We start from the raw sequence: 234,752 nt of genomic DNA on the forward strand, positions 1-234,752 counted from the left end.
TATTTTTAGATTATTTGTTTTTTGTCAAGTTGCAACAATATTGTATGCATAAGCGCCCCCTGAAATCAGGTATAAAGGGTGATAAAGCCGAAAACGCAGCCAATGGAGGGGGAAGTTATTTTTTATAGTATTAATTTTCGGGGGGGGGGATTCTTCAAGCAAATGCCAGGCTACGCGAACCAATTATTTATGAAAAAATACTTACTGTTGCTTAAGTATGTTATTAGTATGCTTAAGTATGTTGCTTAGTATGTTACCAATTATTTACGAAAAATACTTACTGTTGCATAAGTATGTTCCATGTCAAAAAGCTAAGAAGCGCATTTAAATAAGAAAATATTTGGTCTGCATTAATATCCTTCTTTATATTATTCTGGAAGTTGTTTGGGGATGAGCCTCCTTCCCTAGTTCTTTCGCGTTAATCACTCAGACTGAGAATCTTTGCATGATTCTAGTCAAACACGTTTCAACTTGCTTACCATCCTTTGGAGGTCAGAAAACGGTGGGGGATTTTAACAGGCTTTAGCCTCATTATGGTACTCCAACAGTACAGATCCGAGATTTGCAATAGCAAGCGCAAGCAATAGCAAGACTGCAACAGCAAACGGTCCAAAACTTCTTTAGAAAGTCTTTTTGACTGTAGCTATGGGCTTTTAGAATTTCAATAAGAGAAAGTAGGTGGAGGGACTACTGACCTACTTTGGCATCCAAACATGAAGATTGGATATGTTGAATAATACCTTTTCAAAAACGGTGCAATATTGCTAAAAAGCCAGCAGTGTGAGGGGCAAGGCAGAGCTGTAGAGGTGATCATGGGCCTGCTTTTCCCTCCAATAGCATATATTGACAATCCTTCCATTTTGTCCAGCATGCTTACCTTAAGTTTATATCTTGAAATTAAATGCAGCTTGGACTATTAATTCAACCAACATAGTATTAAACCAAATAGGTTTTCTATGTTTATAAGACACTGTCTCTTCAAATGAGCCTGGAAACACCCTTGCTCCGCCCAATCCCGAAGCACATCTTTTTTAATGTTTCAGATGGTGGCCTAGCTAGGAGGAGGGGGTAACCTTGTCCCCGAACACTATCATCTGTCTGGGCGCCGTTTAGAAACGTTGCGTGAAAGACTCACGTTTTTAGGGGGGAGTAAGAAAACGAATATTCCTCCTGGGCAAGAGTCAGGGGGTTACAACCCCCCGACATGCTAATCTGACCCATAAAGCGTAACAAAGATGGATATAGACAAATTTGTTATACGTTTTTTATTTTATTTTTTTGGGTAATCCCCCCGAAAAAATCCTTGTGTAAAACACCCCCCCCCCCATCAAAAAAAACTTGGATACAGCCATGCTACCTGGCGTTAAAAAAACCTTCCTAAGCCTCTGTTTCTAGAAAACTCTTGAAATGCCGCATTCTTCTTATCAATTTTTTTTGTAGAATGATCGACAGACACGTAATTCACTTTAAGAAAATTGTGGTTCAATGAATTTCCGGTGCTTCGATTGGTTTGAAATTTCGCACTGTAAAGCCAATCAGGTTGGGAATGGGGTGACTAGGTAGATTTAGCAAACGAAGAATCCTCCTCGGTATTAACCATTTTTTTTTTTAACAACTTCAATAACTTAAATATGCTTATGCGGTCCTATTCCATAATGACTTCTTTGCAAGAATCACCTATTGCAGATAATGATTTATGGAATAGGATGAATAGCCTAGGATGACGTATATCAGTGGCGATGGAAGAAAAAAAGACTGCTGATGTAATGAAAGTGCATTGATTTCCCTTGGCATTATATGAGAGGTAAGTTTTCTTTTTCCTAGAACCCTAGAAAAAATGGAATGGCAGATAATAGTGTAATTTGTCTGCAGTAGAATCTCCTTGATGTTGATTAAATTTGCGAACAAAACACCAACTATGCTAGAGACAATTCACCTTTTTGTGCCACGGTAACACGCATACACACACTCATACACAAAAGCTTTATTTATATTCAAATACTGTAAAGATAGCATAGAAAAAAAAACTGGGAAGAAATTAAAAATTTGATCGTCATCAGAAATTGGAACTATACACGGGGAGGGAAAAGAGTGAAGCTTTGGATAGATTAGGTTGAAAAAAAAGCGCAAGCGTCCGTGTTTGCCTCCGGGTGCTTTGTGCAGCTGTGAGTTGTTAGAAATAACAGTAGTAGGTCAACGCCGGAGCAGTAACAAATGATCTTATTGAATACACTATGCAAGATCAGAACAGTTAAAAGCTAATATAGGATCATTTCCCCTTCAGAAAGTAAGCGAGATGAAATCTAATCGACATTTTTAGACAGAAGAAATACTCTTCGCAACCTAGAAATGTTTTCTGCCTGCAAACTATTCTGTTAAAAAGTTGGAATTAGCTGTACAAAACTAAGATAAAAAGGTATTGAGAGGATATCTCAGGAAGAAAAAGTAACATTTTAGCTACATTTTCAATGAAGTGATTTGCGCTTCTAAATAATTTGATGATAAAAGGCAGCTAAAGGCTTAAATGAACAGTAACACAGTGTATTTAAACGACGAATTCATCTATTAAAGTCACTCAACTGGCAGCATTACATAAATAATCATAACTAAACACTTTTATTGCACATGTTCACAGCACGGATCTTTAAAATGCACACTCCCTTACGTAAAATCTGAAGACTAGAGAAACACAAAATGCGTCTATACGTAATATCAAATGAAAGGGTTCAGAACCGTGACAAAAGTTCACTTAGAGCACTTATGTATGTTTGAGCCATCTGTAAAGTTTCAAACTTGGATAACTTTCTATCAGAACCTAGTGAAGGGACAACTTCTCGCAGTTTTTCAAAAGCATCATTAAGACTGTTCATTCTTCTTCGTTCTCTTGCATTAGCAGCTGAGCGTCTCCGACGCATAGTTTCTATGGGTGGTGGTTTCGGTGTTCTGGGAACTCGTTTTCTGACCCCTTGTCCACCTGTTCCCCTTGTCTTTCTTTGCTTTCTACCGCTTTCTGGTTTTTCCTCGTTATTCTGGTCGTATTTGGGAGTAAGATCAGTCCATTCTCCGATAGGAGAATAATCTTCATTATCTTGTTCACAGTACAGTTTTTCGTATGCAATAACGGAGTTGTTATTTATTTCATAATCGGCTAATCGAGAGCCACTAAGGTCTAATAAGTCTAAAACTGTATCTGTTTGATGTTCGTTTTGGACGACATGTAAAGGTATATAACTTACAGGTAAATGGTAATATTTTACATATCCATCGTCTGATAGTGCACTTTCATCGACTAAAAAATCGCTGGAGTCTTGGTCTGAATATGTTATATCCATTAAGTTTGTCAGTCTCTTTCAATGCGAGTATCTTCAACGAAACCACGATAAATACTATTTTCTATATTGCACTGTGTTCATACCTTCTCAGCATTTAATCGAGAAAGCACCAATGTCCAGTATTTTGCTATATTCTGATTGGCTAGTAGATATCAGGCGGATAGATCCATAACTATCAGCCTGGACAATTAACAACAGCCTTGGGTGCAGTGAAGATGTTCAGCGTCTACTCAAGAAAACTTGGTTATCACAAGAGCGGAAACATGCCTCTCAGTAATTGGCGATCAACATTGCACCTACCCTCTAATAAAGGGTTCATTTGATTACATCATTTACCTCGTCGGTTGAATAGTTTCTACATTCTTACCAATGTGGCTCGAAAACAATTAGTAATTTCCGCCATAAATATAAGCAAAGTTTATTATCAATATTCAGAAATAAAATCAGTCGCAATCAAGCTTACAGTTTAAGACTCCCTCTAAATGGCATTCTCACTGAAACCTGCGGAACTGTTCAAAAATATTTCTTAGGTCAAAAGATCCAGAAGTAGCTCTTCAAAAAGTTTGTTGCACAGCAACTTAAGCTTTGTTATATAATCAACTTAAAAGCTTTAAAATCTTGCATTTACCCAAGAAATGTGAATTTTAGTATTAACCTTTATTAAAACTCTGATTTAAATGTTTTTATCCTCTTGTCTTCAAGTTGATTCAAAGTACAAAAAAAAAGAATACAAGACTTTATGTACTTGGCAATTGCTTTGTTCAGACTAATTAATCCTAACTTAACCTGCCGGTCTTCCATAAATATTTGGTTTGGCATATGAATATAGAGAAATAAAGAATTTAGGTGTATTCGATGTACCATCGGCTATTGACTAAAAAAACAATAAAATATGAAAGAAAAAATTACGTAAAATAATCCTTTCTCAAATTCAACGGGTTTCCTGTGACAAGAGACTTAGCTATTGGTTATTACTAATTTGTCACTTCCTAACTGACAATACCCTTAAGAGCTTTTTTGGTGCTTTATAGCAAGAAATGAGTCAAATGCGACCAATATATGGCTACAAAAACTAGGGCAACCTATCGCTAAGCTAAGGGCTGAGAAAAGTACATCTCTGAAGCAGTTCCAATGATTACAATAAGACTTGCGCAAATGAATTTATTTGGGAATGAGAAGGGACTTAAAAACGCAGAGAAAAATATAAACGACACGGGAACTTTAAGGGATCACAGGAAAAACCATAGAAATCTCAAGATTTCAGTGAGCCTCTGTCGTGAAGAGATTTGTTGCCAGTTACATTGTACAATAATGTTTCATCGTCAGAAAATTCTTTAGTTAATAGACTGGTAATTTTTACATTTTTAAGGAATTGAAGAGTAACTATATTAGCACCTCAACTACCCACAAGAAATTAAAGTGTGTGTAATGCTTGAAATGCACACTGGAAAGCCAAATAATAATAATTATATTGGCAATATATCGACAACCAATTGGTATTTGTAACGACAGAGAAAAATGATGAAAAAAGCGAAAAATATTGAATTTGAAACTTCCTCGGTGAGAAACTCCGACGAGCTGAAGACAATATGATTGAGATTCTTAAAAGATTAATTGTTCTACGAGTGAACGATGTGATATAGTTCCGTTCCCAATTCTGTGGTTATCCACCAGGTCGTCCATGAATTGTTTACTCCATGCGAAGTTTCGGAGCTATTAGAGCAGAACTGAGAAACTCTCATTTGAAAACGTTATCGAGCGGAACACAGGATCGTTGACTTTAATTGAGAAGGCGCACCTCTAATAAAGCAACAATTAAAATTTACTTTTTTCTTTACTTGGTTAAGAACGGCCAGCATTACTTGTGTCACATCAAATTGTTATTGATAATTCAACAACAATTGTTGTTAATAATGTGGTATAATTTCTAAAATCCTTTAGCAATTAAGACGGCTGCCTTCCCTTTGAGTCACGACCTTCCTTATAAACTATAGTTCGGGCTTTACGCAAGCTTAATCGACTGTTTACGGCGATTGATGTACTTACCCATTGCCTTTCAGTAAATGTAAAGTAAAACTTTTAAAGCTTCCAGTCTTAACTGAAGACCTCTTATATTAAAGCCAATACACTTAAATTAGTATATTTATTCTCGAAGTACTGTGATAATAATGAAACTAGATTTATGTTGCTTTGTCAATGTGATTTTTTTAAGCAGCCATTGGTCGGCTTTACCGCCAAGAGTGTTGTTGGAGCAATTATTTCATTGTCATCAATTAATCGCTGTTGTTGTAATCCCCTTGAAATTTTAAAACTGTTGATCCCAAAAACAATTATTTTTCTTACTAAAGATAATAACAAATTCCTTTGAAAGTCTCAAAAATAGCTGGTTTTTTTTCTTGAAATCGGTTTTATTTTCTATTTTCTGAAACTAGTGACACTAATTTAGAGGGTGGACCATTCTCCCTTAGAATTTTTTGCCCACCTTATATTTCAAAACACACTTTTAATTGTATTTTCATAAAAAAAATTTTTTTGCGGTTTTTAAAAAAATTGAAAATAAACTACTACCCCCCATAGATTTTGAAAATTAATTTTGACCTCACCTCCTAAGAAAATCGTGAATTTGGCTCGCCACTGCATGGCACACACCTGGAGAGTCAGATGGAATTGGCACCCTTCAAAGAACTCCCGTTGTAAAGTGCCTTCGCTTTTTATTCACTGGTGTCTTAGCTTCAGACAGTTTATGATAACAAACTGCACTAAGGAACGATTTGCGCTAATAGTAACTGAAGCTTCTAAAAAGAAGTTCTGGTAACAATATATCTGTATTATCAACAGAGTTGGATTACCATGATGATTCTAAATATGAAAAATTCAATAGATTTGAATTTTTCAACAACATTTCCGAGCCTGAGAAAATGTGCCCAATTTTCGTGAAATGGGGAAAACATCCCCAAGAAATCAAGTAATTTTTTTGTGAAAATAATGTCATCAAATTCAGCATATGAAAAAAGGCTGTCGCAGAGATTTGATGCTTCTATCTACTAAATACGAAATTACGCATTTTTTCTGAGAAAAATGATCACTGATGCGTTTTATTTGTTTAATTAAATAAAAAAAAGTTTTCTTAACTGTAAGTAAAAAGCGATATTAAAACTTAAAACGAACAGAAATTACTCTGTATATGAAAGGGACTGTTCCCTTCTCAACCCCTCGCTCTTTACGCTAATGTTTGACTCTTTCTCTCAACTCTACTTTTAAAACAGTAAAAAGCTTTAGCGTAAAGAGCGGGACGTTGAGGAGGGAACAGCCCCTTTCATATACGGAGTAATTTCTGTAAGTTTTAAGTTTTAATATCGCTTTTTACTTTCAGTTAAAAAAAATTGTTTTTTTTTATTTAATTTCTGAACGTTTTTGAATTAATGCATGTTTTGATTTTGGCTCTCCGCAAATGAATAATTAAAACGATATTCCCATATTAATTTATTTTTATGGCTGAATGGCTTTCTCATAGTTTTGATTGAAAGATTTTGAGAAAAAAGGAGCGGGGGAGTAGGCCTAGTTACCCTCCAATTTCTTGGTTATTTAAAAAGGCAACTGGAACTTTTAATTTTTTACAAACTTTTTTATTAGTAAAAATATACGTAACTTACGAATTACCTTACGTGACAAACTTCTATATTCGTATGTTTTTATTATATATATGAAGGGTTTCACCCCCTCGTCAATGCCTCGTTCTTTACACTAAAGCTTAAACTTTGTCCCGATTCCTTAAGAATGATCCCTGAGTCACAAAGGCCGTAGAATAAATAGTTGAAATTAATAAAATTACTTTAATGTAAAGAGCAGGTTATTAGGAGGAGGTGAACCCTTCATATGCATAATAATTTCTGTTCGTTTTAGGTTTTAATGCTGCTCCTTACTTTCAGTTGAAAAAACTTTTCATATTTATTTTTTCATTGTTCTTTTAAAAAATACTAAGAAATCCTGCGCCCCTCCATGGAAATTTCTCCCCGCATAACCCCCTCCTCCCACCCAACCAAAAAAAAACCCCTGAAAGCGTCTGAACATATCCCAATAACCATTACTATATGTAATTAAATAAAAAAAAACAAATTTTTTTAGCTGAAAGTAAGGAGCGACATTAAAACTTAAAACGAACAGAAATTAATCCGTATATGAAATGATTTGTCCCCTCCGCAATCCCTCGCTCTTTACGCTAAAGCTTTTAATTGTTTTAAAAAGTAGAATTGTGGCAAAGAGTCAAACTTTAGCGTAAAGAGCGAGGGATTGCGGAGGGGACAACTCATTTCATATACGGATTAATTTCTGTTCGTTTTAAGTTTTAATGTCGCTCCTTACTTTCAGCTAAAAAAATTAGTTTTTTTTATTCAATTTCTGAACGTTTTTGAATTAATGCATGTTTGGTTTTGGCTCTCCGCACATAAATTATTAAAATGAAATTTGTATATTAATTCTTTTTTTGGCTAAATGGCTTTCTCTTAGTTTTGATCAGACGATATTGAGAAATAAGGGGTGGAGAAGGAGGCCTAGTTGCCCTCCAATTTTTCGGCTACTTAAAAAGGCAACTAGAACTTTTAATTTTTAACGAACGTTTTTATTAGTAAAAAATATACGTAACTTAAGAATTAACTTACGTAACAAACTTTCATAACCTTATATTTTTATTATGTATACGAGGGGGTTTGTACCCTCGTTAATACCTCGCTCTTTACACTAAATCTTAAGTTTTGTCCCAATTCTTTAAGAATGACCCCTGAATCAGAAATGCCGTAGAATAAATAGTTGAAATTACTAAAAATACTTTAGCATAAAGAGCAAGGTATTTATCTCCTCCTAAATACCTCGCTCTTTATGCTAAAGTATTTTTAGAACCCCTCATATGCGTAATAATCTCTGTTCGTTTTAAGTTTCAATGCTACTTCTTCCTTTCATTTGAAAAAACGTTTTCATGTTTATTTTTCATTGTTTTCTTATAGTAATGCTAGAGAATCCTGCGCCCTTGTCATTGAATTTTTCTTCCCCCATGACAGATTCCTCCAAGGAAAGATCCTCCAACATAGCCCCCCTCCTCAGCCCCACCCCCAAACAAAATAAAATCCCCCTGACAACGTCTGTACACTTCCCAATAACCATTACTATATGTAAACACTGGTCAAAGTTTGTAACTTGCAGCCCCTCCCCCAGGGATTGTGGGGGAGTAAGTCATCCCCAAAGACATAGTTATTATGGTTTTCGACTATGCTGAACAAAATGGCTATCTCAAAATTTTGACCAGTGTTTACTTTTGACTTTGGGGAAAAATGAGCGTGGGAGGGGGCCCAGATGGCCTCCAATTTTTTTGGTCACTTAAAAAGGGCACTAGAACTTTTCATTTCCGTTAGAATGAGCCCTCTTGCGAAATTCTAGGACCACTTGGTCGATACGATGACCACTGGAAAAAAAAAAAAAAAAAAAAAAAAACAAAAAAAAAAAAAAAAAAAACACGCACCCGTGATTTGTCTTCTGGCAAAAAATACAAAATTCCACATTTTTGTAGATAGGAGCTTGAAACTTCTACAGTAGGGTTCTCTGATATGGTGAATCTGATGGTGTCATTTTCGTTAAGATCCTACGACTTTTAGGGGGTGTTTCCCCCTATTTTCCTAAATAATGCAAATTTTCTCAGGCTCGTAACTTTTGATGGGTAAGACTAAACTTGATCAAACTTATATATTTAAAATCAGCATTAAAATGCAATTCTTTTGATGTAGCTATTGTTATCAAAATTAAATTTTTTAGAGTTTTGGTTACTATTGAGCCGGGTCGCTCCTTACTACAGTTCGTTACCTCAAACTCTTTGATTTTCTTAGCCTCGGGTTGTACCCGACCAATGGTCCAAAAAATTGGAATGTGGCTGATTTGAGTGGAAATTCAAAGTTCTAGTGCCCTATTTAAAATCCAAAAATACTGTACCACACCAAAGTGGTGTTTTCGGCCATTTTGTGGCACAAAAAAAATCTGTCTCAAAGAGGGAGAAAAAGCTACTGGTTGATATTACTGAGATAGCCAATCGATTTAAAATATTGAAAAATTACTTATTGAAATCACCGGTATCAGAAACAATAATTCCGCACAGCGAAACATTCATTCCGAAAGATGCAAGTGGTCGCAACAAATTAAACGTTCAATATAGGCATTTGTCATAAAGCTTCATTTAAGTTGATTCATTTAGGCTTAATAAAGTTAAGTAAATCAATATATACTCGCTCATCAGCTAATAATGAGAAAAATTGGCGGATCTTAGTGTTTGAACAGCGGCTGCGGGCGTGCAGCCTCAAAAAGTGCATTTTCATACCCAAATTTTCTAATGTCTTGTTACCTTTCATATAGAAGGAGATTTGACGGGGGGGGGGGGGGGGAGAATTATCCTTCATTCCTGGGAATATTCTGAGATTAAGCGTTCAAGATGGGTGCTGCTGGGTGGTGAACTCTGCTCTTACTGCAAAGAGATTTTTTTTTTCCGTAGCATAGAAGATTTTCATTCAAGTACATCCCAGCAGAAGCAGCGGAGAGCTGGGAAGATTTATATAACACTACAAAATTTTTCAAGAGGGAGGAGGGGGGGCAAATGCTACCAGGACCTTTGTTTTTACCGAAAAGCAAATAGGAATATATCCCGTTTTCTTGCCTATTTGCATTTTGTAATACCTCCCTTTTCCCTTGGGGCAACAACCCAATAGACTCTTCCCCTTGACAAGGTCCATGGGAGATATCCCTGTAAATTTAAGCGGTTATTCTTAAGATATTGTACTGCATACATACGCACGTGTAAGGTCAATTTTGTAGCTCATTAACGTAATTAATCCCATTAATTTTAAAATGCACCGTTTTTTCACACAAGTAGGAAGAAAATAGTGATGTGAAATTATACATTTTTAGCATCTTAGAATCCATCTCCCCCACAAAAAGATTACTTGGGCTGTCCATAAAAAAATTCAGCTCTGTGAACCTAATTTTTTATGCAGAAATCTTATGAATTTTCAAGAAACTATTCTTTTCCAGGACAAATAGCGAGTTAATTCATATATTCTACCCGGTAACGGAAATGCTACGAGTTTCCCACCACATGCTTTTCCTCTGTCTTATTGGTCAAACTTAAAGCACCCACATGTTTCAAGGAGAATGAGTGGTTGAGCGATCAAGCACTTTCGTGCAAAGGCTGAGAAAGCGGGGTAAGCCTCTGAATTGTGTGTGTTTCTAACTTTTTATATTATTTTTTTGATCTAGTATTAAGCTTCGTTTTTCCCCTTGGATCAATGCTGTCAGATGTGGAGCAAAAAATTCAAACATTTACTATCATTTCTATAAAAAGTTATTTGTTTTTTCAATCTTCACTGTCCTAATTAAAAGTTCTATCCATTTTTATGCTTTCAAGCTTTTTAAGTATACTCACTGGAGTATACACTAGGGACATGCCCTTTTAGAAATTACCCCCCCCCCCCTCCTCCGACCGTGTAGGTTAACCTTAAACTAGACGCTTACTGGAATAACTCAAAAAGAAAAAAAAAGTGCTACAGTTCCTAACTGATGTGTCAAAGAGTGAATTTATTCTCATTGCATCGAATTGACGCCAATGACGTTTCCAATGAACACAACTACTTACCCTCAACACTGTGATGAATGAAACATGAAGCCCCGAACAGGCGGAAGCGTATACAAGAATTACCTTGGGGGGAAAGAAAACTTCGTTAGAAAACAAAACAACAGACAATTTATATGAAAATAATTGGAAACGGAGAGGTAAATGATCTAAATCAAAAATCAAGCTCAAAATAATGCTTTAGTTTAACAGGACTTCTCCTACGAGATTAATTTTACGAAAAAGAAATAATTCACTTAGTTTTCACCGAAAGCTTGTACAATATATTAGTCAAGCTAACAGTTTGTTGTATTATTATTATTTTTAATGTTTGGCCAAGGATCCCTCTTAAACAAGTTTTTGTATAGGATATGGTTTTGGTTTACCTAGTTTACTAACAACCAATCTTCCCTGGCAAACTCGTCCACAGTCGTGTACATCTCTATATATTCAAAGCCTCATTTCTTCAATCTGCTGGTTTGAATTTAAACGAGCGGGATTTATAAACTTGGCATACCACAAATTTGATCGTCCCCATGTTTACAAGTGCTATGATTGATCTGCAATTGATCACTTAACTGTTTCTACCTGCAGGTGTTGCGCTAACATGTGAAATCATCGAAAATAAATGAGCTAATACACGAGACTAGCATATTTTTAAACTCTTTTTTCATTAAAATGTGTCGTCTAGATTTGAGGGAGAGGGGAACCATTCTATCTTGTCCTCGAAAAACAGAAAATGTAAAAGCAGTTCTTTTTGCACATTTAGTATGGCCTATACAAGTATTTCGGTATTTTTTCCCCTTTCTGGCTTCACTTTTTTTTCAAACTTTCAACTTCCTAATTTTTTAACGAGCTCCTGTCCCCCTCTATAGAAGTAGTTGTACATGAGTAATTATCTATAACAATGAGTGACCATTTAGAGCCAAACCTAATCAAGCGACGAATCGTTGAACAAGGTGTAAAACAGTAGGATTTCATGCAAGTCAGCCAGCATGGACTTGGCTTGTTTTTCACCGAGTCATTGTTCATATTATTTTTGCACCAAATCGGTAAAAAGCTCATTTTGATACCGAATCATACCACATCTAGGGTGAGGCGTTTTTTGCACCTTATTACCGAAATCCTCCAACTCAGTCTTGGCTCGTCGTGCACGAAATAAGGACTGTGCTTGTTACTGCACTGAATTATCGCATTTCCGCAGCTTGTACTTTTTTGTACACAATCAAAACTGAATTCATTTTTGTATCCAGTCAAGCCAGTGCTTCCACTCTCGAATCTCAAAATTCGGGGACAAGTTTTAAAAATTCGGGGAGTTTTCGGGGACAAGTCTTCAAGATTCGGGGGCAAGTTCAAAATGAAATTTTGTCGCCAAAAATTTTGGAGCCATAATTGGTTATAGCTTCATTTTCATGCTACAGTAGGGCTTGGGTCCGCGTAGTAAATCAAATTTTCAACAGAGTAGGTTTTAGAGCCAGAGTACGGGATTGGAACCCATAGCTGAAAATGATTATTGCTGATATTACGGACAAAACCTCAAAACTCTGTTCAAACTAAAAAATAGGCTGAATTACACTCTGAAACTTTGTTGGTTTAGGCTTTATATTATCTTTGCTGCTTTATTCTCTTAGCCCGAAAACGAGACTTTTATGTCATTTATTTTCAGAAAGACGAGAAAAATAAAGTATAGAAAGGCAACAATCGCATACACAGCAATAACAAGTGGAGTTATTTCTCCAAATTAATGAATATTCTTCGGCAAGCAAACATGAACTTAAACCAGGAATTTAATAAAAAAAAATTCATCTGAAAGCAAGGAGCAAAAGTAAAAATTAAAACGAATAGAAACAATAACATAAAATTGGTATTGCCTCCTCTGAACACCCCACTATTCACGCTGAAGTTTTTTAGTACTTAAGCTTCTCATTGTTCTGTTTAAACTACAATTATGTTTCGGGAGTCGTTCTTACAGAATCGAGATTAAATTCAAATTTAAGCGTAAAGAAAGAGGGGGCAATCTCCTTCATATTTATAATATATTTTGTTCATTTTAGTGTTGCTCCTTAGGTGTAATTTCAGACAGAAAAAAAAACTTATTTTATTCCAAACGTTTTTTTTAATGCCAGAAAGTCCAGCTCCACCTCCAAGGAATAATTATTCCTCTCCCCGGAAAAATAGTCTAGACAATTCAATACCATTAAAAATTTATCTCGAACTATTACACTTAACATCTCCACGCGTAAAATTAGGTTTACAAAGAAAAGTATAAAATAAATAAAAAGAATTTTGTTTAGGAATTCAGGCCAATCCCCCCAGTGTAAAATTTCCCCTAAAAATTTTGTCCCCCTGAAATATGCTTCCAAATGGAAAATTCTCTCTGCGGAAAATCCTCCAGCAGAAAGTTCCACCCTTTACCCGAAAAAAGAATGCATACTTCCAAATAGTAGATATTATGCGTAAACAATGGGCAAATTATATATTTTCAAGGCCTTTCCCCTGGTTCTGTGGGAGGTCAAATTAACTCCAAAGGCAAAGTTATTGGGTCTCTCAACTATGCTGAACAAAATAGCTACGGTATCTCTAAATTTTGATCAAACGAGCTAGGGGGGAAGGGCGCAGAAGGGGCATAGTTGCCATCCTCATGGAAAAATACATTTTCTGGGAAAGTCCTCATTTTTGCAGATAGGAGCTTTAGCCCTATTCAGTTGCGTTCTCTGATACGCTGAACCTGATGCTCTTATTGTCGTTAAGGAGTGTTTTCCCCTTTTTTCAAAAATTAAGCAAATTTTCTCAGGCTTGTAGTCTTTGAAGAGTAACACTGGACTTAAAGTATCTTATATATTTCGTACCAGCATAATAAGTCAATCCTTTTGATATGTCTGTTGTTTTTTAGAGTTTCAATTACTATGAGCAAGGGCAGATCCAGGATTTTCTTTAGGGGGGGGGGCGCATAAAAGGTTGCTCTGATAAACTTGAGAACAAATAAATGCCTGCAATTTAAAGGGAACCTCGACCACTATACGCCGTAAGTAGGTAGTGGAAAGGGTCGTCATCAAATCCAAAACCTGGTTAGGGTTAAAGTTCTAATAAAGCTGTTGAAATTGAAATGGTATAAAAATATTGATACAAAAATAGTAAGTTATAACAAGAGCAAAGAGCTTATATGACGCTTGTGAAGAGGTCAGAAGAGCCAAGAGCTCATATGGTATGAGCTCTAACAAAATTCTAAGAATCAATAGATTTATTTAAAAGGAAAATCAGAGGCTTAATGCCCGTCGGGATTTAAAATAAGAGCTCTGAGTCACGATGTCCTTCTAAATATCAAAATTCATTAAGATACGATCACTCCTTTCGCATGTTAAAAATACATAATTTTTTCTGATTTTTTAGAATTAACCTCCCCCATCTCCCCTAAAGAGAGTGGATCCGTTCCGGTTATGTCAATCACGTATCTAGCCCTTATGCTTATTTTTACCACCAATTTTCACCCCGATCCCTCCATTCTAAGCGTTTACCAAGATTTTAGGTTCCCCTCCAACTCCCCCGATGTCACCGGATCTATTCGGTATTTAAAATAAGAGCTCTGAGACACGATATCCTTCCAAATATCAAATTTCAATAAGGTCCGATCACTTCTTCGTAAGTTAAAAATACCTCATTTTTTCTAATTTTTCAGAATTATCCCTCCCCTCCCAGCTCCCCCAAAGAGAGCGGATCCGTTCCGGTTATGTCAGTCACGTATCTAGAACTTGTGATTATTTTTCCAACCAAGTTTCATCCCGATCCCTCCACTCTAAGCGTTTTACAAGATTTTAGGTCCGCCCCCAACTCTCCGTGATGTCACCGGATCCGATAGGGATTAAAATAACAGCTCTGATACACAATTTCCTCCCAGACATCAAATTTCATTAAGATCACCCGTTCGTAAGTTAAAAATACCTCATTTTTCCAATTTTTCCGATTTAACCGTCTACCCCACTCCCCCCCTCAGATGGTCGAATCTGGGAAACGACAATTTACAATTTAATCTGGTCTGGTTCCTGATACGCCTGACAAAATTCATCTTCCTAGCTTACCTGGAAGTGCCTAAAGTAGCAAAACCGGGACAGAGAGACCGACAGAATTTGCAATCGCTATATGTCACTTGGTAGATACCAAGTGCCATAAAAACTTATTGAAAACCAGTTACTAAACAAATAATTTTCCTCCCAACCAAAAACAGAGCAAACGTTCCCAACCAAAAATCCACCCCCTCGCGCGGGGGGCGCGCGTCTCCGCTCCCCTTCCAAATAACTGCCACTGCTATTGAGCCACGTTGCTCCTTAGTAACAGTCTGTTACCATGAACTATCTCTGATGACTGCCATATTTACATAGAACCTTAAATGCTGAATAGAGACAAAATCATCAATCATTTGGTCTATTATAATATAAAATAAAAAAAATGAAAATCACTTCAAAGTATTCTGCTTTTGGTGTTCCGAAACCAAAATAGGAATGAGCGATTTAAAAACGATAAGCAGCTAGAAAAATTAGAAGAGTATGACAAAATTGGCTTACTATTAAATTGGAAGTCTAGAAATAATCGTAGCTTCTTCTTTGGCAGTTGCATCAGCCTTAACATATGACAACATTTTTGCCGTTACAATATTCACAATAAGAGAGGAGGAATCCGCATCCAATTGTTTCATTCCCATTTGGGTTTGCAAAATGGAGTTTTCAATACCATACGTTCGCCAGCGTACCATAGTATAAAGGTGCAAAACAGTATTAAAATTGTGGAACGAACAGTAAGCCTTCCAATAGCTCTATTTTCGGGTAGGTCAAGGGGAAAGAAAGAAATTCGAGGATTTTTCGGGGATTCGGGGAACATCATTTTTTCGGGGATTTTTCTAGATTTTCTGGGAAATCCCCGAAAATTCGGGGAAAGTGAAAGCACTGAGTCAAGCCTCAGCTAATTTATGCACTGAACTAAGACTGAAAACAGAACTGAGTCTATTTTCATACCAATGCATTCTGTAGCTTGAAACTTGCTTTCGAACCGAGTCTTGACCTAGCGCCCTCTGAAGTGAGTTATGAATTGGCTTGCGCTAGGATCTACTCAGGACTTAGCCTGTGTTTGCACTGGGTCACTTCACATCCTGGACCTAGCTCATTTTCGTAACTTATGCGTAAGTGCGAAATGCGTAACATTTCGTAACAATAAGACTTATGCGTCTTACACTGTCAAATGTAACCTGTGAACATAGTCAAGCAAACGTAGGTTAAAAATAATTTACACATGGATTCCGAATCTTTAGCTCATTTAATTGCATGTTGTTGTAACTCAGATGGAAAACACAAACCTTGATACAATATTTGACCTGTTACCCTGTTGTTCGTTAAGTAATGTTTGAATAATATTGTTGCACTATTAACACGCAATGGAATTAAGGGGAATTGGAATCTTAAAAATCATTTTGCAACTCGGCGTCGCTCATCGTCTCAAATATAAAAATCCCATTAGCAAGCTTTCCCAACACCAACAGGAACTCCCAGAGCAATTTTTGTTAAAACTGATTAAGGATCTTAAATGTGTCAACAGTTCAAAAAGTAAACGGGAGGCCAGCTTAAAATAAAGAAAGCGTATAATCTCGTACTAATTGTTAAGCAATGCGATGTCTATTCAATAGACATAGGCTACAGCATATATAATATGCATGCTGTGTCAGCAAGGTTTTCAAGCAGGGCAGGTAGCACAACATGGAACTCCTAAAATTGTCTGATTACTCGAATGATATGTTCTAAGAGCTGATTAACAGTTTTTATGGCACTTGGTATTAACCAAGTGACATAGCAGTCGCCAATTCTGTCGGTCTGTCTGTCGGTCTGTCTGTCGGTCCCGGTTTTGCTACTTTAGGCACTTCCAGGTAAGTTAGGACGATGAAATTTGGCAAGCGTATCAGGGACCGGACCAGATTAAATTAGAAATAGTCGTTTTCCCGATTTGACCATCTGGGGGGAGTGGGGGCTCGGTTAATTCGCAAAAAATAGAAAAATGAAGTATTTTTAACTTATCAGCGGGTGATTGCATCTTAATGAAATTTGACGTTTGCAATGATATTGTGTCTCAGAGCTCATATTTTAAATCCCGACCGGATCTGATGACATTGGGGGGAGTTGGAGGGGGAAAACCTAAAGTCCCGGTTTTGCTACTTTAGGCACTTCCAGGTAAGCTAGGACGATGAAATTTGGCAAGCGTATTATGGACCCGACCAGATTAAATTAGAAATAGTCTTTTTCCCGATTTGACCATCTGGGGGGGGGTAGGGGCCGGTTAATTCGGAAAAAATGGAAAAAATGAAGTATTTTTAACTTATGAGCGGGTGATTGGATCTTAATGAAATTTGATGTTTGGAATGATATTGTGTCTCAGAGCTCTTATTTTAAATCCCGACTGGGTCTGATGACATTGGGGGAGTTGGAGGGGGGGAAACCTAAAATCTTGGATCTAAAATCTAAAAACCACTTAGAGTGGAGGGATCGGGATGAAACTTGATGGGAAAAATAAGCGCAAGTCCCAGATTGATGATTGACATAACCATCACCCATCACCAGACCGGATCTGGTGATGGGGCGGGGAGTTGGGAGGGGGAAACCTAAAACTTGGAAAACACTTAGAGTGGAGGGATCGGGATGAAACATGGTGGGAAAAATAAACACAAGTCCTAGATAGATGATTGACATAAACGGAACGGATCCGCTCTCTTTTGGGTAGTTGGGGGGTGGGGGGTATTTCTGAAAAATAAAAAAAAAGGAGGTATTTTTAACTTACGAACGGGTGATCGGATCTCAATGAAATTTGATATTTAGAAGGATATCGTGGATCAGAGCTCTTATTTTAAACCCGACCGGATCTGGTGACATTGGGGGGGGGGGGGGAGTTGGGAGGGAGAAACCTAAAAATTGGAAAACACTTAGAGTGGGGAGGGATCGGGATGAAACTTGGTGGAAAAAAAAACACGAGTCCTAGATACATGATTGACATAACCAGAACGGATCCGCTCTCTTTGGGGTAGTTGGGGGGTGGGGGGTATTTCTGAAAAATAAAAAAAAAGGAGGTATTTTTAACTTACGAACGGGTGATCGGATCTCAATGAAATTTGATATTTAGAAGGATATCGTGGATCAGAGCTCTTATTTTAAACCCGACCGGATCTGGTGACATTGGGGGGGGGGGAGTTGGGAGGGAGAAACCTAAAAATTGGAAAACACTTAGAGTGGGGAGGGATCGGGATGAAACTTGGTGGAAAAAAAAACACGAGTCCTAGATACATGATTGACATAACCAGAACGGATCCGCTCTCTTTGGGGTAGTGGGGGTGGGGTTAATTCTGAAAAATTAGAAAAAATGAGGTATTTTTAACTTACGAACGGGTGATTGGATCTCCATGAAATTTGATATTTAGAAGGATATCGTGTCTCAAAGCTCTTATTTTAAATCCTGACCGGATCTGGTGACATTGGGGGAAGTTTGGGGTGGGGAAACCTAACATGATGGGAAACGCTTAGATTGGAGGGATTGGGATGAAACTTGGTTGGAAAAATAAGCAGAAGTCTTGCATACGTGATTTACATAATTGGAACGGATCTGCTCAATTGGGGGGGGGGGTAATTCTGAAAAATAAGAAAAATGACGTATTTTGAACTTACGAAGGAGTGATCGGATCTTCATGAAACTTCATATTTGGACCTCGTAACTCCGATATCTTATTTTAAATCTCAACCGGATCAAGCGTATTTGGGGGGGGGGCAGTTGGGGGGACTGGAATCTTAGAAAATACTTAAAGCGGTGAGATCAGGATGAAACTGGATGGGAAGAATAAAAACCTGTCTAAGATACGTGACTGACATAACTGGACCGGATCTGCTCTCTTTGGTGGAATTGGGGGGGGGGGGTAATTTTTAAAATTTAGGTATTTGTAACTTACGAAAGGGTGACCAGATCTTAATGAAATTTGATATTTAGAAGGATCTTGTGCATTAAAGTTCTAATTTCAAATTCCGACCAGATCCTGTGACATTCGGGGGAGTTGGAGGGGGGAACCGGAATTCTTGGAAAACATGAAAATTGGAGTATTTATATCTTACGAATAGATGATCGGATCGTAATGAAATGTGATTTTTAGAAGGAATTCATGTCTCAGAGCTCTTATTTCAAATCCTGACCAGATCTTTTGACATTGTGGGGAGTTGGAGGGGGAAATCTTGGAAAAACACTTGGAGTGGAGGAATCGGGATGAAGCTTGGTGGATAGAATAAACAAATGTCCTTGATACGTGATTGACAGAATCGTACTGGATTCGCTCTCTTTGGGGGAATTTGGGGGAGGGGTTCAGTGATTTGGCGAGTTCTGTGCTTCTGGACGTGCTAGGGCGATGAAAATTGGTAGGCGTGTCAGGGAGCTGCACAATTTGACTTGATAAAGTCGTTTTCCCAGATTCGACCATCTGGGGGGCAAAAGCGAGAGGAAAAATTAGAAAAAATTAGGTATTTGTAACTTACGAGTGGGTGATCGGATCTTAATGAATTTTGATATTTAGAAGAACTTTGTGACTCAGAGTTCTTATTTTTAATCTTGACCGGCATTAAGCCTCTTATTTTCCTTTTTAAATCAATCTATTGATTCATAGAATTTTGTTAGAGCTCATACCATATGATCTCTTGGCTCTTAGCTCTTCTCGCCTCGTCACAAGTGCCATATGAGCTCTTAGCTCTTGTTTTGTTGTTGTTTTTGTTCAATGTCGGTTATGCTACAATATTATAAGGGACTACTCTTTTCTGGTCGCAAAAAAAAATCTGTTCCGTTCAATGAAAAAAATAAAATTCACACTATCTATCCATGTAAGTTTTATCAAATCTGGATATCTCAAGCGCAAAACAGCCAAATTTAAATGTTTTTTTCTAGGATTTCCGAGAAAAAAGGTGTCGTCTTTTAGTTTTCTGTCGTTAATCTGATCCAAGGATAAAGAAGTTAGACAAAACCGTCATATGTATTCTAAATAATTTAACCACACAAACTAAAGAAAAATTAAGAACAAGGCAGGGTTATCCTTGAAGCTATCCAATCCCCTTAACTAGTAGCGAACGTTAAAATAATTTTCCTTCTAATCCTCCAAAAATTTCAGATAAGCTACATTTACTGACCAATTTGTCTGTAGGGTAATAGCTCTTATCATTATAACCAGTCATTTTACTCTGAATGAAATCAATCCTAGATCGCCCTTTGACACCAAACTATTGAATTTCCCACTTAAGCCTAATACTCTCCTAAAATGTCTTAATTACAATCTTTCTGTTGTTTTTTCTTTTTCCAACCATATGCATACAGTTTACCAAATGAATTTATCTACAATATCTCAGGAATAGCTGAGAGTATTAAGATAAAACTGCCAAGACATGTTGAGAGGGACGTTAGAATTAAATTATAAGGCACTAGGAACCTACAGGTTGTCGGAAAGGCGTATTTGCAGTACCTCAGGAATCAACAAGGGTATTAAATTGAAAGCTTCAGTACATATTAATGGAATTTTGAACTAACTCCAAGTTATCAAAGGGGCATGTCTGCAATATCTCATGAACAGTTAAAGGTATTAAGTTGAAATGTCCAAGGTATGTTACGATTAAAAGGTTTCTCAGGAATGGCCAAACGTGTTAAGTTGAAACTATCTGGGCAAATTTATTTAATTCAAACCAGATTATGTGGATCCAGGTTGTCACAAAAGTGTATCTGCACTACCGGAGGAACATCTTAGGGAAATAAGTTTAAACATTCTGGGCATGTTGAGAAGGATGTTTAACTCTATCTAAAGATACTATGCACATCCATGTTGTCAAAAGTGTGTATCTGCAATATCTCAGGAACCGTCAAGGGGTATCAATTTAAAAGTTTCAGGACATTTTAAAAGGATTTTGAAGGAATCAAGAGATGCTAGGTGTATACTGGTTTTCAAAGCGGCATGTCTGCAATGTATCATGAATGGCTAAGGGTTTTAAGTTGAAATGTTCAAGGTATGTTACGGCTAAATATCGCTTTGAGAACGGCTAAACGCGTTAAGTTGAAACTTTCAGGTTGTATTGCACTATATCAAAAGAAATTACGTCGATCAAAGTCGTCAAAAGGGTATATCTTCATTCCCAGAGGAACAACGAAGGCAAATAAGCATAAACTTTTTGGGCATGTTGAGAAGCATGTTAAACTATATCAAAAGACACTCTGTACATCCATGTTGTCGAAAGAGCGTATCTGCAATATCTCAGGAACAGCTAAAGGTAGAGTCGAAAATGTCAGATTATGTTAAATGGGACGTTGAGCTTGATCAAAAGACGCTATATGTATCCAGGTTGTCCAAAGGGGGTATCTGCAACATCTCAGGGAAGGCTAATAGTTTCAACTTGAAACTTTCAGAAAGTTTTGAGAAGGATACAGCTGTCATGTTTACAGCTGTAGCTGCAGCCATAATACGGTCCTCTGCGGAATTTTGAAAGATTTGGAAAACGAAAGACATTAAACGAATTTTAAATGCGTAATTAACAAATTTACAAAGACTCATGTCATCACTGTCACATTTTTTCTGCTGCATTGCCGTGAAAAATTTTAAGCTTCTCGTGCGAAAGTATGCTTACGCTATTTTTGCTTTTTTTCAACATTTGAGGAGAACTAAAATCATTCGACCAAAAGGTACAAAAAAACAGAAGGAGACGAATAAGTAAAGATTTAATAATTGCAAGCTACAACTTGAGGCTTTAATTCACGATATGGAAAGTAAAGACAAAATAAGGTATAAAGCTTTCTTATCTTTGTGCTATCGAATCAACCCAGAATTTTAAGCTTGATTGAGTGTGTGAGCGCGTTGAACCAGGAATGAAGATTAAGGGACAATCTCGAGCGCTCAAGATAAAAGTATTCGTAATAAGGTTTTTGTATTAAAATTAACTGAAATAATATTTACAGCTTTTGGATCATTTTCAAACGACGATTTTTCTAAATAAGCATTTTTTTTCTCACGTTTGTAAACTTTCTGTTACCATGGGTTGGGGTTTGCTCTTGACAAGGTTGTTAAAGAGGATTAGTGGAGTAGCACTAAAAAGGAAATGTTTCCTTTTTTAAAAATAAGGTTGTTGGATTTGACCATGTAGATTTGAATGGTACCCTTTTCATGTTTTCCAGCAATTATACTCCAAAAATTGCACCAAAAATTATTATCCTCTTGCTTTTGATTGCGCAAAAAAAGAAAGCTCTTGATTATATATAAATGCTCTGTATAAATACGTCTCTCTGTCCCATTCATATAGCGCTATATTGCACCAAAAGTGTAATTTTTAGTGCCATATAACACTTATTGACGGTGTTATCAAGACAAATTTATAAAAAGCACGTAGATGTAAAAAGCTGTTAAATGCTGTTAAATAGCTGCTAAATGATACTTCAAACAGATCTCTTTGTCGCTGCAGTAGCCTCATAGTTCAGCTAGTAAATAGAAGGCTTATGAAGCATATTAAGAGAGCTGGGAGGGGAATATAGAAGAGCGGGATCGCGAGCCTTCGCCCTAGGGTTTTCAACCATGGAAATTGCGGTTGCTCTCTTTTCATTCTTCCTACCATTCCGGTTATGGCAGCCAAAGTGCACTTTTTGGCTGCCATACGGCTTTTTTAGGATGGTTATGATAGTTATCAATTCGAGTTTGGAAAATGGATTACAACAAAAATTTTGCTTTTGAATAAGCCCACAGACTGCTCTCTATAATGCTCCAGTGTCTTGCTAGAGGTGAAGAAAAAACACAATGACTCATCAATGTTAAGCTTGCGAAAAAAGGGATTTTCCTTACTGTTCTAGGTTGGTGGTTGTAGTTATTCTGTTTAGGTTTCCAGCAATAGCGATTCCGTTGGTGTATTTTTCATTTCCATCTAATGCCATTTTTGAGAGGTTTAAGGACCTTTTGTAAAATTCCTGTAAATTTAGTTTTAAGAATAACATATTACAATCAAAGTTAATTGAAATAATAGTCATCATTCCTGAATCAACTGCAAACGGAGAAATTCTCTCACTGCGCCGTTCTTTTCAAACGCATTTTTAAACTTTTGGTTACTACGGTCCGTGGTTTGCTCTTTACTAGGTTGCAGCTATTTCTGCAATGCTGATTCTAACGGTGCAACTTTTTAGCCTTTACCTTTAACAATATGTGTCATGAACCTTTAAGAGACAACAAATATGATATCAACCTCCTATGAAAAAGGCCACTTGCAAAATATTGAAGGAGGTCTTATTACTGAAGATGATGCACATTTTCTCTGACACTATTCAAATTGTGTCGTTTGGGTGCATCTTAGGATTTATATGAAAAATGGATTATCATCCAAACAATTATTTGATAGGCCCATAAATTCTTTGATGACCTATTATGCTTTTAATAAAGTGGATAAGCGGCAAGCAATGACTTCGGTGCTTTTTGACAAGCTAGTCGGTTTTCCATCAAAACTACTTGAGAGGCAGTTATTAGCTATGCATTTTAAGTGACTGTCAGCAAAAGGAGTTCTAAAATACCATAAGAGCCTTAAAGCTTTGTTGTTAAAAATAAATTGCAGTCGCCGTGATGTTGAGTTATTGATATACGGAGACAAGGAGTCTTAATTGATCATCTTCTTTCAGACGAAAAATGTAGTTTATGACGTTTTTTCCCATTATATTGGTAGTAGCTTTTATATTGGACAAGAAAGAAAGGACATAACTAACTATATTTTATTTGCAGAAAGTAACGTGATGCATTACGGCAGAAGACCTTCAGCTTTGCTACGCTTTAAAATGTGAGTGCAACCCATTGCAATTCTTGCGAAGACTTTTATTTGGACTGCGTTACAGAGCTCGGAAAAAGTCTTGATGAAGTGCTTTTTGCTATCTTGGAAAGAAGCTTACTTTGGAGAATACCAATTTCAGGAATACATTCCTGAAATACCTTTTCAGGTCTGAAAAGGTGTTTTTAAGCTTCTATTTCTACTGTTCCCTGTAAGGCTTAGAAAATTGCAAAGAAGTCAGGTCTTTGACTTTAAAAAGATTTTTTCCCTTAATGCTGTTTTAACTCACTTCTTCTTTGACTCTTGGTTTTGAAAACTTGTTTATAATAATTTGAGTAGGATTATAAGCCATATAAGGGTTTCTGTTTCAAATTCAAAACACATGGCTCCAGGTTATTAAAAACCGAATAAATCAGAATTTGGCAAAGTTATGACATTGAAAACACTTTCTTCGGGCCTTGATTGTGCTGTAGATATACTTCTAAGAGTTTCACTTTCTTACCACAACGTTTTCCAAGTTCATCAAAGGTGAGTCCCCATTTGAGGGGGATAAAGAAAAGAGGTAGATTGTTCAAAAAGAGGTAGATTGTTATTTAGGCTCACCGTATACTCCTGAAAGCATTATTCACCTGAATCAACTACTTTCTGGGACAGCCTACATACAGAACTCTAGGACTTTAGGAATTTTCAAAAATAAAGCCTACTCTTTTTCATTATATGTTAAACTTTTGCAAAATTACGAAACCTCAAAGTATGAGGGGGGAAATCCTGATTCCCCCTCCTGAGGTGTGAAGATAAATGATCTCAATACTTACAGACAAAGGTATGAAAAAATGTCTGGGTAACCAGGGCCAAATCGGCTAGGTGCGGGGCCTCCATTGGAAGTTTTCCCAATAAAAATAGGTTTTTCCATATATATATATATATATATATATATATATATATATATATATATATATATATATATATATATATATATATATATATATATATATATATATATATATACATATATATATATATATATATATATATATATATATATACATATATATATATATATATATATATATATATATATATATATATATATATATATATATATATATATATATATATATATATATATCCGGTATAAAATACCGGGGCACCAAGGGCTACGCGACAGACTTTTATAATATAAAAGCCAGTCAATGAGAATTAATATATTGTATTATTTATCATTGTCACTTGTATTCTATCCGAGCCTATTGTCCCAGTGAAGCAACAGGTATGAAGCAATAGGTAGCTTTAAACCATCCTCCATGTCTCGTATTTTCGTGTAACCTTTAGCATGCTTGTTTATGCATCGCAATATTTCTTCCAAGAGATCCATTGGAATACGAGTGATCCCATAATTTAAAAGATGTGCAATGTGTTCTTTAATAGCTTCATCGGGGCATAAAAAGTACATTTGGCAATATGAGTGTGGTTCAAAATTACCTTCAGGGGTGTGTAATGGATGTTCCGCTAAGTTAATTTTGTGATAAATTTGTCCAGCTACTTTGAATCTGAAAACGTTGGAGGACATTTGAGAATGGAGGACTCCACAGTGAACACATACAACGTTGAAGGATCCAGTGACACGTAATTAACACTTGCATAGTTGACGGCATCTTTGTAGGTTTTTACTGTATTTTGCGCCACAGTTCCTTGGCGTCGTATATTACGATGGCGTTGTTTTTCTAACGTCACAATACTTTCTTCTTCACTTTCATTTTTGACTCGTTTCGATTCTCACTGTCGCTTGTCTTCTAATATCTCCGTTTTTTGTTCTTTGTTGCAATTTTTAACACTCTCTGATACTCGCTGTCACGTTTCTGCTAACCCTTCAAATCTTTCTTCTTCACTTTCATTATTGGCAAGTTCTGATTCCCGCTGTTGCTTTTAATTCTCACTGTCGCTTATCTTCTAACTGCATGTCTCTTTGTTCTCGCTGTCTTATATCTTATAACTACACATTTCTTTGTTCTTTATTTTTGTTTATCATTACTTCAGAGTTATTTTAATGCCCTTTACCTTAGCTGCTCGGATTAGTCTTGTCACTTCTGATGGGCTAGGTTGTTCATTTTTAACCATAAATTTACATTTCTCAGGATATTCTCTTGATCTTGTCTCATTTGATGGTCCAATTTGTTTATTTAGAGCTTACGTTTTTGTCCTCTTTTGGCCTTTTTTGTTCTCATTTTGAGATTACTTTAATTATTTTTGTCCTCTAGATATTCTGAAGCTGCTGAAAATGTTTTGAAATTTACATCACTGATAATTTTCAATTGATTTTAGCCTGGAAAGCGACCTCTCTCCAAAAGCAGTGCTTATTGGAATCGTCAAGAACAGGCTATTAAACGATGTCGAAAAAAATTTGTTCGTTTTGATGCCAGGGTGGGGCCCTTTAAAACACGGGGCACAATTGGACCCAATCGTTCCGATCGTCTTTTTTCCGGCTCTTGGGGTAAGGATGAACGAAAATAAAACACACGAAATCTGTTGCTAGAAGATACGTGACAATGAGCATCACAACGAATCACAAATGAAATCGTGAATGAAAATAATGCACACAGAAATCAGTGGTTAGCAGACGAGCAACAGCAAGAATCACATCGAGTTACGAACGAAAATGATGCGCAATGAAATCTGCGGTTAGAAGGTAAATAAAAAGTAAAGTAGGATGAAAGAACGCGTCGTTTTAACGCCACTCAAAAAGAAGTAAATAAAATTTAGGCTTATGCTGTTGATCGCCTCCTAAGAGAACACCAATCATATATATTCTACGATTTTGTGAAGAATAAACAGGAAGGGGTGATTGAATCTACGCAAGCTTTTTTAAATGAATCGAATTGCTGATTTTCCACCCTATGACTTAAAACTAAAGATAAATTCGATAATAGTACTATTACGCAATTTAGATATTTAGAGGGTATGAGCAGACGGCTAAAATCACAATGAATCGCAAACAAAAATGATTCACAACAAAATCTGCGGTCAGAAGACATGCGAAAACGAGCATTATCAATCAAATAGAAACCATCTGAGGGAACTCTATAGTGTTGCCTAGAAGGGCTCAATGTTTTATCATTATCTATTATTTTGTGTTTCCCAGAGGCGCTTCACCTAGGATGGGTGGTCGTATAAAGTTCGAATAGAGCTCATTCGATTGGGAGTTGGAAGTTCTAGTGCTATTTCGAAGAACCAAAAGTGATCGGAGGACAACTAGCCCCCGGACGTCCTCTTTTACCCAAATGTGTCCAATCAAAATTTTAAGATAGTAATTTTGTTCAAATAGTCCAAAGGTCAAATAACTACGTCTCCGGGGTTAATAAAAATCCCCAATCTCCGGGTAAGAGATATGAGTTATGCAAGTTGCCCATTGTTAACATATAAGGTTTTTATGCAAGGGGTGGTCTTAGACACTTCAGAGGAGACTCATTTGATTTGGAATCGAAAGTTCTTGTTCCCTTTTTAAGAGTCGAAACTAATCAGATGGCAATCAGAAAACCCCCTCTCCTCCCAAATACTTATGATCAAAATTTGTTTGACCACCTTCCCCTTCCTTGGCTCAGGGCAAGTCCTGTAGGCTATACAAATTGTTCATTGTTGATACGTAAGGTTTTTATGAAAGGAGTGGTCGTATAAACTTCAGAATAGGCTCATTTTATTAGAAATCAGAAGTATTAATGCCCATTTTAAGAGTTTAAAAAGGTCAGAGGGCAGCCAGCTCCTCCTTGCCCTTTTTTCAAATTTATTTGATCAAAATTTGGATGGAGTCATTTGGTTCAAAATGGTCAAAATGAAAATAGCTACCTGTGGGGATGACCATCCCCCACAGCCCTCCAGGGCAGGGCCTGTAAGTTTCTTAAGTTACCCATTGTTAACATATAAGGTCTTTGTGGAAGGGGTGGTTACATAAAATGTGGATGGGGCTCATTCGACTGAAAAGTGAAAGTTCTTGTTTCCTTTTAAGAGTCCAAAGTAATCGAAGGGCAATCATTCCCTCCCTTGATGCCCTATTCTCCCGAAAACATCCTGCCAAAATTTGTAGAACACCATTTTTTTCAAAATAGTCCAGAAGTCAAATAACCATACTTCCAGGTTGGACTGCCCCTCCCACAAGCCTGTGTGAGAAGAGCTGTAAGTTATCCCAGCTGTCCGTTGTTAACATACAAGGTTTTTAGGAAAGGGTCGGTCGTTTAAACTTTGGAGGAGGTTCATTCAATTGGAAATCGAAAGTTCTAGTTCCCTTGTTAAGAGTCAAAAGCGTTCGGATGGCAAGCAGTGTGATTTTACGATTGCTAAATCCCTCTCATTCATCTCCCTCTGACAATCTTCCCCCATCTGTTGAGAAAAAGCCCTATGATGTTGAATTGGGCGCTCCTACAAGAGCCAAAATCCTCAAAACAATAAACACACTTTAGAACCATAAATCCCCTGGTGAAGATAGCCTTCCTCCTGAACTATACAAGAAATGCCCCAAAGTAACAGCTGAACAGATACATGGCATCCTTCAAGACGCATGGAAAACGAATTCCTTCCCAAAGGACTAGAGAACTTCAATTATACTATCCTTTTATAAGAAAGGAGACAAGACTGAATGTAGAAATTACCGAGGAATAAGTAAAGATATCGCGGTAAAAATATTCAGGATAATTCTCTTGAATCGTTTCAAAAGTGCCCAGGAGAAAAATACCCTCGAAAATCAAGCTGGTTTCAGACCAGGCAGAGGCTGCATTGATAATATTTTTGACACCCAACATATTATCTAACAGTTCCAAAGATATAACTCACCTCTTGCTTTGATATTCCTCAACCACACCGCGGCCTTCGATTCCGTTACTCGTCACAAACTCTGGAAAATCCTAGAGATCGATGTAAAGTTTATTAATCGCCTGTAAAGTTTATTGAACTAATTCAGGCATATTACTTAGAGTCAACAAGCCGGATAAGAATCTATGGCGAGGAAACTGAAGAATTTCTAGTCGAAAGTGGAGTAAAGTAAGGCTGTGTTCTCTCTCTAATCCTGTTTAATTACTGTATAGACTGGGTGCTAGAAAATGCCCTAATGCAACACAATAGTGCCGAAACTAGAAAAAATTTGTCCTTGACCGACTTGGATTACGCTGATGATGTCGGACTCCTCTCTGACCCTGATCATGCTCAAAAGATGCGAGATGATATTGTCGAATGGTCAAGTCTGACTGGACTTAAGCGAAGAGAAAACCAAATTTACGGTCATGAATCATCCGACCCGAATATATTTCAGCGTGAATTTAACTCAGCTAGAAAGGGTTGAGTGCTTTACCTACTTAGACTCCATACTTCGCACTGATTGCTCTTCAGACTTAGACATCCAGCAAAGAATACATAAGGTGCAGTTTGTTTTCGCATCCCTTCGAAAGCCCCTTTGAAACCACCGAGAAATTTCCATTCAGACTCAAAGTCGAATATATACGGCCATGGTCCGAACCATCCTACTCTGTGGATGAGAAACCTGGTCCTTGAAGCTTCAACACAAGAGAGCACTAGCTGTTTTTGAGCATGGATACTCACGCCAAATATTTAGAATTCGCCGGCAAGATCGTGTGTCTTACTCCGATATTCGCCAACTCTGCAAGATTAGAAGAGATGTCGCTACCACCGTTAAAAAGCGCCGCTTAGAATGGCTGGGTCACGTCCTGCGAAGACCACCAGAATACCTCCCCGTTAAATCCTTCAAGTTGAGCCCCACGACTCTTGGAAGAGGCATCAACGAGGGCAAAAGAAGAACTTGTGGACCCAGATCAAGTTTGACCTGGATCCCATTGGTGGCTTTAAGTAATTTGGACATAGATGGTCGGCCCAGTGGCTCCCGTTCGCAGAGCAATTGGCAGCAGATTATGAAACCTGGTCCAAAGAGGTCACAAGGATCCTGGATGCCGGGCGAGGCAGAAACGCCTGACTCCCACCACAAGTACAAGTAAGTACGTAAGTAAGTAAGATGGCAACCCGCCCCCCGTACTCTTTTCCCAAATAAATACAATGACAACTATCATCTTATCATCAGAATATATTGTGCTTTTTAGACTTCTCCCTTACCTTACCCCTGATCAAAATTTTGAAAAAGTGATTTTGTTCAAAACAGTCAAAAGGTCTATTAACAATTCCTCCAGGGATGAAATTCCCCCAGAATCTCCAGGGTAAGGATTTAAATTACATTAATTGGCCTTTTTTACATGCAGGATTTAACCTTAGGCAAAGGGGGGATGTTGGATTCTAGGTGCTTTCGAAAAGGTTAAGGGTATTAAGGTGAAACCTGGGGAATATTGTGGAGTATGTTATACTAAATCTAAGGAAACTATGTGCATCCTATTTATCAAAAAGGTGAATCTACAATAACACAAGAACAGCTGAAAGTTTTAAGTTTAAACTTTCAGGGCATGTTGAGGAGGATGTTAAAAAGTGGTTAGAGGGCAAACCGCTCCCCCTTCCCACACTCTCTTTTCAGCGAGTGTATATGATCGTAATTTTGAAAATATATTTTTGTTCGAAATAGTCGAAAAGTAAAATACCTTTGGGGATGATTTGACCCCAACAATTCCTGGGGCAAGTGTAGTAAGCTACATAAGTTGTTGATTTTTTTATACAAGGGATGATTAAAGGGGAAAGGGGGTATGATCGATCCTGAGTCTCTAAAAAGGCTAAGAATATTAAGGCAAAAGTTTTAGAAAATGTTGAAGAGCATGTCAAACAAAATCAAAGCACACTATATGCCGGCTCAAAGGACAAGAGTTTTGTAAAGGACACAGCAGCAATATCTATGGATCGGCTAAGGGTATTAAGTTGAAACTTTAAAGGCATGTTGAGAGGGATGTTGAAGCAGGAACGAAGGATAGCCACCCCCTTCCTCTTACCCTTTTAGGAGCTCCTCTTAATACTAGTGGAAGTCTAAAAAAGGTATTTTGTTCAAAATAGTCATAGCTTCTGATAGCTATCCCTCTGGGGATGCCATGCCCCTACAACCCCGGGCCAAGGAATGTAAATTATGTAATTTGTCCATATTTTACATGCAGGATTTATCACTAGGAAAGGAGGATTGTTTGATCCTGGGTGTGTCCAAAAAGGCTAAGGTTAATGAGGTAAAATTTCAAGTAAAGTTGAGGCGTATTTTGAGCTCAATTAAAAGAAACTATGGATCCAAGCTACCAAAAAAGTGTATCTGCAATATCTTAGCAAAGGGTAGGTGTATTAATTTGGACCTTTCAGGGCTACTACTACTGTTGTGGTTGCAAATGAAACTTCTCGCGACTGAAACTTTGATTACTTATAACTAAGGAAACTTGCAATTGTTTACTATGACTGCTTGCAAGTGCAACTATATCTTGTTTTGACTACTTTCAGGGAATGTTGAGTGGGATGGTGAACTTTGAAACTTTGATGTTTGATATTTTGATGAAACTTTAATGTTGAAAAAAAAAATTATGTTGAAATGGGCAATGTTGAAAAACTACAAGCTTTGGCAATAAAAAACGAATTTTTCCTGAAAAGAAGTTTTTTTTAGAAAAGTAAAGATCAATATTAAACTTAAGATCAGCAGATATAAATAAAGTAAAAGACATACAGTTTTCAATAAAACACAAATGACACCATATGTTAACTTTTAAAGTTAGGGGGAGGGAAAGGGACAGTAGCTAAACTGTTGTCATTAGTGATTTTTGCTCGTTTTAAGTTTTTTTGAATATTTAGTTGAAAATCTATTTGTTTTAAGATTTATTTGTTCATTTATATTAGTACCTGTTTTGTTTGTTTTCTCTGATGTTTGATTTAATTCCTATTCCTTTTGGGTTCATTTATTCTTTGATAGTAATTCCTGGTCGTTTAGAATTTGAATTATTATTGGAATTTGGTTCTGCTGGCCTTAAGTTTAATATGACTCCTTACATTTCTTTGTGAACCTTCTTTTTCAAAAAGTTTTTTTTAAATTAATTCGTAAAGTAAAAAACAAAAATTAGAATGATGGAATGGATTATTTTAGCACCACTCATAAAAAAGAAGTAAGTAAAATTAGTTAATGCTGAGATCTTCATTCGCCTCCTAGGAGAATAGGAATCCCATAAAAGTTATGACTTTGTCTTGTTTCCCTACTTTCAGAGAAGTTTTTGTTTCTTTAATATATAGCGTATCGCACTTTCAATTTTACCGTACTTACTTATGGGACTTAAGAACAAATGAATTTGTGTATATGTTATTTATATTGGGTCACTTCTGTTTTGCAGTCTGAATGGACGATAGAGAAGAATTGTTAGCAATTCGTGAAAACAACGTTTCTCTATTATTATTATACATACCATCTCAAAAGAAACCAAGTTAAACTAGATCTGCAAAATTAGATATTTTAATAGCCGAATTTCACAGATGAAAACTGAAAGAGCAGAAAGAATGTAAATCACGGGCAATACTGACAGTGCAGAAACCCTTAATGTTCCGCAAATGTCTTTACTATCTTATTAAAACTTAAGTCATAGACCGCACGGTGAGTGCGAGGGTTTATGGAAGTCAGGCTGGTATAGCTATTTTTGTTCCATTTTATTCGGCAGTTGAGTTTAAGCAGATTATTTGAAACAATGCCCTTTCGGCATCGGTTCTTAAGTCCTGTTTTTAGCACAAGGCGACAAATTTATGTGCTTCCGTAATTACAGTTACTGATTAGTACTCAATCAAAATGCATAATTTTGTCCCTCTTTCTGTGAAGCTTTTCTTAAAGACCCCACACCATGGCCACTTTTGGCTATTATTCATTCGACTTTGCTCATGACAGAAATTGTAGTAATTAAAAGATTCAAAGCCTTTGATAATTTGTTATAGTTGTCATATGCCACCAATGATGAATAAGTTTTTATCCAGATATAAAACTGGTGCAATCATTTCGCGGGATTTCAACGCTTTTTCAGCTGTTTCCTGTAGCAGTAGCTGAGTTACCTTCTCAAATAATGGAATGTCATTTTGTCATCCATTTATCATCTCATCATGCGTCAACCAACATGACGCCATACTAACCTCTATAGGTTTTTTTTTCTGACTTTCAACAAAAGGCTAAATTAGCCACTAAATTTAAGCCTTGTTGGCTATATTTAGCAGAGAGCATGTTTCAAAAGTAACTCTTGCATTAAAAATTAAATTTATTTATAGCCCTTCTCAAGCAAAAGGAGAATAAATAGCCCTAATGATGGAGGAACAAACCAAAAATAAAAACATTTAAGCAATAAACACAATAATTGACGTGACAGAAATTACAAACACTACGTAAATAAGTATTACCAAGGAGCAATTAAATAAACGGCCCTGAAGCATAAACATGAAATATATAAATAACAAGAACATATAAATAACATATTTACGTAGGATAAAAAAACAAACAAAAATATATATCAACGACTTTTGCGTAGGATTTAAAAAAAAACAAGATTTGTTTCAAATGGAAGTAAAGAACGACATTAAAACTCAGCACAAACATAGATTAGTCATTACGTGAGTGGGGCTGTTCCTACCGTAACCCCTTCTCTTTACGCTAAAGTTTTACAGTGCTGCACTCAGGGGCGGATCCAGGATTTTGTTAGCGAGGGGTGCAAAATATTTTACTCCGATAAACTTGCAAACAAAGAAATACCAGCAATTTAAAGGGGACCTCAACGATTATGCGCCGTAGGTAGGTTGGGGTAATGGTCGTAAATTTTGACCTAAAATCTGCCGAGGGTTAAAGTTCTAATGAATCTGTTGAAATTAAAATGATGTAAAAATATTGATACAAAAAAAAGCAAGTTATAGAAACTACCCCGCCATAAAATAATGAAGAGTTGTTCACCCTCTACGAAAAATATGGTGTTTAATATGGCAACATGATATTATTCCCAAATCTATCACTACCTTAGGGGGGCGCGCGCCCCCACCTGGATCCACCTCTGGCTGTGCTGGAAACATTTACAAGTGCAACAAATGTGTAACCGATTATCTTTTAAAAGATTTCAACTGAAAATTGTATTGTTTTATATAAATCCATATCAACAACTTTTCTATTCTTGAGATGGTGAAAAACATTTTCTGTTCCATTCTAATTACCCTTGTGACTGAGGAGCCACCTAACGTTCTGGGGACACAAATTAAGGCTTAAAATTAAGGCTTAAGGCTTAAAGAGAAGGGGATTAAGGAGAAGTCCTCCTCAAATAAGAAATAATTTACGTTAGTTTCATAAGCTTTAGTGTCGCTCTGTATTTTCATGTGAAAAGGAAATCTAACTTTTGTTAGTTTTTATTGTTAGGGTTAACTAAATGTGATGGAGTTCGACCCGAATATAACAAGAGCTAACCTCCAACCCCCTCCCCTAAATTCAGTGCTTTAAGAGTTTAAATTTCGCAGACCAAAAATCATTTAGAAAAGAGTTCATTTAGCGTACTTTCAAAACGAAGAATCTGAACGTTCATTCAATTCATCCTTAGCACTTGTCATAGAAAATTCGAAAAATACGTGAAATGGTTTTGGGAGGCTTAGTTTCCCCACCCTTTCCCCATAAGGAAATTGGTTGGTGAGCACCCTAACAGATAATGTGCAATGGGTTTTTACAGTCGTTAATTTTATCGGATAGACTGTCCATAATTACGACTAATTTCTGTGCGCTGCATTTATATTTAGCAACGAAGGTATACTGCACGTCAGTATTTTTAAGGGACAAAATTCATTAATATGGAAATATCCTTAGACGTAATCTCTTTTAATGCTTTTAAAGGATGGGAAATCTATGTTCTGTTGAATAAACCCTACGACTAAGGACTATAGTTTGTCACCTTCGTGACTAACATTCTCTGGAACGGTAAGAAACGTCATATTTTGTCGATAATGGGTTTAGGGGTCTCATAGGCCCCCATGTTGAGTTTCGTTGCATGGTTTCCTTTTGGACCCCACAGCTTTTGAGAAAGCTTAATTCCTGTTTCTAAAACCATTCAAATTTCCATGTGCTAATCGCTTCATGAGCAGCTTGGAAATCTTTACTTTTCACATATTTCGAATCAGCATGAATAATAAATAGTGACGAAGACCACACTGCCTTTCCATAACAAACAAATACAAAGTTGAAACTATAAGGAAAATCTTTTCAAGACAGTGGAAATCAATTCTGTGAATATTTCAGCCCTATGTCCAAGGGCCATCTTCTGCGCAATACGAGAAAGAGAGAGAAAAAAAATATGTATATATAAATAAACTTATATTAAAATGCAAAAATTAAAACTAATGATCTTTAAAACTTTTTTAAAACAGCCCTAGCATCCTTACTTCAACGAAGTTCAACTAACGAAGTTCCTGGTTGAATTTTGTTGAAGTAAGGATGCTAGGGCTGTTTAAAAAAAAGTTTTTAACATTATTAGTTTTAATTTTCGGACTTTAATCCAAGTTTATTCATATATACATATTTTTTTTCTCACTATTTCTCGTATTTTGCTAAAGACGGCCCTTGCACACAGGGTCGGAATACTCACAGAATTGATTTCCACTGTCTTGAAAAGATTTCCTCTATTGTTTCAACTTTGTATTTGTTTAGCATGAATAATAGATTTTTTTATAGCTTTTAATCAAAACTTCACTTGTTAGAGTTTCGGTTTCTATTGGTAAGGACCGCTTTCCACTTACAGTTTGTTGCTACGAACGGTTTGATCCAAGGCTCACTCTCTCCTCTAACTCAATACTTTACAATCAAGTTTACTATTCTAATAGCACTGCTTCAAAAATGCTAATCATCTCTGAAAAAAAGCATCTCTTTCAATACTTATTAAGAGGGGGGGGGTGAGATACTAGAAAAAAAACTTAGGGCTATGATTTCAATGGTTGTCAATATGTGTTCTTCGAACAAATCTTTTCTAAATAGGGATATCTCCCTATCACCGTATACCTGTACACCGAAACAGGTGCCAAGCGGATAATGATCCCTAAGAAACAAGAAGACATAAAAATAGAGGAAAAGGAGAGATATTCCAATTTGTACTTCAGAAAAAAACAAAGCTCCAAGTAGCATTAGTTCCACTGCCTTTTCGTCCTGAGAGATCTCTCAGTGGCACTGATGATACCCTATCTTCACCACTTCAACTTTTGTACCGATAAGCACAAAATTATGTTTCTCTGTTATGTTACAGAGAAAAATCTTACCCTATCTCCACCTCTTCAACTTTTGTACCGGTAAGCACAAAATTATGTTTCTCTGTTATGTTACAGAGAAAAATCTTTCTGCAGCAAGTGAGCTTTCACCTCGCCACCTCCAAACTACAGGTTTAATCCAAATACATCCCACGAATGAAGGGAGATGAGAGACAAACTTCACCCTCAACGAAAAAAAAAACCTTCTATATTTACCTGAAGGTTCACAGAGAATTAGAAAATATAGGCATAAAAATGCACTTTCTTAGGCTTCAGGCACACTTCCCTCCAACCTATACGAAGATCCGCTAGATCCACAATAATAGCTGAAGCACAATTAAATATAATTGTAAATGATTTTGAATCAACAAAATCAAATGAATCAACTTAGTTTAACGAAGCTTTTAAAAAATATAAATTTAACCGTTTCTTTTGCATGGAGTAACTGCATCTTTAGGAACGAATGCGCCACCTTGTGGTATTGCTGCCTCTGAAGCCTGGATGCTCATTGCCTTACTTTTGAAACTTCTAAATCGATGGGCTATCTCAGAACACCTTTTTTGAACTCTTGGGACAAAACTGTTGTTTTCTGCCACAAAATGGCAGAAAACCCCACTTGACTGTGGAATAATATTTTTTGGGGGTTACTTCAAGAGGCATTAGAATTTTTAGTTTCCGTTCAAAGCCTTTTTCTAATTTTCTAGGACCGCTGAATCCATACGATAAACCCTGGAAAAAATATAGATAGGGATTAAAAACATTGAGAGAAGGCATCTAAGGCATCTCTGATATGCCGAACTTGATAGTACATTTTCCAAATGGAAGACTTGCCTTTCTGGGGATGTTTTATTTCTTTTTTGAAAAAGAGGTAAGTTTTCTCAGTTTGGTCTTTCTTGGGTAGCCTTAAATTTAGTGAATTACGATTAATTAGAAGCAACATAATAAACCGGTTGGAATGACGTATTGTTATCATTTTTTTTCTTGGCGATTTTGGTTTATATCAACAAGAGTCACTCTTCATTTACAGTTTTTTACCACAAACGATAAGATAAGTTTTCATAAGATAAGTTTATTTTTGCCCGCTTATTAACATGTAAAAAGAAGCGGAGTAAATAAACGAAAAAACAAAAGAAAAAAAAGTGCGAAAAACCATTCAACTTCTAAACGACCCCAATACAAAGCCCATAATTTCTCAAAACAATACTCGCATAAAAAAAATACAGAAAATACGAAGAAAATACATTTTTATTTTTTCAAATGTATGCCTTTCAATCACGAAGGCCTAGTCTAGATTTAAAGAAATATGCCGTTTCCATGAAGAGCTCGCAAACGGTTTTATGATTTAAATATGTGCCTTTCAATCAGGGATTCGTAGTATTGGTCCAAAGAAATATCGAGTAAAAGCTCACAAAATCAGTTCTTAATAGTACTTTTCATTGTGCTTTCCAACAAAATTATTGAAAATACGAAGAAAATACCCTTCTATGATTCAAAAGTGTACCATTCAATCAGCAAGGCCTAGTATAGCTCTATGGAATGGGCCTTCTCCATGAAAAGCTCACAAAGATAGTTCTGAACAGGGCTTTTAATTGTGTTGTGGCACCAATATATAGAAAACACGAAGAAAATACACTTATATGATCCAAATGTGTGGCTTTTAATCAAGAAGGCCTAATCCTAGCCCGAAGAAATGGGCACTCCCTGTGAAAAGCTCACGAAAATAGCTCTTAATAAGACTTCTCGTTGTGTTTTGGCGCGAAATGATAGAAAATTTGAAGAAAATACGTTTCTAAGATTCAAATGTGTGATTTTTATGGCTCTATTATTTTCACCCTGTTTTGCAACAAAATCATAGAAAATACGAGAACTATACGTTACTATTCTTCAAGAATAACTTCGAAAACTTGTTATGAAAAACGTGTCAAGTATAACATCACCTTGTGTACGAAGATAAAATGTTTTTCAAAAATTATTTCATTTTAAATGTTTTATTTTTTTAATTAGATGTCGGAATTTCATTTAAAATGACCACTTAAATAGCTCTCTATGATATCCCAGTGGAAGTAAAAAAGGCACATCATTGTCCTCTCTTTTAAACGTAATTTTTTGTCTATTTTTTTAAATGTTTTTTTTTTTTGGTTACTATGGACCGTAGTTTGTGTTTGTCCTTGGCTATGCTGCAGTTACCGCCGCAACCATGATGGCGAAAAAAGAAATGAATTATCTAGCCTTCTCTTGAAAACATCTCACTCTTGAGAGCTAAACACATCTACAGAATTGAAACCTGAACAGTTTTGCAAAAGATAGCTGTTTATAAAAATATAATTGGAAAATTTAACGGAAAATTCAAATAACGGCAGAGTCTGGATCGAACCTTTAACTGTAGCGTCTTTGATGAGGAGTCCCATAGAGACGAGATATATAGCGCAAGTGTGTTTGATCCTTTTTCTATTCAAACCTTGGCCCGTGAAGACCTTTACGAAATTACGAAATATATTTATCAAATCATTATTAGTAATAAACGATAAGTAACGAGCAAGCTCTGTTAATTGAAGCTGAAATTTCAAAAATAGAAGTATGATCTTCTGGCTTAGAATTGGATGTTTATACTGAATACAGATATGAAAAATTTACTAATTTTGAACCTACCGACGAAAAGCTAATATAATAAGAAAATTTGTAGTGTTTAGGAAAAGTGGAGAACACCCCTAAAAGGGTGTGTAACCTTGACGAGCATAACACTATTAAGTTCGATGTATCTGCCAAGCCTCATTTATTAGACTCTTCCATATTTTTTAATAAAATGGGAATCTCAAATTTTTATTTAATACCGTGATGTGGTTATGGGAGGCCCAGTAAGAAAAAGTTCATGTGTGGGGTCTAGTTGCCCTCCATTTGATTTTGACTATCCTAAAACGGCACTAGAACTCTTAATTTGCAATTGAATAAGCCCTCGCCCAAGTTCCCATGACCACCCCTTCCATACAATTTTTCCAGGGAAAAACAGAAATAAATACATTGAACGTTAACTAGAGCATCAGATGTAGAATTTGAGTTTCAAGACTAACACCCCTCTTTTTGATACTCTGTCCCCTCTCCATAACTACAAGAATGTTGTTTCTACCATTTATATGTAAATTTAATTGTGCAATTTACGATGAAAACCATTACTTTTTCTCAATTAGAATCGGACTCTCAATGTATATTATTATAATTTTTTTTAATCTACATTTTATATTTTTACTTCCTACGGGTCGTACGTCAATCCCTTTTTACTAGATGATCACTGCCGCTGCAAAATTTAGCTGAAATAGATCTCTGCATTTATGGACTCCTAGTTTGTTGGAAATTAAACCTTGATGGTTTTTTACTTGCCTGTCTTTATCTTCTTTCTGGCAGTTTTTCGGAATTCGATTAAAGAGTTCTGCGAACTTTTTGCCTTGCGTATTGTCCGTTTTTCCCGAGTCTTCTGCCCTAGGCCAGGAACTCTAAAACTACAACTAAGTACAGTGTCACTGACCCTTTTATCAGTATTACAGAAAGGAAGTAAAAACTTTAAGGTATGTTGTCCTTTCTGTGTGTTTTATTTTTATCCCGCAAAGTTAGTATTATTTCTATTAGCACGTATTTTTCTCGCATCAGTCTTGTGAAGTTGACCTCGCTTATATTTGTATTGTTATTCGTTTTTCGTTCCTTGTGTCTTTTCCATTCCGTCTGTTAAACTTTATTTTCAACTGAATAAAAATATTATCATTATTCATATATGTATATATACAGCCTCCTGACCCGCATAATGTAGATTCCATTCAAGTATATATATATATATATATATATATATATATATATATATATATATATATATATATATATATATATATATATATATATATATATATATATATATATATATATATATATATATATCTATATATATAAAAATAAGTTGTCTGTCTGTGGATGTGTGGATGGGTCAGGTGACGTCACCTGAAAAAACTGGATCAGGTGACGTCAAAACTGAAAAAACTAAAAAAAGGCAAAAACTACAAAAAAAACTAAAAACTAATAAAAAAAATAAAAAAGCTAAAAAACTAAAAAAACTATAAAGGTAAAAACCAATAAAAAACTAAAAAAAAAAACTGAAAAAACTAAAAAAAGGCAAAAACTACAAAAAAAAACTAAAAACTAATAAAAAAAAGTAAAAAAGCTAAAAAACTAAAAAAACTAAAAAAACTAAAAAAAGGTAAAAAACTAAAAAAAATAAAAAATAAAAAAAAACTAAAAAAAGGAAAAAACTGAAAAATAAGCTAAAATAAAGGTAAAAACCAATAAAAAACTAAAAAGAAAAAAAGGAAAAAACTAATAAATGACGACACTCAAAGAGAAAGCGACCAGGACAAAAGGAATGTTCGATTAGCAATCAACAAAGCACCGGGACACAGGGAGTATAAATGACGACCAGGACATAAGTAAAAAAAAAAAAACTATCTATATATATAAAAATAAGTTGTCAAACTAAAAAAAGGCAAAAACTACAAAAAAAACTAAAAACTAATAAAAAAGCTAAAAAACTAAAAAAACTAAAAAAAAGGCAAAAACTACAAAAAAAACTAAAAACTAATAAAAAAAAATAAAAAAGCTAAAAAACTGAAAAAACTAAAAAAACTAAAAAAAGGTAAAAAACTAAAAAAACTAAAAACTAAAAAAAACTAAAAAAAAGGAAAAAACTGAAAAATAAGCTAAAATAAAGGTAAAAACCAATAAAAAACTAAAAAAAAAACTGAAAAAACTAAAAAAAGGCAAAAACTACAAAAAAACTAAAAACTAATAAAAAAAGTAAAAAAGCTAAAAAACTAAAAAAACTAAAAAAACTAAAAAAACTAAAAAAAGGTAAAAAACTAAAAAAAATAAAAAATAAAAAAAAACTAAAAAAAAAGGAAAAAACTGAAAAATAAGCTAACATAAAGGTAAAAACCAATAAAAACTAAAAAGAAAAAAGGAAAAAACTAAAAAAAATTTTCATCTAAAAAACTAAAAAAAACTAAAAAAGGTAAAAACTAAAAGAACTAAAAAAGAAAAAAATAAATGACGACACTCAAAGAGAAAGCGACCAGGACAAAAGGAATGTTCGATTAGCAATCAACAAAGCACCGGGACATAGGGAGTATAAATGACGACCAGGACATAAGTAAAAAAAAAAATTAACAAAACTAAAAAGAAGGTAAAAACTACAAAAAAACTAAAAAGAAAAAAAAACTAAAAACTAACAAAAAAACTAAAAAATCTAAAAATCTAAATAAACTAAAAAAGAAAAAAAAAAGGAAAAAAATAAAGGAGAAAAACAAAACTAAAAAACGAATGTATATACAGACCGGTACACCGGGATACAAATGACGACCGGGACACAGGGAATATAAATGACGACCGGGACACAGGGACACAACTACAACGGGGACACCGGGGGAAACAGGGGGATATAAATGACGACCGGGACAAAAAAACTAAAAAGAAAAAAAAACTAAAAACTAATAAAAAAACTAAAAAATCTAAAAATCTAAATAAGCTAAAAAAGAAAAAAAAAGGAAAAAAATAAAGGAGAAAAACAAAACTAAAAAACGAATGTATATACAGACCGGGACACCGGGATACAAATGACGACCGGGACACAGGGAATATAAATGACGACCGGGACACAGGGACACAACTACAACGGGGACACCGGAGGAAACAGGGGGATGTAAATGACGACCGGGACACCGGGACAGGGAATGGTCGATTAGCAATCACCATCAACAAAGCTCAAGGGCAATCATTAGAATCATGAGGTATAGATCTGAATACAGATTGTTTTCCCATGGACCATTATATGTTGCATGTTCAAGAGTCGGTAAACCTGACAATCTATTTATATGCAAAGACAATGGGACAGCAAAGAATGTTGTATATTCGCAAGTTTTACGTAGTTAAAACCATATATATATATCTATCTATATTCACAGGTGGGACATAGGGACACAACTACAATGGCGCGTAACTATTATGGCGCGTAACGACTTACGCGCGCGGGGGGGCTTGGGGGGGGGGGGGGCGCGAAGCGCCCCCACCAACTAGGTGTTGGGGTGGCGCGAAGCGCCACCCCAACAGCTAGTATATATATATATATATATATATATATATATCTATATATATAAAAATAAGTTGTCTGTGGATCTGTGGATGGATCAGGTGACGTCATGTTTGTTCGCATATGACGTCTGAATTATTTCACACTAATACAAAAGAAAATATGAATAAATATATATAAAAATAAGTTGTTTGTGGGTTATGTCTGTCTGTCTGTCTGTCGAGTGACGTCGTGTTTGTCCGCATATGACGTCTGAATTATTTCACACTAATACAAAAGAAGAAAAAAACTAAAAAAGGTAAAAACTACAAAAAAACTAAAAAGAAAAAAAAACTAAAAAAGCTAAAAAACTAAAAAAAACTAAAAAAAGGTAAAAATCTAATAACTAAAAAAAATACTGAAAAAAATAAAAAAGGCAAAAACTACAAAAAAAATAAAAACTAATAAAAAAACTAAAAAAGCTAAAAAACTAAAAAAACTAAAAAAAACTAAAAAAAGGTAAAAAACTAAAAAAAACTAAAAACTAAAAAAGAAAAAAACTAAAAAAAAGGAAAAAACTGAAAAATAAAAGAGAAAAAGAAAACTAAAAAAATATGAATAAATATATATAAAAATAAGTTGTTTGTGGGTTATGTCTGTCTGTCTGTCTGTCGAGTGACGTCGTGTTTGTCCGCATATGACGTCTGAATTATTTCACACTAATACAAAAGAAGAAAAAAAACTAAAAAAGGTAAAAACTACAAAAAACACTAAAAAGAAAAAAACTAAAAAAGCTAAAAAACTAAAAAAAACTAAAAAAAGGTAAAAAACTAAAAACTAAAAAAAACTGAAAAAACTAAAAAAAGGCAAAAACTAAAAAAAAACTAAAAACTAATAAAAAAACTAAAAAACTAAAAAAACTAAAAAAAACAAAAAAAGGTAAAAAACAAAAAAAAACTAAAAACTAAAAAAGAAAAAACTAAAAAAGGAAAAAACTGAAAAATAAGAGAAAAAGAAAACTAAAAAAATATTAATAAATATTAAAAATATAAATATAAATATAATATAAATTAGACTAAAAAACGAATGTATATACAGACCGGGACACCGGGATACAAATGACGACCGGGACACAGGGAATATAAATGACGACCGGGACACAGGGACACAACTACAATGGGGACGCCGGGGGGTACAGGGGGATATAAATGACGACCGGGACACCGGGACACAAGGAATATAAATGACGCCCGGGTTGCATGTTCAAGAGTCGGTAAACCTGACAATCTATTTATATGCACAGACAATGGGACAGCAAAGAATGTTGTATATTCGCAAGTTTTACGTAGTTAAAAACATATATATATATATATATATATATATATATATATATATATATATATATATATATATATATATATATATATATATATATATATATATATATATATATATATATATATATATATATATATATATATATATATATATATATATATATATATATATATATATATATATATATATATATATATATATATATCTATATTCACAGGTGGGACATAGGGACACAACTACAATGGCGCGTAACTAATATGGCGCGTAACGACTTACGCGCGCGGGGGGGCTTGGGGGGGGGGCGCGAAGCGCCCCCACCAACTAGGTGTTGGGGTGGCGCGAAGCGCCACCCCAACAGCTAGTATATATATATATATATATATGGGAGGGTGTAAAGAGGGAGGCTTTAAATAGATTAGGTTGGAGGAGCATGCGTAGCTGTGTTGGCCTCAAGCGGCTTGGTGCTGCAGTGAGTTATTAGTAGTTATTAGTAGTAGTAGTATATATATATATATATATATATATATATATATATATATATATATATATATATATATATATATATATATATATATATATATATATGTATATATATACATATATATGTATGTATTGACTTATTTCAAATTAATTTTATTGTATTCTAAATTAATCGTTTATTTGCGCAAAATTTAGGTTTGAAAATGACAAAGATTTGAAATTTCAAAAACTGCTTGGAGCAAATTTAATTAACAATAAAGACAACCATAGTCCCAAAGGAGTAATTAATGACTAATTTACACTAGTCAGATGTCTGAAGCACGCTGATTTTGATATAAAGATACGAGGCAACACAATATTACTGCAATCACAAAAAGAAGTATTTTCTAATGTTATTATTATGATTGCTACAAGTACTACTAGTATTATTGAAAGGGACTTCTTCCACTGCCTTTGTAGCTTTTTATTCTAACTGTTGCGATTACAAATGTATTACGGCTATTATAGTTACATAATTACAATTATTGTTCCTATTATTAGCATTAATTCAATCTGAGCATTTAGCATTATGCCATGCTGAACCGTCTTAGTAAAGAAAGGGCGGTAGAATTATAATTTCCATAGCCTTTAGTTACAAAGTGTACGCATATTGGATATGGTTCAGATTGTAAAGCATGTTTGAGTACGTAATTAAGTGTATACAAAAATTCGTCGTTAGGTCCAATGATTTAATTTGTTTGGTGTATAGATGAATGATCTTAGGATTAAGTTAAGAATAAACCATAAGCAAGTAGAAGTTACAATTAAGCAGTTCATGGTAATTAACTGTAGGTGAAGACCAACCCGAGCCCACTGTTAAAGAAACTCTAAAGAAGGGATTTTAATAACAACCTATCGTTGTTATAAACGATGTACTTTTCACAGTGGTTCCCAATACAAAAAAAAAAAAAAAACATTGAGTTTGAAGTTAGCTATCAAAGATGCACAAGAAAGTTTGCATATTTCTAGAAAAGATGAGAAGGACAGTCCAGAAGGGGGACAAATTTTATTAGATCATTTGAAACCAATTGTGCTACAGAATCGGGAAGAGGCACATTCAAACAAAAATTAAAAGTTCTAGCGTTTTATCAATTAGCCAAAAGGACTCCGGCACAACAGAATGGCGTTTGCTACCATTTGGCTGCCCAGACCCATTATTTTGCCCAAAGAGGGCTGTTCCTAAATTTGGAGAACCCACCAACAACTAGGTGTTGATTTGTGTTCTTACCAGAACACAAATCATCAATAGACAAAGTCATGAAGCTGCTCCAAAGGCCTAAAAATTTTGACTCCACCCTTGCTCAACACGCTTAGGATAACTTTCACCATCTAGGCCATATCCAGGAGGAGGGGGGAGAGTAAAAGATTTCCCTGAAATGTTTTTCTGACTCGTAAAAACGTAAAAAATAGATATAAAGAAATTCTTCATGTATTTTTGATTTTTTTTTGGTGTGTCAACCCTCCCCCCGTAAAAATCTCTGTACCCCTTCTCCCCTGAAAAGAATCCAGGATATGGCCCCGCTTAATATGTCGTTTTATTCGATAAAACTTGTTCCAATCCTTCTAATTAGGGCCTCATGAGTAGTATGCTATCAATTGGTCCAAGATGGCTCATACCCCGATATACTATTAGAGTCTGTAATCCCTCATATACCTTCAGTAGGTACAAGTGCAGCCCTATTCCAATGTGCTATTGGAGTTGGTAGCCCCTTGTATCCAACTATACTTCTACGACAGGCATAACATTTTCCGGAGACATTACAATAAGTTTACAATGAGTCCACCTCCAGGACCCCATGCTCCCCTCCAGGGGTCCTTGAACCACTCCTCCTACTTTTTGACCCCCTCCATTTTTTTAACTTCAATTTCTTTTTTCTTGAGATTTGACGTTACTTGCTACATGCTTTTTTCAACGATTGATGGTGCATGCTAGAAACAGACTTGAATCAAGGAACCGGGTACCTGCAGCCGACCTACCGCAGCCGGGGTACCTGAAGCCAACCTGGTTCATTTAAATTAGCTTATGCTCACTTAGCGTGGCGGGCCACGCTAAGTGAAATTAAACAAACCTAGCTTGAAAACAGTTAACTCCTTGTAACTTAGCTGTCGGTCGCTAAAACACTCGGAATTTACCAGGTATCTGAGTTTGTTGTCATTAAAAGTGTTTTATTAATTTTTTGGTACTCAGCCAACAGCAGGTTGGATACAGGTACCTGAGCTGCTGCAGGCTGGCTGCAGGTACCCGGTTCCTTGATTCAAACCTGTTTCTAGCATGTAACACCAATCTTTTCCCTAAACAAGGCCAGTCGCTAGACAAATCCTTAATTTAACTCTGAAATTTTACTAGTTTAACAGCCTATTGTCCTATTGCGCCCTTCCAAAACATATTAACTTGACAGAACCATTTCCTAATAGCCTGTCAAACTTAAGCAGAAATCCTTTCAAATCGTCTATGTCAATCTTATTTTCTACCATGCAATGTCAAACATTTCCTTGAAACAAGCCAAATGCAAAGACAAGTCCTTGTTTTAAATACCTATGGTTCAATGGTTCCCTTCCAAAAATATTTACTTGACAGAATCGTTTGTTAATAACCTGTCAAATTGTCTATGTCAACCTCATTACCAGCAAACTATGCCAAATTCTAATATGAACTTGTTGAAAATCCCTTTAATTTTCAAAATCAATGAATGTTTCTCAGGGTACATTCTATGATTCAAGTTTGTTTCTAGAGTGTAAAAACAAATATTTCTCTAAAACAGACCAGTTGCTAGACAAGACCTTGGTTTAAATCTGAAATTCTTACCAATTTAACAACCTATTGACCTAAGGGATCCTTCCATAAATTTCCACTTAACAGAAGCATTTTCTAATAACCTATCAAATTTATGCAAAATCTATTTCAAATTGTCTTTGCCAACCTCATTTTCTAGCCTGCAACGTCAAACAATTCCTTAAAACATGCCAATTACAACAGAAATCCTTGATTTAACAAGCTATTGTCCTATGATCCCCTTCCAAAAATATTCACTTGACACAACAATTTTCTAATAGCCTGTCAAATTTAAGCAGAAATCATTTCAAACTGTCTTATGTTAAGCTCAGTTGTAAAATGCATCATCCTATAAATTTTGGCCAGGAAAAATGCAGTGTTCTTCAACGAGCGGGTGTTAGACTAAGGACATTTAATGAAATGTGGTCAAAGAATTTCGTCAAAGTACCAAAGAACGTTCAAAAGCTGGATTCTTTTTTTTTACCATTGTGACTAGGTTTAGTGTGTTTTTTGTGCAGGTATGTTTGTAAATGGGAAGGAGTGATTTGCCTATAGATGAACATAGAAGACACTTTGAAGCACGTTCTTTGGTTCAAGGAGTTTATGTGGGAAACATTCCAGTGAGAGCTTCTGCTTTAACTGGAGGCCATTACATTTTTGAATGATAAATGGGATCAAGAAGATATAGTCAAAACTATATTAATTTTCATCTGCAACCATCAAGGTGTATCCCCCAGCCTTTATTGTCACAAGAAGAAGCTAGTGCTATTAAACAAGAGGATGCTAGACCAAGGACATTTAATGGAAAGCGGTCAATGGATTTTATTGTTATCAAAGAACTTGCAAAAGCTGGATTCTTTTTTGTTGTTCACGGTGACAAAGTTCAGTGCGTTTTTTGAGCAGGTGTGGTTGGAAACTGGGAAGAAGAGGATGTGCCTATAGATGAACGTACAAAACCCTTCGATACATGTCTTTTTTCAAGGAGTTGACGTGGGAGACATTCGAATGAAACCATCCACTTTGACTGGAGGTTATAACATTTGTGAGCGTGACATGTGACTGCATTCCTGTGTGTAAAAACAAATTCTGCCCCCCCAAAAAAGAATCTAATTCTAAAAAATCTATGTCCCCTCCCCAAAAAAATCCAAGTAACAAATAAAAAATCAAAGCTCAAAAATGGAAGGGGAAAAAAGTGGGAGGAGGGCTCTGGGGGCCCCTAGAAGGGATGTCGGGCCCTGGAGGTGAAAATGGGGCCCTGAAGGGTGATGTGGGTACCCAAACTAGTTGTAATGTTTTCCTCGTAGAAGTATAGCTGGATAAAAGGGGATAGCAACTCCAATATCACATTGGGATAGGGTTGCGCTTGTATCCATTGAAGGACTCCAATAGTGCATTGGGGTATTGGCCCGCTTGGACCAATTGATAGCATACTCCCTCAATGTTTGATGCTTTTTATTAATGACCCTTTTACTATTCTTTGGAAAGGACCTATTTTAATTTCGTGTTTTGGTTTTGAGGGTTGAGTTATTTTTATTTTGTCCTTAGGACCTTCATCTGTACATTTTATCTATTTATCTTTTATTTTCTATCTGTATGCTTTTATCTGTACATTTGTATTTTATCTGCACTCTTCATTTACTTTTATGCACCGAGGAGGGTGTTGCGATGGTCCGACCAAATATATACATATTGTTCCTTTCTTTTTTCACTGACTGGAAATATCCCTGTTTTATGATCTTCACAATTTGCTTCATTTTTGCCGGGGGGTCGTGGCCTTAAATGTCCATTATTTAGCTTGAAATTTCCGTAGAAAGAGCTTCACATAAATATAGAGTGGGGTTTTTACCTCAAATCTCCTTTCGTCTGGATTAATAAATATGAGCTAAGCCGGAATTTGGGTTCTGAAGGAGTTGACGGCACCTCTCCTATTGTTGAAATGGTAGGTTTTACCCCGAAACAGTATGTTTCGAAAATTGTAAAATTGTGTCAAGAAGTTGATCTTAAGGGGAAAGCGCATAGGTTTTATGGGATGATAATTTTCCTCTTATTTTGGAAAGATAAATTTTATTTTGAAAAGTAAATACCTCTGATTGAGCCTTACTTCTCAAAGCATTGTTATAGAAAAGTCAAACATTAGTGTGTTGTTCACGGGAGTAAAAGGCTAGCAGCCCCCCTTTTCTTCATGCATATGATAATGCTGAATATGATCATAGGCAGCGTAATAGCGCTGCATAAGTAAAGAGCGAAGTGGGCACAATGTATTATTTTTTCCTGACCAAGGCACTTCATATAGAAGGAGTTGAGGTAGAAAATTCAAAAGGAGCTCATTCGATTGGAAATTAGAAGTTCTAGTACTTTTGTAAGAGTTCAAAGTGATAGGAGGGCAACTAGCCTCCCCCCCTGCAACGCCCTATTTTCCCCAAACGCATCTGATTGAAATTGGGAGATTGGTATTTTGTTCAGAATCAGAGATGCCAATTCACAAAATGTAGGGGGGCAAGGATTTTTTTATAAAGGTAAAAAAAAAGTACAACATCGAGCAAATATACCTAAAACAAGGGGTGACCATAGATCTTAATTTTCTTAATTAGTAGTTACCGCAACAACCATCATTTATTAGGTTGCAGCTACCACTGCAATAACGATTAAATTATTTCAAAAAAATAATTTTTCGATTTATTTACAAAAGGCATCACATTTAGCAATTTCCTTTAACGTGAGCCATTAAACAGCTCTCTATGATATTTCAGTGCCCCGCTAGCTGCAGAGAAGGAGAAACGAAAAAAAGATGCTTTTGATGCAGAATATGTGGTTAAATGCATTTCCATTGTTTTTCAAGCCAATGGATTTTCCTTCACCGGGAAACAGTTTTCTTTACAGGGTTTTCGTACAAGGCGGTTCTAATGGTGCACTTTGTGTTTCAATATAACATTATATTTAGGAGTTTTTTGATAAAAGTGCTAATTAATAGCTGTGAAAAAAAGAAGCACAAGGGTGACAAATGAAAACGACCAGTTAGAAAGTCTCGCTGCTTTAATATAGCACACAACTAAAATAGAAAATAGCTATGAAATAGAAATAATAAAGTATTTTTCAAAGTCCATAGAGTGGGAAAATTACCCCCTCCCTGCCCTCCTAATTGGAGTGCCTGTCAAAATAGTCTAAAGATCATATAAGATCCTCCAGGGTTGGCTAAACCTCCCAGAGTCCAGGGCAAGGGTTGTAAGCTATGCCCCCAGGACATATATAAAAAACTAGTGGAAGGTCGTATTACCTTTGGAGGGGGCTCATTTGATTGGAAATCAAAAGTTCTACTGCCTTTTTTAAGAGTCAAATGAAAATGAAGGGCAACCTGCTCTCCCACGCTCATCATTTACCAAAACACGCCCAATCAACATTTTGAGACAGTTATTCTGTTAAACATTGTTGCAAGGTCCAGTAATAAAGTCCTTAGGGATGTCAAACCCCCCCACCTCTCCCAAAGCCCTGAGAGAAATTGAAGTTCGATTTAGGTAATTCGTCCATTCATTACCCATAGTAAAGGTTATTGAGAAAGGGGGGCATGTTTGACCTTCAACTTCCAAAAAGACGAAGGGTATTCAGATGAGCCTCTCTGAGAATGTTCAGGGGAGTGTTGAACTAAATCAAAGCAATTTATGTGCATACTGGTTGTAAAAAAAGAGCGTAACTCAAGAATGACTGAGTAGGCCTATATTGATATGTAACTAAGGAGATGATCAATTGACTAATAAGGCAATATTTGCGCAATATTACTACTATCACTACAACTACGACTACTACTGCTGCTACCACCACCACTACTACTGCTACTACTACTATCATTACTACCGCTAAAACTACTGCTTCTGTAGCGAGTACTACCAAGGCTGAGGATATTGAAATGAACATCTGAGAAAATGTTGAGGGGAAAGATGAACTAAATCAGAACTTATCTTGTGCATACAAAAAGGCGTATCAGCAATATTGTTGGAACGGCCTGCCATGCCAAGATGAAGCTTCTGAGGTAACATGAGGAGGATGTTCAACTGACCAAAAGGCATCATAGACCTGCAAGTAGTGTTAGTAATACTGCTGCTACTACCGTTACTACTTCTGCTAATGCAACGCTATTACTTCTGCTGCTGCTCCTACTACTACCATTAATGCTATGATACTAGTACTTTTAATGCTACGCGTATGAAAGTGAAAATTTCATAGAATATTGAGTGAGAACTTAAACTAAATCAAAACACAATACGTGCATACAGACTGTCAAAAGAGTGTATCTCAAAAATGAGTGTGGTTATTAATCGGGACCTTTCAGGGAATGCTTAAAGGGGAAGATCATTGACCGAAAGGTAATATGTGCATGCTATTACTAACACCACTACCACTGATACTTTTACTGCTACTCCTACTACCGATATTACTGCTGCTAAACTACTCCAACTATTCTTTCAATTGCAACTACTTGGAAGGTCCAGAGTATTAAGATGAAAAGAGCATCGAAAGGGGGTCTAAAGAGCACATCAGCAATATTTTTGGAACGGGTTACCGCATTAAGATGAAACTTCTGGGGTATCATGGGAGGGATGTTCAACTGACAAAAGGCAACAGGTACATGCTACTACTGTTACTGATACTGCTGCTACTACTAACAAATACTAATATTGCACTACTACTGCTACTACTTCTCCTACTGCCACCACTACTATTATGATACTAGTACTATTAAGGCTAAGTGAATGAAGGTAAAAATCTGAAAAAATATTGATGTGAAGTTTGAACTATATCAAAAGACACTATGTGCACGCATATTATCAAAAGGACGTATCTCAAGAATAGATTTGGGGATTTAGTTGGAACTTTCAGAGAATGCTTAAAGGGGACGATCAAATGACTAGAAGGCAATATTTGTGCGCTACTACTACTACTACTACCACTGCTGCATTTACTACTACTACATTTACCAGTGCTACATTTACTACCAATGCTACTGCTACTACTACTTCTATTGCAACTACTTGTAAGGCTAAGAGCATTAAGATGAAAGTTTCAGGAAGTATATGAATATATACGTTATAAAAAGGACGTATCAGCAATGTCATAGCAACGGACATTTTTTCTTAAGTTGAAATCTTCAGGACTTGATGAGAGGGATGTTCTACTGTCCAAAAGGCAATATGTTAATACATTTGCTGCTACTATTACTAGTGCTATTACTATTAATACTACTACTACCAATACTAACAATACTACTGTGACTACTATTACAATATGCCTATGGGTATGAAAGTGAAATTTTCAGGGAATATTGAGGGTGAGGGCGAACTGAATTGCAACACGCTGTCTCTGTGCAGGTTGTTAAAAAGGCGTGTCAGCAGTGTTTTATGACTGAAAAAAAAAAATACTTAAAGTTTTTAACTCTTTAACTTTAATAAATTAAAAATTATCAAGACTTTAAGGAATAAATATCAATATATATGTAATAAACTGTCAATTCACACATTTTTTTTCTGGTCTTAATAAGGCATGGGGGTTGTTAGCCCTATTCATGTTAATGTTTGCTTGTTTTGAGTACGATTCATTTACTTATTGTAATTTCTCTTCGTTTTGGGCTTTATTTATTTAATGATGGTGATTCGTGGTAGTTTTACTCGTGGAAGATTGACGATTGATATTTATTGGATTGAATAAATATCAATATATATGTAATAAACTGTCAATTCACATTCATTTTTTTTCTGGTCTTAATAAGGCATGGGGGTTGTTAGCCCTACTCCTGTTAATGTTTGCTTGTTTTGAGTTCGACTCATTTATTTATTGTAATTTCTGTTCATTTTGGGCTTTATTTATTTAATGATGGTGATTTGTGGTAGTTTTATTCTTGGAAGATTATTTGACTTAATATCTGCCCATTTTATATTTAATGGAGCTCTTGAGTTTTCTTTGAAAAACTCTTTTGTGGAAATTTTTTAATTAACACTAAGAAAAAGAGAACTTGAATAGAAACATGCTCAGAAAAGACGGGCATTAGCACTTAGGAAAAATAGGATTAATTCTTCATAACACTTGTTCTTTACGCTAAAGTTTGACTTTTTGTTTCTCAATATATCTACAATGAATATTGTAACACAAGAGCAATAAAAGATTTAAGCTTTTCCATTTATCATGATGCCTTGCGAAGCCCTTATTAATTTCCTTTTGGTTTGAAAAATAAGATTGCCAGTTCAATCTTCGCGTTGACGTGTAACAATATAAGTGTGAATACACCAGGAAGGCACCAAGGGGGAGTCATATTTTTCAAATTGTCACATAATATTTACTTTTATTATTGCTCCCCTTCAATTTTCTTTCTTTGCCCCCCCCCCTAAAAAATCCTGGGTATGTACCAGACTACGCTACAAAATGAAATAAATGAAGGATAAATTAAACGTAAACTCGTCAAGGTCTAACTCTTTATAGCCTTAAAGATTTCGGGATATTTCTTTAATTTCAGAAACTGTTTAGTCAAATTATAAAGTGAATTTTTTTTGTTTCCTCCCCAAAATCTTTAATATTCCCCCTCCCCTTAAAAAAATCCCTGCTGCTTCAAAGGACTACATTGCAAAAAGAAATAGAAAGAAGAATGAAATAAATGTAAAATCGTCTTGGATAAACACGCAATCAAACAGTTCGTGGTGAAGAACTGTTCAAACAGATCCTGGTACCGAACTGTAAGTAAGGAGTGACTCGGCTCAAAAGTAACCGAAACTATATAGACCTATATACTATAGAAGAGTATATACAACTACAAATAAGAAAGTATATAGAATAGTAACCAATAGATATAGCAAAAGAATCAAATGATTATGCTATTTCAAATATATAAATTTCGTTAAGTTTAGTTTTACACATTAAAGGTTACGAGCCTGAGAAAATTTATTTCATTTTTAAAAGGGGGGAAAACACTCCCTAAAACTAATATAATTTTAATGAAAATCACACCACCAGATTCAGCATATCAGAAAACCCGAGTGTAGGGGTTTCAAGCTCCTATCTGCAAAAATGTCGAATTTTGCTGTTTTGTTTGCCAGAAGAAAGATCACGGATGCATGTTTATTTGTTTTTTATTTGTTTTTTTTTCCAGGGGTGATTTTATCTTTTTCCGAAAAACAGCATTTTCCACAACGCTGTAGTAGCTCATGTTATTAACATCAGGAATTTTTCCTATCTGCAATTAACAAAAAAATTAAAATAAAATCAATATTTTTACAAAGAATTGTTTCCATTATAAAAAGCACATAGTTATGTAAAATGCAGTTTTTTTGGGGGGGGAGGGGGAAGGTAAAAAAAATATGATTCGCCAAAGAAACTAGTATAATTTCTAAAAATGTTAAACAAAATAATTTTATTTGACTGCAAATTGCAAAAATATTAATAATTAAGAACAAATTCTAGCCCATAGTCAAATATTCATCATATGTTTTATTTAGGCTCGAACTAGTGACCCCGCGATTATGAAATCTACGCTCTACCGACTGAGCCACCGAGGCTTTTATATTATGAAAGAACATTCTTTTTGAGACAATATTGAAAAATAGTACGCTTGCGTGGATAAAATTCCATAAAATGTTTCACAGTATCCGGATTGCAGCGGTAGCTAGTAACCTAGTAAGAGACGATCATGTACAATGCTCTGAAATGCAATAACCCATATCTCCGAAAGAAGAATCAGATCAAAACAAGAATTACACTGCTAGAACTGCCTTGTCCAAAACCCCTACAGAGGAAACTTACCATCCCTGGATTTGAATAGCGAGGAAAATATATTGGCTTGAAAATCAAGAAAACTGGATGCAACCACAATATCTTGCATGTACGGCCTCTTTTTTATTTCTTTCTTTTTTCTTTTTCTCCTCAGATAGTTTGGCACTGGAACATCGTAGAGAGTTGTTTAAAGGCTCTTTTTAAAGGAAATTGATGGGGTTAAAAAAAAAATTATTTTTAAAATATAATTGATTTTTGCGAAAAATACATTCTTCTGTAGCACTGTAGTAGCTTATTTTATTAACATTAGAAATTTCTCATCTCTACGTGCTTTTGTGATTAAATAAATCTGGGTTGCAGCGGTAGCTATCAACCTAGTAAGGTTGATAAGGTTGAGACGATCATGTCAAATACTAGGAAATTTAATAGCTCATAAATCTTGAAAATAGTGTTAGAACGAAACAAGAAGTACACCATTAGAACTGCCTAGTCTGAAACTCCTAAATAGGAAACTTATTCTATAATAAAGAACGATTTATTAAAGCAACAATATGTAGCAATTTGATTTTTACATAAGATATCGATCTGAAAACTACTAAAGAACAAATAAAAGCATATATTCGAGCTGCTTAGCTGCCTAATTCTCTGAGGTCTTATAATTTAAAACACGAGACAGAATACGGATGGAAACAAAGGTGACAAGAAATTCCTTCGCGCCAGATTTGAACTAGTGACCTATGGATATCCATTTAACCTTTACATTACACCGCTCTATCCAGGATGCAGTGGTAGCCATCAACTTAGTAGAATACGATCATGGCCCTTAAAAAACTACAATAGCCCATGACTACTAAAAATACGGTCAGATCAAAACAAGATCAGTTGCCGAGGTTTTCCGTTCGTTAGTAGCCTGAGCGATAACTGGCTCTTCTGCAAAAGTACAAACTAAAAAGTTTTACGGCCTCTTGAAGGGAATTCCAAGCGATTTCCAGTTAACTCACCTGATATCCCTCCCTGGTGTTTTTGACGGTTCTAGGCTAGGGAAATCCACTGACACAGGAATATCTCTGACGTAGTGTCAATAGCCGAAGCATTATGACATAGTATAAAAGTATGATATGAAAGCCTAAGCGGTGTCGAGTTCAAGGTGATTCCCCGTTGTTGTAACATTTGCCGGTCCCCTGAACATCTGCAGTCGTCTTGTTCCAGTGTAACACCAAAATGTGCGCAATGTGCCGGTCCCCATGTCTCAAATAGAGACTCGCCTTGCAATTTGTCACCTATGTGCGCAAATTGTGGAGGCAATCATGTTTCGTATAGCTTCACATGTCCTAACTGAAAGCAATTATAAGTCGTAATTTGCCTAAAGAAACATTAAGGAACGACAAGAAGTGTGGCTGCAAGCACATTATTCTGCATAGATGGCATCTTTTTTTCGGTTGTTTTCCCTCCTCAGCTACCTCGGTACTGGAAAATCATAGAGAGCTGCTTAATAACTCATTTTAAAGGAAGTTGCTACATCTAGTACCTTTTGTAATTAAAAAGAAAATAGTTTTTAAAATAGAATCAATTTTATAACAAAAAACGAACTCTAGCCTATACTAACTGAAATATTTAGCATAAAGAACAACTTCAGAGATTGATGAATATACTAAGAATTGTCTCTTACTATTTCCACTAAGATAACGCCACAGGCTTTTTTCTGTCTGTAATCCGGGTTGCAGTGGCAGGTAGTAACCTTGCAAAACTTAATAGCCCATAATTATATTAAAGCACAAACTATTGACATTTGTAATTAATATATTTAAATAAAAAGCCCGGGCTGCAGTGGTAGCTAGCAACCTAGCAAGAGGCGATCACTTCTTTTAGTAATTAAATAAAAAAAACAAGTTTTTTTAACGGAAAGTAAGGAGCGACATTAAAACTTAAAACGAACAGAAATTACTTCGTATATGAAAGAGGCTGCTTCCTCATCAACGCCCCGCTCTTTACGCTAAACTTTGACTCTTTCTCTCAATTCTTCTTTTTAAAACAGTAGAAAACTTCAGCGTAAAGAGCGGGGCGTTGATGAGGAAGCAGCCTATTTCATATACGAAGTGATTTCTGTTCGTTTTAAGTTTTAATGTCGCTCCTTACTTTCAGTTAAAAAAAACTTGTTTTTTTTTTATTCAATTTCTGAACGTTTTTGAATCAATGCATGTTTTGATTTTGGCTCTCCGCAGAGGAATAATTAAAACGAAATTTGCATTTTTTTTTTTTTTTTTTTTTTTTGGCTAAATGGCTTTCTCATAATTTTGATCGAATGATTTTGAGAAAAAAAGAGCGGGGGGGGGGAAGCCTAGTTGCCCTCCGATTTTTTGGTTAATTAAAAAGGCAACTAGAACTTTTAATTTTTTACGAATATTTTTATTAGTAAAAGATTTACGTAACTTATAAATTAGCTTACGTAAAGAACTTTTGTATTCTCATATTTTTATTACATATATGAGGGGGTTCGCCCCCTTGTCAGATCCTCGCTCTTCACACTAAAGCTTAAATTTTGTCCCAATTCATTAAAAATGACCCCAGAATCACAAAAGCCGTAGAATAAATAGTTGAAATTACTAAAAATGCTTTAGCGTAAAGAGCGAGGTATTAGGAGGAGGTGAGCCCCTCATATGGGTAATAATTTCTGTTTGTTTTAAGTTTTAATGCTGTTCCTTACTTCCAGCTGAAAGAACTTTTTCATATTTATTTTTTCATTGTTTTTTTTTAATAATGCTAGTAAATCCTACGCTCCCTTCATGGAGATTTTCTTCCCCCATAACAAATTATCGATGAAAAGTTCCCCCAGCATATCCCCCTCTTCTCAACCCCTCCCCCCAACCAAAAAAATCCTCCTGAAAACACCTGTACACTTCCCAATAACCATTACTATATGTAAGCACAGGTCAAAGTTTGTAACTTGTTGCCCCTCCCACGGGGACTGTGGGGGAGTAAGTCGTCCCCAAAGACATAGTTATAAGGTTTTTCGTCTACGCTGAATAAAATGGCTATCTCAGAATTTTGATCCGTTGACTTTGGTAAAATAATTAGCGTGGGAGGGGGCCTAGGTGCCCTCCAATTTTTTTGGTCACTTAAAAAGGGCACTAGAACTTTTCATTTCCGTTAGAATAAGCCCTCTTGCAACATTCTAGGACAACTGGGTCGATACGATCACCCCTGGGAAAAAAAAAATAAAAAAAAATAAACACGCATCCGTGATCTGCCTTCTGTCAAAAAATAAAAAAATTCCACATTTTTGCAGATAGGAGCTTGAAACTTCTACAGTAGGGTTCTCTGGTACGCTGAATCTGATGGTGTGATTTTCGTTAAGATTCTATGACTTCTAGGGGGCGTTTCCCCCTATTTTCTAAAATAACGCAAATTTTCTCAGGCTCGTAACTTTTGATGGGTAAGACTAAACTTGATGAAACTTATATATTTAAAATCAGTATTAAAATGCGATTCTTTTGATGTAGGTATTGGTATCAAAATTCTATTTTTTAGAGTTTTGGTTACTATTGAGCCGGGTCGCTCCTTACTACAGTTCGTTACCACGAACTGTTTGAAAGATAATTTTATAGTAAAACACGTATGTTAAAGAACAAACTTTAGCTCATAGTAACTGACATATAAAATAAATAATAATATACATGATAATGCAACGCACTTATCTTTTGGCAGGAATTTAAATAAAGAACGAACTTCAGCCCTTAATAATTAAATGTTAAAATAATTATGCATGATCTGGGTTGCAGTGGTAGCTAGCAACCTTGTAAGATACGATCACATCCAATACTTCTAAAAATAGAGTCATATCAATTTTATAATGAAGAACGAACTCTTGTCTATGTTAAGATGTATAGGCAACTTAATAATAATTAAAAGGAATTAATAGCCCGTTGTAAAATAAATCAGAATATACTTTATTTTAGGCTCAAACTCATGACCCTGTGGTTATGAAACCTACACTCTACTGACTTAGCCACCGAGGCTTTTACATTATGAAAGATTATTCATTTTGAGACAATATTGAAAAAGTTACATAAAAGATGGATATTGTTTATGATAAATGGAGTTAGTCAAAAGGATTTCATGTAGTAGTCATTAATAGAAGTTTTTTTAGACTTTGAAGTGACAAATGTGTAGAAATTGCTCACGGTAAGAATTGAATATGCGAACAGTTCGTGGTTACGAACTGTAGTAAGGAGCGACCCGGCTCAATAGTAAACGAAACTCTAAATAACGGAATTTTGATGCTAAAATATACATCGAAAGAATCGGATTTTCATGCTGATTTTAAATATATAAGTTTCATCAAATTTGGTCTTTGCCATCAAAAGTTACGAGCCTGAGAAAATTTGTCATATTTTCAAAATAGGGGAAAACACCCCCTAAAAGTCACACAATCTTAACGAAAATCACACCATCGCATTCGGCCTATCAGAAAACCCTATAGCAAAATTTTCAAGCTCCTATCTACAAAAATGTGGAATTTCGTATTTTTTGCCAGAAGACAAATCACGGGTGCGTGTTTATTTGTTTTTTTTTTTTTTTTTTTTTTTTTTTTCTTTTCCCCAGGGGTCATCGTGTCGACCAAGTGGTCCTAGAATGTTGCAAGAGGGCTCATTCTAACGGAAACGAAAAGTTCTAGTGCCCTTTTTAAGTGACCAAAAAAATTGGAGGGCACCTAGGCCCCCTCCCACGCTCATTTTTCTCCAAAGTCAACAGATCAAAATTTTGAGATAGCCATTTTGTTCCGCATAGTCAAAAACCATAATAACTATGTCTTTGGGAATGACTTACTCCCCCACAGTCCCTGGGGGAGGGACTGCAAGTTACAAACTTCGACCAGTGTTTACATATAATAATGGTTATTGGGAAGTGTACAGTCGTTTTCAGGTCCCCTCCGCAATCCTTCGCTCTTTACGCTAAAGTTTGACTCTTTACCACAATTTTGCTTTTTTAAAACAATTAAAAGCTTTAGCATAAAGAGCAAGGGATTGCAGAGGGGACAACCCATTTCATATACGGAGTAATTTCTGTTCGTTTTAAGTTTTAATGTCGCTCCTTACTTTCAGTTAGAAAAACTAGTTTTTTATGTAATTACATAATGGATCGATGTTGCTCATTATAAATGTTATACAAGAAATGGATGAAAATGATTATAAATGGTGTTAGTAAAGAAAATATCATGAAGTAGTTTTTAATAGTAGTTTTGTTTAGACTTTAAATTGACAGTGTAAAAATTGCCTGTGGCAGAAATTGAACCTGCGACCTTCAGAGTAGAATTGCAGCAAGCTATCTACTGCACCAAGCAGACTTAAAATGACACAATTTTAAAATATGACTATAAACTCTAAACCCAAAAACTCTAAAACCTGGAATTTTAATATCATTTAATATCATCACTTGATATTTTAATATCAATAGATACATAAAAAAAATCAGCCTGTTACGTTGATTACAAATATATAAGATTCCTCAAGTTTAGTGTTACCCATCAAAAGTTACAAGCCTGTGAAAATTTACGTGATTCTTGTAATAGGAGGGAAACAACCCCTAAATTCCAAGGAACCTTAATGAAAATCACACCACCAGATTCAGCGTACAAGAGCACCATACGGTAGAATTTTAAAGCTCCTATATACAAAAAATATGGAATTTTGCTAATTTTGCCAGAAGAAAGATCACGAATGTGTGTTTTTTTTATTTATTTTTTTTTCCAGGGTGATCGTATCGAAGTAATAGTCCTAGAAGATCGGGAGAGGGTGCATTCGAACGGAAATTACAAGTTTTAGTGCCCTATTGAAATGACCAAACAGATTGGAGGGTAACTAACCCCCCTTTCAAACCCCCCTTTGCCCCTCAAAATTATCTGACCAAAATTTTTAGATAACTATTTTGTTCACTATAGTTGAAAGATCAAATAACTATGTCCTTAGCTGCAAAATGACCCTCCATAGTCCGTGGGGAGAGGCTTATAAGCTATGAACTTTGCCCATCGCTTGCATATAGTATTTGTTATCGGGAAATATACAGACATTTTTCGGTAGGAATTTTGTGATTGGGGTGGATTTCCATAGGAAGAATCTTCTTTAGGGAGGAAAATTTCTGAGAGTAGGGGGGAGGGTACATTTTCCAGAGGAGATTTTATGCTTGGGTGACTTGGCAGAATTACTATACGAAATTCTTTTTAACTGTCTTACATTCTCTATGCTAACTCAATTTGAGTGAAGATACTCCGGGGGAATTATTCGGGGACTAGAATCCTTTTCAAATGAAAGTATGCTAAAGAGAATTATTCAGGCTGAGTCGTTCACAAGAAATTTCAGGGGGGATTTTCAGCATGGATGGAACTGCCTGGAGAGAATTTGACGGGAGGGGCACAGTTTTCATAGGAAGACATTCTCACAGAGGAGTTTCCCGTGAGGCATTGAGGGGGTATATTTCATAAAGGGTGAGCCAAATTTTCCTGCTGTACTTGAAAAACGGTCAGAAATTAAATCAAAAAAAGTTTTTTTTTAACTGAAGGTAAGGAGCAACATTAAACCTCAAAACGAACAGAAATTATTCCGTATATGAAGGGTTGTTCCCTCCTCAATACCTTGCTCTTTATGCTTAATTTTGACTGTTTGTCTCAATTTTATAAGAAAGGCTAATAAAACACAGGGGTCGTTTCCTTAGAATAGGAAGCTTTTTAAAATTTCTAACAACTAGAGCGTAAAGAGGAAGGTATTGAAAAGCCTTCTTATCCGGAATATTTTTTTCATTTTAGGTTTTGATGATGCTCCTTACTTTCAGTTAAAGAAACCTTTTTTTTTTTAATTTAAAAGCCGTAAACGCCGGGAATATTTTCTTAAGAGACATGAATACTGCATCGTGGCTGCATCGAGCCACAATGCAGCCACGAGCTCCTATGCCCATATGCACTGTAAAGGTTCTTTGAATAGAACATTTGCAATCTCAGAAAAAAAATTTGTAGCGTAATTATCGAATTATAAATTATAATTGCAGATAATTGCACGAAAACTCTCAAAAGAAAATATAAATGAGAAGATTGAAAAAAAAATTGAAATTTCTCATGTGCCAAGGAAGTTCGTTCTGGCGAGACATCCAAGCCACAAGAATAAGCGGAACCGATGATTGGGAAATCTTTTCAACTAAAGTCAAATTCCCACAATAAACGGAAAAATGGCAAAAATATGTATCGCCCACTAATCTGTGAGAACGAAGAAACCGCAGATTTAACTGCTTTGTCGGAAATTAATTAAAAAAAATAGCCCACTTTCAGACAAATAGCTGAAAAATGACTGATTTTTATCTACCTTTAAGTAGCAGGATCGGCTTCAGTCAGTAGGTGACTCAAAAGCATTTAGATTTAATCTCTGTCATTAGTGCCACCGATTTTGGAAGGCCTGTATCTCACAATTAGTAAATTCTGAATCATTACCTTCGAAGGACTCAATGAAATTTATTGCAGAGGAGTTTCGCAGTCATTTTTTAAACTGCAGTCTTTTTAAAAAATGTTTCACTAATAGATAAAAGTAATTTATCAGTTACCCATTGTGGATTTCATGACTCTTAATTAGGCCTAACAGAATTCTACTACGCATACTGGTGGATATAGATATGGACGAAAAAGGATTCAATTGAGGTATCACAATTTGAAACAGACTAACTAATATTAACGAAATTCAAGATTTTCAAGCGCATTAAAAAAAAAAAATTTTCAAACAAAAGTAAAGATTCATGATAAAAATTAAAATAAAATAGGAGAGATTATCCTATAACTAAGAAGAGTTACTGCTGACATGTTGATAGGGTCGGCAATTTCCCTCAACTCTTAAGCTTTAATTTCATTCTTTCCTTTCATTTGAAAAACATCATTTTGCTTCTGGTTGTTTTAAAAATTACATTTTGGGTTGTAATAAATAGGAGGGGACTGTCACTGCCCTCTCCCCTCTTTTTTCTTCATACAGAAGTTTTTTTATTTTGTAAAACAAACAAAATATTGCGTGAACAAGAATACAATACAATACAATTTGTATTTCAAGAATAAGGGCTCACTCAGATATGTTTGGTTTACATAATGAGAGAGATCTTTTTCAAAGAATATGGTATGCTACCGCCTCCATCAAACGCTTTTTAAGCAGAAGTTCAACTTTTTACAATAGTCTTTCAAAACTGCGTCATTATCTTTGAAAACTGCTGCTTTTCATCAAAAACAACCTGTGACACAATAAGAGGGGACCTATCATATACTCTGTATCCATTTTGCATTCTCAGTCCAGATAGGTTCCTCAAATTCTGGTGTAGACACTTCGGCGCAGAAGTTAAAATTATCTAGCATTGTTTACTTCGTGTCGTGTATTAACTCCATTTCTATTCCTTTTACATTGAGTACGACTGAGAGGAGTTCTGGGTTGAAAATTTTGATTTGTTTTCTTGTTTCCACTGGTTCTAAATTTTCCTGTTTCTTCGGCCGTCATGTGCTTCTTTCTCATTGAGATAAAGGGGGTAAACTCCTCTGCCATCGATTTTGACCTGGAGGAGCGCTCTTATTTGAAGTTCGAAAATTTGGGTTTGCAAATGAGCTTTTCGGGTACTTAAGCCCCTAGAGCCCCTATTTGGGGGGGGGGGGTCTGGGAATTTTCATTGAAAAATTCCCTATTTTGGTATTATGGAAAAAAAAATCGAAAAGATTAACAAAGTTCTCCTTCCAAGGCTTTGTAAAACACATATTGCATCCTTCAGATATTGGACATATTGCAAATATTTCGGTTATATGACTAATATTCAGCAAAATATAATACAGAAGTAAACTAAAGCAAACCGATAAAAATTTAAGTCACTAAAAAAAACTCCGATAAGACAACGATTAACTAAAAACCGAAAAATAACAACTGACATAGCCTTAGGTTCTCTGCCTCATTAAAGTCAGCTAAGACTTATATGAGAGGTTATATGATTCATGTCATACCTTTTTATTGAAAAATTGAATTTTTTGGCAGCTATCCTTGGATATTTTTTGGATACAGACTCAATCTGATTGGATACTTATTTTATTAGGCCTAATATAATGTTAAATCTACTAAAGCATTAAATTAAATTTGTATACATTGGGAAAAGCCAAACACTTACACAGGTATTTTGTGTTTATGGGGGTGGGAGGGGGGTCATTCTAATTTAAATAAGAACTGTCCAGAGATTTTGCCTAGGTCCTTGGGCTTAGTGTGTAGCCAACTTACTCATGCTTCAGTTTAAGGATGTACGTCAAATTATTCTTATCCATATCAAGTGCCTCGCAGAAAATTTGTTTATTTCCCAGTTCATTGAATGAATGGAAAACAGTTTTGTTTTCCTCAAAAGTATGGAATGGCGGGGATTTTACAAAGCGGTCGCTCAGTGCTGAATCAAAAGAAATTAAACTAACCTCAGAGTTGAGAGCTTTTGTTACTTCTTACCTCTGTTGCTGTTCTTTTGACTCTTAAAAAGCGAACTAGAGCTTTCAACAAACAATCAAATTAGCCCTCTTTCAAGTTTATACGAGCAACCTTTCCATAAGAACCATGCATACCCCCAGGGCATAGTTTAAAACGCTTGCCCCCGGGTCCTGGGGGCTGTATCAATACCGGAGTTTTCTAATCTGACCTTTGAACTATTTTTAACAAAATGAGTATTTGAAAATTTTTATTGCATGGGTTGGGGAAAAGGGGCGTGGTGGAGGGCTAGTTGCCTTCGGATCTATTTTGATTCTTAAAAAGCTAATTAGAATTTTCAGTTTCTAATCAAATAAGTCCTCTCTGATGTTTAAACAAGCATTCCTTCCATAAGAACCATATATGCCCCCAGGGGCATATATGGTTCTTATGGCCTGATAACCCCCCTGAAGATATCAGGGGGATAATCACCCTCTGATATCTTTTGATTCTTACAAAGTGTTCTAGAACTTTCAATTTCAAATCAATTGAGTCATCTTTGAAGTTTGTACAAGCATCCGTTCCATAAGGACCATATATGCCCCAAGGGTATAACTTACAACTCCTGCCCCTGGGCACTGGGGGGTTGTTTCAACTCAGTAGTTTTCGTTATCTAATCTTTTAACTATTTTTAAAGAAATGTCTGTCTCGGAATTTTTACTGTATGCATTTTGGAAAAAAAGGCATGGGGGACTAGTTTTCCTCCGATCTCTTTTGATTCTGAAACCGTGAACAAGAACTTTCAATTTCCAATCAAATGAGCTCTCTCTGAAGTTTATTTGAGCATCCCTTCCATAAGAACCATGTATGCCCCCAGGACATAACTTAAAATGCTTGCCCCCAGGTCCTGGGTGGCTAGTTGCCCTTCGATCACTTTTGACTCTTAAAATGGGCACTAGAACTTCTGTTTTCCAATCGAATGAGGTCCCTCTGTAGTCTATGCAAAGGCCCCTTCCATAAGAAGTACCTCTGGGAAAAAAATAATAAAGTATTGGAGCCGTATGGCCTTTACTATAGGCAACACTATAGCGCTGCCTCTGATACTAACAGTTTTTTTTCTAATAGTAACTAGCTATTTCTTATTAACATTTTTTTTTCTTAGTGTTAACAAGACTTTTTTTCAAATTGCAACAAGTATTTTCTTAATACTAACAAGATTTGTCTCAATAGTAACAGATTTTTTGTTAATGCTAACAAGTTTTCATCATAGTAACAAGTTTTTTCTCAATAATAACAAGTTTTTTTGTTAATAGTAACAAATGTTTCCTTAATAGTAGCATATTTTTTTTTTAATGGCGACAAATTTTTTCGTGATGCTAACAAGTATAAAAAAGCTTTTCTCTTAATAGTAATAACTTTTTGCTCAATAGTAATATGTTTTTTCCGAATAACATTTCTTAATACTAATGGTTTTTTTTATTAAAAAGTTAGAAAAAATGTAAAAAGATTGTATTTCAAGAGCCAGAGAATTTTCAACGGGTTTCTTTTTCCAAAGCTAGACACACAAATGAGATTTTTCTCGAAAAGTCAGAAAAACAAGCAAACAGTATTTTTTTTTCCTAAGTAAGCGATACGTGAATCACTTTTAAGCTAGGTCTTTTTGGTTAAGTAGCTTTCACGTTTTTATGTTAGGTTTCCCGCTTTAAAGTTTGATTAGTTTAGGTTAAAAAACTTTCATCCCTTTTAAATTAAGTAGTCCTACCATCTATTTGCGAGGGACAGTCCTTACTTCTTTCATGCATGATTCCAGCAGAAGAGATGACAGCGATTACTGGTTCAGGTTAGGTTTACCGCTTTTAAGGTTTAAGTTTTGAGAAAATGTGTACCTTCTTACCTTAAACAGCATCCTATACTTAAAAGTATCTCAAGTAAGCTGTGGACTATGAACATTTCCGACGCATTTCCTTAAAATATACCGGATTTTGCTATTATTTTTAGAACATTTTGAAAAAAATGTATATTCTTACATCAAAACGACATGCTATACTTGAAAAGTATATCTCAAGTAACTTGTTTTACGTAAATATTTCAGACGCATTTTCTTAAAATACGTCCGCTTTTATTACTATTTTTAGAACATTTTAAGAAATTTAGGTTTCAGATTCTAGCAAAAATGTACCGTCATGCCTAAAATGTCATCCTATACTTAAAAAAGTATATTTTACTTAGCCTGTGTAACATGAACATTCCACACATTTGCTTAAAATAATTCCGATTTTATTATTATTGTTAGAACGTCTTCAGAAATTTAGGTTTCACATTGAAAAAAAATATATTTTTAAGGCTCAAAGCGTTATCCCATACTTACAAAGTATATCTCAGGTAACTTGTGGACCATGAATATTTCAGACGTATTTGTTTAAAATATGCCCAATTTTATTACTTTTGTAAGAGCATTTTAAGAAAGCTTATGCTTTATTTTTGAGAAAAGATGTACCTTCATGCCTTTAAGTTTTTGAGTTTCAAATATGTGCGTTTCAATCAGGAAGGCAGAGTCTTGGCTCAAAGGAAATGGGCCTTATCCACGAAAAGCTAATTTAAATCTGCTTAGTACGACTTTTCCCTATGTTTTTCAAAGAAGCTATGCAAAATACGAAGAAAATACGATTCTATGATTCAAATATGTGCCTTTTGAACAGGAAGGCATAGTCTTGACTCTTGGGAATGGGCTATCTCCATTGAAAGCCCTCAAAAATATCTCTTAATATGGCATTTCATCGTGTTCTGAAACAAAATTACACAAGATACAGAGAAAAGTACGATTCATTATCCAAATGTGTGTCTTTCAATCAGAAAGGCCTAGTTTTAACTAAAAAAAATGGGTGTTTTCCCCGGAAAGCTCATAGAATACTGCTTAGTAAGATTTTTTACCGTGTTTTGCAACGAAATTATACAATATATGAAGAAAATACGATTCACAATTTGAATGTGTGCATTTCAATAAGGAAGGCTCTCTGAAATCGTGAAAATATGTTCTCCAAGGCTATTAATATCCTCATATATTAAAACAAAACGCATTACCAATGGAACCTAATTTCCTTTAGATTTTGTATTACACCGAAGTTCATTAGTATGAAAACTGTGTAAAAAGGGCTATTCTACAACATTACTGTTAAAAAATAATCACCGAAAGGATGAAAAAAAAATTCAGAAGTACATTTTGTAAAAATCTACGTCCCTCATTTGGATCAATTAAACACTTCTTGGCTTTTATCATTTCTCTCATAGAGCCATCTGAAATAAGCCCTCAAATTGTTCATACCATGGTGCATTCTGAAATACCCTCTCCCCCTACGATCAATTCTGGCAAAGGACCATCTAAAAAAATCATCACTCGAATCATTTCTAGGGTAGGACTATCCGAAATAACCATTCCGATCGTTTCTCCCACATGACCGTCTGAAATAACTACTTAATGCTAAAATCAAAATACAATTGCACAAACTGCGTCCTTGTGAAGATAGTTTTAATCGATTAATAACCAAAGGATTTTTAAATTTACCTAGAAAACCTTGTAAGGTTTTGATAGTAGCTATCAAAACCTTAAACCTTCACGCAGAAAGCTGAGTTGCCTTGGGTTAATCCTGTGTCATAACTTTCATCATTCTTTGCTAATTTTTGGAGACCTTAGAAATGTATTGTTAAAAGCGTTATCGCAGACGGTCCTATGCTAAAAGCGATTTGGTGCGTTATTTAAGTCGGTATTAGGCTATAAGCGATTAGAGGGTTTATTTCAGACGGTGTTTTTATAGAAATGATTTGAGGGTCATTACGAAAGATATGATAGGCAATAAACAAATATCTCAAAGATCGATGTCGGGAAAAGCCTTAACTAGCCCACTAGCCAATTAAGATTTCAATGCCCCCCAACAGATAAGGCAGGGCATCGTAGTATACAGTGAGGCATTCGTTCGACATCAGGATGCGTAAAGGTATGGGAAGGATGATTGTATCTATATAACAACTGCTGGAAATGACCAACTGAGACATGGGGTAGGCGTAGCAAACACTATAGCGGAATAGACGGCAGCAGTAGGGGGAAGACATCAGTGTAATTGCCTGCCCTGGGGCTACTTCAGTAGTATCCCCCCCCCTTACTGCTCATACAATGTCTTTTGATTTACCTCTACATTTCCCAAAAGTAAAATTTGAGATGCACTTAATCCGACCCTTAAGGCTCCCTGAAAGTTTCAACTTGGTCTCAAAGCCATTTGTGTTGTACTGTAGATACCTTTATAACTTGGTATTTATACTGTCTTTTGATTTATTCAAGTGCGCATGTTGTTTGGGGAATTTAACTTTTGTGAACAAATTAGGTAAAAACAAGTTGAAAGTAAAGAGCGAGATTAAAACTTAAAACGAACAGAAATTACTCCGTATTTGAAAGGGACTGTTCCCTCCTCAACACCCCGCACTTTACGCTAAAGTTTGAATCTTTTTCTCAACTCTACTTTTTCGAACACTAAAAAACTTTAGATTATATATATATATATATATATATATATATATATATATATATATATATATATATATATATATATATATATATATATATATATATATATATATATATATATATATATATATATATATATATATATGTATATATATATATATATATATATATATATATATATTTTAATTAGCATTAAAATGCGATTCTTTTGATGTAACTATTGATATAAAAGTTCCGTTTTATATAGTTTCAGTTACTAATGAGCCGGGTCGCTTCTTACTACAGTTCGTTACCACGAAATGTTTGATTCCCAGCAAATTACTCGTAAAGACTCCTCCCAACCTCCTTCTCACCCAAACTCCCAACCTCCTCCTAACGCACATTGACTCTCTCAATTCAACATCTGAGGTTCACTTGACCTCTCCCCCTTCCGAAACTCCCTGATAGTTTCAATCCCTCAATCATTCCCCAAGATATTGTAAAGAATTTGAAATGTTATGTTCGTTTTTTGTTGTTTTTTTTTTTTTTTTCATTTATTCAGGCACGCATGTCATTTTCCCGAGTATGCCTTTGGTGAACTCTGGGAATAGTGACTAAGCGGACAATTTTTAGGAACTCCTATGTGATTGGACAGGTTTTTTACTAAAACCTATCTATGACCAGTGAGTAACTTAGATAATTCGGGACCATTGGCCATGGGGATTTGCGGATAATTAGGCCCCAAAAACCGAGACTTCAACATTTCTGAAAAAAAATATTAATATCAAAATTTTGATCGAATATTAGTGTACCAGGGAACTGGGGGACGGAAGAAAGTTTCGTTGCTGTCAAATCTCTTTGAGGGTATTACAAAGGAATGAACATCACTTTCTGTTTTGTCTTCACTACAGTGACAATAATGTATGCCAACTGTAGAAGTCAATTTTGTGGATGAGAAGACAGTTAAAATTTTCATTAGGTGTGAGCAATTTAAGGTAACCTATAAATGAGTACAATGAAGATACAGTGACTATATCAAAACTATAAACTTTTCTCGATATGAGGTAAATATTATGTTTTATGTATCCAAGAAAGCGTTTCCGCTAGATATACAATTTGGAAGAAACAAAAGCTTTAAAAAAGTAGTCTCAAAGCTTTAAGATTTGTTACAGTTAGCGTATCATCATGATTGATCTAAATCATAATGTCAAGATGAGACAGCAGGTTATGTTAGTAACATATTATTTCATGCCTGGCAATTTTCTTCTTATCAAGAAGATAATGGTTTTGATTCTGTCACATCTATAAAATCTGCAAGATCATCTTATGCAGTAAAGCGTTATAGTTCCAAAATAGAAATTCCTCTTCCTTACTGCGAAAAAAAGTGTGATGAGCTAATGCATACTGTCCAGAAGATAGGATAGTGATAAAGTAACTTAATTCAGGACTTCACTTTATTCGTCACTTTTCTTAAAACTAATTCAGGAAAAAGGGAATATAACATAAAATATTTTAAAGAAATTACTGAACCAGAAAACTCTCTTATACATAATTAGTGTCTTAATACTTTATTATATATTTTTTTTTAATGTGACGATAACTTACTAAGATCTAGAGACTAAACCTTAAATTATTCTACACACATCTAAGGTGAGAACCATTTTAAGCAGTCAAATGGTTCGTCTTAAAAGAAAAAGTTTATTATGAAAAGAAATTTATAGTGATTTTGAAAAATAGTCTGAAATCCCTCAAAAATGGCATCGGATCAAAATGAAAAGTGTACCATTGGAATTAGTATGGGTGAAAACCTGAAACAGGGAAATTACAGTCCCCGTCCTTGAGCAACAGGAAAATCGTTTTTTTTTTTTGCATCGATAGCACTGATCTGTCTCTTCTTTATTTTTATTAATTTTTTTTCAGGCCCAGTGGGTTACCAGAACATCATAGATAGATGATTAATGACTCATCCGGAAGCTATTTCTCATTACTACGTTTCTATAAATTCTGGCTTCTGAAAGCGCCATATGGCACTAAGATGACGCTTTTTGTCCCAGTTCTCAAGCGATGGCACTAGCAGACTACCAGAACATCGTAGACAGATTTTTTTATAATCTTAAAAACATAGGAAAACATAATTAGTTGGTTTATTTGTACTAGTTTTATTGATATATGTTACATAGGCTGTGAAGTAATAATTTTTGTCCGTTTTAAGTTTCAACTTCACTCTTTACTTCCCTCGGAAAAACTGTGTTTTTTTTATAAACTTAATGTTTCAAAGCACTGAAAACAATTAGCACTGTAAACAAGCTCACTTGCAACAAACTACTGATGCTTTGTGTAATTAAATAAAAAAAATAGGTTTTTTTTTAACGGAAAGTAAGGAGCGACATTAAAACTTAAAACGAACAGAAATTACTTCGTATATGAAAGGAGATGCTTCCTCATCAACGCCCCGCTCTTTACGCTAAAGTTTGACTCTTTCTCTTAACTCTACTTTTTAAAACAGTAAAAAACTTTAGCGTAAAGAGCGGGGCGTTGATGAGGAAGCATCTCCTTTCATATACGAAGTAATTTCTGTGTGTTTTAAGTTTTAATATCGCTCCTTATTTTCCGTTAAAAAAACTTGTTTTTTTTATTTAATTTCTGAACGTTTTTGGATCAATGCATGTTTTGATTTTGGCTCTCCGCAGATGAATAATTGAAACAAAACTTGCATATTTTTTTTTTGCTAAATGGCTTTCTCATAGTTTTGATTGAATGATTTTTAGAAAAAAAGAAGCGGGGGAGGAGGCCTAGTTGCCCTCCGATTTTGGTTACTTAAAAAGACAACTAGAACTTTTAATTTTTTACGAATGTTTTTATTAGTAAAGATATACGTAACTTACAAATTAGCTTACGTAGAGAACTTCTGTATTCTCATGTTTTTATTACTTATACGAAGGGGTTCACCCCCTCGTCAGAACCTCGCTCTTTACACTAATGCTTAAATTTTGTTCCAATTTCTTAATAATGACCCCTGAATCACAAAAGCCTTAAAATAAGTAGTTGAAATTACTAAAAATACTTTAGCTTTAAAAAGAGCGAGGTATTAGGAGGAGGTGAGCCCATCATATGCGTAATAATTTCTGTTCGTTTTAAATTTTAATGCTTCTCCTTACTTTCAGTTGGAAAAACTGTTTCATATTTATTTTTTCATTGTATTTTTTTAAGTAATGCTTGATAATCCTGCGCTTCCTTCATGAAAATTTTCTTTCCCCATGACAAATTCCTCTCTGGAAAGTTCCCAAAACATATCCCCCTCTTCTCAACCCCCCCCCCATCCTAAAAACCCACCTGAAAACGTCTATATACTTCCAAATAACCATTACTATATGTAAGCACTGGTCAAAGTTTGTAACTTGTGGCCCCTCCCATGGGGACTGTGGGGGAGTAAGTCGTCCTCAAAGACATAGTTATAAGGTTTTTGACTGCGCTGAATAAAATGACTATCTCAGAATTTTGTTCTGGTGACTTTGGGAAAATAATTAGCGTGGGAGGGGGCCGAGGTGCTCTCCAGTTTTTTTGGTCACTTTAAAAGGGCACTAGAACTTTTCATTTCCGTTAGAATGAGCCCTCTCGCAAGATTCTAGGACCACTGGATCGATAAGATCACCCCTGGGAAAAAAACAAATAAACACACATCCGTGATCTGCCTTCTGGCAAAAAATACAAAATTCCACATTTTTGTAGATAGGAGCTTGAAACTTCTATAATAGGGTTCTCTGATACGCTGAATCTGATGATGTGATTTTCGTTAATATTATATGACTTTTAGGGGTTGTTTTCCCCTATTTTCTAAAAAAAAGGCAAATTTTCTCAGGCTCGTAACTTTTGATGGGTAAGACTGAGCTTGACTAAAATTATATATTTAAAATCAGCATTAAAATGCGATTCTTTTGATTTAGCTATTGATATCAAAATTCCATTTTTTAGACTTTTGGTAACTATTGAGCTGGGTCGCTCCTTACTACAGTTCGTTACCACGAACTGTTTGACACAAGTTATTGACACAGAAAAGTAACATTAGCAACAGAAAAATACGAGTTAAATGATGCTCATAACCAGGATAATGCTTCCAAAGCACAGAAACAATCGAAAATGAGCAAAACAATGTACTAATCAATATTGCTTCGCTGGATTGTAAATTTAAGATCGCTGTTGTTGTTGTAAAAAAGAAGATGCTCAGCTTTCAACCTCTCCGTCACGAAAAATATAAATACATTTAGTTTAGAAGCAACACTACCATGATATATTTTATTTTATTTTTTGTGGGGGGTAGTCCCCCCCCCCTAATAGACGGAATAACTTCTGTTGTTTTCAGTTTTACTATTACTTCTAACTTCCAGCTGAAAAATTCAACATTTTTTTTATACGGGGAAATACCTTCCATGGAGGAATTTGTCATGGAGGAAGAGAATTTCCATGAAGGGGTGCAGGATTTTTTAGAATTTTCTTAAAAAGCAATGAAAAAATAAATACGGAAAAGTTCCTTCAACTGAAAGTAAGGAGCAGCATAAAACTCAAAACGAACAGAAATTATTACGCTTAAGAGGTGTTCACCTCCTCCTAATAGCTCGATCTTTACGCTAGAGTAATTTTATTAATTTCAACTATTTATTCTACGACCTTTGTGATTCAGGGGTCATTCTTACGAATTGGGACAAAAGTTAAGCTTTAGTGTAAAGAACGAGGTAATGACGAGGGGGTGAACCCCCTCATATACGTAATAAAAACATACGAATTTAGAAGTTTGTTACATAAGTTAATTCATAAGTTACGTATGTTTTTACTAATAAAAGCGTTCGTAAAATTAAAAGTTCTAGTTGCCTTTTTAAGTAACCAAAACATTGGAGGTTAACTAGGCCTACTCCCCCCTCCTTTTCCTCAAAATCGTCCGATCGAAACTACGAGAAAGCCATTTAGCCAAAAAAAAAATTTAAAATGCAAGTTTTGTTTTCATTATTCATGTACGGAGAGCCAAAATCAAAACATGCATTAATTCAAAATCGTTCAGAAATTAAATAAAAAAAAGTTTTTTTTAACTGAAAGTAAGGTGCGACATTAAAACTTAAAACGAACAGAAATTACTCTGCATATGAAAAGGGCTGTTCCCTCCTCAACGCCCCGCTCTTTGCGCTAAAGTTTTTTACTGTTTTAAAAAATAGAGTTGCGAGAAAGAGTCGAAATTAGTGTAAAGAGTGGGGTATTGAAGAGGGAACATCCCCTTTCATATACGGAGTAATTTCTGTTCGTCTTGAGTTTTAATGTTGCACCTTACTATCAGTTAAAAAAATGTTTTTTATTTATTTAATTATTTGCAAAACACCAGGCAATGTTATGTAGTTTGCACAGACAACTGCTTTTTTTCAGAGTTCCAAAATTAAAGGAATGAAGGAGTTTTTTTTCAATGCGCGTTTCTATCAAATGGAACAGATGTAAAGCCAGCAAAATTTAAGCATTCAAATCGTTAAGCACTTGAACAATAACGTGGAGACTACTGTTAATTCTAAATACGCGAAGTGGCTAAGTTTTGATTGATTACTTTATTCATTTAAACTTTTGTTCAAGAACTTTTTGACAATATATTTTGCTGTGTGTTTATTCACAATCATGAAGAACAATGGACGTCGTGAGTTAAGATTGTATGCTGTGAGCAAGATAAACGTAATCTGCAGCTCAGTACTGGAGCATTGAAAAAGCTGTGTCTATCAAAAAGCTAGTCTAGTTGTGACGTTGCCGTTGTTATGAGACTAAAGTAATAACCTAAAAAGACAAGCTTTTAGCCTCCCCCTCCCAAAAAAAGATAAAAAAAACTATGATCTAATGCGAAGGTTTTGAGTTGGGAGAAAAGTGACTTTTACATTGAAAACAATATGAGAAAACACTGATACAGTGCTTCGTTGAAATAGTCTTTTAAATGTTGGTGATTTTTGGTAGAGGATTGGTAGATTGCCTTTAGTTCGTTGGAATTTTCTGTAGGACTAAGTTTTACTCAGCATTTTGTATATGGAGCTCTTCGAGCGATTTGCAAAAAAGTATTATATTCTAAAAGTTTAGAAGGAAGGTTCTACGAGAGGAAGAACAGCAAGATTTCGTCAAACAATGTTTGTCAAAGATGACTGAGTTTGTAAGGGAACTCTGGAAGCGGCTAGGAGCTTGAAAAAATATTGAATTTATTTAATTTTAAAACTTTGTGTAGTCACACTTTTTTTAGATTTTTAAATTATTTTGACTTCACTATCATCAGCCTCTGCTTTGTTTCACCCTATCAGACCCCGTACAATATACTGCTAAGATCAGGACGGTGACACAAAAATCTGGATGAATTCTGTCCACGAGGTCTGTATGTGTCAGCGTTAACTTGCGCGTATAAACTTTTTTTTGCCTCCATCCGCAAACAGTTATTGAATAAGAAAGTGAAAATACAAATTGAACACTAAATGAACAACGAAGTGAAAATACAAATTGAAGGCAAATATTGCAAATATTACGGTAGCGCAAAATTTTTAGCACAATGGCACTGCCTGAACAAAGATCGAAGTGGGCTTTGTGTATACTATCTATGTTTTTTTTTTCAGCAAGGCCCTTCGTATGGAAGGCAAATGGAACTAAAAAATTAATAGTTCTAGTGTCTTTTCAAAGCAGCAACCTTCCAATACCCCCTTGTTCTCCGAGACATTTGATAACAATTTGAAATATTGATTTTGTTCATCATAGTTGAACATTCCTATTGATTTTGTTCATCATAGTTGAAAAGTCCAATAACTATGAACTCCACAACCCTTGGGGCAAGGGCTCTAAAATTATACAATTTGCCCATTGTTTATAAATAGCGTGCCTTTTTTTGAAAGGGGGGAGGGGGCATACTTGATCATTGGTCACAAAAAAGTTGAGAATACTAAAGTCTTAGCTCCCTTCCCATAACCCATTGTTCTCCAAAGACATTTGATAGCAATTTTGAGATTATTATTATTATTTAAGAATTAACGACGCTTCTTGACTACTAAGGTCCCTGTGTCGGCCCTGCAGTGCATTCCTGCAGCGTGATTCGATCTCTGGGTCCCGTATTACCAAGCTAAGGTCAAATCCACTGCACCACCACAGGACGCAATTTTGAGATAGTCATTTAGTTCATCAAAGTTGAAAAGTTTATAGATGCACAATCTCAGTACCGGCCTAGAGTATTAAGTTGAAACTTTGAAAGCCTGATGAAGAAGATCTTCAATGGGTCAAAAGGAGATAAGTAAACGCTTCTACTACTGCAGAATTACTACTACTACTACTGCTACTACTACAACGATTACTACTACTGATACTAATAGTAGTACTACAGCCGCTTCTACAGCTACTTCAGCTATTTCTACTGCGACTACTACTGAGGCTTGAGTATTAGTGAAGATACTGGGGAAATTTTAAGGAAGATATTGAATTAAATCAAACACAATATGTGCATGCAGTTGTCAAAAGGGTTTATCTGTAATATCTTAGGAACGGCTTAGATTATTGAGGTAGAACTTATAGGCTATATTGAAGGAATGTCGAACTAATCCAAAAGCACAATTTGCATATTAATACTACTGTTGCTACTATTTCTGCTGCTGCTACTATTTCCACTGCTAGTGGAACAACAAGCTCTACTACTATTCATACTGATGTCACTGCTACTAAGGCTAAAACTAAAAAGGTGAAAGTTTCAGTGAGATTGTGTTTCTATAATATCTCAGGAACAGCTTAGAGTATTACTTTGAAGCTTTCAGGGAAAATTTACGGGATGTACTTACTAGTAGTTAGGCACTAAGTGCTTACTACTACTATCACTGCTACTACTACTACTACTACTGCTACTATTACTGCTACTACTACTACTACTACTGCGTCCACTACTACTGCTACTCATCTTACTCTAGACTGATCGCCTTTTGACTCACTTTTTGACCGGAACTTTTTTGTTCCAGTTCAAGTGGTCCATTTTCCGATCTTCAAAGAACATTGGTTCAATGAGATAAACCCTAGGGGAAAAAGCAAATGAGAACAAGTTCTTGATCTTTCTTCTGGGAAAACTTTTTGAGGCTCTCCCCCCTTTTTTTTAATTCTACCCCATTTTCCTCCATGTTTTAGCTTTTGACGGCTAGTTTTGAATTTAATAAATTTTATAGATTTGGAATCAGCCAAAAAAGCTAATTCTTTTAATTTATATATTTTTATCGAATTCCTTTTTTTTAGAAACAGTTACTCTTTGGTGCCTCCTTACTTAGGGTACAGTTTGTTGCCACGGATTATTTGAAAGCTGACTGAATTTAAAACTACCGAGCAAAAGTCATGATCCTGGGAAAATTGTCCCTTTTTGAAAAGCGGGAATCCCCGAAAGGGATTTCTTTCGGAGCAAAAGAAAACTTCTATTGCTGAAGTTTCATGCCCTTATCTTCAAGAATAAGGATTTAGAATTGATGGATCTTTCTTTTTTAGAATTGATTGATGGAACTATACATCTTGAACTGACGGATCTTTCGACAATTAATATCATTATATATCAAATTTTCATTTTGATTCTGTTTATACTTTTCAAGAATGTTCAAGACACATATAGTTTTCAGTAAAGCGCCAATGGCGCACTAGGTTTTAGACTTTTACAGCGAGAGGAGGCTATACCAAAACTCTTGTTTGTAGTGATGTTCGTTCGTTTGAAGCTTAATTTGCATATTCAATTCATACTTCGCTTTTATTTATTCATTTATATTAGTATTTATTATATACCTGTTTGCATTGATTGTTTATTTAATTTTTGTTCGTTTCTGGTTTCTTTTATGCTTCAATAACGAAGCATTTTTTCGTTTTAAGCTTGATTTGCATATTCAATTTAAGTATTACTCGCTTTAAGATTCATTTATTCATTTATGTCGTTACTTGTTGTATCGTGTTTTTTTTTTGCTATGCTGGTTTATTCAATTTCTGCTCGTTCTGGGTTTCATTTATTCTTTGATGGTAATTTCTGGTCGTTTTGAGTTTGAACTTTAACAGGTATTTGTATCTATTGGTCTTAAGTTTAAAGTGGCCTTAACTTTTCTTTGAAAAACTTCTTTTGCGGAATTTTTTGTCGTTGATTTTTATTCGTTTTTGACTGCAAAAAGTTTCAAGTTTTAAAAACTACTTATTTCAAAATCAAACTTTTTTCAAAATCAAATGTTCATCAAAGTGTCAAAACTAGTATCGACGAAAGACTATCAAAGTAAAAAATAACAAAGTAAAGAAAGCATCAAAGTGAATAAGGTATCAAAGTAACAATAAGCAACTTGCATAACTTACAGCCCTCGCACCGTAAATCGAAGTTGCCGGGTAAATCACTAGATCCGAGTATGGAAGTAAACAAAGTGGCAAAGTAACAACAAGCAATTTCCGTAACTCAGAGCCATTCCCCGGGGCTAGGGAAGGGGGGTTAAACCCTGGAAGCTTAGTTATTTGGCATTTGAACTTTTTTGAACAAAATGGCAATCTCAATTTTGGCCTGCCGCCTTTTTTAAAAGTGTGTTGTAGGTTAGTTACCCATTGGTCACTTTTAACTCTTAAAAATAATTAGAAGTTTCAATTTCCGGTCTAATCATCCCCGTCCGAAATTGAAAAGACCACCCCTTCAACAAATAACTTATATTTTAGTAATTGGGAACTTACATAAATTACCGTCATTACCCCAGGGGGTATGGACGATTTCTCAACCCCTAAGTTATAGTAATTTCAATTTTGGACTATATTGAACATAATGACTATTTCAAAATTTTGATAAGATGCATTTGGCGGAAAAAGACACAAGGGGGAGGGGGGCTTGCTAATTTTTTATCACTTTCAACCCTCGAAAGGGGGATACTAGATTTCGATTTCCGGTTGAATGAACTTACTCCAAAATTTATATGACCAAGCTTTCCATAGAAGCTTTATATGTTAACGATGGGCTGCTAGTATACAATACGGCCCTTTCCCCAATGGCTGGGGAGGGATTTCAAACCCAGAACCGTAGCTGTTTGACATTTGGACAATTTTGAACAAAATGTTTCACTCGAAATTTTGATCGGAAGCATTTTTTTTAGTTTTTAATCGAAAGCAGGAGTTCTTAGAAAAGGACCCAATAAAACATCAAAGCCTTATGGACTTTATGACCTTAGTTTTCTATAGTCAAAAACTTAGTAACAGAAAAAAATAATTGAAGAAAACTAAAGCAACTTTACATAGAAATAACCATTCACAAGCAGAATAATGAGCTATCCTCCCAATTGCGCCGCAAATGGGAGAAAATTAGAGGTACGGGTTTCGTGCTAAAGGGTGGACGGGGCTGGCTCTGCACAACCTTCCCGTGGTGGGCTTGTTTTAACTAATCGTAGTGCAAAACTAAATAACGATAAAACCTAGAAACTTTATTGACTTTATGACCTTTAGTTTTCCATTGTCTAAAACTTAGTAAAAGAAACAAATTCATTTAAAAAACTAAAATAACTTTAAATAAGAGTAAGCAGCCACAAGTAGTACATAGAGCTATCCTCCCATTTGCACTGCAAACGGAAAGATATTAGGAGGTCGGGTTTAACGCTAGGGGTGAGCTGAGCTGCCTATAAAAAACCTTCCCGTGGTGGCGCTGTTTTCACTAATCGTAATACACAACTAAAAAAACAATAAAATATCGAAACCTTATTGCCTTTATGACCTTTAGTTTTCTATTGTCTAAGCCTTAGTTACAGAAAAAAATTATCCGGGGGGAGGCGTTGTAATTTATGCCCTGGGGGCATATATGATTGTTATGGAAGGAATGCTCGTATATACTTCAGAGAGAGAGAGCTTATTTGTTTGGAAAGTAAAGTTTGTTCATTTCTGAAGTGTCAAAAGAAATCGGAGGGTAACTACCCCCCCCGCCACGGCCTTTTTTCTCAAATGTATAAGGTAAAAATTTTCGGATAGCTATTTTGTTAAAAAGGTTAAAAGGTCAGATAGCAATAACTCAGGTGTCGACACAATCCCGCAGGGCACGGGGTCAGTCGTTATAACTTATACCTTGGGGTATATATGGTTCTTATGGAAGGGATTCTCGTATAAACTTCGGAGAGGGCTCATTCTATTGGAAAATTAAAGTTCAAGTTCACTTCTTAAGAGTCAAAAGAGATCGAAGGGCAACTAGAGCCCCCCTGTCCCTTCACCCTTTTCCCCCAAACCCGTCTGATAAAAACTTTGAGATAGCCATTTCTTTAAAATATGGTTCAAACATCAGATAACAGAAACGCCGGTGCTAACACAGCCCCTCAGGGCCCGGGCAGGCGTTGTAAGTTATGCCCTGGGGGCATATATCGTTCTTTTGGAAGGGATACTCGTATAAACTTCAGAGAGGGCTAATTTGATAGGACATTGAAAGTTCTAGTTCACTTTTAAGAGTCAAAAGGGGCTGGGCGGCAGTAAGCCTTCTCCCCGCGCGCCCTTTTTTGCCCCAGTTCAGATAACGAAAAATCCAGTGTCGACACAATCCCTCAGAGCCTAGGGGCTGGCGTTGTAAGCTATGTCCTGGGGGTAAATATAGTTTTTATAGAAGGGCTGCGGCTATAAACTTCAGAGAGGGTTCATTCGGAAGAAAATTGAAAGTTCTAGTTCAATTTTAAAGAGTCAAAAGTGTTTGAAGGCCAATTAATCCCCCCACCACCACGCCCTATTTTCTCCAAACGCATCCGACTAAAATTTGAAGATAGTGCTTTTGTTAAAAATAGTACGAACATCAAATGATAGAAACTCCAAGGTTGACACAAACCCCAGAAACCGGGGGCAAGTATTTTAATCTAAGCCTCTGGACATATAAGGTTTTATGTAAGGAGAGGTCGTATAAACTTCAGAAGTGGCTCACTTGATTGGAAATTGAAAATTCTAGTTACCATTTTATGAGTCGAAAGGGATAGGAGTGCATTTACCCTCCCCCCCCTACAGACACACCTTTTTTTTATCAGAATTTGAGATTACCAGTTTGTTTGAAGTAGCTCAACGATCAGATAACAAAAACTTCGGGGTCAACATACCCCCCCTCCAGAGCCCAGTGAAAGGGCTGTAACTTTTGCTGGGGGGCATATAAGGTTCAAATGGAAGAGTTGGTTGTATAAAACTTTGAGGAGGAACAAATCGCTAGTTCTAGGACTCAAATGACACACACCCTAGCATTAAAACCGACCCCCACCCCTAATATCCTCCCATTTGCCACGAAAATGGGAGGATAGCTCTCTATAGCCTACTTACTGTGAGTTGTTATATCTTAAGATAAGTTATTTTAGTTTTTGTAATTATTTTGTTCCTGTTACGAAGTTTTAGACCATGAAAAACTAAAGGTCATAAAAGTAATAAGGTTTTGAAATTCTATTTTTTTTTCGATGTGCACAAAGATTAGTGAAAAGAAGGCCATTAAAGGAAGGTTGTGCACACCCAGCACCACCCACCCCTAACATTAAACCCGACCCCCCCCCAATATCCTCCCATTTGCAGTGCAGATGGGAGGGTAGCTCTATGTGCTGCTTGTGAATAATTATCTTTTGTTTAAATTTATTTTAGTTCTCTAAATTAATTTTTTTTCTGTTACTAAGTTTTAGACAATAGAAAGCTCAAGGTTATAAAGGCAATAAGGTTTCTGGGTTTTATTATTTTTTCAGTTGTGCACTAGGATTAGTGAAAACAAGGCTCCACGGGAAGGTTGTGCACAGCTAGCTCCGTCCACCTCTTAGCATTAAACCAGAACTCATAATATCCCCCCATTTGCAGCGCAAATGGGAGAATAACTCTATGTACTGCTTGTAAATGATTATCTCGTATACAAAGTTTTTTTTTTAATTAGTCTTACTCTGCTACTAAGTTTTAAACTATATAAAACTAAGGTCATAAAGACCATAAGCTTTTGATGTTTTATTGGGTCTTTTTTCTAAAAACTTCCGTTTCCGATCAAAAACTAAAAATTAAATGCTTCCGATTAAAATGTTGAGTAAGCCATTTTGTTCAGAATTTTCAAATTGTCAAACAGCTACGGTTCCGGGTTAGAATTTCCCCCCCCCCCTAGCCATTGGGGAAAAGGCCGTGAGTTACACTAGCAGCCTACCGCTAACACATAAAGCTTCTATGGAAATCTCGGTCGTATAAACTTTGGAATCAGTTCATTCGACCAGAAATCGAAATTTAGTATCCCCCTTTTAAGAATCGAAAGTGACCAAAAATTAGGGAAGAATCCTAGCTTCCTCCCTGTATTTTCCAGAATTTGTACCATTGGCTTATACTCCGATCACTGGAGATTGGTTATCGGTGATCTAATCGAAATATTGGCTTTTAATTTTAAATTTTCTTCGTTGTCGACTCAAAACCTCATTTCCCCCCCCCCCAAAAAAAAATATAGAAACTATTTTTTTTTACTCTAATTCAGCTCGTATAATAACTGGGACATCAATTTTGTGTCAATTTTGATATTTTTTTTTTTTTTTTTTTTTTTTTTATGTTCATAGAATAGATTTATCCCAACCTTCACAAATTTCGATAAGCATCGGGTTTATTGCTTCTTTAATAAAAAAAAAAGATGTACTTGTTAATTATACGGAACACACCCAAAAAGTAATGTTAATCCTAATGAAATATGCCAAAACATGATGAAAATACAATACTCTAGTTTATATAATAATAAAGTTTGGGCTGTATATTTGTATATTAGGGGAGGGGTGGGGTAAAATAACCTAGCTTAACTTAGCCTAACCTTACCCCCGCTTCTCTAATGTGCAAATATATTGTCACCTGAATATTCTAATGTGCAAATATATTCTCTTAACCGTTATTTGTCTCTGCGGCTATGAAACTGGTTTTCATAGATCCTACATTATCCTTATTATTCTTAGCAAATTATCCTTAGCATACTTTCACACCCACACTTATCCTCTGTACCTACGTGGGTATTGTTAAATCTAAAAGAACCTTTGGTACCTTTCAACTATGCTAAACAAAATGGCTATCTTAAACTTTTGATCGAACAATTTTCAGGGAAAAAAGGGAGGTGAAAGGTGGGCTAGTAGCCATCCTATATTTTTGTTCAAATAAAAGGGACACCAGAAATTTTGATTTCCGTTCAAATGAGACCTCTCTCGATCTAGGACCTTGTTTTTTCTCGCAAATAATACAAAATTAAACACTTTTGCAGATAGGGGTTTGAAACCTCTACAGTATGGTTCTCTGATATGCCGAATCTAACGGTTTGATTTTAAATAAAATTATTTGACTTTTAGTGGGTGTTTCCTCCCTCTTTCAGGCAAATTTTCGCAGTTTCTTGGCCATTTAAGGGATGAATTCATTAATGAAAATTCATTAATGAATTTTATATAATTGGAATCAACATAATAAACCGATCATATATTCGATTGATATCAAATTTCCGTTTCTTGAGTTCCGATTACTATTGTCGCTCCATTCTTACAGTTCATTACACAAAGTGTTTGATATGTTAGCACATAAATCAAAAAAACTTAAAGAATAGGACGTTAACTGTTTCAATTACAAATAAGAGAATTTGGTGAATTATTGCAGCTTTGATAACCTTTAAACAACTGTCAGAACTGATATCTTCCCCCCAGGCTTTTTAGGTGTTTTAATTACAAATGATAGAATTTGGTGAATTATTGGAGTTTTGATAACCTTTAGACAACTCCCAGAACAGGTATCCTCCTTTACTCCCAACCAACTTCAATAATCTATATACAATTAATTTAATCTATCAGGTTATATTACAAATCCTATTATAAAAAGCACTAAGTCCTGCTTTCTTTTTCAATGATTCCTTTTTTATTTATAGAATTATATTTAATATATACCTCCTTTTTATTTTTTAATGACTCCATTTTTGGTCTTTTGCAGATGTAGAGGGTGTATACATATCCACCATTCACTCAACTTTCAAAGGTTTCAAATGTTTTAACAGAAGAAAATCTAATTTAAAACAGATATTATAAGAAAACATAAATATGAAGACAAAAAATCAACCTAAGCAAATTTTTAGAAATAGGAATATAGGCTTGAAAATTAATGTTAAGAAGAATAAGTCACTAAGGCTAGGAATAAGTGAAGATGAACAGGTGACATTAGGTAACGAAAAGATTGATCAGGTTGGGAGCCTCAGTTACCTTGGTAGTATTATTAGTAAAGATGGTGGGAGCAGTGAAGATGTTAAAAGTAGAATAGCTAAGACTCAGGGTGTTTTTTCACAGTTAAAAAAAGTTTGGAAGAATAGAAAGATAAGTCTTCAAACCAAGATTAGAATATTGGAAGCTACAGTGATGACAGTGGTCAAATGGCTCTGAAGCATGGGCGCTCCGAAAAGCAGACGAAAATTTACTAGATGCTTTCCAGAGAAATTGCCTACGGATTGTTCTGGGTACCCGGCTGACTGACCGTATTTCAAACAGTAGGTTGTACGAAAAATGTGGTTCAATCCCGCTTTCTAGGGCTATAATGAAAGAAAGGTTGGGATGGCTAGGCCACGTTCTACGGATGAAGGATGACATATTACCAAAGATTGTTCTTTTTGGCCAACCGTTTCAGGCTACACGGAAAGCAGGTCGTCCTTGTCTGGGTTGGGAGGCAAAGGTAAGTAAAGGTAAAGGATACGGCATTAGACTTTACAGTCCGTACCGGCGGTGCTGATCTCCGTTTCTTGGCCCTTCATCCAGAAAGTGCAATGGGGGGTTGGGGGCCAGCCATCTTGTGCTTTCGCACACCCTTCCTGTTTACCTTCCCCAGATTTCTCCAACCCAGATTTCTCTGGGTTGGGAGGATGTAATAAATAAAGATTTAAAGGAAATGGAAACTTCCTAGGAGGGTGTAAAGAGGGATACTTTAAATAGATTAGGGTGGAGGAGGAGCGTGCGTAGCTGTGTTGGCCTCAGGCTACTTGGTGCTGCAGTGAGTATATATATATATATATATATATATATATATATATATATATATATATATAAATATATATATATATATATATATTATTTCATCTGGCGAATACTCCCCCCCCCAAATAAAAATTGTGATGAAAAAGAGCACCTGCTCGTTCTCATCATAATTTTCAATACGTTTTTTTCACTTATTAAAATGGAACGTAAGAATGAAATCCGGTTCATCTATGACTGGACTTTCGACTTCTGACATCTCTTATGAATTATGACGAAACGTCTTTTCTGTGATTACAATTCACCTTCATTTTTATATTTTATGAAAGCCATGATTCTTCGAACAATACCTCTATTCTGCAACACTGCATACATTCACCAGATAAATTCGCTTTGCTGATTGATTCTTGTTTGCAATCGTGATTCTCTTCGCAAACGAACAAATGTTATAAGTCAAAACTAACATTTTCATATGTGTCATGATACTGAAATGTTTCTTGATACAAGTGATGATTTTGCTGTTTTAAAACCTACTATAAAGTTTTGTTCTTGGATCTTTTGTCGCATATTTAACGGTTTCCATCTATGCTGCTGAGTTTGGATGATGGTCCACCTGAAAGACGCTATATGCACAGCGACAAAGAGTCACTCCACGTCAACTCAAGACGTTTTGGAGCTGATAGTTGGATGACCAACTTTTTTTAAATTTACCATGAGTTTTAGGCTCCATTTATTCATTCACTCAAGTAATTTATGTTCATTTTAAGTGTGATTTGGTCTATGAATTTTTTTCTGAACTTTTCAACATAGCTATTTATTTTGCTTTGCAAAACTCTTATTTGAAAAGCCTTTTAATTTAGTATCTTTGAAAAACAGGGGCTGAAGTAACCATTCCTTTCAACATATCTGCTTAAGCCTCCATCTTTCGGGAAGTCCCAAGGATGTTCCTTTCTATTTTTGTCATTACTTCCATAAAAAAAAACTTGAAATTTTCCCTATAGTAATTTTTCATTAGCCTCGTATTAGCTTCGGGGAGTCTTTTAAGCTGAAAAAATAAGTCAAGGCTCGTAATACTTTCAAAATTTAAGTATTTTTCCAGGAAAATATAGAAACTCGCAATTTCCGGTTTCGTTTAATTTCCATGAATCACTATCTAAACCTAATGATCACATGCAAATTACTGCAGTACTTAATCCAAAATAAACTTTTGCTGCTTTATTTGGATTCTATAAGAAAACCAAAACAGTTTTCTTCAAATTAAAGTAAAGAGTGATGTTAAAGCTTAAAAACAACAGAAAATTATCCCGTGTATGATCGTGGCTACCCCCTCCCTCTTGCGTAATATTTACGACGATGCTTAACTTTTCTTTCGTTAAGAGTGTCGCTGTTATTCATAAGATGTCAAAAACTTCAGCGTAAATGAATGAATATGTTAGCGCAGTGTTTCCAATAGCACGTATTTATAATCCGTTAGCCGGCTGAAGTCTTCCGTAGTAAATTCGTTGATACCATTTCAGATCTTGTAGAATTTTTCCTACACCACTCGGTCTCATGGTCTCATGCCACTCAAGTCTCATGGTCAAAGTTCAAAACCACGAAACCCGGTATCTTCTTCCGTCGTAATCGTTCGCAGACTGTCTTCTAACTGCAGACAATGTGAACTTCTTGTTGATTTTATGGCTCCAGGTTAGGTTTGATGCAACTACCCAGGGAAAATTAATAACAAGGCATAAAATTGTAACTATTTTTTAAAATAAATACATTGTTTTGCCTTTAAGTGGGGTACATATAATCGTTATTCGTTTGCTTTAAGTCATGATGTGTCGAATAAGCAATAACAATGAGCTAATAGAGTCTGGCGTGAATTCAATTCCTCCGTCCTGTTAATCCATGAAAGAATCATCCATTTTGTTATTCTTTGCTTTTAAGACCTGAGGTGTCCAATCAGATGTTTCAATTGAATTAGGAAATTTGGCGTGAATTTAATTCCTTCTTTCTCTTACTCCTTCAGAGAGTCATATATTTTATATTATTTGCACTCTTCTCGGATTCGTTGTGATTTTCACTGTTGCTTCTCTTCAATGCAGAGTCTTCGTTTAAGATTCGATGTGATCATCACTGTCACTTGTCTTCAAACGGTAGATTTTGCTTTTCATTTTCATTCATCATTACCTTAGATGTTTTTTCACGCCTTTTGCCTTAGCCGTTTAGATTCATACCTCATGTTATATAATTTCATAAGACGTCATGGATACCAAAGAAAGTCTTTTCCAGTTTCTGTACAGATCGCTGTTAAAATTTTCTTTTGCAATTCAATGTGTTCTCGCTGTCGTTTGTTCCATGCCTTTTGCTTTAGCTGTTGTTATTTTCAACTTCGCTTGGTTTCTAATCACATTTATTTCTGCTTCCTTTTCATTATACAACCCTGTTAAACATTTTTTCCTTTTCTTTTGCTTTAACTTTTTGAATACATCTTTCCATATTTAATGGACCAGGCTGTCGGATAAAAATTACTTCTTGTTGTTAGAATGACGCTTCTTTTCCAACCGTTAAAAGTTAAATCATGTAGTATTGTTTGTGCTCGGTTTACGCAAATGGACCTTGAATTAGAAGGACCACCTTCGTAAAATTAAAACTTTATAATTTGGTCACTTAGTGTTTCGGTTACTCTTGCCCGGTCTCAATGTCCTTTGGTGCGGGATGTAGTTTTACCACATTCTACTTCAGACTTCATCTAACCGCAGCACCGCCGGGTCCTGGCACGGCTGCGCGGTCATTTTGTATATGTTCATTCTAACTGTCACGTGTCTTCTAACCGCAACCCCTTCTTTATGTCATGGCGTTACCATAGGTTCGATACAACCACCCTGGGAAAAATTTAAATTCTCACTTAATGTTGTGACCTATTTCGTTCGTTTTTGTGGTAAGAAACGTCAGCATGCCGATTTACAAAAACAAACAAACTATGTAGCTAATTTCGAGGCGGCTTATCGAGGCGGCCTACGCGGCAGGCTTATTTGTTGTTGGTTCTTGTTGTCGCTTGTCTAATAACCGCAGATAATGTGTCTTGATGCCATGGCGTCACCATAGGCTCTATACAACCCACCTTGGAAAAATATAAATTATTCCTTAATGTTGCAATCTTTTTCGATCTTATTGTGGCCAGAAATTTCAATATGCCAGTTTTAAGAAAAAAGTATGAATCCGATTTTGAGGCAGGGCTCCGGCAATCGGCAGGTGGTAGGCCTGCATATATGGATTTTTGTTGTAAGCAGCAGCCTCCAAATGAGTCAACTTTGTTGTCTACTCTTTCCTCAGGAAAATGGAAGGCTACAGAGGGAATACATATAACTTTGAAGGGTCCCAATGATATGTAAATATCAGTTACGTAGCTTCTTCTAACTGCATATTTCTTTATTCTTCGTTTTCATTTTCAATTCGTTCCACTACTCGTTGTCATATGTCTTGTAACCGCATATTTCTTTGTTCTTCAGTTTTGCTTTTAACTTGTTTTAATTCTAGCTTCCACTTATCTCCGAACCGGATATTTCCTTTGATGACTTCAGCCCCATAGACGACCAAAGATTAGGAAGTTTTTCAAACACATTAATAAAACCCCCTCCAATAAATCCAAAACGTTTTAGTAAAAATATTTTTTGAAAATAATTGGAAAATCCACGGCTGATCGAGAATGCTGGGCCGAGTGGGTTGGTGCGCTGGATTCGGGATCCTTCGTCTGAGAGGACGCGGGTTCGAATCCCGGTGTACCCAATTCTTCAGTTTGGGACGGGTGTCAGTGGCATGACTCTGTAAGCTTAGCCAGAGTCGACCCAGCTCTAAATGAGTACCCGGAGAAATCTGGGGAAGGTAAACAGGAAGGGTGTGCGAAAGCACAGGATGGCTGGCCCCCAGCCCCCCATTGCACTTCCTGGTTGAAGTGCCAAGAAACGGAGATCAGCACCGCCGGTACGGACTGTAAAGTCTAATGCCGTATCCTTTACCTTTTTTTTTTTCTTAATGCTGGGAGTTAACTCAAAATTTTGATTGAGCTACGTCTATGAAAGAGCCAATTAAAATTAAAAAAGAACTATATTTTCCAAACAAAAGTAAAAACCCAAACTAAAACCTAAAATGAGCAGAAATAAAGTCAAATGTTTCTCTGGGAATGCTCAGTGCTTTCATATTTGAAAGGGAAATATATACACGGGATTGATTTGAAGCTTCCTGATATCTTCAATGTTATAACCTTCAATGCTTTAAAAGTATGGTTGAATTAGGAAGTGATATTCAAACATATTTTACGAGACAATCCAATATAATTCGTCGTCCGCGTGCTATTATCGTAGATTTCAATTTTCTATTCGGCATCTAGGACCCCATGCATGGAATTGTTTACATATCTCCAATATTATAACCTTCAATGCTTTAAAAGTATGGTTGAATTAGGAAGTGATATTCAAACATATTCTACGAGACAGACCGATATAATTCGTCGTCCGCGTGCTATTACCCGTAGATCTCAATTTTCTATTCGGCATCTAGGACCCCATGCATGGAATTGTTTACGTAGGACTTTAAGAAACATAGATAATTTTCCTGAATTTCGGCGGGAATTAAAGCTATTTTACCTTAATATTTATGGTTTTGATAGTTGAGTGGACCTCAAGTGGAGATATTGGTTTTGTTTCAGACGATACTGATCAAGTGGTTTTAGTTTCTTTTTGTTTTGTCTTTTTTGAAGTGTAATCCCGTATCGATCGATCGAAATGCAGGGTAATTGAATTTTTTTTCTTTTTCTTTTCTTTTTTTCTTTTCTTTTCATTTTCTTTTCTATTTTTTTCCTCCCCTTTTTCGTTGTTTATATTTGTATGTGTACAGGAGTTGTAAGTAAAATTGTATTTTACCTTAATATTTATGGTTTTGATAGTTGAGCGGACCTCAACTGGAGATATTGGTTTTGTTTCAGGCGATACTGGTAAAGTGGTTTAGTTTCTTTTTGTTTTGTCTTTTTTGAAGTGTAGTTCCGTATCGATCGAAATGCAGGGTAATTGAATATTTTTTTTTCTTTTTCTTTTCTTTTCTTTTTTTCTATTCCTTTTCTTTTCTATTTTTATTTTCCTCCCCTGTTTTGTATTGTTTTATTTGTATGTGTACTGGGGTTGTAAGCCCAAACAAGCTTTGCTTCGGGCCATTTGCTTGTTTTGTTTATTTATTAATAAACCCATCTTTCTCTCTGTCTCTCTCTAACCCAACAACAATAACTCGGATCGGTGTTTACATAGATTAAATAAAAAAAACAAGTTTTTTCAACTGAAAGTAAGGAGCGACATTAAAACTTAAAACGAACAGAAATTACTCCGTATATGAAATGGGTTGTCCCCTCGCTCTTTGCGCTAAAGTTTTTAATTGTTTCAAAAAGTAGAATTGTGGCAAAGAGTCAAACTTTAGCGTAAAGAGCGAGGGATTGCGGAGGGGACAACCCATTTCATATACGGAGTTATTTCTGTTCGTTTTAAGTTTTAATGTCGCTCCTTACTTTCCGCTAAAAAAAATTAGTTTTTTTTATTTAATTTCTGAACGTTTTTGAATTAATGCATGTTTGGTTTTGGCTCTCCGCACATAAATTATTAAAATGAAATTTGTATATTGATTCTTTTTTGGGCTAAGTGGCTTTCTCTTAGTTTTGATCAGACGATTTTGAGAAATAAGGGGTGGAGAAGGAGGTCTAGTTGCCCTCCAATTTTTCGGTTACTTAAAAAGGCAACTAGAACTTTTAATTTTTAACGAACGTTTTTATTAGTAAAAAAATATACGTAACTTAAGAATTAACTTACGTAACAAACTTTCATAATCTTATATTTTTATTATGTATACGAGGGGGTTTGTACCCTCGTTAATACCTCGCTCTTTACACTAAATCTTAAGTTTTGTCCCAATTCTTGAAGAATGACCCCTGAATCAGAAAGGCCGTAGAATAAATAGTTGAAATTACTAAAAATACTTTAGCATAAAGAGCGAGGTATTTATCTCCTCCTAAATACCTCGCTCTTTATGCTAAAGTATTTTTAGAACCCCTCATATGCGTAATAATCTCTGTTCGTTTTAAGTTTCAATGCTACTCCTTCCTTTCATTTGAAAAAACGTTTTCATGTTTATTTTTCATTGTTTTCTTATAGTAATGCTAAAAAATTCTGCACCCTTTTCATTGAATTTTTCTTCCCCCATGACAGATTCCTCCAAGGAAAGATCCTCCAACATAGCCCCCTCCCCTCAGCCCCGCCCCCAAACAAAATAAAATCCCCCTGAAAGCGTCTGTACACTTCCCAATAACCATTACTATATGTAAACACTGGTCCAAGTTTGTAACTTGCAGTCCCTCCCCCAGGGACTGTGGGGGAGTAAACCATCCCCAAAGACATAGTTATTATGGTTTTCGACTATGCTGAACAAAATGGCTATCTCAAAATTTTGATCCGTTGACTTTGGGAAAAAATGAGCGTGGGAGGGGGCCTAGATGCCCTCCAATTTTTTTGGTCACTTAAAAAGGGCACTAGAACTTTTTATTTCCGTTAGAATGAGCCCTCTTGCGACATTCTAGGACCACTTGGTCGATACGATGACCCCTGGGGAAAAAAAATAAAAAAACAAATAAACACGCACCCGTGATTTGTCTTCTGGCAAAAAATACGAAATTCCACATTTTTGTAGACTGGACCTTGAAATTTGTTCTATAGGGTTCTCTGATACGCTGAATCTGATGGTGTCATTTTCGTTAAAATTCTACGACTTTTAGGGGGTGTTTCTCCCTATTTTCTTAAATAATGCAAATTTTCTCAGGCTGGGCAAGACTAAACTTGATGAAACTTATATATTTAAAATCAAAATTAAAATGCGATTCTTTTGATGTAGCTATTGATATCAAAATTCCATTTTTTAGAGTTTTGGTTACTATTGAGCCGGGTCGCTCCTTAGTTCGTTACCACGAACTGTTTGATAATTGCTTACAAAGAAGACAAATTTATGCGTTTAAATTATTTTGTCTGTAGATTAGGACTTTCGTTTGCTTTTTATTCTATTTTTGTGTGCTTTGTAATTTATTTGTTGGGGATTTCCTTGTTTAGTAGCCTTAGATATGAGCAATAAACAGCTTGCACAACTTACAACCCTTGTCCTTGGGGCAGTGGGAAGTTTTGTCAACCCCCAAGGAAGAATTATTTTAATTATTTCACCTCTTGAATATTTCGGACATAATGGCCATCTCAAGATTTTAATTGAATGCGTTTGGGGAAAAGAGGGCGTGGAAAGGGGGAGGGCTTTAATCCCTCCAAATACGTTTGGCTCTTAAAAAGGGCACTATAAATCCTTATTTTTAATTGAATGAGCCCCCTTCAAAGTTTGTAACACCACCCCTTGTATATGAAGTGCCCCTGGGGAAAAAATAGAGCCTTATGACATTCGGGATGGTGGGGGGAGGCTAATTACCATCGGATAACTATTGAGCCATAAAAAGAGAACTAGAACTTTCAATTTCTAATTATTTGATTCACCTTCGAAGTTTATACAACCAAATCTCGAAATTTTGATTGGATGAATTCGAGGAAATAAAGGGGGATATGCCCGCCGATTGCTTTTGATGACAAATTTCCAATCTCAAAATTTTGATCGGATGAATTAGGAGAAAAGAGCGTGTGTGTGTGAAGGGGGGGAGGTCAAATGCCCTCCGATCCTTTTGACTCACAAAAAGGTAGCTAGAAATTACTTTTGATGACACTTGAAAAGGTGAATAGAAATTTCAATTTCCAGTCAAATGAGCCACCTATGTTGTTTATACAACCACCTGCCCCAGCGGCATAATTTGCAACACTTCTCCCGGGCTTTGGGGTGCTGTGTTGACTCCTTAGTTTTGTTATTTGATCTTTAAACTATTTTGAACAAAATGACTATCTCAAAATTCTGATGAGATGCAATTGGAGAAAAAGGGACCTGGGGGGAGGGGGGCTAGTTACCCTCCGATCACTTTTGACTCTTAAAAAGGAGTAGTGCACCCATGGGGTCATCACTAAAAGGGCACTAGCAATTCTGATTTGCAATCGAATGAGCCCCCTCCAAAGTTTATCACCACCCCTTCGATAAAAACCTTATATAACCCCGGGGCATAATTTACAACACTAGCCCCCCAGGTTTAGGTGGGCTGTGTTATCCCTGGAGTCTTTGTTTATTATCTTTGATCTATTTTGAACAAAACGACTTTATAAAAATTCAGTCGGACGCATTTGGGGAAAAGAGGGTCGCCGGGGGGAGGCTAGTTGCAATCGGATCACTTTTGACTCTTAAAAAGGGAATTAGAACTCTCAGTTTCTAATCATTTGAGTCCCCTCTGGGATTTATAGGACTACCTCTTCCATAAAAAACTTTATATTCTCCCAGGGCATAAGTTAAAACCCCTCCCCCGAGCTCTAAGGGGGGGGGGGTATGTTGATCCCGAAGTTTTTGTTATCTGATCGTTAGACTATTTCAAACAAATTTCCAATCTCAAAATTCTGATCGGATGAATTAGGGGAAAAGAGCGTGTGTGTGTGAAGGGGGGGGGAGGTCAAATGCCCTCCGATCCTTTTGACTCACAAAAAGGTAGCTAGAAATTTCAATTTCCTATCAGACGAGCCACCTCCGAAGTTTATATGACCTCCCCTTACATAAAAACCTTATATACCCTCAGGGCATAACTTAAAACACTTGCTTCCGGGCTCTGGATTTTTTTTTGTCAAATCTAGAGTTTTAATTATCTAATTTTTTAAATATTTAACAAAATAGCTATAAATTTTTTTTATCGGATGGGTTTGGGAAAAAAAGGGCGTGGGGGCTAGTTTCCCTTCAGTCTCCTTTGACTTTTTAAAAGTGAACTACAACTTTCAATTTCCAATCAAATGAGCCCTCTCTAAGGTTTATATGAACATCCCTTCTATAAGAACCATATATGCCCCCAGGGCATTACCTACAACGCCTACCCTCTGGCCCTGGGGGACGATGTCGGTCAAGGAGTTCTTATTATCTGATATTTGAACTTTCTTTTTAACAAAAAGGGCTATCTCAAAAATTTATCGTATGTATGTGGGCTAAAAGGGAGAGGGGACTAGTTGCCCTCTGATCTATTTTGACTCTTAAAAGTGAACTAGCACTTTCAATTTCCAATTAAATGAGCCCTCTAGGAAATTCATACGAGCATCCATTCCATGAGAACCATATATGCCCCCAGGGCTTAAGGTAAAACGCCTGCCCCCGAGCCTGGGCGGGGCTTTGTCGACACCGGAGGTTTTGTTATCTGACCTTCGAACTATTTTTAACGAAATGGCTACCTCAAAATTTTTATCTGAAAGTTTTGGGGAAGAAGGGTATGGGGGGTACTTGCCCTTCGATCTCGTTTGACTCTTAAAGAGTGAGCTAGTACTTTCAATTTCCAATCAAATGAGCCCTCTCTGAAGCTTATACGAGCATCCCTTCCATGAGAACCCTATTTGCTCCCAGGGTATAACTTACAATTCCTTCCCCTGGGCCCTGGGGGGTTGTGACGACACCGGAGTTTTTGTTATCTGACTTTTGAAATATTTTTCACAAAATGGCTATCTCAAAGCTTTCATCTGATACATATGGGAAAAAAGGCACGGAGGGGGCTAGTTGCCTTCCGGTCAATTTTGACTCTTAAAAAGGCCACTAGAACTTCCGATTTCCGATCGAATGAGCCCACTCTGAACTTTATGCGACCAATCCTTTCATAAGAAGTGCCTCTGGGGAAAAAAAATAAAACATTGGAGCCGTATAGCCTTTACTATAGGCAACACTATGGCGTTGCCTCTGATCATGCCAGAAAATCCTATACCCTCCCCCCTTTAGGGTTTCCTATACCCTCCCCCCTTTAAAAAGCCGATTCTTTTGATGTATCTTTTAGTGTTAAAATTTTCTTCTTTAGAGTTTACGTTACTATTGGGCCGAGTCACTCCTTAGCTGCAGTTCGTTACCATGAACTGTTTGCTTCAAGCATCTGACTTTGAGGAGAAATTAAAACTTCCTGCAATGATTCCCATGAATCCACTTGAACCCCAGTCTTTTTATCTTCTAACTTATGCGATCAATTCTCTTTCTTTCCATGTGACAGTAGCGATTCATTGCGGCTAAAGACGCTATAATTTTGATCAATGCGATAATTCAGTTCTATAGAACTGATTAATGTGAGGGTTGAACAGGAAGAGAGGACTGGCAGATTGACTGGTGACACTAACCGTAGCTCGGAGGGACAATGATGGGCCCTCTAGAAATAGATTCTCTTGTATTGATGACAGATTTTTTGTTACTTATTTGTATCATCGCAAATTTTTTTAATTTTTTTATTTTACTTGTATGCATGTTTACCTAAACATCAATTAAGAATTTTGTACAAGGTCACCATTCAAAATAAAGCCAGATTTCTCTGAGCTTTGTTTCGAAAAATTTGATTTTGGAGCTGCCATTGTGGCAAAAAGCAATAATGCTATTAGAAGAAAAAAATGATAAATTTGGCACCTATAAATTCAGCATTATCTGATTTTTAGTTAGAAGAATAGCCAACGCAATTTTACAGAACTCAAGAAAAGTTAGTAAACTTCTTAAGCCAATGGACCAGTGTTTTGCTTTGACCTACAATTTTGAAGAAAACTGTACCACCTTTATTCAATACAGTATTACAGAATTCAAGAACAGTTAGTGAACTTGTTAAGTCAATGGACCGGTAAGTTGCTTTGACCCTGGATTGATTATTTTATCGATTATAGATATAGTTAGTTTTAATTTTGATACGTCAGTAGCTCTACTGATGATTATGACCGACTGTGTCATCGGAATATTTAGAGCCTTTGTTCTATATTTTTGTTTCACTGTCTAAGAAAAGGACCAGACCCTATTTGGAACACTTGTTTATTTCGTTATAGAAATGGCAGTGAGGTCATGGAAGAATGCCGACGTCGCATATATGGCGATGACAGACCAACTTAAGAACCTGGGGGGCTAGTTTTGTAAATTATGCCCCGGGGGCATATAAGGTTTTTACGGAAGGGATGGTGATAAACTTTGGAGGGGGCTCATTCGTTTGCAAATCAGAATTGTTTGTGCCCTTTTAGTGGTGACCCCATGGTGTCACTACTCCTTTTTAAGAGTCAAAAGTGATCAGAGTGTAACTAGCCCCCCCCCAAGGTCCCTTTTTCTCCAAATGCATTTGATCAAAATTTTGAGATAGCCATTTTGTTCAAAATAGTTTAGTGATCAAGTAACAAAAACTCAGGGGTCAACACAGCACCCTAAAGCCCAGGAGAAGTGTTGTAAATTATGCCGCTGGGGCAGACAAGGTTTTTTTTTAATAGGTGGTTGTATAAACAACATAGGTGGCTCATTTAACTGGAAATTGAAATCCCTAAAAATTTGAGATAGCCATTTTGTTTGAAATATTCCAAAGATCAGATGACATGACTTCGGGGTCCACATAACCCCTCCCCAAACCCTAAGGAAGGACTATAACTTATGCCCCAGGGACATTTAAAGTCTTGGTTGTATAAACTTCGGAGGTGACTCAAATGATTAGGAATTGAAAGTTCTAGCTCCCTTTTTATGGCTCAATAGTTATCCAATGGTAATTAGCCTCCACCCACCAACCCGAATGCCATAAGGCTCCAATTCTTTTCCCAAGGGGCACTTCATATACAAGGGGTAGCGTTACAAACTCTGAAGGGGGCTCATTCAATTAAAAATAAAGATTTATAGTGGCCTTTTTAAGAGTCAAACGTAATTGGAGGGAATCAAGCCTGCCCCCTTTCCACGCCCTCTTTTCCCCAAACGCATCCAATTAAAATTTTGAGATGGCCATTATGTCCGAAATATTCAAGAGGTGAAATAATTAAAATAATTCTTCCTTGAGGGTTGACAAAACCTCCCACTGCTCCAAGAACAAGCGTTGTAAGTTGTGCAAGCTGTTTATTGCTCATATATAAGGCTACTAAACAAGGAAATCCTCAACAAAACAAATTAAAAAGCACACAAAAATAGAATGCAAAGCAAATGAAAGTCCTAATCTACAGACAAAATAACTTGAACGCATAGATTTGTCTTCTTTGTAAGCAATTATCTATACACACACCGATCCAAGTTATTGTTGTTGGGTTAGAGAGAGACAGAGAGAAAGACGGGTTATTAATAAATAAACAAAACAAGCAAATGGCCCGAAGCAAAGCTTGTTTGGGTTTACAGCCCCAGTACACATACAAATAAAAACAATAAAAACAATACGAAAAAGGGGAGGAACATAAAAATAGAAAAGAAAAGGAAAAGAAAAGAAAAAAAGAAAAAAAAATATTCAATTACCCTGCATTTCGATCGATCGATACGGGATTACACTTCAAGAAAAACAAAACAAAAAGAAACTAAAACCACTTGACCAGTATCGCCAGAAACAAAACCATTATCTCCAGTTGAGGTCCGCTCAACTATCAAAACCATAAATATTAAGGCAAAATACCTTTAATTCCGGCTGAAATTCAAGAAAATTATCCATGTTTCTTAAAGTCGTAGGTAAACAATTCCATGCATGGGGTCCTAGATGCCGAATAGAAAATTGAAATCTACGGTAATAGCACGCGGACGACGAATTATATTGGATTGTCTCGTAAAATATGTTTGAATATCACTTCCTAATTCAACCATACTTTTAAAGCATTGAAGGTTATAACATTGAAGATATCAGGAAGCTTCAAATCAATCCCGTGTATATATTTCCCTTTCAAATATGAAAGCACTGAGCATTCCCAGAGAAACATTTGACTTTGTTTCTGCTCATTTTAGGTTTTAGGTTGAATTTTTGCTTTAATTTGATATTGGTTCTTTCATAGACGTAGCTCAATCAGAATTTTGAGTTAACTCCCACCATTTTCGATCAGCCGTGGATTTGTCCGATTATTTTCAAAAAAATATTTTTACTAATATGTTTTGGATTTATTGGGAGGGGATTTTATTAATGTGCTTGAAAAACTTCCTAATCTGTGGTCGTCTATGGGGCTGAAGTCATCCCATAGACGCCCTTAAATATACACACACTTTAAATCCACCATTTATAAAAAAAACTTTTCATTTTCTATTTTATTTTAACTGTTTTGTTTTTATAATAAACGTATGCCAAGCTTATTTAGAAAAAGACTGTAAAATCAATCAAATAATTTGGGCCATTTTTGCGCCCCATATTCTGGAGGCCCAATTAAAGTAGCCTTTTCAGCCCTTTTTGGGGCTCCATTTTTGGGGGGAACCAACTTTACTTTGTAAGTTTTATTTTGCATTACTTACAGCCCTTGCCTCTGAGGATCACATATCCCAGGGGCATACTTATTGGACCTTTCGACTATTCTCAGCAGGATGGCTTTCTTAAAGTTTTGACCAGATACTTTGGGCATTGGGGAGTCAAAACCCACAAAGTTTATGTACGTTTTGCTGATACAACTTTTCATATGTAATCCAAAAACGTAATCAGACTCCAGAGACTGCCATCTTTGTAAATTCATTTTTTTTTAAATTTTCGCAACCCGAACCAAGCAAGAAGTGCTGAACTTGAGCTTTCGAAATTGATTAAGGCTGGAAGAAAACAAAATAGAGTTTTGAATTGTAACATAGAATTACATAGACATATGTATATTCTTTTGAAAAGCTTAGACATAATCCTCCTCCTCCCATAAAAGAAGAAGAAGCCATTATGCAACAATGAGAGACATAGAAATTAGGATTGGGAGAGCCCCCACCCACCTTCTTTGGAAACTCCCCCCATGTAAAACTGAGCACTCAAATAGAAAATATTAAATAATAAAGAAAAAAGAGAATTTTCAACATTCTACCTATATTCCAAAATTAAGGCATAATATATAGTACAGAATATCCGAAAGTATTTAGGGTATTTGGGTGATGTTGTTGTTAAAATTATTTAATTTTTTGTTCTTTATTGGTTGAGATTAACCTTCTTTCATTCAGTTTACGTCATATATTTCAATCAGCCCATTAACTCTAAAAAAAATGAGCCTCTAAAAAAGTGGCGCTTCATGCCACTATTTTACCGTCTCATATTTTTTTTTTTTTACGACTGGCTTTGAGAGAGGGACGTCCCTCCACGTGTGATGTCCCTGCCGACAATTGTAGTACACGATACCACTAGGCGTACATAAGGAGGTTTTCCCCTAAGAAGGTATAAGAAGGTAAGAAGGCTGTAAGTAAGAAGGAAGTATATTTAAGGAGCATTTTAGAAATTGAAAATATAAAATCGATTTTTTGTATTGAGTGGCACCCAAAGTAGACCCAAAATTTGTTTTGTCTCCGATTGGCTTACAACTTTTTGGTCATAAGCACTAAACAAAACGAACCTAAGAGGAAAGAATGATTTGAAGAAAATGAGTTACATTGGTTCTTGATTCACTAAGATGATACAAAAATATTTCTCCTCGATTGGCATGAAACGAAAAATTTGGTTTTATCAATTCTTAGCATGAAAAATTGATTCCGTTCATTCCGTTCGAATGAGCCACCTCCCGATCTTCTAGGACTATTAGTTCGATATGACCATCCGTGAAAAAAAAACAACAAAAAAAACAAACAAAAAACTAATAATCATGCATCCTTGATCTTTCTTGTGGCGAAAAAAAAAAATACAACGTTCCACATTTTTGTAGATAGGAACTCAAAACCTCCACAGTAAGGTTCTCTAATATCTTGAGTCTAACGTTGAAATTTTCATTAAGATAATGCCTTTTTGAGGGTTTTTTTCTTCTGCATTTTCCAAAGATCAGGCAAATTTTCTCAGGCTCCTTACTTTTGACATGTAACATTTAACTCAATGAACTTTATGTAATTGGAATAAACATAAAAAGCCAAATCCTTTGATGTATTAACTGCTATCAAAATTAATTTTTTTAGAGTTTTGGTTACTATTGATCTGAGTCACTCCTTATTTGCAGTTCGTCATTACGAACTGTTTGACTCTGCACCATACATTCAACAAGTATTTTGAAATACAGGTAGAATATTCTAGAATTCTTTCTTTTCATCATTCTTTCTATTTGTCTTAATTTCCCTTTACCTTCTCAAATACATTTGGGAAGAATTCCCCAGGGGGAATTTCACGGGAAGACTTTTCCGCGGGGGCATGTTTTACAAAGTACAATGTGTTTTGTAGTTTTGTATGGTTTTACTCACCTTAAAAACATTGAGATATCAACTGACCCAATTTTTTTGCAGAAGAAGCAGACATACCATAGAAATTACTTAAATTCCCACGGAAGAAAAGTTCTCAAAAAGGGTAAAATCCACAGGAAGGTATTTAACTTCGTGCGGTATACGACTTCATAAAAATATTGATTACCGAAGCTAAAAATTAATGAGACAAATTTGGAGGCTTAGAGGAGAGCGAAGGGGAGAATACTTGACTCCACTCTCCAAAAAACGACATAAAAACTTAACAAGCAGACATCAAGATGAAAATAAATTGCTGAAGTTGACTACAATAAATACTAAAAAATAAGTCGTAACTCGTAGATGCATTTACAATGAAATAAACAACAACAGTAAATCAACTTTGAAGTTAATTAAAAGTGTAGCTTAATAATAGTGATGAGTCCATTCTCATATCTCACCAGCTGAATAATATGCTTCTCACACTTGGTTACTCACTACTATAAGTCACCGAGTCCTTCCTATTTTTTAATATGATGCTAAATAAAGATAATTAAACCTAATTAAAATCCCCGAGGATCGATAACCTCTTAATAGACCACGGTATTCAAATAGTTGTTAGAGGCGTATATTACATATTATACATATGATTCTCCAAAAACGAATGGGCCATGTCCACTTTTGATTTTTTTTTTAATTTAGGGTCTGAGCACTTGATTAACTTAACTTCGTATGTTCATATAGCCGGTATTAGCCGGGAGCATGCCCTTTTTGCTTTAATGAATGTTCTTGCTGATGCAGAAAGAAGTAGATCCCATATTATCCTTTGTGCTTTAGATGTTGCTCGTGCTTTCGACTCTTGCATTTTTTCCCAAGTTTTATTTGAAGCGTATAAAAGAGGGGTAAATTTTTGTATAGTGAAGTGCCTTCTGTATATGTACCATCACCTTAAGGCGAAATTAAAGGGGGGATCTTCCCTTTTTGATATTTTGAAAGGAGTCCGTCAAGGTGGCCTTACCTCACCTTCTTTATTTAATAACTCTGTTTTAAATGCCCAAAATTCTGTTAATTTTAGTTGTATTCACCGTGGATTTAACTTGTCTTTAATAACTTTTGCAGATGACGTTTTGAATCTAAGCTGTACTTATAGTGGATGTAAAAACGCGTTTAATCAGCTTTACAATGAATATGAAAATATTGGGCTTTCTTTCAATGTTGATAAAACTGCTGTTGTAGCTTTCAATTTTAAAGAGACAAATGGCCCTATTTTTTTATCTTTAGCTAATGTTCATGTCCCCCTTTCTCAAAAATTAGTTTACCTTGGAATGCCTATTGGAAAAAATATGAAAGAAACTGTAAATTTATCCCTTGAACTTTTGAAGAAAAAACTGAGAATTGCTTATGCTTCAATTGCATCTAATATTAAACATATTGATAAATTAAATCTTAAGAAAATTTATAATAGCCTAGTTGTACCTCATCTCCTTTCTCTTTGTCCGGTTTGGCAGTTTTTTAGTGAACCTCAGAAACTATCTGTTCGTAGAGTATATTTTCGTTATGCTAAATTCCTTCTCAGTTACCCTCCTTGGACTAGAAATAGTTACTTAGTGAACAAATTCCGCCTAGTTCCTCCTACATCCATTATTGATAAAAGGCTTCATGATTTTCGTTCTTCTATGTCGATAGTGTCTCACCCATGGTCAGCATTACTTATTTAATTGTTTGATTGTGTTGATTTGTATTTATTTGTACCTTTTTTTTTCTCTTATTACTCCATCTTAAGGGCGTTCCGCCATCTTTTTCTAGATGGGTTATAAATAAATTGAATTGAATTGAATATATTGTATGGATCAATACCATATATTGTATGTTCATATATATTGTATAAATATGGATCAATACCAAAAGACAAAAAACAATTTAACCACTAAACTCTAGATAATTATTTTAAAAGACAATTTTACTGACCTGATGCAAAATGTGTTAAAACCCATTCTACATATTAAAGAAGATACCCGTAAAACACCCAATAATCCTGGATATTGTTCCACCAGATGACTGTAACACCAAGTCCAGTAGCAATACCCAAAGAACCCTTTTGCCATCCCTTTTTCAACTTTATCCAATATTTGACTAAAAATCATTCACTGTATGAACTTTTCTTGAATAAAAGTAGAGGAACAAATAGGGAGTGTATTTTAAGAGGAGACAGTTGAGGTTTCTTTCCCAAAACTCGAGACGTGACGATCTTTCAAAAAAATTTAGATTGTAGATAATGACTGTAAAACTTTCCCCGTCAAGAACCTCCCACAAATGAGTTTCGATCTCTTAGTTTATGAAAAAAAAAAACTCTTGAAAGAGTTGAAAAATAAAAAGAATATTTTAAATAAAAGATCGCTGCTGGATTGATATACATGACCATAGAGCGCGACATGAAGTAGCAACTTAGTGAGAACATGAAATAGGTATCGACAATAAGCAGGGTTTGGAATCCTTTGAACAGACCAAGTTAGTCATTATGTATAGTTTTTGAGGTGGTAATTTATACTATAAACAACAGGATGAAGAACACGGCCCCTTAAAAAATGTAGAAGAGATCTAAGGCTGAAGTAGCCTACCATGACAAAATAAAAGAAGGAAATCTTTAAAACCACAGGTTTATCGCCAAAAGGAAACAAAGAAGAGCAGTCAAACGAATACTTAGTACATTTTTACATTTTCAGATAATTTAGCTAAGATGAATGTGAATCCTTGATGCTTTTTTTATGCTCTTTCCAAATTCAGTAATCTTTTCTGAAGGAAATTACATTTTGACCCCTTAAAAGGACTCAAAGGGCTAAAAACTTTCATAGTAACCAAAAGTTAAAAATGTGTTTCTAAAAAAAAAATACTGTCTAGTGAGAAAAAATCCCATTTGTGGCTGATTGAGAATTGGTAGTTATTATTTTCGCTAGTCTTAATAGTATAAAATGTTATTTTGAATACAAATTTGCAGGAATTCTTAAAAAGAACCTGAAACCCTTTAAAAATAGTGTCTATGTTTTTCTGTGACGTCATACATCCGATTTAGATCTTTGTTTTTTTTCTAAAAAAAGAACAAAAAAAAAAAATAAAGAAAAAAATCAGGAATCCTTACTCGATTATTATCCTTATTCGAGGATATATTGCCTCAAAGTAAATAATCTAAGTGATTAATCTTAATCCTTATTTGAGGACATAATACCTTAAAGTAAGTAATGTAAGTGAGCAGACCAAATGATTTTATTTATTTCCATGTGATGCCGCATTGGCGCGAATGCAGTGGACTCTTTTGAGCCCAGTCAATAACAAAATGTACAGAGTCCACAAATTTTCCCAATTATGGTACTTGTCTATTTATATAACACACACTAGAGAGCTTGTATCAGACAATCCCGGTTTTCACTCTGTCTGTACCAGACAATTACCTTTGGCTCGTTGGGAAACGACATTATAGTTATATTTTAAATGAATATTTAGTTGTTATTTTGGTCAGATTAGGTTAGATTACTTACTTAATATAATGCGTTCTGGGCAGCACCCTTCCATAATTCTTGTTTTCATAATTTTGTTACTAAAATATTGTATTTCGCAATATTGTGTTTTATTTCATTAGCATTCACCAAACTTCACTCCGCGAGTACATGTAATAGACAAGTACCCCAAATATTTCTTATGTTTTCTTGGGGTTTTAAAGAGCCTACCTCCTTCCCTCAAATACATTTCTGCATACGTGCCTGCGTGCCATCAGTACTTGCAATAAAACAACTAGAAAGAAGGCCAGTGAGAAAGAAGAAACGAACGTCTTATACTCAGCTTGTTTGAAGCCTATTTAAAAGCAAAGCCAAAAATTATCGCAGCGCAACAATTACAGTTATTTATTTAAATCTCATGTCAACATATACTTTCATAGTCTTTCAAACCGTATTCTTTAACCATTCCTACTCCCAAGATAAAAGAAAACACTACCAGTAAAGGATTGTTAATTTTAAATAGATACAAAAGCCAACACCTAAAGCAAAGAAACTATAAATCTAGCCACAATTTTGGGCACATTTACTTCATCTTTTTGTCTGCTGGTTTAGGAGACAGTGTTCTCTTCCTTTGGCTGAACATGTGAAGATACAATTGTGGAAACACTAGAAAAAAGAATTGTCGTTCAAAGTCATCTAATTTGGTTACTTCGCTTTTTAAACACACTTTCATAAATCAAAGAAAAAATACAAAATTTTTATTTTCGATTTTCCCAAGAAAAGTCAAAAACAATTTTGAATTCTTTATATTTGTATCTTGAAAACAAAGGTAAACTTTGCAAGAAATTAACGCTCTTCAGAACTTAATGTTGCTGGGCCTCAAGAAACGCAATATAGCATTGAGGTTCCAATTCCACCTGCTATTGTCGAACGCCAATTATCAAACATAACTAGCGATATTGTTATCCCCCCCCCAAAAATTCCCGCTTAGGTGACTGTCATGCCGTACAGGCTTTGTGGCTTAAAATTTTCTGCTCGCAAATCAAATTATAACCAAATAATAAATAGCTAAATGACAAAATGACAAGGTAGTACATTCTATTTTCGTTCTGGTCTGTGGATTACATGGTAATGGAAAAGTCAGGAAAACGAATGAAATTTCAAACCACATAGTTATTCATCGAGTTACGCAACAAGAAGCATTCGAAAAAGCTAAAAAAAAAGAAAAAAAAATATATAGACTTGCTTTTTCAACATTAAAAAAATTAAATTGTGTTATCTTTAGGTTAATGTGTATGGTAAAAGAAAACTTCTTTTATATGAAGTAGTTTGGAGTTCTGTCGAAATAAACATAGTAAAATTTTGGCGCTGGAGTAGCCATAGGAATTGATCATATGTCTCATACGCAAAACAAAACAACACTTTTTCGATGTCTTTTTGACACAAAACCTTCCTTGAGGTATCTCAAGAAAAATCAAGCATATGTCGGTTAAATAACATATCTTCTATGCACAATAGTTTTTAGCTACTGGCAATGCGCTCTTATGGTAAACGCTTTCGACACTTGCAGGGTTTGAAAGATTCTATGGAAACAATTCTGTAATTCCAAACACCTGTCTTAATTAAAAAAAAGAAACTAGCTCGCCTAGAAAAGAAAAGTTGAGCTCTAAAGAGATGTGTCACTTAGAATTTCCTGACCTCACCTTCTTTCTTCTGTCTTAACTTGATACATAGAGGCAGGGGCTGACATAGCTGCATGCCCTATGTTAGCCTAAGGGGGCCAAAGGAAAGGGGAGTCCCTTTTTATCTAATACCAATAAATGAAAAAGAAAAAAGGATAAGATGACAATTAGGAACAAAGAATTTAAAGACAAAAAAAAACAAACAGCGCGTAGTCAAGAAGTTTGTGACTTTTTGTTCCTGAAGTTTGTCTAGTAGTTCTTCAATTGCGAGTTCCAACTTGGAGCACTACAAGGGTAGGCGGGCACCACTGAATTCATTTTTTGGTGGGTTGTTTGTTTTGATGCTATTTAATACTGAAAAACATAGTCTCACAAACATATGTAAATAAAAATTAACCTTAGCAAAACTATCGATAGGTCTCTATGTCACTGAAGTGTCGGGTAGTCTGAACCAATTATTAGAAACTGTTTTTTTTTATGTTTGTTTGAGAATTTCTTGCTTTCTTTTAAGAGCACTTCTTTTGATACTTGGGTTTACTGCTCTAATTTTGACAGCTTTATATATATATATATATATATATATATATATATATATATATATATATATATATATATATATATATATATATATATATATATATATATACACACAATATATATATATATATATATATATATATATATATATATATATATATATATGTGTATATATATATATATATATTTCAAAATATAGATTTTAGCAAACTGGTTCCCAGGAATTGAGCTGGATTCTAATCCAAATGTGTCTTTTTTTCTTATTATTAACTTAAAAAACTTTTTCCACGAGACAAGCTTTTCATAGAAAAGTAAAGAGCTCCATTAAGCCAAGAATGAGCAAAAATAAAGTGAAATACGCTTCGAAGCGTGAAATTACCACAAATCACTATAAATACAAAAATGAAACTCAAAACGAACAATTAAAAAAAAAAAACGAACAATATAAGTACAATTATAGCCGAGTCAAACTCAAAACGAGCAAAAGTTTAACATGAGTAGGGCTGATAACCCCTATACCTTCTCGAGACCGGAACACAATTTGCGCTTTGCTGAAAAAAAAAACAAAACAAAAAACAAACAAACAAACAAATGACCGTGAATTGTCCGTTAAATTGACAGATACTGACATCTTTTCGTTAAGGTGTTGATAATTTTTCATTTATGAAAGTAAGAAAGGTGAAAACATTTCAAACGAACTTTGTTTTCAGCAAAGCGCAAATTGTGTTCTGGTTTCGAGAATGTGTAGGGGTTAACAAACCTACTCATGTTAATTTTCGCTCGTTTTGAGTTTGACTCGGCTATCTATTGTAATTTCTGTCCGTTTTGAGTTTCTTGTGTTTATTGATAGTAATTTGTGGTAGTCTTACGCTTGGAAGATTATTTAACTTTATTTATGCTCATTTTTGGCTTAATGGAGCTCTTCACTATTCTTTAAAAAACTTGCCTCGTGGAAATTTTTTTTAATTAATTTCTGTTCTTTTTTTATTGACATAGTCTTTTTCATAGAAAAAAATCGTACATCTTTTCACTTTTCTTTTTATAAGAATCCATAGCATGGGTTGCTATTTGTATGTTGGAGAAACAATTCCAACAATTTTTAATCCTGACACAAACAGTATTTTTTAGTTTAATTTTATAGCTTCTGAAGTTGCCCTGAAAAATAAAAATTAATATCATTCCCAAAAGATTGTATATATGCTCTTTGACAACCTGGATACACTTACACTCTTTTGATTTATTTAAATTGTAAGAGCAGAAGTAGTAATAGCAGTATCCCCAAAAGTTTCAACTTAATACCCCCAGTCGTTCATGATATATTGCTGAGGTGTATTCTTGGCAACCATTTAACACAATGCCTTTTGATTTATTTTTAAAGCAAAATTTAGTTTTAAAGCATAATGGGCCAATTGAATAATTGTGGGGGGTTGACATGCCTAATATCTCTAAAGACATAGTTACTGGACCGTTCTGTATCATAGTTGCAGGACTTCCCCCTTCATATATCTAGTAAAACATTTAAAACAAGTAAAAATAAAGTGAAAACATTTTAAATATATGTTGTTTTCAGTAAAGCGCGAATTACGTTCTGGTCTTGAGAAGGCATGGGTATTGTCAGTCCTACTGGTGTGAATGTTTGCTCGTTTTGAGTTTGACTCAGTTATTCATTGTATGATTTAAATAAACAAAATATGTCTAAATGTTGTACCTTTTTGACTTTAATAAATTAAAAGCTATTAAAACTTCAAGGATTATATATATCAGTAAATGCATTCTAAATTGACAATACACAGCCTTTTTTTCAGTAAAGTGCAAGTGCAAATTATTTTCTGGCCTTGAGAGGGTATGGAGGTTGTCAAAGACATAATTTCCAGACCTTTCAACTACACTGACTAAAATGGCTGTCTCAAAATTTTGATTAGATGTGTTTTGGGAATTGCTGGGCGTGGGGGAGGGGGATTGTTGCCCTCCACTCACTTTTGACTAATAAAAAGGGCACTAGCCCTTTCAATTTCCAATTAAATGGGCCTTTTTTGAAGTTTTTACGACAACAAATGGCCATCTCAGAATGTCTCTCAGTTGCATTAATGGAAAATATAAGGTTTTGAGGAGTAGGGGGATCTCCACCATCAGATCACTCCAAATCTTAAAAAGGGCACAAGAACTTCTGATTCAGAGGCGCCATTTGGATCAAATCTTGGGGTGGGCATGAACTCCATCTTGCCCCCCCCCCGACTCACTTCGTGTCGCGCAATCATCTAGGAAATGGGCATTTGACAGAACTCGAGAATTTTATTATGTATCTTACCAACTTTCAAAGTTTACAATGATTAACAGCAAATAGCGTAATTACCCCAAGGGTTGTGAAGTAATTACGCTCTTTGGTTAATAGGCGTGCAGTAATTTCAAATCAATTGGACAGAATGGATTATGTTGGACATAATGGATTATTATGGCCGGCCAAGAGCCCTTTGTGGTGGAAGCTTGGGCCCCCCTGGGAAATCTGGGGTGGGCATTTGCCCACCCCTGACCCCCCCCCCCCCCAAATGGCGCCTCTGTTCTGATTACCAATCCAACGAGCCTCCTCCGAAATTTATACAGTCATCCTTTCTATATATAGCTTATATACCCCAAGGGCATAACTTACCTTGCCCTGAGGGGCAAGGGCCCTGGGGGGTGTCATCCTCAAAGACATAATTTCCGGTCCTTTCAACTACACTGACCAAAATGACTATTTCAAAATTTTGATTGGATACGTTTGGGGAAATGGTGGTCGATGGAAGGGGTTTAGTTGCCCTCCAATTACTTTTTACTAATAAAAAGGGGACTGACCCTTTCAATTTCCAGTCGAATGAGTTGTTTTCGAAGTTTCTACGGCAAAAAATAGCCGTTATAAAATTTCTATCAGATGCATTTCGGGAAAATACGATGTGTGGTGGGGAGTATCCACCCTCCGATCACTCTTAAGTCTCAAAACGGGCACTAGAACTTCTGATTGTGAGTCCAATGATCCCCCTTTGAAGACTATGCGATCATCCTTTCTAAATGTATCTTATATTCCCCCAAGGCAGTAGTATGCCCAAGATGGTTTTAACAAGTAAGATATGGGGTAAAGTATTAGAGCAACTAGTCCCTCAAGACGTTATTACGCACACCTGGGCAATACTATGGCGCACATGTTTAGTACACTTACGTAATAGGGTTCGCTTGTTACGTCATAGGGAATGTTTTTATTGAGAAGCAGGCGTCTGATTCTTAAAAAAACCTAAAGGTGTAGGGAAAAACCTTGAAGTTCCGCCAATATCAGGATTTCCTTGAATGTTATGTCATAGAGTTTGCTTATTATATAGCAAGGTTTTGATTGTTTAGAAAAACCTTCCGGTTCCCGCCAAACTATATTTCCTTGGTTGTTATGTAGTAGAACTTTTTAGAGGCGGTTAGTCAAGCAGGGAAGTCCTGGCTGTAACTGAGGGGGACACACATGTGAGCGTCACATAATTAAGGTGCATACATGGGACTTGGCGCAATCTTGCGTGCCTTGTTAGATTTACTGAGGTGATGTAATTTTACGTGAATTCTTATATTTATTAGGAACTACCTGTTGGTGTGGCGCTTTTCGCTACACCAACACCTAGTTGGTAGGGGCACTTCGCGCCCCCCCAAGCCTCCCGCGCGCATAAGTCGTTACGCGCTGTATTAGTTACGCGCCATTGTAGTTGTGTCTCTGTGTCCCACCTGTGAATATATATATATATATATATATATATATATATATATATATATATATATATATATATATATAAATATATATATATATATATATATATATATATATTATATATATATATATATATATATATATATATATATATATATATATATTATATATATTATATATATATATATATATATATATATATATATATATATTATATATACATATATATATACATACATATATATATATATATATATATATATATATATATATATATATATATATATATATATATATATATTCCATTGCGAGATTGACTTATGAAACCAGTAATTATTACACAACTAACTCTCGAGGCCAGAGAAAATCAGTTATGCCAGAGTTTATTGATCTTCAAGAGTACTATAGGGCTATAACATTCAAGGCCAGAGAAATCGATTGTGTAAGAGTTTATTGATCTTCAAGAGTGCCTTAGGGCTATATCATTTCGCAACTAACACGCAAGGCCAGAGAAATCAGGTACGTAAAACTTCATTGATTCTCAAAAGTAACTTAGGGCTACATCATTGCAATATTTGAGGGTTTTTACCAATAGTTCTAAAAATAATTTATTAGCATCGCTTTGTTACTTCAGTTGACCACCACGTCATTCCTTCATCCTTAGGAGGCCCCGGTTCAAATTCTACACCAGTCAAATATTTCTGTAATCATTGGAAAATGCTTAGCCATCATCTTAGATCACTACGCAATCTGTTTCGCAATAGCATCAAGAAAGGTAGAATCCCCTTATCCAGGTTTGTTCACAGTTCATTGTTCCTCAAGAGCGCCTTAGGAAATCGCCATTACCAGATTTGTTCCGATCTCATTGGTCTTTTAGAACACCATTAGAATCACCCAACAAATCAGTTACGTAAGAGTTCATTGATCCTTAAGAGTGCTTTAGGGCTATATCACTGCACAACTAGCACTCAAGTCTAGAGAAATCAGTTGCGTAAAAGTCAGTTGCGTAAAAGTTCATTGATCTTCAAGAGTGCTTTTGGGCTATATTATTGCGTAACTAACTCTCAAGGCCAGAGAAATAAGTTACATAAAAGTTCATTGATCCTCAAGAGTGCCTTAGGGAATCGCCGTTTAACCTTCTTCATGAAACTAAACCAATAAGGAAGAAAAGAGTAGTGGCTATGGCAGCAACCTTATCAAGACGACACATACTACTAGCAGCTGTATTATAATCATAATGAGTCTTACAATCATAAATTTAAAAAGGTTTGTGTTACCTGGTATATATGAAAACATATATAAAACGATGAACCAGCTAGTGTGCCATGTGAAATTGATTTTGTTCGGCAAATTATAGGAAAGATTTCCATTAGCGCTGAATTCTGCAAAGGCATGGTAGCAAATGATCAATTCCCCAGTGATGCCAATAGGATATAATACGATGAAAAGAGTGTACCTACAAAAAAAGGAAAAAATTAAGTTTTATTTTTTTTAAATCAGTAACCTAAAAAAGTTAAGGTCACCATTCATAGGAACTGAATATTAACATATCACTGTATTACCCCTCAAAGTATAGTACAAGTAGATAATTCTAGTATTTTATTACTTCCTTTTTAAAATAATCTCCCACCACTGCTGACCGCAAGTTAATTGAACGAAAAAAGTAGTCGAAATTCAGAGTCACTTACGCCACTTCAATATGGAAAACTATGAAATACACCATTATACGAGGCATAAATCATTCACAAAGAGATATGAATTAACTGCCGACATGTCAAATATAAGAAACTTCATAAAATTTACGAACAAGAAAAAAATATAATACCAATACAACCAATTCCTGTGCACTTCTTAAAGCTCCTTGTTTTGAAACAGGTGACTCTAGGGATATTTCACCCAGGACAATGGTGCCTTTAGAAGTCTGCAAACCTGGAAGACTACACCCATAGAAATTGCGACCACGTGCAAAAATCAACAGATTGTAAGCTTTTATTAAATGTAATGATTAACTCATTATTATAAGATAAATACTACTATTAAATTTAATAAACATCCCGGTCAGCTACACAGGACTGGTAACCTTATCTGTAGGGCTTCAGCGTGGGTACGTGCCCAAAAACATTGGCTCTGGGTTCTATCAAGAGTTATAACAACCTTTCCTGAGGGTAAGTATGAGGCCATTGACAGTTTCTAATCAGTTTTAAAGGCTAATCGGTAGCTACCAATACAGCTGAAAAGTAGACATTCATTCAACCCTCCTGTAACAAGTTTCGTAATTTACATGAAACATTTCAAATTTAAACATGTTCTTCGAACTGTTCATCATAGAGCCGTATACAGGATTTTTTTTTTTCGGGGGGTGTTTTATGTAAGGATTTTTTTCGGGGAGGAGGGTACACAAAAAAAAACTCAAAAACGCATATAGAATTGCTTATGTCCATTTTATTACGTTTTTACGAGTCAAGCAAACATTCCGGGGGTTCAGACCCCTAATCCCCCTGGATACGGCCTTGGTTCATCAACAGGGCAAAATAGAACATTTTTCTATGACCATGTGCAAAAGCAAATCTCGCAAATTTTGTCTAATCTTTTGTTTGATTAGACATTTTAGTATGCTCACTTGAAATAAAGAAGAAAAACAAAACTGCTTCGAAAAAAACCCGTTCTTGTGTGAAAAAGGTAAAAAACAAGCATTTGACTATCATAACAGAAAATATACAGAAAAAATATGAACCGCCTAGAAGTTAAGCCTGTTGAAGCATAAAATTTCGCACAGATTGGCAAAATTGGTTTTAAGTTCCACAAGAGTTCAGTTGGGGCTTTTCATCTTGTGCCATCCTAGATGCCTTTGTTTTAGATTCAAGAGATACTTGTCCCAGCAAGACCCCTCGTAGACTTACAGAGACTATGTCATTTTCTGAGGGCCCACGCTCTCGTTCAGGCTAAGTATGAACATCCAGCAGCTGTCGAGACGTCATGTAATTCACGAAGGTACTGCGTATTTATAGTTGGCGATGCCAACGACCTTAAAATGGATTCCTTTTGTGCTTCACTTAAAGTAAAGCAAATTGTTAAAACACCGACGACTCGGGGAAATACCTCTCTTGATGTTATTTTAACTAATATGTATAATTTTTACACCCCTCCCTTAACTTTGCCCCCATTAGGTGGGAGTTATCATCTTTCCATTCTTTTGTCCCCCTCCTCAACTTTTAAGCATACTTTCTCAAAGACTTATAGCACTTACCGCCCCCTTCAAAATTCTGGTCTTCTTTCTTTTGGTATGTGGCTGAGTACTGAAGATTGGTCCGACATTTATAGCTTACAAAACCTTGATGAGAAAACAGCCATGTTTCATAAAAAGCTAATTGATAAATATCAAATTTGTTTCCCAGAAAAAAGGTTTAAAAGGTGCTCAAGTGACAAACCCTTTATTAATCAAACAATAAAAACACTAATTAGAACCAAATTGAAGCTGTTTAAGAATGGTAAACTCGATCAAGCCAATATATTAAGAAAATCAATTAAAAGAGAAATTCGTAAATTGGCACGATCATACTACAAAAATAAGATCGAAGAATTGTTCACTAATAAGCCAAAAAACTGGTATTCCGAGGTTAAAAAGCTATTTGGCAGGAGTCTTGACCAGCTTAATTTTAACTTACCAGAACCCCCTGATGTTACTGCAAATAGTCTAAATAAATTTCTCGCTTCCATTGTCCAGAGCCTTCCAGCATTGCCAATCCAATTATCAACAGGAGCCCCATCCCCTCTTTTCCCGACTGTTTCCCCGTCTGAGATTGAAAGAAGAATTAATAAACTAAAAAAGACAAGTGTTTGTCCTTTGGATATCCCATTTCCTCTTATTAGAGCCTTCGGTGACTTCCTGTCTAAGCCCTTGTCTGTCCTGTTTAACGAAATTACTAAGTCTGGGCAAATTCCAACAATTAGGAAACAGGGTTTTATTACCCCTTTGAAAAAGAAAAACGGAAAGCCTGGCTTTGATGGCGTTCGACCTATTACGCTTACTCCTATTTTTTCAAAATTGTATGAAGGATTCCTTGCAGATTTGCTAAAGGAAAAAATCCTACCTCTTACTGACCTGAAACAATTTGGAAACCTAAAATCAACTTCTACTTCCCACTACCTCGTTTCTCTTATTGACCACATCGGGAAAATCCTCGAAAAACCTAATTCCTGGCTAAACTTAATTTCTATTGACCTTCAGAAAGCCTTTGACCTTGTTAACCACAATATTTTAATTGATAAACTAGAAAGCGAGTTCAATATCGATCCCTTACTGGTAAAATTGGTTGCCTCCTTTTTAACAAATAGATCACAGGTGGTTAAATACCAGAACCATTACTCAAATCCTCTCCCTATCTACAATGGCATACCCCAAGGAACTCTCCTAGGCCCCCTCCTTTTTTCAGTCATGGTTAACAGCCTTGCGAAGGAAGTTCCTGACCGTTGGAAATTTGTTGATGACCTAACGATTGTTGAAAGTTGCTTCAGAAATTTACTAAGTGACCCTATGAGTATTCTCAATGAAATTGGAAGTGAGGCTTTGGACCTAGATATGACCGTAAACCCCTCTAAGTCCATGATAATGCCGATTTGTTTCCTCAAATCCTCGCCCTGTTTTCTTAATCCTATCCCTCCTGAAATTTATGCATCCTCGGTTAAATTACTTGGAGTCACAATTTCTTCAAATTTAAAGTGGGATATCCACGTTAAAGATATTATCCATAAAGCTAATGCATCTATCGCCCTCCTTAAGCTCCTAAATAAATAAAGCGTCCCCCCTTCTCACTCCTTAAGGTTGTACACGTCTTTTGTCCGTCCGCATCTTGAATATGCTTGTCCAGTTTGGCACCCTGGCATCTCCCGTGAAGAATCAGACAAAATTGAGTCAATCCAAAAAAGAGCCTTGCGAATAATTTTCAAAGAAGGCAAGGTGCCTTACTCTCTGCTCGTATAAAAAAGCTAGTTTGGAAACCCTTGAGCGAAGGAGGTCGTCGTTGTGCCTCCGTTTTTCAAAAAATGCAATAACGAACCCTCGGACGGCAAGTATTTCCCCCAAACGTCACTCACCATCCAGATTACGACAGCCTCGAGCTGTTTCTGAGCCTATCCCAGTTTTGTCTCCCATTCGCTGCGTTACTTCCAGATATGAAAAAACCTTTGTCCCCTTCATCACAGAAAAAATAAATAAAATAGCCAATTAGTTTCTCCTCCCCCCTTTTTTTGTGAGGTGCTTTAGGTCGTTACAATAATTTGCTTGCCTCCCGCTGTTTTGGTTTAGTTTCCCTTTTAATTCATATGTGTTTTTCGTGTGTTTTATGCTTCGTTCTTTTTTTTTGTGAGTTTTTGGACTTTTTTTTCAGTGTCCCTTTTAATTTGTAGATATATATGTTTATTTCTTGTTCATTTCTGTGTTATTATACTTTTTTTGTCCCCTTTCCTTTTTTCCTGACTTATATATTTTTTATTTATTTTTTTGACTCATAATTTGATGATTTATTATTATTAGCTTTGTGTTTTTTGCTTTGTTTGTTTTATTAGTCGACTCCGAAGTCCGAATTCGGCCCTTTGAGGGCTTGTGATAGTGATTTTTTCGAAATAAATATCTTATCTTATCTTATCTTATCTATCTTATAGAGGAAATAAGTAGGATGGCAATTACTGTGTAGATTATCTAATAATAATAATGAGTGTTAATTTTCAACGGGCGCCATCTTTTACAAGCATTAAATAAAAAAAAAACAAGTTTTTTTTAACTGAAAGTAAGGAGCGACATTAAAACTTAAAACGAACAGAAATTACTTCGTATATGAAAGGGGCTGCTTCCTCATCAACGCCCCGCTATTTACGCTAAAGTTTGACTCTTTCTCTCAACTCTTCTTTTTAAAACAGTAAAAAATAATGTGATTTTCGTTAAGATTCTATGACTTTTAGGGGGTGTTTCCCCCTATTTTCTAAAATAACGCAAATTTTCTCAGGCTCGTAACTTTTGATGGGTAAAACTAAACTTGATGAAACTTATATATTTAAAATCAGCATTAAAATGCGATTCTTTTGATGTAGCTATTGGTATCAAAATTCCATTTTTAGAGTTTTGGTTACTATTGAGCCGGGTCGCTCCTTACTACAGTTCGTTACCACGAACTGTTTGACTGTTTTACGTGTGCAACCTTCAATGAGCAGCACTTGGCTATTTTATTGATTCAAGGAAACAAAATTGAGATTCACATTACTAGACCATTTTGTAGCAATAAAATTCCATAATTAACGCAACGAAAACTGTAATCTACTCATTAGTGACGGCAATTCAAATAGGGAGTTGCGCAATGGAGATTTTTCTCGACCAATTCATTATAAACAAGATGTATGTTTGTTTACAACATATTCACACAAAAGTCTACATAAACTTTTTACTCGGCCAATTCATTATACACATCACGGAAGTTTATTGAAAAATATCTACATACAAACCTGTACATAGGGGAGGATGGAACATTTCAGATCTCTCCCCCCCCCCCTATACAAAATTCCTTTTGAGACTCTTATAAAATTATGGTTGTGTGCAACTATGTCGAAATGCATTTGATGAGATTTAACTAAGCCTATATTTGTATTGCAAAGGAAATTTAAAAAGCGACCATCGGCTAAAGTGATATATATATATATATATATATATATATATATATATATATATATATATATATATATATATATATATATATATTATACAACATTCTACCCTGTACCATCAAATTAAATGGTGCTGCGTCTACAGTCTACCCATTACGTCCTTTCAATTCGTCTCGAGGAGACGCAAAGCGACAGAATACACAAACCCTTAGAAAGAAACCAACTGAACTTGTATCGCTTGGACATTCTTACTTATATCGTTATTGCGATATTGATACTCAGTCCAATATATTAATACCGACATCGTTGGGCAAGTGGTTCAATTAATCGAAAGATGGGCGCTTTTCTATGAAACGAGAGGAATGCTTCTTCTATAAATCACGAATAAACGCAAAATTATAGTTCCATAAGTCTTTTAGGGATCCTAAAAACCCTGCTGTTATAATGACGATAAAACAACTTGAGTGACCAGTAATTTGTTACAGTTTGAGTCCGCTATCCAAGATAGTCATTATGAGCTGGTACTGCCCGACTATGGGAATTACGGACAGATGTTCCCGTCGTGATTTTAGCATCTAACTTGTGAAAATAATTAAGAGGAAAAGCAAGTGTCAGTCGGTTTTCACTTGTAAAACGGCATTTTAACATTGGAAAATTTGATAATTGGCAGTTTGTTTTGGCTAATGGTATAACAGGAATGACCCAATACACTACTGTTACATAGTCACTAAACTTATGTAATGATAATGAGTATATTAATTTACGAGAAAATGTAATGGAAACTGTTAGTAACAAAACTGAGGTGAATTTTATATGTCGCTAATGTCGTAGAGCAACACTAGCGCTCTCATAGCTTTTTTATTATTATTAGGCTATTATTATTGCCATCAAAAGTCTATAACTCACAAACGTAAGAGAAAAAAATTATAATCTCTCAGTACGGGGACAATAAAACGGACAAGGGAATTTCCTCAAAAATTTGCAAATTTTAGAAATTAAGATCCTTTTTTACTATACTAAATAGAATAAGAAGGAAAACAAACCATCATAACTCCGTAAGTATCAGGTCAATGTAACTTCGTAAGTGTATATTGTAATGGCATTATCTCTTCAAAACTTGGGAGTCAAAATTCTATTTATCTCTTCTAGATTTAAAGGAAGTAATCCTAGATAGGTTAATCTGGGAATACCGAATTCCAAATGTCGCATTCCAAAATCTTCAATATTGTTCTGATTTTTTGAAATTGTGCATGTAACAATTGAATTATAATTCAAACGAGAATTCAAAACCATGGGTGACCTTCTGTTTCATTTTTAAGTCTTACACAGGACTTCGGAACTGAGATTTCTAGATCCGTGATGCTATATTTATTAATATTCTTAATATATACTTATTAAGATATTAATATTTATAATCAATCTTTGATTACGTCTATGCAGTTGTATGTTGAGCTAATATCTGGCCAAACAGGAAAAAAAGTTAAACGGATTTTTTCTTTATCAGTTTTAGCGAATACTTTCCAGAAAGGCACAGCATACACGATATGAGGCTGAGCAAGAGTATTGCAAGGACTGACGAGGTGAAAACAATTGAAAAAGTTAAAGCATAGGTGGAAACAATTGCAGTGTAGGGGACGGACATCCGGCAAGACTGTGAACGTTTAGAAGACTATGAGCATGCCATAGTATTATTAGTGAAATCTACATTAAAACTGTCATTTTTACGTAAATTTTACGATCCCAATCGTTTTATAAAACTATTGCAATATAAATATCCTTTCAATACTTTGAATCCGACTGCCTATTACAGAATTTTGCTCGATAACATTTCGGTCCTGTTTAGATTAAATAAAAAAAAGCAAGTTTTTTTAACTGAAAGTAAGGAGCGACATTAAAACTTAAAGCGAACAGAAATTACTTCGTATATGAAAGGGGCTGCTTCCTCATCAACGCCCGGCTCTTTACGCTAAAGTTTGACTCTTTCTCTCAACTCTACTTTTTAAGAGCGGGACGTAAAGAGCGGGACGTTGATGAGGAAGTAGCCCCTTTCATAAACGAAGTAATTTCTGTTCGCTTTAAGTTTTAATGTTGCTCCTTACTTTCAGTTAAAAAACTTGTTTTTTTTAACCCTCTCGCAACATTCTTGGACCACTGGGTCGATACGATCACCCCTGGGGAAAACAAAACAAAACAAATAGACACGCATCCGTGATCTGCCTTCTGGCAAAAAATAAAAAAATTCCACAGTTTTTTAGGTAGGAGCTTGAAACTTCTACAATAGGGTTCTCTGATCCGCTGAATCTGATGATGTGATTTTCGTTAAGATCGTATGACTTTTAGGGTTTTTTTTTCCCTATTTTCTAAAATAAGGCAAATTTTCTCAGGCTCGTAACTTTTGATGGGTAGGACTAAACTTGATGAAACTTATATATTTAAAATCAGCATTAAAATGCGATTCTTTTGATGTCGCTATTGGCATCAAAATTCCAGTTTTTAAAGTTTTGGTTACTATTGAGCCGGGTCGCTCTTTACAAGTTCGTTACCACGAACTGTTTGAAAGGACTCTAGATCCTCAGATTGTCGTTCGTACAACAACCCTTTTGTTAATCTACGGCTAGTGACTCGATAAAATCATCAAAAAAAAAAAAAAAATTACAGGCTTGGCCATCCTTTTCAGAAAAAAAGAGAAAAATGTAATTTTTGTGTCGTTAAAAACTTGAGTCTTCTCAGACCCGTTGAATTTTACAGTAGAATTTTCATCAAAATTGCATCTATTTTTGGGAATATCTCGTCCATTTTCAATAATGATAAGAAATTGTCTTATACTGAATACTTTTGATGAGCAAATTGAAATATAATCAATTTTGTATATCTAGAATCAGCACACAAATTAGATTTAAAAGGTTACTCTTTATTTATAGTTTGTTACTGCAATCTATTCAATCCAGCGATCTCTTAAATGTTAGAGAGGCTGCCACCAATCTCCCACCCGCCCTCGAACCCCGTTGTTTACATTCAAGCTTAATATTCGTAAGACATTGATAATCATCCGTGAAAAATTACTAACCTTAAAATACTTGTCGGGGAAGGGGGATGGGTGTATAATGTGAAAAAAAAATTATGGTCATGGTTTTCATGTTCTTTGAGAGCTCTAAGAAAAAAATATGCAGGAACATTCCTTTATCTTCTACGGTAAGCTTAAAATACTCCTAAAGGAAGAGGGAAGCTCCCAGCCCCCTGCATCCATATTCTACGCTGAATCCAGAAAAAATGGCACTCTTTAGGCCCAAATTGTTGCTATGCAACACGCAATTACAAGAAACGTGGCTTTGCTTAAGAAAATTTATTTTGTCATGGTTGCAGCAGTAGCTGTAGCCTAGTAAAGAGCTAACCACATCCCATAGCAAGCAAAAGTAAAAAAAAAAAAACGCGTTTAGAAAAAACTGCCAAGTAGAAAAATTGCCATCTAACGCTGATTCAGCAATGGTAATTATCATCTCGATTTGTCTTAAAAGTAAAAATTTATTGCGAAAGAAAGTTACGGCGATTTCGAAAAAAACCTGAAACCCCTCGAAAAAGACGTCAAATCAAAATAAAAAGTGTACCATTGGCATCAGTATAGTCCAAAACCTAATACAGGGAAATTACAGTCCCCCACCTTGAACAACATGGAAATCACTTTTTTGCATGAGTAGCACTGATCTGTCTCACGTTTTTTTTTCTTTTTTTCCTTTTTTTTCCGGGCTAGCGGTCTACCGAATATCATAGAGGGATGCTTAATATTCATTCAAAAGCTATTTCTCCAATCTAAGTGCTTTTTATAAATTTCACTACCTGCAAGTGCCATATGGCACAAAAATGGTACTTTTTGTGCCATTTTTCAAGGGGTGGGGCTAGCAGGCTATCAGAATATCTTAAAAAGATTTTTAATAGCTCATATCGAAGATATTGCTCATATGTACGTCCTTTATATAAATTCCACCATCAGCAAGTTCCAAATGTCACTAAAAACGGCACTTTTGGTGCCGTTAGTCCCAAGTGGAAAAGATGGGGCTAGTGGGCTAGCAGAACTTTTTTAGAGTGATGTTTAATGGCTCATTTGAAGCTATTACTCATATCAACGAGATTTTTGTCAATTCTACCATCCTTAAGTGGTTTATAGCACTAAAAACAACACTTTTGGTGTCACTTCTTAAGTAGAAAAGCATGGAAGTATACAACGATATCATTGTAATAATTAGGGTCTAAAATCCTTGACTGAAATTTGCAAGAACACCTCCAGTATGTTCCAACTCTAAGCCCCCTTAATAAGCTACGTAATTAAGGTACAAACACCAATATATCGAACTAGATTATTAGAGGCGTGATTTTGTTAGTACAGCGTTGGACTTCAAATTGAAGTCTAATTAGAGTCTCTTATGTTCCATTCCCGCTTTTTTCTTTCTTTTTTTTTTCAATCGCAGTTTCGTCCCTTATATGATTATTTGTAAGATAGGATAATTTCATTATTTTTGTAAGTGTGATGCCCTTATTTTCTTAAAGCATGACCTGGAAAGGTATTTTGTCTTACATGTTGATTCAACAGGGAATAGAGGTCATCCGGTTCATGATTTGCAACGACATTCTTTGCAGATCACTAAATACATACCCCAACGAATGGCATAATTTTGTCAAAATTCTGTGGGGAAGGGCGGGGGTCAAAGTTGGAGCCAATTTTTCCCAAATCCAGTTAAAATGACAGAGAAAACTGAAAAACGAGCCATATAGTAATAAAAAAGGTAAAGATGTATTAGAGAAAACTGACCTGTTTCAGTGGATGCTTGAATTACGCAAGCTTATCTTAGTTTTGACAACATTTATGGAGAAACTAAGTTTCAGCTGGGGAGAAACTGGAGTCTGTGGGAAAACTCAGGTCTGGGAGGGGTAGTTGCCCCCTCTGCCTCATAGCAAATTACACCCCGGACCCCAACCTCTAACCATTTAAGAGTTGGAGAAGTGTAGGCATTTGCTTCTGGAACCACTCAAAGTTGTATATTATAAGAAGGATTTCTTATTTTTATATTTACTTATTGAAATTATTGACTTATTTTCACTGTTTGATTGACAGGATAAAACTATTTGTAATTTATAGCCTAAAGAGAAATCCTAGTACTAAAAACCTATTTACATTTTTTTTCTGTGATATTTTTTTCAGTTGTCAAGTTACATTTTCACTTTTTTTAGGATTTTACACCCTCCCATCCCTACACAAGGGTCTACCTCTCCTTAATTATAGTAACTGCATTATGAAGCAAATCACTATTATGAAATAATACACTAAAATAAACGCCAGAAACAGTTTTGTGCAATAAGAAGGGAGATGTCACCCTGCAGCACCCTTGTTGACATAACCCATGTTTTTCCACGGATTCTCTTTTGTTACAGTAGCCTTCTTGTTTCTGCTAGTCAGTAGGCGATTTATAAAGCCTTGTCTTCATTATGGCTTTTTCAGGCAAAGTGGGCCGAGTAAAAACAGCATTTTGTTCATCGAAAAACAAACGTTCCTGAAAAAAGCAATTTTAAATGCGCCCGATTTGCCTTTTTGAGCCTTAAAAAGTACCAAGTGGGTTTGCCTAAAAAGCTAAAAAAGCACGGGCGACATTACCTGAAAAAGCTATAATGAAGACAAGGTCTAATTAATATTAAGGATGCTAGGAGGCTAGTAGGAGGAATATGAAATACCGAGAATTTGTGAACTTCAGAGTTGGGGTTTTGAACAATTGAGATCATAATATCCCCCATTTTATTATTCCCAGTCTGTCTAGTCCGGAAATGGCACCCAAAGTATGATTTTTGGTGTCATATGGCACTTTATGATGGTGCTATCTAGTCGATAGCGCAATAGACTAGATAGACAGTTTTTTTGTGTAGGATCTTATTCTCCTCCTCCTTACACAAATATCTAACACCCCTCCTTAATAATAGAGCACTGAATTATGAAGCAAATCACTTCCGGTATATAAAGGATTAAAGTAAACATGCGAAACGTTTTTGTGCAATAAGAAGGGGTGTGTCACCTTGAAGCACCCTTGTGGAAATTACCCATCTTTTTCCGCGGAAACATCTTGCCCGACAATCTGATCCCCGCTGAAAATTTCCCGTGGACAATTCCACCGTAATATTCTCTCCATATGTAAGATTGTGCATCCAAAGAGGAAGAAAGACAAATGAAAACAAACTCAGTTTATACTACCATTTATCGTATCTACATGAGAAATGATTTTTTTTTTTTAAATTTAGGTTCATTTCTAAGGAATGAGCGGCTTTCTTATTTAGGGACAGGTCAAATAACTCCCTAACCCTGAAGGCACATTTCTGTCGAGCAAGCGAAAATTTCCACAAGCATGTAGAAATGCAAACCTGCCCGCTTAGTTAACCTTTTGTTTCGAAGCAACTCGCCTGGAGCTACTTTCTTAAGTGCTACAAAATTTAATTTTTTTATGCAAAGAATTATAGATCCATTTCTTTTTTTTAATTTATTTTACAAAAAAAACTCTGTGTTTGGATTTTTTTTTTCACTCTAAACTTATTTTTTCCTTCAATTCTTGGACGGCTTCTTCGTTCAGCTCTTTAATAAGGGTTGTGTTGTCTTATCTCCTATAGACTAGAGGAGATTAGAAATTATATTAAAAAATAAGTTTACAACTGAAACTAAGGAGCAGCCTTAAAACTTGAAACGAACAAAAATTATTCCATTTAAATAAAAAAGATCATGGCGGTATTGTTTCTACATTAAATTTTCATCAAAAACGAGCAAAAATTAATTTTAAAAAACAAAATCTCTCCGAGGAAAGTAAAGAGCGAAGTTCAAACTTAAAACGACAAAAATTATTGCTTCACATCCTATCTAATATATATCAACAAAACTAGTACAAATAAATCAACGGGTGATATTTCCCTATGTTTGTAGAATTACAGAAAACTAGCACTTTACTGAAAACACAAAAGCCAAGCATAAAAAATAAGAATTTGACTTAGGAGTCAAAAGTAAGTACGTAGCCTCACGAAAGCAAACTAGTCTATATAACTTTTTATAGTCTCATAAGAGATGTGATATCAGTAACTTTCAGCATAACATTAAAATTAACTTAAAAACTTAGTCATAAAAATAATAAGTTTAAAATCATTAAACAGCATACAAAATAATAAATTGATTTATCAGGTAACATTTTGGTCTCACCTAGTGTTACTCGAAATGAAGAACATACCAACCGTAATATGAACTCTGGAAATCCGGTTATTCCTCTCTGTAAAACGGGATTTCCATGTTGTGATACAAACTCTAAAACGAGTCTGTAGTCTTAATACTAACAAGATTGCTTCACTTTGAACTTGTCTGCAAAATAATCATAAAATGTCGTTTTCACATCGAAAACGACAGTCAATCATTAAACTGAGCTCATTGTGCAGAAGTGATGTCAAATTAAACCAAACACAATAAAGCAACAATCTAATATAGCTTTACTTTTATACCGACAAAAGTGTCCTTAAATGGTTTACTTTTACCGTATATAACTCCTATATTGTTTTGTGTTTTCAGTAAAGCGCTAGTTTTCAATAATCCTACAAACACAGAGAAATACCACCAGTTGATTTGAAGTAATAATTTTTGTTCGTTTTAAGTTTCAACTTCTCTCTTTACTTCCCTCGGTAAAACATTGTTTTTTTAAATTATTCCTTAGAAAAGTTGCTAAACATTTCCGTTTCCGTTTGAAAAAGCCATATTTCGATATTCTAGGACCATCAGTCTAATACAACTACCCAAGAAAAAAACAACAACAAAGAAATGGACCGCGAACTTTCACATTTTACAAATAAAAACTTAGAACTTCCGCTGTGGGGTTCTCCCATAGGCTCAGTTTTATGCACTCGACTCCCGATTATGCGCGGTTCGATTAGATGCAATGCGGATTAACCGTGGCAACGCAAATTAAAAGAGTTATAAATACAAAAATTGTAAGAAAATACAGTACAAAGAAAACGTGTGTTTCTTCTGTAAAGGCATAATAATTTTAAAATCATGTTAAGGTACTTTTCTTGTAAAAATAAACCATGTTGCACTGCATACTATATATTTCGCAAAAAAACAAACAAAAAAAACAAAAAAAAAACAAGAGCTAAGAGCTCATATGGCACTTGTGACGAGGCAAGAAGAGCTAAGAGCCAAGAGCTCATATGGCATGAGCTCTAACAAAATTCTAAGAATCAATAGATTGATTTAAAAGGAAAAGCAGAGGCTTAATGCCGGTCAGGATTTAAAATAAGAGCTCTAAGTCACGATGTCCTTCTAAATATCAAAATTCATTAAGATCCGATCACCCACTCGTAAGTTATAAATACCTATTTTTTTCTAATTTTTCCTCTCCCTTTAGCCCCCCAGATGGTCAAATCTGGGAAAACGACTTTATCAAGTCAATTTGTGCAGCTCCCTGACACACCTACCAATTTTCATCGTCCTAGCACGTCTACAAACACCAAACTCGCCAAATCACTGAACCCCTCCCCCCAAAGAGAGCGAATCCGGTACGGTTACGTCAATCACATATCAAGGACATTTGCTTATTTTATCCACCAAGTTTCATCCCGATTCATCCACTACAAGTGTTTTCCAAGATTTCCCCCTCCAACTCCCCCCAATGTCAAAAGATCTGGTCGGGATTTGAAATAAGAGCTCTGAGACATGAATTGCTTCTAAATATCAAATTTCATTAAGATCCGATCATCTATTCGTAAGATAAAAATACCCCAATTTTCACGTTTTCCCAGAATTCCGGTTTCCCCCTCCAACTCCCCCCAATGTCACAGGATCTGGTCGGAAGTTAAAATTAGAGCTTTAAAGCACAAGATCCTTACCCCCCCCCCCCCAACTCCACCAAAGAGAGCAGATCCGGTCCGGTTATGTCAGTCACGTATCTTAGACAGGTTTTTATTCTTCCCATCCAGTTTCATCCTGATCTCTCAGCTTTAAGTATTTTCTAAGATTTCCGGTCCCCCCCCCAACTGCCCCCCAATGGCGGTGGAACCGGTTGAGATTTAAAATATGAGATCTGAGTTACGAGGTCCTTCTAAATATGAAGTTTCATGAAGATTTAATCACTCCTTCGTAAGTTAAAAATACGTAATTTTTCTAATTTTTCAGAATTAACCCCCCCGCTCAATAGAGCGGATCCGTTACAATTATGTAAATCACGTATCTAAGACTTCTGTCTATTTTTCCCACCAAGTTTAATCTCGATCCCTCAAATCTAAGCGTTTTCCATGATTTTAGGTTCCCCATCCCAAACTCCCCCCACCAGATCCGGTCGGGATTTGAAATAAGAGCTTTGAGACAGGATATCCTTCTAAATATCAAATTTCATTGAGATCCGATCACCCGTTCGTAAGTTAAAAATACCTAATTTTTCAGAATTACCCCCCCCCCTCCAACTACCCCAAAGAGAGCGGATCCGTTCCAGTTATATCAATCGTGTATCTAGGACTTGTGCTTATTTTCCCCACCAAGTTTCATCCCGATCCCTCCACTCTAAGTGTTTTCCAAGATTTTAGGTTTCCCCCTCCCAAATCCCCCCCACCGATGTCACCAGATCCGATCGGGATTTAAAATAACAGCTCTGAAACACGATATCCTTCCAAACATCAAATTTCATTAAGATCTGATCAACCGTTCGTAAGTTAAAAATACTTTATTTCTTCTATTTTTTTCGAATTAAAGGGCCCCCCACTGCCCCCCCAGAAGGTCAAATCGGGAAAACGACTATTTCTAATTTAATCTGGTCCGATCCCTTATACACCTGCCAAATTTCGTCATTCTAGCTTACCTGGAAGAGCCTAAAGTAGCAAAACCGGGACCGACAGAATTTGCGATCGCTATATGTCACTTTGTTAATACCAAGTGTCTTAAAAAAAAAACAGAAAAAACGTCTCGTCTGTGACTGTACCTTAGGGTTGTTTGTCCGTGAGAGAGGAGAAGATTCTTGTGTCGTTCTGACAGTTGCATTGAAAATGCCATGGCATTGAATTCTTGAGAGGCATTGACAGACGCCACCTGTCTCCTTGATTATTTAGAACAAGATAGTGACGTACTATTGGTGGGTAAACTCATTTTGCGGAAAATTCAGTCCCAAATGAAAATAGAGTTATATGACAAAAAAACGCAAGTGAGATAATATTTTCATAAGTCTAATTAGGACTTTGAATTTTTTTGCATACTTTAAAATTACTCGATACTCGATTGATTACTATAATGCCATTCTAATTATTAATCGTTTCCGTTGTTTTGTTTTAAATACACGTTTGATAAGCGTAAATTTATTTTTCTATGTCCCTACAACCTTTCATTCTAATATATGGATTACCCACGAAATTCGATTATTCGCGGCACTCACGCCACCCAATTCCGCGGATAATCCAGAGTCAACTGTAGTATAATTTCCTCTATGATCACTTCTGTTTTTGGGTGCATTTTAACCTTTTTTTTCAAAAATAAAGCAAATTTTCTCGGTGCACTTGATGATATTTGAAATAACCATAGAAAGTCCATTCTATTGATGTATCTGTTGTTACCGAAATTGTTTTTTTTAGAGTTTCAATTACCATTAACATGAGTTACTCTTTACTTAAGTTCATTACCGAGAATAATTAGATTACTAATTAAGGACCTGCGTGATCATAAGTTAAAACTGAGAAGAACAAATACTTTGTTATGGTGTGTTTGATATCATTGGTGTCATTATCAAGCATTAAGCCTAGGGGGTGAAAATTATTGAGTAGACTACAAGAAACCGGCATTTTCTAAAGTTAAAAACAAGCTGTTGAGCTACAAACAAAAATAATTCCTAAGTGACTATGAGAGATGATTTATAAAATTGCATCCTCAGTAAATGAGAACCAAGATTGTCTTCTTCGTACTTAAGGCCTAGCGCAAGTCCAAGTAGTTTACTCCCTAGTCAATTCTTTTTCAGGGGCGGAAACTCGGTCGAAGACAAAGTTATCAGTTTTCTTCGTCGCTTCAACTAGATAAACATGAGAAGGTTGAAACACCTAGTTGGTGGGGGCGCTTCGCGCCCCCCAAGCCCCCCCCCCCCCCAAGTCGTTACGCGCCATTGTAGTTGTGTCCCTGTGATTCTAATGATTGTCCTTGAGCTTTGTTGATGGTGATTGCTAATCGACCCTTCCCTGTGTCGCCGTCGTCATTTATATATCCCCCTGTGCCACCCGGCGTCCCCGTTGTAGTTGTGTCCCTGTGTCCCGGTCGTCATTTATATTCATTGTGTCCCGGTGTCCCAGTCTGTAATTTCTCTTTGAGTCTCCCGGTCGTCATTTATATTCCTTGTGTCCCGGTGTCCCGGTCGTCATTTGTGTCCCGGTGTCCCGGTCTGTATATACATTCGTTTTTGAATTGGTCTTTTTTTTAGTTTTTTACCTTTTTTTAGTTTTTTTTTTAGTTATACCTCATGATTCTAATGATTGCCCTTGAGCTTTGTTGATGGTGATTGCTAACGGGGGTGTTGTCCCCGTCGTCATTTATATATCCCCCTGTGCCCCCCGGCGATTGCCCTTGAGCTTTGTTGATGGTGATTGCATCGGGGGTGTTGTCCCCGTCGTCATTTATATATCCCCCTGTGCCCCCCGGCGTCCCCGTTGTAGTTGTGTCCCTGTGTCCCGGTCGTCATTTATATTCCCTGTGTCCCGGTCGTTTTTGAATTGGTATATGACGAAATAAATTTTTGTGTTTTTCCCCTTGATTTCTTTTTAGTGTTTTTTTGGTTTTTACCTTTTTTTTAGTTTTTTTCTTTTTTCTTTTTAGTTCTTTTGTAGTTTTTACCTTTTTAGTTTTTTTTATTTTTATTTTCATTTTTTTTAGTTTTGTTTTTCTCCTTTATTTTTCAGTTTTTTTCCTTTTTTATTTTTTTCTTTTTTAGTTTTTAGCTTTTTTAGTTTTTTTATTAGTTTTTAGTTTTTTTCTTTTTAGTTTTTTTTTGTAGTTTTTACCTTTTTTAGTTTTTTTTTTACTTATGTCCTGGTCGTCATTTATATTCCCTATGTCCCGGTCGTCATTTGTGTCCCGGTGCTTTGTTGATGGTGATTGCTAATCGAACATTCCTTGTGTCCCGGTCGCTTTCTCTTTGAGTGTCCCGGTCGTCATTTATATTCCCTATGTCCCGGTCGTCATTTGTGTCCCGATGTCCTGGTCTTTAATTTCGTCAGTCGACACACAAACATGACGTCACTCGACACACACACACACACACACAGACAACTTATTTATATATATATATTTATATATATATATTAAAATTTGCGTGAGATAAATTTTGAATAAAGCTATATCTGAAATGAAGATTTTTTTTTGTAATGACTATCAGAAATAAAAGAGGGGAGCTTACTTTGTATATATATATATATATATATATATATATATATATATATATATATATATATATATATATATATATATATATATATATATATATTTATTAACCGGCAGTTTGATGTCTGCACGCTACTTATTCTCCAGACTCTGTTTAAACCGGTTATGACTAACCAATAATTCACCGAATCGCTCAAGAACAATCCAAGTGGTTAGTCCCTTGGTCTAATTTATGCATTCTCACGCGCTCCGATTACAGCTGCATCTAGTCTTTTGAGAAGCGTTTTTGACTTCGGAAAACAAATATGTAAAGTATTTGAAGGGACTGCAGCCAGCAAGAATATATTATAGAAGTAAGTTTCTGATTATTGAATAGAATTTTTTTTGCTTTATTTTTTGATACCTCACAACAATAGTGTGAAGTATAGCAACCTAGAATGCAAATCCAAAACAGGCTTTATAATCATTTTGGAATTATAAAAAATAATTGTCGGCTTTAAGATTTGATTAGATCAAAATATTCACGAGATTTTTTTTATATCTGTTAAAATAAAAACCGCTGAAATCACTAATTCAGGAACGTCAGGCAAACTCCGAATGTTTAACATGGGAGGCATGGGAGGTATAGGAAGATTCCTTGAGAGCCCGTCCTGCCTTAACTTCACATGTATGGCTGATTTCTACGGGGAAACCTAGTACTGGCGGATGAGTTGAGATGTTTCATAGATAAAAATCGGATGTAAAAATGTTGGATCGCCAGCAACTTCTCCAGTTGTATACAGCTTAACTGTCAAAAGTTCACGACATCAAATATACAGTATTGTACATAGTGTCTTGTGTGTGAAATTTACGAACAAATGAGAACTCGCAATTCCGAACCTGCTATCAAACTTTTCTCTATTTTCTCCAGTCATGATGATCACTTCTTTGGGACAAGAAAGATCTCGGGCATGTAATGACAAAGCTTTTTTTTCGTAAGATAATCCAATTTGAAGATCCTGTCTTTTTGTTACTTTTGAAACAAACAATACGTGTATCTGATAGTTCATCAGATACTTCGATTCAATTAGATGATAACATTCACAACACTGACGCTAAGTTTGAATTCTGCAAAATTCTGAATGGCAAACAACATTGCAAGTAATTTAATGTGATGCACATTCTTTCGAAACTTAAATAAACTGGCCAATAGACCAGAGGCTTTGAAGATGTTCATGGCATTAAACGACCTTTGTAGAAACCGAAACTATAAAAACACACATTTTTTCTAAATTTTAATTTCAATCTTTACTTTCATTTAAAAATAGTTTTTTCTAAATTTAATTTCTGTTTGTTTTTAATAACATAACCAAGATTTTTTTTCTTTTTTTTTCGGAAGTGTGTGCCCGAAGCATCAGAAATTGCATTTTTATGCTAAAGATGTTTAATACTCCATGAGACTTCCGGTAAATATAGACGTATTTTTAAAGGGGAGGAGGGGTAGCCATTAGTCTCTAGTCTCCCTTCATTCCCAGAAATATGTTATTACTTTTTTTAACACGAGTGATGGTGACAGCTCTCCTTATTGCAGAGTATTTTATTTTTGTGTAACATGAAAGATTAAATTAATATGCTTACTAGCACAAAAGGGGGAGACATAGGGGGATCATGAGTGCCACCAGAAGATTCCGAGGAGGGCAGGTGTGATCAGGAGCTGTATTTTTAACAAGATTTGAACCAGAATATTTCTTATTTTCCTTTTTGTTTACTTTTTTCATTAATTTCTTCAGATAAATATAGAAGGAGGTCTGCAAGTGAGGAGCTAGAAAATCATCTTAAATTTCCCTGTATTACTGGGAGTATTTTGACTAAGCCTATAACATGGTTGCCACGGGATGATACCTACTCTTCATCGTGGAAAAAATTTCTGTTTAACACAAAAGCTTACATTCATTTTCTTACCGGCACTAACGGTGAAAAGTTTGGGGATCATGAGCACAGCCAAATATTTCCCAGGAGACAAGGGGAGGATGCAATTATTACAGGGAGTTATGTTTTAACCGAAAATTTAACGGTAACAATTCTCATTGTCCTATCTATATGCATTTTTTTCGTCTTATTGTTTTGCGGAGGGCATTGACCCTTTGGATCCCTGCCAGCTCGATGGGAACCACCCCTATAAAAAAAATTTGTTTGAAGAACTCACCATGGAAACCATGGAAATGATAACCTTACAATCCATTTTTTAAATTTCTTCTCCTCCCCTCTTAATAAATACATGAGCGAGTGAACGTTTTTAGGGATGACTACCATTCCCGAAGTATTTTTATACGATTACTAAACTCGAATGCAAAAAAAGGGTTGAAGGAAAGTGTAGTAGCACTGCTCACATTTAAAAGGGCATTGATTTAAAAGGTCCGTAGCAACACACTGTAAGTAAAGAGTGACCCTTGTCAATAGAAATCGAAACTCTAAAAAGAAAAGTTTTCATTAAAGTATATACAACAACAAAACTATTGTTTATAACGATTCTAAATATGTAAAATTCTTCGGTAAAAGTTAAACTTTGATTTAAATAATCGGGTTTGAGGGGAAGCAGCTCTCTTTACGTTTAGGGTAACCTTAGGTAATGGCATTGAAAACGGACAAAATAAAAAAACAAGATTTTTTTTAAACAAAAGTAATAATTCTGTTTAAGGATCACATATTATGATTTTGTTTTTGATAAAAATTACATAGTTTTTCTTACTTTTCTTTCCAGGCTCTTAATAATTTTTAATGCTGAACAGGTTTCAGGAACTGGTCTTTGATTTCCAAATTTGTAAATGACAAAAAGAACATTTTCTGAATGTAAAGAAGGATTTTGCTACATAGTCTAAAGTACTTCAATCAAAATATAACTCAATATTTCATGAACATGAAAATTGCATCCCAATTACCCTTCTAGATATTTCATTGGCTCCTTCTAAATGTCTCACCTTCTGCTTAAGCATACCACACTAATCATCTCTTTGCTAGTACTGGAGGTCTTGCCTTATGGGACACAAATGAGATAGAAACAAGAGCTAAGAGCTCACATGGCAGTTGTGACGAGGCAAGAAGAGCTAAGAGCCAAGAGCTCATATCGTATGAGCTCTAAAAAATTCTAAGAATCAATAGAAAGATTTAAAAGGAAAATCAGAGGCTTAAAGCCGGTCAGGATTTAAAATAAAGCTCTGAGTCACGATGTCCTTCTAAATATCAAAATTCATTAAGATCCGATCACCCACTCGTAAGTTATAAATACCTCATTTTTTTTATTTTTCCTCTCCCTTTAGCCCCCCAGATGGTCAAATTTGGGAAAACGACTTTATCAAGTCAATTTGTGCAGCTCCCTGACACGCCTACCAACTTTCATCGTCCTAGCATGTCCAGAAGCACCAAACTCGTCAAATCACTGAGCCCCTCCCCCCAACTCCCCCAAAGAGAGCGAATCCAGTACGGTTACGTCAATCACGTATCAAGGACAGTTGCTTATTCTATCCACGAAGCTTCATCCCGATTCCTCCACTCCAAGCGTTTTCCAAGATTTCCCCCTCCAACTCCCCCCAATGTCAACAGATCTGGTCAGGATTTAAAATAATAGCTCTGAGACACGATATCCTTCCAAACATCAAATTTCATTAAGATCTGGTCAACCGTTCGTAAGTTCAAAATACTTCATTTTTTCCGAATTAACCGGCCCCCCACTCCCCCCGGGATGGTCAAATCGGGAAAAAGACTATTTCTAATTTAATCTGGTCCGGTCCCTGATACGCCTGCCAAATTTCATCGTCCTACCTTACCTGGAAGTGCCTAAAGTAGCAAAACCGGGACCGACAGACCGACAGAATTTGCGATTGCTAAATGTCACTTGGTTAATACCAAGTGCCATAAAAACGAATATTTCACATATCAATCTACTTCTCACTGCATCTTAGCCCCCCCCCCTAATGGGGCAAAACATACGGTTTTATGAAAAAGCCATCAATAAATAATTCTAGCCTATGCACAAAAGACTGATACTTTTGTGTATTTTATTTTGAGACTGCCTTTATTTTGGATTTTGGACCGACCTAGAATAGAAAAATAGATCTAAGAATTATGGAAATCCATAGAAGTAGCAAAGTCCTGAATATAAACTGGAGGATTGGAATGCAGTTAAACCAAAAGTAACAATGAAGATCAATAAAACAGAAATTGTCTGCATGTACTTAAGTAAAGATTTTGTTTCTAATGGCTTAGTTCAGAAGAGGGTATACACTACACTTGGCTAGTGTGTGGTATAGAACAAAGCGAAAACAGGAATAGAACAGGAATAAAGCGAAAAAAAAAATATACCATCTCATTTCCATTGAATGCTCTTTACAAACGCAATAACCACTGCCATCTTAATTGTACCTCCACCAAACCCACCTAATAAAATCAGACATAACCTTTGGCAATATACACAGGATTGCTGATTTTATAGCTTTTTACTTTTGAAAAGTTTATTCTTAATTGTGAACAACTGTTTATAAGAAATTAGTACAAAAATAACAAAAAGAAGTAGCACAAGAAACAGCACAAACTCACAGACTAAGCAAAATTTGTGTATCTGACCCTATTAAGGGGTGGTGCTGAGGCACAATTATAATGGCAGGGCTTATTGCATTTGCAAAGAGCATGAAATCGGAAATCACACGAATGGCGAAATCTACAGTCAAAATCAGTATATCTATGAAAAGCCATGCTTTCATTATCTGAAACCTGTCCATCACTGAAAAATACAAAAACCTAGAAGAGAAGAGTAAGAGAATCTTCCATTATTTATCAAAGAAATCATAATTTCACGATCCTTCTGGTTTGTATTTGGCACTTATTATCTGTAGGACCAGTACATGCACACTGGTCCAAAATAGCAATACTTGTTTGTTACGCAAATGAGACTTGTGGACCCTGTTCGTCACCCTACCAAGAGGTTTCCGAGAGTGCAAAAAAAAACGTCGAAAACGTCGGTAACAGAATGCAACCATTATGTGTAAAGAGTCAGTGAAAGAGGCTGCATTCATGGCAAAGACCATGAGTAGTGAACATTACCAAGAAAAATTTTGCATTTCATCATACAATAAGCGGAAACACAGGTTTCAATAATTGGACCATTTGAAGGTATCACTCATTTTCCATGCTAAGCTCAAAATTAGTCATAAGGACAGGGTTAAATTTTATAGCAGGAAATCCATTGACAAGGAGTACTGTAATTTCATACACCAACATACCATGGAGAAACTTGTCTACCAGTAGTCATTACTACACACTTGTCAGGAACCGTATCTAAAAAATATGAAAAGACGTCCGAGATTTCCCCATTTGTCTACTGAAGCGAACAGAAGGTGCTTCATGGATGAAAAATGACATACCAAATAATGCTGTCAAAATCTAACCAAACTGGAGACAAATCGAATTTCCGCTTGATTCAACCAGCAAATATATCCTCCTGACTGATGCGAAAACATGGGTGATATTTTTTTTCTTCGAATATCTGACGATCTATTAAATTACACGATAAATGAAGACAGCTCATCTAGCTATATACATTACTAGTGATGCAGCTGAACAAAGTAAAGCAATATATTACAAGTATTTTTTCGTCTCAACCGTGTTACATTTTGAAATTGAATATGAGTAATTAAGAAAATGTATATGATGAGTTAAATCTACCCATGACATCAAAATTTATGATAATTTATGATTTCTATAGAAATTTATGATTTCTTGAGAATTCAAGAAACATCCACCCTGACAAGAGCAGTCTTTCTAGAAACGGACAAGAAAAAAACCTGAAGCTTTGAATAATATACTACAGTAAAAAGAAAGAAAAGGGTGAATAAACAGTTATTCTTCCTATTGTTATGAAAAGATTGGTAGCTCAATTCTGGAATGACTTGTTCTTATCATTGTCAGATGAAAGAAGAGCGACGATGATTTTGCTAAATAACTTATGACTGCATCGGTGAGAAAATCGGTATTTCAATGATTTTTTTTTTTTTTTTTTTTTTTTTAGAAGAGCTTACTGGAAACAAATGGAATCCTTCAATATATATATATATATATATATATATATATATATATATATATATATATATATATATATATATATATATATATATATACACTAAAGTTGAGGTCTCAACTATGCTGAAATTTCCTACAAAGGGAGTTGACAAGAACGTCGTCAAAACATTGTATAACGTTTCTTATCTTAAAAGAAGGGTTTAGATAGCGGACGAAATGGGTAAAAATAGACTTCTGATCGCACTGGCGAGAAATAAGGTTCGGATCGCACTGGTTTGGGTGTGGGGTTCAGGGGAGGGGGCTATATGGGAGGATCTTTTCTTGGAGGAATATTTCATGGGGGAAGAGAAATTCAATGAAAAGGGTGCAGGACGTTCTAGCATTACTATAAAAAAAAAAAAATGAAAATATAAACATGAAAAAGTTTTTTCAATTGAAAGTAAGGAGAAGCATTAAAACTTAAAACAAACAGAGATTATTACGCATATGAGGGGTTCTAAAAATACTTTAGCATAAAGAGCGAGGTATTTAGGAGGAGATAAATACTTCGCCCTTTATGCTAAAATTTTTTTACGTAATTTTAACTATTTATTCTACGGCCTTTCTGATTCAGGGTTCATTCTTAAAGAATTGGGACAGAACAAGATTTAGTGTGAAGAGCAAGGTATTAACGAGGGGACCAACCCTCTCATATATATAATCAAAAATATAAGAATAAAAAAGTTTGTTACGTAAGTTAATTCTTAAGTTACGTATTTTGTTTACTAATAAAAACGTTCGTTAAAAATTAAAAGATCTAGTTGCCTTTTTAAGTAACCGAAAAATTGGAGGGCAACTAGAACTCCTTCCCCACCCCTTATTTATCAAAATCGTCTGATCAAAACTAAGAGAAAGCCATTTAGCCAAAAAAAGAATTAATATGCAAATTTCATTTTAATAATTTATGTACTGAGAGCCAAAATCAGACATGCATTAATTCAAAAACTTTCAGAAATTAAATAAAAACTACAAGTTTTTTGAAATGAAAGTAAGGAGCGACATTAAAACTTAAAACGAACAGAAATTACTCCGTATATGAAAGGGGCTTTTCCTCATCGACACCCCGCTCCTTGCGCTAAAGTTTGATTCTTTCTCGCAACTCTACTTTTTAAAACAATAAAAAACTTTAGCGCAAGGAGCGGGGTGTCGAGGAGGAAAAGCCCCTTTCATATACGGAGTAATTTCTGTTCGTTTTAAGTTTTAATGTCGCTCCTTACTTTCATTTCAAAAAACTTGTTTTTTTTTATTTAATCGTATTAGAGGCCATAAATCAAGATTGTGGACATCAGTTTTCTTAAAAATTGCAACGTTGTCAGAGGGTCGCATTAAGTTATGTGACGTTCTGACGATGTAACACGCGTAAAAAAAAGTCGAACATCGACTACACAAACTGATTCAAAAGATTAAAATTCTATTTCAGAACGTTGTGGAAATGCCGAACAACAGGAGTTCGCTTTTTGAAAATATGAAGCCGGAAATCCATTATACAAACTGATTCCAAGAATTAAAATTCCATTTCAGGACATTGTGGACATGCCAAAAATGTCGTGTAACAAATACCTTTTGCACTGTACAAGAAAGCGATTGGATCAATGAATCAGTAATTTTATTACAATCGAACTGATTTTCACTTTTTCATGTTTCAAGTTCACTTTTCATGTACAAACGGGAATATTACAAAAAGATATCTTAGGCATTTTGTGAGATTCATCGTAGTTAGCAAAAAGAGCTACTTCAAAACACTTGAAACAAAACATTACTTCGATTGAAATTTGGCAGGAAACAATAGCTTCCGAATAATGAGACAAGCAAATTAAGAATTTTTTTAAGCATGAGCACATTTTCCGCTACCTTTGCATCTGACTGTGCATGGCAGATTTGCTTTTAAACATTTGTACTTTTGAACACAACCTTTTTTACAATTGCACTTGATCAGTTCCTTGCAGGCAGAAGACACCTCTGGTAAATCACTTCAATATGGGACCCATTTCCGCCTGTGTCTCTTTTCCATCCCCATTATGAAAGGATCAAGTTCAAGTGCATCACGTCTAAGCAACTTATTTCGGATTTTGGCTTGGTAAACAGCGCATCAGATATGCTGAAGTGTTGCTGGTCTTGGTGGAGGAATTCGGTCCACCAATTTGCCTTGACTAAACAGGCTTTTAAGAGCCTAATTGATATCAGCATCGCAACTCGTGTGGTCATATAGAAGGAATACTATTCGTTCAAGACCAACGACAACATCCTTGCCAATGTCTCTGTCACATTCGGTTGTACTAGTTATCGACGGTGATATCTCACGACAGATACGCCATAGTTTCTAGTCTGTTACACGGCCAACGTTGGCGAATGAAGAAGTGGTCACGCAGCCAAAGAAGGCATAGAATATTGACAGTGCTTTACTTTTGGAAATCCCAAGGGTCCATTCGGTTGAAAATTGAAAGGTCCAGTGCCATTTTTAATGATCAAAAGTGATTGGAGGGCAACAAGCCCCCCCCCCCATCAATTCTCGAAACACATCTAATCAAAATTTTGAGATAGCCATTTTGTTCAGCGTAGGTGAAAGGTTTGAAATTATGTCTTTTAGGATGACACCCCCCCCATTCCTCAGCGCAAGGAATGTTTTTATGGAAGGAGGGGTCGTGGAACTTTAAAAGAGTTTCATTTGATTGGAAAAGTATAGTTCTAGTTCCCTTTTAAGAGTCAAACATGATGGAGAGAAACTAGTCCCCCCCCCCGTCCCTGACATCCTCTTTTCCCGAAACGCATTCAATTGAAATTGTGAGATAAACATTTTGTCACCAGGAGTCAAAAATCACATAACAATGTTTTTATAGTGGACACAATCTCCCAGAGCTCATATAAATTTTTATGGAACGGGTATCGCATAAACTTCGGATCGGATGGAGCTCATCTGATCGGAAGTCGGAAGTTTTAGTGCCCTTTTTAAGAATCAAAAGTGGATGGAGAGCAATCAGCCCCCCCCCCTAATCTTATCATTCCTCAAAACACATCCGATAAAAATTTTAAGAGAGCTATTTTGTTCAGCATTATTGAAAGGTCCAGTAACTATCATTGGGGATGTCAACCTCCCCAGAGTCCTCAGGACAAGGGCTGTAAGTTAAGCACTTTTTTCATTGTTTACACATAGCATTTGTTATTGAGAAAGGTATGTATGTCTGAACTTTACTTTCCAAAAAGACGAAGGGCATTCAGGTAAGCCTTTCAGAGAATGTTGAAGGGAGTGTTGAACTAAATCAAAACATGCTAGGTGTATAAGGATTGTCAAAAGAGTGTAACACAAGAAAAACTGAGCATATTAGTTTGGAAAATTCAGGAAATGATAAGGGAGATGATCAAAAAGGTAATATTTGCACGCTATCGATGCTTCTAAAACTAACCCCACTGCTACTACCACACTATTCCATTACATTATTGAGGGGAATCTAAACAAAATCAAAAGACACTATGTGCATACACATTGTCAAAATAACGTATTTCAAGAACTGATTTGGGTATTAAGTCGGAACTTTCAGAGAATGCTTAAAGGGGAAGATCATCTCACAAAAAGGCAATATGTGTACATTACTGCTAATTCTACAATTGCTGCTATGTTTAATACTAATACTACTGCTACAACTAATTCTACAACTACTTCTATTGCAACTACTTGTAGGGCTAAGAGCATTGAGATGAAAATTTGAAAAAGTATATGAACATACAGGTTATCAAAAGGACACATCAACAATGTCATAGAAATGTCTAATTGCATCAAGTCGAAACTTCTAGGACTTGATGAGAGGGATGTTCTAATGACCAAAAAGCAATATGTTAATACTACTGCAGCTAGTAGTACTACCGCTATTCAATACTATTATTAGTAATATCAATATTACTTCTCTGACTACTGTAACAACTATGCCTACGGGTATGAAGGTGAAATTTTCAAGGCATTTTGAGGGGGAAGGCGTACTGAATCACAACACGGCGTCTGTATGCAGGTTGTTAAAAGGGTGTAACAGCAATATCTTAAGAACAGTTTGGTGTGTAAAGTTGAAACTAGTAGGGCTTGTTGTAAGGGATGTTGAACTACTTTGCAAGTTAAGTGTATTAAGGTGAAGCTTTTAAGGAACATTTAGGTGGACGTTAACTACATTAAAACAAACTATGAGGATGTGGACTTTCAAAAAGGTGATAAAGCCATATTTGAAGACCAACTTATATTATTAAGTTAGACGTTTAAAGTTAAGTTGTGGGGATTTTGAACAAGCGAGAAGATACTAAGTGTAGGCCTATACTTTTAATAATACCACTACAGTTACTATAACTAATGAAGCTAAGGGTATTAAGGTGAAACTTTTAGGGAAAGGTCAGGAGTTTCAATTAAACGAAAAAACTGTACGCATGTAGGTTTTCAAAAGGCATTTAAGCAATACCATAGGCATCCCCACTCTATAATAGCTAGAAATACCATTGGAAATATTGAAGGAGCTAATTTGATTAAAAATTAAATGTTTTGGGGCCATTTTTAAGAGTAAAAAGAGAATGGAAGGCAAGCAGCCATTCCCTCAAGCCCAATCATTTTTTTAACGCATACAGTCAAACTTACAGCACACAAACAGACAGCAATTTTGTTCAGAATAGTAGAACGGTCCAGCAAGTATGTCTTTAGGGATATTGGGCATGTCAAACCACACAATTATGTAATTATGCATTATGCTTTGAAACTAAATATTGCTTTCAACTAAACGAAAAGGCATTGTGTTTATGGTTGCCAATAAGACAACTCAGCAATATATCGAGAACGACTGGGGGTATTAAGGTGAAACTTTTGGGGCTACTACTATTACTGCTTATGCTCTTACAATTTAAATAAATAAAAAGAGTGGAAGTGGTATCCAGGTTGTCAAAGAACATAGATAGAACCTCTTGGGAATAATATTAAGTTTTGTTTTTCAGTTCAATTTCAGGAGGTATAAAATTAAATTAAAAAATACTATGTGTGTCAGGTTTAAAAATTGTTGAAAAAGTTTCTCTAACATACAAATAGCAACCCAAACCATGGATTTTTACAGAAAAAAAACTGAAAAGATATAAAATATTATTTTTTCCATGAAAAAGACCATGAAAATAAAAACGAAGAGAAAATGATTTAAAAACTTTTTCCACAAAACAAGTTTTTTAGAAAAGCAAAGAGCTAAATTAAGCCAAAAATGAGCAGAAATAAAGTCAAATAATCTTCCAAGCGCAGAACTGCCACAAATCACTATCAATAACTAAATGAAACTCAAAATGAACAGAAATTACAAAAAATAACCAAAGCAAACCAAAAACAAGCAAAAATTAACATGAGTAGGGCTAATAACCCCCGTGCATTCTCAAGACTAGAACATAACTTGCGTTTTACTGAAAAAAATACATATAACAAATGAACGTGGATAGTCAGTTTAATTCACATATACTGATATTGATTCCTTAAAGGTTTGATCATTTTTTATTTGTGAAAGTGAGAAAATTGAAAACATTTAAGACGTTAGTAAAAGCATGCCTATGTCCAGGCGCGTACGTACAGTAGCTTAGAGATCCAAGTTCCCAAAATCTTAAATGTTTACAAGCTTCCCAAGAATTTCCAATAAGTTTCCTACAGATCGCCTTTTTTGGGTGTTTTAGAAAATTTGCCCCCATCACCCAAATAGATTACTACGTACGAGCCTGCCTGTGAATATTAAATTCTGATATAGAATATTGCTCAACAAAAAAAAAAAAAAAAAAAAAAAAAAAAAAAAAAACAGAAAAAATCTTCAGCAACAACCAGGTATAAAGTTGCAAACAGCAACAAACAGGTATAAAGCAAAGAGAGAAGTAAAATGCCTTTCATAGACCAACGAAAGCGATAAGGAAGAAAAAAACAATCGCTACTTTTTTACCAATACAAAACTAGGTGTCTTTGGTAAGGATAAAAAAGGAACAAAAAAAAGGGAAAATAATGGCTAATTTTAGTGTTGATTGAGCATACGGTAACATTACATTGGGACTCAGCGAGCAGTTTGGGTGTACTATCGCTTGGCCAGCTTTGGTTGTCTTTAAAAACTATTCTTTTTTCCAGGTAACTTTTTACTGCGGGTAATTTGAAAAAAAAGCTTAAAAAAGAAATGCAAAAAATAGCAAAATGAGGGAGCCACATCACCCTTTACTCAGCCAATGCAAGTGCATTGACTCTTAATCTATTTTGGTTTTTGAAGAAAATGGTGCATACAAGTTTAATAAATCGACAATGACATGCGAAAGATTTTAAAAAGAGCAGAAAAATTTTGTTGAATCTACTCCATGAAAAACATTCTTATCGTTCTTTTTTTACCTGCAGCCAACTACCGTCAATTTATAATCACATACTCCTACAAGAGATAACTTTCAGCTTAATAAGGCGGGGCTAAAAAGTCGGAGGATTAAATTTTGGGTATGGAAAATCCAGTTGACCTTTGGTTTTGCCATATTTATCACTATATATAACGTCACTAAACTGGAATGAATTTTCCATACTGAAATATCTGGTTTAATTTATTAACTAATTAAATAGAATAACAATATTTTCTTCAGCTGAAAGTAAGGAGCAACATCAAACCTTAAAACAAACAGAAATGATTATGTATATGAGGGGCACTGTCTCCTCCTCAATACCTTGCTCTTCACGCTCAAGTTTTTTAGCATTAAAAAAGCTTCATATTGTTCTAATTAAACTGCCCTTGTTTTCAGGAGTCGTTCTTAAAGAATTAGAACAAAAAGTCAAACTGTAGCGTAAAGAGCGAGGTATTGAGGAGAGGGCAACGCCCCTCAAATAAGTAATAATTTCTGTTCGTTTTAAGTTTTGGCGTTGCTCCTTACTTTCAGTTGAAAAAATTGCTTTTTTATTTAATTTTTAAATAATGCTGGGAAATTCGCCCCCCCCCCTCCGGGGAAAATTCCTTCACCCAACGGAAAATCCCTCCGTGGAAACTTCCTTCCACGTTAAAACACCCCCTCCCCTTCCAGGAAAATTCCCCCAGACAATTCCATTCTCGCTGAAAATTCCCCAGGAAAACATCTTGCGGACGATTCCGGCTGAAAGCTTTTTCACGCAACTCAACCCCCCCCCCCTAGTAGAAAGTTCATCGGGAAGAAAACTCCTTCTGGATAATTTATCCCGTAGAAAACTCCCCCCATGGAATATCTCCCCCCCCCTACGGAACGACCCTCTATACATCACCAGTAAAACTGAGTCAGTAAAGAGAAAGTAAGACAAACAAAAAGAGTTCCGTATAAGAATTCTGGCAAATTACCCCAGTTTAAAATTTCCTTTTTTACCGGGGGTAAAAAAGACCCCCGGAAACTTCCCTTCCAACGGAAATTCTCCATATGAAAATCCCCCCAAGAAGAAAATTCAAACCTCCCCCCCCCCTGAAAAATGTCTGTGTACTTCTGAATAACAAATACTACACGTAAACAATGGGCAAATTTCACGACTTACAGACCTTTTCCCAGGGAATGTGGGGAGGGGGGTCATATTATCTCCAAAACAAAAGTTACTGGACTTTCAACTACGCTGACTAAAATGATTATCTTAAAATTTGTATCAGACGACTTCGGGGAAAAAGGGGGCGTGAAAGGGGGGCTAGTTACCCTCCAATCTTTCTGGTCACTTATCTGGTCTTTCTGGGCACTAGAACTTTTGATTTCCGTTCAAATGAGCCCTGCCCCTGTATTCTACGACAATTGGTTCGATGTGATCACCCTGAAAAAAAATTAATAAATAAATAACCACGCATCCGTGATTTTTTCTCCTGATAAAAACACAGAATTCCACACTTTTGCAGATGGGAGGTTGAAACCTCTACAGTAGGGTTCTCTGATACGCTGAATCTAACGATGTGATTTTCATTCAGCTTCTTTGACTTTTAGGGGTGTTTCCCTCTTTTTGAAAATCAGGCAACTTTTTCTCAGGCTCGTAACTTTTGATGGATAACACTAAACTAATAAATCTTACATATCTGGAATAAGCACACAAAGATGAATCTTTTTATGTACGTATTAATATCAAAATTCCATTTTTCATTGTTTCGGTTACTATTGAGCCACTTCGCTCCTTACTTATAGTTTGTTACCACGAATGTTTGAGTAGTAGAGTTCTGCTCAAATAGTCGAAAGTTAAAATCAACTCGACATATTTTCTGGATTTAAAGAAACTATCCCTTCAAGATGAAAAATACAATAAAACAGCCTTAATTAAAAGGAACAAAAGCTGGTCCAAATTCAGAATCTGAAAATTGCCGAATTCTCGCTGAATTGTTATTGTGTCTTATTTCTTCAATAGCTATGAAGATATTTGGATCGGAAGGTTCTAGACTTTTACCCCCCAACGATTACCCCACCCCAGAAAATAACCCCGAGGAAAATACCCATTTTCAGAGGGAGGGGGGGTATTTTCTGGAGGTTAAACGCCTAGAGCGTTTTTGTTCTATAGTTCTATAGTTAGTTTTTTTTGTACCTGTGCTATAGCAGAAGGGGTTATTTTCCCTTACTCAAATGACCAAAACTTAGATAGTTTATAAGGCTTGGATCTAATTTGGCCATCTCTCTCTGGCTGGGATCCCCTCTTTCCTGGGATTTATTATTAAATGGATAACTTTAGAAAATAATTTTGTCCCCAATCTTGTTGCCTTGGCCCTTGTTCTGTCTTCTTGCCTCTTAGTTTATTTCTATTTTAATATTGCAATAAACTTTCTAGTATTCCCCTCAGAAATAAAATTGAAGGGATTGGATTCCCTAGGAATACTGTCAATTATATTCATACACGATATTCATCATTCTTCCTTTATTTTTATTATAAAGCTTCACGTTAACCAAAAGACCAGACTTCAAAGCTGAAAATAAAAGATTTCTTAAGCTTTGCTACCTGATTGTTTGCTATAGACGACGATAATATCTACATAATAATAGCACCGACGTAATCTTTTAAACATTATTAAACATGAAAAAAACAACTCTTCTTATTGTAATTAAGCAGCGCTAGTGTTTCAGGAGTTGCTCTAAAGATTCGGGACAACAAGTCAAACTTTAAAGTAATGGGCGAGGTACTGAAGAGGGGGCCATCCTCCAACTAGTGTGGAATGATTTCTGTTCGCTTTATGTTCTACAGTTGCTCCTTACGTTCAGATGATTTTTTTTTTAATTTCTAATGGTCTTTCAAATAATACCGTGAAACCTGGCCCCCTCCATGAAATACCATCCCAAACAACAATTCTCAGTCTAAGTATTTATCCACGCAAAGCACCCACCTCACCAAAAAAATTCCCTCCGAAAAGTTCTATTCTCGCTAAAAATTTCCCCCGTAAATTTCTTGCGGACGAATCCGTCTGAAAAATTCTCCTTAACATACTTTCCTTTGAAAAAGGACATTAATTTCAAACCGTTTTAAAAAAAAAAATGGAAATCTCCTTCCATTTATATCCGTGGATATTTCCGTGGATATTTTCCGTCTATATCCGTGGATATTTTTCATAAGAATTGCCTCCCCCCCCCTTCCGTGGGAAGCTGATCCTAATAAAAGTTTTTCTATGGATAATTTCTCCCTGGAAAATTACCCCATGAAAAATTAATCTCGTGGAAATCTCCCCCACCATGAAAAAATCCCCTAGAAAATTCCAACTTGTGACGAGAGATGGGACCCGGCCCGGTTATGTCAACCACGCATCTAGAACTTGTGCTTATTCTCGAACTCGCCAAAGCACTAGAAATCCCCCCAGCTCCCCCAAAGAGATCGGATGGTCTGGTTCTATCAATAGCGTATCTAGCGCTTATGCTTATTTTTCCCATCAAGTTTCATCACGATCTCTCCACTCTAAGCTTTTCCCAGGATTTCTGGTTTCCAAGATTTCCATTTCTCCCCTCCGCCGCCCCTCCCCCCCCAATATCCTCAGATACGATACGAATTGAAAATGGAGCATCTGAGACATGACATCTTTTTATATATCAAGTTTCATTAAGATCCGATCACCCATTCGTATGATAAACATGCCTCATTTTTCACGATTTCCCCTCACTCCAGCCCCCCCCAGATGTTCGAATCAGGGAAAAGACTGTAATCAATTGAATTTGTGCAGGTACCTGACATGCCTACCAATTTTCATCGTCCTAGCACGTCCAGAAGCACCAAACTCGCTAAAGCACGGGAAATCCCCCCCCCCCCCCCAACTCCCCCAAAGAGAGCAGATCCGGTCCGGTTATGTCAATCACGTATCTAAGACTTGTGCTTATTCTTCCCAACAAGTTTCATCCTGATCTCTCCACTCTAAGCGTTTTCCAAGATTTCCGGTTTCCTCCTCCAGCTCCTCCCAGTGTCACCAGATCCGGTCGACATTTAAAATAAGAGCTCTGAGATACAAGGTCCTTCTAAATATCAGCTTTTATTAAGACCCGATAACCCGTTCGTAAGTTAAAAATATCTCTTTTTTCTAATTTTTTTCGAATTAACCGTCCTTCCACTCCCCCCCCCCCAGATGGTCAAGTCGGGGAAGCGACTATTTCAAATTCATTATAGTCCGGTCCCTGATATGCCTGCCAACTTTCAGCGATCGCTATATTGATCACGTGTCTAATTTCGGATCTTCTTCACGTAAAAATTGTGGTGATCCGAGAATCGAACCTGAATCCTCTCGCACCCTAGGCGAGAATCATACCCCTTGACCAGCAAGCCACACTTAAAAAGAACAATCATTTGTTTTATCGGCAAATAAAATTCTTTTCAACTATCTCATTCGCTCGCCCCCCCCCCAGATGGTCGAATCGGGGAAGAGACCATTTCTAATTTACTCTGATCTGGTCCCTGATACACCTGCCAAATTTCATCGTCCTAGCTTATCTGGAAGTGTCCGAACTACCAAAACCTGGACCGACCGACAGACAGACAAACAGACCGACAGACAGAAATTGCGATCGCTATATGTCGCTTGGTAAATACCAAGTACCATAAAAAACCGTAAAACCATCGTTCTCAGTGTCTAAAATCGTCACAACCATCACAAACAAAACATTCAATAATATAACTTGGAATGGGGATGGAGATTCAAACTCTGATCAAGTATGAAAGGCTTTCTAATATTGATTTATTTATTTTCAAAATTTATTAATTGTTCGCCCAGAAATTCCATTTTGTTGCTGCTATGTTGACTCTTCAATACCATAAGATATATTTAAGTGATGTAAATTTTATGTAGAACTTGAGCGTACTTAGCACTGCTTATGTTTACGGACAAAGTTTGCTCCATTAGATTACATACCATAGCATAAAGTCTTAAGTTTTGCTAGCGTCAAAGATTCTACAGCCTAGTGTGAAAAAAGCCTTCTATCAACTGTAGTCTATTACAATCGGCCCTTGTTCAAATAAACCGTTCCCAAAACACAGCGACATACTTACAGTCTAATCACTAATTTAGGACAATCTTGAAACTTTAATCACAGATTAAATCTGGAAGATGATTTACGATGACAACAATATTGAAATAAAAGCCTCTTTGTTCCAAAATTATTAGAAGGCAACTTTACACTTCATTTCTGTAAGGAATAAAATTAAATTTGTTCGAACACAAGGGCTTACGTCAATGAATCCTTGAAAAAGCTAACAAGTCAAAAAATTACCTTTTCAAACAAGGACATTTTGTAGAGGAAAATCTATTGCGCAAAAATATTAAGATGCAAATATGGAAAATATAAAAATAATGAGAACCAAATGAGGAAGAACTCATCTCTTTTTTTAATCACAGCATAATATATATATATATATATATATATATATATATATATATATATATATATATATATATATATATATATATATATATATATATATATATATATATATATATATTCAACCCCTCTTGAATTACTCGAGGCTGTGGCTAAGGGAGCCAGTAATATAAGCACGAAAATAAATTCTACCAAATCAAGTATTCTTTGAAAAAGTTATCTTAAGTCTCATCCAGTCCTATCTCATGCAGGGGCAGTAATTTGGGTAAGGGACGATTGCCCCCTTAGAATTCGTAAATACCTTTTTCTTTAATTTTCATTTTAAAATATTTAACCCCCCCCCCCCCCCAAGATATTGTAAAAAAAATTGTGTTTGTATTCACGCTTATTTATTTCGCAATGAACTTTAGCATTTCGACTGTGTTTACTGGTTTTAAACTTTTTAACTAGTTCCATTGATTTTTTTAACTATTTTCCTATATTACGCAGAGATTTTTCTAAGTATTCTACATTATGTTTTTCCTTTCTTGAGCGTATTGATGCCATGATTGGCTTCATGTGTGATGCTTTTTCTTCTTCTTTTTTAAGTGAAACGCAACATCAGCTGTTTTAGTTGCGATAATCAATATAAAATAGAAAATTTTTAACATTTTTAAATTGTTTCTAAGCCTATAATGTATCAGTATGACTTAAAAAGGGGATTTTATTTAACATACAATTGTTTTTTCTTATAATATAAACTTACCGCAGGTACTTAAGCAAATAAGGAGTGTCTCCAAGAAGAGCAAAGAAATAAAATGAGTATCTAATAATCTCTGTAATGGTCCAAGCTATGAGTATTAGAGGGAGTCCAATTGAAGATTTGCTAGCATGACAATAATGGAGCCCAATCCAGACAACAAAGACTCTGGAAAACACCTGGGGTAGGACAACTCCAGTCTTTGTCGATACCATACCAAACAGTGAATGCAAAATCTAAAAAAGAGCATGATCAAATAGGCGTCATAGGAGTGCAACTGAAAGAATTGACTGGATACTCTACCATAAGGCCAATAAATGCTTCCACACTTCGATTTAACTTTTTTGTTACAGAGCTATACCCAACAAACTTTTTGATACTAACAGGGGAACTGATAAATCACAAATAAAAAAATACATTAATAACAGAAGAATAGGTAGCTGAATTCAGTCGCTGTCTTCTATCAGAAATCCAGGATCAGCTTATTTTGTACTCTCGTGCACTTGAACATATATATATATATATATATATATATATATATATATATATATACACACACACACATATATATATATATATATATATATATATATATATATATATATATATATATATATATATATATATATATATATATATATATAGATATATACATATATATATATCTATATATATATATATATATTATATATATATATATATATATATATATATATATATATATATATATATATATATATATATATATATATATATAGAGGAGAGAGAGAGAGAGAGAGAGAGAGAGAGAGAGAGAGAGAGAGAGAGAGAGAGAGAGAGAGAGAGAGAGAGAGAGAGAGAGAGAGAGAGAGAGAGCATGCAATGGGCAGCTTCAAATTGAAGCTAGGTTAAACTTTTAAAGTAATTCAGATATGTGGCGTTTCCAGATTTGCCTCTCACTCACTCGGACTATCTGTCTGGGCTTTTTCTACAATTAGCCATGGATTGATGCCCACAACTACTTGATTTTAATTTAAAATCATCCATTTGAATTAATTAATCAACCATTCCAATTCAAACTTGTGAATAGTCCGATTGATGACAGATAGTCCGATTGAATGAGAGGCAAATCTGGCATAAGCCCTTATTAGGATTGTACAAAAATGATGTCAGTTCATTTGTTGGTAGATAAGCTATCTATCATCCGTCCATGCGTCATTCCTAGGGCAGAACTAAGATAAATAGTCATAGGACTAAGGGATGGAAGAATTGGATTGATTTTGGGTTGATGCGTAACGGAAAATGTCCACTGGACTTGTATGCAAAATCTGGGACTGGGCCCAATTACCAAAATATTTTCTTAGAATAATAAATATTAGAAGTAAAATATCCTAAGGAATATCTTCCTGCAGCTTTAAAAATGCTGCCATCTGCTTTAATGAGCCATTCATATTTCTAATTCTATTGAGGCTGTGATTCTATTTTCTGTGTTTTCTTAGTGAGGGTAGGAACGGTATCATACGTAGTTTTCTTTAGTTTAACTTTAGTTTTCTCTTAAAAAAAAAATAGGTATCTCTTTACTCCTTTCTTAGTAGACATATTAGAAAGTTGCCCGTAGCACAAGAAACTAGTTTTGAAATAAGAAAAGTACAATTCTCATTCGATGCTGATTTTTATTCCTGGAAGGGTAGATGAATTCATCTGCCCTTCCAGTTTTTGCACCAGCTTTTCCATTGCATCAGTTTTCTTGTACAAAATTCGTTTATAAGATAAGCAATTTTAAAAATTTTGGGGGACTGACAACATCTTTGTGGTGGTATGCACCAGAAAAGAATTGAAAAACGACCCTGCTCCAAAAAGAACTAAGATCTGATTAGTTACAAAAACAAGCTGGAGGATAAAAGGTGAGCCCGTGGCCTTTCCACCACTCGACCCTCTCTCTTGCCATTTTCTGGCAAAAAAATGGACATATTGCACATTTTTCAACCAGAATCACGAAAGTAGTTTCAATTTGTGCGACTGGAGAGCCAATATAGACCTGTGGCATCTCCAAATTCTCTAACACCAACCCCTCCCCCTCCTACAAGTACGTCATCCCTGGCCTTTAAGTTAAAGAGTAGACATGTTGCACATATTTGAAGGTAGGTTGTGTGAGCCAAAATTGTGCAAGGAGTTTTAGTCAGTATTAAAAAGGAAAACTCGGCCCCTGCCCCTGCTATATCTCGCCCCTGCCATCTCCCAGCCATTTTCCTTTCTTTGGTCATAAGCAGACATGTTCCACCTTATCTAAAGCGGGATAACGCAGGTGTTCTCAATTTATATTATAAAAAACATAAAGTGGGCGCTAGGCTCCCCAATATCCCCCCAAACCTTCCATCGCCAGCTTCATAGCAGGAAGATTGGCATGTTGCACCTTGTTTGACCAGAATTTTTGTAGTATTTTTTATTCGTACTTTTGAAGAACAAAAGTGAGTAGGAGACCTTCGAGTGCAGTCCCACCCTTCCACCGTTGACTTTCATCACAAAGGTAGGCATGCTGCACCCTTCTTGATCAGAATCATGGAAGGATATTCAACCTGTATGATTCGAGGATAAAATAATTGGGACCATGCTCCTCTAAAAACACTCCCAGGCCCATCCACCAGTTTTTAGTACAAAAGTCAGCAAGTTGCATATTTCTGAACCAGGATAATACATGTAATTTTTCATATTTACGACCAGAGAACGAAAGTAGACCTGTGGCCTCTCTGACGCACCCCATCGCTCTCAATCTTCACTTTTTAGTAGAAAGATACTCATAGTATATTTTGTCTAAATAAAAAACTGCAATAATTTTCAGTCAGTATCATTTGAGGAAAAAGTGGACTGAAGGCCCCTTAGCCCTTTGTGAAAAGGAGAAACACAAGTAGTTTGTTTAAATCTGTATTATTGGAGAAACGAAAGTAGGATAGCTGCCCCTTGAGACCCTGCCCCTCCTAATTCCGACTTCTAAGTAAAAGGCTAGGGATGTTACATCTTATTTGAATCAAAACGTACATTTGATCTTCGATCTTTACTAACTTAGGCACAAAATAGGCCCATGCCCACCCCCACCCTACGAACACACCTCCCTTTTCATCCTACGAACTTTTCTATCTATATGATCAGAAATAATTGGGCCCTCCAAGACCAAATCCCATTGCCAACTTTTCAGCAGATAGGTAGACAGCCGTTTTAGTTTCATTAATCCGCATGAAATCGGTATGAGAATGATGATTTTCAAAGGCACATTTCCCTCTTCCAACATCGAATCTGCTTGAAACTTACGGAGTAAGTGATTTTGGGCCAAAGGGAAAATAGATACATTTTCAAGGGTATGCACCGTTTCTGAGTCCCAACCATCTTCCGCACTAAAATGCCCGCATTCACTGGGAATTTGGTGGGAGGGAATTTTCTCTTCCGTCATAAAGAGTGACTGGTAAGCAAGAGTCTTAAAGCTTGTTCCTCTTCAGGGACGAGGGTTCTCCCCTAGTGCCAATCGGTACACCTTTTAATTTTCTCTTTTTCATTCTAAGGCAGGAAAAGTGCTCTTCATACAATTGTTGCAACGATTATAAATAATGATACAACGCCATGACATATTATGGTAATCAAACAGTTCGTGGTAACGAACTGTAGTAAGGAGCGACCCGGCTCAATAGTAACCAAAACTCTAAAAAATGGAATTTTGATACCAATAGCTACATCAAAAGAATCGCATTTTAATGCTGGTTTTAAATATATAAGTTTCTCAAGTTTAGTCTTACCCATCAAAAGTTACGAGCCTGAGAAAATTTGCGTTATTTTAGAAAATAGGGGGAAACGCCCCCTAAAAGTCATAGAATCTTAACGAAAATAACACCATCAGAATCAGCGTATCAGAGAACCCTACTGAAGAAGTTTCGAGCTCCTATCTACAAAAATGTGGAATTTTGCATTTTTTGCCAGAAGGCAGATCACGGATGCGTGTTTATTTGTTTTTTGTTTTTTTTTTCCCAGGGGTGATCGTATCGACCCAGTTGTCCTAGAATGTTGCAAGAGGGCTCATTCTAACGGAAATGAAAAGTTCTAGTGCCCTTTTTAAGTGACCAAAAAAATTGGAGGGCAACTAGGCCCCCTCCCACGCTAATTATTTTCCCAAAGTCAACGGATCAAAATTCTGAGATAGCCATTTTATTCAGCGTAGTCGAAAAACCTTATAACTATGTCTTTGGGGACGACTTACTCCCCCACAGTCCCCGTGGGAGGGGCAACAAGTTACAAACTTTGACCTGTGCTTACATATAGTAATGGTTATTGGGAAGTATACAGGCGTTTTCAGGAGGATTTTTTTGTTTTGGGGGAGGGGTTGATAAGAGGGGGATATGCTGGGGGAACTTTCCTTCAAGAATTTGTAATGGGAGAAGAAAATTTCCATGAAGGGAGAGCATGATTTACTAGCATTATTTAAAAAAAAACAATTAAAAAATAAATGTGAAAAAGCTTTTTCAGCTGGAAGTAAGGAACAGCAATAAAACTTAAAACAAACAGAAATTATTACCCATTTGAGGGGCTCACCTCCTTCTAATACCTCGCTCTTTACGCTAAAGTATTTTTAGTAATTTCAACTACTTATTCTACGGCTTTTGTGATTCATGGGGTCATTCTTAATGAATTGGGATAAAATTTAAGCTTTAGTGTAAAGAGCGAGGTACTGACGATGGGGCGAATCCCCTCATATATGTAATAAAAACATGAGAATACAAAAGTTCTTTACGTAAGCTAATTTATAAGTTACGTAAATCTTTTACCAATAAAAAGATTCGTAAAAAATTAAAAGTTCTAGTTGCCTTTTTAATTAACCAAAAAATCGGAGGGCAACTAGGCTTCGTCCCCCGCTCTTTTTTTCTCAAAATCATTCGATCAAAATTATGAGAAAGCCATTGAGCCAAAAAAAAAAAAAAAAATGCAAAATTTCGTTTTAATTATTCCTCTGCGGAGAGCCAAAATCAAAACATGCATTGATTCAAAAACGTTCAGAAATTAAATAAAAAAAAACAAGTTTTTTTAACTGAAAGTAAGGAGCGACATTAAAACTTAAAACGCACAGAAATTACTTCGTATATGAAAAGGCTGCTTCCTCATCAACGCCCCGCTCTTTACGCTAAAGTTTTTTACTGTTTTAAAAAGAAGAATTGAGAGAAAGAGTCAAACTTTAGCGTAAAGAGCGGGGCGTTGATGAGGAAGCAGCCTCTTTCATATACGAAGTAATTTCTGTGCGTTTTAAGTTTTAATGTCGCTCCTTACTTTCAGTTAAAAAAACTTGTTTTTTTTTTTATTTAGTTATCAATAAAATGTCCACATGGCGTGGAGTCGGTGATGAACATAAAATGAAATCGTGTTCGCCATTAAGTACACACAAAACAACAATAGTTATTATATTTCAAACAATTAGTGGTAACGAACTATAAGTAAGGAGCCATTCGGTCCAACAGTAACCGAAACTCTGAAAAAAGAAATTTTGATTACAATTGATACATCAAAAGAGTTTGCTTGTTATGCTGATTCCAAATATGCAGGCTATATAATTTATCAAGTTTAATGTTGCCCATCGGAAGCTATGAGCCTAAGAAAATTTACCCGGCTTTCGAAAAAGGAGGGGAACACCCCCAAAAAGTTAAGCAATAATAAGAATCATATCATTAGAGTCAGCATATCTGAGAACCCTGCTGTAATAGTTTCAAGCTTCCATCTACAAAATACGGAACTATTTTTTGCCGCAAATATGTATTTATTTCTTTTTTATCCATGAGTGATCCTATCGAGCATGGTCCTAGACGATCGGGAGAGAGCTAGTTCGAACGGGAATCAGAAGTTCTAGTGTACTTTTTTAAATGACGGAATGCCTGTGGGAAACTATCCCCTCTCCCACGTCTCTTTTTCTCCAAAAGACATCCCATCAAAAAGTTGAGAAAGCCATTTGATTGAGCATAGTTGAAGGTCAGGGGAAAAGGCTGTAAGTTACGCAATTTGCCCATTGTTCACATTTAGTATTTGTAACTGGGAAAGATACGGATCTTTTTTGAGGGGTTGGGGTCCGCGGGGAAGAAAGCTTCTAGGGGAAACTTTTCAGGGAAAATTTAAAGTGGGGAGGCGGGAAGGGAATTTCCTGGCGTGCTTTGAAAAATGGTCAGAAATTAAATTAAAAAATTGTCTTCAACTGAAATTAAGGAGCAACATCAAAAATAAAAACAAACGAAAATTACGTATCTCAGTGGGGGGGGGCTCGCTCTTTAGGGCAAAGTTTCGCTTTTAGTCAAGATTCTTTAAGAAAGACTGCTCAAACACAAGGGCTATTGAATTTGAATGAGAAGTATTCTTAAAAAACTTAAGCCCTTTGTTGATTTGTTTTATCATTTTCTTTTTCACAGAAAAATACTTCTTGAGAAATACACCTTTTAAAGTTTTGAGGGTTTAAACACTGCGGCATTGAATCAATAGCGAAGAAACACGAGCGAATCATGGCTCTCCCAACACTTTTTTTGGCAAGGCTGACCAGAGGTGACTGCAACAATTCCAGTTGCCCTAACAACGAAAGTTTAATTTTCAAGACAACTAGACATACAAATTTACGGGCCCATTTTTGGACGCCACGAGTCTCGGTATTTATTTTTTTCGGTCAAAACACTCCCAGTCAAACGGTCCCTTTTGATATGAGCTGATAAAAAAAATACCGGCTTTTTGTTTTTGAAATTTTTCTGCCTTTGGTCCCTCTGGACCCAGAGACTTATGGACATAGGTCTCAAACTTTTTCGAAAAAAAAGATGTTTTCATGATTCTTTTCAGGGCCCAATTTTTGGGCAAACTAATGTTTTCATTTCAACTTGTTTTTGTGCATTTTATATTCCCTTCACCAAAGAATGTGCAGATATATGTTTCAAGCTGACCGAAAAACAGACTTGCTTAAAGAATCTTCCACGGAGGAGAAGGGGGTGGGTTGTGCCACCAACCTCCCGCGAGTGCAATTTGTCCTTGCATCAGGGTTCAACATGGGACTTAAGGGTGCAGGTTTCAATTTATTCAGAAAAAAAAGGTTTTTTGATCCACAATTTCGGGAAAACTAATTTCTTCGCGCATCGGGGTCTTCTTAGCCTAAGGACTTATAGATGTCAGTTTTCAGTCGACTGAAAAAAAAATTTGCCGGTTCCCAGGCTTAGTTTCCTGGTGGCAGTGTCCCCAACTTACGTTTTTGTATGTTCGGATTCCCCTTCCACAGGGACTCACAGATGAAAATTTGAAGTCGGTCAGAAAGAATCGATTTTTAGGCTCTATTATCGGGCAAACCAATTTTTGTTCGTTCTTTTTTTTTTTAACTTGGCCTAAGAAATTGAGATCATAAGTTTCGACCGATCGGGAGAAAAACTTTTTGGTCTTTCTTCGGGATCTATTTTGAGATGGGGGGCATTCCAATCAACCTGCTTTTCTTTACAATACGGCCCCTTTGTTCCATGGACATAAAGATGTTTTCAAAGTTTGAGTTTCAAAGATGTTTTAAGTTTCAAACCGGTCAGAGTTTTAAAGAAATAAGTTTCAAACTGATTAAAAATACAATTTTTAAGCTCCCTTTCACGAACGATTTTTGGGGATCCATATACCCAGCCTGATTAATTTTTTATACCACAGGTTACCCTGGCCCTGTAGGCTACAGATGAAATTGTCAAGCTAATCTGATGAACAATATATTTTTGGTCCGATTTTAAGCCCTACTTTTGAATAAACTGATATTTTTTTTCATTTTTTTATCCCTGTTGGGGTCCTTTTTACTCAAGGATCTTTTGCTTAAGGATCTAAGTTTGGAGGTAAACAAACAAAAAGTTCTCCCTTTTTTATGGAGGGGGCGTACCCAAAGTTAATAAATATTTTGTACATTAAGATTACCTTGCTTCATAGAATTACAGTTGTAAGCTTCTTACCGATGAGACAAAAATTTTACGGCCTTTTTTCAGACTCCTAGCACTCTCCCCATCAACCAAAAAAATTGAGGCTTCATTGACAAAGAGAATGATCGTTGAGAGTTTCAAGCAGGCCAGAACACAGCTTTTTTGGTCCATTTTGAGGGAGGTTCTGGGACTTACAAATGCAATTTTCATGCTGTAAAAAAGTTTTTGGATCCTATTTTTGAGCAAGCCAAAATTCGTTTTGGCTGTTTTCAGATACGTCAGGGTTCACTTGAACCAGCGACGGACCATTACTTACATATGTAAGTTCAAGCTGATTAAAAAAAATTAGCTCGAACTCACAGCCCATTATCAATGAACTCGTAACCTTTTTTTGTACACTAGGTTCTCTTCGGATCATGAGTTAGCGGACCCAAGTTCAAAGCCGTTTGGAAAACAAAGTTTTTCCTCATCCATTTTTTCGCCCCATTTACAGACGAACTGCTTGAAAATAAGTTGATTTATGAATTAAAATCCACTTGGCGAACTGTGATAAAAAAAAAGTTAAGAGCCATGGCTAATTGGAGAAAAATCCAAGACAGATAGACTGAGTGAGAGGCAAACCTAACATAAGCCTTTTTCAGAATGTATAAAAATGATGTCATTTCGCTTGTTGATAGAAAGTCTATCATCCATCCATCCTAGGGCAGAACTAAGGCAGATAGACATGGAATAAGAGTAATTCAAATAGTCTGTGAGTTCTAGATCTCGAATAAAAGGTTTTCAGAGATTTATGACTGACCCAGGTACTCTCCGATAAAAATTACAGAAATTACAAGCAGTTCGAAGAAAAGGTTTTGCTCTTTGTTAGGACCAACATTCGAGCCAATCAATGTCATTTGTGTCAATCTCCTCTTTTTTGTACATTAGGGTCTCTGTGGCCCAAGGACTATCAGATTAGAACCCCCAAGTGGGTTACTGTCTTATTCCTTCACTTGCTAAAGGTGGTTGTTACAAAAGCCACTTAAGTTACAAGCTGTCTGAACAAAACAAAATGGGCTTTCTTGGGCATTAATTTTGGGTAGACCAATATTTTTTCTTGTGTATTGGGATCCCCTTGGTCCAACGACTTAAGGATATAAGTTCCAAGTCCGTCAGAAAAACAAAAATTCGGCCCTTTTTGAGGTCAATTTTAGGGGCACCACATCCCAAACCCAAGATTCTGTTTTATATTAGGGTACTCTTGACAAAGAGATTTAAGCATGTAAGTTTAAATCCAATTGGAGAGAAAAACTTTTTTGGATTCATATTTAGGACCCATTCCCGACAAAATTTTTGATGTTCCATTGGCCCAAGGAACGATTCTGAATTTTTCAAGCTGACCAAAAAGCCAAGATAAACCATGCCTGCCTTTTTTCTACAACGGAACCCACCAAAGAACAAAGGGAAACTTGCCGTAACTTACGGCTCTTGCCCCTAGAGGTGGGCGGTCTTCTGATCCTCATATGCTTTTATTTTGAAAAAAAAAAAACATTCTAAGAACCTTCCAAGTATTCTGAGAAAAATAACTATCTCGAAATTTTGAACGGGGGAGAGAGTGCCTGTGGACAGAGGAGGCATCGCTCGGCTTGCTTGCCGAGCGATTGGAAATTGAAAGTCTTTTCCAAGTTTCAGTAAGTGGCAAAAACGATCAATAATAATAGCGCATGGAGACACTTTACTTTAATCGTGTAAATTTCTGATTTTTTTTTCTAAGGAAAAAGAAAAATCAGTAAGTCGTAGGAATAATGAAGAACAGAATAGTGAAACTTATGCACTATCTATATAAAAACACATTTCTAATCCAGAGCCATCTATTAGACTTCTGCCACAGGAATGAGCGAAGTGACAAACTGTTTTCGCTTAAAAACTAAATTGCCATAACTTCAAATGCCATGACACCATGACACCAGCGCCAAAATTCAAATTCAGGCATGAAGGGGTAGCAAAATTTGGCAATTTCTAAAATCAGAACTTAGGCTGAAAGAAAATCAATAATAGTTCCGTGGAAGGTATAAATACCAAGATGAATTTGTGTTTGGCGAATCGGCTTTGGCTGGAAACTTTATGAAAAACCCCACTGAAATATTTGAAATTCTCAAAGATATACGAAGGGAGCCCCCCCCCCCCAGGGCACTTGATATCTAGGCATGAGCGCCACTCCAAAATCTACAAGGAGGGGGGCAATTCACAGAGAAGCTGGAGGGGGGGGGGTACAAAATGTATTGTTCAAAATCTAAGGGGACAACTATGTTTTTATACGGTTCTTTCCAATGAAAATATCAAAAAGAGCATTTTTCAACGAAAATAGAAAAAAAAAAAAGTATTTTTCAAAATCTAAATGGCGCCAATAAGAGGGGGGCAGCATCGGTTTTAAACAAAGCATTGTTTTTAACAGCTTATAAAGGGAATATTTCTCATTCTCCTATTTTTATACTTTTTTGATGGACTTTATTCCCCAGGAATGTGGGCAACGCCTTCCCCCTCGGCTAACCTGCTCCAAGGCTGAGTAGATTCTTAATCCTGACATCGTTCTGATTCCAAAATTTACGTTTTGTCTATGTAAGGGCCATTTATATTTCATTTAGAAGGGCTTAGCACACTGACAGAAATAAATTGCTTTTTATTTTTACAGAGTGGGGCTACCGAACAGAACCGTCCCTGCTTTCACATGAAAGAAAAGGAGATGGGTGGTCTTCCCCGTACGTCCCAGCTAGGCATGTCCCTGCATTCCATCTTTAGATATTTCATTTTCCTTATAAAAAAAAATTGTAAACGAAATGGAAATTTGCAACTGAAAAACCCATAAATTTTGCACTGTCATGCACAATCAGTATTAACAAAAAAAAGCAGTAGCTAAATTCTCCTTTGGAATAATGATGGTAATTATAATTATTTCACTCAAAAGTGCATTTAATAAATCAAAGAGAAGAAAATTGGATGCAGACTTCCCATTTAAATTATGGAGCAGCATATGGCATATTTAGCATGAATCCAAAGATGATGTAAAAGTGAGTGAAGTACCATGCAAGCTAAAATATTTGAATCCTCTATTCGTCGAGTTTGATAACATATAATTATAATCCTTCGTTAACAGCTCACTTTGTAAATCGTAAAAAAAAATTCTTTCGTCTTTATGTTTATCAGATCCCCTAATGATCAAATCAAGAGACTAAACCATCGATAGTCCAGGAAATTCACGCTATTTTCTGATAGGAAATTTACGTATATATACATATATATATATATATTTATATAAATGTATATAAATATATGAATGCATAGAACATATACTACTACTAATAGTACTACTACTACTCACAGCTCACTGCAGCACCAAGCCATCTGAGGCCAACACAGCTTTACACGCTACTCCTTCGCCACAGTTTATTTAAAGTCTCACTCTTTACACCCTCCCAAGAAGTTCCCATTCACCTCAAATCTTTCCTTACGACATCCTCCCATCCCATTCAGGGATGACCTGCTTTCCGTTCGGCTGTGGACGGTTGATCAACAAAGACTATTTTGGCAATCTGCCATCCTTCATCCGCAGAATGTGTCCAAGCACCTCAACCTTTTTCTCATTACAGACCTATATAGTGGGATTTAGCCCTTTCGTACAGAATTGCTGTTTGAAATACGGTCAGCCAGTCAGGGACCCAAAAAAATCCGTAGGCATTTTCTTTGGAAAACACGTAGCAAATCCTCGTCCGTTTTTCTGAGCACTCACGCTTCATAACCATACTTGACCACCGTCATCATTGTAGCTACCAATATTATAATCTTAGTTCCCAGACTTATGTTCCTATTCTTCTAAACTGTTTACAACTGTGAAAAAAAAACCAGGGCCTTGACAATTCTACTTTAACATCTTCACCGCACCCACCGTCTTCACTAATTATGCTCTCTAGGTAAGTGAAGCTCCCACTTGATAAACCTTCCCATTGCCCATAGCAACTCTTCACCTTCACTTCCTCCTAGTCTTAGCGACTTAGTCTTCTTAACATTAATTTACAATCTATTCTTGCATCCTGAACTCTCAAAACCTTTAAAAAATTCATTCATTTTGCTACTAATTCCATCTAGGATACTTAAATCATCAGCATATTCTCAGTGTAGGGGAGTTTTACTCCCCCAATTCACTCCGTGTTCTCCCATTGCCTTTGCTATGCTTCTTAGGACAAGGTCTATCAAAATCATTCATATAAATGGGGATAGTAGGACAACCCTGCTTAACTTCTGATTTAAAACGGAACCAGCTACTACCCTTATTTCCTACCTTAACTACAGAAATGTTATTCTTATACACAGCACTAATTACTTTAATGTATTTACTTAGTATACTATACAAGAATATGAGCTTCGCTAAAGCTATTCTATCAGCTGAATCAATCGCTTGCTCATAATCTATAAAACTGAGGACTCCAAGGGTTTGACGGCTCACGCACTTCTCAATTATCAATCAAAGAACGAAAATTTGGTTGACGGATCCTTTCTCTTCATAAAACCACACTGTTTGTCTCGTAAAACATTATCTAGAGCATCTCTAAGTCTATAAAACATCATCATACTAAGTAATTTACTTCCTAAACAAAATAAGCTAATGTCTATCTAATTACTAAACTCACTCTAATCAATTACCTTTCTTACAGAGGGGTTTAATTAGTTTTCCTAAAATCGCTAGGTACTTCCCCTTTTTCAAAAATCACACTCATAATCTTCATTAATTTATCTTTAACTTCACAACCACTTTATTTAAAAATCTCGTTTACCACACTATCAGCACCTTGGATCTCATTATTTTTTAACCCTTTAGTACTGTCACTAATTCTTGGTCAGAAAAATGCTCCCTTCACATCCGAAGTGTCACAGACTTTTTCATTCTTCTTTATATCTTTCCCTGCAACTCCCACGATTTAGAAAATTCTCAAAATGTTCTGTCCATCTCTCTTTAACATTTTGCTTGTCACTAATTGTGGCCCCTTCCTATCTTTAACTGGGACAAGTCCAGATCGACTATTCCCTTTCAATTTATTAGCATGGCACTACAATATTTTACTATCATGCCGCATAGCTGCATCTGCTTGATCTTCAGCAATTGTGTCCATTGCTTCCCCTTGACCCCTCCTTAATTCATATTTTCTCCACTTTCTTTACATTCCTCTTATTTTCATTTAATCCATAACTCCATTGATTCTTGGACAAGCCTCTAATCCTCTCTATTCACAATAATGCATTTTCACTAATATTCCTAACTGCGTCTCTAACTTTCTTTCTTAAGATACCGTCAGTAACTTTAAAACCATTTTTCTATACCTAGACAACCTTAACAGTCTGTGACCATTACTGTTTTTTTATTTTTCCTGCACCAAATTTACCTAGGATAGGATATCATTTATCCCTATTTCTACTGATATTGGCATAAATCCCTTTACCATACGAGTATTAAATCCTTGCGTTTCTACCTGGAACCCTGTCTACTTGTTCCTGAGTCACTACTATTCATCTCATTCACTACTATGTCCGCCAGTCGGTTCTAAAGATACATATATTACTATGAGCTATGACTGATACCCTGCAATTTTTAGTCACAAAATGAGCAACTAGTATTCACTTATTAATACCTTCGCCACCTAAAAAAGATGAGCCCTTCTCCCTGTCTATTTATCCCATCCTTCTTGTCTGAGTAAATAAATTCTATACCACCTAATTTCATGTTTCCTACCCCTGGAATATGATTTTCTGAATTTCCTAATAAGTCTAGATAGAAGCGCGCCAGCATTAGTTAAGGCGCGCCAGCAAGGCTCCAGTGGTTTTCTGTCCCATAATGATTTATATTGAGAAATAGTCGATGTTGCAAATCTCCACGATAAATCAATTAAACTACAAAAAAATTCAAAGTTCCATCGACCAAGGCTACCTGATCTCTACGATTCGAACTGATTTGATGCCATTAAAAACGTTTTTCATTCACTTACCCTCTTTTGGATAACATATCTTGTCTTTTGAGATCCCTTAGACCTAGGACTTACAAATTTGGCCTGTACATGACCTGTAAGTTTCAAACCAATGGAGAAAAAAAATAATCATAATCCAAAGTATATCAAGTCCCCTCAAGCTCTTTGGTCTGGAACCGGAAGCCCGATTTTAGTTTCACAACAATCAAATATTCTATGTCTGACAACTCCTTTTGATCAGAGCTAATTGGGAAGTAGCTCAAGTCTAGCAGACCTTTTAACTTGGGCTGATTGAAAATATTCTAAGCTAGGTAAATACTTTTGGTCTTTGCTCATCAACAATATTCCAAGTCCTGTAATATTTTTATTTTTTATTTGGAATACCAAATCCTATGAGGAAACTGTGTTAACATAACGATCACAATCAAAGACAAAACAAAGGCTTACCTCAAGGATGGCCAAAGTTTGAAAAATTTTCAAAGGAATTTCCACGTGTTCCCATAGTTCTGTGATTGCAGTTGATCCGACAAAGCATTCTTTTGCAGCAACAAAGCCAATATAGGACCATCTAAAGTAATTCATGAGTGATTATTAACGCTAAACCAGCTATGAATAAAACATAACAAATGAATTATTTTGAACACTGTTTCAGACATTAAGGCAATCATAGAAACTAAGCAATCTCATTGTTAATGACATTTTCACTAATTCTTTGAGTGTTTACTCTTTATTTTACAGTTTTACTATTAATTGACACAATATCTTTTTTCATAGATGCGAATGACTTTTCTAGTCATCAGTTTTAATAGTATAGGAAACTCTGTTTTCGCTCGTTTTGAATTTTTGAACATTTCGCTGGTGCTCAACAGTTCCAAATGTCAGTCTTATCTAAGCATTAATTTTTTTAAGTTTAAAATGTGTTGCTTTTGTCTTCAAAAATGTCAAAATGTGTTGCGGGATCAGTTTCGGGGAAACTGATCCCCGAAAATAGAATTTCGTCAGTTTCCTCACAAAAGTTATAAAGGCTCAGCAAATATTTCAAATAGCTCTTTCAGTTAACATTTGGGAAAATAATATCTATTTTTTTTGTTGTTCTTTTTTTATTTGTATAATCCAATATTTTTCAGTGGTTTGGTTTTACAATGAATTGAGATTCTTAAATTTTACAAAACTGTTTGTTATGTTTAATTACATTTCTCTTTTTCACTCTTTAGTATTTTATTATCCTTAACCATTAAAAAAAAAAACAACGGATATAAAATCAACACGAAGTTCAGCAAAGAATGGTGAAATCCTATTCAAGAGCCTTAAACAGATAAAACAGATTTATTTAAAAGGAAAGAACACAATAGAGGTTTCCACAATCATTTACTGTGCTTAAGTACCTAAAACATCAAAACACTATTTTAAAGAGATTTAAAGATGGAGAAACAAAGTTAAGATAAAAGTAAACTACATTTACGTTGCCTAGGCAACGTGACATACTGTAGCAGCCCTTTGTCGGCTTCGCCAACAAAAGTGTTGAAGGAACAACACTATGGTCAGGAATCCAGGGAAGGAATTTAAACATGTTATATTGAGTTTGTAGCCAGTTGACCTTTAAATGTAAACATATAATGAACCCTCAAATGTATCGCAAACAAATAAAATGTAGACAAATTGGCACAAGTATCCGACTCCTGGTTTTCATTTTTCACTACAGACGGTACCCTTAAACCTCCCCCAACAAGGCAAAATCCAGAAGGTAAATCAAATGCAAACTAAGTTGCACAAGTTACTAACACTTCATTCTTGAAGATGACTGTCCCCTATTTCTATTAACCGTCCCTTAACAACATATTTTCACTTCTACATTCTTCTAAGAAGTGGAGATGTTACCGAACTTTTTATATCCTCAAATACACCAGAATCCAAAAATAGGTACACTCATTAGCAAATGATTCCAACCGCTCATCGCTGAATAGGATTATAGTATAAGGAGAAATTTTAAAAAAAATGCATATCGAACTTCAAACCAGTTGAAACTTACAAATAGTATCATAATTTTAATTTAAATCCTTTCTTTGAATGTGTACATTAAAACCGAAGTTGTCCAAGCCGCGAAATCTTACATGATGTAGCTCACGAAAGAGCTCAGAATTTGCAGTACAAAAGTATCAAAGCTAGCTGGTGCCATAAAGCGATCTATAGCTCTTCGTAATTACTAAATTGAAAAAAAAAAACAAATTTATTTAACTGAAAGTAAGGAGCAACACTAAAACTCAAACGAACAAAAATTATTCCGTATATGAAAGGAACTGTCCTTTCCTCAACACCTCGCTCTTTACGCTAAAGTTTTTTATTGTTTTAAAAAGTAGAGTTGTGGGAAAGAGTCAAACTTTAGCGTAAAGAGCGGGGCATTGAGGAGGGGACAGCCCATTTCATATATGGATTGATTTCTGTTAGTTTTAAGTTTTAATGTCGCTCCTTACTTTCAGTTAAAAAAAAATTGTTTTTTATATTTCATTTCTGAACGTTTTTGAATTAATGCAGGTTTTGATTTTGGCTCACCGTACATGAATAATTAAAACGAAAATTGCATATTAATTTTAATTTTTTTGCTAAATGGCTTTCTCAAAATTTTGATCGGAGAATTTGAGAAAAAAAAGGGGCAATGGAGGGGGCCTAATTGCCCTCTAATTCTTTGGTTACTTAAAAAGGCCACTAGAACTTTTACTTTTATTTACGAACGTTTTTATTAGTCATAAATATACGTACCTTACAAAGTAACTTAAGTAACGTTCTATTTTTGTATATTTTTAGTACGTATATGAGGGGGTTTACTCCCTTGTCAATACCTTGCTCTTTATGCTGAAGTTCGAATTTTGTTCCAATTCTTTCAGAATGACCCATAAATATCAAAGGCCCTTTAATTAGAATAAATAGCTCTTTTCAAATTAATTAAAATACTTTAGCGTTAAGAGCGAGGTATTGACGAGGAGGCAAACCCTCTCATATACGTAATAATTTTTGTTCGTTTTAATGGTGCCCCTTACTTTCAGTTAAAAAAAACTTTTTAATTAGCTTAACATTGTTTTTAAATAATGCTGAAAATCCAGCGCCCCCTTCATGGAAATTATTTTCCCTCGTGATAAATTTAGCCGCCACAGTCCTGGGGACTGTGGCGGATTAAGTCATCCTCAAAGACATAGTTGGAAGATTTTTCGACAATGCTGAACAAAATGTCTATCTCAAAATTTTGATGGGGTGATTTTGGGAAAAAATGAGCGTGAGTTGCCCTCTAATATATTTGGTCACTTGAAAAAAGACTAAAACCTATAATTTCCGTTAGAATGAGCCCTCTTGCAACATTCTAGGACCACTGGGTCGATACAATCACCCCTGGAAACAGAAATAAAAAAAAATAAAAAAAAATAAACACACATCCATGATCTTTCTTCTGGCAAAAAATGCAAAATTTTACATTTTAGCAGATAAAAGCTTGAAACCTCTACAGTAGGGTTCTCTGAAACGCTGAATCCGATGATGTGATTTTCATTGAGATTCCATGACTTTTAGGCGTTGTTTCCCCTTTTTTTTTTTGAAAATAAGACAAATTTTCTCAGGGTCGAAACTTCTGATGGGTAAGACTGAGCTTGATGAAACTTATTTATTTAAAATCAGCATAAAAATCCGATTCTTTTGATGTTTCTATTGGTATCAAAATTCCGTTTTTTCGAGTTTCGGTTACTATTGAGCTGGGTTGATGAGGGGGCTTTCCCCCTAATCAATCTCCCTCTTCGCACAGAAGTTTTTTAGTACTTTTGAAAAAGCTTCTTATTCTTATTGATCAGGAAATATGATTCAGGAGTGATTCTTTAACAATTGGGAACAAAAAGTCAAACTTAAGTGTAGAGAACAAGATACTGATCAGGAGGCAACCCCCCTCATATAGGGTACAATTTTTGTTCGTTTTAAGTTTTAATGTTGCTCCTTACTTTCAGATGAAAATCCTGTATTTTTATTTAATTTCTGATCGTTTTGCAAATAATGCTGGGAAATCCAACTTCCCTTCCAAGGAAAATTCCCTCCCACCAAGAAAAATTCAACAAGTAAAATACACCCTCACCCGGAAATTCCCCGGATAGTTTCATTCTCGTTTAAAATTGCCCCCGGAAAATTTCTTGCGAATGATTGCTACTACTACTGCAAACAACTCACTGCAGCACCAAGCCGGCAACATAGCTATGTACGCTCCTCGTCCACCCCAATCTATTCTAAGCCTTCCTCTTTACACATTCCCAAGAAATTCCAACTTCTCTAAAATCTTTCCTTACAACATCCTCCCATTCCATTTGGGGACGAACCACCTTTCATTCGACCCTAGATGGTTAGCTGATAAGGACAATCTTTTTCAATCTGTCATCCTTCATCCGCAGAACGTGTCCTAGCCATCTCATCCTTTATCTTATTATAGCCCAGAAAGTGGAATTGAACCAAATTTTTCGTACAGCTTACTATTTGAGATACGGTCAGTTACTCTGGTGTCCAAAACAATCCTCTGGAAATTTCTCTGGAAAAGATCCTGCAACTTCTCTTCTGTTTTTCGTAGCCTCCACGCTTCACAACCATACTCGACCACTGTCAACATTAATTTTCAATATTCTATTTTTAGTTCTCATACTTATCTTCCTATTCTTCCAAACTTTTGTCAACTGTGCAAAAACACAATGGGCCTTGGCTATTTTGCTTTTAACATCTTCACAGCACCCACCGTCTTTACTACTAATACTACCTGGGTATGTGAAACTATCCAATTGATCGATCTTCTCGTTACCCAACATCACTTCTTCACCTTCACTTATTCCTAGTCTTAGCTACTTAGTCTTGACATGAACTTTAAAACCTATTCTTGTACCTTGAAATCACAAAACCTCTAAAAGTTCAGTCATTTTGCTAATATTTTATCTAGGATGCTTAGATCGTCAGCATAAACTAAGCCCAAGAGAGTTGTACTTCCCCATTTGATTCCGTGTTCTCACATTGCCTTTACAGTGCTCCTTAGGACAAAGTCCATCAAAGTGATCCATATAAACGGGGATAGAACGCACCCCTTAACTCCTGATTTAATACCAAACCAGCCACTAACTTCCCTTCCTACATTAACCACAGCAATGTTATTCTTGTACATAGTACTGATCAGTTAAACGTATTTATCTGGTATGCCATACGATGATACGACCTTCACAAAAGCTACCTAAATCTACAAGACTGAGGACTATAGGCGTCTGATGAATTAGGCAATTATTAATCTAAGAGTGCAAATTTGATCTACGCATCCTCTACCCATCCTAAAACCCCACTGTTCTTCTCTTAAAGCTTTATCTACCGCTTCTCTAAGCATAAGAAGCATCATCATACTAAGTAATTTACCTATAGAAACCAGGCTAGTGCCTTTATAATCACCAAGCTCACTCTTATCACCTTACTTATGGAGAGGTTTAATTAGGAATTTCCCGAGATCGCTAGGTACTTCCCCCTTTTCACAAATAATACTCATAATATTCCAGTACCTTTTCTCTAACCTACCAGCCACCATATTAAAAAAATCGTTTACCACACAATCATTACCTCGGGCCTTATTATTTTTTAGTCCTTTTGGCACTGTTTAGCCTTTTAGCACTAATTCTTCCTTACAAAATAAATCTTCCTTCAAATCCAAAGTGTCAAAAACTATTTCATCCTTTTCTATATCTTTTCCCATCACGTATCCCGATTTCTCAATCAGGGTTTATCTTTTTCTCTATCTGTAACTCTATCACGGTTTAATACATTCTCAAAATGTACTTTCCATCTCACTTTAACTCTTTCATTCTCATTATTTGCGGCCCTGTTCCTATCTTTAACTAGGACAAATCCAGATTGACTATCCCCTATGAGTTTATTGACATGCCAGTACAATATTTCACTATTATGCCGTCTGGCTGCATCTTCCAGATCTTCGTCAACGTTATCCACGGCCTAAATTTAACACCTCCTTAATTCTTTCTCCACTTTCTTTACATTCCTCTTATTTTCATATAATACATCACTCCAATAATTCTTGTACAGGCCCCTCCTCCTCTCCATTAAACATAAAGCATTTTCTCTAATACTGATAGCGGCGTTTCTAACATTCTTCCCTAAAAAACCATCAGCAACTTCACAAACTATTTTTCTAAAATTATTCTATTCATCTTCTACATTGCCAAATTTTAAACTCTCAAGTTTAGTATCCAATGGGTCCTGAAAAATTTCCCTCAAGTTCACATCCTGGAGTCTACCAACGTCACAACTTCATAGAAGGTACTTTACTTTCCTAAATTTCAGATTTAAATTAACCCTAGGCACTACTAGATCGTGATCTTTAATTTTAACATCAATAACAGCACTCCTATATACCCAAGCCTCTTGCATTTATCCTGCCATTCTTCAGTTTAGAATACTACAATCAAAAGGGTTAGCTGTCTTAGCATCATGTGAACACCATGTTAATTTATGAGCCATTTTATGACCAACTACTGTATTGGTTACAACTAGATTGTTATGTCTACAAAATTGCTGCAGTCTGTAACCATTACTGTTTCTTTTTCCTACAACAAATACACTAAAACTTTCACTAATACTAATCTCACTATACACTAATACACTTTCTTTTCCTACACTTACTTCTACCAGCCTGGGCTTTAAATCCCCTAATATAAATACTATATTTTTACCTGGAACCCTTGCCTACTTTTGCTCTAGCTGTAAGTGAATTTTATCTCAGTCAATACTGTCTCCATCAGTTGGTTCTACAGAGGCATATACTACTATGACTGAAACCCTGCACCTTTTAGACATAAAATGAGCAACTAGCATTCTATTATTAATACCATCCCAACCTAAATAAGACTTGGCAGGTTCCTTATTCATCATGAGCCCTACTGCCTGCCTATGCACCCAATTCTTCCTGCCTGAGTAAATCAATTCTGCATCATCTGATTTTATGTTTCCTACCCGTGGGATGTGAGGATCTGAAATGTCTGAATTCAGTTCAAAGTGTCTGAATTTGTCAGCCAAAATGTTGATACGACAGTTGTTTTTTAACTTCATGATAATTGAAGGTGCAATTTTCGCATTCTTTAAATCATTGAAACTATTATGGCTTCAGGAAAAGCAATGGTCCCAGAACCAGTGCAGGACAAGGAATAACATATCTTCTCAAGTTTATAAGAAGCGCTTAAACCAGCTTAGAAACAAACAGCAGGAAGTCCCGGGGCCTTCAGTTAAATGCATGCTTTGTGCGATCCCAGGTCCTCTTGGTCACAACATAGTGTTCCACAACATCGACTTAGCAGCTTCCTTTTTCATCACTAGCCCTTCTCCCTGCCTATGTACTCCATCCTTCCCGCCCAAGTAATCAAATTTTATATCACCCAGTTTCACGTTTCCTACACCTGGAACAAGAGTTTCTGAAACTCACAACAAGTCCAGTTTGAAGCGTCTGAATCCAGCTGTCAAAATGTTTATATGATAGTTGTTTTCTTAAAACTGTAACATTTAAAGTTAAAATTGTCCTTTTTTTTAAATCATTGAAATCAATAGAGCCTCACGAAAAGTAATAGTCTCAGAACCAGTGCATGACGGAGACTAACACATCTTTTCAAGTCTACATGAAGGGGTAAAGCGGCTTTAGAACCAGACAGCAACAAGTCCCTGGGACCTTCAGTTGAATGGAGCCTATGTGTAATCTTGGGCCCATCTTGGTCACAACATGGTTTCAAGCACTTGGCGATGCTCTCCTATCAACAAGAGTCGAAATCCAGCACAGACAATCTCAAGCATATTACCTGAAACTCATTATATATTCATGCCTACAAATATTGTACTACTACAGGGAGGCAGCCCATTATAGATAACATAGCCAGGAAGAGGTTTTTCAGTCCAAAAAAGCCGAACAAAACCAATCAAAACCACAAGAATTGTCCATTAATTGGAATCCAATGCAAATGCTGGGTCATTTACTAGGTTATAATTTCCTCAGGGAACGCCACTCCTCAAGGTTACCCTACAGCACTATGAGAAGCCATACTGTTGCTTAGGAAAACTCTTGAAAGGTTCACCCTGAAGCCACTATGAGGCCAAACAAGCAGGATTGTCCAGTCAGTTTTAAAAAAGGAACTACCTTTAAAGTCTTTTGCAAATTCTCATTTGGAAAAATTTTAATTTCTGATCGTATTTAAAATCAAGCCAGAAATCCCCCTTCCAGAGAAATTTTTCCTGGACATCCCCCTCCCAGTAGAAAGTTGCTCCTGCGGAGAATTTCCTCGTGGAGAACTTTTCCCGCGAATAATTCCCCATGGAGAAATTCTCCCCTAGGAAATATTCCCTCATGAAAAGATTGTTCAGACAATTCAGTCCCCGTTGAAAATATTCCCCGGAATAGCTCCAGATGCAAAAGAGAATCAGCAACGTGAAAGCAATTAAGACCAATAAATAAAAATCGTATAGAAATCCTGGCAAATTCCCCCAGTGTAAAACTCCGGCTGGGACGTTAACCTCTGGAAAAATTTACCCTTTGGAAAGTCCCCCAAATAAAAATACCCCTCCCTCTCAAAATGTACATACACTTCTCAACAACAAATGCTATCAAAAAGTCCCAGTTCCCAGTTCCAAAATTTGTATATGGGTATATGAACTACCAATTAATCCTTTCATCCCTTTGACTCCAAAAGAGTATCTTGAGATAATCAGAAACCCTTCATCCTCGCCTGTAATGAAACCCCTGGGAAATAAAAATGTCTTCCGATCAGTTAATAACCGGTACTCCCTATTGAAGTCCGGAAGTGCGGGTACTTGAGCTACCTATCCCCAGCAGTTTAAGGCTCATAGGCCGATAGGTATCTATACAGCTCTTCCGACTCACCCCCGCGCTCTTCTGCACAATCTAATTAATTTCATGAATCAAGCGCTTTTCTACTATCTTCATTGTGCTTCAGTGATCACTAATCAATTTGTCTCTTCTTAAAGATATCTATAGATGCCTTAAATGTTTTTCTATCAATGTGCCAAGATAGGTTAGAATTCAGCATTGCAGTGTAGGTATTTAGTATATTAGTCATGTGGCAGAGGCGCTTAAGAGAAATAGTCTCCACACTCAGTGGCTAACAATCAATAAGACATGCTGGATAGTTTCATTGGTTGAGAAGCAGACACGGCACAGAGGGGAATGATGTAACTTCCAATTAAATAACAAACTATTGAGAAGAAGGGCACTTGATTTCAGATGGTAATATAGTATTGTATGTAATCTAGTATGAAAGGGAGATAAGATCAATTTACTCTGATTACATTAGATTTTTGACTAATAATACCTCGTGAATTGAGGCCTGAGGAAGGACTTGGGCTTAACAAAGAAGCCTTAGCTGCTAGTAAATCAGCAGTATCATTATAATTGATGCCTTTAAGGCTTGGAATATGTTGGAAATTAATCTGGTTGCCTTTGGCCTGAAGGTTCTGTCTTCTAATATTGAATAAGTCCTTATCATTGGCAATTCTATTAATTATTTTAGCAATAGTATTGCCGATTTGGGGTCAGAAAGGCAAAGAATTTTTCAGCTAAAATGCTATAATTTATAAGAACATCTAGGGCCAGGCGAATAGCCCATAATTCGGCTGATACAATGGAGGATCCCAATGGGAGGGGTGAATAAAGGTTAAGGTCACGTGAAGGGATATATACTCCTGCTCCAGCTCGCTCACACTGGACATAATTTTCTTTGATTAAGGTACAACTTTGAAATCTGTTGATCCAAAATAGTCTGGATCTCATAATTAGGAATTAGGTTTTTATTAATCGGAAAAAATTCTGCTTGATAAATAGGTCGACTCATTTCCTAAGGCGAACTGACAGTAAAGGGATATGCAAAAGGGGAATACTGACTCCAATTTGGGACCTCCAGATGAAACTGATTCCAAGAAGAATGGGCATTAGAGCAAGCTGACTTCAAAGCACAGGTATGTTTATACACAACAAGCTTGATTCCATAAGATTGAATTCGCGAGAAGTATTTCTTCCTTTGACTGGATGCTCTTTCACTTAGGGAGACCAAACCACACAATTGTTTTAATTTAGACAGAGGTGTATGCTTGTGCAAACCCAGAGCAATTCGAATAGCAGAATTTTGTAAAGATTCCAGGGTTTTAAATGTGGATGGAGGACGAATGGAAAAACTTGGATACCATATTCTAGATTAGAACAGATATATGATATATAAAAATCCAAAATAACTTTTAGGTGGCATCCCCATTTACTTTAAGCAAGTCTCTTTAGAACACAAAGTTTCTGAATCACCATAGATTTCAAAGAATTAATATGTTCATGCCATAACATTTTGGAATCTATCTGCAGGAAAAGTAGCTGCACTGAGTTGCACTATGGGATCTCACTAGAGAGAATTTGAAATGCATTAAGGGGATCTCTTGAACAATAAGTAAATATGTTGGCTTTGGTTTTACAAATTGAAATTGGAAAATCAAATGCTGAAGAAAATCTCTGAAGTAATCTTATATCCTGTTGAATAAGGTTTTAAAGAAGTACAATATCCTTCCAGACTTCCAATAATCAAATCATCTGCATAGAGGCTAAGCAGTGAATGAGATAATTAAAATTCTGAGACATACAAATTGAACAGAAGGGGACTCAAAATTGTTCCTTGAGGAACACCTTTGAATAATGGGACTAGTCTCTCCTCTAGTCTAATTAACTTGAACATAAAAAATTCTATCACTTAAAAAGGACTTCGGAAAACTTAAGAAACAGTAAGGAAAATCAAGATTGATTAAAAGATCAATCAGTTTATTGTGGATTACATTTCCATAAGCATCTGACCAATCAAACAGGACCGTCATTATGACATGTCTGGTTTTAAGAGAGTTACAAACATTAATTTCAAGGCGGGAGATGTTATCTACATGTCCTTGTCCAAGGCCTGTATGTTCACTTGGAAAGAGACTATTAATTTCAGTAAACCATTCAATTCTTGATAGGATTAGCTTTTCAAGGACTATACTAAACACAGGGCGATCCGCTCTTCGCCCAGCCATAACATTTTTCTTTTAAAAAAGGTGTCAGTTATGTGGAAATTTTGTATTGAGAGGCAAGAGGAATAAAATTATTTATTTATTTATAACAGATCCGTATATCCTTAATAGCTGAAACAGCAGGAAGAGGCGAAAATGGTGCACGGGCGAGTAGACGCAGAACAGCAAATGCATAATGAACGCTAGCTAAGATACGGCGGTTAAATTTAACCTTTAAAGCAACTAGTAAACCATGCTTTCCAACATTCTTGGAAGATTGCCCAGGTATATCCAGCTTTAAAACCTTCTTATCCATCTAGAGACCCCAAGTCTTACCGATCTATATCTACTATTATATCTAGAATCGAGCGGTTTGCTGAAATTAATAAACGTATTTATACTAATGAAAATAATTTCTGAGACCACATTAAATCATGATAAAACATAAAATCGCGAACAAAGGAAGAAAACGAGGACAATATGATTCCGCCTTGGCTCAACATTTATACGACAATCCACACCATGTCATTTTATTTGACAACACCTCCATTATTGCCCCCCATTAAAGGTCTCATGCAAGTTTTCAGGGAGGCAGTTGAGACAAAAAAGCACTTATACCAAAAGGTAGCTCTCAATAGAGACACTGGAGAAACTTTTCTAAGTTCCATTTATGATGAAAGTATAATTCTGATCGTTTTCACATGCATTCACAAAAATTATGTTGTGCAATCAAATAGAATATCTGATAATAATCTACCTGGAAAGCGATTAGTCTTTAAGAGTGCTTTTCGTAAGATGAAATTGTAAAATTCCATTTAGACTTGTGTTTTTATTCACTTACCCTTTCACCGTTACTAAACTTTCACCGTTACTAAAAAAAGGGTCATCCTATTTTATTTAAGGTTTGGTTTTTTATATTTTTATCAGTTTTATTCTGCACTGAGGACGGTAAAGTGGGGGGTCTTGACCAAAATATTTGAATCATTTTTCAACTTTTTTACTGGGTTTTTACTGTCCTCGTTTTCTTCCTTTCTTCGCGATTTAATGTTTTATCTTTGTCATTATATTAAAGAATCCACCTAAAGAGCTGAATGACCCCAAGGACCGTAAAACTTTTATTGATAACTTATGTGGTGACTCGAAGTCGGCCATAACTGAGCTTAGACCAGGAAAAGATACTTGACGCCTCGTCATAAGTGACAAAAATGAAGCTACTGCTGTAGCTGATGCTATCAAATCTAAGGACCAATCGCTAAGACTGCAGCAAAACAGTGTATTATGAAATTGCTTGTTTCGTTCCTGACAGTGTTACTGACGGTCAGTTGCAGAGCTTGATAACTAACTATACCGAACTCTTACATATCAGTAAAACTAGGCCCTAAAAGTTTTGATTTTCTCGTCTAGAAGACTTATTAGCAGCCATTTCCTTGTCAGTGATAATCGAGTATGAGCTTGTCCACATTGTGAAGCTCCTCTCTCCCTCCTCGCTGCTACAACTGCCAAGCTTACGGACATATTGCCCAGCACTATAAAGCTCTTACTTGCTGTTCCTGCTGTGTGCAGACAGGACATTCGAACAAGCTGGAAATCCACTGTCAAAATAAAATGCAGTGTGCACTGTGCAACCAGACTGACCATCCTTGTTACAGCTACAAATGTCCTGTCACACAGAAACTTATGAATCCCTCAAAATGAGCACTGATCTACGCGTTACATCATGGAACGCTAATGGAGGCGTCTCAGTGAAATTACCCATAATCCAAATTCAATTTGACACAAACGACGTTCTCTTCCTACAAGAGCACCTTCTCACTGCCAACGGTCTATGTATGTTGAGCACGATTGCTTTGGGCGATTCGTGCAATTTGCAAAATTCTACAATATATGCTTTGCTTCCATTAACGAGTCAGTGCTAAAAAGGCCTCACCAGTTTTCACAATATCGGCGTGAACAGTCCCCACAGCCTGGGCGCAATATAAAAAGTTCAAGACTACAGGCTACAACAGGTATCTCACTTAATCAAAAAGAAGGTTGAATAGCCATAGAGAGAACATCGGGAGCAAGAGAAGCGTCGATCCCTTCTCACCTGTCCCGTGCAATTTAAGGCTAATTAAAACCGGCAGGTAGCTATACGGCATTTCCGGCAGGTTCGCTCCCCTCTTCTGCTTGCTCCCAAGCGATCCCCACGGTACTGTCGAGTCACCATAAGAAAAAAGGTTTAAAGTTGCTCCAAATTGACAGGATTCTAGCAATTTGGCTAATTTTTATATAAGATTCACCAGAAAAAATCTTCTATTGGCAACCTCCAATAGGCAACAATGAGCTAAAATAATCGTTCTCAGGGGAATTCACAACAGTCAAAATAACCAAACAAAAGATAATCTGATTATAAATAAATGTCTTCAAATAAGTGTCCACTGGGAAATCACTCACAATTTAAAACAGGGTTTTATTCAAAAATGAGTTATTTGTACCATACGCTCTATATCAAGGCAGTAGTCCTTTCCTATCTTTTCAAAAATATAATCAGGAAAGTGATATTCTACCTTATCTTTAGTTACAGTATTTTTTAGGACTTCAGGTAAATTTGATTGGATGATTTGGTCTACTGATGCAATATATTTGATCAGTTTTGACGTATGAGGACCATCTCTATCTTGTATAGTGTTGGCTTGCGTGGATGTACTAGGTGAAGCTGCAAATCTTTCAGACCATGATTTCTGACTAAATCCAACATTTTGAAGGGCTGGACTTGCTTTGATTACATTGGGGTGCTCGTTAACCAGCTGAAGAAAAGATATCTCAATTAGAGATAACTGTGCTGGATTCTGGTTATTTGGGGAGTGTGTAGCCAAGGGTTGGTTAAAAGCTAAAACGTGGGGTTTGGGAGAATAACATAGATTTTGAATTGATGTTAGAATTACAGAGTGATCAGATTGCAGAGAGGGGACCTTTACCATCTGAACTTAATCATAATATGGAGAAGGATCAAGTAGCAAGTCAATAGCAGAGAAAGTATTAGATGAAACATTATACCAGGTCTGGAAATTAAATGGAGTGAAAATCAAAGTATCCAGACTATTGGACAAAATATTGTCTATGTCTCCTCCTGTTTTGTTACTACAGGCTATTTGTTCTCAGAGTGGGCTAGGCGCATTAAAATCACCAAAAATAAAGAAAAAATTCCCTGAAAGTTCAGATTCAAAATTTGTGGTATCACTGTTTCCACATGGAATATATAACGATTCTATGACAAGATGATTAACATTAGCCACGATAAGTATTATACCTATAGCATCAATTTCATCCCTGTAAGGATTTAATGGTTGAGGGGAATGAGGGATTGAATCATGCACACATATAGTAACTCCTCCTCCCTTTCTATTGGTAGATCTATCTTTCCGGTAGCACTTGTAACCAGGCATTTTGATTTTCTTAAACTGATGAAGATTGGTCTCTTGTAGACATATAATCCCAACTTTATTATTATATGTATATTGGATATTTCATCAAGTTGATTTAAGTAAACATAGACAAAATTCCGTTGTAGGATCTACAGCTTAAGAATTGATGATAAGTCCTTTCCTATCTATTCAAAGATAGAATTAGAAAAGTAATATTCTGCAATATCTTAGTTATACTAGGTTTTAGGGCTTTGGGGAAGTTTGATTGGATGATTTGGTCAACTAATACAAGATATTTAATTAGTTTCGACGTATGGGGAACCATCTCTATCTTGTATAGTGTTGGCTTATGTGGATATATTAGGCGAGGCTGCCACTCTTTCAGACCAAGATTTCTGGATCGATCTAGGATTTTGGAGGGCTGTACTTGCTTTGATTACATTGACGTGCTCATTAATCAGCTAAAGGATAGATATCTCAATTGAAGAGAACTGTGCCTGATTCTGGTTATTTTTTGGGAGTGTGTGGCCAAGGGTTAGGTAAAATATTTGAAACCGCTTCCTTAGCCTCATTTATTCTTAGAAATGATGGCCTTTTGGAATGCTTAGCAAGCTCCATTACAGCTATAGGAAATGGGATTATTTTTGATAGCCTATCCTTAAAACTTTGGCTTGTTGAATATATTTAAGGCATGAGTTACAACCTGCAAACTGGTCATCACCTTCACAGTTGATGCATACAGGAACTGTAGAACATCTAATTTCACTATAAAAGGGGCGATTACCACGACAATTGGGGCAGATTATGTCAGAGGAAGAGCAGTCCTTAGACGTGTGTCCAAGCTTAAAACATTTCGAGCATTGACTAGGGTTTCCTTGGTATATTTAATGAGCTTTAGGTTGACCAAAAAGTAACAATGAATCAAACTAGGTACTTGCTGGTAAGATAAAAAGGACACTCTTACTGTTTAGTGGCCTGTTAGAGTCTGGCTTGCCCATCCAGTGGACTTCAAGGACCTCTAGCACTTCTCACTCATTGTTCATGGAACCATCTTTCACATCTTCTGTTAATAGTTCAATTGGGATATTATACATCATTATTTTCTGTGTGTTTTTCATAGGTGGACTACACCATTGAGAAGTAACTGATATATTACCGATTCTATGTTGGTTAAGAGCTTTACACGCATACTTTCTGTCTTGGAACATAACTGTAAGAGAACCATCTCTGTTAACATTCACAGTGAAAATACATCTTAACGATTTGAATAGATTCGTTCTAACGTTAGTAATATTTTTGGTAGCAAAAACTTGGTCTTTTACTGTTGGGGTGAAAAGGATGATGGGTTTGGTATCCATTTCCATAGCTGGGACTGTATTAGACATTTCTATTATTTCAAAAGGACTTTTACAGGGCTTTTTGCGTTTCTGCGTTCTAATAACTGTCTGAAAATCATCATTGAGTTGGGAATCAGTTTCAGGGATGGGGAACTCTGGGACTGTTATCAGAGTATTATTCTGGCAGTAATCACCAGAGATTGGAGAAACAGCAATGACACTGGCAGCAAAGGGGGTCTCAGCTTCTGAATACCAATTAAATGGTTGACCCCCTTCCCTGAGGGGGCTAGAAGAGCTAAGATACATACAGTCAAGGAAAAAAAAAAATCTGAAACAAATCTTACAACACAATAAACTTGAAGGAAAAAGCAATAAAATACTACTCCCAAAATATGATAACAAATGATTTATTCCAATCACTGAGAAAGAAAAAGGATATCACTAACATAAATTTTTCCAAACATCTGGGTTGCAGTGAAAGAACTGTAAGCAGGGCCATCTTTCAAGCTGATTATCTTCAAGTGCACAAAGAGAAACCTGTTTTAAGTAGATCAAGAAAAAAGTGTGGTTGTTATAATATGCAAGTACTTTTAAAAATATTCATGTTATAAAAAATGAAACCTTGCAAAATATATCATTTGCTTAAATGAAGTACAAGAAAACTGTTTTCATTTTCACAATTTTGCTTAGTCCCACTTTGTGAGGTTTGACAGATCTGTAAATATATATCCTAAATTCAATAGAAAATAAAAGAACAATATTCAATAAAAAAAACACTGATAAAATTGGCTTAAAATTCTACTCAAACAACAGGAATTGCAATTTCACAACTAAAACCAGAAAAAACTGAAAATTAAGGTAAAATGTTGAGTGATTGCCTAGATAGCTACCTGGAGATAAGGAAACAAGTTAAGAAAACAATTCTTACTTCATAATATGTAGAATAATTACAGACGACACATTTTGCATGCAGCCTCACTATACTCCCCCCCCCCCCAAATGTGTAAATATATAGCCTACATTATATATTTTCCAGTGCATTATGCCACACATCAGTTTTTTTTAGTTTTTCTTTTGTCACAGTTGATTCAATTTACAGGTGAATAGATTGAAACAACCAAGACCCATTCTGAAAAAAAATAGGAAATATATAATTTAGGCTATATATTTGCACATTAGGTGGAGGGGTTGGGTAAAGTATAGCAAGGCTGCATGCAAAAAGTGTTAACTTATTTTGCATATTATGAAGTAAGAACTGTTTTCTTAACTTGCTTCCTTATCTCCAGGTGGCTATCTAGGCAAACACCAAATGTTTTTATGTCAAAATTACAATAGGTATAGACCTGTCAATATAAGACTTTGAAATCAAAAGAGGATTAACCCTATCATGTGCAAATTTCGAAATCTTTCAGAATCTCATTTTGAAGGCACTTTTTCTAGACCAAAACAATAGTGAAGATTTCAGATTTTTATTTAGACAAGACATAAAAAAAAAAAAATGAAAACTGATAATTTTCAAAGTCTCCTCATATGTGGATGTTGCCCATTATGGACGCCTGTGAAAACATTTACAGCATTCAGGGCAAAAAGGAGTTTGGCAATTTTTACACTCAACATGTGTTCTATGTTTATAGGTCTGCTCATTGCGCCTTTATGCATTCTTCTTTAGGATTTCATTGGCTGATGCCCAAACATGCCATCCAAACTCACTTCTTTTGAGACTGACTGGGTAACAATCCACTTTGGAAGAGAAAGACAACCTTGACACCTAGGACTTGTGCACATCCTAACCATACCATTGTTCAGAAGCAACACTGCAACAGACACTTTGAATTCCAGAAGGTCAGATTTTGTTTCAGGAACATGGTTGCAGTAAATAATTCCAGCATTGGCAACAGTAATGTCAACAACATGGTAAAATAGTTCTATATACCACCTCTTGTTCCTAAAATCATTCTTATAGTGTGATGTGAGAGAGTACAAGAAGTTAACACCTCCCATGCATTTACTGTATTTTTTGACAGAGAATGGTCTTTCAATGCCTACTTTCTTCTTTTCTTAGCTACTCCATCTCTCTACAATATCAGCTGGATGGTGCCTATTGTATGAGTAGCTTAGGGGAACAAGGTTGATGTCTTTCCACTGCAACAAAGTGATGCCTTCCCCTGATGTTGCATATGAGGTGGACCCTCTGTCTTTTTTTTCTTTCTCTCCAACCAGGTTGTTTCTAATGTCATCAAGTCTGTTTGCATGCAGAATGCCAATGCTTAAATATTTTCTTTTGCTAACATTTCTACAACAGTGATTGAAGTGAAGAGGTTGTCAAAACACACCTTTGCATTCTTCTTTTCAAGACCACAACAAAGGCAAATAACAACATTACCACCTAAGCTATGTTTGGAGGTTTGAGTGCAACTGCTACTTTCCTGATAAGGTTCAAAGTTGTAAACATACCCAACACACTAGAATGCACCCAAATCTTAAGGCCTCATTTCATCAGTTTTGATGCCGTATGTTGTTTTAAGCTACTCCTGTCTTTGGAAGGTACCACCATTTCATCAACCAAATTATATTCTTGATCAGACAAGGCAGCTTTGTATACACTGAGAAGAAGCTTGAACAAGGCCTTATTTTATAATACTTGACTCCATTGCTTTGTTCCTGGCTTGTGAAATACAGGCATTCATGGATCTTTTTGAAATGCTTGCTAGATATTTAGTCAGCTACTAGTAGTAGTTTCAAGGACCTAGACCAATAGTTCTCAAGCCTTGAAAAGTGAATGTAGCTCATCACCAATAAACAGCTAAGATAAATGCAGAGTTCAGCAACAGTAAGACCAAGCTCGTAGCCATTTTCTCATAGACTATCATATCCAGGATTTCAGAAGTCATCAATGCATCAAAATATTCAACAGCATAAGCCTCTTCATTTAGATTCAAGATGACACTGTGCTCCCTCAAAAAAGCGGGCACACTTACTCCAATAGGGTTGCCCCCACTTACTTTCCATAGTCTTGCCCTCTTCACTTTAGTTTTCCTGGCAACACTGCTTACTGCTAGCATAGAATTCTGTTCCTAACTGTGTCACAGCTATATGTTGGCTTAGGTCACAATTATGTTGTGACCAAAGAAAGTGTCTGTAACTTTAGATAAGACCCAGGTTGGTCTCAACTGTTCTCTTCATCACTTGTAAGATCTATATTTGACTCTTCATAATTGATGTAACTTTCCTTGTCAAATATGATTTTATTGGCTTCTTCATCAGTCAACTTAATATGCATGTGGAAAAGAAAATTTACTTTATCAAAATTCTTTTTTTCATTTTTTTGCAGAAGACAACAAACAGGCACAATATTCAAACATGGACATAATGAACATGATCATTATCTACCTAATCAGAGTGATAATGTCAACTTCTATGGTTAGGTACCACTCCAGATGTATTATTATTAGTAGGGCACTGTCAACAGTGTTGAGTTTGCATCAAGAACAAATTTGTGTAATTTCCCCATGAGTGGACAAAAAGAAGATGGCCACAAATCCAAACCTAAATGCTTGTAAAACATGAAAGGGCTACCAGCATAGATAAAATTGGAGCAAACAGTATTACTGGCTTTCATATAAAGTGAATATACCACTTGATGCCTTTTTAATGCTCTTTACAAATATAATAATCGCTTCTACTGGAAATTCAGATTTAAGCACTTTTTGACCTCTTAAAAATGACCTATATATGGGGTCATTACAAATATGTAATAGTTTAGAAACAAATTTGGGCTATATATTTGCACATCAGGGGGGTGGGGGTAAAGCATAGCATATATTAAATATGTAAACTAAGCATTGCTATATTTTTTTTTATGTGTTTGTGCACATTGAATTTTAATGAGAAGAGAAATCACCAGTGCAACAGCACAAACACATAAAAAACAGCAATGGTTAGTTTACATATTTAATATATGCTATGCTTTACCCCCACCCCCACCCCTGATGTGCAAATATATAGCCCAAATTTGTTTCTAAACTATTATAGATTTGTAATGATCCCATATATAGGTCATTTTTAAGAGGTCAAAAAGTGCTTAAATCTGAATTTCTGGTAGAAGCAATTATTATATTTGTAAAGAGCATAAAAAAGGCATTGAGTGGAATATTCAATTTATACAAAAGCCATTAATACTGTTTGCTCCAATTTTACCCCAGCATATAGACAGTAGGGAAAATCTTTTTTTTATATTTTTGACTTACAAATAAAGTGAACATACCATGTGATGCCTTTTTTATATTCTTTATGAATATAATAATCATTTCTGTCACAAATTCAAATTTAAGCACTTTTTCACCCATGTTCACTTTATTTGTAAGTAAAAAATGTGAACAATGAAAAATTTATTGGCAATAGACTAGTTAATTCTGGTTCAAGCACAATAAATATTCCTGATATTGACCAACACCTTTCATAGGCTTTGAAAGTATTCAGTAGCCTAGATGCCGAGTACAGTACAATAGAAACACCTATTGAGAAGAGATAGCAATGAAGTTCTGGTTAAAAAACAATGAGTTTTAAACTAGAGGAGCATTAAGGCGAAATGTGTTCAATAAACACCAGTGCCCACAAGAGGGTTAACAATACAAGATTGGCAATAGGCCTACCTTCCCAGAGTATGTTTTTGGCCCTGGATTCATTACTGGATGTTTCGTTTTTCTAACCTAACCCTTTTCCAAGATATAAAAAATAGCTTGTCTAGAATTTTACCAGAAATCTAACCAGAGCATGCCTTAGGTTCCAGATCCACTTACAAAATTTTCTTAACCTAGCCAAGGCTAGCTGAACTACGTACTATTGGAGAGAGTGAAAAGCCTGTAACCAAAAGCTTTACAAAGAGTAAAACTTAGTGCAATGGAAGGATAAACCTGGAAAAGCGAAATAAAACAAACCCAGCACTTTGTAGGGCATTATACAAAAGCAAATAGGGACGCATTATGTTTACTCAAATATTTCAGCGAGAAATTTTATAACAAGGTTAATTATTTTGCCATTTAAGGATATTTGTTAAGGTTTTCAGTTTGGACTTGCGCTTCACCAATTTCATTGTAAATTTTGACTATTCTCGGGTTTACTTTGATCAGAGGTCTGTATCGTATTCTTGAAAATAGACTAGTGCATCTAGGTTAGACGTATTTGTTATACAGGTTGACAAATGTCTGTTAGAAAAGAAACGAAATTCTAGATGAGAGGCTGGGAAACAGGCTAGGCTATCCTTAGAATCAGAATTTCACCCTGAATCTAAATTCAACATTTATTTATATTAGGAATTAATTTAACTCCCCCATCTAATGTACCAATATATTTCCTGAGTTGTAGATATTCACTGAGTTCTTCTCCAGTCATTCTTTTCTTCTAGTTTATTTAATAGTTTGTCAAGATAACAGAAAATCCAATTTAGTATGTTGGCAATTGGCCTATAAAATCAGAGCTGTTGGTAGAGAGGGCAACTGGGGCAGTTGCCATGGGCACTGTGGCTTAGGGGACACTATGGTTAGGGAATTGTCCACCTTGATTCTGTATATTTAGCTTGTATTTGGGTTGGGAGAAGGGCACTGTAATTAATTTTTCCCCATGCATCATCAACCCTAGGAGTGGCTCTCTATAGGCTGAAATTCATGGTCTATATTTGCAAAATTGGGAGGGGGGTTAAAGTTTAGTTCCAATGCAAATGAGTTCTATCAATGCAAATGAAGAATGCATTCCAATTCAAATGAATATTATCTGAAATACATACTAAAAACCAATATGGTGGTGAATAATGTTGCCAATGCACAATGCTAAGTGTAGGACAGTTGTCATAGTAGTGTCTAAATAAATAGTAGACAAATAGGGAGAGCATCCAAATGAGCACAAAAGGCATCAATAAATATGCAGCATGTGATGCAAATTTAGCTGATGATAGCTATGCACTTCTCTGTGATGGTTGTGCATAGAGTGCCTGAATATGTTGAAATCAGAATATAAACTTTTCATGAAAACCAGTAATTACTTGGGGTTTACATGGTACTGCCCTGTTTACAAACAAAAAGATCATGAAAATACTCCTGAGGTTATTAGGAAGATTGTCCAGATAGACAAAATTCCAATCCAGATATGCAAAATGAGCTGGAACTCAAATTTCAAGCTCTACTGAAACCAGTTGATGAAAAAATCTTGAAATTAGAAGTGGAAATTGTGGAGAAATACTCAAAAGCTGATGAAAAATATTGAAATTAGAAGCAGAAATTGTGGATTAATGCTCCAAAGGCAAAGTAAAAGTCACAATTATGCAGGAAATTTTAAAAGTGATAGAAGGTCTAAGTTAAGATCCCTTGAGTAACCAAGTAAAGGCCTCTACATATTCCACTCAAGCAGTGCAACATGGGCTTTTTGATATAATACAAAAACAGTAAAAGTTTATATTGTTCAGATTAGAAGAAAAAGGGATGACAAATCAAAAACTCCAGAATGAAGCTGATCTACAGTCCTTAATAATGAAATGATGCAAAGCTGTTCAGTTAAATGTTCTTTTTTTGGTGTGGTTGGCTTGTAAGCAGGCTAACAGAAATAGACCAGTTAAGTTAACATTTAAGTCACCAATAGAGTGTGATTCAGCCACCCTTTTTTTCAACATAGAAGTCAAGCTTAAAGTGAAGATTCTGTATTTTTGGATTGCACATGACAGGAGTGATGCTGAGCTGGCAAAGAAAAAGAAGTATGATGCTTTGAAACAACAACTGAAGGAAGAGATTGCTGCTGGTGAGGTTGGTTAGAGGATTAAGACTTGTAGGAGTGAGCTGGAATTAGTTCAGGAACAGCAGCCTTTTTGTCCCCAAGCCAAATTTGAAATATTGTACTGATCCACTTTTGATGCTTTATACTAATGCAGATTCTCTCTCCTCCAAATGGGTAGAGTTTAGTGAGTTAGTTAATGAATAGAAGCCACATTTCAAAATGTGAATTTTTATTATAGGCTATTCATGAGCAAAATAGATTGAATTAAGCACCAAAAACATCTAGCTTGAAACACTTTCCACTGAAGCCTAGCCAATTCTCCTCTTCTTTTGAATAACAGTCTGGTAGCTTTCCTACAGTTGCAAAAAAGCCTATAGCCATGTTTATGACAAAAAAAATGCTATATTAAAATTTCACATTCATATGTTCCATATCCATTAATTTATTACAATCAGATCCTGTAAACTTAACAATTCATATTTTTTTTTTCATTCTGCCATTGTATTTTTCAGCATTGCTAATAAATCATAGGTAGGTTTTGTAGTACAAATACAAAAAATTCCATAGGTAAGACCCCAGTACTTGGGCAGTGCCTAATCTTGGACAAAGATCTTGATTAAAATATATGTTTCCTAAACACCATCAATAGGTTTCTAATGTTTGGCATGGTATAGACTATATAGGTTTAGATAGCCTAGTTGAGACTGGCTGATAGTTAGGACTGGGCAACAAGCTAATTAAGATTGGTTGAGTACAATCTTAGAAAAATTTGTTTTCTAACATTCAAATTTAGACAAACTTATACCTTTAGCCTATTTAAATACAAAATTCTGCTTCACAACACTTGTGTTAGATTGAATTTGTCAAATAGGGGCTGGCTCCATTTCTGTTTGGTATTTTTCTTACATGTTTTTGCCATTTTTGTTTCTATGAACTTTCTATGTTTCTTAAGTGTATTCTATAAACTTTTATTCGATTTGTGGTACTCATCATGTAAGGAATAGTTCTGTCTTCATGTGTTCTGAAGAATTTGTCCAACATTAAGCTATACAGACTGCCAAGGAAGAACATGATCTTGTGGTAATCATTGACAATAAACTTAAATTTCATAGTCACTGTTAGAACCAAGTAACAAAGGCAAACAAAGTCCTTGGTTTGATCAAGCATTCAGTGACAAGTCGCCAACCAAGAGTAATCAAGAAGCTATACACAGCCCTTGTTCATCCCCATTTTGAGTTTGGCATGTCAGTCTCCAGCCTGCACTTTAAGTGTGACATGGAGATACTTGAGAAGGTGCAGTCTAGAGCAACAAAGCTCCCTTTTTCCAAAAAAAAAAACAAATCTCCTACAAGCAATGACTAAAAAAGCTTGACCTTTTTACCCTTACATACTGTAGAAATAGAGGAGATGTCATCCTAGCATTTAAGATGATGGCCAGTGATACTATTAGGCCCATTTTCAATCACAGTGAATACACCAAAACATGAGGAAACCCCCAAAAAACTGCATCAAAAATTTTGCAGAAAGCATGAGAAGCTGAACCAATTGTGTTGTTCCACTGTGAAACTCACTTAGCAAATCTACAGTGTATGCCAGGTCAGTTGACAGCTTCATGGTTGGTGTTGACTGAGATTGTAGTGGGAAGTCATGGAAGATGCAGTGGGATGAACCAGTATCATCCAGCAGGGTATTCTAGCCCTCAAATCCACCAGGCAAGTGTTACATCTAGTAACACCCAACAATCAAACCAAATTGCCCTGTATATATGTAAAAAGATATGATTATGAGTTGTTACATGAATATGGATTATATGTTACCTGGCAACATCTACAGGCTCTTCAACCTTAGTTGCTAGAAGATGCAATTTAAGGTAATCAAAGCAGTCTTATCATTGAAGTAACTGAAGCAGTTTAACTGGATTTGCACCTTTTGGTTAGTCTTAGTAAGTAGGTAGTTACCTTGTTGCTCACATCAACACATGTACAAATTTAAGCATGTCCACTCCATGAAATATCACTTAAATTAGAATTATCCCATTCCTAGACTAAGCTGTGCTCTCTTAATCCTAGGTAAAGCACTGTTTGTAATAAGTGGTACTTGCTGACAATTTTAATTGAGTGAAAACTAAAAAGTGTACTTTACCTTTTAAAAATCCTAATTTAGGGTTCCTTTTTGCAAAGATGGCAGTTGAATGTATGTTCATCTCCCATTCTGATGAAAACCAAAAAGCCATTTGTTAACCAAAAAGGTGGATTCCTCCATCCAGCTCTGCCCTGAAATGGATCAGAGGAGGAAGGAAGCAAAAAATATATTGATTGAACTAATCATTTGCAAAAACAGGTTTAGATAGAGGGATCAGGTATGTACATGGAGGGGGGAAGTTGTAACTCTAGATCTCCTCCCTAGATTTTTAGAAATAGTTTTGGGGTATTTTTAATGAAAATGTCTTTTTTGGTATCTTTATTTTGTGAAATGAAACTAATAGCAATCCCCCACCCCTAGACTTTGGAATTTTTTTTAATTGAGGCCACTGGTATGGATGAAATCCATCCAGCTGTCATCCTCATGAAAATGGGCTTTAGACTCTCAGAAATGAATATGTAATCCAAGCAGCAGAAGCCATTATCCATGCATCTCTACCTCTAATGCCAGTTATTTTTGCTATAATGGAGATTGTTTGTCAGTGCCCAGGCCTTGCATCTATACATTAGTTCAGAAAGGACATTGCTATTTTGGAGTTAGAGTTTGAGCTTTAGAGAGTATGTAGAGTTTTTCAGACTTGCCTACTTTGGTAAAAGCATTGCCTGCATAACCAAAACATGTAATGACCTTGCACTATAGGCTTCCATCAGAGTTTTATTTTCCAAGATACTAAATTCTGCTACCTCCTCTAGCTCATCAGAACCAACCATCAGTGACTGACCCAGCATTGAATTAACATTGTTGTACATGACTTTTTTTGGGTACAAATTGCCACTCTAACTCGTATGCTGAGAAAAGAGCAGATGTCAGCAGCAAAATCACCATTGAAGATAGTTCAGCTCTCATTCAACTGCATCCCTCTAACAAAGTCACATGTCCAGAGTATGTAGTTAATTAAGGTCATGAAGAGCACAGGAGAGAGGATACATCCTTGTCATATGTCAAAGAGGATCTTTATCCATTCAGTCAGGTGTCCATAATTTGTTTGTACAGCATCCAGCTAGTTTTTATATAAAGCAATAATTATATTAATAAACATGTCTAGAAGCCCATAGTGCTCTAATATTCACCATAGCAGTCACCTCTGTACAGAATTGAAAGCCTTAAAAAGTCAATAAATGCTACTAATATTTCAGTTTGCCATTTGTTTGATTCTTTAGTTAATATCCTTAAACTGAATATTAGATCAGTGAAAGATCTATTTTGTTAAAAGCTGTATTGTTCATCTCTCAAAATATTGTTGATTCTTAACTAAATGTGATTTAGGAGTTAGAGTATTTGGCAAAAGACTTAACTTTCTATGGACTGTAAGCTAATACCTCTTCAGCTGTTGGAGTCCTCCTGTCAGTGCCAATATTTTGGGAAATTGACAAATAAATCGGGGAGGGGTGGGGGCTCTTGTAAAGTAAGCTCATATGTCATAAGTATATTAGCTTTTTGTCATTGGTAAACCAGTGTAGATAATTTCAGCTCCTTCAAACATTCATCATAAGGTTTGTCTCTCATCTTAGATATTGCCTTTGTGGCTCTCCTTTGAACCCCTTCCAGAAGTTCTATGTCACCCATGTATTCTGGTGATGCTATTCACATTCTAAAATCAAGCACTGGTCTGACAAGGGCCTTGTACAACATCACAAAAGCATAGGGAGACCTTCTGGATATAGTTTTTTTTAAGAATGCTAGGACAGAGTTTGCATGAGACATGGTCTTCTCGCAATTTGAATGGAATTTACACTGGTTGTCACTGATTATTCTAAGACCCCTTTCTTCATCCACACTTTGTAGCTTTTGAATGTTATTTACAGCTGGATTGACCATAGTATACTTGACACCTGGGTTGGACTTGCCAAAATGAATAACACTACATTTGTGAATATTGAAACTCATGTGCCATGTTGTTGCCCAGTTTTGAATATGGTCAAGATGATTGGATGATTTGTAGTTAATTGGAAAATATAATTTATATAGATATTGAATAGTGTGGATGCTAAGACACTACCCTGCAGGACACCACTGGTGACTCCACATCTCTCAGAGAGAATTGATTCTCCTTCATTAGTAAAAAGCCTCAATCTCTTGTGTTCTATCCAGAAAATGCATGTGGAATTTTTTCTAACACGTTTGTAAGCTCAAGCAACAGACATCCACAGGTAAGCCCTGGTCAACCAGGTCTGTTATAACTTCTTAAGTTTCCATTTGTTTCTACAGGCTTTTCTGGTTGAAAACCATCTTGGCTGGGCAATAGTATCCCATTAAGTTTGAGATGCTTCATGACAGAGTCATTTACCACTCCTTCCAGGATTTTGGCACTTGCAGAAGTTATTCTTATCCCTTTTTGAACATAGGGGTGGCAAATATTGTTTTCCAATCTATAGACACTTCCTTGGTACATAGGGAGACTTCAAATAATTGGGAGAGTGACTTGGTGATGTCTTCATCACCAACTGATATCTAGCAATTTAAGTCTATTGTTTAGTATATTTTTGGCATCTTGCTTCTTTTTTTTTCAGTTTTTTTACCATTATAACTTTAGCTAAATAGATGTTAAAATTGTTTTAACTACACAGTGAATCTCTTTATAACTTCAACAAAACATGTTCGATTTGTGACCTAATTCCATGGATAAAGCAAACTCCTTGCGTTGAGAAAATATTGGGACTAAATTAGGGTCATTCAATGTCTTTTTTGGCATGAAGAAAGAGAGCTGTTTGGATTTTAAGATTTGTTAAACACAATGAACATTTTGCACATCAAAATTTTTGGTCCAATTCCTGAGTCACCCTGTCTATGAATAACTTTTCTAAACCTCCCTAAGCTTAATTAGAAATCTGGTTCTATTTTCTGTTGATAGTGTCTGTTGATTCATCCTTGAGAACTTCAAACTATGGATTATTCAAAGATTTCTCCCTAGAACAAAACAGAAGTCTGAAATTTGAAAAGATTTGCTTATTTTTGCCTGGAATGTTAGTCATTTGACTGCCAGATGTCTCCCCCTCTGGGAATATTTAGGCTTTAAGTACCCATGTATCTTTGAAACATTGATAATATGTCAGAATTTATAAAATTTAACAAATATAATCATGCTTTTTCTCTTTGTTTTAAGGTGTAAAAGCCAAGCCTTGTGTACCCTTGTCAAAAATGGCTCGTGGTCAACAGAAGATTCAGTCTCAACAAAAAGCTCAACAAAGGGCAGATCAAGCCAAAAAGCAAGCTGGACACAATCTAAGTGAACAAAAAAAAGCTGCTGCTAAGGCCTTAGTCCATATTTGCAGTGTCTGCAAGGTATTTTAAATGGTTTAGTTTCCCTTCCCCAGGGGCACCCACTTAAGAAAAGAATTTTTTTAATGAAGACACAAAAAAAAATTTTTTTTATTCATTTTCTACCCTTTCCCTTTTTACCTTTTTCTACCCTTGTTTCCTTCTTTAATGTTTTACTTTGATTGTCTTGATATTTGCTTCTTTTTTATGTGTTATTTTTTTTTTGTCTACTGGGTGTATTTCATCTGTGGTTTTTGATTATTTTACTAACCATTAGCTCAATCCACAAGATTATCTTCTTCTTCTGTTTCTGATTAAGTTGTACTTGTGTATCTAATCTTTTTCTTCTTAAAGAAAAGCACCTGGAATCCTAAACCTTTTGGCTTCTAATTGCACATTTTCACAATCATAATACAATAAAAAAAAAACATAATACAACATTCAATACAATGCAATTCAACACATATTACAGGATTTAATTGACATTTGGAAAGTGCATGTACTTGAACTGCTTGTTCCCTGCAGTTTAAGGCTTACAGGTCCACTGGTAGCAATATGGCTCTTCCTGCTTGCTCAAGCCCCCTTTTGCACAAGTTTACAATAGACATAATAAAAAAAAAGTATATATATACAGTATATATAAATCCCTCGAAGCACATCTAAATTTTTTTAGCGCATCAATTGCCTCTCTGTAAAACACCTTTTCAATGGAAGCTGGTAAAGTAGCATCCGCAATCAGGTCAATATCTGGTGGAAGTTCGAGTTTTTTAGATAGGGTATGCAGTGTATAAAATCCAGGGGTTCTTGCTGTGCATTTGAAGAGAAGGTGTTGTAATGTTTCTTCAGTCAAGTTGCAGATACAATTTGTGTCACTATGTTACTTCCATCTGTATTCTTTCGTTTCAGTATTACTGCTAAGCTTTTTCTTTTAAAGTAGTCCCAATTTATTTCAGGCTCTTTGAAAATTGAACCAAAGCAGGGGGAGGCTTTTATGGAGGTTTCTGATTTTATCTTGTAAGTGCAATGGAATACTTTCGAGAAAGTTGTGGGTCGATAGACTTGGCTGTCTCTGCAAAGAGACTGTCCACTTTTTCATTATAGTTGATCCCTACATGGCTAGGAATATGCTGGAAATCCACTGCAATGTCCATTTTGGATAAAGAATTGAGTTGTTCTCTTATCTCCTGCAAATTAGTGTCCTTTGCGTTTCAGGTTAAAGTTTTCATCAGTTTCAGAGCAGTCTGAGAATACGAAAAGATTGCTTCTTTACTCAGATGGGAAGATAATTTTTGACTGCCTTTAGTGATTCAACTATTGCTGCCAATTCAGCCATCAAAACTGAGAAGTCCAGTGGAAGAGGCTTTTGCATGGACAGAGAAGAGTGTAGGATTATTGCTGCTGCAGCGGGTTTACTGCCTACATCAGTATAAATATGCAGATGATCTTTGTACTCTGTAGCTTTTTTTCTTAAAAATTCAGCCATAATTAGTTGGGGTGGGATAATCTCCTTTTTGTCCTGTATAGGCTTCAGGCTGACATTTGGTGGGCGAAACTTCCGTGGAAAAGGGAACTGAAAAGAATCAACCTGAATTTTATCCAATGACTAGTTTGGACAGAGTGCTGCAAAAGCTTGGAAGATGCAATCCCAATTTGATTCTGCTACCTAGTGCTTCCATGACAAAGAGTGAAATAAGGGTGCCGCTCCCCATAGGCTTTGACTCCTGGTATAATATTTGACAGTGGCTTTGGCTATTCTCTCACTTATAGGCACAACTGCTAATTTCCTGGTGCAATCACTAGTATTGTGTGAATACAAGCTAGGAGCCATTCGGAGTGCCATGTTCTGGATTGTTTCCAATTTCGACAAGTTTTTTATTGGTATGGCCGTAAGCAACTATCCTTTTCTTCATTTTGGCGTTATGTTGTTAAAAAATTCCTAATACAGTGTGAATTTCCACAGTTTGTAGAATCAATTCTCTTTAGAATTACGATCCTATTCAGGCAAACCTCTTTCGTCAACTCTGCTTGTTTATTCCAAATCCATCGGTGGTCAATTGTTAATCCCAATTAAGTGGTAGTATAATTGGAAAGATGAATATTAACATTCCAAAGAAATAAACCAGCAGAAAATTTTTATGAAGCCGAAAGGAGACTGTTTTTAGACTCCAAGTGCTGTTTTTCCGAAGAAGAAGAAGAAGAAGATATGCATTCTTTGACTAGATCAAGTCTCCTCTGTTACTTATTTGAGCCATTGGATTGGAAATGTTTTTGTTACTGAACATCATTACTTTTGTTTTTTGGGTTAATGCACTCATTCTTAATGCTTTGGAGAGCCGAACTAATTCTTTCAGAGCAGAGTTTAACTCTCCAATTGCTTCATTATTTTTCTCTTCTGCTTCCAAATGGTGAGGTCATCTGCAAAGGTTGCTGGCCCTAAACTCTCCCTTGAAAATTTGAGTTCGGCTATAAAGAGGAGGAAAAGGATTAGGTTAAGTGACGATCATTGCGGTAAACCCTGCTGGTGCCTAGTAGATGATGTAGCTTCATTGATCTTCACTTTGAATGTTTTAATATTAAGGAAATCAGAGATGAAATGATGAATTTGTCTGGGAAATCCTCCATTGTCTTTAAAATTTGACATAGCTTCTTCTCTAATATTTTGTCAAAACCAGATTTGAAGTCAAAAATGCTGCTACGAGGACCTTCTGTTGACTTTTAACATTGTTTGTAGCCTCCTCCAACATGAGTATACAATCTGTTGCATTGAAGCCTTTCCTAAAACCACTGCTGTTGCGGTAAGAGGCTATTATATTCACAAAACAATTCAAACATTTTCTTTATCATCTTTTCTATAATTTTGTACTAAACAGATAAAAACAATATAGGCCTATAAGAAAATAGCCTTCCTGGTGGTTTACTCGGTTTCTTCACTGGAATAATTATTGACTTCTTATAAATTTTGGAAAAAGTAACTCGCTTCCAGGCTTCGTTGTACGCATCAATTAGGACTTTTCTAAATATCAGCCCTGAATTAACCAGTGTCAATTAACTTATTTCATCCTCTCCAGATGCTGAATCCACATTCACTTCCTCCAAAGCTTTGAAAAGCTTTCTTTCTGTAAATAGTCTCATAAGCTTCTCCATAGCCTTTGTTTTGCTGTAGAGTTTCCAAACATACAGGGTGAGATGAGGAAATGTACTGGGGGCTGGTTGTCCGAAATATTTGGAAAAGACCTCTGCTTTTTGTTGGTTACTGGTAAGGAGAATGTTGGTATAATACCATCCTTTAACTTTTTCCGCCATTCAATTGATGAAGCTGTGGACATTTGACAGTGGGTTATTCATGTCTAATTTATCTGAGAAATTATTCCATGTTGATCTCTTTGCATTTAGGACTACCTTTTTCACCTTAGCTTCTGATCTATGGAGATGTATAAGATTTATTCTCTGTGCTAGGAAATTTCTGTAACCTATTTCTAAGTTGGTATTTTTCATCGATCGCTGTTTTAAAATCATGCATTCCTCCATGCTTATGGAGATACTTATAACTGCTCGAAATTAAGATGTAAACACATTTTCAATGGGTGATACCTGTTTATGTTGTATTTTGGTATAAAATAGAGATTTGGCCAAGTTTGAAAAATGTGATTTTTCTGGTTTGCTTTATTCGACCCAACTTTATGGAGAGAGTTTAAATCGCCTGGAAGCTTGCGTGTATTTGGTATCCTAAGTTGAAAAGAAAATCGTTGGTCGTAAAATCCCTGGAGGACGATAGACATTTTGAGTTTTGTATCTTCGGATCCAAATTCAAATCTCATACTTGCACACAGGTCTAAGTCTGGGGCTGGGTACTGGTAAATGTGTATTCTTGTTGCCAAATTTCCGAATTTTACTAGGGAACAGATAGGGAAAGGAAGATTGTTCCGGCCTGTAGCTCACATCTTAGACTTACTAAAAGTACGGGGTTTTGTATCTTATGATGTATTTCCACTTGCGATAAATACACATAAGGGGGGGGGGTCCTCTAATGCTTTTTAGAGGACTCTGCCTATGCTGTCATATCGGCCATTCAAGATAAACTCTTGACTAAAAAACAGGTTTTAAGTTGACTCTTCTGTGGTGGTAGGTGACATCCGTGAAGTTGTTATAGTTTCTGTGCAATCTAATAAGTTGCTTAAAAATAGCAAAGAAATTTAGAAGACATTGGTTTGGATTTTTGGTTGGCTGATGTATAGCCTGATACACATACATAGTGCAAGCATGGGCGATTGTAACCGTAATATATTCTTTTTTAGGCTCAGATGCCCGATCCTAAGACATATAAACAACATTTTGAAAACAAGCATCCTAAAAATGAGCTACCAGCTGAGCTAAAGGAAGTCCAAGCATAGAATAAAAGAAACTGTTTAAATATTCCAGTGTCAGATTTTATTAATGTGTTCCGCTATTGTGAGATTGTCTACTTGGGACTCCCTTTGTGAATCTTTTTGTGAGTAGAGTCATCTATATACGTTTTGTACAGGTTTTTCTATTACACAAGGCTGATGCATTTTTGTTATTATAGTTTTTAGTTTTGTGGTTAGAAAGTTAGCTTTGTGAATAATTTTAAAATAGTGTAGCTTTATTAATCTACATTATTAAGCTATTAGTATTATTAATCTGTGTTATAATATAAATTTTAATCTAAATGATTGGATGTTTTCCTTCCATTTTTTCATTTTTGGCATGGAAGACATAGTGCAGATTTTTGAAGACAAAAGACATTTAGTCTATTGCTGCAGCAAGGACTCTGCATTGGATTTTTTTTTTTTTTTTTTTTTTTTTTTTTTTCTAGAAGGAAGTTTTGCCAACTGAGGGTGAAGATCTCACCCTTTCAAAAAGAAACAGTGAGACATATATATATATATATATATATATATATATATATATATATAGGCAGAAAAAAAAATACAATTTTTTATGGGCCCTTGTTTTACTGTCACAACCAAAAAATTGGATTCATATTAGTTTTTAACAGACATCATTGGCAATAGCCAGTATAGGGATAGATTATGGAACTATTCTTGCTGTCCAAAATTTAAATATTTGATTCAAATATTAAGCACTATCCTTTTTGTCTTTTTTTTTTTTTTTTGTTCTCTTGTTTCCTCTTTTCAGTAAAACTTGAGTGGACATGTCTTCTTAATTTCGAAGTAACCGAACTGTAGCTACTTTTTCCTATCAATTGTTTCTTTTATTTCTTTTTTGCATACCTAAGTGCAGAAAAATTTCGCTAAATCAACTGAAAGAGCAACATCTTTTGATGGAACGTCAAGGGTGTGTCGAAATGAGCCGGTCAAGGTTCAGTTATTTAGTTTTAGCGTCTTGAGGCGTGACTGGCCAAAGAATTGGTAGTTCGCAAGGTCATGATTACTCTCTTATGCGGGTTTCCCTACGGCTTCAATAAAATTGTCCACAAAGCTGATAAACCGTTTTGCTTATTTGACTTAGTTAACTTTATGCATTTTGTACAGGTTTTCCACAACTGTAGAATCAGAATGAAGTTAAACTTTGTTTAATTTTCCGAGAAAGTCAGCTAAGCTGCTTTGCAAACTTAAAGGTTTAAAAAAAAACTTGCGTAGATTTGAAATGTGACATTCCTGTTTATGCAGGACAAAATTTATGGTAAACTTTATAGCCCCCTTCCCTTAGTTCTATTTCTTCATTCTCTTTTATGGATTTCCGTTAAGCTAAAACGATACTTTCGAGCTAGACATTGTAATCTGTTATTATGGTTAGTCGTATGTATATTGGATGATTGACAAAATATTTTCAAAAAGCTTTCTAAAGATCCACTTTTGCTGACCCAAACCAAGCTTACAAGATTGAAAGAAAATTGGTAAAACTTAAATCTTTTACATTTGAAACGGATTTAGGTACTGAGTCCAGGGTGCCGATTCACAAAAATATAGAGTGGGGGGGGGGAATTCTGCAAAAAATTGTATATTCAGAATCTGTGAAGGGAGATTAATTTTTTGGTTCTATTTTTTCAATGAAAATAAAAAACAAAGTTATTTTTCAGAATCAGGAGTTAGGGTTTTGGTCATCATTAGTGCCAGTCCTTCTTTGCCTAACTCAAAACCTGATTTTTCCATTCAAATGTCAATAAAAATAAAGTTCTTATTGTCACCTGCCTCTCCGTCCTGGTATGTTTCATGATTTGTTCATGAATTGTCCATTCCCTCCGATGGAAATATTGGATTTTACAAAATAAAAACATTGTTCTGCCATAAGAAGGGAGCTTTCGCCTCATGTCACCTTTATTCATGCTAAGTTCAAATGAGAGACGATTAGAATTTAATTGAGGGAAATACGGGTGAGGCAAAATTTATTTTTAATTTAAGGGGGTAGTTTTGCTTATTTTAATCAACGAAAATCTGGACAACAAAAACTTAATTTTACAAGTATTTCATATAGGGTTTTTATCATGTTACAGTTTTTTACTATTGTTCCGCCTTCAAAAGGGAGGTAAATTACACCTGACCCTTGCCATTGGTATATTACATTAAAAAGTTACGTTTTATGGCTTCACAAGTCGTACCAGAATTTTCATTGTATTTTTGAGGCTTCTAAAATCGGATCTTGATTCCACGTGTTGAATTAAATAATCGAGTTTTAATCGGGACCATTATTATTCAAATCTAGCTCTGAAGTTTTTAGGAATATTTGTTTTTCATACATCACCGTTTTGTTTAATTGAAAGGGAGTTAGTTGTCAATGGGCCAGTAAATGAATGATAAACCTTTTCTTTACTCTTCTTTGTGTTCACTGCGTGTCATACTTTCATTTTATCTTAAACTTAATGTCAAACTTTAATGTTGAAGAAAATTTGCGACGACAAAATTTCTAGTTCTTCATGCTAAATACCTGTGATTTCTTTCCTAGGGATTAAATAAAAAAAAAAATCTTTTTCAACTAAAAGGAAGGAGCAACATCAAAACTCAAAAGGAATAGAAATTACTCCCTTATATGAATGGAATGCCCCCCTTCTCAATGCCTTGTTCTTCACGCTAATGTTTTTAGCACTTTTAAAAAAAAGCTTCATAGTTCCTATTCCAAAACGGCCCTAGTGTTTCAGAACTCGTTCTTAAAAAACTGGGACAAACAGTCAAACTTTAACGTAAAGAGCAAGGTATTGAGGAGGGGGCAACCCCTTTAACTACAGAATACTTTCTGTTCATTTAAGTTTTAATGTTCCTCTTTACTTTCAGTTGAAAAAAAAACTTTTTTTCTGATTGATCTACAAATAATGCAGCTACATTTGGCTCACCCATGAAAAATCCAAGTTCCAATTATTTTTCCAATCACTCCAGACCCCCCCCCCCCCGTGGAAATCGCTTCCCGGAATATCACCACATGCAAAATTGAGTGGGCAAAGAGAAATTAAGACAAATAAAAATAACTGTATAGATATTCCGTCAAAATCTTCCCTCCTTAATTATCCCCATGGAAACTTAACCCAAGCTCAAATTACTATATGTAAACAATTGGTAAATTTTATAAGTTTAAGACCTATTCCCAATGGCTAGGGGGAGGGCAAGTTATCTCCAAAGGTATAGTTTCAAGACTTTTCAACTATGCTAAACTAAACGGATAGTTCCAAATTTTGATCAGTAAGATTTTGGAGGGAAAAGGCGTGGGAGGAGGGCTAGTTCCCCTCCAATCTTTTCTGTCACTTAAAAATGCCATTAAAACTTTTAATTTCCGTTCAAAGGAGCCCTCCCCGGTGTTCTAGGACCATTGGTTCAATACTATCCCCCTGGGGAAAAAACAAATAAACACGCAGTCGTGATCTCTCTTCTGACAAAAAAAAAACAACAAAATTCCAAATTTTTACAGATAGGACCTTGAAACCTCTACAGTAGTGCTTCCTGATACGGGCAAGATACTTGCCCTGGGGGAGGACAAGTTATCTCCAAAGGTATAGTTTCAAGACTTTTCAACTATGCTAAACTAAACGGGTAGTTCCAAATTTTGATCAGTAAGATTTTGGAGGGAAAAGGCGTGGGAGGAGGGCTAGTTCCCCTCCAATCTTTTCTGTCACTTAAAAATGCCATTAAAACTTTTAATTTCCGTTCAAAGGAGCCCTCCCCGGTGTTCTAGGACCATTGGTTCAATACTATCCCCCTGGGGAAAAAACAAATAAACACGCAGTCGTGATCTCTCTTCTGACAAAAAAAAAACAACAAAATTCCAAATTTTTACAGATAGGACCTTGAAACCTCTACAGTAGTGCTTCCTGATACGCCAAATATTTTTTTTACATAATTACTGATGTCAAAATTCCTTTTTTAGAGTTTCGATTACTATTGAACCGTGTTGCTCCTTATTAACGGTTCGTTACCGCGAACTGTTTGGTAATCTTTTTACTGGTACCTTTTCTACGTTATTAACTACTAAATTCTAAACACTTCTGCAACATGTATGTGCCTGCCAAGGCAAGTAGATGCGCGGGAATTCATTCGTGGAGCATCAATAATAACGATAAAAATCTGACTTGATAATTCAGATAAATTTATTATTTCTCCTGTTTACATCCCTGTGCCTCATTTTCAAAGGTGTTAACGAAATTTTTACTCGGACCTTATCTTTCCTCTGCTAGTTGATATCTTCCTTAGGTTGACGTTACTGTGAATTAGTTTAAAAACTTTTTTCCACAAAATAAGTTTTTCACAGAAAAATAAAGAACTATTAAACCAAAAATGTGTATACTTAATTAATTACGAATAAATCTTGTCTAAAGTTCTAATATGCCCCAATGAAAATAGGAAACTGAAATTTTAGTTTTGGACAGACATTGAGCTTATGAGATGAATATGTCAAAAATTGAAGCTTTTTGTCTTTGACCCTGTTTACCGAAATTTTAGGGGCAAAAATTAAGGCAAGTTCGTTTCAACTACTGCATACTCTTCACTGCCATGTGTATTGATAACTAAACAAAATTATCTCAACCACTAGAATTTTTGCGTGGATTCTAAAATGGAAGTGGAATACAAAAAGATTCGTGCTTAGAGATCTTATCTAGAGCAAAACTACATCTTTAACGAATATGGTTCTTCATTTCGTGGCATGAGGCTTCATAATCCAGCCTCAAGGACGAACTGAAAAAAACAACTACAAATCTTTTCACATTTTCTTTAGAGTCTGGATAGTGTGCATGAAATTTGATAAGGATGTCATCGAACTTCATATTGTGGTTTGTACTATTGAGGGAATGATACTATGAAAAATATATTGAACGGAAATATGCTGCTAAGAAAGCACTTACACAAGGGTTTATTTTGGAGATTCGACGATCTTGGCGGCGAGGGATTAATCCTGCAAATAGGCGAATTATACGGAAAAAATATAAAAAATTATAGGGAAAATCTCAATAATTTTGGGAGGATGAGTCAAAGATTCCCCCCTTCTCTGCGAAAGCAGCCTACTGTCAAGTGCTGGGTATTTTAGATATCAGGGATATGGATTGGGGGAAGGCTCGGGCTAGAAGTCTAGTTTTTCTGGTTAATTGTTGGTGGGTGATATCCAGATTTTCAATATTGAGGAAAAAACACGCTCATGGAAAAAATTATAATTTTGCGTTTTCTAAGTTTACGCGCTTTTAAGTTCTGGTAAGCGGTTCTTTGGCATCATCCAGAATTTGAACTTGCAATTTTCTTCAAGATCATGCCATTTTTTTTAGTTTTATGATCACTATAGCAAAGATACTGCTAAAAAATTATCGAACCAAAGAAAAGTGGCTCAAGAAATAGAAAAAATCGATTGAAACTTTAATAACTTGTTATCCAAAGGCTTGAAAAAAGTTTTATGCATTGATCATCCGTTTCTCGTATATAAAAGAAGCGCCCTAGCATAATCAATATCCTTACGGGACGAAGACTGGAGTTTCTAATCACAGCAACTGGAGGGATGTACTGGCTTTTTGATTTATAGAACAAAAATGAATGATTCATCCATATAGTTTTTTTAAATGCTTCAGTAAAAAGTGGGGGGAGATCAAGAAAATCAAGTTTTTAATGGTTGGTTTTGACCTATTAAACCAACTTGCAGAATTCAATTGCCTGTTAATTTTCATTAAAACACTTTCGGGAATGATTTAAAATACGGAGTAAGCTCCATGTTTCGTGTAGAATATGATTGTACAAAGCTTATTATGGGTTGCCATTTGAATTTTGAAGGCACCCATCGAAGGGGACTTCCGCACCGCTAACAAGTCATGATTTTTTTTTAAAAAAATCGTCAGAAAAGATTTGCGGTTAAATACCTTTTTTTTTAGTTTGACATTTAGATGTACTTTGGGTGTAAACCACGACTTTTCTGATTTCTTCTGCCTGTCAAGTGTTTCTGACTTTTGATTAAGGTGCATTCCAAAGAAGAACACTTCGAATAGCATCTGCTTTACTTTTAATCCGAATGCAGAAACAATTAAAGGGGTCGCTATAAAAAAAAAAAAAACACTTGGCACAGCATCTGTTTCATTTTTAATCCAAATGCAAAAAAATTTAAGGGATCGCTATTTAAAAAATTAAGATTATCTAGTCACCCCCAAGCGGGTGCCAGTTCTCTGAGAAAGAGCTAATAGCATTAAACTTCCTCCAAGGGGAGGTTTTCAAAACATTCAAACAATCGTAAAACTAATTTGGCGTCCATTGCTTTGTTATCTAAATATTTGGTATTTTTAGCACAAATGAGACATATTGTGAAGTTTAACTATAGGCCTATGTGTTAGCATGTTTCCCAATTGCAACTGATATCGCAGAATATGAAATCGAAAGAACGTATCAAGTAAACCGTGTAACATGTCGATGAAATCTAATACTACTACTACTAATAATAACTCACTGTAGCACCAAGCCGCCTGAGGCCAACACAGCTACGCACGCTCTTCCTCCAACCTAATCTATTTAAAGCCTCCCTCTTTACACCCTCCCAGGAGGTTCCCATTTCCTTTAAATCTTTATTTATGACATCCTCCCAACCCAGACAAGGACGACCTGCTTTCCGTGTAGCCCCAGGCGGTTGGCCAAAAAGGACAATCTTCGGTAATCTGTCATCCTTCATCCGTAGAACGTGGCCTAGCCATCTCAACCTTTCTTTCATTATAGCCCTAGAAAGCGGGATTGAACCACATTTTTCGTACAACCTACTGTTTGCAATACGGTCAGTCAGCCGGGTACCTAGAACAATCCGTAGGCAATTTCTCTGGAAAACATCTAGTAAATTTTCATCGGCTTTTCGGAGCGCCCATGCTTCAGAACCATATTTGACCACTGTCATCACTGTAGCTTCCAATATTCTAATCTTGGTTTGCAGACTTATCTTTCTATTCTTCCAAACTTTTTTTAACTGTGAAAAAACACCCTGAGCCTTAGCTATTCTACTTTTAACATCTTCACTGCTCCCACCATCTTTACTAATAATACTACCAAGGTAACTGAAGCTCCCAACCTGGTCAATCTTTTCGTTACCTAATGTCACCTGTTCATCTTCACTTATTCCTAGCCTTAGTGACTTAGTCTTCTTAACATTAATTTTGAAGCCTATTTTAGCACCCTGAACTCGCAAAACCTCTAAAACTTTCATTGTTTTAATGTTTATGTTAATGTTTGTTTTAATTTTATTGTTTTCTAAAACTTTTCATTTCCTCTAAAATTCATTTTGCTCACACTTTCATCTAATATGCTTAAATCATCAGCAGAATCTAATTCCAGGAGCGTTTTTCCTCCCCATTTGATTCCGTGGTCTCCAATTGCCTTTCCTGTGCTCCTTAAGACGAAGTCCATCAAAATGATCCATATAAAGGGGGATAGAACACAACCCTACTTAGCTTCTGATTTCTAATAGTGCTGAAGCAATAAGTGCTAATCTAATAGTGCTAAGCAATATCTTCTTTCCTTGCATAGCAACAGGGAATCTATCATTGATTTATCTGCTTCTACTGGAAGGTTACCGACCGTTTTTCACAGGGAATTGATAGGAAAATGCCAAGAATTGAATTTTTGAAAATTAGAGAACTGATGTCAAACTTAATGCTCAACCTTTCGAAATTTCAGGCGCAATACTAACAATTTTCTATTTTTGTTTCGTAGTGCCTTCCTGTAAACATAAAGAGAACACATTATATGAAAGGTTTTTTTTTATTCGCGGCTTTCTTTTATAAAAAGAAAAACACGGTGATTTACTTCTTGCCAGGAAGAATGATGCCGTCATACTGAAAGAGAGAAAAAAGAAATGGTAAAATCAAATATAATGAATATAGTCGATAACAATTCTTTAAGATGATTCAAAAAAACAATTTAAGCATTCACAGCATAAAACCATAAAGTGGAGTTTTTAGACATCTGATAATTTGTAGCATCTTACAATTCAAACACATCTTTGCATTTTTATCAAGCTTCATAAATAACTTTTACATGAAGTAGTGATAAATACAGCCTAATTAGGACAGAAGCAAATAACATCAATATTTTTGCCTTCTCTCGAACCTACTCAAGACCCGTTCCTGATATTCGCATACGAAGTCAGACATAAAATAGAATCAGATAGACTTATGGCTTAAACGTAAAAGAAACGAATCAATCACTATGCGCATATGGTAATATTTCAACTGCATTCTCCAATTTTCGGTATAAAACGGTTTTAAAATTTTTTTTATTAAGGGCATTCGATACCATAAAGAATCAGCTGATCTTGTCCGTTGTAAGCTTTCTTAGTTTTTGTGGCCAAACTACTTAGAACTGATTGGGCGGTCTTGACATAACGGTAAAGATTGGATAAGCGATCCGAATAATCGGCAGAAAACTATAAACCGACATCTACTTTCCCTGAAATCTTTAAAAAAAAAATTTGTAACTTCTCTTGTTTTATGCTGGAGATAAATATATTTAGTTTTAGAGAAACTTTTTTTTAATTCAGGAAAGGGTTGCCCGTAAGAAAGTTCTAGTATACCTGCTTGGAAAATGCACCTCAAAAGAAATGCCATTTAATCAATTTGACAGCTTCTCGAATTTTCTGTGGTGCAACCCGCTTTGATTGAAAACTTTGCTGACAGAATTCATTTGTCTTTTCAATCAAATTCATTAACCAAAACATAAATTCTCAATAGGTTTCAATGATAAGAAGTCCCTTGAGCGAATTTGCTAATGGACCCTTACCTTAAGACCGCCAGCCAACGTTGAGGCTTACAAAAATGATGTTTAAGGTATCGAATCCTCTTAAGGAATAAAACTAATTTAATATAAAACTTTTCTGTGTACTATTTTTTCTTACGTTAAAAGACTTCGTATTATTCAAAGAAAATATTACTCAAAGAAACATAAATGCACATATAGAAATAACCAAAATAAAAGGTGCCTTTAAAGGAGTGAGGTTTTGTTACTAATTAGTTTAAGATCACTTGAAAAATAAGAATGCACCAAGAAAAGAAAGAGAATACGTCGGTTGCGAGCATCATTAGCAACATTTGTGAAGTATTTCCCTTAACCGGTTGTAGCAGTTACAAATTGACCACAACTTTCGTTCCACTAGGTAGAGAACCGCAGTCAACCCATATTAGATTCGGTCATGTACGATGCCATGCAAAGACAACGTACAAAGATAAAAAAAAAACTCAAGAAGTATAGTAAAATCTAAATCGGACGAGTTGAAAGCAATAAAACTTTTTTTGTCAAATTATTTGATTTTTTTAATTTTTGAGGATCAGGAACTAAACCTTACGAAAATGGTCCATAAGTCGTGACCTGTGTTCAATCCTTTGCCTTTTTTTGTCTCTTTTTTTCCAGCAGATTTTTTTCTTTTTTTATTTAAACTATAAAGTACAGCCACCCTTTGGTATTTATCACGACACGAACCTGGTTTTATCTTCCAGAGAACTGAATTTTTTTATAAGGCACCAAAACTAAAGATTACCGCGAACGTTACCGCCGAATGGCTTGATCTCGGATCCTCCAATCAAGAAGTTTCTTAACCACTACACTGCAGAAACTATTGGTTACTTGTTAAGAATAAAATGATAATAATAGCAGCACATGATTGATAATGACTTCAAAATAAGACTAGCAAAGTAATTATAATGGGCTATTTCAAATTTGATTTGTATCGGGATTTTTTTTTAATTTATTTATTAAATATTATCTTTATACTTCAACATCGATTTGTTATGTCGCTTGCTACATGCCGAGTTAGTCTCGTTCTTGTCCAAAATGACAAATTGTAGGTCTACCATTAGCGTTTTAAGACAACAATTCGCATCATTAGAATTTCAAACTGGTCTAGAATTCGTAAAAAAAATCAACAAACTTTTTTTTTTTTTTGCGACAGAGAATGCCGATACATAAAAGTGTTTATTGACGATATGTGCGGAAATAAAAGACCATGTTTGTTAAAATTTCTTAGTCATTGTGATGAGCAATGATACAGCACAAGAAAATTCACATGACAAAGTTATTATTATTAAAGAATACCTAAGGCGAAGTGGAGAAGGGACTTTGATCATATGTCGCTGGATCAGTCCTGTATCGAACATTTTGTTCGAGTGTTGGGGGTTAAGTGTCTTTTTATTTAGATTTTTTTGCCCAATTTAGAATCAAATAAATATTTCTGGGAGGGGTTGAGGTAACTTGGTACCCCATTGGGCAGGCCCTCGCATTACGTGCTGTGTGTTTTCGTCTCAAACTTGACTTCATAATCAAGTAGCAGGATACCAGCCCAGAAAGCAGGATGTCGTAGGAACAAGTCTAATTGACGGTAAAATTTTGTAAGAAATTATCTTCGTCGCTTTCAATCTTGCATGACGTGTGTCAAAGGACAAATTTTCTTACGTTGTTAAGTTAAGGAAACTTGTCTAATTTTTCTGTTCCCACATTTATTTATTTCTAGTCAATAATATCCTGAAAATTCTATAATACTTTTAAGGGTAAACCTTAATGAGAGTAATTTTATACATATTTATTTTCTGTTATCCGGTTTTGCGTTCTTTTTTGGGCGAACCAGATAGTTTCGATAAACAAGGTCCTCTAATAGTAACATGCATAGAAAAATCTATAAAATGCCGTCACTGATAAACACTATTGGTTTTATATTACTACTTCAAATACGAACATTCAAAATAAAAGCGTAACGCATATTCAGTACTTAAAAAAAAAAAAAAAAATTCAAGGTTTCCTATGTAGTTCTCAGAAGTAAATTCGGGGGGAGGGGGTGGAGTAAACGGATGAAGTCGTAAGAAAATATTATAAGTATGGCATTAGTTATGCTTACTTTCTGTTGGAACCATTTCATTGCATCCTCTTTGGTGAGTTTGTGTTGGTGACCAACCTTGCCGGTTTTCTTTCTTCGTTCAGCTACTCGGAAACCTGATAATGAAAAAATCTATCGTCAAGTTTAACTGTTTCACAAACAATATGCTCAACCAAGAGCTTCTTTTTCCCTTGCTCTGTCCAAAATTTAACATACATGTTTTAAATAAATATTGCTTTGAGGCATTCTTTAAACTGGAAGCATGAATCCTTCCTGAAATACTTCAGACTACGACAAGAAACCCGTTCGGTATTGTGATGTTATGCACTGTAATTTCCCAATTTCCTTAAAGAAAGATATATTAAGTTAATGTTACTAAAAGTACTAAGTGTAATAGCAAGCCAGCCAACAGCTTGATGCACAGCAGATTTTGTGAATTCATATAAAGCAAACCCATACATAACTGCTTACAATAGACCGCGCTACTTCAGATACATCTGAAAGATTCCCTCTGAAATTTTTTTAATTTGGCCCTGTAAACACTATTTTAGTCTATAGTCTTGGAACAACTCCTGGGATTCCACCCAAGGCATGAATATATGCTCTCCTACATCAGCCTTAGCCGTTCAAACAGTTCGTGTTAACGAACTGTAGTAAGGAGCGACCTGGCTCAATAGTAAACAAATTTAGTCTTACCCATAAAAAGTTACGAGCCTGAGAAAATGTGCCTTATTTTGAAAAATATGGAAAAACACCCTCTAAACGTCATAGAACCTTAACGAAAATCACACAATCGCATTCAGTGTATCACAGAACCCTACTGTAGAAATTTCAAGCTCATATCTACAAAAATGTGGAATTTTGTATTTTTTGCCAGAACAGAGAACACGGATGCGTTTTTTTTTTTTTTTTTTTTTCGGGGGTGGTTGTATCGACCCAGTGGTACAAGAATGTCGCGAGTGGGCTCATTCTAACGAAAACTAAAGGTTCTAGGGCCCTTTTTAAGCGTCCAAAAAATTGAGAGCACCTAGACCCCCTCCTACGCTCCTTTTTTTCCCCAAGTCAACGGATCAAAATTTTGAGATAGCCATTCTGCTCAGTATAGTCGACATAATAACATAATAATTAAGTCTTTGGAGATGAATAACTCCCCCACAGTCCCAGGGAGAGGGGCTGCAATTTACAAAATTTGACCACTGTTTACACACAGTAATGGTTATTTTCTCAGGCTCGTAGATTTTGATGGATACCATTAATCTTAATGAATTTTATGCATTTGGAATCAACATCTTTGATGAATCTGCTTTTATCAAAATTCCGTTTTTTTAAGAGTTTCGGCTACTATTAGGCCAAGTCGCTCTTTACTTATACGTTGTTACCAACAACTGTTTTATGAGCCAAATAAATACAACAGAGCATTAACTATTTACAGCAAAATTATTTGTGTCATTCTTGAAGTATCTTTCCTAGTAGTTCGTAAGAAAGAGTCGCAAATAGAATGAAATTGTTCTGGCGCTATTTTAAGAGAACCGTACTAAACCCAAAAATCGGATTAAGTCGCGGACGATGGAGCGCCAAAATACAACATAGTCATGAAACAACTAAAAAAAATGCGTTACAAAAATGACACATGACCCACAGTAAGAGTGTATTTTGTTTTTGCTGTGTTAAAAAGTAGAATTGAGAGCAAGAGTCAAACTTTAGCGTAAAGAGCAGGGCATTGAGGAGAGAACAGCCCCTTTCATACACGGAGTAATTTCTGTTAGTTTTAAGTTTTAATGTCGCTCCTTACTTTCAGTTAAAAAAACGTTTTTTATTTAATAGATACAGTAGAGCCAAGTAAATACAACAGAGTCCTTGCTATTCAGAGCAATATTACTTGTGCCATCCTTGAAGTATCTTTCCTAGTATTTCGTAAGAAAGAGTTGCAAACAGAACGGAATTGTTCTAACGCTACTTTAAGAGAACTGTACTAACCCCAAAAATCGGATTAAGTCGCGAACGATGGAGCGTTAAAGTACAGCAGTACTGACTGATGGTGTGCTTTTTGTAAAGATCCCTTGACTTTTTGGGGGTGTCTCCCCCTTTTTTTAAACCCGACAAATTTTCTCATGCTCGTAGCTTTTGATCGATAAAATTAATCTTAATGAATTTTATGTATTTGGAATCAACACAAAAATACAAATCTTTGATGAATCTGCTTTTATCAAAATTCCGTTTTTTTTTAAGAGTTTCGGTTACTATTAGGCCAAGTCGCTCCTTAGTTTGTTACCACCAAGTGTTTGATGAGCCAAATAAATACAACAGATCAATTATTATTTACAGCAAAATTATTTGTATCATTCTTGAAGTATCTTTCCTAGTAGTTCGTAAGAAAGAGTTGCAAATAGAATGAAATTGTTCTGACGCTACTTTAAGAGAACCGTACTAAACCCCAAAATCGGATTAAGTCGCGGACGATGGAGCGTCAAAATACAACATAGTCATAAAACAACTAAAAAAAATGCGTTACAAAAATGAAACACGACACATAGCAAGTGGCGATAGTGGTCAGCCATTCTCATTTGCGCACACCCCATCCGCCTCACGTATCGCTATTTTGGCCACCTGCCTCAAATTTTAGACCATCTGTCTTAAGTTTGAACCAAGAGTAGCATGGAATTCTTTTACTCCAGAAAGAGTGGTTTTCGTTGGTTGTCATAGATGCTTTGACTACAGGTATGAAATACTACTGTCCCTTTCAATAACTTTATGTTATTGGAAAATGCATCTGATTAGTTGAAAGTGATGTCGTTATTACACTAGACACGAAAGACACTAGGAGTTTTTACCGAGCGTTTCTTAGAGGTGTATAGGGTAGTATTGCAACTTACACATTGGACGAAAAAAAAGCCGTCGGTAGTAGTCGTCCATTGTCACTACAATAAGCGAATGGCAAAATTAACGATCGTTTATTTGAAAGCTTACGCCGAGACGGTGGCGTATAGAACTAAATGTAAGTATACAGACTCGGCGTTTTTCTTTTTTTTTTCGCTGACGACTCTTGACGAGAAAGTGTGTTTACAGAATGTATATCATTAAAAAAAAACTACATTGGAAGTTATTAATGAATTTTTATTTCTGGGAATGGAAAGGGCAATTGTAAAAAAAGGTAAAATAATAATAATAAGTATTCAGGAATTTAAGGAAGTCTGAAGTGTCTGGAATTGGGCCCAATTAGCCCCTGCCTTCGACCCTAAACAAATCAAAGCCTATTTGTCATAAATTAAAAAAAAAGTGTTAATCTTATTTATGTCCCCAAAATTAAATACTATTTCAACCAAATTTGAATTCTTTTATATTAAGAAAATTTCTATGGGTTTTCAGTAAAGAAAACCATGGGTTTTCAGAATAGCTTCTAGTTTAACTGTCCAACCCAAATGCTTCTACGTGTAATAGATTCATACAAATATGCGGCGATTTTTGTTTCAAATTTAGAACAAGTCGTTATATCGTTGAACTTATTTTTTTGGCCTAAGGTGGGCTAGTTCCTAGGATAAAATCAAATAAAAATCAAATTCGGCAAAACCGCCCAAAACTTCCGGAACATGAATGCGGCCATGAATAATAAATGTGGCTTTCGTTAAAACATATTTCATCTGATAAACAAATTTCAATTTCGACAATTAACCGGGAAATTTACGATTAAATGTGACAAGAGATCCGTTGAAAGTCTGACTCAGCAACAAGCTCCATGGAATTTCTAGTTTGAATCTTCGGAGACAGAGACTACTTCGGAAAAATCTGTGATTTCACCTGAAGTACTAGGTATCTCAACTTTGTTATAACTTCTAATAAGATTTTATATATATACCACATCTGCTGCTGGCATAAAACGGTCAAGCGATTCTACGTCTTTTATTTTTATTGTTGGGAAATCAACTACTGTGCTAGAAGGTACAGGAGGCAGTAGCCTTTCCACAACACTCACAGCTGATACATTAGGCAATAACGGCCTTATGCTAACCTCTGGTGCAATCAGCGCAACAGAAGGAGCAGTATCCGCGACGAAGTTTTATAGAACATCCTTTTGCACAGTCCTTGCTTAAATTATAGCCTAGTAGTTTCACCTTTGAAGATGGCACTGGGCTGAAATAGATCTCCGGAACCGTGGAGTGGCCATGCTCAGAATAGTTCATTGTTATACACTAGACGTGGGAATACTTCTTCACAATATCTTGCATCATGTAGCATATTATTTAATTACGATTTTGAGGCGCACATGAATCTTATCATGTAACCAACTTTCTGATCATGTAACAAACTTTTGTTCAGGAAATCAGCAACTTTCGGCAAAACGGATCATGCTGTGTGTGACGCGGCAAAACTGCTTATGCATCTCAGAGCAATGTCAATTAGACCATTCGAAAGAATTTTTTTCACAGTATAAAGTTTATTACTCAGTTTCGACAAAAATTGTTATCTTCGGCAGAACCGCTTTCAGGCAACGATCAGTTGAAGAAGCAATCGGTTTTTGCTGCACAGGAGGTAGCAAAGTGATTCTAGCTTTGTTCAGGCACCTCCTGCGTCATTAGATAAATACCTTGTCTTTCTTTAAATTACAAAATAAGTCAATTGAAAAGAAGGTATCAACAATCATGTTAATGATAGAAACATTCGGGACCTGTTTTCTTTCTTGGATTCATGAATTTTTTTGTTCCTTATTTTATTTTTTCGCTCGTATAGTACTGTAACAGCAAGTATTTTACATGATTTTTTTTGGGGGGGAAACAGTTTTGGAAATTCCTATTACCATTCCACAGTGCATATTTTAATTAATGTGTATGTTTTTGAATGGATCTAAACCCAGAAACCATTATATCATTCATAAAGTATCTTTTCTAGTGCTTCGTAGATAAGAGTTGCAAATTGAATGAATTATTTTAGCGCTACTTATAACCGTACTCAACCAAAACTGAGTTGAGTCGCGGACGATGGAGCGCTGATGACCGTGGCAATGAGTCAGTCGCTAAGTTGAAGAACCTTGTTTATCGCCCAATTTGACTCACCCTTAAAACACCAAATATTTAGCCCTACCTCTCGCTTAGTGACATATCGCGCCCCTGACTCCCGCTAAACTCACCTCCTTCCTTGTGTATCACCTCCTTCCTAAAATAAATTCCTGTGTAAGTGCCTGACCCTAACTTCCACGTTAACTATGCAATACTCCAAAAATAGGGTATGCCAAAGCCTTGCAAATATTGGTTAGTAAATTCTTTGAAATAGGTTGCATTGAAAATGCGCTCAATTTTGGGCAATAACATTTGGCATTGTATGCGTAGATTTTTACAATAACTTCTACTCTAAAATTGCAGTTCCTCACTTAGACTGCACGACCCATATCAAACAGTAAGTAAGGAGCGACGCGGCTCTACAGCAACTGAAACTCTAAAAAACAGAATTTTGACATCAATAGATATATCAAAATAATTGGCTTATTATGCTGATTCCAAATATATAATATTCATTAAGTTTAGTGTTACCCATCAAAGGCTACAAGCCTAAGAAAATTTGCCGAATTTTCGAAAAGGGGTAGGAAAAACAACCCGTAAAAGTCAAGGAAGCTAAATGAAACCACATCATTATATTCAGTGCATACATTTTTGACATGACCTTCCAAAACCAGTGGAGAAAAGACTGCAAATTACGAAATTTGCCCATTGTTTACATGTAATATTTGTTAGGGAAGTATACCGAAATTTTTCAAGAGGGGGGAGGGGCAGATCTAGGGATGGACTTTCTGTGGGTAGAATTTCTCATTGGGATGGAAGCTTCCTGGGGTGAGCTTTCCAGAGGAAATTTGACACGGAAGAATTTCCCAGAATTCGCATACGAAACTTTTTTTTTATCTTACTTTCTCGTTGGCGATTCTATTTTACACGTGATACTTTGGGAGAATTGTCCAGAGGTAATTTTCAGCGGAGTTGGAATTCTGTGGGGGATTTTTCCGAGGTGATGTGGCGAGTTCCCACCGGATTAAGTCTCCATGGGGGAATTATCATCAGGAGAAAATCTTCATGGAAAATTTTTCCATGGAACATTTTTCCCCCCAACTTTCCGTTGGGGGGGGGATTTCCGTGGAATATTTACCACACAGGGGGGATTGCCCCATGACGTTAAAGAGGTTCAGAAATTAAATGAAAACAAGTCTTTATTCAAATCAAAGTATGCTAAGGAGTGTTTTTCAGCCAGAATCATAAGCAAAAAAATTTCTGGGGGGAATTCGCAGCGAGAACGAAATTGTCCGAGGATAATTTCCCAGCGGAAGAATTTTACGTGGTAGGAACTTTTTATGGAGGAATGTTTCATGGGGAGATTTTCCACGGAGGGGCGAATTTCCTGGCCTTTTCTGAAAACCGATCAGACATTAAACAAACAAAAAAAACAGTTTTTTCTACTGAAAGTAAGGAGCAACATTAAAACTTCAAACAAGCAGAAATTATTCTGTATATGAGGGAGGCAGCCCCCTCCTCAATATTCCACTCTTTAGGCTTAAGTCCGACCTTTTGTCTCAATTCTTTAAGAATGATTCCTGTATTAGAAGGGCCGTTTAATTAGAATCAAATCCTTTTTTGAAAGTTCTTAAAAAGAACTTTGGCATGAAGAGAGAGGTAGAGAGGAGGGGACTGTCCTTCTCATATTCGGAATAATTTTTGTTCGTTTTTATGTTTTAATGTTGCTCCTTACTTTCAGTAGAAAAAACTAGTTTTTTTTCCTAATCATAATGACAGCGATGGGGTATTATTTTTGGCGGTAGGGTGAAGTTTTGGCCGAGTTGATGAACTTGTTAAGACATAAATCAACGTATTCTTGATGTATATAGTATTTGTTAGAAATAACATGATGCATGTAATTCTAGAGCTGTTTGTAGTTACCAAAATACCTTGATAAATGTAGATTAAGCGAAGACTTTTGGCATTAACCAAAAACCCACCTTGAGGAGCTTATGAATATTTTGGTTTATTTTTTTTTTCGAAGTATCATTTATGTTCATGATTAGAACTAAAGTTCAAGATTACTTGATTCCTTCTCTTAGAAAGTAGACACTTTTATACATACGAGATGTACATGCTAGCATCATCTTGTGATCAATTTGTTATTTCCTCAGCTAAGTCTGCTTCTTAATGAATAGACATTAAAATTTCAAAGAAACAAAGAGCTCTGCAATTTCATTTTAGTTAATAGGGAAAACTGGGATGAAGTGTTAATAGCCCAAACACATTCAAATTTCGGGATAAAATACCTGTCTAAATCGTTGTAGTAAAACATGAGATGATAAAACAAGCTAAATTCGGTTCACTGCCCTATACGACCAATAAAACGCTTAAGAATCGCCATTTATTTATCTCTAACTATGCATTCTACTCTCCAATGCTTCCAGGTTATCTTCACGGTCGACTGCTCCTTTCTGGGCAGATCTATACTAAAAATGCGGTGTCAACTTCAATATTTTCTTTTCACTATTAAACTCGATATTCACCTTTTTTATAGAAAGGATCTCGGTCCTTAGAATCAAGATTTACTTCAGCATTGATACTATTATTATTATGCAAGACTGAAAAAGAATGAAATAAGATTGCCCATCTGCTTAACTTTACTGTTCCCCCTAAGATAGACGAAAAGAGCTCTGGTTGAACTTCCTTGAACTAATGATTCTGTTATTATTTTAATTTTGGTTTTAAAGATCGCGTTTTATTGTAAATCTTTGTCGCTTTCTTGTCTGAAGAGATATGTCGTAACAGAGTACGCATACCGGAAGGTACGTCTTGAAAGAGGGGGAGGGGTGAGTTTGAACAAACATGTTAGTTACACCTTTGGTAAGGTAGCCCTTGGATACAATGCCGAAATATTCATTTAAGGATTAGAAAAATTTCACTGTCTTGAATAAAATCACCTTCGTTTTACCTGCTGTTGTTAACTTCATTCCTTCGAGCTCTTCACTGTCAACCTTTTTACGGGATAGCACACAGCACTACAAAAGAACTAAAGTTCTTTTGCAAAAGCACAAAGCACTCACCGTCGTTACAGGCCATTCTATTTGTTTCAACTTGAAAGTTTATTTTAAATTAAATGAATTCCTTTTTTCAACAGTTTCTATGGAAAAATTTATTTTCAGTTTAACTGATCGGAAGCACCGCTACTGTTTATGATCAGTCTAACTCTACTTTTTCTCTCCCTTTTCTACTTCTGCTCGATCTATTCGATACGGTGATAAAGAATGTAAAATATATGAACCGGGCCTTTTAATTAAGGACGAAAAACGAAAGAAAGGATACGGAGCAAAAGGTAAAATAAAGTTTTTATACCTGGGCGTCCAAGGACAACATAGTAGTCAAGACCATAGATACCAATTGATGGATCATACTTGATACCAAGATCAATGTGTTCCTGGATGCCAAATCCAAAATTGCCAGTATCAGAAAAGTTTTCACGCCTCAACTCGTATTCACGAACTACAAGTTAATCTGAATTATAGCAACCAAAATAAAAACTAATAAGATCAATTCTCAACATACACTTTTTGTCCCAAATATTACAGGAAGTTTGACCAATATGGAAACGGAATTATGAAAAATCTGATTTCTTTCAATCAATAAAACAAAACAGCATGAAAATAACAATAATTCAGTGATTTTTACTCCTAGTTTTACAATTATTTTATTTTTCGCCTAAACTATGAAGCTTCCTTTCTTCCTTTCACATTTCGAACCGGACACGGCAATAATTTTCATTAGCAGATGAATCCCATTCACAAGAGACGTTCTCTAATAATTTGGAAAAGGGTCATAATTCGTGCGCATGGTCATGCGCGTCTTTTTAAGATGAAAACTTTAATGATCAGCCAGCAATCCCTGTCCATTTTAATATATTTCAGAAGATTTAAAAAAGTAACCAAACAACAAAAGACCACCACGTGAAAACAAAGGGTTAGTATTGGTAATTAAAATGCAATCAGGGCTCCAAGCTTGGCTATCTCGCTTATTTCAAGAAGGGAGTACCACGAAATGGGGTTATTATGAAACATATACCAAAAGATAGCCTAAAAAACGCTGATACCAAAAATAAAAACAGCACTTTAAATCAATGGGGAGGGAGTCTATTAAATTTGGATCTGAACTTAATATTTCCCTAAAAATGCTATCTAGCGAGCAAAAGCTGCAAATGCCGGTTTCAGACATCATTTTCTGGTGTCTTTTAAAAGAAAAAAGCAAGATTAATGTTGTTTTGACTGCTGTTGTTTTAGTATCAAGACAAAAGAAGTGTAGAAAGAAGTTCCTGGTGATATTTTTTGGTTAATTCAGAGGAGGTTGCATAACATGTGATGTTATTTGTGAGTAAGGCCTTTTTTGTAATGTCATCATTTGGTCTCATTGGGTAATTTCTCTATTTATCAAAAAGTCTTGAGTGAAAGGGTATTCCTCTGAAGCTGATATTAGGGCCATCTCATGGCCCAGTCAGGCCATCTCATGGCCCAGTCAGGCCATGAGATAGATATGAAATAAACAGACCATGTGATTTATAATTTAATCCTCTATCTGAATACAATAATCATTTCACATAATTTAGAAAATTCTAGAATTCTCAGGTACCAGCATTTGAAAAGCCCGATTCCGTTTTAATTTTCAAGCTTTCTCGGAATTTGGGGTCTAAGTCGCCGAACCCACAACCCTGTAGTCTGGCCCCAAATCCCTTTGTCTCCCCAAAAAGCCAAATTTATAGAATCTAGAGGATGTACGGAGTCCCACCAGTGACATATTTGGTATAAATGTATGACGATTCCACTACATAAGGATACGTATTAAGAAAACAATTCTTACTTCATGATATGGAAAAGAATCCTAGTTGACATATTTTCCAGAGGGAGAACCTTTATCATCACTTCTTTCACTGCTGTACAATTTTTTTTTTTATAAAACCTTGAAAAATAAACACAGATTTGACTGCATCTATCTGTTTTCAAATAGTCTAAACATGAGTTAAACACCATCACTGCCATCTACAAAAAAACACTAATTGGCAAATATTCATAAATTAGGCAAGTTACATTAGATTAGCTAGATGGCTCTTGGGTGTTTGTTTTATATACGATTTTCAAGACTTGGAACATAGATATAAATATTGAAAAATCTAATGCCAACACGGAATTATGTGTTCCAAAGGATTATGGTCCCTGTTAATACTGACCAGGGCTCACGCAACAATATATAGCAGAAAATATTAAGTCATGAACTTATTTCATATCCACCAGCACTGTTTGAGGTTATGCAAAGTGGAAGCACTGTCTTAAGAACTGGCAGTAAATGTGCTTTATTAGAATTTCTGAAAGACTCTCTTACCACAGAGAAGTGGCCAGCTGATATACCGAGTTTCAAGAGGCAGCAAGTGTGGGAGTTGTTGATTGTATGCCCCTTATTAGAGGCCAATCTCTTAGGAGTGATGACTTTTTAGTAGACTTTGCTAAAAGGACTTTTACGAATCCTAGGGAAACTTCCCAAACAAACAACTCAGCTGCATGTTGTAGCAGACTGTTAAGATGGACTATTTAAAGACACCGAGGGTTGTGAAGTCGTTTCTTTGAAAGACAGTAGTGGTTGCCATGAACGGCATGGAAAATCCTTTTCACTTCGACCGAATATGGTTCTCGATATCTGGGACTCTATCCTACTTGATATCCAAAGTAAAGTAAAGCTAATAGAATGCAATATATGACCTTCGGACCGGTACTGACCGCACCTACCAGGAGGATTAGCAGATAGAACTGGAGTAGTTCAGCTGCTTCCGGGAAACCAGACTGTAAACTGCGAGAGATTTGCCAATGAACTGAGCAGCATACACGAAGAAGTGGATACCCATGTCGCTCTTCACACAGGTTTCTGTGCCAGGACGGGATGCACGGATTTAATCGTGGAAGCAAATGACACAGACATTACGGTCATTTTGCTTCAATCTTTTAAGACAATTGAAAAACAAAGCTATGCCACCTCTAATGTTTTGGTTCGCTTGTGGGACAAAGTTATTTCGATCACTGGACTTGCGAAAAGACTCCCATCGCCCCTAGTGAATATAATTGCGTTCCTGCACTGTTTCACCGGTTGTGATAATACAAGCTTCATTTTCTCCAAAGGAAAGAAAACTCTCCTTAGAGCAGTTGTGCTGTGGCTACCTCGAATATCTCCTCTTACTAAACAGATTTTGGAACAAATCGACAGAGTAGTTGAGCTTTAAGCTGTGTTGTAAGATTTTGATCACCTCATACTGAAATTCAGAGGAATTTTCGCGTTTGAATAACCTCCACGTTCACTTGTTCCCTCGCCAGAAAACGCTGAAGAGCCTGCCTCCAACCCACAACTCCTTTGCCTTATATGTGAAAAGGTGCATTTACCAATGGTTTATTACGCTTCAGGCCCTCATGCCTCGCCCCTCGTACCTTTCTCCGCTTGATTTTAGGTGGGAGATGAAGTACAGATGCATAGTACCCATTAAATCAACCCTTCCAGCTTGGTCATCCATTATTCAGAATTTATCGCCATATAAGTGTAAATCTTGTGGACCAAAATATTCATGTGCAAGCAGAGATTGCGATATTTTGTGCTCTTGTTGTAGGAATGGCTGCGAGGCCGAGGCTGATTCAGACGAGGAATAATTGTGCGTGACTAGAAATGGAGGGATACTAAGAAAAAATCGTAATGAATTTGGGAATGCGAGTATGAAATAGTGTTAATTCTGATTTTGTTTAGTTTCTTTACCTGCGTCATTGCTGCCATTTGTTTCTAGCTAATCGTGTTAGTCTGTTATGAAGACATTTTATGGCCTCAAGGCATTTCTATCTCTCATGAGCGGAAAACTGCACCCTAGACTTTGTGGAAGATGTACTTTCTTGCATGAAACACCAAAATATAATAAAATGTTACGTTTCGGAGTGTTTCACCACTCGCAAACAAGTGCCGTAGGTATTTTTCGAATAAGCATGAACGGGGGGAGATAGGCTAATTCTCATACCTGCCCCATTCCACCGTGGGTATGTTTTATATTTTCAACACTGGCGCTCAGACTAATGTTACTCTAATGTTAAGAAGAACGGTGGATCTATTACAATTGCTACGATGTCCCGAAAAATTGGAGGACTTCTTTATGCTAAAGACGTGGCCAAGCTGAACACTTGACCACTTTACATAAGTAAAGCTAAGTCATTTTTATGAGTGATATACATTCTGTAATTGTATGAATTACAGACTGTGGAGTGAAAAGTTAAACAAACAAGAGAAAAAAGAAGAAAAAAATAAGACATCACTTGAACTGAGCTACATTCAACACAGCCCAATAAGCCTAAAGTTAAATAATGGAAGAAAATTTTTGATTTTATCTTACTAAATTGCTAGTTGTTTTAGTTGATTGAAGTATTGAAACGACTAATTTTTACCAAGCTTCAATGAGAAAAAAGCAAACCCAAAAGTCAAGTAATACTTACAAAATGTTTAGCAGCTTTTTTATAGTAAAATTGAAACTTAATGAAGCACTAGTTTTCAAAAAAATGCTTTTGACATATATTTATCAAGATAGGAAGATGCCAAAAATTCCCCAAAATAAATTTGCTCCCTATTTCGTAAACATAGAGAAAGTCCAGAACCATTTTAACACGTCCGAAGAGAACCATTGGCTTCAAGAATCCAGAACACCCAAAGGTCCCGAGCTGTAATGGTGCATACAAAATTCTTTCAAAGAGTTCAACCAAAGAAAAAATTCTTAAGGTGGCCATAGATACCATCCTTCTAGACATGATGGAGCTGACAGATAGAAATCCAAAAAACTAGACCTATTTCATGTCACTCTGAAGGATCAAGGTTATTTCCATTTCTTCTATAGCTAAGGCAGTTGATATTGTTATTCATTTGTGTATAAGGGTCAAAGAAAACTTAGACTGTCAGTATTTCACACATTCTATTTATTTTTTATTCAGTGGTCTTAAAACTCTTAGTGGAGCTGTCTTTAAGAATTGTCAAACTGTCTGAAAAGGCTTAACTCCATTACAGCTTAATTTGATCCTGCAGTCAACTATTAAGACGAGTGTGTGGGAGGGAGAGGCATAGAAAACTTGGGGTATTTTCATTTTTTGTTTTGGGTGAAAAAAAGTATTTTGGGATCCTAGTTGTGAAAGGGGGTAGAAAAACTTCCAATCATTTTAATACGATAATGGTTATTTTTTAGATGCTGGGGTTTCAGCACATATGAAATTAATATATACAAAAACAAACCTTTGAGACCACGTTCAAGAATTTCTTCTGCTTTTGCACCACGTACTGTACAATGGACAGCAATTTTTTCATTTCTTCTGATGCCAAAAGATCTGACAGTGTATCGAGCCTTGGAGAAAACAGGGGACTGACCAGTCAACTGTTCTAACACCTAAACAAAATTACTATTCTTAATTCCTATAAGCCAACGGTAAATTGCAAGATGTTTAATAATATTTACAAAATATGGCACTGAAAACAACAGCAATGTTTTTCCCCGTTGTCATTTAAGTCTATTCTAATTCACAACAGTTTCATTGCGTAATTTCAATTCCCTATTTTCTGGCCATTTTAATGCATATTCAGCTCCTCACCAAATAGGAAAAAACACTGACAATCAGGGGACCATTGCTGGAAATTTTAATGCTTGAAAGGTTACTATACCCCTTCCAATTTAACAATAGATATAAGCGGTATTGTACTTAGTGTGGGTCACTCTCAATATATATCGTATTGTTGGGAATGCATAACTGCAGGAAGTAAATCCTTGTCAAAAATCCAGTCCTTGCCCAAAAATTTTACAAAAATCAGTCATGGCTCAAATGCAAAAAAAATTCCAGATCCCATTGCATAACTCTATCTATCACATCCAAATGAGAAACGTAAGTAATTAAAAGTTCATTCTGCTTGAGAAAAATATTTGCTTCAGAAAAACACTAGAAACAAAAAAAAACGGAACCTTATAATCTTTATTTCCTGCTACAGGAAATCTGGTTCTGATGCCCCTTGAAGAGTTGCAGCAACTGTGAGCCATGGGTCACGGTTGCAGAGCAACAAAAGGGATAAATTCTATCAATATCCTTCAGGCACAACAGAACTAATAACTTTTTATCCCTACTAATTTTAATTGTAATACAATAGATGCTTCTTATAACAAGAAGAAAAAGACCTCCTCTTGCAGAGGTTCAATTGAACATGGACACCCAGAACTGTGTATGTGGCTGTCAACAAGACATTATTGAAAAAAAATAATTAGCCCCGTAGTTTAGAGACCCCTCCCCCCTTTGAAGACACTGAAACAAGCAAAGACCATACATGGCACTTCTCTGAGCTTAGCTCTAACCTTCAACCATCTTTTGTTTACATCAATTTTACAATCGTAATTTACTTATTTTATTTTATTAAGGTTTCCCTTTAGAAAAGCCAGAGTATTAATGTAAAGCATATTTACATCTGAAAAAATCGTATTAGCCAAGTATTAGAAGCTAAGATTGTTAGATGCTTGGCTCTTCTGTATAAAAAAAAGAATTGAAACGCTAACGTTTAATTTATTTTTTGGAAAAACATTTATAACGATTTTACTGATCACTGACAAGTTGCAATAAATTGACACATTTTTTATATAATTTCCACACGATCATAAAAAAAAGTTGAAGTTCATTTGTTTCAAAAGCAATTTGAAGTTTTTGACGATTTTAAGCATTACAAACACCTTACATAAATTAATTTGGCCAGGCAAAGAAAGAAATATAATTACCTTTGCAGCACGTGTGAGTCTATCACCAGATTCACCTACACAAATATTCAAGCATAGTTTCCTAATTTTGACATCTCTCATGGGGTTTTTGGACTTATCTTTCTTGATGACTTCTTTTACTTCCTTAAAAAAAAAATATATAAGTATATTCACTGAAACACCAATACCAGGACAAATTAAATTCTCAAGGCATCACCCACTATAAGGATTTTTTAACTTATGTTGAAAATTTTAAATTAGAAATATATATTTTGTTCTATGGATCTAACTGATCTTAACCTCCCCCTTCCCCACAAAAAAAAACAAGGGGCCATAGAAACATAAAAGCCATAAAGAAGAAAAGTATAGACAACTCAAATACAAGACTTATAAATCAAACAAAATGCAACATTAATTAAGATTTACAATAGCATAAAAAAAGTCAGAGGATGCACCTAACAGGTGTAAAATATAGTATAATATTACAGGTATAGTAAAACTAGGAGAACATATCCCAAGTTTACTAGGCAATTAAACATAGTTTCTTTCTATGTTTTGTTCATTTTTGAAAGTTCGAATTAGTGGCTTTTAACCACTTTCAAAGCATGTACTTATTTCTACTGCCACTACTAACATTTTTTTTTTTTTATCCAGAATATTTCATATTTTCTTCTTTTTGTAAACATGGTAATCAAGCATTATAATTTTCCTAATGGGCATTTAGTTGGGTCCACAAAATGTACATTGCATAGCTGCTAAGCACAACCTAAACATTATGGTTATTTTATTAATTTGTTGGATAAAAAAGTTAAACAAGGAAGGTGATTCAGATTTAAAATGTAAAATTACACCTGCAAAAAAAAATATTATGAAAACCACCATCACTACATTGTTTTCCTTTATTTCCTTCCACTTATTCTTGCTACAGCAGTTTCTTTGTCCTTTTTATCAGCTTCAACCTCCTTAAGTAGCTGATGTTAGTATTTTGCTGCAATTGTCTCAGTTTTAGTTTCATCTAGACCTGTATTTAAGAAGTTAATCGGATTCAAAAACCAAGATTTTTTCTAGTCAACTGCAGAAAAAGACCTAAACAGCACATGGATATTTGTCACTGCTAGTAAAATACAACAAAGAATGACTTCAGACCCAGAAATTCGCCTTACATTTGCATACTTTGACTAACCAAATTTGAAGAAGATGAAAATGAATCTAGCACTAAAATTACTTCCAAAAATATATCAGAGCAGGAAAGTATCACTCATGCCATAAAACCTTAATTTTTTTAATTAAGCTTATGTTTTTCAACAGTTGCACTTTTTTTTAATTATCACTAAAGAAAGTGTAGAGGTTATTGCTCATATAAAACTGAGCTTGTAAGTGTGTAGTTTCTTAATTTATTTGATTAAACACATATATAACCAGAGGACAGGGGAAATAAAAATGTTGGCCTAAACATAGACTTTGTTGAGTATGTTAATCTCTCTCCCTGGCTCCTGAAAATTCTGTTTAAATGCCTATCCTATTCATTCCCTATATCATACAGATCTTTATTTCTTGCATTATTCAGTTTTAGGAGTGCAACATGCCTATTTTTTCTACTAAAATGTGTTTGAAAACAGGACACAACTTGGACCATTGTCTCTGGAGCTGCATGAGCCATATCTTCCAAGATACATTAATCATTTTATATTAAATGGGCTATCTTGAAACTATCTAAAATCCAAAAACATAGAAAGGAAGCTACAGTGGTGCCAGGGGGCAAAAAGATGAAAGAGAGGGGCTAATTCCCCTCTGCTTACTTCTTTACCAGATAAATAGAACTATAACTTTCAATTTGCAACTGAATGAGCCTTCTAATTACCATAGTTTACACTGTGGAAAGAGATTAAGGTCCATGCTAGATCCAAAAATTTAACAACCATGCCTTCTATATTATAGTCCTGACAAAAAAATAATAATATATGAAAAAAAATATAAATGTTACTCTCTCAAAAATCTTTTCTGGTATTTAGTATTAAATAAACAAACAAGTTTTTTTTTACGGAAAGTAAGGAGCAGCATTAAAACTTAAAACGAACAAAAACTACTTTGTATATGAAAGGGACTGCTTCCTTGTCAACACCCTGCTCTTTACGCTAAAGTTTGACTCTTTCTCTTAACTCTACTTTTTAAAACAGTAAAAAACTTTGGCGTGTAAGCACTGGTCAAAGTTTGTAACTTGTGGCCCCTCCCATGCTGACTGTGGGGGAGTAAGTCGTCCCAAAAGACATAGTTATAAGGTTTTTCGACTACGCTGAATAAAATGGCTATCTCAAAATTTTGATCCAGTGACTATGGGAAAATAATTGGCGTGGGAGGGGGTCTAGATGCCCTTCGATTTTTTTGGTCACTCAAAAAGGGCACTAGAACTTTTCGTTTCCGTTAGCATGAGCCCTCTCGCAAGATTCTAGGACCACTGGGTTGATACAATCATCCTTGGAAAAAAACATAAAAAAAAAAAAAAAAAAAAAAAAAAAAACACGCATCCGTGATCTTGCCTTCTGGCAAAAAATACAAAATTCCACATTTTTGTACATAGGAGCTTGAAACTTTTACATAAGGATTCTCTGATATGCTGAATCTGAATGTGTGATTTTCGTTAAGATTCTATGACTTTAGAGGTTGTTTCTCCCTATTTTCTAAAATAAGGCAAACTTTCTCAGGCTCATAACTTTTGATGGGTAAGACTAAACTTGATGAAACTTATATATTTAAAATCAGCATTAAAATTTGATTCTTTTGATGTAGCTATTAGTATAAAAATTCCACTTTTTTCAGTTTTTGTTACTATTAAGCCAGGTCGCTCCTTACTACAGTTCATTACCACGAACTGTTTGATAATATCCAGGCAAAGATAAAATTCTAGACGAAGGTATTTTGCTCCATAGAAAAATGGTTGCATAAGGAAAAAACTTTCAAAATCAAATTTAGAGTATAGCTTATGTTGTAAGAAGGTGTCTTTGAGCTCTTATCTCTACTCCTTCCATATTTTTAGGACTTAAACAATTCCACTTAAGATCTGTCTAGAGATCTGTGTAACCTTGAAAAAATTATTTAATTTTGGTTTGACTCTCCTTTTCTTTGACTCCCGGTTTTGAAAACATTAGCAGCGATTTGAACGGGATTTAAGAGCAAGGGCTGACGACCTCTTTGACTGTTGATCAAAATAAGCATGCAAATAGTAAAGAGTCTTTGGGTCAGTGACAAATTCACTATAATGAAGTCTTCTAGAGAATGTATTTTCCTCCACTGCAATGCAATTACATAAAAAGATAATAAATTCTTTTTTTTGTATTAGTAGAAATTGTCAAAAAATATTGCTCTGCTTTGGAACCCCCTAAGCAATCAAACCATCAAATATCAAACCTCAGGCAGCCATTCAAGTAAGTTGTGAACAATGACTGGCGCTAGTTGTGAACATCTAGAGTGGGATACTCCAAAGTCCCGAACCAAACTTTTAGGTCAACACTTGGCAGATGCTTCAAAAGGAGTAATTCTCCTATGCCTGTATTAAGGAATTTAAGGTGATTTAAGGTAAGGTAATCAATATTTTGGCCACATATTTAACACACTACTGGACTGGTATTAGATGACAACTACATTTCTTTGATTCCCTTGATTATTTTTTATTTATTTGTGTAGTCATAAAAGAGGCATGCAGAACATTTTCCAAATGTCTATAAATGGTTTTCTGCTGGCAGAAATGCCAAGAGCTGCAACAAAGCTGACAGATATGACATGGCCATAACTGGTAACAATCATTTAAGGATTTATTTTGTTTTCTAAAATTAACAGAAGTTTTTTCAGTTTATTCAGATTCATCTTCATTCATCATTTTCTTCCCATCTTTACATTTTAAAGAAAAATATCGCTCAATGTTTCAAATCCTGGTGGTCACTAAAACTGTGTATTTCACTTTACTGTCCATAATTGAAATGACCACTTTTTTTCTTTTAGTTTGTCCATAGTGGTATATTTCTAAATTACAATAATTATTCCTTTTAGGTAGTTATGTTACAGGCATAAACTGAAAGTTTGATTCACCTAATTCAACTACTTTATTAGAATGGAATAACCCCTTGTCCAGAATTTTACAGCTACCAAACCATTGTTGTGGTAGCAATGATTATACATAGAAAGAGTGGTATAGACCTAGAATTGAGGCAATTGAGAAAGAAACAGGTTAAGAAAACAATTCTTACTTTATAATACACAGAATAATTGTATTTAGGCATTTTGACTGCAATTCTACTCTACCCCAAGCCCCTAATGTGCAAATATATATCCCAAGTTACATATTCCCCTTGCATCACTCTTGTTTCAACATTTGTACCCATAAATGGAATCAATGCTGTCACAATCAAGAATCAGAAAAACATAGAGAATATATAATTTGGGCTAAATGTTTGCACAATAGAGAGGGGGGATACAGTGGAATTGCAGTCAAAATATGTTGACAACAAAACTATTTAAGAAAACTATTCTTGCCTCATAATATACAGAATAATTGTTGTAACAGATTGTGACTGCTGCTCAACTATAATTTACCCCTAATCCCCCTAACATGCAAATATATAGCCCAGATTATATAAAGGCTTATTTCTTATGTTTTTCCATTTCTTGATTGTTTCACATTGGTTCAATTTGCAGGTATAGGGGAGAGAGGCTAGTTTGAATGATGATGTGATGTGTGTATCACTAAGATCTGTAGGCTCTGATGTGTCCAAAATAGCCCCAACTATAGGGGCTAAAGCAGACAAGTGTAAGGGCTGATCTGAACAGGTGAAGAATAGGCTACTGATTCAAACAGCAATATTTCTGCACGCAAAATACACTTAAACAAATTCTTTTTCAGCTTCTTAAATTCCTCCTACATGTGAAAAGGCAGCATTTCCCTCTTTTCCAACAGAGACCTTCACCAAAACAAAATCTCAGGAACCATAAGTGATTAGTTCACCCTATGACTCACTGTCAATGTAAAACAACTCATTAGTCTTCAACTCCCTCCCCAAGAAACTACTCCTTATATATGCTACTAGTTCTCTTTTCTTGTTTATGGGGTGTCTTTGCTTTCTTTTACTAATTTAAAAACTTTTCATAAAACAAGTTTTCCAAAGAAAAGTAAGGAGCTCCATTAAGCCAAAAATGACCAGAAATAAATTCAAATGATCTCTCAAGCATAAAACTACCACAAATCACCATTAATAAATAAGTGAAACCCAAAATAAACAGAATTCACAAAAAAATAACCAAGTCAAACTCAAAACAAGCTAAAATAAATTACAAGTATGGCTGACAACCCCCATGCCTTCTCAAAACCAGAACATAATTTGCATTATACTGAAAAAAAATGACCATGGAATGTCAGTTTAATATACATGTGCTGATATTTATTCCTTAAAGTTTTGATAATTTTTTGTTTATTAAAGTGCAAATTATGTTCTAGTCTTGAGAAGGAATGGGGTTTGTCAGTGCTAATAAATTTAATTTTAGCTTGTTTTTTTTTTTAGTTAGACTTGGTTATTTATTGTAATTACTGTTTGTTTTGGGTTTCATTTATTTATTGATGGTGATTTGTGGTAGTTTTACACTAGGAAGATTAAACGAATTTATTTCTGCTCATTTTTGGCTTAATGGAGCTCATTACTTTTTTTGAAAAACTTTTTTGTGGAAAAAAAATATTTTGTCTCTTTTTTTATAAGAATCCATAGTTTGCTTGCTATTTGTATGTTGGAAAAACTTTTTCAACAATTCTTAATCTAGACATAAACAGAATTGTTGAATTTAATTTTATACCTCCTCAAGTTGATCAGAAAAATAAAACTTGTTATCATTCCCAATTCATTCTATCTATGCTCTGAGACAACCTGGATACACTTGCACTATTTCATTTATTGAAATTTTAAGAACAGATGCAGTGACAGTAATAGCCCCAAAGTTTCAACTTAACACCCCTAGTTGTTCTAGAGATATTACTGAGGTGTCTTATTGGCAACAATACACACAGTGCTTTTTGATTTAGTTGTAAAGCAACATTTAGTTTTTAAGAATAATTAGTAAATTACATAATTGCAAGGGATTGACATAGCCAATATCCCTAGAGATCCTCCACAACAGTTCAACATCCTCCACAACAAGCCATGTTATTTTCATCTTCACACACCAAACTGTAAGATATTGTTGTTATGACCTTTTGACAATCTGCATACAGACAACATGTTTTGATTTGGTTCCCCTCCATCCCCCTCAAAATTGCTTGAAAATTTCACTTTCAAGCATAGTTGTAACAGCAGTCACAGTAGTATTATTGGTATTACTAGAAGTAGCATTAATTGTAAAAGCAGTTGACAGAGTAGCAGCAGTAGTGTCAACATACCACCTTTTGGTCATTAGAACATCCCTGTCATCAAATCCTAGAAAGTTCCAACTTAACACAATTAGCCATTGCTATGAAATTGTTGATTTGTCGTTTTGATATCCTGCTTGTTCATATACTTCTAGAAATTTTCATCTCAATGCTCACAGTCTTACAAGTAGTTGCAATAGAAGTAATAAATGTAGCAGTGTTATTAGTACTGTGCACATATTGCCTTTTGTCAGATGATCTTTCCCTTTACACATTCTATGGAAGTTCCAACTTCATACCCAAGCCACTTCTTGAGATATACTCTTTTGACAGTGTACATCACAGTATAAATATATTAACATATTTGTGCTGTGATGTACATGCAAATGGTCTCTTTTGATTTAGTTCAATTTTCCTCTCAATATTGTGAATGGAATAGTGTGGTAGTAGTAGGATACAAATATCACCTTTTTGATCATCCCCCTTAACATTTCCTGGAAGTTCCCAATTAGTATACTCAGTCCTTCCTGAGTTATACCATTTTGACAATCTGTATACACAAGTGTTTGATTATGTTCAACAATGTGTTTTGTGTTAATGTATTTTGATTAGTTCAACAATCAACCCAACATTCTATAAAAAGCTCACCTGAATGCCCTTTGTCTTTTTGGAAAGTAAAGTTCAAAATATTTACCTTTCTAAATAACATATACTATATGTAAACAATGAACAAATTCCCCTGAGGACTGTGGGGAGGTTAACATTCCCAAAAACACAATTACTGGATCTTTTGACAATGCTGAACAAAATAACTCTTAAACTTTTGATTGGGTGCATTATGGGGAGTGTTAAGCTTGGGGAGGTGATGGTTACCCTCTATTCACTTTTACATTTTGGGGAAATACAATGCATAGAGGGGGAGATAACTGCTTTGACTCTTGCAAAGGCAACTAGAACTTCTGGTTACCAATCTAATGAGCCCCATCCAAGTTTGTATAGCCACCCTTTCTATAAAAAAAAACCTTATATGCCCCAGGACATCTAATTACAACACTTACCCCAAGGGCTCTGGGGGGGGGGTGTCATCCTCAGACATCTCTAGACCTTTCAACTATGCTGACAAAAATGACTATCTTACATGGGAGTAGCCCTGTCATGTTTTCTAATGCCACATAGCTGACATACAACAATAAACTTTTGATATATTCTCACCATTTCAGGTAACTGTATTATAGCCACTGCCTCACACTCTAGTCATATAGCCTGTGGTTCAGCTCTGTAAGTCAGATATTGAGAGGAAATCTGACTCAGAAAATATGTCTGTGTTAAATGGCCATATTCCTATCTTAATGAACACTGTGTTTATGTTCTGAGGACTCAACTTTTGCATAAATAGTACTTTTGAAAGTTGTGCAACTTTATACCCAGATATCCTTTGGACACAATTTTTTGGAAGCCAGAGATCATAAGACTCTTTAACAGTCCATTTCACAGGACTATAAATTGACATGTCCAGTGGTTGGAGGCAATGAGAATAGTAGAGTGGGATTGTGAGAACATGGTTCCCTTTTTTCCTTGCAAGAACTGATAGTTTGAATTAAAACATGGCTTTAGATAAAATGAGAGAGTGTGGTTGACTGTGGTAACATAGAAAAAAGCTGGGATGCATTTAAGACAGCAGTCCTAGCTGCAGAAAACAAACATACCCAGGAATACTGGTTGCCCCTGCCAAAAACACTCACCTTCATACCCAAAGAAGTCATAAGGGCTAGAAGGAAGAAGAAAAAAGCATGGACCAAATACATAAAATGCAGAAGTGATAACCACTATGACATGTTCAAGAAATGCAGAAACATTCTAGGAAATTTGATCTGGGAGATCATAGAAAACCATGAGAAGGCAATTACAGCTGATGCACAGCAGAAATCAAAGGGGTTCTAGCACCATGTCTCAGCAGCTAATACCTCTAGACATGATATCCCAGACCTCATGAAAGAGGATGACACAAACACCTCAGAGGCTAAAGAAAAAGCAGATTTGCTCAACTTAAGCTTTGGTACAAATTTCTACACCCTCCACCCACTTCACCAGAGCAACCAATCAGAGAACCAATGTACATGACAACTATAAGTATAGAAAATGTTTTGAAAAGGCTGGATGCAAATAAAGCTGCTGGGCCAGATAACCTGCAACCCTGACTATTAAAAGAAGCAGCTGAACAAATTGCTGAACCAGTAGCAGTGATGTTTGGGATGTCACTCACTTCCAAAGTGCACTCAAGTGACTAGAAACAGGCCAACATCAAGTCCATCTTCAAGAAAAGACCAAGCAAGTAATTATTACCCACAAAGTCTCACTTCTATTGTATGCAAGGTCCTTGGAGCATCATAAATGATGCTCTGCTCTCTCAACTTGATTTAATCAGGCACTTTCAAAAAGTCAGCATAGTTTCTGTAAAGGTCAGTCAGTTGACACAAATATCATTAAATCATATGACTTTGTGGTCAGACTCTAGGATGATGACCTTCTAGTGGATGTCATATTACTTGATCAAGCTTCTGATAAAGTATAGCATCAACTTCTTTGCCTCAAAATGGAAGCATACAAGGTGCATGAGGATATAGTTACCTGGATTGAAACCTTTCTTACAAGAAGAACTCAAGAGGGTAGCAGTTTATGTTGCCACTGGTAGAACTGTTTGTTCTGATGAAATCCCTGTTGTTAGTTTAGTCCTACAGGGCATATCCTAGGGCCCACATTGTTCAGCATATATATTAACAACTGTACAGCACACCTGAAAAACCCACTGACACTATATGCTGACAGTTACAATTAGTTCCAATCACTCAACAATGCAAGAAGATTTATATCAACTATCTACATGGTCATCTGTGTAGGGTTTGCAGTTCAACATGTCAAAATGCCAAGTCCTACATCTTGAACATGACAACCCTAGACAACCATATTAGAGATAACCTACTTGAAGCTATAAGTGAGGAGAAGGACCTGGGGGTTATTGTTGATGATGAACTCTAGTCCCACAGCCACACACAAGCTCAAGTCTCTAAAGCAAACCAAGCCCTGAGGCTCATAAAACAAAATTTTACCACCAGGAAGCTGTGTGTAGTCTAGATGCCACACAAAACTATTGCACATCAACACCCAGAATTTGGAATGACCCTAGCATCTCCCCATTATACAATGGATGTTAAAACAGGGTCTCCAAAGATGAGCAACAAAGCTCATACCAGCTTTGCAAGAAAAGCCATACAAAGAATACCTTCTGTCCCTTAAACTCCCCACCCTAGTGTACTGAAGGAAGGGAGATGCAATCAGCACTTGCAAACTGCTAGAAAACAACATCTAAGTCAAGTTTCCTCCTTATCCCTTGCAAGTACAACAAGAGGCCACACAAAGAAGCTACAAGTCTCCTGTTGCCATTGACATGAGTGCCAGCAATTCTTTGTATGCACTATTCCTCACTAGAACAGGCTCTCTGAAGCCACCATCCAGTCCCAAACCATAGATGCATTCAAGAAAGGAGTTTTATCAGGACTGGGCCAATGCAGGGTATAGACTAACCTAGGATGCCAAACCATAGCCATGTCACACCACCAGCAATATGTGGCACAGGAGGCTCATCCCCACCTTATCTTGCTGAACATGTGATTTAAGGCATCATTTTATTGTTAAGCAGCATTGAGACAGGACTAAAGTTATATTGGCTTGCTTGTGAAAATGTTGAATAGACAAGTAATAATTCTCTGTCATTCAACCACTTTGATGGGCAAGACCAACAGATCCAGGGGACTGTCTCAAAATATCCTTTCAGGCAAAGCATCCTAGTATCCAGTTCTGACCTTAAGTAGCAACATATGAAACAAACAACATGTAATTGTAAAAATTTTCACTTTGTTTGGTCAGTGAGGGGTGAAACCAGATGTTTACAATTTCTTTGTAATAGCCCCAAGACACTGTTTTGTATCACCCCAGATAGACAAAAGAAAAATAAACAGCAACTATGATCTAGCCAGTTAGCCAATAAACATGAGAATAACTCCACAGAGAATACAAATAGAAGTCTATATACAAGCAAGGATAGACATTTATAGCTGTTTCAATTAAATAAAAAAATATGTTACCAACCTGTTATGTTCTAATTTCCACCAAGAGCTAAAAAAAAAAAACTTTCAAGGTTGTTAAAAGTAAATCAGCCTTCAAACTGATTTGAAACTTATGGTAAAATTCTAGACAAGCTACTTTTCGCTATCTTGGAAAGTGGTTATGTTAGGAAGATAAACCTTTCAGAGATGGATCTAAAGACTAAAGTATATCCCAGGAATGTATTTTGAAGTACACTCCTCCCTCTAGAGGGCACTGACCTATGATGCCCACTAAAAATCAGTTTTGTAAAAGTGAACCCTAGCAAAATATATTGCCTACTTAAATGAAGTACAAAAAAAGTAATTTTGGCTTTAAAACTTTGCTCATTCCCAATTTATGAAGTTTTAAAGATATGCAATTATATTTCCTACATTTAGAAGAAACCCACTTATATGTCTTAACATCTTACTCAAATAATAGGAATTGCAATTTCAGAACTAAAACCAGAGATAAAGTAACTGAAAACTGAAAATTAATGCATATGTTCCTTTTTTCAAAAGTAGGCAAAATTTCTAAGACACAAAAATCAGAAAACATATAACATAGAAGCTTGGCAACATCTTCCTGAAGTATATTTTGGAAAGGGGCTAGGTTAGGAAAAATGAAACTTCTAGAGATAGTTCTACAGACTAAAGTTTGGCCTGGGAAAGTATTTTTTGAAGTATATACCTCTATTCATTTTCCCTCTAGAGGGCCCTGACATTTAAAATCTTGGCATTATAAAAAGTGAGACCTGTCAAGTACCAACTTTTTAAGACTTGAAAATCAGAAGAGGATTAACATGGAAGCTTGGCAATACTTTGCCAGAGCATGTGTTTAGCACTGGATTCATTACTGAAAGGTTAAATTATAGCAGTTCATATAACTGACTTATCAATAAAGTAAATATACAATTTGATGCCTCTTTTTATGTTCTTTATAAATATTATAATCACTTCTACTGTGAATTCAAATTTAAGCACTTTTTGAGCTCTTAATAATGACAAATTTTCTAAAAATTGTGACAGTTCATATGACTGACTTGCCAATAAAGTGAAAATACCACTCAATGCCTTTTTTATGTTCTTTACAAATACAATAATTGCTTCTACTGCAAATTCAAATTTAAGCACTTTTAGAGCTCTAAAAATGACAAATTTTCAACTAAAATATGACTTATCATTCAATTTCTACAAAATAATAGTACATTTTCTTAGCACTACTAATATTTTCAAAAAAATAATGCTACATTTTATCAGTTCTAATATTATTAATAATAAGGTTAGTTTTGGTTAGGTTGAGTTAAAAAGTGCTTAAATTTGAATTATGGGCAGTTACAGGCAGCACTCTCTTAGGGTGTAGTTAGTTAATAGTGTGTGATTTTTTTTTTGTTAATAAACAAATGAAATTGAATCTACAGTAGAAGTGATTACTATATTCATAAAGAATGAAAGGGCATCATATGGCATGTTTACTTTATTGGTAAGCCAGTTATATGAACTGCTATAATTTTACCATAGTTTCATTTTCCTGACATAGGCTAACTCCTTTGAAAGATAGAAAAAAGTAGCGAACTAGAATTTTACCAGTGACTTACAACAAATTCAGAGTATATATACAACTTAGGGTAGGCTATATATTTGAACATTAGGAAGGATGGGGGTCAAGTTGATTTCCAATACAAGCAAATACTACTTTTCAATTCAGGTTCTACGGGTATGTCTATTTCATAGCTTTCTCATTAGTGAGTGAATCAGAAAATATACTGCTATTACCCATTTGATAGCCTATTATAGTATTCACTTCTCAGAAGTAGTTCATGTACAATCAGAACATAGTTTTTAAGCAGTTAGTAGCAACTTTGGTTAAAACCAACCTTGGGCAGACATAATGCCTAATAAGTGAGCAAATCGTAGTTGATATTTCTATCCAAGATCTACACCACAAATTTGCGATGGAACAAGATACTCACAGCCATAATAATTTTTATATTCCCAGGAATTTTGCTATTGTGAAGAAAACGGATTCACGATCACGTATTGTAAAAAAAATGAAATCTCTAAACAAGCATATTTTTCGTTAAATGGCCAAATGAAAAACCGGCAGAAGTTCTGTTTTCATTTCTAAGAAAATAACAGAAAGTTAATTGGTCAGTAAAGCTACTAGAGAACTTTTTTCCCATCAAAGTACAGGAAAACGGTATCTTCAGTTGGTTAGTTTACTGATTTTTTCACTTGTAAAAGTCAAAATAAAAAAAAAATGCTTTAGCTAGTAGTGGAAACGGAACTGAAAAACGAAATTATAAATGAAAAATTATAGTAGATTAAAAAGAAAAATATGGTTACTTATTTTCATTTTTCGATTGACCCATGTAGATATTAAGCATGGACCTGTTTATTAAGTTTCAATGTGAAAGTGGTAGAGAAAAAGATTTCATCTGATATTGTAGTATTGTAAATGTTACTTTGTCAATGTTGTAAAAGGGATTGGCTTTGTATGTGAACTACGTTTGACCCATGGTTTTAGCAATGATCTTTGTATGTAATGAGTGATATATAGGCGGGAAAAAACAACCCTACTATAGAGGAAGACAGTCTGCTCTTTTTAGATTGAAGCTGATAAGATTTAATAGCTGCTGAATTGAAAGTGTTTGCAGCTAATGGTGACCTTCTGAGAAGGAAGAAAATTATTGATATTGAAAGTAGTCTTAACTGACTTTGCTGTCAAGAGGAGACTCAAATCTGTCAGATCAGATCAGTTAGTAGTTCCCAGCAAATCTGGTCGAAGTGGTAAAAATCATATTAGGCTACCTGTAATTCAGTAAAATGACTATTATTCATTGTAAAATGACTAAATTTGTTTGAAGTGTTCAATTCAATTATAAACCAACATCATAGTCCAGGTGTCATGTATTGAAAATGTGACACCTCCATGATACATCTTTTTCACGCAATCTGAAAGCACTTTCTAGTCATATTAAAGCCGCTGATTAGGAGTGCAGCCCTTTTTTAAGCTCAACGTAATTGATTAAAAACACAAGCATGTTAAAGTTATTTAAAAACAAAATGAGTAAAAAAGATAAAATAAAAGAGGGTCTTGACTGTTATCAGTTGATTATTTCTGGGCAAGTTAAATTTAAAATAAATTTATAAAAGTAACTGATTCAGAAATCGTTTATAATCTTGAAGAGAAGTAGATTGTGATTAAAACTAGCTGAGGCCTCGATAAAACAAAAAGAACAAAATGCAGTGCAACTTACTTAGTTCGGTATGGTATAGATCTTTAACAAAGAAGCTATCCAGTCAAAGAACCATATAGTATCTAATATACATAATAAAATAAAGATGTCATTAGATAATTATATAAAAAATGACTATCACCATCATAATCTAACACAACATCCTTGCTATGGAGCAAGCTACAATTTTTTATTCCTTCACAACCACAAGGAGACCTACCCACATCTGTACAGATGGACGAAATCTTTTGCAACGAAAGTGGTCACGAGGCAAGGAACTAATCAATGGTATCTTGCCCAACTGAAGCTACATTTGAAGCATCACTTTTTATTTTCTTGGTTAAATTGGCCGTATCTTCCAATGATCCCTCTTCAAGTTTCCAATCAGAAATATCGTTCTTACCTTACTCAAACAGTGCAGCTAATCTAAAGAGATGAGCAATGCAGCTAATCACGATTTTTCCACAAAATAAACTGGAATTATATTGTTTCGAAGGACTGTGCATACAGCTCTGGATTTTAGTGCTAAAGTAGTAAAACCAGCTGTTGGTAATGTTGAAGTGAAATCACAATATTGTCTTTGTCCTATGCCCGAACAATAAATTTCATTAGCAAGAAGCAGCATTGAGCACTGTGTGGGTTTCAACCTCCTCCGAGGTGCTTTGTAGCTCTACAATAGTCACAGGATCTCTCTGGAAATACTCCTCCTAGAAAAATCCTTAAATCATTTCTAGGAGAACGATGTTTCTTTTATACGTCAAGCATCAATTTGATCATCTATGCTTTACATTTATAATTCGTGTGAAGAGCAATTAAGTTCTCAAGCGTCATGATTTCTGTCTACAAATATTTTTTTGCCAGTAATTTACTGCCTCTTTGTTCATGACACCTGCTACTATTTTTCAGGAAAATAGCAGAGCTGGATAGGTTTTTTCGGGCTAAACGTCCGGCGTATATATCAGCAAACACGTGTATATATCGATCGTCTATAAGTTAAGTATCCTGGAGCTTCAGAAAAATCCTCTAAGAGAAATATTTGACAATTGACGCCGAAAATACGGGATCAAATCCACAATTACCGCATCTGGCTGCCGGTTTGGCTGTCCACTACAGTGGCTGGCCAAGAGTCTGTATTCAAACAGCTCTTAAATAAATCCAGGAAAGCTGGTTCTTTTTTTTTTTGAGAGTTTTCCTCTTGGACCGGAAAAATTAGTCAGGGTGTTAGACACTAAACAATTGTTTGGATTATTTGGTGCAAAAGGTTGATAATTTTCTATCCTAGAATTATACATAAACATGGAATCAGTTTAATAAATCCCTACAAATTGACCCGGGAACATTATTCGATAAAAATAGCATGATCCGTTTTTGGTATAAATGGCTTTCCTCTTTTTTTGCTGGAACCATATCATAGACAGGGGAACCTAAGTAAACAGTGAAGAGGCTGTCATTTATTTTCTTTTATTTTTCTGGCCGCTAAATATAGATGGGACACTGTTCCAGTGCGCATTTTTAAGAGTTTGAAGTAATTAGAAGGCCACCCAGTCCCCCTTCCATGTCTTTTTACCCGTCTTCAGTCAAACCACAAAACCACAGACATTCAATAAAACTTTACGATATAAATTTGTTTCGAAACAGTCGAAAAGTTAAGCAATTAAAAGTTCGGCAAAGCGTCAAGAAGGGGACAGCCCCTTTCATATACGGAATAATTTCTGTTCGTTTTGAGTTTTAATGTTGCTCATTACTTTCAGTTAAAAAACTTATTTTTTTTTAATTTAATTTTAAAAAAAGAGTTTGTTCCTTTAATTTCATTTTCGGTGTTCAACATTTTGAGGTGGCGAGAACGAAATCATGCTATGTCCAGGTCCTCTAATAGGTTTTAGAATCGTATGCACGTGTAGTTGATTCAAAATAACATGAATTAGTGGATTTGGGATGGTTTCAAGGTAGTTTATTTATTCAAGCTTGGGAATTACAGCGTATAACTCGCCCAGTATAGATGACAGGGTGCAACATCTTAGAAAAGAGGAAGATGAAAAAAAACAGCTGCTTTCTTTTTTTTCAAAAAACAGAACAGTAAGTACAGGTCACCCGTTTTTTACGAACCTGTTTCTGTTTCGGTTCTTCTTCTCTTTTTTTTTTCATATGTTTTTTTTCCGTTATTAACATAATCTCTGGCCTGTGGATAATCATGTATATCCATTTTACTGATTGCCTTTGAAGATATTTGAGCTGAAATTCGTTGAAAATACCTAAGTAAACCTTTTAAACACATACTGATAATTTTTG

The 234,752-nt window shown here is 35.6% G+C and overlaps 4 protein-coding genes across 5 annotated transcripts; 1 reads left to right on the top strand and 3 right to left on the bottom strand.

Moving 5' to 3' along the window:
* Positions 1–2,496: 2,496 nt before the first annotated feature.
* Positions 2,497–3,454, bottom strand: LOC136032000 (neurogenic differentiation factor 6-A-like). Its single transcript, XM_065712067.1, has one exon. The coding sequence runs from the start codon at positions 3,330–3,332 to the stop codon at positions 2,727–2,729; it is 606 nt and encodes a 201-aa protein (XP_065568139.1). The 5' UTR covers positions 3,333–3,454; the 3' UTR covers positions 2,497–2,726.
* Positions 3,455–103,566: 100,112 nt separating this feature from the next.
* LOC136032001 (very-long-chain (3R)-3-hydroxyacyl-CoA dehydratase hpo-8-like) lies at positions 103,567–181,469 on the bottom strand. Its single transcript, XM_065712068.1, has 5 exons — positions 181,350–181,469; positions 161,037–161,157; positions 146,687–146,916; positions 110,288–110,466; positions 103,567–103,739 (listed from the first exon to the last, which is right to left on the bottom strand). Exons 1-5 carry the CDS (start codon positions 181,391–181,393, stop codon positions 103,657–103,659), a joined length of 657 nt encoding a protein of 218 aa, XP_065568140.1. The 5' UTR covers positions 181,394–181,469; the 3' UTR covers positions 103,567–103,656.
* On the top strand, positions 181,420–193,183 carry LOC136032002 (zinc finger protein 706-like). Of its 2 annotated transcripts, none has more exons than XM_065712069.1 (3): positions 181,420–181,543; positions 188,480–188,658; positions 192,930–193,183. In XM_065712069.1, the coding sequence occupies exons 2-3, from the start codon at positions 188,515–188,517 to the stop codon at positions 193,023–193,025; spliced, it is 240 nt and encodes a 79-aa protein (XP_065568141.1). In that variant the 5' UTR covers positions 181,420–181,543; positions 188,480–188,514; the 3' UTR covers positions 193,026–193,183. The 2 variants fall into 2 exon arrangements, with proteins under 2 accessions (XP_065568141.1, XP_065568142.1); XM_065712070.1 differs by lacking the exon at positions 181,420–181,543 and adding an exon at positions 181,545–181,582.
* A 7,608-nt stretch (positions 193,184–200,791) lies between these two features.
* LOC136032004 (large ribosomal subunit protein uL5) lies at positions 200,792–231,355 on the bottom strand. Its single transcript, XM_065712071.1, has 6 exons — positions 231,198–231,355; positions 218,719–218,841; positions 217,203–217,353; positions 212,256–212,402; positions 203,932–204,026; positions 200,792–200,884 (listed from the first exon to the last, which is right to left on the bottom strand). The coding sequence occupies exons 1-6, from the start codon at positions 231,201–231,203 to the stop codon at positions 200,852–200,854; spliced, it is 555 nt and encodes a 184-aa protein (XP_065568143.1). The 5' UTR covers positions 231,204–231,355; the 3' UTR covers positions 200,792–200,851.
* Positions 231,356–234,752: the final 3,397 nt, after the last annotated feature.

The sequence above is a fragment of the Artemia franciscana genome, chromosome 10 (genome assembly GCF_032884065.1).
Source record: "Artemia franciscana chromosome 10, ASM3288406v1, whole genome shotgun sequence".
Lineage (NCBI taxonomy): Eukaryota > Metazoa > Arthropoda > Branchiopoda > Anostraca > Artemiidae > Artemia > Artemia franciscana.

What these genes read in the sequence shown, in the direction of transcription:
- LOC136032002 (XM_065712069.1), top strand. Translation starts at nt 188,515, where the DNA reads ATGGCTCGTGGTCAACAGAAGATTCAGTCTCAACAAAAAGCTCAACAA. An exon ending in ATATTTGCAGTGTCTGCAAG is followed by an intron (nt 188,659 to 192,929) that starts GTATTTTAAATG and finishes ATTCTTTTTTAG; the next exon opens with GCTCAGATGCCCGATCCTAA.
- LOC136032004 (XM_065712071.1), bottom strand. An exon ending in GACTCACACGTGCTGCAAAG is followed by an intron (nt 217,354 to 218,718) that starts GTAATTATATTT and finishes AATTTTGTTTAG; the next exon opens with GTGTTAGAACAGTTGACTGG. An exon ending in TGAAATGGTTCCAACAGAAA is followed by an intron (nt 200,885 to 203,931) that starts GTAAGCATAACT and finishes TCTCTCTTTCAG; the next exon opens with TATGACGGCATCATTCTTCC.
- LOC136032000 (XM_065712067.1), bottom strand. Translation starts at nt 3,332, where the DNA reads ATGGATATAACATATTCAGACCAAGACTCCAGCGATTTTTTAGTCGAT.
- LOC136032001 (XM_065712068.1), bottom strand. Translation starts at nt 181,393, where the DNA reads ATGCGTCCCTATTTGCTTTTGTATAATGCCCTACAAAGTGCTGG. An exon ending in AATGCCCTACAAAGTGCTGG is followed by an intron (nt 161,158 to 181,349) that starts GTTTGTTTTATT and finishes GAATTACTTTAG; the next exon opens with ATGGTCCTATATTGGCTTTG. An exon ending in AAACTTTGGCCATCCTTGAG is followed by an intron (nt 146,917 to 161,036) that starts GTAAGCCTTTGT and finishes GCTCTTTTTTAG; the next exon opens with ATTTTGCATTCACTGTTTGG.